At 40.1% G+C, this 288,358-nt stretch overlaps 10 protein-coding genes and 3 long non-coding RNA genes across 19 annotated transcripts; 5 read left to right on the forward strand and 8 right to left on the reverse strand.

Moving 5' to 3' along the window:
• The first annotated feature begins 452 nt into the window (after positions 1 to 452).
• Positions 453 to 22,727, forward strand: LOC114243352 (uncharacterized). Its single transcript, XM_028174808.2, has 11 exons — positions 453 to 1,284; positions 2,063 to 2,203; positions 3,656 to 4,039; positions 4,617 to 5,100; positions 6,007 to 6,172; positions 6,931 to 6,974; positions 8,103 to 8,204; positions 16,431 to 16,543; positions 17,962 to 18,057; positions 19,549 to 19,722; positions 20,503 to 22,727. Exons 1-11 carry the CDS (start codon positions 1,183 to 1,185, stop codon positions 20,797 to 20,799), a joined length of 2,103 nt encoding a protein of 700 aa, XP_028030609.2. The 5' UTR covers positions 453 to 1,182; the 3' UTR covers positions 20,800 to 22,727.
• Positions 22,728 to 23,971: 1,244 nt separating this feature from the next.
• Positions 23,972 to 38,670, forward strand: LOC114243421 (uncharacterized). The gene is made up of 11 exons (XM_028174909.2): positions 23,972 to 24,043; positions 24,740 to 24,891; positions 26,360 to 26,440; positions 27,142 to 27,306; positions 28,774 to 28,936; positions 31,287 to 31,467; positions 33,496 to 33,683; positions 34,231 to 34,395; positions 36,299 to 36,511; positions 37,807 to 37,898; positions 38,518 to 38,670. Exons 1-11 carry the CDS (start codon positions 23,972 to 23,974, stop codon positions 38,618 to 38,620), a joined length of 1,575 nt encoding a protein of 524 aa, XP_028030710.2. The 3' UTR covers positions 38,621 to 38,670.
• A 3,667-nt stretch (positions 38,671 to 42,337) lies between these two features.
• On the forward strand, positions 42,338 to 43,677 carry LOC114243388 (uncharacterized). Its single transcript, XM_028174861.2, has one exon. It carries the CDS (start codon positions 42,380 to 42,382, stop codon positions 43,211 to 43,213), a length of 834 nt encoding a protein of 277 aa, XP_028030662.2. The 5' UTR covers positions 42,338 to 42,379; the 3' UTR covers positions 43,214 to 43,677.
• A 304-nt stretch (positions 43,678 to 43,981) lies between these two features.
• Positions 43,982 to 48,806, reverse strand: Aprt (adenine phosphoribosyltransferase). Its single transcript, XM_028174858.2, has 3 exons — positions 48,325 to 48,806; positions 47,246 to 47,483; positions 43,982 to 46,886 (listed from the first exon to the last, which is right to left on the reverse strand). Exons 1-3 carry the CDS (start codon positions 48,411 to 48,413, stop codon positions 46,662 to 46,664), a joined length of 552 nt encoding a protein of 183 aa, XP_028030659.2. The 5' UTR covers positions 48,414 to 48,806; the 3' UTR covers positions 43,982 to 46,661.
• Positions 48,807 to 49,455: 649 nt separating this feature from the next.
• LOC114243378 (uncharacterized) lies at positions 49,456 to 85,483 on the forward strand. Of its 3 annotated transcripts, none has more exons than XM_089738953.1 (10): positions 49,456 to 49,758; positions 55,003 to 55,176; positions 72,961 to 73,134; positions 73,798 to 73,973; positions 74,713 to 74,782; positions 75,696 to 75,810; positions 78,135 to 78,232; positions 79,874 to 79,968; positions 80,784 to 80,850; positions 81,948 to 85,483. In XM_089738953.1, exons 1-10 carry the CDS (start codon positions 49,654 to 49,656, stop codon positions 82,752 to 82,754), a joined length of 1,881 nt encoding a protein of 626 aa, XP_089595079.1. In that variant the 5' UTR covers positions 49,456 to 49,653; the 3' UTR covers positions 82,755 to 85,483. The 3 variants fall into 3 exon arrangements, with proteins under 3 accessions (XP_089595079.1, XP_089595081.1, XP_089595082.1); XM_089738955.1 differs by lacking the exon at positions 49,456 to 49,758 and adding an exon at positions 49,816 to 49,995; XM_089738956.1 differs by lacking the exons at positions 49,456 to 49,758; positions 55,003 to 55,176 and adding an exon at positions 63,463 to 63,812.
• Positions 85,484 to 86,264: 781 nt separating this feature from the next.
• On the reverse strand, positions 86,265 to 103,086 carry LOC149499685 (uncharacterized). Of its 3 annotated transcripts, none has more exons than XM_089738957.1 (6): positions 101,418 to 103,086; positions 98,941 to 99,597; positions 97,917 to 98,095; positions 92,423 to 92,524; positions 90,765 to 90,884; positions 86,265 to 90,370 (listed from the first exon to the last, which is right to left on the reverse strand). In XM_089738957.1, exons 1-6 carry the CDS (start codon positions 101,418 to 101,420, stop codon positions 90,151 to 90,153), a joined length of 1,281 nt encoding a protein of 426 aa, XP_089595083.1. In that variant the 5' UTR covers positions 101,421 to 103,086; the 3' UTR covers positions 86,265 to 90,150. The 3 variants fall into 3 exon arrangements, with proteins under 3 accessions (XP_089595083.1, XP_028030597.2, XP_028030596.2); XM_028174796.2 differs by having other exon boundaries at positions 102,000 to 102,327; XM_028174795.2 differs by having other exon boundaries at positions 102,050 to 102,275.
• LOC114243344 (uncharacterized) lies at positions 102,050 to 111,674 on the reverse strand. Of its 2 annotated transcripts, none has more exons than XM_028174798.2 (10): positions 111,550 to 111,674; positions 110,213 to 110,307; positions 109,477 to 109,734; positions 108,801 to 108,951; positions 108,303 to 108,486; positions 107,557 to 107,735; positions 106,413 to 106,589; positions 105,636 to 105,848; positions 104,622 to 104,728; positions 102,050 to 104,192 (listed from the first exon to the last, which is right to left on the reverse strand). In XM_028174798.2, exons 3-10 carry the CDS (start codon positions 109,602 to 109,604, stop codon positions 104,105 to 104,107), a joined length of 1,227 nt encoding a protein of 408 aa, XP_028030599.2. In that variant the 5' UTR covers positions 109,605 to 109,734; positions 110,213 to 110,307; positions 111,550 to 111,674; the 3' UTR covers positions 102,050 to 104,104. The 2 variants fall into 2 exon arrangements, 1 of the variants encoding a protein (XP_028030599.2); XR_016325527.1 differs by having other exon boundaries at positions 104,178 to 104,192; positions 105,632 to 105,848.
• A 1,604-nt stretch (positions 111,675 to 113,278) lies between these two features.
• On the reverse strand, positions 113,279 to 220,771 carry Poxn (paired box pox-neuro). Its single transcript, XM_028174868.2, has 5 exons — positions 220,598 to 220,771; positions 189,742 to 189,771; positions 143,611 to 143,831; positions 117,827 to 118,025; positions 113,279 to 116,869 (listed from the first exon to the last, which is right to left on the reverse strand). The coding sequence occupies exons 2-5, from the start codon at positions 189,752 to 189,754 to the stop codon at positions 116,235 to 116,237; spliced, it is 1,068 nt and encodes a 355-aa protein (XP_028030669.2). The 5' UTR covers positions 189,755 to 189,771; positions 220,598 to 220,771; the 3' UTR covers positions 113,279 to 116,234.
• LOC149499686 (uncharacterized) lies at positions 122,588 to 123,963 on the forward strand. Of its 2 annotated transcripts, XR_016325529.1 has the most exons (3): positions 122,588 to 123,125; positions 123,209 to 123,456; positions 123,561 to 123,963. It is a non-coding gene; the product is annotated as an uncharacterized LOC149499686 (long non-coding RNA). The 2 variants fall into 2 exon arrangements; XR_016325528.1 differs by having other exon boundaries at positions 122,588 to 123,456.
• On the reverse strand, positions 123,961 to 125,449 carry LOC149499687 (uncharacterized). The gene is made up of 3 exons (XR_016325530.1): positions 125,010 to 125,449; positions 124,611 to 124,767; positions 123,961 to 124,238 (listed from the first exon to the last, which is right to left on the reverse strand). It is a non-coding gene; the product is annotated as an uncharacterized LOC149499687 (long non-coding RNA).
• Positions 150,833 to 154,344, reverse strand: LOC149499688 (uncharacterized). Its single transcript, XR_016325551.1, has 2 exons — positions 152,075 to 154,344; positions 150,833 to 151,985 (listed from the first exon to the last, which is right to left on the reverse strand). It is a non-coding gene; the product is annotated as an uncharacterized LOC149499688 (long non-coding RNA).
• A 50,257-nt stretch (positions 220,772 to 271,028) lies between the features above and the next one.
• Positions 271,029 to 273,900, reverse strand: LOC114252264 (uncharacterized). The gene has a single exon (XM_089739118.1). The coding sequence runs from the start codon at positions 273,770 to 273,772 to the stop codon at positions 271,334 to 271,336; it is 2,439 nt and encodes an 812-aa protein (XP_089595244.1). The 5' UTR covers positions 273,773 to 273,900; the 3' UTR covers positions 271,029 to 271,333.
• Positions 273,901 to 273,971: 71 nt separating this feature from the next.
• Positions 273,972 to 276,803, reverse strand: LOC149499689 (uncharacterized). The gene is given in 2 exon segments (XM_089739117.1): positions 273,972 to 274,199; positions 274,202 to 276,803. Coding segments are annotated over 2 exon segments (2,631 nt in total). The 5' UTR covers positions 276,729 to 276,803; the 3' UTR covers positions 273,972 to 274,095.
• Between the last annotated feature and the right edge of the window lie 11,555 nt (positions 276,804 to 288,358).

Below are 288,358 nucleotides of genomic sequence, written 5' to 3' on the forward strand. Positions count from 1 at the left end.
ATTGTCAATTATCTTTAATTATTAATTTTCGTCGTATCATCAATCGTATTAATTTGTAACATATATTAACAACTATTATCATTAATTTCGCAATTATTTTTAATTGTAAAAGAGTTATAAATATTAATTATCTATAGTTATAAATAACAATATTTATTAATCTCAATTACTACAAAATATAACTAAATTATCATAATTTTTTAATTAGGTAACATTAATTAACAATCATTTAAAATTTTCAATTATCTTAATTATTATTTATAAATTCTTTTTAATTAGCAATTATCTTTAAATTAAATAACAATATCATGAAATTCAAAATTTGTATACTAAAATAAAGCTTCGACAAAATAATACTCTCCTCCTTGCGTCGTCGTATTCCTCATTGCTGAGGGTCGTGACCACCCTTTTGTATCACCTTCGCACGCACGATCTTTCTCCATCCATTCTTGTTTCTGGCGGTGTGGAGGGCGTTGTGAATAATACTCTAGCCAAGGAAAAAGATTCGATCAAGTAAGATCTTCTATCCCAAAGCGATGCAGTTGGGGACGTTTGACCTCTAAATCTAGTATTTGTCTGTAAACTTTGTCAGGTATCAGCTGTAGAATTAAAAATGTGTTTTAACAATATTAATGACTTTTTGGCGGGAACGCGAGGAGTGAAGTAGTGTGATTTGTTTTATTTTGTCTATTTAGTGTTTCTTCGGGTTTAAATGTATAATAACGGTGGTTTATTAACTGTTTAATATCTGTGAAAGTGCACAAATGTGGAAAAATGAAAAAAAACCGCTGGACGTAACTTTTCGGGATCCTCCAAAAAGTCCACTGAAAAATTCTCAGTAAATGACCACGATTTTACTGAGATTATATTTCATCCCAGTTGATTAATGTCTCAAATTAATCATCTTCATTTCATTTTTCATAAAAATAAGAACATAAATTAAAATAAGACTTGGCCTAAAAGTCTTAGTTACCAAGTCATAAAATTCCTTTAAAAAAAACAATATTAGTCGGGCAACAATTTTACTGGTCGCGAATATTTAAATCAAATAATGACAAATTACTAAACTTACCTACTTTGCCAAAAAGAAGAAAACTGAAGGATAATGCGGGTAGTTATTAACATTAATTACGTTCGAGATGCTACACAAGATTCAACACGGTAATCGCTGTATCGTTGAAAATGGACGACCAACATAAATTTTCCGAAATATCCCTTCTTAATAAAAGCTATAGAAATCTTCAACAAATGGCTAAATCAATGCATTTACCGTCTAATGTTAAGGTAAATAAAACTTACTTCTACGATTATTATGTCAGTCCACTCTCTAACATAGTATAATATTCTTCGAAGTTTCAAGAACAACAGTAACTTGTACCTAATTACTAATTGAGATTATTCCGCATACAGTTCCTTAGGACTATTTTGCAGTAACAAAATATATCAGTAATTTCATACTTAGTCGGACTTACATGTATAAGTTTGTAGTAAAGAAATAATTACACAAATAATATTTGTTATTTATGTAGGTAATTGCAGTATGCATTTCGTAGTCTTATCGGGAATCATTTATTTGTTTCCCGACAATATTATTTTCCGCATTTTTATATTATTTACTTAGTAAATTACATCATTGATTTTCAGTCTGAATTTTTTTTTTTTTATTGCCCTTGTAGGCAGACGAGCATACGATCCACCTGATGGTGAGTGGTTACCGTCGCCCATGGACTTTAGCAATGCCAGGGGCAGAGCCAAGCAGCTGCCTACAAATTATACTTAATATATCACTTTCAACAAAGTTTCAAAAAAAACTTTCTAAACTATAAAATATTCAAATCAAGGAGCATCCAACTAACGCCATGAGTATTTCTAAGTATTTTTGCTAAAAGCTGTAATTTACAAGAATTGAGTAGATATCAAAAATCACATGCATTATTGGTATTATTTTATTTTCAAATTTTGATTTGCTCCCACTTTTTAACAAAGATTATTAGTAATTTTAATTGATGCTTTTGTCAAATTAAAACAAAATCTTTTTTATAACTTAAATATGTTGTTACAGAAAAAATACCTCATTGAATTGATAATAGCAAAAAAATTTAAAAGTTCAAATGAACTCAATGAGATCGTGCAACGCGTTAAACAGGAGAGAATTCAGCTCTCAAAAGCTAAAAAGGGAAAGATCAGAAAGAACTCTGTGCAGGTAAATTGAAGAGTGTTTTTTTTTTTATTCTATAAGAAACACTGTTCCAATGACACGTCCGCACTGCAGGGTATTGCTAAAGGTTTGTATCAACGGCCGTCTGGTGTAGTGGTAAGTGACATGGTCACTGCACAAGGGGGTCGCGGGTTCGAATCTCGCCAAGGGAAGATATTTGTATGATAAATATAAATGTCTTTTCCAGGGTTATGGATGTATATTAAATATGTATATGTGTATAATAAAAATCTTATATTTATTTCCGTTATCTGGTACCTGTAACACAAGTTCTTTACGAACTTATCACGGGACCAGTTAATGTGGCGTGACTGTTAGTAAATATTTATTTATTTGTATCATAGATGTGGATACAATATTTCTCATGTAAAAGCACAAAGTTTTATTGTGAATGTGAATGCTGATAAAACCTGCATTTGCTTTAATTACATTGCCATATCAATTCATAAAATGAAATGTTTTTACAAAATTTTCGTCAACATCAATGCATGCGATAGACTTGAAATTTGTACATGCATGAATGATAATTACAATGAATAAATTTAATTACTTAAACCTAGACCATGTTCATCAAGATATAAAAGGAAATTTTAATTTTTAATTCTGCTTGTTGTTTCATCATGTTTTTGTAGTTTCAAAACTACATTTTAAACTCACATTGTAATACTGGCTTTGCTAACCACTTCACACCAAATGGGCCTTGAGCTTGTTCACTATTCTAGACAATGAAAATGTTCTTTCTTTAGGAAGCATGTCTAGTAAGAAATAAAATAGAATTTTTAATTGGACATTAGCATCGTTAGCAGATTAAGCCAAGACCGATTAATCATAAATACTTACCATGACCTACCTTGATGACCATGACCTGATGTCAATATGTACACATTAAACCATCAGTACGCCCAGTATCTACACCGAAAGAATTTTCGAAAAAAAATCTCCCTCAATTCTTCAAAGAAACAAGATAAAAATGCATATTAAACAAAATTTCAAAAATATACAATGGTAGAAGTATAATTAAATGATGCAAGAAGTATTTTTTACTGGTGCATAATTAAAATTCCTAATTGTTGCACCAATCTGTGGACTTTAATTAATCTTTTATAATGGTAGAATAGGTAGATAGGGGAAACAATGACCGACCAAGATATTTTCCCTTGACACTGGACAAAAGCTTAACAATGTTGTAAAAAGCAAAAGTACATTAAAATATTGTAGTGGATAATATAAGTTATTAAATATCAGGAAAAGAAAACATAACATAGAGGTCAATTATTTTAATAATTAACAACTTGTATGCAATTATTTTGCCATTACCAATAAACAATGTATATATACCAAATCAAGTTTTGAACTCATAAACGAATTAAAGATATTGTTTGTGGGTCATCGAATTAGGGTGACCATTCAATAAAAAAATTATGTGATATTTTTCAGGGCGCAGAAATATCCTCGACCAGCAACAGTTCTCCACCAATCTCATCAACACCGAAACTCTTAAAACGAAGTCCGAATCGCAAAGCGGTAATGACTTACAGCAGGGAACATAATTCAATAGACCGTTTCAAATCCTCACCATCTATAAAGACCTTTCAAAGTGACCGAGTGCTACGCAGTTTCAGTAGACCGAATTACAGGATTTTCAACATGAACAACACAGTAATAGGCATAATTAAAGGTGAAAATGCTAAAGCAACAAGGATCAATATTGTCAGTCAAGATGGTAGACATCCAAAGTTCAATCTTACAGCTGTATTGAAAAGCACCTCTGATCCAAGTATGGATTCCAATAGTCAGATGATGCCGTTTTATTCTAATATGGTAAGAATTTCTATATAGTAACTTAGAATTCATTTAGTCAGTATGGGTACCTCAATCTCGTTTAGTATAGTAGAAAGTTATCTATATATATAAAAATGAATTGCTGTTCGTTAGTCTTGCTAAAACTCGAGAATGGCTGGACCGATTTGGCTAATTTTGGTCTTGAATTATTTGTGGAAGTCCAGAGAAGGTTTAAAAGGTAGATAAATATGAAAATGCTTGGAATTAAACAAAAATAACAATTTTGTTTTCCCTTTGATGTGTCCCCCGTCGGACGAATTCCTTTTGTTTGTTTTAAGTTTATTGTATACAAAAGTTTAGGTATTTTATTTATCGATTGAGGCACTACGAAGTCTGCCTGGTCAGCTAGTGCATAATAAAAAATTGTTACTTCAGTGCGCCATATATGGCACCAGTAACATACACAGCAGTCAAAGAGTTAATAAACTCGATAACCCTTTACTTTGTTTAAACAAATTTACTAACCCAATAGAGTCTACAGTGTACAGGTAACCAATAAATTCGATTATATTACACATTGTAAGTCTCATTCCTTGAAATTTGCATTTATTTACAGAGATCACCGCAACCAGGAAAAATGAAAAGAGCCAACAGTATTTCGGTTCTTAGCGGTCAGAGAACACCTCTATCGCCCACTGTCAATATCACGAGCAGAGATGGTAAAATGTCAAGATTAAATGCACTAGTTCAAAAGTCATTAACCCAAAAATGCGAGAAAGGATATAGATACACAGAAATGTCATTGGTAAAACGTAGTGATAACATGAAAATCGAACAATTATCATTGAACTGTGATGAGGTACAGACAGCAGAGAATTTTTATGATATCGATGCACTATTGGAAAATTCGGCAAGTCAGAGTGAGCTTACAAATATTGAGTACTATCAGAAAATTACAACGGAATCAAAAGATAATTTCTGTACTGAGATGCATAAAGGCTTGCCTCGGATCACAGAAGTGTTCAGCAAATTCAATAGTGATCAGCAGAAGAATTTGATGCAGCCTATTTACGTGCAAGTCAGTGAAGATTCGGAAAGAAGTACGTCATTCGAGAGATTATAATTGCTGTAGTCCATGTTTTGTAGCAAATCTTTTAAGAAGTCACAATTTGTCTCAACATAGTTTATTTTTATTTTTTATTGCTTAGATGAGTGGACGAGCTCACAGCCCACCTGGTGTTAAGTGGTTACTGGAGCCCATAGACATCTACAACGTAAATGCGCCATCCACCTTGAGATATAAGTTCTAAGATCTCAGTATAGTTACAACGGCTGCCCACCCTTCAAACCGAAACGCATTACTGCTTCACGGCAGAAATAGGCAGGGTGGTGGTACCCACCCGCGCGGACTCACAAGATGTCCTACCACCATGTCATCATAATGATGGTCTTCTGTAACCGGTTAATCAGATTACTGCAATAAATGATCTTAGTACCAATTTTGCTTAGGCCAATGAGCCTTTCAAGATCTTAAATTTTTTCAAGAAAGTTAAAATCTACAGTTACACAAGAGTTATGAGCTCCTAAATTATTGAAACAGGACAAGCTACAATATTCTAACTAAAGTTCGATATCTTTTAGAAATATTAGTATTCATAGATTCCGGGGTCTTGGGTGTAGCATCAAATTTTTTTGTAGGTACATATGTGGCGGGTAGCCATCATACAGCGCCAGATAGTTGACAGATGCCTGAAGCTGGCTTACGACATTTTCAAGATAAGCTTGCATATAAGGAGTAACCTAGGCTACTTATTTTAGACTAGCTTCGCCCCGCGGCATCACCCGCGATACGACAATACCCGCGGGTAACATCGCGGGACTCAGCTAGTTAAATAATAACACATAATAGAAACCAATTTCATTATTGTTGTTTCAAGGCTGATGTTCGTGAACTACAGCTAACACTGAAAATGCAATGAATATTATTGAATGTTTTTCAATTACAGCCACATCACCGATTTACACATCGGCAGTGAGTCAATCGGGCATATCTTTATTGGAGAACCTATACAATTTCAAGAACCAATTCATAACGAATCATCCCCTGAACCCGGTCCACAGTGCCACAGCTAAAACACAATGCGTGTTCAGTACACCTACAATAACCACCCCGTGAGTATACTCATTTTTAAACAGTCAGGCATGTGTCTGCAGCTATTTATATAGATGAGAGATCCGCTTGCTACTTCATATTACTCATTTTGCTTGTGGAAAAAGAACATGGCTTGTCTAGAATATATTTATGTATCTCTGATTTTCAATTTTATGTTCTCTTATTTATAATCGTTAGAGCCATTGCTGAGCTTTTAAGGAAATTCATAGTGAAAGATATTTATTTAAATACAAACATTAATTTTGAATACTTCAAGAATGAAATAAAAATGTTCAATTTTAATAAAACAATATAAGCAAAGCTGACAGACTACATAACATTGGGCTCAGACACCTGAGGCTCTTACTCCCTCTCATATAAGACTCTTCCATACTAGAGAAGCATCTTTACAAAATTAACGAGGGTCGAATATCCACTTTTCTGATTCTAGAAGATGTAGAAATGATGAATATACATATTATAATAGACATATTTGATGGCTGACTGTTCGGACAAAGTAAACGAAAAAACATCAATTATTTAGCCAATTATTTGCCACATCTCTAGCAATTATGTTAAGTTGCCAGTCTTCTCTGCATCTTCAAAAATCTTCCATAAGATTTAGAAACTTTACAGTTTGTTTCATTTTTAATACTTTAAAGTTTGTTTTTCATGATCACGATATGGCCTGACATTGTTTGTGACTTCAAAAGTGTTTTGTAATTGTTTTTCAATGTATGTTTGCACTAACCGCTTCGCTTGCACGACTGGCTTACAGCTCACAGCACCCCACTATCGCTGGCTACAAAGAGTTTTGCGCTTGTAAGTTTGTATTTATATAATACCTTGATTTTGTTTGCTTTTAAACTTCATCATCTGTTTCATTTCTGTCAAAATCCGTACAGTTGAGTTGTTAATAATAAGGTGGATATTTGATGGGTTAATACAAAAAAAAAACCATACTGTTTTGATTGTCAGTCTCGGATTATTGATATTGTCTCGGATTATTGATTGAACCTCAAGTATCCACCGTGTATTTAATATCGACGCTTGAAAGACAAACGTGACCAAGCGACAATAACTGCTTTGTACATAAATGATAGACAATAACCATATTCGATGCGCAAAAAATATATATTTCTAGGTCATTAAAATCATTTCAATCCTACAGCTATATTCGTTAAAATAGAATTTTTTTCAGATATTTCTCAGGTATATTTTATATTTATTTCAATTTTAAATTAGTCTACTGTAAAGTTCACGCAGTGTCGCTTAGTCACGTTTGCCCTTCAAGCGTCGATATCATTGTAAATAAATCAGACCCAAAATAAAACATACAGGGTGTAGCTAAACTCTCAGAAACTAAGGCAGATTGTATAGATCCTGATATTTATATTCCCTTAAGCCCAGCAAGCAATGTATCACGATAGAAATCAGCTTGTGGAGGTTGATGATCTAGAATAAACGCGAGGGTACCACTAGTAGGGTTCACCACGCTGCCTATTTCAGTAGCTAAACACTAACGGGTTTTGCATTTGAATGCTGATACAGTTATACTATACATTTGTGACTCAATCTCATACACAAGGTGTGATGGAATTCACGTAGTGATGACTATCACCTCAGCCTGTCCACTGATGACCATAGGCCGCTCCAATTGATGTCCAGTGCGGCCGGTCCGTTGCCATCTTCATACAACGAGACCCAGGGATTCTCAACAGGTCATCGGTTCATCTGGTAACTAACCATCCCACACTGAGCATGCCAGTGGGTGACGGCATTTAAGTCGCTGATTTCTATGGGCTCCGGTAACCATTTAACGTCAAAAAAGTTATTATCGTCCATCTTTCCTGATGCATTGAAGACAGTTAAATAATGTAAATATTAAGGCATGCCTAGCCATACGAATTGCTCTAACTCCTCAGGTGATACTAGTGCATTAATTTTCAGCTTACGATCGAGATAATGCATACCAGAATATATTGGAGCCGAGAATGCAAGAGAGAGACAACGCAACTTCATTCGCTGGAACGAATTTTGATTGTAATGAGGGTATGTTGATTTTATAAGTTTTGTTTTGACCTTGTATAATATCGTCCATCCAAATAATAACGGTAGGAAGCGGCTGGGCCTTACCCCTGGCATTGATGAAGTCCATGGGCGATGGTAACCACTCACCATCAGGTGGGCCGTATGCTCATCCGTCTACAAGGGCAATGAAAATAGTCTATATATGGTATAGTCGATATAAGTCTGTGCAAACTGCTTCTAGTAAATAAATAATTCATTCGATGAATAATGTTTGAGTTTCTCTGGTAGCTCACACACGCAGCTGAAAATGTACAACTCTGTAGCAATGGATTTAATAGTTAGTAAGATATTGTTTGCTTTGTTGTTTGTTTTTTATTTCCCGTGTAGACAGACGAGCATACGGCCCACCTGATTGTGAGTGGTTACCGTCGCCCATGGACTTCAGCAATGCCAGAGGCAGAGCCAAGCCGCTGCCTACCGCTTAATACTCTCCACAAGCCTCGTTTGAAGAAGGATAAGTCATAGTGCTCGGGAAGCACCTTGGAGGGAAACTAATTCCAAAGCCGGATGGTACATGGCAAAAAAGATCTTTGGAAACACACTGTGGATGAACGCAGTGGCTCCAGGTAGTACGGATGTACGGTGGTATAGATAGTATGTTGTTTTTGTTGTTGTTTTTTTTTAATAGCTTAGATGGGTGGACGAGCTCACAGCCCACCTGGTGTTAAGTGTTTACTGGAGCCCATAGACATCTACAACGTAAATGCGCTACCCACCTCGAGATACAAGTTTAAGGTCTCAGTATAGTTACAACGGCTGCCCCACCCTTCAAACCGAAACGCATTACTGCTTCACGACAGAAATTGGCAGGGGCGGTGGTACCTACCTTTTTTTTTTTTTTTTTTCCGGGCCGAGGGCCGAACCTCCTACGAGGTCCCCGCGCCTAGGGGGCGCGCGGGGTATGTGAGACTCTACGATCTGCAGGTGTTGAGAGCAGACCGCGGGCCCAAGGAATTTAGGGCCCACCCACTAAACGACTCCCCTGCACTCTTACACCCGGCGTCCGATCTCCGTCCGGGGTCAAAACCCGGTCAGAGTAGGGGGGTTCCCGCGGTCAACACTACAACCGGACACGCGGCGCCACCCCGAGGACGCCCGACCGACGGGTCGTCGAGGCGATAGTCGACGACCAACGACGTCAGTCTCCGCGGTACGGCGGCCCTTCAGGCCGCCCGGGCGATGCCGCTGGTGTTCCGGGATACCCCGCTGGGCCAGAACCAGCCTGCCGGGTCGGAACGCGATACACCGCCGACCGGGTTGCTCTTCCACAGTATGTTCGGCGACGACAGCGACGACGAAAATGCGGACCGCATCGCAGTCCGCAGCCGCCGACGCGTCGTCCCGTCCTCCTGGTGCCAGCGCGCTAGAGTGACGGTAGCGTGCGGCGCAGTCTCAGCCCCCTTAGGTCGCCCCGTGACCATCACCGGGAGGAGACTGCCTCCTCATAGGGGCCGGAGCTGGACAAACGCCCTCCTCCGACCCCCGGCTCGACGGCGGCGGCACGGCGCCGAGAGGGAGGAAGAGTTCTCCCTCTCCCGTTCCGCCGCCTCCTTCTGCGAGATGGTGGACTCGCAGAAGTCGAGCATCGCCTGCCAGGACTCATCGTTCCCGAGCATCGCAGCCACGACGGTCGGAAGCGACAAGTCCGGTCCTATTTTTGCAACGAGGACGCGGCGCTGCTCCGCGAAAGCGGGGCAGCACGCGAGCGTGTGCTCCGCCGTGTCCTCGTTGCAGCCACTGCAATGGTGGCACTTCGGCGTCGGCTCCCTCCGGGCGACGAGGTGCAGGTAGCGACCGAAACAGCCGTGTCCCGTGAGCACCTGCGTCGCTCGGAAGGTGAGACGTCCGCGGTCGCGATTCACCCAGTCCGAGAGGACCGGGCGGATCGCCTCGACGGTCCGTCGCCCGTAGGCGGGGTCCGCCAGGCGGCGAGACCACGCCTCGAGCACGGCACGCCGAGATTGAAGTTTCCGCGCTCGAACTTCCGCCGCGCCGGGACGCGGCTCCCCCCTGGAGCGGAGATCACATCGCCACGCGTAATCCGCAGCAAGCGCCTCCGCTTCCAGGTCCCAGGGAGGCGTCCCGGCGAGCACGCACGCCGCCTCGAACGAGACGGTGCGGTACCCACGAACCGCCCTGACCGCAATCGCACGCTGCGGACGTCGCAACGCTGCGACGTTGTCACGGGTCAGGGCGTGGCACCATACGGGCGCCCCGTACAGTGCCATTGACCGCACCACCCCCGTGTAGAGGCGGCGCACCACCATGTCGGGACCCCCGACGTTCGGCAACAGCCGACTCAGCGAGCCGGCGGCTGCCATCAGTCGGGGACCCAATCTTTCGAAGTGAGCACGGAAGCTCCAACGACCGTCAAGTACGAGGCCGAGGTACCGCAACCCGGTCGCCTCGATCTCGACGCGAACGCCTCCGATCACGAGGTGGGCCCCCTGAGGCGGCGCTCTCCGGGCCCCGTGGAACAACAGGGCCTGGGATTTATCGAACGCCACCTCCAGACCCAGCCTTCGGATCCTGCCGACGACGAAGGCCACCCCCGCGCAGGAAAGACGGGCAGACTCGCGCAAGTCCCTACCCCGGGCCACGACCAAGGTGTCGTCCGCGTAACAAACTACGCTTAGACCCGGGAGAGGAGCGCTAAGGGCACCCCGCAGGACCCAGTCGTAGCCGATGTTCCACAAGAGAGGGCCAAGGACCGACCCCTGTGGGACACCGCGCTCGACGGGGAAGCGGAGCACCGCCCCACCGTGCTCGGTGCACATGACCGACCTGTCCTCGAGGTAGGACCCGATCAGCCGACGGAGATACGCAGGGACGCCGTGATACTCCAGCGCCCCTGCGATCACCGACCAGGGCAGGGTGTTGAACGCATTGGCGATGTCCAGGGACACCGCCAGTGCAACCCCGCCCCGGCCGACAGCCTCATCAGAGAGGGCGCGCACGCGCATCACCGCGTCGATGGTCGAGCGGCCCTCCCTGAATCCGAACTGCTCCGTTGACAGATCGGGACCCACCCCCGCCAAGTGCTGGACGATGCGGGCGGCCACCACTCGCTCGAGCAGTTTTCCCGCCTCGTCCAGCAATACGATTGGACGGTACCCCGCAGGTGAGTCTGCAGGGCGTCCCTCCTTCCTCAGCAAAACAAGTCTGCCCGTCTTCCACTGTTTCGGAAACCGTCCCGACTCGAGGCAGGCTTCAAAGAGCCGCACGAGCCGGTCCCCAAGGGCACCGAAGGCCAAATCCCAGACCCGACCATGAACACCGTCAGGGCCGGGGGCCGCGTCCTTCCTCCGCATCCTCGACACGGCCGCACGAATCTCCTCCTCCGAGATGCTCGGAGGGACCACCTCAGCAGGGGCATCACCGCTCATATCACCCCGTGGCGGCGCGCCCATGGAGGGGGGCTCGAAGTCCCTCTCCATCCGCGGGAACAGTCCGGAGACAATCTCCCGCAGCTGCTGAGGCTGGAGACGCTCTGTCACCGGGAGCGCCCACGGCCGCAATTTCTTGCGGACCGTTTGGTACGGGCGCCCCCAGGGATCCTGGTCGAGCGTCTCTAGGAGCGTCTTCATGCTCTGAGACTTGGCCTCGCCGATGACCCGCCGCAGTGCCTCCTGCTTCTGACGGCAGTCGGCATGCAGGCGGGCCGCTACCTCCGCGAAGTCCGCATCGCGAAGGCGGCGACGGCGGTGGCGGGCGCTTCGGCGGCGCGCCCGCACGCACTCCTCTCGGAGGAGCGCGATCTCGGGCGTCCACCAATACGCACCACCACGTGGAGCGCGACCGCTGATCCGGGGCATCGAAGCATCGCAGACGCGACGCATTGTACCCCGGAACCAGTCGGCCTCCGACTCCACGTCCACTAGACGCGCGGGCATCGGCGCCCACGCGGCCACTGTGGCCGCCTCCACCGCGAGCACCTTGTTCAGGCGCTTCAGTGCCCATCGTGGGAATGATCGGGGAGCGCTACGCGGGAGCTCCTCCTCGCCGCGGGCGTCTTCAGCCGGCGCGTTCAACGAGCTGGAAGCAGAGAGCTCGAATCGGACAAACCGATGGTCCGAGAGCGTCTCCGCCCCCTCGAGGACACGCCAGCCAAGGATACGGCGCGCGGCGGATGAGGACGCAAACGAGACGTCCACGTGTGATTCCCCATTCCACCGCACGCAGGTCGCGACCGAACCTCTGTTCAAAAGACAGAGGCCGGTCGCGAAGGCCCACTCCGACAGGAACTCGCCGCGTGAGTCCGTGCGAGGGGAACCCCACGCCGTACATTTGGCGTTGAGGTCCCCCGCCAGTATCAACGGGCGAGACTCGAAGCGATGGATCAACGCCTCGAGCCCACCCAGAAACTGCTCGAACTCGGCGAGACTCCTGTTCGGAGAGAAGTACACCCCGATCACGACGGTTTCGTCGACCCTAACTACGACGTACCCGGGTCCCTTGGCCACCATACCAAGGGGGGGTAACGCCGCCGACTGTCGCATCACGATCGCCACAGAGCCATCGACATCTCCGGCCCAGGAATCCTCCCGGTCGGGAGGTACAAAGTATGGCTCCGCGACGATCGCGATGTCGATGAACCACTCCGCCATGGTGTGGACGAGGAGATCCTGCGCCCTGGCGGAGTGGTTCACATTCGCTTGGAGGAAGCGATGGACGTGACCCATTATTGAGGTGTCACATCCATCGCTCCCTCGTCTTCCGTCCCGCCTTGCGGCTCGACGGCCGCGGCGGGAACTGACGGGCCGGCTGCTTCACGTGCAGCCGGCTCTCTCTCTGCCTTTTTCTTCTCTTTTTTCCCGCCACGCCGCCTCTTTGTGGATGAGGGGGCGGAACAGCAGGCCGGGCCTCCAGCTCGATGATCGGCCCGCCGCTTCGCCGCGTCGCACAACACGCAGTGTGGCGTGGCGGCGCTGCAAGAGGCTGCCTTGTGCCCAGCCTGACCGCAACGGAAGCAAAGTCCGCTGCGATCCACAGCCGATGGGCACTTGGCGAGGCCGTGACCGGTGCCAAAACACCGGAGGCATCGCCATGGACGTGCCTCCTGCAACTGCACGTGGGCTATCACCCAGCCCACGCGCAGCCTCCCCGGCGAGTCGGCGGGCCGACCTTGTGGAGGCGTGGCCAAAAGAGTGGCCACCTGCACAGGGCAACGCGCCCACACAGTGAAAGATCCAGAGTAACAACTCCGAGGCTCCCCCACCTTCACTTGTGCGCGGGCGCAGTTGCCCTGCGACGCAATAGCGGCGGCCACTTCCTCCTTAGTGGCACATTCATCCAGGCCCGTCACTTTGACTTCCGCCATCTTGACAGGCCTATCTATGCGCACCACTTCCGGGTCCGGCAGAATTTCGCGAAGCCGGGCTGCCAGTCTGTCTGCGGCCGCGCCGGAGTCAGCACTAGGACATACCAACAGCCGAGCCCCGCTGGCCGTCTGCCGGACTCGGAGTCCCCCTTCCACACCTATGGCGTCAACGTCGACGCTACCGCGCGCCCGAGCCATCACCTCCCCATAGGTGAGGCCCTTTTCCTTGCCAGCCGGCAGCAGTTCTAATACGACCGCTGCCGACCGTGGGGCGCGCGGTTTCTTCACCTTGCGCCCTTTTCTCCCTCCCCCAGTCGTCGCTCGACCCATTGCTTGAGGGGAGGCGACCGCAGGGGTGGTTCGGGTGCTTGGCGCTGCAGCCTTCCTTCGCCCCCGCCTCACCACCGTGTTCCAGGCTTCATCCATGTTGGACGGAGCAGGAGGTAATGGGCGGGGCTGGGGGATCGGCGCCGTCTCAGCGGCATTCACGCCCCTCTCTCGCTTTTTGCGGCTTCTGCCAGGCCCCACCTTGGCAGGCTGGGGCGGGGCAGAAGCAGCGGCCTGGGGCGGGGCAGAAGCAGCGGCTTGGGGCCTCGTGGGCTGGGCGGGCGTTCGTCGTCCAGCGGGCTTAGCCGGTGCACGAGAGCTGCGCACCGTTCGTGTGGCGGGTGCCATACGCACCTTGGCTGCAGCCCCCGTGGGCGCTGGTACAACTGCGGTCGCTGTCGCATTTGTGGGCACAGGCCGCTCGTGCGCCAGTGGAGGCCTTGCGCGTTCCACCGTAAACGTGCGGGCCTCCATTATCGCGAGACACCTCTTTAATTCCTCTATCTCGCGGTCTTTATCCGTTGCTTCCTGCTGTGAGGGCACGGGTGGCGGAGAGGCCGAGCTGCCTTGGCATCCCACGACATCGTCAAGGACCACACGCATCCTGGCCATCTCCTCCCGCACCCGAGCACTCTCCGCACGAAGCTCCGCGTTTTCTACTTGGACGGAAGTGTATAGTGCCTGCAGTTGCTCCATTTGCAACCGCAGGCTAATCACTTCGTCCGTGCTTGTCCGTTTTAGGAGATCGTCCAGTCGTGTCTCCACGGCGGTGGCCACGCGGTTCAGGGCTTGCACATATGTGCCCTTCAACGAGCCCGATTTGGTCGCCACCGCGGAGACAATCTCCTTCGAGACTACGAATGTCCCCCGTGGATCCGTAGCCTCCATTTCTTTGACGAGGGAGCGGGATAGTCGCTCAACCTCACCTTCCCTCACATGAGCTGTATCTCTACGGCGGGAGGCACTGGTCCGCACCGGGGTGGTGACAACCGGTTCGCCGTAGGTCACCGTCAAATTTCGTGCAGGTCCGCATCCTATGGGGGGTAACGCCGTAGCATTCACCAGCCCTTCCTCGACTGCCAGGAACTTGGCAGGTGCGGGTTCCACCTCCGAGGACTCGGAGGGAGCGGGAGCCGCCGGTCGTTTGACCGACTTCCGCTTCCTTCGAGCTCTCGGGTCAGCCTGGTTCCGACTGACGAAAAGTCCGGCGCTGTCGTGGACGAAAAGTGGCGACTCCCGACCGCTTGACACGCAGCCCCTTGCGGAGCTTTGGGTCGAGCGCAGTGAGAGCGCACTGTCACAGCGCTCGGGGTGCACGAGTGGTATCCTCTCCCTTTCGCGGCTCGTGCTGCCGCCGCCTTCCTCTTGGCAATTGTTGCCCCCCCCAGAATACGAGGGGCAGCGTGCCTCCGATTGCTCAGAGGCACGGAGGGATTCTCCTCCCGCTGAGCGAGAGGTACCCTCCTGGGGTAATATCTGTTTGCAATTGTCCATTTTCATTTTTTTTTCCTTTGTTATTTAACCAGGGGTTTGGTCCCCTGGGATCGAGTGATGCCCTTGGGACTGAACTCCCTCCAGCCATTCATCCCTTCGCCAGGCATCGGAGCTTGGGATTGGGGTATTTTTTATAGAGGTTTACGTCCTCGCGACCCCGTGCCTTGCGGCAGCGGTCACCGCCCCCCACTCAGTGGGGATTACGGGTTGGCCGGTCGCCCACCGAATGCCCAGGGCAACTCGGTAGACCACCGCCCGACGCTCGAAACGAGCAACCACGGAGCCACGCCGGCGAACCGGTACCCCCCATATCTGAGGGGCGCTCCCCTGTAGCCGAAGCCGGGGACATGGCAACCAGCGGCCAGCAGTCACAGACATGCAACGCCGGCTCACTTCCACGACAACGGGGCACAGGGTGTCACCGCTCACGGCATGCCGGCAAACCGGTGCCATCGGAAGCTGCACTCTCCAGAAGGAGCACTCTTCACTTAGTGAAGAGTGTGGAGGGCGCCGACCTTCCGCTCCTCCTAGTGCTGATTTGGTCCGCGTCATCCGATCTCTTTCGTTGCAAAGCCTAGCTAAAATATCCTAATCCAAAACCTAAACCTTAACCTAATCCTAAACCTAGGACCTTAACCTATATCTAAACCTAATCCTAAACCTAGGACCTAAACCTAAGAATCCTTGCAACGAAAAAGATCGGACGATACCTCTGGGAATGTCGCCCAGAGGATCCCGTGATCCGCCACCTACGGACGCGCCCGGTGGAAGTCCAGCATCTCCCTCGCAGGCGAGACCCGCAGCACGCAATCATTGCGTGCTGCAGGTCCCGTCCAGATCCCGGGCGGTGGTACCTACCTGCGCGAACTCACAAGAGGTCCTACCACCAGTAAAATGCCTGCATGGCGCTAATTATATTTTTGTGCAATAGAGAATTTTTAATCAATCAATTAACATTTACAATTTCCTTGTAGTGAATTAGAACATTTGCTTGCTCTATAAAGATCTTTTTGGTGTTTTGATTTAATCATGATGTAATTTTACAGTACTTAGTTCGTCTGCGTCGTCTATTGAAACGCTGAGTTGTCAGGATATCGGAGCCAATGCTTCTATACCTGAAATGGTGGAGGACGCGTTGGAGCTCATCAGTCAGGACGGGGTAAGACCAATATAATAATTATTTTTCAGTACATATGAGTCGTCTATTATCAAAGGCGGCAATCTGTACATTTGGACAAAAATTTTTTATTGATATGTCAATACAGATTTATTTGAATATAATCGTCTCCTTCAAAGAATACGGTTCAAAACCTGCATTAAATAAAGGTTAATAGTTAACCTGTTATTTATCTAAGATGTCGTTCCGAAGAGTTTTGTGACTGCCAATGGAATACAAAGTCAATAATTCGTTTTTCTGATTTACCAATCATTGTCCAAAAGTCAGATTGCCGCCTTTGATAATAGTCGACTCATATATGTATAATGATATGAAATACTTGAGAATGAATAAACAATTAAAAACTTAATTCCGTTTTCTCTGTGATGTAATAAGAAAAAAACATTTAAAGGTTTTAATATCTTTTAAAATTAATATTTTAAAGCAGATTTAATAAATATAGTGTAATAAATTTATAAATATAATATATATTAAAAAAAAATACTTTCTTTTCACTGAATGACAGACAGATGAGTGATTCCGTCTAAGCTTTTTTTTAAGTAGTTTTTGACTTTTGTGAGTCCGTAATGTAACACGAATAAAAGGCGAGGGTCAATGACCGCACTAGGATGTTTTACATTACAAGCACGAAAACTATCCAATCGGAATAAAATATATTTAGAAGAAAAAAATTACTATTTACTAAAGCATAATAAATAAAAACATACCTAGCTAATAAAAGCATGCTGAGCCTTCGGAAATCAAATTAATAAAACCGATATTTACATAAGCAAATAAACAAATTTCTATTTATCTTAAGATATTAAGTTAGTACAGATAACTGTACTATTTTTGATTGGGTTAAAGTGAACGTGCTCACACAGCTTATTGGTACTGCCTGAAAGCTGTCATTCCTTTTTACACCTGATGTCCAAACCTCAATATAATTATATCAATCAATATAATATACTAAATCAGGGTATAATATACTAAACCGGTCGATCATGGCTATTAGTTCAGTCGATCGTGGCAAGACAAAAAAATATAAATACATAAAGCAGACTGCGCAACGTAATCACCAATTGCTGCACGCATCATCTTCATCTTGTATCATTTGTCAATGACCATTACGTCACATTATTTATCCCCTCTTCCACACAATAGTTCTCTTTTATTATATAATTTCAGTTTTTTTTTTTTAATAATAGAAAATATACTACATATTTGTGCACTGAACTATATACACTGTTTCGTTAAATTTCAAGAAATGTCGTTGGTAGATCGCAGTGTTTCGTCAGTAGACAGTAGACCTTGGTACTAATCAAGTTGGCCACTCCTGTACTAGATGAATTGTTGTATTAAGTTTTAATACCACTTAAAGTTTACTACTTTAGTTAACATTATAGTTGGATTTTTTCCAGGATTACATGGAGAGGATTGGTATGAATGACAAGATGTTTTGCCTGCTCTGCTCGTGGGCCGGACCCAAGTTCATGCTGGAGCATCACATTGAGAAGGTGAAACAGCTTATAAGCTTATCCTGTTACTATCATATGCTTAATATAAACGTAAATTACAATTATTTGCTAGGCTAATAATAAAAATCAATAAACATTTGTTATTTCGCAACACGCAATGGATGGCGAAGGTAAATGATTTTTTTAAGCACGATACATTGCGTGTCGTTTCATTTTTGTAATATAGTCCTGTCATGATCATAAATCTTACAGCCCAGGGTGGGCCTCTGTCTCTCCGGGCTGCTCTATTCAGGGATTTCTCATTTCAGTTCTTGATACTGATAACTTTGAGGTGCTGCTCTACGCAATCTAACCATCGAAGTATGGGCTTGATTTTTTATTGCTTAGATGGATGGACGAGCTTACAGCCCACCTTGTGCTAAGTGGTTACTGGAGCCCATAGACATCTACGACGTAAATGCGCCACCCACCGTGAGATATAAGTTCTAAGGTCAAGTTTGCGACATTGTCTTGGCAATATAGTCCTGTGAGTATGTGGTTTGTTATTTGTCCTTCGCATTTGAGGGATATTTTACTCCGAACATATAAAAGTCAAACACACCATTTCAATAACAACTATAATGTGTAAAATATTAAAATATAATATAAAGCAAAATTTGGAAGATACGAATTAAAACTAAAATTACGTTTTCACATTCAACTTAAATCGACGCGCGTGAATCTCGTAGCGTGACGTCACGGGACGCCTGCGCGTTCGGGAACTCCGATCGCATCCGATGACGCCCGAGTGTGACCGAATGTTGCACGCTACAAATATATATAAGAAATATTTGTTGTAAAACCAGGAGCCACTTTGAGAAGGCGGCACGACATGAGAACTCTTTTGTCGTGGCCGCTGGAAACTACATACCCGATCCTGTAGACCGAATGATAAACCGTCGACGTCGCCCAAAGCATGTCATTACGAATCCTCCCGATCCATTAACGATGCTTTTAGGTACCTCAAGCACCGGTAAATTAACCCTCAGACACAGCCCACTGAGTTCCTCGCCGGATCTTCTCAGTGGGTCGCGTTTCCGATCCGGTGATAGATTCTGCGAAGCACTGTTCTTGCTAGGGTTCGTGTTAGCAACGTCGTCAGGTTTGAGCCTCGTGAGCTCACCTTCTAGTTAAGGTTACGTTGAAATAGCCTCTCAGGGCTCTCAGCTTACGTAGGAAAGAAAAAGTGTGTATGTGTGCATGTCACACACGGTAGAAGTGAAACTTATAAATAAGATATAGATATACTGACTATCCCACTACACAAGAGCATACATATGGACAATGTTTAGTAGACGATAGTGGGGATGCTACGAAGAGTCTCCTAAAGAGGAGACCGAGAACGTCTAATGTGTTCTATCTCATTCTCTCGCCGGCTGAATCCTATACATTTATGTGTTTGTGTTTATGGGCTTATTTTTTCGTTTCCTTTCGTTTCATCGAGTTTGAAATCACAAAGATTCTAAAGAAGTTTCACTTCGAAACACCCAGGAGCACTCGTCGGAGATCCACAAGCGCGAGAGCGGCGAGTGGAACGTGACGTTCACGCTGGGCGGCGTGGCGCGGCGGCGCGCGTGGTCGTGCCGCGTCGTGCGACACCGCGCCGCGCTCTACGTCGTCAGCGCGCGCTACCGGGACCCGGACTGCTTCATGGCGACCCTGCACGTCAGTACACTGTATGCGCTGCTGAACGTGGCGTACACAACTTCAGATTTAGTTAGGAAGAAATCACTGATAGTCAAAAGATATCCGTTTATTATAATATACTTGGCTAGCAAATAACTAATTGAGGCCGTCAGCGCAAAAATGGCCTAAGCTTGCCATAGTAAGTATGGAAGCAGTTAGGTTTGAATTTTTGTAGTCATCGTGGCCTAACGGATAAGACGTCCGGCGCATTCGTGTTGAAGCGATGCACCGGTGTTCGAATCCTGCAGGCGGGTACCAATTTTTCTAATGAAATACGTACTCAACAAATGTTCACGATTGACTTCCACGGTGAAGGAATAACATCGTGTAATAAAAATGAAACCCGCAAAATTATAATTTGCGTAATTACTGGTGGTAGGACCTCTTATGAGTCCGCGCGGGTGGGTACCACCACCCTGCCTGTTTCTGCCGTGAAGCAGTAATGCGTTTCGATTTGAAGGGTGGGGCAAAAAAATTTTTTAATACGAAAAATGCAATTTTTTTTATTGCTTAGTTGGGTGAACAAGCTCACAGCCCGCCTGGTGTTAAGTGATTACCGGAGCCCATAGACATCTACAACGTAAATGTCGTCGCCCACCTTGAGATAAAAGTTCTAAGGTCTCAAGTATAGTTACAGCGGCTGCCCCACCCTTCAAACCGAAACGTCAGAAATAGGCAGGGCGGTGGTACCTACCCGTGCAGACTCACAAGAGGTCCTACTACCAGTAAATACCAGTATAGCCTGATCGTGTCTTTCAGACTCTGTCGACGGACGAGACCGCGACTAAGATTGCTAGAATGACAATATACAACAAGGTGACAGGGGAGCCCTACTCCTGGGAGGGCGCAGTCCCGCAGCTGGGTGAGGGAATGCCTTACGTTAACGACACGACCTGTCTAAAGCTTTCGCTCGCCGAAATGAACTTGTTCCCAAACAGCGCGAACTTGCGACTCATCAACCGCGAGCTTGTGGTCAAGTCTCCCGCCAAGGTGGTCGTCGGACAACCAGAGCTAAACGATATCCACATTATAGTGTTCGTCAAAATCATGCCGTAGTTCGTTTTGTTGTCGGCGATTAATTAGTTGCCCGGTATTGCCAGGTTACTGAACAGTGCAGTAAAATGTGGAGTGCAGTAAAATCTAATGGTATACGACACTAGTGTTTTTGTCGAGTTCAGAATTGGCCGGTCTAATTCTGAACAATCGTCGAGTTTTGATACAACTATAATTGAAACTTTTGTACTTAATGAACACTAAGTATCCATTTTTTTTATAATAAGTAAATTAACATGTTAAGTATATGTATCGAAGAACTACAAGTATATTTTGCTGTGACTACACGCCTTTTTTTATGTAATTATTAGTTGTTATTAAAAATGTAATTTAAAGACTTTTAAGATAACGGTCTTAAAGTTAGCCTTTCATTGGTCATTGCGATGAATATAAGATATCAAAAAAATTATGAAACACATTTTTTTTTGTTATTACCCAAATGTCTCGATCTCTAGGAAGACTGAATCGACAGAATTATGGAAGAATTTACTCAGCATTTACTAGTCTAGTTTAAAAAAAAACTGATTTTTAAGCGCGGTCTTAACCCCAGCCGATTCAGGGTTAAAACCCGTCTTATAAATTGTTTTTGTTAAGCATAGGGTAAGTTTACATAATTTGGTTTCCTTCGAGTGGTTTCCTTCCTAACTCGATGCGGTTTTTTCATTTTTGTAATGGACGTTTTTTTTGAAGCGTGTTAAATTTTATGTCAACTAAAAAGTTGCAAATTTTCAATTATGTGAAATTAGCGATTTTTCACTTGTAATTTTTTTTTGTTAGCGACTATTTAGTTGCTGGGTTTATTTGATTTTTAACTAACGTTAACCTTTCCTTTTTATGTCAGACCAATATCTTTATATTAAGTGGAATAAATCCCAGTTTTTGTTTATTAATCTTAATAAAACCAACTATTTAGTTACTTTGTACTACAACGTTTTTTTATATTAGTTTTTTTTTAAAACTGCTATTATTTTTTCAACTTCTTTTTTGGTCTACATTATATTATTATTTTTGAGGGTTTTATTATGATATAAATAATTAAGCAGACAACATGAGTGGAATCTCATTAAGACACTGATTTTTTGTTTCGAATGTAAGCCTTTTTAATTATGTATTATTAAGGTATAGAAATTTAATTATAGTTTCGAAATGTTTTAGTTTGATGTTGATTTTCTAAAAGATTTTTATGAATCCAAAGATCGAAATTAAGTGAACTCAGTTATTATTTTTAGAAGTTTGTTTTTTTGTTGAGCCTTAAATGTTGACTTTTATTTAGTTTTCAATTTTTTTTGTTAAATTTATGATTTTTTTTAGGACGTACCGATGTAACTCTTGTGCGGTTATTGAACCCAGAGTTTTGTGCGCTGTACATTGCGGGCTTGAATATTTAAATTACTACTAGAACAAATGGCATTTCTCGTGACTGGGGATTTATATCATTATACTTATAGATGACTATTAAATTTAGTTTCAATCACAGTTTCTTAATAGTAAAAAAAGTTTTTTGCTGCCGTCTTGAATTTGCAAATAAATACTTTTCCAAAATGTGGGCTGTAAGATTTTTTCCGCGCTTACCTTCATTAATATTTGTCTTTCCTAGATTATTTTTACAAACCAACGATTAGATTCAAACTATACATGTAATGGTTTTTGGGTAAATTATTATCATAAAATAATGAAACTTCAATCATGTTCAATTTAATGTATTGCCCAAGCCCACTCAGTCATCTGGTGAATCTGCCAAATACATCGCATTAAGAACTGTAATAATACACCCTTTTACATATCGTCTTAAAGTTGATTATCGTGTGTTCCTTAGATTTTGTAAATGCTATTGATTAAAGTAACATTTTCTGGTGCACATTTAGAAGAAATTACGTTAAATACTTTTAAGTGAAGACTACCCTGTGGTTGTTTAATAAAAAATTGAATCAGACCGAGTTTTCTTTAGTTATATCAAGGTTCAATGAGCTTTGGATATCATTCGGCCTATTTATCCATGCTGTGAAATAGTAACGGAATATGGTGTGTGTAGAGCGTGGACTGTATTTTGGACTGGTCGCTTCAATAGAGATATATTCAGAGCGAAGGTCATTTTTGTTTTCTCTAAGGTACAACACGTGTACGTACGACCAGAATTTTTGTTGTCACACTAACTGTGTTGCCACACTTATTAGTGTGTTCCCACATTCAAAAACAATCATACAAAACTTAATGTTTAGAATTGCCTTAAACATATTATGGAGTGTAGAGATATATTAAGTATGGTATGGGATAAAAGTAAAACGGCGCGGTCTTTGTTTTATGAAAAGAGTCCGTCGTAACGCGACTAACCAGGGCGGCGCCACCGCAGCTAGTGGTGTAGTTTCAAAAGATATCGCCAATAGCGTAATTAAAAATTTCAACGTTCCAAACTTTACTGACAACTGGTAGATTAATATCGCACCGCTTGTTAAGTTAGGGCTGTTTTTGTAGGTTTTCGAATTGTAATTTTCTGATAGCAGCTGGATACTCAACTTTTTTACTGCTGGTAGGACCTCTTGTGAGTCCGCACGGATAGGTACCACCGCCCTGCCTATTTCTGCCGTGAAGCAGTAATGCGTTTCGATTTGAAGGGTGGGGCAGCCGTTGTAACTATACTTGAGACCTTAGAACTTATATCTCAAGGTGGGTGGCGCATTTACGTTGTATATGTCTATGGGTTCCAGTAACCACTTAACACCAGGTGGGGTGTGAGCTCGTCCACCCATCAAACCAATAAAAAAATAAAAATAAAAAATCCCATATAAGATAGTTAACTTTACCCTGGATTTTAATTGACTGAGGGTCGTTATTATTGTACACTATGGGTTGGTTACCGTCCTTCGAATTAAAAATAAAGAGGTTCTCAATTCGAATCTATAACTACTTAGTTAACAACAAAAACAAAAGTCCAACAACCCACACTACACATCTCTGAGCTTTGGACTACACGCTCAAAATATAGTTTCTTGTTTCTGTATTGTTCAAGTAAATTGCGATCTATGATCAAAGTTCAAACGATGACAGTAAATACTATTTACCTTGATTAATGGCATTACAATATGACGCTTAATAATGTTTGAATGACGTTACCTATCACGTACTTCGAAACAATAGTGGAAACAATACGTTGATTGTATTAAAAAAAATTATTATTATGAACAAACAACCAGCATCCAAGATACCTAAAGACGGACCTGGCCCGAGGGGACTCCCAGATTGCTATTACGTACGTAAAAAAACTACTGTGGGACTACCAACGTTTTGCTCGTAAGGGCTGCATCATAATATGATGACGAATCCTTCCCCTGACGTGACGAGACGTGCTGACGAATCCATGCTCTGACGTGACGAAGGTTCTGAATCGTTCGACGAGATTTTAGTGCAGTTAGATGATGCTTAAAGCGACATGTGTGTAGGGTATGGATTTGATTATCAAATAATGATAGGAACTATTGGGAAAATTAAATTAGAAAAAAAAATTGAGGTACCAGTTAAATCCGACCTGTGAAATAGTAGGTATATTATAATAGGGAAAGAATTTTTTTATTGCTTAGATGGGTGGACGAGCCCGCAGCCCTTCTGGTGTTAAATGGTTACTGAAGCTCATAGACATCTACAACGTAAATGCGCCACCCACCTTCAAATTTAGTATAGTTACAACGGCTGCCCCATCCTTCACGGCAGAAATAGGCAGGACGGTGGTACCTACCCGTGCGGACTCACAAGAGGACTTACCACCAGTAAGATGCTTTTAATTTCAATATTTTTATAAACAATTAGAAGCCCGAAAAGCTCTTGTGATGCTTCCAAGAAGCTTAAAAGGCTTATACCTAATACCGTTTTTCGTTACCATACACAACGGTTGAAGCGCTCGACCTTCAAAACTCACCTACGAATTTCTGAAGAAGCAAACGTTTTGTAGACATCAAGAGTATTGAATTCCACATTTCGATACGTGAAATTCGTGAAGAGACTTCGAGCCGAGGAAGAGGAGCAGCGCCGCGGTGCCGAGACCAGACTCAAAGAGCTGACAGACAAACAGAACAGCGATTTCTTCATTCGATGTGATCGCAGGTGGTTAAGTTCTCAACGTTCAGTCGTCGACCTTACACTGAGTTATTTGTGACCCAGCGATGTTGTGTGTCTGGTAGAAGAATGTAGTGGTTACAATGGAAACGTAAAACAAACGTTACAGTTTGTTACGCCGTAACAAAAATATAAAATTAATACAAAAACAATTACACACAAACAAACAAAATATCTAGTTGTTACAATGAATGAAAACCGCGCGCTTTAGAATATTGTTACGTCGTAACAAAATTCTAAAGTCTCCTACCAGAGAATAAAAAAGTTGAAGCGCGCAGTTTTCATTCATTGTAACAACTAGATATTTTGTTTGTTTGTGTGTAATTGTTTTTGTATTAATTTTATATTTTAGAATTTTGTTACGACGTAACAAATTTTACGATAGTCGGGTGGAACAAGTATGAGAAGGGAGCCAACTGCAATATAATAAAACAGACTTCGTCCTCGCTTCTCTAGCTTGTGGGTGGCATTCACATGATGTAGGTGGGCTCCGAAATTATTCCATTCCAGGAAATCATTCCATTATAGTACTCTTTTTTTTATTTATTGCTTAGATGGGTGGACGAGCTCACAGCCCACCTGGTGTTAAGTGGTTACTGGAGCCCATAGACATCCACAACGTAAATGCGCCACCCACCTTGAGATATAAGTTCTAAGGTCTCAAGTATAGTTACGACGGCTGCCCCACCCTTCAAACCGAAACGCATTACTGCTTCACGGCAGAAATAGGCAGTGTGGTGGTACCCACCCTCGCGGACTCACAAGAGGTCCTACCACCAGTAATTACGCAAATTATAATTTTGCGGGTTTGATTTTTATTACACGATGTTATTCCTTCATCGTGGAAGTCAATCGTGAACATTTGTTGAGTACGTATTTCATTTGAAAAATTGGTACCCGCCTGCGGGATTCGAACACCGGTGCATCGCTTCAACACGAATGCATCGGACGTCTTATCCGTTAGGCCACGATGACTACAAACAATAGCTTGCTGTTTTTCAACTGGTCCCATATACGAGGGTGCTCCTTACCTCTAACATCCATATCCGAAAACCGCCTAACTACAAATAGTCCATGAGTTCAGACATTTGTTTTAAAAATATTAAGATATAAAAGAGGATGAAATTTAAAGATAGCCCCTGATATAATAATAAAATACACGTTTTCGCTGCACGCAATGTATCACAAACAAAAATTACGCATAAGGTCATCTTAATATTACCTCCAATATTGTTTGCAAAACGGACTTACCAGTACATGTAATTAGATAGAATAATTTTTTAAATGTATTACTATGAGCCCGCAAGATCCATCACACAGTGACTAGTAGGTAACCGTGATTTATCTTGAAACATTCACAACTGTGGTAACTAATCACCATTCAAATCTTAGTCTCATGCGGTGGACCAATATACATACATCACGCTCTTTATAAAAATACTGTGATTGATTACAGATCTCTAATAAACAATGTTGCACGCCGTGTTGATTTATGTATGGCATCTTATCAGGAGGACTTGCAGAAGAAGCGACAAAGGTAATGAGCATCTAGCGACATCTAACCGTTAACATTGGAACTGATACAGTAGCGATGATTTTAATCGAAATGTCTTTTCATTTTAAGCTGAAGTCACGAAATGTTATCGTAATTTGCTAGTTTCCACTGAAGCAATAATCTCAAGAGTTTTCGTAAATAACTAAACACAGCTACACAATAATTGAGTCGTCGTGGCCTAAAGGATAAGATGTCTGGTGCATTCGTGTTGAGCGATGCACCGGTGTTCGAATCTCAGGCGGGTACCAATTTTTCTAATGAAATACGTACTCAACAAATGTTCACGATTGACTTCCACGGTTAAGGAATAACATCGTGTAATAAAAATGAAACCCGCAAAATTATAATTTGCGTAATTACTGGTGGTAGGATCTCTTGTGAGTCCGCTCGGGTAGGTACCACCGCCCGGCCTATTTCTGCCGTGAAGCAGTAATGCGTTTCGGTTTGAAGGGTGGGGCAGCCGTTGTAACTATACTTGAGACCTTAGAACTTATATCTCAAGGCGGGTGGCGCATTTACGTTGATGTCTATGGGCTCCAGTAACCACTTAACACCAGGTGGGCTGTGAGCTCGTCCATCCATCTAACCATTCGCTGGTTTATTTCATTTTCCAGTTGTTTGTTTTTGGTTCTATAAATAGATACTTCATTTATCAACGTTATATTCTAACATTGAATCGACAGATTGCTAGAACTCTTCCAACAAGAAGAAGAAGCTAATATTCGTAAATTCGTGGAACAAGCGCAAGCGGGCGCCGAGGCCCTATGGCAAGATAAGAAAGATCGGTTGCAGTACTTGCTTGCGAAAAGGAAGAAAGAACACGAAGACAAATACAAAGAAACGCCTCTGTATGACTTCCCATAAACACGTCATTACGTATCCTCCCGATCCATTAACGGTGCTTTTAGGTACCTCAAGCACCGGTCACCGTCCTCGTCGAACCCGTCGCTTGCGACGAAGGGCTCGACGAGTGAATTAACCCATAGATACAGCCCACTGAGTTTCTCGCCGGATCTTCTCAGTGGGTTGCGTTTCCGATCCGGTGGTAGATTCTGCGAAGCACTGCTCTTGCTAGGGCCAGTGTTAGCAACACTCCCGATTTGAGCCCCGTGAGCCCACCCACACGTCAAGGAGAAGCTGAAATAGCCTCTCAAGGCTATCAGCATAGGTAGGAAAAAGAAATTTAAGACTATTTCATAATCTATTTCTCGATAAATTTTATCCACACCGACCATAGTCCGGAACCAGTCCCCGACTAAATCGCTTTGCAACTCTTCAATGTCATTATATTCACCAGGACTTTTTATTTTTTATTGCTTAGGTGGGTGGACGAGCTCACAGCCCACCTGGTGTTAAGTGCTTACTGGAGCCCATAGACATCTACGACGTAAATGTGCCACCCACCCTGAGATATAAGTTCTAAGTCCTCAGTATAGTTACAACGGCTGCCCCACCCTTCAAAACCGAAACGCATTACTGCTTCACGGCAGAAATAGGCAGGGTGATGGTACCTACCCGCGCGGACTCACAAAATGTCCTACCACCAGTAATTACGCAAATTATAATTTTGCGGGTTTGATTTTTATTACACGATGTTATTCCTTCACCGTGTAAGTCAATCGTGAACATTTGTTGAGTACGTATTTCATTAGAAATGGTACACGCCTGGGATTCGAACACTGGTGCATCGCTCAACACGAATGCATCGGACGTCTTATCCTTTAGGCCACGACGACTTACTACTTACTACAACGGACTATCTTACTACACCCATTGTGTGTACCCACAGTATGTTCATCTAAAATCCTATAGCACGAGCTGCATGCTGGTGGCAGGATTTTTTGTGAGACCACGCGACTTGGGACCACAGCTCTGTCTTTTCTGTTGTCAAGTCATCACGCATTCTCTTCTCAAAAACAGAACAGCTAATATTCCATCGCTACTGGACCATGGCCTAGTTGTTAAGGTGAATGCAGTATTCATCTTATTGTTGTTCGCCTTAAACTAACTTAACGCCACGCAAACTAATAAATATTAGTACCTAACTACCTATCTTATAAGTATAAGATAGTTAAATTATGTTATAAGCACTATTAGTTATGGAATTCTTATATCACGATTTTTGTCATAATAAGTTCCCGATATTTCGCCATAATAATTCAGCTGGCAACATCACCGAATGATCGGGAACATATTTTATGTATCTGTGATCATAACCCGTCAAACAGTAGTGTCCTTTTAATGTCGATAACCGCGAAGCTTAAAAAAAAAAAACCATAAAATGATAGAATTTTTTTTTTACACCTGCATTTAAGATCGAAATGCGTCCACGTTTTGCCCTGCATCTACAAGTTGCGCGCCAAAGAGGCAGAAGAAATACAATTGTATCAAATTAAAGAGAAGCAAGCCAGAAAAATGGCTGAGAAGGAGTTTGACAAGATGTGGCACGAAGTCGCGATGAAGGAGTCCGAAGCGTTGGTTAGATTTTGTATTAACAGATCACCTAGAACGTTATAAATTACTAGCGACCCGCCCTCGCTTCGCTTCGGAAACATTAAAACACACATGAAACCAAAAAAAGAAAATAAAAAAATAAATAAAAAAAAGTAGCCTATGTTCATCAGGGACAATGTCGGCTTCTAATGGAAAAATAATTTTTCAAATCGGTCCAGTAGTTTCGGAGCCTATCCGAAACAAACAAACAAACAAATCTTTCCTCTTTATAATATTAGTATAGACTAGCCGTACTCGCCCGCTGCGCTGGGCTTTTAAAATTAACTATATTATTTATTGTCATTATTATTAGGGAGTCCAACACTCATATACACTTTGAACGGCCGTCTGGTGTAGTGGTAAGTGACATGGTCACTGCACAAGGGGGTCGCGGGTTCGAATCCCGCCAAGGGAAGATATTTGTATGATAAATATAAATGTCTTTTCCAGGGTTATGGATGTATATTAAATATATGTATGTGTATAATAAAAATCTTACATTTATATCCGTTATCTGGTTACCTGTTACACAAGTTCTTTACGAACTTATCACGGGACCAGTTAACATGGCGTGATTGTTAGTAAATATTTATTTATTATTATTTATATTATTATATAAATATTAGCCTATCCAATAAGTACATGTATTTTCTACATGGATACCGAGTTTCAAGTCAATCGGATGAATGGTTCAGTAGTTATAACGGGACATCCGTAAAAACCACTATAGATTTATATATTAGTGTTCTTGTTTGTGAATTTTCAGACTGTATTTCCTTTGTGATTTGTTTTCTTAGGTGGTTTGTGAAGTCTGCCGTTAAATTACAAATACTATTGAATTCTTTTTGGTTTTAATGCAAAATAATATTGTACATAATATTGAGCGTCTTGTAGCTGTTGAGTCCCGTTCAGAAGTGAAGGTGGTTGTGTGTGTTCGCGCTGCGGAGCTCGCCGGTCCGCCGGTTTGCCGCCCCCTCCCTCGCCGCGCTGCCTGCGTCTTTCCCGACTTTGCGAAGGAGGAGTTGATGCGTAAACAATTAGTATAGATTCTATAACGCTCTCGAATGTAAGAAAAGTATGCCTGAAATTGTTAATAATGTATAATGGTTCGGGCGAATTATTCTTATTCAACTTTACTAATAACTTTATTAAAAAGACTGATGCTATTTGGGAATATGAAAGCCTTAACTGCCCGAAAATGAAAAAATGCCGATCTATGTGTTTAGTGCGAGTTTTTTAACGTTCTCGATAGCGTAAAAGTTAGCTCATATTTGTATGGAGTGGGATCGTTTGCTTACGTTTGCCGCTAGGGGCGCTGTTCCAACTGCATACAAATTTGAGTTAACTTTTACGCTATCGAGAACGTTAAGAAACTCGCACTAAGCACACTAGTCTCTTTGGACACGAAAATGTTATTGTACTTAGGTTTTCTATCCGTAACAATTCAAAGTGATAAATTATTAAAATGCAATTAAGTATTTACAATGATTTACTCTTCGAAAAAGCACGGGCAGTTTGTAACAAGCTTGTGCTTTATATTGCCGGTTAATGGAACTTGTGGGTAGTTACAAAAAAGTTATAGATGTTATTCATGAGCTATCGGGAGTTTATATAATCCATTTATAAGTAGTTTCAAAGCTGTTTTAGTTTTATCTAACGATCGTAAATCATAAACTTAACGAATCAGCTTAGTCGATGACATCGACAACTTCGTCTGCTAGCCCAAGTTCGGCAAAGGCCTCCTCCGTTTCTTTCCACCCATCTCGGCTTAGAGGTTTTCTTGTCCATACTTTTCCTGCTACCGTCTTTATCTCGTCTTCCCACCTCCGAATCTGTCTGTCTCGTTTCTTTTTTATGTTTCTAAATAATAATCTATACTTCTATAATACTAATATATAAATCTACAGTGGTTTTTACGGATGTTCCGTTATAACTACTGAACCGTTCATCCGATTGACTTAAAACTTGGTATCCGTGTAGAAAATACATGTACTTAATGGATAGGCTAGATAATATTTATACGAATGTTGGACTCCCTGCACCAGGGGGCGTTAATGATGAGAATCTTTGTGGGGGTGAGAAATAATAATGTTAATTTTAAATGCCCAGCGAAGCGAACGGGTACAGCTAGTAAAAACTAAATCTAACAAGTAACAATAAATAATAATAATATTTATACTTTATTAACATTATTTTTTATTATTTCTATATTTGTTTACAAAGTCTAATATGTTTTTGATCTCTCAAAAATGTGCTTATATGAATGTAATGCATCGTATCTACTCCTCGATTTAATGAGAAACACGAGCGGGTAATGTAGGAAAAACAATTTTAGGCAGCCAGAATGGAACAGGACGCGATAGAACGTCTAAGACGCGACTTGGAATGTAAACAGTACTCTGATCAGCAATTGGAACAGAGAAGGATTCAAAGGGAAAAAGAGAGGGAGATGCTGAAAGAAGAATCGAAGAGATTCAAGGCTATTTGGGACGAGGACATCAGGAAGGAACAAGAAGGTGTTTTGTTTTATTTGTCGACTAAAAAGTTATTATGAATATACAGACGGCTGCATAAGTTCATGGACATCTTACGGTCTATATTCGCTTAAACATGACAGTGACGGTATTGTAAGGTATTCGCAAAAAAATAACTAGATAGCGATATGCAGTTATTATAGTACATATATGAGGAAGGACCACCCACAGATACAGCCCACTGAGTTTCTGGTAGGATCTTCTCAGTGGGTCGCGTTTCCGATCCGGTGGTAGATTCTGCGAAGCACTGCTCTTGCTAGGGCCAGGTTTAGCAACACCTCCGGTTTGAGCCCCGAGAACTCACCTACACGTTAGGGTAACACTGATATAGCCTCTCAAGGCTATAAGCATATGTAGGGGGAAAAGGAAGGACCGATGCTCTGATTATTTTTAAGAAGAGCGTGTTGTCCGCCGTCTGATCGCTATAACTACACTAAAACTAATACCAAATATATTAAGTGTATAATCTATGCTAAGACCCGCACCTGTTATGTTTTGGACTTTTTGGCGGGAACGCGAGGAGTGAAGTTGTGTGATTTGTTTTATTTTGTCTATTTAGTGTTTCTTCGGGTTTAAATGTGTAATAATGGTGGTTTATTAACCGTTTAATATCTGTGAAGATTTCATCTCATATCATCTCATTTAATTTCATCCCAATTGATTAATGTCTCAAATTAATAATTTTCATTTCATTTCACTCCATAATATCATTTTTCATAAAATTAAGAATATACATTAAAATAAGACATGACTTAAAGGTCTCAGATACCTGGTCATAAAATCTCTTAAAAAAAATATGTTATGTTTTGAAAGGCCACTAAAAGTTGCTTGTGGGTAGTTTGCTCGAGTTTTACGATCGGTTACATTCAATAAATCATTGTCTCGGAGTGTAAGCATTAACTTAAAATTCAAACAATTTAACCGTTCCTTCCCGCGCCAACCATATATAACACATGAATAATAAAGTAATTTTAACAAAAAATATATCTATGCATTTGTGATAAAAAAAATAGATTTTAAGTAAGTCCAATTGTAATGTTTCAACATAATCTTTTAAGTATAATTTAGTCCTTCAAAGTATGCATCTTCCTTTTGATCACGAATGCTTCAAGTAACTACTATATATCGATATAGATCGAAATATTATCGAATAAAAAACATAAAATACATAAATCGGTGTTACGTGTAAGTCGATGAATTCGCTAAAAAGTCCAATATCTCTGTATCAATAACAATAGCAATAAGAGCAATAGTCTTGAAGGTAAATAGATTTTTGTTTATGGTCAAGTGTAGTATGAACTCCGATCGATAAGTGGCAATCGATCCCTATATTCCTATCGCGTGGTAGCTATATTTTTTCCTGCTACCTATTCTAGTGATCTCGAGGGGTCACACTAGATTCATCGAACGAGTAGGTAAGCTCACGGGGCTCTACGATGCGTGCTTAGTGGGAGTTTTAACGTTCTCGATCGCGTCAAAGTTAATTCGAATTTGTATGACGTTGGAACGTTTGCCTACGCTTGCCGCTAGGGGCGCTGTTTCAACTGCCTACAAATTTTAGTTAACTTTTACGCTATCGAGAACGTTAAAAAACTCGCACTAAGCACACTTGTGGTACGATATAAATTCCGCCTTGGAGTACGGTATAATTTACACTTGGAGTTCTGGTTTCAGGCGTGGGCATCTCTTAGTGGCGACATCCACATTGGTTAACTCTTATAATAAACTAGCTGTACCCGTCCGCTTCGCTGGGCATTTAAAATTACCATTATTCTCATCCCCACAAAGATTCTCATCATGAACGTTCCCGCAACTGGTGTAGGGAGTCCAACACTAATATAAATATTAGCCTATCCATTAAGTACATGTATTTTCTACATTGATACCAAGTGTCAAGTCAATCGGATGCACGGTTCAGTAGTTATAACGGAACATCCGTAAAAACCACTGTAGATTTATATATTAGTATAGATATAGATTCAAAAATTTAAATAATCTCTTAATTATCAGCTGAACATCAGAGAGCAGAGAAACGTAAAGAAACAGCCCGCGAACGTATGGAGATGATTCTAGAAAGACAGGAGACTGTTAGGAAACAGCAAGCCGAGGCTAAGCTCATTGCTGACACGTGGGATTCTCTAACGGGCCAAGGTATAGCCGATGAGAAGGCGGCTATCGAATTGAGGAGACGGAAAGAGGTAATTGCGATCGTGATTTTTGCGATGAAGCTTGTTTGGAGGTTATGAGCCTCAACATCTGTCACTAAACGGATGGCAATCTTTTTTATTGCTTGGATGAGTTGACTAGTGGTTACCGGAGCCCATAGACGTCTACAACGTAAATACTCACCGTGACACATGAGTTCTAAGGTTTCACAGTTCCACGGCAGCCTCAACCTTCAAACCGAAACGCATTACTGCTTCACGGCAGAAACAGGCAGGGCGGTGGTACCTACCCGTGCGTACTCACAAGGTCCTCCTCCTCCTCGTGTCATTTTCCTCATTAGTGAGGGTCGTGGACTCCCCCGCTGCATCAGTTTCTCCCGTACGATTTCCCTCCATCTGCTGCGCTCCTTAGCTTCATGAAGGGCATTGTGGAAGTTGATGTTTAGAGAAGATCGTATATGGTCCGACCATCTCGTGGGACTGCGTCCTACCACCAGTTTATTTAATCGTTCGTCACTTTTACATTGCCTTTTTTTATTTACATAAAAACAACTGGCATTCAATATATTGAAATTTCCAGCGCGAACTAAACGAATGCAATAAAAAAATGATTGAAATGAAAAAAGAGTTAGAAAAATTGGAACGCGCGAGCGACGGAGACTTCCAGCTGGAGGCAGCGAGGAGACAGGAGTTGGTCGACAAAAAACGCTGCGAATATTTAACCTGGTCACAGAGGACCAATAGGGTTTGTGTAGTTTCGTATTGACGCCAGCGTTACCAACTCGAAATTCGTCAAGGTGGGAGATAGGGTTCTACAAGTTGGTAGTTTCCAACAAACCATAATATGAAAAGTTGGTACCCATAGTTTTCAAGTCTTTTAGTTTTTTTTTTTTTATTGCTTAGATGGGTGGACGAGCTCACAGCCCACCTGGTGTTAAGTGGTTACTGGAGCCCATAGACATCCACAATGTAAATGCGCCACCGGCCTTGGGATATAAGTTCTAAGGTCTCAGTATAGTTACAACGGCTGCCCCACACTTCAAACCGAAACGCATTACTGCTTCATGGCAGAAATAGGCAGGGTGGTGGTACCCACCCGCGCGGGCTCACAAGAGGTCCTACCACCAGTCACAAGAGGGTCTACCACCCTCAAATAAGAATCTGGCATCCTTAATTTCCTTTTCGATTGGATAAGACATATTTGAACTGTTATTATTAAAAATCCAATGATAATACAGAATTACAAGCCGCTAATATTCTTCTTTTTCACTCATTTTGATAGTGTTCAATTGGAACGTTTTAAATATTACAATCAGTTATTTGTTAATTGAATCGCGATAGATATAGAGTGTAAACTTTACGCGTATTCTTTTGATTTGAACTTTTTGAAAACTTCAAAAGTTGGTAGATAAAGTGGTAGGTTTGATTACGATACTAAAAGTTGGTAGATCTACCGAAAAGTTGGTAGAGTTGGCAACGCTGATTGACGCCTTCAGCTCTAACACTAGGCTTGCGGACCCTGGTAACCGTTTGGAGGCTTAAACGACGAAAGGAAAGGTCTTCCCCCGAGCGGGTGATGTTGCTCGGTAGACCGACGGTCCAAATGTTGTTGTTCGGAACTTGTATATATGTGAGCTTATCTTGAAAATGTTGTAAGCGAGATTCAGGCATTTTTTTCATATTTTATTGCTTATGTGAGCGGACGAGCTCACATCCCACCTGGTGTTAAGTGGTTACTGGAACCCATAAACATCTATAATATAAATGCGCCACCCACCTTGAGATATAAGTTCTAAGGTCTCAGTATAGTTACAGCGGCTGCCCCACCCTTCCAACCGAACCGCATTACTGCTTCACGGCAGAAATAGGCAGGGTGATGGTACCCACCCGTATGGACTCACAGGAGGTCCTACCACCAGTAAAACCAACCAGTCTGTCAAATATCTTGCGTTGTGTGATGGCTACCCGCTACAACCGTACTCGTCGAATTCAACAAAAAGTTCGATGTGCAACATAATCCATGCATCAGCTCGCTGAGTTTCTCGCCGGATCTTCTCTGTGGGTCGCGACTCCGATCCGGTGGTAGATTCAGTGAAGCACTACCCTTGCTAAGGGACGCAGCTAGCACCCACACGTTCGCTGAAGCTGGCAAAAAAAACATAATCAAGTCTTCTTATAACAAAACTAGCGGCCACCTGCAGCTCCACTCGGGTCTTTAACATAAATTTCAACGATACTTGACGTTGTTTTATTTTTTTAAATAAAAGAACATTTATTGCGGCATAACGATAATAGTTAGACATATGCTGCTGCGACACTTTTTGTAAATAATAATGTGTTCTACAAAGTCGCAGTACATTATTTTATTCTATCATCAATAGTTTTCGCAGGGTAAGCGGTGTAAAGAATATTTTAGGTAATTTTTATACACTTTGAGTTACGTTATTGGAATTTTAGTAGGGATCCCTAATTTTTTCAAAAAATATTATAGCCTATGTCACTCGGGAATAGTGTAGCTTCCATAACACTGAAAGAATTTTTCAAATCGGGTCACTAGTTTCGGAGCCTATTCAATACAAACAAACAAACAAATCTTTCCTTTTTATGATATGTATTAGTATAGATTAGTATAGATTCATTGTCCTCAGGAAGTACGTCAAGCGATGATCGACCAGATAAAAGAACGTGAATCGGCACGTAATGTCCTGAAGGAGAAACTGGCTGAGCAGGACGAGTACTACCGGCAATTGTTCAGTCAGCTGGAGGGGCTGGCGGCTCACAAAGAGAAGACGGACGCCGAAGCGAGGAGGCATCACCAACGCGACCTGCTCGACCAGATCAAGTACAATCAGATGCTGAAGGTCTGTTGGGTTTTTAGGTCTCAGGCGTGCTTAGTAGTGCGAGTTTTTTAACGTTCTCGATAGCGTAAGAGTTAACTAAAAGTTGTATGGAGTTGGAACGATTGCCTACGTTTGCCGCTAGGGGCGCTGTTCCAACTGAAATCGATGAAAAGTACAAAGGGACCGCCTACACATCGATTTTTTTTTTGGGATCATTTTATAATAAGATGTTCTCAGTAATTGTAAATAGCTACTCAAAATAGCCTGAAGCTTTTGAAAACTATCTTAATCGAAGAAAACACTATTAATTAAAGATTAGATTTACAGAATAGAAATTAAATCTCACAATAAAAGATGAAAATGTCACCGGGCATCTGACTCTGTCAATATCACTATTAAGACTAAAATCAGCCAAAAGAATAGCTAATTTTTAACTAAAACAGATTGCTGCGAGAAAATAAAACAAAAGAGAAAAAAAATTAAAGATGTTTCTTTATTTTTCACACACACAGAGTACCGTATATGGTGTGCTTACTGCGAGTTTTTTATTGTGAGTGCTATTTACTGAGTGATTACTTACGACTATGACTTACGGATCCCGAGAAGTTACGTTCAGCGGCTTTGTTTCATTTTTCCACATTTGTGCACTTTCACAGATACTAAACAGTTAATAAACCAGCGTTATTACACATTTAAACCTGAAGTAACACTAAATAGACAAAACAAAATAATTCACTCAACTTCGCTCCTCGCGTTCCCGCCAAAAAGTCAAAAAACTTATACATTCAGTCACGTCCCTAATTTAAAACACCTTTATAATTAAACAGCTGTACCCGTCCGCTTCGCTGGGCATTTTTAAAATTAACATTATTTCTCACCCCCACAAAGATTCTCAACATTAACGCCCCCGCAACTGGTGTAGGGAGTCGAACATTCACATAAATATTAGCCTATCCATTAAGTACTATGTACATGTATTTTCTGCATGGATACCAAGTTTCAAGTCAACCGGATGCACAGTTCAGTAGTTATAAGGGAACATTCGTAAAAACCACTGTAGATTTATATAGATACTAGCGACCCGCCCTCGCTTCGCTTCGGAAACATTAAAACACACATGAAACCAAAAAAATAAAATTAAAAAAAGTTAAAAAAAAGTAGCCTATGTTCATCAGGGACAATATCGGCTTCTAATGGAAAAATAATGTTTCAAATCGGTCCAGTAGTTTCGGAGCCTATTCGAAACAAACAAACAAACAAATCTTTCCTCTTTATAATATTAGTATAGATAGATTAATCGCATAATTTGGCAAAAGGAACGCGCGCGACAAGCCGAATTGGATGAGATCAAGAAATGTCAGATCGCAAAAGAAGAATACGAACGAGAGATCAGCAAGATGTTGTGCCGGTAACTGGTGTTGTTGTTGATAAATACCGTAAACTAAAAAAAAACTCGATTCGAATCGATTTCAAAAAAAGGAAGGGGTTTTAGTTGATTTTTTTTGCACATTTGACCAATTTAGCCAATTAATTCCTTGTTTGTGAGAGCTAATGTCACTGTTAAATTTAATTGATTTACCTCTTCTAGTCGGTTTGTTTTGAAATTACATTAATAGTTAATTGCTAATCTCCCTCAAAGCTCCTCCAATCTTGGACGCGTGAACCGTTTTGTATAATCTAGAATGACAGATGTCACGTTTAAAATTTACTGCGAAAACGGTACATCATCCGGTCACCGTTCTCGTCGAACCCGTCGCTTCGAAGGGCTCGACGAGTAAATTAACCCTCAGACACAGCCCACTGAGTTTCTCGCCGGATTTCTCAGTGGGTCGCGTTTCCGATCCGGTGGTAGATTCTGCGAAGCACTGCTCTTGCTAGGGTTCGTGTTAGCAACGTCGTCAAGTTTGACCCCGTGAGCTCACCTACTAGTTAAGGTTACGCTGAAATAGCCTCTCAAGGCTATCAGCTTAGGTAGGAAAACACTGTATTGCTCAAACAATAAGTGTTTAATCTATTTCTAATTTCAGACCGCATTTCAGTGATGAGGTTCATCCATTCATGAAACAGATGGTGAAAGGTTTGAAGATGTCTGAGAAATGTCCCTGCTCTAAGCCGGACTATTGTTCTTAGAATTTATAATATTTTTGGAGGTTGTTTTTTGGGTTGAATTTTAATGGAAATTCGTTGAATAAAATATTTTGAATCTATCAAATATTATTTTTCTTACTTTGGTAATTACGTAACGGAATTCTCACCGTGATTTTTACTTTAACCTATTCATATGTCCTATTGGTACATAAAATATGTGTTTCATTATTTTTTTTAAAGTAAATTGGTATTATAATACTACGAAATGAAAAAAATCGCAATAATGAATAAATTAAATTCAGTTTTTTTTGTACTACATGGTATCACCTGATCGAAAACACGACCTGAGAAGATCTGGCGAGTAACTCAGCTGGTAGCGGATGCACTTAATATTTAAGATTACAGTCGGTCGAATGGAGAGCTTCATAAACTGGGCTTGCACGAATATTAGACCAACTGATGACGTCACCATAGCTTGCGTCTCATTGACAATTCAGCTCCTATACCATAGACCTATTTAACATTTTTACAGAAACTTTTTATATTTTTTATTGCTTAGGTGAGTGGACGAGCTCACAGCCCACCTGGTGTTAAGTGATTACTGGAGCCCATAGACATCTACGACGTAAATGCGCCACCCACCTTGAGATATAAGTTCTTATTTCTCAAGTATAGTTATAACGGCTGCTCCACTCTTCAAACCGAAACGCATTACTGGTTCACGGCAGAAATAGGTAGGATGGTGCTACCTACCCGCGCGGACTCACAAGTGGTCCTACCACCAGTAATTACGCAAATTTTAATTTTGCGGGTTTGATTTTTATTACACGATGTTATTCCTTCACCGTGGAAATCAATCGTGAACATTTGTTGAGTACGTATTTCATTAGAAAAATTGGTACCCGCCTGGGATTGGAACGCCGGTGCATCGCTCAACACGAATGCACCGGACGTCCTTATCATTTAGGCCACGACGACTTTTTAAAAAACTCATGGAGAATGGATATGTGAATGTCCCCGTCGCCGCGTTGCCCTGAAGCATTAAGTCTAACATTTAAATGTATTTGTTTACCACGTATGTGTCACGCACGCAAGGATTCCGCGTCAGGAATAGGAAGTACCTACCGAAATCATTGCTGACGCATCCGAGCATGTCTTTAATAAAATTTACAACGCTCCGTCTGTCTGGTCTGGTTTAATCTTATCGTACTCGCTGTCGCACTCTGCCGTATTTACGATTCTCATTCGAGAAGTTTTACATTCGAAGGATTATACCTACAATTCTAAAATATATTAAAGTAATAAAAACTACTTTTTAATTTCGCATTGGCATAATATTAATTCAGACGTTCCATGGGAACGTTTCGGGACTCCCGAAATCTATACGAATAAATAAAATTGGAGTGTCTGTTTGTGATGTTGAAATGACCGCTTTTTACTACATACATATAAATATATATACGGTACATACACCAAAAATAACATTTTTTACAATGTCTGTCTGTCTGTTTGTTCCGGCTAATCTCTGGAACGGCTGGACCGCTTTTGACGACACTTTCACTGATAGGTAGCTGATGCTATAAGAAGTAACTTAGGGTACATTTTTAGACTAGCTTAGCCCCGCGGCGTCACACACGGTACGAAAATAATCGCGGGTAACATCACGTGACAGCTATCAATAATAAAATTTTATGTTTCCGAAGCGAAGCGAGGGCGGGTCGCTAGTCAATAATAATAAATCCCGGGATTACAGACATAAGCGTAATGTTACAAAGCTAATTGTGAAATGTATTTTACTTATTGTCGTGTTGTTCCATCCGTGACCTCATTTTTCTGATGAATCAAGGAAAAATACGTTTGAATCAGTTTCTAAACGAAAACATGTTTTTTTTGATTTTTTGAAACGTAAGTACTCTATGATGGCCTTACAGTGCCCGTGTTTGTGACTGTTTCCTCATTACATTATTAAGATAAACTCTCTTTACATAATACCTTTTTTTTTCGGGCCAGTGCCCGAACCTCCTGCAATGTCCCCGTGTCTAGGGGGCGCGCGGGGTGTGTGGGACTTGACGATCTGCAAGGTGTTGGGAGCAGACCGCGGGCCCAAGGAATTTTAGGGCCTTACCGCGTTACATAAGCCGAATACTAGACTGCAATAGATACAACCCTCTGCAATTAGGTATATACTGATCCAGCTCACTTATGTACAGCCACAGAATGCAACACACATCTGGCTTCTCTGCGACGCTGTCTTCTGTACATAGATGCGACCTAAATCTAACAGTCTAAAGATAGACAACTATGGAAGATGTTAGAGGATGCCTATACAAATAGGTACACTGAACTGAGAGACATTCTCTATTATACCTATACAAAAATTAAATCAACAGTCTTATAAGTTAAGGGCAAAGGACTCATTGATTGATTGATTGATTGATTGATTATACCTAAATCTAACAATTCTGTACTTAGAATACAGATACAGTCCTCTGCAGCGGTACCGATACCTAGCTTTTTATTATTGTTATTGACGCTATAATCTAAATTTTCTTATTCTCTACTCAACCGCTGGTAGTCTTAAGGGCTATTCCAGCTATTCACGGATTATAATCTAAAGATATACAAAGATATACAAAACCAAGATACCTATGCTTAGGTAATATAAAATGTATCTACATTCAAGAATCTTATAGCTTTGGCATTGCCGAATGTTGTTATCAAACGAGATCGATGAGGCTTCTCGGAAGCTCTAGACACGTAGAGGTTAGATCTTAATTCAGTTCACGTATGATATTATCATACATTAACGTCACGTTTGTCACGTAGGTAGTACACGCAGGCAGTTAAATCTAAGAAAGCTACGTTTTGGAGGAAAATAATGTTGTGATTTCGTAAACAACTCGTGTTTTTTATTAATACGCATGCTCGTTGTAAAAATGATTCCACTTCAAGCGTTTTAAACGTTGCAAAAAGACAAGAAAGGTGTATTTTCCAAGCCTAGTTTAAGTCAATGTCCCACGTTATAAAAATTATGAAAATGCAAACGCAAAATTACACATTCATTTTGCATTCGTATATAGCGATGCACCGGTGTTCGAATCCCGCACGCGGGTACCAATTTTTCTAATGAAATACTTACTAAACAAATGTTCACGATTGACTTCCACGGTGAAGGTATAACATCGTGTAATAAAAATCAAACCCGCAAAATTATAATTTGCGTAATTACTGGTGGTAGGACCTCTTGTGAGTCCGCACGGGTAGGTACCACCGCACCGCCCCGCTTATTTCTGCCGTGAAGAAGTAATGCGTTTCGGTTTGATGGGTGGGGCAGCCGTTGTGACTATACTGAGACCTTAGAACTTATATCTCAAGGTGTGTGGCGCATTTACGTAGTAGATGTCTATGGGCTCCAGTAACCACTTAACACCAGGTGGGCTGTGAGCTCGTCCACAGGTCTAAGAAAAAAAAAAAAAAAAAAACACTTGCGCACAAACGTAAAAGCATATTTAAAAAAAATCATCACCACATTGAACTGGACTAATCCTGCACGTTAATTTCTAAGTAAAATACCTAGGGGAAACTTCAGACACCGCAATAAATGAAATCACAACAATAACAAATCATAGAATTCGTGAATGACTGTACACAATTTTCCTGCAGGAAGAAACTCATTTACATTAATAAAACAGCGTATGTTTGATTTATTTTGTGGTCTGCTCATTGTATTTTCCTTAAACGAATACTCTATATAAGCGATGGATTCATTTGCCACCGAACAGTTGAAAAACGGTGGACACGATGTACAGACTAGTGTGCTTCCTTGTTTTGGTGGGCGCAGTCGCGGCTAACGACATTGTTATCGGCCACGAAAATGGCAAGAAAATATACGATAGCAACAGAACCGCCAGTCCGGCGATATGGAGACGAGCTGACAAGATAACCGTCAACGCTACAGACAACGAAGTCATCAGCGGCGTGATCATCACAGATTTGAGGGCAGAGAAGGACGGAGAGGTGCAAATCGTCGAAGGGGGACAAGGACAGAAAAACGTTACCTTCGAGTTGAAGAGCCCGGCTGTGTTCAGAGGCTACGAATTCCACGTTGAAGTTTACTCTGTGCCCGAAGATGAAATACAAGCAGAAGTAAATACCTCCACCCAGTTATCAGACGCGAAGGTGCCAGCATCCGTCGCTGGAGAAACGCATAACCCGGAGAAGAATTTAAGAGAAACGCGAAAAACCGAAACGGCTGCGACAGCTACGTCTGAAGCTTCAGACGAGAAAACGACCTTCACAGCGACAACTGAACAAGGCCAAACTTTGATTACGACCCAGAAACCTGAGTTCTTCAATCCTATTGCCATGAGCAAAGACATTAACATCAACGGTATTCCGACAGCATCGAACGTGGACGTACAAAGTACAACCGAGGTTAATGTTGAAGGTAGCACTACTGCTGATCGCACCACGGTGGCAAGCCGCGAAGAAGAGCTTCCTACTGATAACGATGTCTCTCAATTCGCGCTGTTAAAGGACAATTATGCTCCTTCGACTTCGCAGCACGCTTCGACGATTCCACCAGTGGGTTACAGCACGCACGTATACAAAAATAAGTACGCGCGAAATGATTAAAGTTAATTTAACTTTTTAGGTTAGGTTGACCATCGCTATTTTGTTTAGCAAATGGTCATATTTGTGTAATATAGGTGACCCTCCTATAAAACGGTTCTAAAAATTCCCTAAAACCCCTATTTCGATGACACGTTAAAGATATTTTTGTTTATTTAGAAAGAATAACCGAAATGAAATTGCAAATTTTTTGTCTATTAAGTTAAAAAATACATACAGGCATAGTTGAGATATTTCGTTCAGAAATTACTCTCTTTTTTGTAATGGCTTCTAGTCTCATTAAAACAATTTCGCACAACACGGGATTTTGTAGAGCCGTGTAATACTCGTAGGAGGGTAACCTGTATACTGTTTATTAGGTGCCTATTTATAAAATTCAGATATTCAAGAAAATAGCCAGCATTGATATAGCATTGTACTAATTTTAATTCGAAGCTAATGTGCTAAAATAAAAACTCTGAAGGATATATTTTGATAGTTTTATTGAAATAACAACCTGATTTAATAAAAATACTGAGTTATAGCGGAAATCGAAGCTGGAGGCTCAAGTTATAACGGTTGTTCTGCTCTTTAAGTTCGCAGCGATAATGGGCAGGCTGGTGGAATTTACACGCGTGGGTGATAAGCCTCGCAATTAGCCAGTAACTAGATTTATTAATTTTCACATTTCCACTTCAAATGTTACCAGTACAAGACGCATTCTAAGGTTTGACACTAAGAATATATCTAAATATTCAGACTAATCTTGATTGGGATGAATCAAACAATCAATTTTCTAAAAACAAATTTATTAAAACTTAATAATTGGAATGAAGAGTTTATTATAATAACAATATTTTTTTTAATAATGTTTAACAATATTGGCGATACATTTTAATGTATGAAAATTATTAAAATAAATCCATAAATGAATTCAAAAATAAATCAGAAGTTCATTATGCACACTCCGTTACGTCTACAATTAATATTCAATGAAATAGTTTGATAAAAAATAACATTTTACTGTCATATTGTCAATAAATTATCTTTTGTCATATTGAATCTCCAATTGAAATATTGTGAAATTACAACATTCAATATCTAAAAAATACGAAAGATATTTAATAAAATAAGTAGTAATATTGTCCGAAGTTTAAAATAAAAAAACTTTTTTTTGTTCAACAGAAACTAAAACACAGGAAAGATCTTTTACCGAGCGGGTGTCATTGCTCAACATATCGACGCTTGAAAGGCAAACGTGACTAAGCGACAATAACTGCTTTGTACATAAATGATAGGCAATAACCATATTCGATGTGCAAAAAACTATATATTTCTAGGTCTATTAAAATCATTTCAATCCTACAGCTAGATTCGTTAAAATATATTTTGTTTTCAGGTATTTCAACTTTAAATTAGTCTACTGTAAAGTTCACGCATTGTCGCTTAGTCACGTTTGCCTTTCGAGCGTCGATATTATAAATGATGCGCCTAATTTTGTTCTTCGAACTTGAATATGCGCAAAATCTCTTTGAAATGCTGAGTTTCTGTTCGATCTGCATGATATTTAGATATGCAATGCAAAATTTTTGTTTGATCTACTAATCTACTCGATTATATAGATACAATTACATACCTAACTCTAGATATATGCACAGATGGCGAATCTTTGGAATCTATTGAGCCTTTATTTGCACTTACCAGAGCGTCGGTCAGCTAACGAGGTCACTTGGATAGAAAATAATATTAAAAAAATTAAATTTTTTCTTTTCCATTTTGGTTAACAATTTAACAACAAATAATTTAACAAGCTAAGTCCAAAAATGGTAGACATACAAATTTAAAAGTGAGGTTATCTCACATAACAACCGATCAAGTCTTTTCTGCACTGGGAATGTTAATGAACATAGATTATACACTTAATATATTTGAGATTAATGAATATTAAATAATAATATCTTATAATCGCATGAACGTGTATAATATATATACACTTTGATTCATTCAAATTCAATAGTATTTTATCGCATTTCAATTAAGTAGTAGGTATAAACATGTAAGACGTTTTCACAAATAACTCGCGCCTTAATAGTGGTCAAAATTTCAAGATGGAAACAATCAAGTCACTTATTTGAACACTCAATTTCATAAAAAAATGACAAATATGAATTAATTACTATAAATCCCAATAGTACCTATATTTATTGTAATATTTTATTTAGAAATTACGCTATTCGTACGATGTGTTTATTGAAAATTAAATTTGATTTAACATTTCACATTTTATACATCGATATCAATAATCTTCCAAACTATATTTCTTTATTTGCGCACGACTTAGATTGGTAGCCTCACGGATCAAACTCGTGGCTATTATTATTCAACAACTTCTTTATAATATCTAAATATTATGATTTATTTTACGAGCTTATTCTAGAAGATATGTTATCCAGCAATAAAGACTAGACCTGGTGATGTAGTTTTAGCCCAACCTACTACCACCTTCATTAATCCATAATATATCATGGGGTCATCGTGGTCTGCGGGATAACACGTCCGGTCAATTCGTATCGAGCGATAACACTGTGCCGGTGTTTGAATCCCGCAGGCGGGTACCAATTTTTCTAATGAAATACGTACTTAACAAATGTTCACGTATGACTTCCACAGTAAAGGAATAACATCGTGTAATAAAAATGAAACCCGCAAAAATTTTAATTTGCGTAATTACTGGTGGTAGGGCATCTTGCGAGCCCGCACTGGTATGTACCACCGCCCTGCCATTTCTGCCGTGAAGCAGTAATCCGGTTTAAAGGGCGGGGCGGCTGTTGTACTGTAAATCTGAGGTCTTAGAACTCATGTCCAATTTGTGTGGCGACCTTTAAGTTGTAGATATCTATCTATCAAGTTCATCTCATCGCTCGGTATGTAGAAATTATATTTATGCTAAGCCCTGTAACCGTTGATCATAAATTAATAAAAAATTAAACACAAAAAAATATTAAAAAAATAAGGAGACAACGGTACTTAAGTATTTTGTCTATACTTATTATGCCTTCCAGTTTTTATTATATATAGACATTACAATGCGAAAACTGCAGTCAACTGTAGGAAGTTAAGTTAAAGTTACAATTATATAAACAGTGTTTTTTATTATTTAATGAATTGCATAAAAGCTATGCTATGCTATGCTATGCTATAGTACAAGTAAACAGGTAGGTGGTTGTTACCCCATGGCCCTGAAAACTGTATCAAACCATACCATGAGCTTGATTGCTTGACGTCGCAAAAAAAAGGAAATTTTAAACTACAGAAACTAAAATTAATATCGAATAACAATTAAATTGTCACAAAAATATGTCATTATCATTATATACCAAAAAACGTCTAGATCTCTACTAGATCTAGATTTGACTCACAAATTTTCTTAACTGTAGTGTGAAATATCATATGAAATATCATACTTCAACTCCTATTCATATTGAATCAAGGAATGCACTGGTATACCTTCAGGAATGTTCTCTCTTCCTTTCAAACTTTTAAGTTCAATGATGACCAGACAGCCAAGAACTTCGGCACTGCATGTTTGCAGTAATTTTGTTGCAGCCGTTATGGAGCCGCCAGTTGCTATTAAATCATCTACTAGCAGACATTTTAAACCTGGCCGTATTTTATCTTTTTGGATTTCCAATGTGTCCTGTAAAGATTTTTTATAATGCTTTAGACATTTCTATAATACTTTAGACATTGTTACGATTGATATAATTTATTGTAAATTTTATATACTATAAGCTTTTCCCAGGACACATATTTAAAAGCAAATGAAAATGTTTTCTTGCGCGCCTGCAGCATGTTAATGATAGTAAATACAATATTAAACATTTGAGGATTGGTAGCTTAGAAATTATAGCAGTATCTTGAGCAATATGTATGACAACCAACTTTCAACATAAATCATAGCTTTTAAACTATTAAAAATAAACAACAGAGACAATACTTCTTTTCATTTCTTCACACGGAGTTACAGTCCAAGAAATTTAATCCAGTGTTACTTACCGAACCGTATTCTAAATCATATTCATAAGATATAACATCTCCTGGCAGCTTTCCCTTCTTCCTGACTGAAAGACAGCTGATTCCTAATTCTGAAGCAAGCGAGAAAGAGAACAGGAATCCTCGAGATTCTAGTCCCACTACAGCTTCTACGTCAGGAAATTTCGTACGTATACAATCAACTAATAGTGATTGCAATAGTTTGCATGTGTTGCCATCTGATATTGCCGAAAATATGTCCCTGCAAACATAATAATATTGATTCCTAATGTTATTCTATAGAGTTCCTTCTACGTTTTTATATTTGTATTACAAATATTGTATCGATGCTTGAAAGGCAAACGTGACTAAGCGACAATGCGTGAACTTTACAGTAGACTAATTGAAAGTTGAAATACCTGAAAAAAAAAATATTTTAACGAATCTAGCTGTAGGATTGAAATGATTTTTATAGACCTACAAATATATTTTTTTTGCGCATCGAATATGGTTATTGCCTATCATTTATGTAGAAAGCAGTTATTGTCGCTTGGTCACGTTTGCCTTTCAAGCGTGGATATTCATAATCATAATCAAGCAGCGAAAGACATGACATAAAAACTTTTTATGATTTAAAATATTTCACTGCACTTGAATTGTTTGCAAGTACTTTTTTTAAATGAGAGTCGTCCTGTGTTGCTAGTCAACAGTAATGGAGTTGTTTTCGATAAATGAATGTCCTCACAACCAGTAGATAGGTAGTACCTAGTGTTCTGTGGTTTTGAGAGCCCGTAGATATTCCAAAGCGAAGCCACCACCCACCCACCGGTCATGTCAGTTACTACTCTGAGAGAATGAGACAGAAAAGTTTCTGATACGAGTATTCTTCAAATGTAGCGGGTAGATATCTTAGTACAAAAGATATTTGACAGATGTCTAAATCTCGCTCACGATACTTTCAAAATAAGCTTTCATTTAAACAAGTTTCGTACAATAACATTCGGACAGTCAGTGCAAGACCTTAGCTATGCCGCTTCAAAAAAAAAAAAAACAGGAAACATTCAAAATTCAAAATTATTTAACACTTCGAGGAGTTCACTTACCAGAATAAGATTCCCTTTTTTGGAAAATCGGGAAAGCTTTTTATCTTACTCTTTAGAACGACTACTTTATTTTCGTAGTCTTTATTCATTTTTTCAATTATTAATACTTTTTTATGCAAATATTTCGAATGAGTGGTATGTTAAATTAGTGCAGGTGACCTAACCTTTGAGCAAAAACGTTTTCAATATTTTTGTTAAATTATAAACATAATTTGATTAATATTTCTTTGCTCTATTAAGTATTATTTTTATTAAGTCAGTTGAGTAAAATTAATAAAATCTAAATATACTCTATAAACATCCTTTTAACTTTGTATCGTGATAAAGTTAGGTTATTTCGATTTGACATTCAGGAAACTTCAACTCTCATTTAAATATTACAGTCATTCACTCTAGAAAGTCTACAAGGATGTTTTGTTCTCAAGCTTAAAAAAAAAAGTTTTATTCCTTTCATAATGTTCACGTATTCACTTTCTGTAGTGGTACTGAACCATTTCAAATGCTGTTTTTACTTCGTACGTGTTACAATGTATTTTTTTGCTTTGAATAAAGCTGTTTCTCTTTTTTGCTACTTATGCTAGTAACATCGAAGGGTTAAATTAGCTTCACTGTGCAGGCGAGCTCACGCGGCTCAGACTGGCTTAAATGCTAACATAGTCAACATTATATGCTAACTAGTCCAGCAAGGGCAGTGCTTTACAAAATTTATTATCGGATCGGAATCGCGAGTCGTGACTCGTGGTCGTGACCCACTGAGATAATTCGGCGAGAAACTCAGTGAACCGTCTCTGTGGTTTAATTTCTCGCCGAACTCTTTATCGCATTCAACAGGCTCGACGAGAACGGCGACTGGTGCTTGGAATGTCTAGAAGCGCCGTTAAATACCGATACAACTTAAAAGTCAGATTTTTGGTGGGAGCACGATGTATCAAGTTTGGTGAATTGTGTCATTTCTTCAAGTTTCAACGAACATTATGTTGGCTTATTAACATTTAACTTCTGTGAATTCATTTTTTTTTTGTTCCTTTGTACTTTATATTTTTTTAAAAGGTGGTTAAAGCTACGTTCCGTTTGCCTATCCCATGGATGAATGTAACTAACATTAACAACCAAAAGTCAGAATGTCATAACAATGTTAACAAAACAAATTCAAACTTATTCATATATAACGACTTTTTATTTTTTATAGTTACCGAATGATTAAAACTCAAAATTTATTAAATATTTTTACTACATATAGGAACAATAACATTACAGGGAAACCATTGAAATATGTAATATCGAAAGTGGAAAAGATAAATACCTATCATAAAGAAGGATAACATAAAAATGCTATCAGCTATCGACCTGGACAAGTTAATCGCAACCAAAAAACAAGAAATACAGAAAGAAAAATCAATATTAGGACTGAGTTGTTCACATGTAGTTTCAAAGGTAAGAAAAACAGCAACTTGTTGATTTGGCGGGAAATAAATTATTGATTTTTCGCGCATCTAAATACCTAGGTCGGATAGTAAAGCACAGTGCAGTATAATCGATTTGCGTTCGCATGCAGACGTTTTCCACTGCATCAAGCTATATACAAATGTACATTATGCGCGCAGAGATGTTTTTGTAAAGTTTTTGATGTGGTATTGCAATAAAATATTTGGTTACAACACTAAGAGTCGGGTATGTATTTTTGTAACGTTTAATAAAATTATCTACTAGTAAATATTTTTGCAACAGTGGATGACTATAGATATTGTAGTAATACCATTAATCATTACACGAATATACTTTAAAAATTCTGGAAATACTTTACAGTTTCAAAAATGCAAAAAATGTACTATGTAGAATTTTTTGTTGTTATCTCATGAAATTTAGTCTACAATATTATTTTATTCTTTCAAATCTTTAAAAATTTTAAATACACAAACTGACATAGTTTTAATTAAATTGAATTATTATTTAGTTATTAAAACTCTTATTTATAAACATAATATCAAATATAATCTTAACAACATTTGAAGCAGTTGAATCTGATGAAAAACTAATTCAATCAATAAAATTGTACAATATTTGGACTCTTTAATAATAAAAAGTTTCAACTCTGTCAAATATTTTTAGAGGCCATCTTATCTTTAAATCAATATTCTAACATTAGTATTAACACTGGTGACTTAATAAAAATCTTATTATAAAGATAGGGCACTTTATAAAGATCTTTAACATTAAGTGAAGAAAATAAAAACAATTTTATCTATACTAATATTATTAAGACAAAAAAAATCTAAGTCTAAATGGAACTGACATAACAACTATTTGCCTAGTGCCATAAAAAGGCTGATGGCAATGAAAATGCACACTTGCAACAAGTCCTAACTCTAGGCAAGCCTTTACTATGAATGGTGTCCATAGAGACGGAAAACACAAAAACTTATTAATTTCTTTTCTAATTTTATAACGTGTCAGAGCTGTCACAAATTTGGACTTAACCTATTATTAGTACTTGGTCTGTAGTATTGAACCTTTCAAATATTTAATGTTGTACTCAACTAATCGTCTCACAATTTTTTATCATACTGTTGTTTTTTCTAAATAAATATAAATGGAAAATTCATTTTTAGCATTATGAACTTAGATTTTAAACTAATCCAAGACTAGATATAGGATTACATATGATTTTAAAAATAAAATACTAGCTAGGTGTGGGTATTGATGTTTAATCTTCAAACAGCATTTTGAATACTGACGTTTTTGTTGGTATTCATGTTTGTTGTTAGGGTTGTTAGCTTTTATAGCATTTTTTACCTTAAAGCTTTTTTTGTTTTCTGTGCCGTGATCAATGTGGTGTGCTGAAATGCATAATTTTTTCAAGCTTTGCACCGTCTCTAGTTTTGGCCAGAGCATGTTATATGTATGATAATTAATAGATTTGCCAAAGTTTAAAATACTGTGTTCATTGTCCAGGTTTACTGACAATTGGGTCTTCTTTCATTGCTTTAGCCAACATACAGGACCTAAAGGATATACAACTTTCATAGCCCCATTGATATACTCATAGTGGAGCTGGAGCCCATAGACATCTACAACGTAAACGCGCTACCCACCTTGAGATATAAGTTCTAAGGTCTCAAGTACAGTTACAACGGCTGCCCCACCCTTCAAACCGAAACACATTACTGCTTCACGGCAGAAATAGGCGGGGTGGTAGTACCTACCCGTGTAGGAGGCAGTCTCCTCCCGGTGATGGTCACGGGGCGACCTAAGGGGGCTGAGACTGCGCCGCACGCTACCGTCACTCTAGCGCGCTGGCACCAGGAGGACGGGACGACGCGTCGGCGGCTGCGGACTGCGATGCAGTCCGCATTTTCGTCGTCGCTGTCGTCGCCGAACATACTGTGGAAGAGCAACCCGGTCGGCGGTGTATCGCGTTCCGACCCGGCAGGCTGGTTCTGGCCCAGCGGGGTATCCCGGAACACCAGCGGCATCGCCCGGGCGACCTGAAGGGCCGCCGTACCGCGGAGACTGACGTCGTTGGTCGTCGACTATCGCCTCGACGACCCGTCGGTCGGGCGTCCTCGGGGTGGCGCCGCGTGTCTGGTTGTAGTGTTGACCGCGGGAACCCCCCTACTCTGACCGGGTTTTGACCCCGGACGGAGATCGGACGCCGGGTGTAAGAGTGCAGGGGAGTCGTTTAGTGGGTGGGCCCTAAATTCCTTGGGCCCGCGGTCTGCTCTCAACACCTGCAGATCGTTGAGTCTCACATACCCCGCGCGCCCCCTAGGCGCGGGGACCTCGTAGAAGGTTCGGCCCTCGGCCCGGAAAAAAAAAAAAAAAACCTACCCGTGCGGACTCACAAGAGGTCCTACCACCAGTAAGAAATGATTGCTACAGACCTACTTACATATAAGGTAGAAGTATCCATTCGGTTGTAAAATGGCTCTCTGAGCCTTTGAGCTGGATTACAAGACTGCTTCATGATAGAAATAAATAAATAGGGAGAGTGGTGATACTTACTAATGAAAGGCGATTGCATGCAGCAGAGATGTGAATGTTGCGATGGATGTGTGGAGTAACGAGAATGGATAGAATACGGAATGAATATGTTAGAGGAAGTCTGAAAGTGGCACCTGTGACAGAGATGCTGAGGAGTGCACGTTTGGGATGGTATGGTATGTGATGAGACGAAATGAAAATGAGGTTGGTAAGAGAGTGTTAACTATGAATGTGGAAGGATATAGAGGAAGAGGTAGATCTAAGAAGAAATGGATAGATTGTGTGAAAGACGATATGGGTAAGAGGGGAGTGAGCGAAGAAATGGTATATGATAGAAGAGTATGGAAGGAGAAAACATGTTGCGCCGGCAGGATAATGAGTGGTGATACTTACGGTCAACTTCATTGAGAATATAGTTGCCGATTCTCAATTATGAAAACATATATAAATCAGCCTATTTAGCTGATAGTGTGTTAAAACATAATAATAATACCTGTATAGGATCTTATAGGCCCAAAGACCAGTAAAAGAATTATTTTTTCCTACCTATTCACTAGCTTAAGGGGCTCTTTCACCAATGCTGTGACTTGTAGGTAAGCTCACACGGCTCAACTTGAGAGAATGTGCTAACAATGGCCCCAGCAAGAGCAGTGCTTAGCAGAATCTACCACCGGATCAGAATCACGACCCATTGAAAAGATCCAGTCAGAAACCAGTCTATCGGTTCTAAATTTAAGGCTGTGGTGGTAGCCATCATAAAACGCAAGATATTTGACAGATGCCTGAATCTCGCTTACAACATTTTCAAGTTAAGTTCGCATATATACAAATTCCGAACAACAACATTTGAACCATCGGTCTACCGAGCTAATATCACCGGCTCGGTGGAAGATCTTCCCTTTGTCGTTTAAGCCTCCCCAAAAAGGCATTGTGAACATTGACATTCCTCACGTACAGCAGTCCTCCAACGGCTATCTTGTAAAAACTAGATCGGATGACCTGGAGAGAGTTTATTTGCATGCGGGCTTTGTGAAAAAACACTACACTTGCTTAGGTCATGATGGAAAATGTCAGTAAACATGTATAGTAAACTTTATGAACCCACATGTATTGATCTATCTCTCCTCCCCATTCAGATGTAAAAAGCAGCATAGGTGCTACTCCTGCAGTTCCCTGTGTTCATTGCCGTTACCTGCCACTACAGACTGCATGTTGCCAATTACAGGAATGAATATAAATATTAGTTGGACCAGTTATATGATATTGATTATACATTAACTGTTCATTGTCCTGGTTGTCCTGTGATAATAATCATACGCTGGCCCGCCGGCCCTGCATGTTTAGTCATTAAGGTCATTTACTGGGTAGGGCTGTTACTTTTTAATTTAATTAATTTTTAATTTTTAGATATAATATTAATGTGGGTGCAATTAATGCGTTTAACTTACATGTGTTCTTGCGTTGTTTATCTGATAGCATCCTTCGAACCTTGGTACAGTAAGTGCCAACAATTTACAACAGAAGGTAACTGGAAAAGGCAAATCTGGAATAGGCTGATGGAGTTCATATTTTGAAAATTTCTTTAAAAAAAATTAGATGAGCCTGTACTGATTTTTTCCATCTTACTTTTACAAAGCTGTCATGCATATCGGATCTAAGGACCGCTATTCAACTACACACTTGACACTACGGCCTCAGGTCTTAAGGTGTCTGATGGCAGTCATATGTGTAAGTGTAGTCATGGTAAGGCAGTTATGGTAAGGTGTGACTTTGCGCACATTGTCTCAATAGGTGCACCAAAAAAAAAACTCACAGGTAACAACCCTACAAACGAGCGTGGATAATAACATAAACAACTGCTGCGAACTGTTTCAATTTTATACTCAATCGATGAAAGGTTAAGCATAAAATGTTTAGTACCACTGTCACATCAGAAATTGTTTTTTTAATTATTAAATGAAGTCAGGTGCGACGTCATTATTGAATCATACACGATCATTTTGCTGGTTTATTTATCATTCATTAAACATTTGGTAATTTAAATGTTTGAGGTTTCGATTTTCTCTCAGTTTGAGATGCGGCATTTTTTTTTTCTTTTTCCTACCTATGCTGATAGCCTTGAGAGGCTATTTCAGCTTCGCCCTAACGTTTGTAGGTGAGCTCACGGGGCTCAAACCGGAGAGTTGCTAACACTGACCCTAGCAAGAGCAGTGCTTCGCAGAATCTACCACCGGATCGGAAACGCGACCCACTGAGAAGATCCGGCGAGAAACTCAGTGGGCTGTGTCTGTGGGTTAATTCGCTCGTCGAGCCCTTCGTCGCAAGCGACGGGTTCGACGAGGACGGTGACCGGTGCTTGTGGTGCCTAAAAGCACCGTTAATGGATCAGGAGGATCCGTAATGACGTGCTTTGGGCGACGTCGACGGTTTACCATTCGGTCTACTGGGTCGGGTATGTAGTTTCCAGCGGCTACGATGAGAGGGTTCTCATGTCGTGCCGCCTTCTCAAAATGGCGCAATTCGGCATTAATGAATGAGCTCTTAATGGGCTGTTTTGGGCTCCCTAGGGGTCAACTGAGTTCGTCTTTCTATTTCTTTCAAAAATAAAATAAAAAACAGAATCTATCGTAAAACAGGCAGCAACAGTATGGTTGGACGCGGGCGAGATATATTTAAAGTATCAAATTTTGCTTACAGTCTGAAGACACCAAAGGAAATGCTAATAATGATACTAGCCAGGAAAAGTTGAAGGTTGAAAATAGTGTTGCGTGTGATAGAGATGACTCTATCGAAGACAAGAAAGAAAGAGAAATCAAGACTTTGTATGAATTGGAAGAATATATACCTCCGGACTTAGAAAGATATATTCGGGTGAGTACATACATTAATACAATGCTATTTATTTTTCAAATTTATAATTCTTAATTAAGGTCAACGCGATCATTGCTTGCGTAATATTCGCAATACAAAACTCAATGATCGTTATCAGTATTAACGTGGGTAGATAACAGCAGGTCCATTATCTGTTAGTTGGTTCGGCATTGACAATGTCAATGTACATTGCACGCTTTGATAATTCTGTTCACCTGAACACTCGATATGACATCATTTATAAATTGCCTGCTGTATCGACATGCGGTTGTTTGTTTTTCGCGATAAGATACGAAGAAACCTAACAGTCTGGACTCCTGGTACGGTCGTAGCTTTTACATGGGGGTCCCCTGGTAAAAGTAAAAAACCTAAAAGTTGTTCAATGGGGAGTGCTCTGAGGAATTTTTCGAGATGATACTGTCATCTCGTTTTTACCATCGCACCGCCCGCCACCGGAGTGGAGCTCATCCATACTACCTGGAGCCACTGCGGTTATCCACAGTGCGTTTCTAGAGGTATTTTTTACCACGTACCATCCGGCTATGGAATGAGCTCCCCTCCACGGTGTTTCCCGAGCGCTATGACATGTCCTTCTTCAAACGAGGCTTGTGGAGAGTATTAAGCGGTAGGCAGCGGCTTGGCTCTGCCCCTGGCATTGCTGAAGTCTATGGGCGACGGTAACCACTCACCATGAGGTGGGCCGTGTGCTCGTCTGCCTACAAGGGCAATAAAAAATAGCTGACCTCCTAGTCAAATACCACAGCATAACGTATTTTTTTTATATCTACCTTCCATTTTATATTGCAAGTGAGCGTATAGTTGCTGGTTGCTTGCTATAGTTGCTTAGCTTCCTCCAATACAGTTCGAAATTGCTATGTACTCAAGACTTTCCCCCCCTAAATCAATGTGCTTTAGCCTGGACTTTTACGAGCATCGCTCAGATTTTAGCATTAGCTCATACTCGTATTTTATCTTCGGGACAGATCACTAATTGTTTTGGTATTCAGCTGCTATCGGTTATATGTACTTTTTAATACGCTTTTCTTAGCTTTAGACGTATGTATGTTAGTATGTAACGGAATTTTTGAACATGATTTTGACCCCCTTCAAAACGTCGGATTAACTCGAAATTTGGTGTAATTGTTAAAGACCGATGACAATACAATAATTAAAAAGAAATGAATTTTTTTTTTGATAAAATTGAAATTAAAAAAAATAATGAAAAATAAATAATAGTTTAAAAAAACAAAAAAATACGCTTTTATAGGAACGCCAACAAAAAATTGAAAATAAATGTTAATAAATTTGAACTAAATATACTGTAAGAAAAAATGATTTGATTATAAAATAAAAAAAGCGTCGTAATAATCAAATTGAGTTTTAGTTAGTGTTTCAGTAAATAGTATTTATTTATCCCTAACCTCAGCAGCCAGAGCTTGTAAAAATACCGATGGTACTTTACTTACCACCGAATTTACTGATGGCAGGACCTCTTGTGAGTCCGCACGGGTAGGTACCACCGCCCTGCCTATTTCTTCCGCGAAGCAGTAATACGTTTCGGTTTGAGGGTGGAGCGGCCGTTGTAACTATACTGCGACCTTAGAACTCATATATTAAGGTGGGTGCCGGCATTTATATTGTAGATGTCTATGGACTCCGGTAGCTACTTAACACCTGTGGGCTGTGAGCTCATCCACCTATGTAAGCAATAAAAAAAAAGACAGACATTTAAAAAGTTCATCATAAGATTAATATAACAAAACATAGCAACCGCTTCGGTAAACAGAATGTTCATCGTCCTGTGTACGGTGAATTATTAATTTATTACCTTTTGTGTGTAGGCGACGTCTGCCTTAGACTTGTGTGGGCACGGGGCACGGCATTAGAATATTATTTATACATACCGTATGTACTTCGACTGGAATATTAAACTGGATATAAATATTTTTGATGTTGAATAATCCTTTTGGATGTAATTAGGAATCAAATCGAGCTTGTAGGTAGGTAAGTTCAAGGCGTTGTAGATAAATAGACATTTTTTGTTGTTGTTTTGCCTCAGAATTTCTAATATTTTTTTCCTACCTAAGCTTAGCCTAGGTAGCCTTGAGAGGCTATGTCAGCCAAACCATACAAGTAGGTAAGCTCACGGGGTCAACATTAACCCTAGCAAGAGCAGTGCTTCGCAGAATCTACCACCGGATCGGAAACGCGACTCACTGAGAGGATTCGGCGCGAAACTCAGTGGGCTGTGTCTGTGGGTTAATTTACTCGTCGAACCCTTCGTCGCAAGCAACAGTTTCGACGAAAACGATGATCGGTGCTTGGGGTACTTAAAAGCACCGTTAGTGGATCGGGAGGATCCGGAATGACGTGAAAAGTTTCTAGCGTAACGGTAGCTAACATTAAGCTCAAGATATATAACAGACTAGCGACCCGCCCTCGCTTCGTTTCGGAAACATTAAATCTTATTATTGATATGCGAAGCCCGCCATGCGCGCGGTACGACAATAACTGCGGGTAACGCCGCGGGGCGAAGCTAGTCTAAAAAAAAGTAGCTTAAGTTACTCCTTATATCATCAGCTACCTATCAGTGAAAGTCCCGTCAAAATCGGTCCAGCCGTTCCAGAGATTAGCCGGAACAAACAGACAGACAGAGACAGAAAGACAGACAGACAGACAAAAATTGTAAAAAATGTTATTTTGGTGTATGTACCGTATATATATTCATATGCATGTAGTAAAAAGAGGTCATTTCAATCTTACAAACAGACACTCCAATTTTATTTATATGTATAGATGCGTAAATCATTGGTCTCTGCCTACCAATTTCATCCGCTCAGTGGAAGATCTTCCTTTAACCGATTCCCACCAGCATGCCCAAGGTTAATGATCACCGAGAACAACTCATGATTAGGTAGGCTTTAGACTTGTCCTCTGGGAGGGTAATTAAAAACAAAAGGAAAGAGAGTGGTACTGTTCGATGATATATTACCGAACACCTTTGTCAACATAATTCGCGTGACGCGTTAACTTTATTTCCACAAATCGTCAGTGCACGATCAACAACCGCGTCACCCGGGTGCATTCATAACATTAACATTTCATTGATTTAATATTTTAACAAAAAACATTTTTAAGCAACATAATCTTTAAATATAATAACAAACTCACACTGCGCCCTACAGATCACTTTGTTCTCGTCGCAAATAAATTATTATGTAATGGTGCAATGCAGGTTAGGTTACCTGAACACTACCTCGCGTAGCGGATCGACTCCCATTAAGAGTTAATACACAGCTGAATATTTATTTTGGCATCGCCCTATTGATTTTTACAACGATACACATTACATAGTAAATATTATTCAACTAAAGTTTAACTTTTGTATTCACTGACGGGCGTTAAATCGATCCACGAATTTGTTTACTAAACCGCATCCGTCAGACGATTTTTTATGTACGGAATATTTCATATATCGAATTTAGAATGAAAATTTGAATTCTATATCTATTTATTTTTATTTCTTAGTGCTAATAAGCTTCTAGCAGGCTTAAACTCATATGCAAATCACTACATTATAAAACTAAAATCGCTTTCTCTGTCCTTATATCCCTATGTATGCTTAAATCTTTAAAACTACGCACTTTGCAACGGATTTTGATGCGGTTTTTTTTAATAGATAGAGTGATTAAAGAGGAAGGTTTATATGTATAATCATATCCATTAAATAGTGGAGAAATCAATAATAAATTACAGTTTCCGAAGCGAAACGAGGGCGGGTCGCTTGTGCTGTTTAAATAAAAACATTATACTCGAATTTACAGCTCATTTATTCAACTATTGTTAACGTATTAAAGAATTGTACATAATACGTACATAGATATCAGACGACATCATCACGGTTTTCATATGGCTTTTATTAAGAGCCATATGAAAACCGTGAATGTGAATCTATTTTAAAGCGGTCCCATCTTAAATCAATTTGACCTTTGGCTTCATCCAAATACGTTGACCAAAAAAATAATAATACAATAATTTCTAAAATACATCATGAAATCTAAGCTACCCGACCACACCAACGACAGGACTTATAATTTGTTTGCTTATGCCATGTTTACTTGTGACCGCGATCAATTCTATTCTATTCTATCAGCCCATGGACGTCCACTGCTGGACATAGGCTTCCCCCAAGCCTCGTCACAAAGACCGGTCCTGCGCTGCCTGCGTCCAGCGGATCCCCGCGAACCTCAATAGGTCGTCAGCCCACCTTATGGGAGGCCTACCCACGCTACGTCTTCCAGTCCGTCTACCGTCTTCCGTCTACCGCGATCAATAAAATCGTTTGAATCGTCACGCTAAATTTTAAACGTGGTAGAGTTACGTTTGGCATTTTCTGTAGCTTTAATGCTCTATCGAAGGAAAACGGAGACCATTTTAGTTGCGTTCCGAAATTGGATAACTGTGAAACTTTTCTTCAATGATTTGCGTGTTTGTTACTTTATTACAACATAATAATATGTAATGTCGTAGTATTTATTTTGTACCCGATTTTTGCGTGTCGTAGACAGAATTAAGACTATTACGAGTATTACAGCTTAATCACGCGGTTTTTTTTTATTGCCCTTATAGGCAGACGAGTGGGCCCACCTGATGGTCAGTGGTTACCGTCGCCCATGGACTTCAGCAATGCCAAGCAGAGCCAAGCCGCTGCCTATTTTAAGTACTCTCCACAAGTCTCGTTTGAAAAAGGATATGTCATAGCGCTCGGGAAACACCGTGGAGAGGAACTCATTCCATAGCCGGATGGTACGTGGCTACGTCACTGGTTTAATACGTTACTAGTTAAATTTCATTATTTCTGATGTTTCCAATACTAGGCAGTTTTTGTGGTCAGAAAAGAAACGTGAAAGAGAAGAGGCGGTAAAAAAGAAAAAAAAGATTGGCATATACACGGAAAACCCTTAGATGTTCAGATTTTTTATTTATTTATTGCTTAGATGGGCGGACGAGCTCACAGCCCACCTGGTATTAAGTGGTTACTGGAGCCCATAGACATCTACAACGGCTGCCCCACTCTTCAAACCGAAACGCATTACTGCTTCACGGCAGAAATAGGCAGGGCGGTGGTACCTACCCGTGCGGACTCACAAGAGGTCCTACCACCAGTCATTACGCAAATTATAGGTAAATAAATAAATAAATACGCTGGTAAATAAAAAATAAACAGGCAAATGCTAGTTAGCGCAATTGAGTATCGATCGACCAATAATAATAATTTAGTCAAACGCGAAATTAAAACTTAAAAATTGTTTTAATTATTGTATGTTATGCCACGTCTTCATCCATACATAGATTCAGGGGAATGTTTTTTTTTTTTATTGCCCTTGCAGGCAGACGAGCATACGGCCCACCTGATCGTGAGTGGTTACCGTCGCCCATGGACTACAGCAATGCCAGGGGCAGAGCCAAGCCGCTGCCTACCTGTTTTACAGTATTTCGTTCAAATGTGCCGTTGAATTTGTTCATGTGTTATAATGAAGTTTTCTTAGCAATTGGATCACATACTAGCATTCCTTTGGGAAGATACAATTCTCATTATTGTTACAGTGTATTTAAATTTAAAACAATATGACAAAATCTAGTATAGTATTTCGCCGTGTAGTTGATCATAACGAAGCATTGCCATTAGATTGTTAGCGTTAACTCACAATTACTCCTGTGCAAGATATTTGTGTAATGACAGATAATTTACATTTTATCCGGCACTTACGTGGATGTTGCAGTAAAATATTTTAAAGTCGACGTTGGCGTTGCAAATGGAGATTGCTCATCTGTCAGAGGAAATTATCTAAAATCAATATAGGGTAAAGCCGAGATAGATGCCCCACTTTTTGAAAAAGTCATGTAATTTTGAAAATATTAATTTTATACGAATAATTTCTATTAATGTAGTTAGCTCAATCCCTTATGTTTAATTAGTATAAAAAATTTTTAACCAATCAAATACAGATTTTGCAGAAATTCGTTTTTCGTAGAACCTTTTTTTGGAGGATAGATGCCTACCTGTATGGATAGTTGCCCCACCAAGAAAATACTGAGTAGGATAGATGCCTGCAGTGCAGGATAGATGCCCTTTATATCGTGTAAACGTAAAAACCAAACCAAATATTTAGAAGTTCTATTCCTAACAGAGCAATAATTGTCTCCAAGAAACATGGGTCATAATAATAAAAAATATTTTGTATTTTTTAAGTCTATGAATGTTTATAATTAAAAGATAGTTCTCATATCACACAAATGATCATAATTAAATTTTTAAAGCGTTAAGTAAGCGTAAGCTAAACTACAATTTTTTTAGTTTCAACATGCATTATCCTATTTTTTTATGAAATTAAATTTTACATATATTTATTCAACAAAAATATAAACTCTTAAGAGTTTAAACAATTAATTGTTTATAAAATATTCACATTAAGTGTCAATGTGTACATTGCAAAATCATATTTTTTTATATTAAATTAACACAATAAAGATATCTTTATTATTTTGTCCAATTGAAGTTTAACTGGATAGTGCTTTAAATTTTCCACATCTTCTACATCATTTCTGAAAAACACGTTTCATGTAGCTAGTTCTGAAACACTAAACATTGAATTCAGTCGGATTACGACTTCGTATTTTTATAGTTTTCAAAACATTCAATGCAGATATTATTACATGCGTTTTAGGGTTATCCCTTAGATTTCTTTAGGGGCAAATCTATTGTTTTATTTCCTTTCATTTTATAGTTAAGTGGGTTGTCTTCATCTTCGCTGCTTGAACTGTAAATCAGTTGTTTGTGTTTTATGTTTTCGTGGCATATTTCTGCTGTATTCTGAAATGGCAGAGTATGGAGGGATAGATGCCTCTAAAGGCACCTATACCCCAAAAAATCAGGGCAACTATCCTTTGTGATAAGGATAGATGCCCAAATTTTTTGTAAATAAATTATAAACTTAATAGCATTTATTTACACCTAGATGCAGACTCAATGAACCAATATATTCACGTAGCAAAAAATATAATGGAATTTTACACTAATTATAAAGTTATACCACGCTAAATGCTAACCTTTCAATCTTTGACGTGTTCGTGAAATTCCGCGCGGAGAAAATTATGTACACGAGGAAAACACTTCGTCACCACGCGATTGTCAAATGGTAGATAAGGTATAGGGTGACTGTGGTTCCTACTTATTAAATTAATTTTTTGTCATGAGTGCGGGAAGTTAGGTTTTTAGAACATGAGGCATCTATCCCGCTGCGGCATCTATCCAGGTTTTACCCTATCTGTGCTCGATTGGCTAATAATGAAGAATAGTGGTCCCGCTGTAGTCGAAATTCGACTATAATTAATTGAAATTATAAGTATAAGGAACATTTTTATGGTTCCTATTATCAAAGACTTCTATAATCACAGAATTTGCCAAGAAACGATATATGGCATAGATATAGATACGTTATAGGTAAAGACACGATATAGATAAATATTATAGACAAATAATGTTCATCTATTCTCAATTTGACCACATACTTTAAACAGTAACAAAAGCTTACCAATAAACAAAGATTATATTTTTTGTTGATTTAATGTATTTTGTATGCGTAAATAAAATATTAACATTCTGCTCTCTTTCTCTATATTATCTATAAGTGTGGGAAATTTCATACTCCTCCGTCCGCGCAATTTTCGTAAAAAGGGTACAAAGTTTTTGCTTCACGTATTAATATTATTATAATATATACCGAAATTGTAAATGCCCAGTAGCCACAGATATTTATAATGCAGCAATGAGGCTAGAGTAGACGGTATTGAACATCATGTAGTCGTTATATACCTAAGTTGGTATTTTATTCCATGGTAGATTAAGGTTAAGATGCAGTGATAGGTTGCTTTTTTAAAACTATTACATCTGTCTATTCATTTATGTGAATAATATATTTATTAATTACTGGTTGTTATTTTGAAACATTTTCAACGCTACACAACTTTATACGTAATATTAAAGCTATAGACACATAACAGTTTTTTTTAACAAAAAAAACTGTTATGTGTCTATAGCTTTAATATTTATCTATAGCTTTCGTTTGATATAGTTCTTAAAAATTTACCTTCATATAAAATTTTATACGAAAATTTTTTTACTCGTTAATTCAAAATAGAGTTTTTGCACATAGCAGATTTTGGTTTGACAGCGACGATATTGCTTTCTATATTCCTGTGAATCTTGGCTCTATCTTGGCTCTCCACCAAGCTCCCAAGCTTCGGCGTTAGGTCCCAGCTCTCAAGTTTCGGCGTTAGGTTACGTCATGTAACCCCGAGTGTAGGCGCGTCTCAATTCAGTCCTCTACAGGCCTAACTTCGATGTAGACGTATGTAGGCTCATTAGTGCAACATACCGACCGTCTGCGTGGTCAGACAGTCGGCTATGTCCTTGACGCAGTGAGTAATCGGTCGATTGTTTTAAGATTCTTATTTTTTGCGTGCGGAGGCAATCGTCTTGTATGTGACCATTACTGAAATCGATTGTGATGTGGGCACGCAAAAATTAGGGTTTTTGGTGCGTGTTTCTGCTTTAAGAAGTTTGTTTTAGCGAGGTGAGTTATATTAAGATTATAAACACGAAAGTGATGAATTTGAATAGATTAGTTTATGGCTCGTTTGGGCTAATGAAGACCGCAGATACAACTGGAAAACGCAGTATAGATGGGTCTCTTACAACGACTTTTTAGAGGTATCAGGAATCTGTTGGATTCAAGTTGCGTGGGTCCAGCCATTTTGGCCCGCCTTTGACGAGACCTATGTTCAGCAATGGATGTCTGGGGGCTAATGATGATGAAGATACGACTACGTAAATATATCCACGCCCAGTATCACAAACTAAGTATCCCACAAACTGCCCTAGTATCAACACTCGGGTTAGGGGAGAAATAAAGCACCGAAAAAACTGTGGACACTGAAGAATTTGAATTAGATACTTGAGGAGACCAGCATTTTGCAGACGTGTATTTTTAATATCATATTATTTTGTTTTATTGTCCCGAATATGCTAAAGCAAGTTGCATGAATGGAGAAACAGACCCATTCTCATAGCTTAACCGTATCTATAAAAAAATAGCCGGGGGTAAAAAGTCTTTTTTATAAATTCAGTTGTTCAAACTTTCAGTTGTAAGGCTTGATTTCGCTATCGAAATACTCGAAGTAAGTAATTTATGTTTTACACAAATATTAGTTTTTCGTTTATTGCGAAAAATGTTTTGTTAGTTTATTTAAACTGAAAACTTGCCAATTTTAAGAATGTTTTCGTGAATTTAATGGTTCCATTTATTTACAACGTAATTCAGAGAATCTGTACTAATATTATAAAGAGGAAAGATTTGTTTGTTTGTATTGAATTGAAATTGGGGATCCTTACGAAAACTCCAATAATGTAACCCAAGGTGTAAAAAAATTACCTAAAATATGCTTTACATCGCGTGCCCTGCGACAACGATTGATGATAGAATAAAATAATGTACTACGACTTTCTAGAACACATTATTATTTACAAAAAGTGTCGCGACAGCATATGTCTAACTATTATAACTATGCCGCAATAAGTTTTCTTTTATTTAAAAAAATAAAACAAGTCAAATATCGTTAAAATTTTTGTTATAGACCCGAGCGGAGCCGGAGCGGGCCCCTAGTAACAAATACTTTGATAATAATACGGTCTCTTTATAAAGCAAATCCGTCTGTAGAGAGATATTTTTTTAATTGCCTCATTTAAAACCTATTAATAGTGATATATCAAAGTAGAACTAGACAGAATGCAATATTTTGTGTAATGACGTCAGCGTTTTAATCTGCTCTCTGCGACGCGGGAAAGAGATAGGAAATCTGACATTTATACCCATCAAATTTTAAATCACATTTATCTTACGTTTTAACCTAGTTCAAATTCCGCATACAATAGTATTATTTATACCCCACCAAACCGTCTAGCCAACCATTAATACCCGTCAGTCTTACTGAGAACTTAGATAATCTCGGCTCCATATTGGCCATGCATCATATAAGCTCTTATTAAGGGAAGTCTGAAATAAAACACAAAACCTACAACGATCTCTTGAGTTCGTTGCACGATTCGAGTAATTGTGAATCTTAGCACTTGGCTGATCCTTTTCCTCGCGTTGTTTTCCTCATTACTGAGGGTCGTGACTCCCCCGCTGTATCAGTTTCTCCCGTACGATTTCCCGATCTTTAGCTTCATGAAGGGCATTGTGGATGTTGATGTTCAGAGAAGATCGTATTTGGTCCGACAATCTCGTAGGGACTGCGTCCTCTGGGATATTTGCCATCTACCTTTCCTGTCACCATCAGCCGTTCAAGATTGTGACCCTCTTTACGAGCATTATGTCCGAAGAATTCCAACACTACGAAGGCATATAGTTGAAAGTCTAGTCTTGATATTAAGCTCACTCAGAATAGACACGTTGGTGCGAAAGGCGGTCCATGGAATCTGTAGCATTTTTCTCCAGCTCCACATTTCAAAGGCGTCTATTGTTCTACTTGGCTAATACAGAGGTTACAAAATAAAAAAGTAGAAGACAGTCTTATAAGTCCCTACCGGCTCAATAACAAATGCGCGAATTGATTCATAGCCCCCCCAAGGTTTCCGTTTCACGTAACGAAACTTTTATAAGTCAGTTAAGGTCAATTTCCGTTACTCATTTATAACGTCGAAAAAGCTTTGTAACAACCTGTTTCGTTCATAATAGCGTTAAAATGCGAACTGGCCTTCACAATGTACTTACTATAAGTTTTTTTTATTTTTTTTTATTGCTTAGATGGGTGGACGAGCTCACAGCCCACCTGGTGTTAAGTGGTTACTGGAGCCCATAGACATGTACAACGTAAATGCGCCACCCACCTTGAGATATAAGTTCTAAGATCTCAGTATAGTTACAGTTACAAAGGCTGCCCCACCCTTCAAACCGAAACACATTACTGCTTCACGGCAGAAATAGGCAGGGTGGTTGTACCTACCCGCACGGACTCACAAGAGGTCCTACCACCAGTAATTACGCAAATTAAAACACAAGTATCAACACTGAGAAAGGCTTTCGTTATTTCGCACCAATTACGGTGCTTTTAGGTATTTTAAGCACGACACCGTTACCGCCAAACCTATTGAAGGCGAGGAAGGGTTCATTGTGCAATTTAACCAACAGACGTAGACATAGTTCTCGACGGATCTTCTTAGTGGGTCGCGATTCCGATCCGGTAGTAGACTCAGCGAAGCTCTGCACTTGTTAGGGCAGATGTTAGCAAATTCTCCCAGGCTTAGCCGCGTAAGCATTCGATGAAGTTAGCTTACTGGTTGTAGGACCTCTTGTGAGTCCGCGCGGGTGGGTTCCACCACCCTTTTTTTTTCGATTAGAGGGCCGAACCTTCGACGAGATCCCCGCGCAAAAGAGGCGTGCGGGGTATGTGGGACTCAACGATCTGCATGGTGTTGTGAGCAGACCGCGGGCCCAAGGATTTTAGAGTCCACCCACTAAACGACTCCCCTGCACTCTTACACCCGACGTCCGATCCCCTCCGAGGTCAGAACCCGGATGATGTAGGGGGGTTACCGCGGTCAACACTACAGCTAGACGGCGCGGCTCATCCCAAGGGTACCACCACCCTGCCTATTTTTGCCGTGAAGCAGAAATGCGTTTCGGATCGGAGGGTGGGGCAGCCGTTGTAACTATACTTGAGACCTTAGAACTTATATCTCAAGGTGGGTGGCGCATTTACGTTGTGGATGTCTATCGGCTCCAGTAACAACTTAACACCAGACGGGCTGTGAGCTCGTCCATCCATGTAAGCAATAAATAAAAAAGCTTAGCAACCCCTTGAGATTACCACTGATATGTAAGCAAAAAATGTATCCTTTTTTTTAAAGTAAGTAGTTGGGTATTTATGTATTCTAATAATAATTCCTGTGTTGCCAAGGTCTATCGCGACGACCATATTGTGTCCAGACGATGAGGTAGGTACATGTAATCCGAAGGACAAGCTTTTTTATCTTGATTCCCGCAATGAACCTAATGAGGCATACAAACGTGCGTGCTTTGTTTTTTTGATAAAAATCACGTCAATAGAGATCGTATTTGTACAGAACCAGTCAATTATATAATTGACTATCAAAAGCGATTTAATTTTAAGAATTGTTATTTATGAACGGTGGGTAGGCAGGGACGTCTTAAACTAGGATGGGGCCCTTGGACACACAAGAATTTGAGGCCCTTTTGGAAAGTAAAAAAAGCGAATTATAATAATATTTTTTATTATTATAGGTAATCAAATACAGTATGATATAATATCTCATTAATGATATTAGAATGCTGCTGGTTTTTTGGTTACGATTTCGATAACGGTTTCTTTCGGGATTTCTGTTGAGCAAAATCTTCTATTACAGGCATTGTATATGCCTTGTGAATACCTTCTGATTACTGATTTGTGAAAAAATTGTAATGTGCCCGACAAAAATGTTTTGAGAATAAACGTGTGAGAAAAATTGTCGGTCTTTCGGGGCCCCCTAAGAATGGGGGCCCTGGGCACGGCCCCGTGTGCTCTTATGGTAAAGACGGTATTGTGGGTAGGTAGTTTTTTTTTAAATTAAAGTAATACAACTAAAGAGTTCGCATTTGGTCGATAGGTATTGAGCTTCGCGGTAAAATTCCTTTGTTTTGTAAAACATAAATTCTAAAAATGTTTATATACTTAAATCCTTTAAGCAAAAAACTACATGTTGAGAGGTGAAAGGGTATTATTGGTTAAGCGACATTTTTGCAACTTTACACGAGAGCTGTTTAAAGTTTAAATTTTGTAAATAATATTATAATAATATTAATTATTTACAATAATTATTTATTTTTATCTCTCTTAAAGGTATAGTACAAATGCAAATAGAGATTAACCTTATAATTTATTTTGTAAACCTTTGAAAGAGCTGAAGTCTACTAGGTTCAAAGACCTGTATTACTGATCTCCAGGCTCCCTCCTTTTAAAATAGATTATTAGATAGATTCATAGATAGATTGTTATATAGATAACAATGCAGAGCAGAGCCAAGCCGCTGCCTACCGTTTGATACTCTCCACAAACCTGGTTTGAAGAAACACCGTGGTGGGGTGTTACATTAATGTTAGAGAGAGAGTGAGTGAGAGAGAGAGAGAGAGAGAGAGAGAGGGGGGAGAGAGAGAGAGAGGGAGAGGGAGGGAGAGAGAGAGGGAGAGGGAGGGAGAGAGAGAGGGAGAGAGAGAGGGAGGGAGAGAGGGAGGGAGATAGAGACAGAGTTTATTGTACACCAACAACAGAAACAATGCGAAACGTTAAATACAAAAGAAGTACAATTGGCGGTCTTATCGCTAAGAGCGATCTCTTCCAGACAACCATTAAGTGGAAAAAAATCGCTTGGAAACTAGTTACACGCGGTGTACCATTCAATTGAAATATAATATATACACATACACACACATTAATGTAATGAGTATAAAAATAAACACAAGACAATAATATGATGAAAGGCAAACGATGACGTCACTTAGGAGCGGTCCCGAAGCCGCTCCTAACTGACAAAAAAAAACATTACACAAATTAGTTTTTGATAGCTATACGAGGTCACAGTTCAGGGGTGGGTATTTCGGTATCCCGAATATTGATCTGTTCAGAAATGAAAACGGGTAGGAATGTCTGGCGGTATCATGCGATGTTTTTTATATACTAGCTGACCCGGCAGACTTCGTAGTGCCTCAATCGATAAAGAAAAAAGACCTAAACCTTTGTATAAAATAAACTTAAAACAAACAAAAGGAATCCGTCCGACGGGGGACACATCAAAGGAAAAACAAAATTGTTATTTTTATTCATTCAATATATATAGATTAATACGTGAAGCAAAAACTTTGTACCTTTTTTAATGTAAATTGCGCATACGGAGGTCTATGAAATTTCGCACACTTATCTATACTTCTATACTTATAATAATATTATAAAGAGGAAATATTTGTTTGTTTGTATTGAATAGGCTCCGAAACTACTGAACCGATTAGAAAAATTCTTTCACTGTTTGGAAGCTACACTATTCCCGAGTGACATAGGCTATAATCTTTTTTGAAAAACATTAGGGATCCTTACTAAAACTCCAATAATGGAACCCAATGTGTAAAAAAATACCTAAAAGATTCTTTACATCGCGTGTCCTGCGAAAACTATTGATTATCGAATAAAATAATGTACTACGACTTTGTAGAACACATTGCTTACAAAAAGTGTCGCGACAGCATATATCTAACTATTGTAGTTGTGCCGCAATAAATGTTATTTTATTTTAAAAAATAAAACACCGTCAAATATCGTTGAAATTTTTGTTAAAGACCCGAGCAGAGCCGGAGCGGGCCGCTAGTACAGAATATAGAGAAGGAGTGCAGAATGCTAATATTTTTTTAAAATTATGCTAAGAAATACATTAAAGAAAACATTATACACACTTCCATGTATTTGACACAACATATAATATACATATTCTTTGTTTATTGTCAAACTTTTTTATTGTTTAGAGGCAGTGGTCAAATTGAGAATAGGCTTAAAAAAAATTATTTATTTAATAATAGCTGACCCGGCAGACTTCGTAGTGCCTCAATCGATAAATAAAAAACCTAAATTTTGTATAAAAAAATAAACTTAAAACAAACAAAAGGAATCCGTCCGACGGGGGACCAATCAAAAGAAAAACAAAATTGTTACTTTTATTTAATTCCGAGAATTTTCATATTTATTTACCTTTTAAACCGTCTCTGGACTTCCACAAATAATTCAAGACCAAAATTAGCCAAATCGGTTCAGCCGTTCTCGAGTTTAAGCGAGACTAACGAACAGCAATTCATTTTTATATATATAGATAGATTATTTGTCTAAAGTGTAGTCTTGGCGAAATCTGCGATTTTATAGAAGTACAATATAGTCTTTGACAATAGAACCTTAATAATGTTCAAACTTATAATACCAGTTAATTATAGTCGAATTTCGACTGCTGCGGGACCACTAGTTTTTATTAATAGATTTTCGTTGGCAGCGATCGAGTTGTTGGTTATTCTAATGACAGTGTTTTTTATATCATAAACAACGATCCCATTGTCTATTGTTATACATAGTTGACGTAACGTATTGATTATGTAGTTTGGTGTGTAAAGGAATGTAAAACGTATTTTATTTCATAACCGATCCGGTAGATCGAATGGTAAACAGTCGACGTTGACAACACGTCATTACGGATCCTCCCGATCCATTAACGGTGCTTTTAGGTACCACAAGCACCGGTCACCGTCCTCGTCGAACCCGTCGCTTGCTTGAAGGGCTCGACAAGTGAATTAACCCATAGACACAGCCCACTGAGTTTCTCGCCGGATCTTCTCAGTGGGTCGCGATTCCGATCCGGTGGTAGATTCTGCGAAGCACTGCTCTTGCTAGGGCCAGTGTTAGCAACACTCCGGTTTGAGCCCCGTGAGCTCACCTACGGGTCAAGAAGTTGAAATAGCCTCTCCAGGCTATATTCATAGGTTAAATAAAAATTATTTTATTTACTATATTAACACTATATTAAATACACACACATTCTATTAAAATGAACAAAGAAAAACAGCTCTATCATCCGTGACCACGAAAACTGTGGAGTACTCGAAATGTTAAAAAATATTTAAAAAAAAATGTCTATAATAAATTAATAGTAAAATCAATGCTTAAGATCAGAACCTATAAATTAGGAATGTTTAATTCGAATCAATTTGGACATCCTATCTTATGCTTCCAAAACTTTTGCCCTTGATGGAACACGGTTGCTCAGGTTGGTACAGGAGCACAGTGACGTCACAACATTAATTCCGTCATCCTCTTTGTGACATTACGTTGAAACCGAAGCTGGGTCGGATAAAGGAGCTGTCCCACATTGAGGTCGATTCGCGGTAGAAGCGGACGCGACGACGATGTCCTTGCGAGCTATTTAAAAAAAAAAGTATCTAACTGGAACAAGCTTTTTTTTCTTTTTTTTTTTCGTTCTACTTTAATGTCTTCGTGCAAAGGGAAACCCTCTCACGCTAGCTTAACCAAAACGGTTTGCGTGTTTAGTTCGCTAACTTTGAAATTTGTTTTTTGATTGCTTACACGCTAAAACTTCTAATGTCTCGGGAGTTTGTAAATCGGTCTTGTGCAGTTAAATCATTATATTTTCATTAAATGTTCACGATTGACTTCCACGGTAAAGGAATAACATCGTGTAATAAAAATCAAACCCGCAAAATTATAATTTGCGTAATTACTGGTGGTAGGACCTCTTGTCAGTCCGCACGGGTAGGTACCACCATGCTATTATCCATGAAACGTCTGGCGGGCCAAGTCGAATGCAATTATAAAAAAAAAAACATTCAACAACCAGCCTTACGGATAGTGAACATAGAATACAAAATCATTACGCATAACATCCTCTGATCAGAATATTAGTTGAGATGTATAAATAGAAACGAAACACGCGCTTTTCAACGCACCGACGCGTACGTTAACAACTAACAAATTAGAAATTATCGCGTTACAATGACAACATAATTAATTGAGACATTACGAATCGTGCGATCGAATGTTTCGAGTCATGCAAACATTGAACAATCATGTCTTACTAGTGGTTCCCAGTAGTCGAAATTCGACTATAACTAATTGAAATAATTATAAGTTTGAACATTATTATGGTTCTATTGTCAAAGACTTTACTTCTATAATTACAGATTTCGCCAAGACTACACTATAGACAAATAATATTAAAGATGAACTATAATAACCTATTCTCAATTTGATCAGTAAACAAAGTGTATTTATATATGTGCGTGCGTGTGTGTGTGTTTGTGTCAAATACATGGTAGTGTGTGTAATGTTTTTTTATTGATTTAATTTATTTTTAGGCATAATTTAAAAAAAATATTAACATTCTGCACTCCTTCTCTATATTCTCTATAAGTGTGGGAAATTGCATACTCCTCCGTCCGCTCAATTTTCGTAAAAAGGGGTACAAAGTTTTTGCTTCACATATTAATATATAGACTACCGGTAGGCGAAATTCGACTAATTAAGATTATAAGTTTGAACATTATTATGGTTCTATTGTCAAAGATTATTTATTATACTTCCATAATCACAGATTTCGCCAAGACTACACTTTAGACAAATAATATTAATCTATTCTCAATTTGATTACGGGCTGTAAGTAATAAGAAAAGTTTGAAAATAAACAAAAAAAATATATATATATAGTGGAAGTGAGCGAAGAAATGGTATGTGGGGAGTGTTATTTTTATTACGTTTTTCAGTTCTTTTTTAAATATTTATTTTGTGCCTGTTGCAATGACAACATTCTATTAGAATTCAGATTCAGACAGAGATAGCAGTTTAAGGTTAGAGAGGGTAGGAAGAAAAAGGAAAAGTTTTAGAAAGACGTGTACGAAGTGATTGTGAAGTAAAATAAAGAATTCATCCCGCCCGCATGGTATATAATAGAGGAGTATGGTAGGAGAAAACACGTTGGTCACCCCAGGTGACTTGGAGAAGAAGGGCAAGAAAATAATGATTTATCGTCACCTTAGGACCACAGTACCTAATGATTAGTGGTTCCTTGTTTTTTCTACTGGTGAGGTGTTCAGCTTTTAACAACGTAAGGTCCTGGTTTTCCAGCGTTACCTCGGTCTACCGGTGATGCTAAAAGCCGGCGAGTATTCCCCAAATAATCCTCTGATCCGGGCCGAGAGGCACACCGGGGACGCCCTGCTCGGCCTCGGCGAGTACGAGCGTCGGAGGAACACGCTCCGGAAGATACGCCAGCAGCAGTACCGGGAATATCTCGATGAGGTATCTCGTTTATATTTTTATGACGTAATCGGTTTTTAGTATTATCGATAATCGTATTCGCGTCCCTAGCTCTCACGAAGCGTGTGTCGCCACCGTCAAGAGATGAGGCCGAATTCTAGGTTTACAGGGATCGGGGAGCTGGCTAACTATAATTTGCGTAATTACTGGTGGTAGAACGTCTTGTGAGTCCGCACGGATAGGTACCACACCATCCCGCCTATTTCTGCCGTGAAACAGTAATGCGTTTCGGTTTGAAGAGTGGGGCAGCCGTTGTACTGTAAAAACTGAGACCTTACAACTCATATCTCAAGGTGGGTGGCGGTATTTACGTTGTAGATTTCTATGGGCTCCAGTAACCACTTAACACCAGGTGGGCTGTTGTCCACCCGTCTAAGCAATAGTAAAAAAACTAGCCGCGCGGGTCTCGTCATACAGTTGTATAGCGATGATATTCGACTCACTTCAACCTGGTACTAGCGTAAGGCGCAAATTGATTTAACGTCTATCTTTGACTCTATTTATCTAGAGACCCTAGTTGAGAGTTGAGGAAACTTCATAAAATTATCAAGTAATTTCTATACACGTACCACATAGAATTCCCTACTGATTAAAGTCGACATTTAAATATAATAATTAAATTAAGTCTCTTTACCGTGACGTCAGCAAGCCAAAAAGAAAAAAGAAGCCAAAGAGCAAGCGGAAAAAGAACGCCGCGAGCGAGAGGAGAAGGATAGAGAGCGAGAAGAGAAAGAAAGACTGCGACTAGAGATAGAGAGGGAGAACAGCCCTAAACGTAGAGCGAGCGTTAATGCCGTCCCCAAAAATGTTAATTGTAATACGTGAGTATATTATTTTATTTCGATGTGAGATCCCTAACTGTACAACGAAATGTCCTCCAATGGCCTCCACCTCCACCTCCACTTCCACTTTCACCTCAACCTCCACCTCCACCTCGAGAGCATTCAGTTACCAAAACTTCCTCGTAATTACATGAAAATTTTGGCAGCGTATATATGTACTTGTAGTACGAACTTACGAACAAACAAACTTTGTGTTTTTACATATTATTGTAATACATTACTTTTACACACGTCCTGATTTTTATTATTGTTCTTATATCTCAAACACGCGATTCACGGTAACATCTCTTCTTACGATTTTGTTAAGGAGCTTTTAAATTATTATTTTATTACATGATCTACATCCAGCGAACTTATTTAAAACACTCTATCTGGCCTCTGAAGAAAATATCACAGTGTTTTTTAGTAGTCGTAGTAGTAGTTTTCTTAAAATAAATTATTTCGAATAACCTAAATGCTTTTGTGTAATTTTAGAATCTAAGTCAATTCCAGAATGAACAAAATACAGTGCTCGACGATAAATATTGCACATCGACTTTATGAGAAGAGACGATCGGCTAATTTCGACTTCGTAGAGCACTGTCTCTGTCGCACACTGCCGATGTGACGCTCGTCGGTGTTTCGTGCCTTCTTTACGAGTCGATGTGCGATTTTTATCGGCGGGTACTGTACACATCTCATAATAATTGACGCTTGATGTTATGTTACTACCCGTCAGGAGGGCGGAGGCCGGAGCTGCGGAACCGTTATCGGTGGCCGTGCAGACCGACAGCGCGGAGCTGTGTCGGGTGAGTTTTTACTAAGGGTCTATCTAAAATAGCTCCAGGTTAAGGAGGTTGCTAACATCCACTCTAGCAAGAGTCGAGCTGAGTTTACCACCGGATCGGATAGTAGTTACACTGGTGGTAGGACCTCTTGTGAGTCCGCGCGGGTAGGTACCATCACCCTGCCTGTTTCTGCCGTGAAGCAATAATGTGTTTCGGTTTGAAGGGCGGTTCAGCCGCTGTAACTATACTGAGACCTTAGAACTTATATCTCAAGGCGCATTTAAGTTGTAAATGTTTATGGGCTCCAGTTAACACCAGGTGGACTGTGAGCTCGTTCACCCATCTATGCAATAAAAAAAGTAGGCTGAGTCTATGCGCTAGGCTGCTTTGTCGCATTTGAAGAGTTGGACGAGAATAGTGATTCGGAGGAATATGCTTGTGTTTCTCGGAGTGTGTAGCGTGTCTACGGTTCCCGATCCACTAACGGTGCTTTTAGGTACCACAAGCATCGGTCATCGTCCTCGTCGAGCCCTAACTAACCCTCAGACACAGCCCACTGAGCTTCTCGCCAGATCTTCTCAGTGGGTCGCGTTTCCGATCCGGTGGTAGATTCAGCGAAGCACGGCTCTTGCTAGGGCCAGTGTTAGCAACGTCGTCAGGTTTGAGCCCCGCGAGCTCACCTACTAGCTCGGTAACGCTGACATGGTCTCTGTAGACCATCAGCTTAGTCCATCGACCCATAGCCCATGGTTAGTCCATAGACATTAACAAGTCTCAAATATAGTTACAACGGCTGCCCCACCCTTCAAACCGAAACGCGTTACTGCTTCATGGCAGAAACAGGCAGGGCGGTGGTACCTACTCTAACACCATGCGACTGTAACAGACAGTTGGACTTCGCTTGTTATTAATTGAATGAAATTTTTCATTGTAGCTTTCTGGATGTCAGCTGACGGAGGCGGAGAGGGAGCTGTCCCCCCGCACGGCGCGCGGCCCCGCCCCCCGCGCGTCCCCCTGGCCCGCCCCCCCGAGCCCCGGGGACTGTGACGGTAAACAAATCTACATAATAGTACAACGACCCGTCAGTACCAGTTCCGCGCCAAGAACTCCTGTGTGGAGTTGGAACAGGTTCCCTATGTTTGCCGCTAGGGGCGCTGTTCCAATTCCATACAAATTTAAGTTGTTGTATTTTGTGTATGTTGTTTTGTTTCGCACTCCGAAGCGGAATTTATAGCCAATCACCAGTGTGCTTATTACAAGTTTTTTAACGTTCCCGATAGTATATAAGTTAACGCAAAGGACAATGCCCATTTTCTATGGGCGTTTGGGCCCCTAAAAAAAGTTGTCGGGTCATGATGGTTTTAACTTAATTTGATAGACAAACAAATATCGTTTCATATTCAGAAAACGATTTTTATATTCTCACCCAGGTTTAAGAGAAATCTGTTTTTTTCTGCAGCTAAAATTAAGTTGTTCATTGTTTTCTTCGAAATCAATATTGGCTCTCATCATTATTTACAGTATTAAAAAAGTTAATTGTGGTTAATGTTGCTAGAAATAAGCCCTTACGTACATTTTATTATTATTATATCCTCATAATAATAATAAAATGAAATGAAAATCCGGAAGCCGGCAACGATATTGTTGTTGTTGTTTTTAAATTCGCCAATAAGCAGGCAAAGAGCGTAGCCTATACAGCCTAGTCTGTCGTAGTTATATATATATATATATTTTTCAATAAAAAGCTGGTGTATCTCTTTTTATTGCTTTTTGGGAGTTTTGACGTCAACTCGATGAATAGCACATTGAGTGAGCGTGAATTTCCGCAGACCTTTTATCTTGAAAAAAAAGAAAAACAGTCACTGCTATGTTAGCCACAGTTTTATTCCAATGCCTCAATAATCGTGAACAACGATTATTGACGTTTAATACACAAAACAACACCCAATTTATATATTATACATCACAATAAACTATTAAAAAAACATATATAAATATTGAATTGAACAAAAAAAAAAAAGTCTGAATTATAACCATTAGCTATTTTTTTTCATTTGTTGTTCAAGTCACAGACAACTCTTTCATTTGGCAGCTTAAAGGTTTACTATAAGGCTTTATGGGCTAAGCCCTTTTTGCCTATTGGCGAATTTAAAAACTATGGCACTCAGTTTTGGGATGTTGTCAAATAAGTAATTTATTTTTTTGTAAAACAATGCCAGGTTCGTAGTAATGCTGATACATAAACTAAACAACGTAAAAAAATAAGGCATAGTTTTTCAAGTACAAATAGTTTTGACATAAAGTTGGCCCACTTTTGGGCATTGTCCTTTGTATGCAGTTGGAACAGCGCCCCTAGCGGCCATCGTAAGCAAACGTACTAAGTACAAATTTGAGTTAACTTTGACGCTATCGAGAACGTTAAAACTCGCACTAGGCACGCAGCTTAGAGCCCCGTGAGCTCACCTACCCGTTCGATGAATCTAGTATGACCCCTCGAGGTCACTAGAATAGATAGGAGGGGAAAAAAAAGTTACGACGCGACAGGAGCATACGGATTATTGGCAACTATCGAACGGAGTTCATACTGCACTCTATCATTATAAAAAAAATGTATTTACAATCAACATCGTTGCTCGAAAAGAAAAAAAAATAACAAAAAATACAAAATGTGTGCAACTCACACGTGGTAGAAGTGAAACCTTCCAAAATTAAAATACAATTATCCTAAACGTCTTAAGTATATGTAAAATTTTGTCATTAGTAAATAATTGTAAGGTAGCGCCCTCTGTGAGTTGATATTTTAATTTCACGTATAATCCTAAATTAAAATTCACTACAAGAGCTTTCATACACACGCTAGTATTAAAAAATCTCACAGATGGCGCTGTATTAAATAGTATGTATATTTCTGTCTCATTCTTTGCTGGCTTCATCTTACACATTTTTGTATTTGTGTCTCTTACCTGTCGTTTTTTCCGTTGCATCCGGTTTGAAATCACAACGATTCTAAAGAAGTTTTCACTTCAAAAATCCTTGGTGATACAAAGATATTGGACGTATTAGCGAATTTCGGTAGGCAGCGGCTTGATTCTGCTCCTGGCATTGCTGAAGTCCATGGGCGACGGTAACAACTCACCATCAGGTGGGCCGTGTGCTCGTCTGCCTACAAGGGCAATAAAAATAAAAAAAACATCAACTTACGTGTAACGCCGATTAACTTAGGCAAAGGTTCCAACGCCATACAAATTAGAGTTAACTTTTACGCTTTCGAGAACGTTAAAAAACTCGCACTAAGCACACTTGATCCGGGAACACGAACGCGGAATGTTAAACTGATAGCCAAATTTTATAGAGAATTATTGTTGATTTTTAGAGGAGTGCGCGAAATCGAGCCGCGCCCCCGGACAGCACCGCACGCCGTCCATACTCGACGCGGACGCGATACAGCTGAGGAACGCGCAAGCCGAGAAGGTGACAAATTGATTTTTAAAGTGACGTCACGTCACAGTTGTCCGGTGTGGTCCCGGGACCGATGGGGGAGTGTAATGACTCTTAAACTTTTCCACGCGGACATTTGGACATAGTTCAACTTACTAGTGGGCCCTGGTAATCGAAATTTGACTATAATTAATTGAAATTAGAAGTTTGTAAACTATTATAATTCTATTGTCAGAGACTATTTATTGTACTTCTATATTCACAGATTTCGCCAAGACTACACATTAGACAATTTATTTTTTTATAAAGAATTTGGCTCCAACGTCTTAAGCATTGATTTTGCCAATGTCAAAGCATTTACAAAAATGGCAGGTGCTTAGAGAGGAAAAAAATTACTAAATCTAAATACAAATAAATTTGGTCAGTTTTTCCATACGCGAATTTGTGGTTTTAAGAGCAGCACAAACAAATATAATAATATATTAGACGAACTACTTTAGAGATAAATATAATTAGCAGATAAAAAATTTACACAGAATATTGACATGTTTAGAATAGACTAAAGTTAATAAGCAATTAATATTAATAGGCCGGGGAATGTCATTGGGCAGGATATCATAAAAAGGGCATACAATATTCGGGCAGTCGAAGAAAATGTGATCCAAGGTACCCTCATCTAATCCACACTCACAAAGAGAATGGTCACGGACTCTAATTAGACAAATATTAATAAAAACAAACAATATTTAAACTATATATTTTTTAATAAATTTTACTGGCTTGGAAACAAAGTCCTTTAAGCCAAATCAGTATTTCTGTTTCTTCATTTCACATTATTTATATTGAAATCACTGTGTTTTTAATTAATTTGTATAGGGGTACGAAGCCCTTTGGGTTTTTTATGAGTTCGTCCAAGCAGCGGGAGACATTATTAGATAAAATATCACACGTATCACTCGCGAAAACTAAACGATGCAATATTTAATCTATTCTCAATTTGACCACAGACTATAAGCAATAAGAAAAGTTTGACAATAAACAAATAGTATGCATGCGTGTGACAAATACGTGTTAGTGTGTGTAATTTTTTATTTATTGATTTAATGTATTTATTATGCATAATTAAAACCAATATTAACATTCTGCACTCCTCTATATTCTCTATAAGTGTGGGAAATTATATACTCCTCCGCGGACGGATTTTCGTAAAAAGGAGTACGAAGCTTTGGAACGAAGTTCCTTATGGGCCGATGCGGAGGGGTAACCTAATCTAACCGAGAAAAAACGTCCGTAACGTAAGATTTTTATTAGTAATGCACACAGTGTACGACTTAACTTTGTAATAACGTACAAAAAATAACATATTTTCTTATCATTAATTGACCACGATCTCAGAGCGTTCGTTTGCGCAATACACTAACTCTTAAGCAAACAACCGTGAACGAAGTGTACCACAATAAGTTCGCACGTTACCGAATGACCGTGGGTTGTTGCGAAGCTTCCAGTTTTATTTTCCTTATACCTCGAATGGAACTTAAAATTAATATTTTTATATTAAGGAACTTCGTTCCTATCCGGTGTCCCGCGACACCACACATCTTTTTTTGCTTCACGTATTAATATATAGATGCCAAAATTTCCTACTTGTCTGAGGAGTTGTACTCTTGTCGGCAGGAAGCGGAGGCGCGTCGGCAGCGCTACCGGCTGGAGCTGAAGCGTCAGATACAAGAGCAGCAGAGGATCAAGGAGGAGAGGAAAAACAGAGAAAAGTAATTTAATTTTTTTTATTTTTTCCAAAGGAAACAGTAGGTTTTTTGCCGAAAAACATTTGGGCATTCCGGCCGGAGATCTCATGTCTCAAGCCGCATGTCTCACGGCGGGTGCGCTATCTTAATGTGATGTCTATAAAAACGTTTTAAAAATATGATTTTTCTTCCGTCCCATCATCAAAGGTGTGATTAGTACTATCGTCTGTCTTCGTTTTCGGAAGCGGTCTCCTAACACCCAGTATTTATACTAATATATAAATCTACAGTGGTTTTTACGGATGTTCCGTTATAACTACTGAACCATGCATCTGATTGACTTGAAACTTGGTATCCATGTAGAAAATACATGTACTTAATGGATAGGCTTATATTTATATGAGTATTGGACTCCCTAATAATAATGACAATAAATTTTAATGTTAATTTTAAATGCCTAGCGAAGCGGGCTAGTACGGCTAGTTATATATATTGTTAATACACCTCCTCCCGATCCACTAACGGTGCTTTTAGGTACCTCAAGTACCGGTCACCGTACTAGTCGAACCCGTCGCTTGCGACGAAGGACTCGACGAGTAAATTAACCTTCAGACACAGCCCACTGAGCTTCTCGCCAGATCTTCTCAGTGGGTCGCTTTTCCGATCCGGTGGTAGATTCTGCGAAGCGCGGCTCTTGCTAGGGGCAGTGTTAGTAACGTCGTCATGTTTGAGCCCCGTGATCTCACCTACTTGTTAAGGTTACGCTGAAATAGCCTGTCAAGGCTACCAGCTCAGGTAGGAATAAAAAAATGTTAATACAAGAGTTGTTTTCACGGCAGGTTGTTGGAGCAAGCCGAGCTGCGTCGTCTGGAGGAGCAGCTGCGCGCGCTGCGGGCCGCCGCCGTCGTCAGTACACCCTCAACTATATACTTACACATCAGCAAGAGAGAGAGGAGAGAAAGAGAGAGATAGAGAGAGTGAAAGAGAGATAGAGAAAGAAAGAGAGAGAGAGAGAGCGAGTATTCTTTATTGTACACCAAAAAACAAATAAACAGTGCGATACATTAAATTACGGTCTTATCGCTAAGAGCGATCTCTTCCAGACAACCATCAGGTGGACAAGAATCATTTGGAAACGAATTACACGCGGTGTACCAATCAATTGAAATATACATACAGACATATATCCGTAATATACATACAATCAATACACAACGTAATATAATAATTATTATTACAAAAAAAAATCGAATTAGAAATAACACCCGCAAGAAGATATGCGATATTCAATATCAATATTACAGCCCACCTGGTGTTGAGTGATTATTGGAACCCATAGACAGCTACAGCGTAAATGCACCACCCACCTTGAGATATAAGTTCTAAGGTCTCAGTATACTTACAACGGCTGCCCCACCCTTCAAACCGAAACGCATTACTGCTTCACGGTAGAAATAGGCAGGGTGGTGGTACCTACCCGCACGGACTCAGAAGAGGTCCTACCACCAGTAAAATTGAATATTATAAATTGTTTATAAAATCGTTCATAACACGAATCATCCACATAAGTAAAACTAGGGTTTTAAATGTAATGTATTCAAATTATTGAAAATTATACAATGACAACAGGAAAAAAGGGCAAAATTAAACTGTAAAAACAATTTTAATTATAGGCACAACGTATTACATAGGTATGGATGCTCCGACTTGAAGTCAAAATTCATTGTAGTATTTTATCTAAAGTAATAGTCGAGATCTTTGGACCTTATGTTTGTAATCTTTATAATAACTAGAAACAAATATTAGTAGTGGTAAGACTTAATTAGAATACTGCCCAGCCACATTGTGTCACGAAGCATATCGCGGTTTCAAAGTCTTTAAAAGCATAATAATAGGTGAATACGTTCACTCATTCAACTAATAGCTTATACTGATTTGAATAAACCATTAATATAATGTTACTTAGAAAGCTAATTAATAATTAAAATTTTCCCGATTTTTAGGCAAAACAGAACACCGACGAATACCACAGAAAAATAACAGATCTACAAAACGACATAGATATAGAGAAGCACAATCTGTTCGTCGCTAGAACGAGAACGGACACTAAGCGAAACGCTGTCACATCTAGAAGCGATCCGCCAACTAGATCTGTGTGTCCCGCGGAGAGGAAGCCCTACTCTACTAATATACCGGCGAATTCGATTTTCTCACCAGACTACGACGTGGACGCTTACTTGAGGCGTAATTTGAATTTTAACGACAATTTCAGTCGAGGAACTCCCACAGAACCCACTGTCGACTACGGGCAGGCGATCAGAGAGGTCGCCGAATTCGATACCAATCGAAAATCGAATCGCTACAATATCGATTTTGCGTCAACATCGAATAAGAGTAAAATCGATTTGAATCGCATCCACCACGACAACGCGAGAGATCCTCAAGAGATATTAATACACAAGAACACGTCATATAAAAAGCAAACGCAACACAACAAAACCGATAATGGTTCGAGTATCGATTTACCGATACCGGTTTTGAGGCACGTCCCTAAGAGTTACGATTCAAATGAGAGCAACAACAATTTGAGCGATGCTATGAAGAAAGTCGAAGCTAAATGGCAAGTGCCTGTCTCGCAGACTAATGTACTGAAGTCCTTGTCGAAGGGCGATGGGAGGAACATCAGCATCCTGACGCAGCTAGGCTCCATCAGGCGTCAGCTTCAGCTCGAACAGATGAAGCTAGACGGGATGCTGAACAAAGAAGACGCTATGAATACATTCTCAAGGAAAATATCAAACGGGAATTGATTTTCTACTGTGCGTTCTACACGCGCGATTTTAATAACGAAATCATAATTTACTGGTGGTAGGACATCTTGTGAGTCCGCGCGGGTAGGTACCACCACTCTGCCTATTTCTGCCGTGAAGCAGTAATGCGTTTCGGTTTGAAAGGCGGGGCAGCCGTTGTAACTATAGTTGAGACCTTAGAACTTTATCTCAAGGTGGGTGGCGCATTTACGTTGTAGATGTCTATGGGCTCCAGTAACCACTTAACACCAGGTGGGCTACTAAGCAAAAATAATATATATTAACTTCATTACATTCGAAATTTCCAATCGAAGTAATCAAACCCTGGAATTAGACTGATTATTTTTAATTATAATACAAAATAGATAAAAGTCACTTAGCATCGAGCCGATAAAATGAATTAATATTTGGCCTTAGAGCATTGAGGTTTGGTAAAATGAAGCCGTTAAATACACGAAAGGTAAAAAAGGTTAAAAAAGAACAAAATATGACGAATGTACTTCCGAGCTTTGCTTCTACGCGAATAAAGGCGAAAGCAATATTATTGGTGCATAATAATAGTTCTATTAGAGAGTATAGCGTATAAAATATAAAATCGATTTTATTTTTAAATCGAATATATTTTAGAATCGATTAATAATTCAATTTGCCCGGCTAATTTGAATGTTAGCTTTTTTTTTAACTCACGTTCTATTAATGTGACGTCACAAAACGTCACAGAATCTCTTTAGAAGTGGCCGTAATTAATATTATTATTGTATTCGTCAAGTCTCTTTATGAATGTTGGACGACCTGTGTGTTATTCTACAAGTCAATAAATACAAAAATATCTACAGGCGACTTTTATACTATAGTTACTATGTTTGAATTTAAACAAAAGCCTTAAGCCTTACTTATTTAAGAGGGTAACGCCTTAAACGCCACTACTTATAATGTAGTATTAAAAATGAGTATTTTAATTAATTAAATAAATTTTTGCACTACCTCTACCTAAAATACTGGGTGTTAAGAGATCTTTTCCAAAAAAGATAAAAGACGATAGTGCTAATGACACCTTTGATGATGGAGTTATTTAGACAAATGTTGTAAATAAGTATTTGTGCGATCGCGCGTTCGTTGACCCGACCATCAGCTGTTTCTGATTTTGTGTTTCATTGCTGGTTTTTTTTTAGTAAGGTAAAGTTTTTTTTTTTTTTTATAAAACTATAGTTTTATTTAGCCACGATGGAGTGTAAATAATGCTAATAAAAGCTTTAATTTTTTTTTTTTAAATCTTTATCGATTTTTTTCCGTCCCATCATCAAAGATGTCATTAGTACTATCGACTGTCTTCGTTTTCGGAGGCTGTCTCCTAACACCCAGTATTTACCGACTTTGTTCGCAAGGACATTTCATAAGACTGCGAAGCTTATTTTCAGTTTTGTCCACGTTCATAAAGTATCTTGTTACGCGTCTGTTAAATACTATAATAATATTCTATACTACGATAATTGTAATTTTGAAAGCAATAGTTTTTTTGGTGTGCAAAAAAAATTATCTTTTTCAAACAGCAGTGCCAAAAAAAAAACTGTTTCCAATTAATAATATTAATGCATTTAAATTTATTAATGACATTATTGATATTTTCTATTTATCATAAATAATTTTGTTTCGTTTTGAATTCAATATTAAAATTGTAATTTAGCTTTTATAATAAATATTTATTAATAAAAGAATATTTTGCGTCCTTAAACTTATTCTGAAGTTATTTTAAGCGCACATTATTTATATAATATCAAAGACTGTAAATGTTAGATGAAAGTGAGATTAGAACTTAAGATATACTTATTTTGTTTATAGCATTGTTTATATATATGTAATAATAAGTACATTGTTATCTCATGAAAATGTTATGAATGATAATAATTCTAGTTCCGTTACAAGTTAACTTAATTTTTATTGGTCTGCTGCGTACAAGTTCGCGGCCCGTCCGATTATAAGTGGCTATCGGAGCTCATAGACATCTCAATGAGAACCCTTGAGGCATGAGGTCTAGGTGTCATTTTCGTACCGCACTTAACGTTACGTGATTATGTGCTTAATGTTCAGGAGTGCTCACGGCTGTCAATATACTTTGTTTTGGTGACGGTACACCGTTTTGTTCTCTATCAGCGTGAGCAATATAAATCCAATTTATTTAGTCTAACAAATGTAGGTAGGTACTATATCTCATCGGGCAGAGATATAGCACACTTACCTGTTTTGTTCCAAATCGCAATATATTATTCAGTATAACGTAAGAAATTCTTGGATTTGTATTCTATTGTCTAATGAGCCTGCTTTATCCCGGCTGAATATTGTCAGAAATATCTCTTATCTAGTCTCCACGGAACACTGGCGTTATTGGTGTTATAAACTTTTCAGATATACCTCAATATGTGCGGCACAATAATGTTCGTAAATAGGCAGGGCCATGATGACGTCCATGGACCGCTGTGGTGTGCATTCTCGGGATTGTCTAGGGAGGGTGATAGCCGGAGACGGCTTCTCATCTCATAAAGTTAACTCGTAATGGAACCGAATGAAATTTGTTTTCGTTAAAATGGAGATGCATGCGATTATGTAATAAGCTATTTATTATTTTATAAGAACACGTTGAGTTTGTTAAGAGCACGTCTTTTTTGTTTTTTTTTTTAATTCAATAGAGTTACGTAATGTTTTTTATTCATAAATAAATAATGGATATTCAAGATTTGTTTTTATTGTTTGTGTTGTGTGTTTATGAAGAGTATTGTACAGGGCGACTGTAGTTTGAAATAGAAATAAAAAGTACTATTAGTATATTAAGCCTACTTCCGCTATAATTTTAAATAGGTATTGTGTTTATTCTGGTTGTCTTCGTCAATATATTAAGGCCAAGTAACAATTCCTTGTAATGTCATCGATTCTTGATACGCGGTTTAAAAGTTTAGTAGGAGAGCCGATACGAACGTTAACTCAGGCTTCGACTAAGAGGTAATTCGAGGCCATGCGAGCTATCGCTTTGTCAATATTAAAGTCGTCGTGGCCTAAAGGATAAGACATCCGGTGCATTCGTGTTGAAGCGATGTACCGGTGTTCGAATCTCAGGCGAGTACCAATCTTTCTAATGAAATACGTACTCAACAAATGTTCACGATTGACTTCTACGGTGAAGGAATAACATCGTGTAATGAAAATGAAACCCGCAAAATTATAATTTAGGTAATTACTGCTAGTAGGAGCTCTTGTGAGTCCGCGCGGGTGGGTACCACCACCCTGCCTATTTCTGCGCTTCGGTTTGAAGGGTGGGGCAGCCGTTGTAACTATACTGAGACCTTAGAACTAAGGTGGATGGCGAATTTACGTTGCAGATGTCTATGGACTCCAGTAACCACTTAACACCAGGTGGGCTGTAAGCTCGTCCACCCATCGAAACTATAAAAAAAAAAATCGAGTACTTAACGGTAGGCAGCGTCTTAGGGCAGTAAAAAATGAGAATAAAACAACACACATCATTAAACATTTAATTTACATCAAATTTAAGTATTAAACACGCTACAAACAATAAATGTATTAAGAAAACTAATATTGCCAATTAGAAAATAGTTTCGAATGTTTTAGGTTTTAATTAAAATTTAACCTAAAATTGCTACGTATTACACAAATCATTCATAGGCATCTGTACAAATTAAACTATAAAAAATAACACAATTATCAAACTTCTAGAAAGATCACCTTTATAATACTACTATATAATATATTAGGTACAATACCTAAAAATATTGGCATATATCTCTAATTAATTCTAAAAAAAATCATTAAAATAACATAATGAGGCATAGAAGAACAAAAAACTTCTAATTTCACTCACACATATTTCCAATATCTTAATTTGACTAAGCGCTTTTTTAAAACAAATGTTCAAACCAAGCAAAGCTTCACTAAAAATATTATTATGTATACAAAATCACAAACTACATCTTATTAAAAAAAAACCTAATTGCATTCACAATAAGACCTCAATCTTCACATTCATTAGATCTTAAAAGCTCAGAACATAAAATATTATTCATAACAAAGTTAATTTGGAGTTTCTGATAATATTTTAAAACATTTTCCTTTTGATCTGCATCAATCAAAAAATGTAACAAAATCTTGTCACAGTTGCCATTCTCAATCTATTAATAATATTATTTTATACCTTTAATTTTAATATGCGTATTTTAACGGTGGTTAAATTAAATAACGGCATAAGAGAACAATTGCAATTAAACTGAATAATTAAAAATTGACTTCTAGAGTGAAGTAGTATATTATTTATAATTTAATAATGGGATGGCTTCCAGAGGTTTTTTTTTTATTGCTTAGATGTGTGGACGACCTCACAGCCCACCGGGTGTTAAATGGTTACTGGAGCCCATAAACATCCACAACGTAAATGCGCCACACACCTTGAGATATAAAGTTCTAAGGTTTCATTATAGTTACAACAGCTGCCCCACCCTTCAAACCGAAACGCATCACTGCTTCACGGCTGAAATAGGCAGGGTGGTGGTACCTACCCGTGCAGACTCACAAGAGGTCCTACCACCAGTAAACAACCTCTACAAACTCTCTGAGACAAAGAAAAAGGAAAAATCGGTAAATATAACTAGTGATTATGAGTCCATACATGTGGGTAGGTGGCACTCACCTTAAATTTTCTGAAACAGTAATACGTTTTGGTTTGAGACAGCCGTTGTACTATAAAAATGTGTCTTAGAACTTGTGCCTCAATATGACCGGCGCCTATTACGTTGTTGATGTCTATGGACTTCGGTGACCACTTACCATCAGGTGGGTCGAACTTGTTCACCGTTTAAATATGATATTCGAAGAAAAAAACAGGTTGTCTATGGAATATTCATCTGACAGACTGTGGTGTTGCCAACGTCACTTAGTTCTGAGTTGCCAGATTCTATATGTGATTTTTTTATGCGACATGATGATGTGAATAAATTTTGACATATCCAATATCAGTGACACAATATTAGGCTGAAATAAAATCTAAATTTGATTTGTGATTAGGTCAGTAATATTCCACATACGCGAGTAGTTCGGTCATCAATTCATTGACAGATTCGATTGGAGATTGGAGAAAATTTTAAGCCACGCAAATATTACATTCTAATGTATTGATTCTACATCAATGTAGGATCACAATCGCGTAAAAAGAAAACGTTGACTTGTGCCGTTATTTAACTAAGCAACAAAGTTATTTGACTTAGCTTATATCTAAGTTACCTTTATACCTTTATTCAGTATTTGTATATTTTAATGACGTTGTTAATTCAGTAACATTTTAAGTCATAATTAATCATTCAAAGGCAGTGCTCATTATTACGAGTAAATTGTAAAAATACTTGGGGATTTGGATTAATTGAAAAAAAATCTAACAAAAAAAACCAAAGCTTTATTTTCATTCCCATAGAACACATACGGCCGCTTGCATCACATCTTAAGTTGGAGGCTAGGTTTTTATTCTGAGATATTTACAAAGGATGTTGACAATTTTTTAAATATTTTGACTTTTTAAAAAAAATTGCTTCTTTTTGCATTAAGTTACAGTACAATTAATTCTCTTTACATTTATCGAAACATGTCGAGTATTTTTCAAAGCTCATTCTAGTATTATTTTGTGTTTGTTTCAAATCCCCTATAACATGCGGCGCGTAGATCACTTTAAATATAAAATAACTTTTTACTATCACTAACCATGATTTACCACATACAAAAATTTTGTATACAGGGGATTTCGGGGGCGACAAATCGATCTAGCTACGATTTATTTTCAGAAAATGTTGTTTTATTCGTGTTTTCAACAATCAACTCTTCCCGACATCTATTGGCGAATAATAATACTATTTCTCTTAATTGAGGGCAACTAACCGCTTTAAAGACACAACAAGATGGCGTTATCAAAAAAAAAACCGGTCATCATCAAGTAAATCTTTATTGATGTAAATATTATGTAGTACATTATTCGGCTAAAATATTACTTTCATGTATATTGGCGACGCGAATAGTGATTCGAACTTAATTCGACTGAAGCAGTATAACTCCTGTCAATTATATAATATTCTAATGAATATTGAAACTCTTAATGGATAAATACACATTTACGGAAATTTTAAAACACTTTCCTCCAAAAAATGCCCACATTTCCCCTAAATTCATGGACCCGGAAGACTTAATAAAGCGTATCGCTAATTCAATATTGTCCAAGTTCACGATAAAGAGCCATAAGAAGTCTTAAAGTTGCCAAAATTGAAGGTTACAAAATTTTGAGGGTATTTAAAAAAAAGGTCGTATAACACAACCCACATTTAACGTTAAATTTTTTTTTTATATTCAGAGTTGAGCTCTGACTTAGTTCAACCTATTGCTGATCGTAATAGATCTTTGAGATCAAAATGTGAATGCGCCACATAAATCTTGAGGCTTGAGGTTAAAAGACTTCACATCATTAAAGAATACATCAGTAAAAACATGCCCCTACACTGTATGTAGTATGTGAGATATTTTAAGTAGTTTCATAATTTAAATTTTAATGTTTCATGTGTTATTCTATTTAATTTATCATATTATTTAGTATATTTTACATCCAAAATAGTTTGGTTCAATTTTAAAAAGTCCTATCCTATCTTATACTGTCAATTATAAGACAGATACAATTTCGTGAAGACACGTGTCTCCAATTTTACAAATCCACAAAAAAGACTAAGAGTATTTAACATTAAACTTCGAATGTTTTGAAGTAATGAAATGGTTCAAGTCAATTCTTTATTCTTACATATGATTAATAGTAATCGCAATCCCTGTACAACTTTAATAGTTAACATAAAAACCACAATAAATCAATTGATCATTTAGATCAAATCTAAACCTCACTACGTGGACCATTGCGGGGTCTCATTAGTGGAATTTTAATTTAAATAATCCGGTATGCCATGCAATTTGTTGTCGTATACTTCTTAACCCTTATAGCGCGAACCGTCGATAGATCGACTCTCTATTAATGCGCATAAAGTACAGAGCGTCGGAATATCGACTAATGCTCAGTCTTTTATTTATTTTTAATTAAATAAATACAGTTATATTAAAAAATATGTTTAATTTGAGCAGTTTGATATATCCCTTGCACATAAGGGAAACAATTACAAAAATCCATTTAGGTACATTTGAGAGACATAATTAAGATTATGTGCACACTTAAATCAATAAGGTACATATTTGTTTTTTCAAAAATCCTTTGGCAATTTCTGGAAGATGTGTCAAAGTAAGGTCAGCAAAAGGGTTAATTCTGTGTAGATGTCATGTTGGCGACATAATCGGTGGGTTAAGGCATATAAATCCCTCATTTTGTGGGTGAGTCATGCCTCAAGAACTGGTCTAGGGTCGGGCCATTTCTGCCGAGCGGATCCTTGGGGAACATGATCATATCCTCGACCCAAGTAAACGGCAGTAGCCTGTTCTTTATAATGTAACGCCACGTCGGGTTCTCGTCGATTAGGTCACGGTAGTTGTCCCCGGACACTATGACCCCGTCAAACTCGGCGGCGCACTGGATTATGTACCTATGAATTTGATTAGCCCCCTTTAGCCCAGATCGAGACCCAAGACTAAAGCCTCAGGCCGAAATTGGTGAAGTTATTCAGGACAAGTTGGTAGAACAGGTTTTTTTTTATTGCTTACATGGGTGGACGAGCTCACAGCCCATCTTGTGTTAAGTGGTTACTGGAGCCCATAGAATTCTGCAACGTAAATACGCTACCCACCTTGAGATATAAGTTCTAAGGTGTCAAGTATAGTTACAACGGCTGCCCCACCCTTTAAACCGAAACGCATTACTGCTTCACGGCAGAAACAGGCGGGGCGGTGGTACCTACCCGCGCGGACTCTCAAGAGGTCCTACCACCAGTTCCCCCACCCTGGGCCAGAGGCAAGGGCTGATGTTCCCTCCGTGCTCACCTGTCGTCGTAGGGCGTGATGAACTTGCCGTCGACCTCCCGGGAAGGCGTGTACACGACGTTCCCGACCTTCTCCAAGGCGTCCAGAAGCTTCGGATCCGTGCTCATTCCGTTTTTACACCTTCAAATGAGAGAAACGTGCAATTGAGGGTAGATTTAAAATAGTGTATGTGTACATTTACTAACTAAATTTTAGAGATTACTCTTGTACTGGTGATAGGACCTCTTGTTTTTTTTTATGATTGAATGATTACTAGAGTACCATCGCGCTGCCTATTTCTACAGTGAAGCAGTAATGCGTTTCGGTTTGAAGGGTGGTGCAGCCGTTGTAACTATACTGAGACCTTAGAACTCATATCTCAAAGTGGGTGGCGCCTTTACGTTGTAGATGTCTATAGGCTCCAGTAACCACTTAACACCAGGTGGACTGTGAGCTCGTCCACCCATTTGAGAAATAAAAAATAAAAAATGGACACTTCGCAACTTAGGTTTAGAATTAGAATTTACCGTTAGTATATTTGAAGGGGAAAGAAACGACAGTAGTATTGCCAATAATAATATTCGTCCCTCTCTTTCGCGCAAGTACGAAAGAGACAGAAAATAGTATTAATCGCATTCCGCGATGTACCACACAGGCAAGGAACATATTTAGTGACTACGACAGTGAATGAAATATTGAAATTTCTAACATGAAGATTAAATATTTTTAGGGTGAGCGGCGCCATCTGGTGAGTAAATACAGCTAAATACACTTCGAACACACAACAGGCGCAATTTCCCGCGCCCTAAGATTTTGTTTGAATTTGAAATAAAAATAATTGTTTGGCCACAAAAATTGTGCGTCTATGGACGCTCGATAGAAGTGATAACTTTAACTAATCTAAGTTTAACTATAAATTTTATGTATATTAATATGATAACGTATAGAAAATTGTAACATAAATTATAACGTAATAAAAAACGTGAATGACATTTATATTATATCGACGCTCGAAAGGCAAACGTGACTAAGCGACAATGCGTGAACTTTACAGTAGACTAATTTAAAGTTGAAATACCTGAAAACAAAATATATTTTAACGAATCTAGCTGTAGGATTGAAATGATTTTAATAGACCTAGAAATATATAGTTTTTTGCACATCGAATATGGTTATTGCCTATCATTTATGTACAAAGCAGTTATTGTCGCTTAGTCACGTTTGCCTTTCAAGCGTCGATATATATTTTAAATTATAGATAGAAAAATAAATAAATATATTTTTTAAAATACTTCATTAAGGTATTGGAGCTACTCATTGCTAACACTTGCGCTGGCCTGTAACAGGTATACTACGCGCGTGAGTTCGAGTCCCATGCATTCACTCTCGCTCTGTCTCTTTCTATTTCATGGTAGCGTTAAACGTTTAACGCGACCCTGTTGGAAGTCACATTAGAACTTTCATTTCAAAAAAAAATATATCTAAATAGTTAGGAGTTACATACGTACTCAGTACCGCTGCCGTACTCGTGAGAAAGAGAAGCCAGACAGACTGACGCCGTAACGCGTTACGTAACGAAGCGTCCCATAAGTAACGAAGCTGTATAGCCTCCCATAAGAAGTTACCACTTCAAAAATTTGAAAATTTCGTTTATACCACAAATAATAGAAAGCTCTCACCTATATCTCGGCACGAACGCTTTGACTACGTGGCCGCGATTCAAGAAGAAATCAATACATATTTTCAGACCACGAACGGAGAACAATTTATATCGGCTGTGTCTGAAACGTTCATGTTCGAATTAATAAAAAACGATCGTGCATTTTCCTAATGGACGATTCAAATTTACCGGTCTCCAACATGGCGCCGATTATTTGAGTACAACGCCATCTGTTCGCGGAGTTACTGAAACCAAATGCTTACTAACATTTTAGTGCAACGTTTTAGCCTTAACACGAATTAACTTTAAGTGCGCACCATGCACTAGTGTTTATTGCATTGCAAGAATAACGAAATGTAAAAAAAAACTTTAAAGTGAAACTTTTATTACATCGTCTCAAACTTTTTCGTCTGTGTGTTGCATGTCGCGTGACGGTCGGCTGCGGAGTAGGGATAAACTGAAAGGCGCTCGTCAGAGCAGCCAAGGCCAATATGGCGGCGCCTATAGTTCGCTGCGAACTATAGGCGTCGCCATATTGGTACGCTGACCGTGTAGTGTATAGACTTGTAGAGAGATTTGTTTTCGTCAGTGTTTAATGTAAATGTATTATGTCTATAATGTGAAAAAAGTTTCACCTTTACCGTGGTTTCATTAAACCACAGAATCCTTTTTTTTTCAATTGATCACGTTTCTATTACACTTGCAGCGTGTATTAGCGCTAGTTCAAACACGACGCGAAACGCGATGTTTCAGAATCGCGCGGATATTATTTGTATGCGTATTTCGCAATTACTCAGACATAACCGCGCGATCATTCAAGCCACGCGGTTACCGCCACTCAACCGCTAGACCGCCATTGCTATCTATGGAGTCTTTCTTCAGAGTTCAGTTAGGTTGCGGACACCGCGTGGTTAGCACGTCACTACAAGTGAGCTCGTTATGAATCGCTTCTACACCGAATTATTTATTGATGAAGTGGAGAAAAGACATGCAATATAACGTTTAATAATCGTCGGCGTTTTAACCCACAGACACAGCCCACTGAGTTTATAGCCGGATCGTCTCAGAGGGTCACGTTCCCGATCCGGTGGTAGATTCTGAGAAGCACGGCTCTTGTTAGGGTTCGTATTAGCAACGTCGTTAAGTTTGAGCCCCGTAAGCTCACCTACTAGTTAAGGTTACGCTGAAATAGCCTCTCAAGGCAAGGCAAGCTTAGGTAGGAAAAAAAAGCCGGCGTTTGAACACTATTACAATTTTTGTGGATTTTTGCACGATATGTAATCGCGCGGCTCCCGCGTGTCTGAACTAGCGCTTAAAACTTCTCTAAGCACGTTTGTATTGGCTTTCTTTGATTAAGCATTATGCCCTTTAAGACTTTACCGTCAATTCAAACTTTCAAACAAAGCGACGAGACCTAAGTCTGGTTATCTTTTCTATTACATCTGTCCAGCTTTCGCATCAGTTATGAATATGAGGCTGCAGTATTCGTACCCTGTAGATACACTGTAACAGTGTGCTTGTTAATCAATCATTACTATTATTAGCACACCATCACTGTACCTGGAAACTTTTTAGCTTATGGTCCTCATGTTGACGGTAAAAGTTTTGTTCATTCATTTATTTATCGGAGATTCGTTATAATCGAATTGTCATCAAAAAGTTATCCAAAATCCACCTATTGGTCCGTACACTAATTTGGGCTTAGTGAAGATTACGGAGTAAGCTTTTACCACATTCCATTGGGCTCTGGAATGAGCTCCTCTCCTTTCGACAGAAATCGATTATAAACTATATATAACCTGCCTTAGGACTATACTGACACTGAAACATTGTACAATTAGACCTGCGATGTCTAGGGGCTCCAACAACCAAGTAACACTGGTCAGACCACGAACCCTGTATAATGTAAGCAAAACAATAAGTCATTTAAAAAATCTTTGAAATACATTAAATTTATTCCTTCTTTGGCAGCCCTGTCACATTTAGAGACTAAAAGGGCTATATCTGCGGCCAGTATTGGTGTCAATACTTCAGGAAAATCGTTAACCAAAGCACTGGGAAGGTATACCGCAGTTTTCTAAATAATACGATGTCAGGTGGTTAAAACAATTCGGAAAAATCTGATCTGAAAGTGGATGGTGCCATTTACTTTGTAGATTTCGATCTATGGGCTCCGGTATCCACTTAAAATCAGGTCGGCCGTGAACTCGTCTACTCATCTAGCTATAAAAAAATATTGGAGTGATATATCATCGCAGGGATGACAGTAATCGCTTGACAAGATAAGATCGACAGTGATGGCAATCAGTGATGACTGCCATCACTTGTCTATAACTGGACTCCGGCTTATCAGTTTACTCAGCTGAGCCACGGTTAGTCAATCATCTACACAGTACCATGCCAAGAGAATCGGTCTACATTCAACAGCTGCTTCAGCGATAAGCACAGCCGGTCAGAAGCCAATATAGGATATTTGATAGTTCATCCACGTTTCTTGGGTCTCATGCCAGAAAAGTGCTCTGCTGTTGATTCACAGGAGTTCACAGGAGGTAGGTGCTCCAGTACTACTGAGTTCCTTGCTGGACCTTCTCAGTGGGATGCGGTTCCTATCCGATGGTTTCACGGAATCAGTGCTCTTGCTATGGTAAGGGTCGCCGCACACGGGCCACACGCGACAGCCACTTATGGCCGGTGGTCGACACTTGCGGTCGGTGGCTGCTATTTTTTGTAACCTATGCGCACAGTATCATAATGGACTCTGATAATTCTATATCCATATTTATTTAAATCAACAAAGCCTGCATGCGCACGTTGCCTTCGAATTGAACAGGTTTTTTTTTAATTAATTGCTTAGATGGTAGAGGAGCTCACAGCCCACCTGGTGTTAGGTGGTTACTGGAACCCATAGACATCTACGACGTAAATGCGCCACCCACCTTGAGATATAAGTTCCAAGGTCTCAAGTATAGTTACAACGGCTGCCCCACCCTTCGAAACGAAACGCATTACTGCTTCACGGCAGAAATAGGCAGAGTGGTGGTACTTGCCCGCGCGGACTCACTAGAGGTCCTACCATCAGTAAAAAAGGGTAACTGACGTAAGAGAGAGAGGGGTGGGGAACCGCGCGAGTGGCGTCTGGTGGAGTTTTGTGTCTGCGCTTAGTGACCAGTGCGGGCCACAAGATGCGAGCAACGACGATTTGTAGCGTGTGGCGACCACGGGCATCAACCGTGTTTTTTTTATTTATTGCTTAGATGGGTGGACGAGCTCACAGCCCACCTGGTGTTAAGTGGTTACTGGAGCCCATAGACATCTACAACGTAAATGCGCCACCCACCTTGAGATATAAGTTCTAAGATCTCAGTATAGTTACAACGGCTGCCCTACCCTTCAAACCGAAACACATTACTGCTTCACGGCAGAAATAGGCAGCGTGTTACCTACCCGCGCGGACTTATAAGAGGTCCTATCACCAGTAAGCCGTATGCCATAACCATAAAAGGTCCTACCACCGTGTGCGCCGAGTCCATATAAATTTTATGGAAAATTACAGGAAATGTGCTGGTGGCGGCGTTTTTCGGTTGTGGCCGGTGGCCTGTGTGCGGCGACCCTTAATGTTAGTCAACAAACCCTCTCAGGCTGAGCCCCGTGAGGTGTCCCACTAGTCACGGCAGAACCAAAATAGACTCTCGATACTGCTGGCAGATAGATGGACAAAAACAATTGGCCTAATGAGAAGAACAAGACACCCTGACCAATCGGTTGCTTGAGACCATAGAGTTAGTAAATTGTCTGGAGGTGAATGGTCGCCGTCGCTTAGAGATGTTAGCAAACGCCAAGGGTAGAGCTTAGCTGTAATCAAATTCCAAGTAGAAGGGATGAACTCCACGCTTTGGTGGCAGTGATAAATGCCGAAAAAGAGAGGTAACGGAAAATCATCAAGATACATCATATGCACAACTGAAACCTAATCTCTCTAGGAGCCATTGGTTCCGAACGAGCCAAGAGTTAACCAATGACTCAAATGGCTCTTTTCTGGATGGAACCAAAGGAACTTATCATCATCATCTTAGGTCGTACAGCCCAGAGTGGGCCTTAAGCCTGGTCCAGTATGTCTCTCGAGACTGCTCTGTTCAGGGCTTTCTCCTTCCAGTTCCTGACACCGATAACTTTGAGGTCGCGCTCCACGCCATCTAACCATCGGAGTTTGGGTCTGCCACGACTTCTGCGGCCCTCTACTTTGCCATAGAGCAGTTGTCTTGGCATTCTGGTATTCTCCATTCGAACCACATGTCCTAAAGGCCGAAAGGAACTTAAGAGTGCCAGTATAGAGACGGGAAGCGTTACCACAAGAGACCCGTCTCGAACTTTGCAAAGCAACTGGGGGCAACGCAAAGCCGCCGTCGCCCGAAACGTGTCTTGTCGGATCGCCAGGATTCACTCTCGGTGCTTTTAGGCTTCTCAAGCATCGGTCACCGTCCTCGTCGAACTAACCCATAGACACAGCCCATTGAGTTCGCCAAATCTCCTCAGTGAGTCGCAATTTCGATCCGGTGGTAGATTCAGCGAAGCACTGCTCTTGCTAGGGCTAGTGTTAGCAAATTCTCTCAGGTTGAGCCCGTGAGCTCACCTACCCAACCGAGCGTAGCTGGAATAACCTCTTGGGCCACCAACGAATAGGTAGGGCAGTTAAAGTCGTCTAGGACTGAAGCGTCGCTTCGGTCTGTTGAGGGATCTTAGGTGCCATCTTGGATTTGTACAACTGACGCCGATACTGAACACTATACAAAACACCGACACAATCAATCTCGGAAGTATCCAGTGACATTCCTTGGGATTCCAGAACCATGACAAAGCGATCGTTATTCGTAGTAAACGCTCAAACCTGTAGCTACGATGAGTACAAGACTGGTAATATTTCGAGTCCAATTCTGAAGGATTCACCACCAGGATTTTTCTCCACTCCACTTTTATGTTATAAATATTATATTATGTAAGTTTTATTTTAATTTGGTCTACCCTTGTTAGATTTAAGAAAAACACGCTCTCAACATAAGCCAGGGTAGATGTGTTTATAAATACAAGAATAGAACATTTTTATTTTTCCATTTGTAATATAATAATATGTGCGTGCATTGATGTCTGTCTTTCTGTAAGCACTGGAACTGTCTATACAGGTAATCTGCAGCATGTGTGTGTGTGGAAGCCAAACTTAATTCATAGGTCATTAAATAAAGTACTCTGCATTGATGGTTTACCCCTACACCTTGCAATACCAGATCATCAAAATGACTAGTTTCTAAAAGCACTCAAAAATATCAACCTAAAGTGAGTCAGTAGCAATTTGAGGAAGCTTGTTCCTGAAGGCAGTAAACTCCAAGACCAACTAAAAAATAACCCCCTCAACGTCTGTTACCAAAGCAGAAAACCGTTCCAAAATAACTCGAAATAAATATTTTCTGAGTTGTTTGTTGGTCAATGTGAGAGAATAGACTAAAGTTAATTTAACTCACTGCACTGCTACATTGCTACCGTCAATCACAATCATTCGTAGACCGGTCTTATTAATATTTTTCCTGTTTGGATGGTAGATATTGCTTCCTACACTGTTGTCAGATAGAGAACGCCTTAATATAACCTCGTTTAGGTAATTAATCAACGGCTCACATTCCTGAGGTTGTTGTTTTAAATCCTAAAAGAAAATGATTATTATTTTAAATACATATTATTAGTATTTTACTCAAACAAAGAATATATTATTAGTTGTATTTTTATTGTTAACGGTTTTGTAAGCTTTCTTGTCTTTGGGTTGTGGTATTATTTCAGTAAATCAATAGACTTGTTTGTATGTATTTGACATATACATCATGTCCTCAGCATACCAATTATTCTAGAACTTTACTATCCGAATGTCTGATAAGTTTATAGAATTGAATTGGCTTTGTTTTATATGTCTCCTCATACACAAGAACCAATTCAAAGTTAATGGTTTCCGCCTCCCATCACACCTTTAACCCCGAATTTTTTATCAAAATTATTTCTGATACATTACATACATCAGTATTAAAAAATGATTTTCAACGGTAGCAATCACAAACCCATATATGATATCGGTAACTGGTTCTGTGTAAGCTAAGCTCTGTATAAAATTGTCCGTAGCAAGTTTTAAAAAATATTATAAATAAGTATTGTAAATGTGTAAAAAGTCTCTCCCTTAATTAATTACTTTCCATATTTAAAACATTAACATAACATTAACACATTATTAATAAATTATTGAGACTTAAAAAAAAAGCTTAGATTGTGCAACAAAGATGTTCTGTTATGGGTGCCACAAACACGCACAACACTAAATACACATACGACATTGAATACTAAAATGATTCATATACTCATTCCACAGGCATTTGAATCTGAGCCACGACACAAGTCAGGGTCATGAACTACCAGACCCCACAAGACGATACGTAAGTTTTAATCAACTTATATAAATGGCTCCTCGTTTCGGAATGTGTATTTTAATAACCACATTTTTACCTTGACTCCTGTTTTTTTTCTCAATAAGCCTCTACCAAACTTCTTTAAATTTCCTTTAGCTCCCTGACTAGCGGTCTGATCGTCCACCAGCTCGACAGGTCCAATATCGCTTACAGAAAAGGTACTGTCACCAGGTGACTTCACTGTGTCATCTATGCATATAACATCATCGCTGGTAAATGTACATTTGCTGTCAGCTAAATCTATTGTCACATAGGAATCCGAATTAATTTCCTTTGTCAAATTAATTGTTTCTACATTTAAATCCTGTGTGCCTTTCGCATTGTTTGTCAAATGATTATGGTTCATATCCATAACAGTCAAACTCTTTGGCTTTGGAGTCGAACACTGTTTACTCGGATTTGGCGAAAAGGCTATTATAGAACAATCTTCATCATCGCTTATCACCAACATTTCATCACTATCAGTCTTCCGTTGTATTTTGTTGTTTATAACTGTTGTGCATTTGGAATCGTTTGAGGAGATTGTGCCTTCTGAAATTTTACTCAGTGCTTTTTTATTCTCACGTAAATTTTTAAATACTTTTGTTATGGTTCTGTTCAATTTTTGTCTCCCCGTTTTCTTCAGAAAGGTTTTTTGGACATTAGACAGTCTTCTGATTTCCATTTTGGAATCCTTTAGTGACGTTTTCGATTTCTGTAATAATAAAATTAGTAAATCCATTATTATTTTTTAATTTAAAATTTAAAGTAATTATAGTGTTGTACAAAATAATGGATTTGTTTTATGTATATTTCCATGATGTTAAATAAAAATCGTAACACTACCGAAGAGACACTTAGATAAAAAAAAACATATCAGTGCGAAATATTTATTTGACTGCATTTGGAAGCCATTTAAACACAGCTGTTGCATTGGGATTTCCATACTGTATCCCAGGTTGGGTAGGAATATTGAATGTCCTTGGCACTGAGTAGGGAGATATTGATGTCCTTCCAATCTAGTGGATATTGATTCTAGTGAGTATGGGCTGGGGCTTAACAATAAACAAAACTGATATCCTAGCAATTCTAGATATGCAAACAACAGCCACAATAACAGTAAGCAAAACATTAAGGGTAATTAGGTATAATTAAATAATAGTATTTCAAATAGTATACTGTTTATCAGTAAAATAGTCTGTACTTAATTCAGATATTGGTAAAATAAGTAAAGTACATTTATATAAAATAGTATTTACATAGTAATAATATAAATAACAGTATATAGAACAATAGTAATGTATTATAATATACTATAGTGTGATGTAGTGAAGGCAGTAAAATTTTATAAGTTCAAGTAATTATAATAATTTTTTTTTATTGCTTAGATCAGTGGACGAGCTCACAGCCCACCTGGTGTTAAGTGGTTACTGGAGCCCATAGACATCTAAAACGTAAATGCGCCACCCACCTTGAGATATAAGTTCTAAGGTCTCAAGTATAGTTACAACGGCTGCCTTACCCTTCAAACCGAAACGCATTACTGCTTCACGGCAGAAATAGGCAGGGTGGTGGTACCTACCTGCGCGGACTCAATAGAGGTCCTACCACCATTAAGTATTCCATGCAAACACCAATTTAATGTTCCCAGTTAATATTAATTAAGCTTGAATATGACCAAGTGATTCATCAAGTGACATATCATACTAACCTTTTGCTCAAGCATGAAAGCTTAGACAAAACAAGCTATTAGAGAACTTGAAGCAGTAGCAGATAACAATATACCTATACGATTGTGTATATTGTAATTTATATACTTACAAGCATTAGTATAGTCTCTATATTATTATTAGTGAAACCTGGCTAAGCTCTACTGTGTTTATTTAACATATCATTTAAATAATATAATATTTATAACACACTCACACACACACTCACACACACACTCACATGTACGTGCTATCTTCCTACAGATCGCTCTTCCTGGTTAACTTACTTTACCTGGTGACCTAGCACTGAACCACTGACTTTTGTAACACAGGTTTTCCTAGCATAAAAGTCAGGGAATATTGTTATTGTATACCTCATAAAAAAGCCATGTATATTATTATTATAATAGTGTTAAGAATTCTTGTACATGAGTCGACTATTATCAAAGGCGGCAATCTGACTTTTGGACAATGATTGGTAAATCAGAAAAACGAATTATTGACTTTGTATTCCATTGGCAGTCACAAAACTCTTCGGAACGACATCTTAGATAAATAACAGGTTAACTATTAACCTTTATTTAATGCAGGTTTTGAACCGTATTCTTTGAAGGAGACGATTATATTCAAATAAATCTGTATTGACATATCAATAAAAAAAATTTGTCCAAATGTACAGATTGCCGCCTTTGATAATAGACGACTCACATATTTGTATTTTAAGAGGCTTGAATAAATATTATTTATTATTATTATTTGTTCATAATATCGTTATAGAAACCTTTTTTGTGCATAGATACATGATACAATGATTGTGAATGGTTACCATTAGTTGTGGATATCAGTGATTCCAAGAACCAAGCCGCTGAAGACTACATAGTTTTAATAAGCCTTCTTGGAGTGGGAACTGCAACTGCGCCAAGTTTTATCACAATCGTAAGAACAGTTCATGAATGCACAGAGAATAAGCATAGAAATATTTCTATTTACGTAGATTCACTAATTTTGCTTTTTAATATTAGGCTGTTTTTTGGAATACTTATTTCACAAAATGAAATCTTAAAGTTTAATCTTACTTAGAAACCTGATGGAACAAACAACCATTCACGAAAAATATAACGTAACGTTAACCTTCTTAACTTTAGTAAAGATTCCTTAGTTAGAGATTGTACAAAAAAATGAAGTTGAGAAAAGAAGGTTTTTTCCAAAACATACATACAGACTGCTCTTTTTAATCGTGCGTAACAAATTAGTTTTGTTCATATTTTGGTTATATTTTCAAACAATCAACAAGTAAAGCATTTCGGTATTATCAATCCGCGTAGTTTTTTAAGAAAAGCAATACATTCAGCGCATTACAAAGCGGCAGCGTTTCCCAAGTGAATTATTTTCACTAAATAACTTTTACCTGTTTATTCATTTTCGTTGACAAGAGTTAAAAAAATTAAAAAAACTAACGGATTTCAAAGACGACGGCTTGCCCATATCGTATAACTTCGAATTAGTTTAATACTAAGGTAAGATGAAAGATCACGAGTAAAATTTAAACCGATTTTAATTAGATATGGTGTTTTACAGCTTTACATTGTAGAATTGTAGGTAGATACTACATTCGCAAATATGTCGTTCAGAAAATTTAATTTATGGCATCAATGTCAAAAATGTCAATAATTCACAGAAAAAGAATATGGCTCGCTGCCCTAAGATAGCGATGTCCTCGCGAAATCCCGATCATGCGCGTACCATCTAATCGATCCTAATCGGATAGAACTTTTTCAATCCGGACTACGGATCGGTTCAAGTTTAGTAAATATTGGATGGGATCGCAGTACAAAATTGTAATTTCCGTTGAAGCGGAGGCTGGGATAGGAATTTGGCCCAAAAATTTTGGCTACCGTTGAGTATCACTAACCGACAGGTAAGTACGTCCCTAACATCAAACTTGACTGGCAGAAATTAAGTTACCTACTAAGTCTACTAAATAAATAAATAAACTATATTAGCGCCAAACAGGGAACCATTGCAAAGTTAAAAAGAGCTGTCGCCGTACTTATTGTACACTTAATATTTAGGAGCTGTTGCATCTGTTCGGTATGTAGTAGTAGTTAGGTAGGTACGTAGTATCTATTAATCTGTGCTGTGCTTACATATGACTGTGCTTCTACTTTAAATTTCCTGAAGATAGATATGAAATACCGTATACGAGATTGTATTTTATCAATTTTTTTTTTGTTTTTTTTTCCTACCTAAACTGATAGCCTTGAGAGGCTATTTCAGCGTAACCTTAACTAGTAGGTGAGCTCACGGGGCTCAAATCTGACGGCGTTGCTAACACGAACTCTAGCAAGAGCCGTGCTTCGAAGAATCTACCACCGGATCGGAAACGCGACCCACTGAGAAGATCCGGCGAGAAACTCAATGGGCTGTGTCTGTGGGTTAACTTACTCGTCGAGCCCTCGGATTCGACGAGAACTATGACCGGTTCTATCTATGTACCTACGTACCTATTACATAAATACCTACCTAATACCAACTAGACAGAGGCAGAGACTTTTGTTTTGTTTCTATTATCAATACAGACCGGCAAAAGGAATGAAGCTCATACAACCAAACGTTTAAAAGGAAACGCGGATCTCGATTTTTGGGCCAGAAGTGAAAGAAACCAATTGAAAGAGTGGGAATTTATTGAAACTTGATTGAGCTTTTTGGAAGAAACCCAAGAAATAGTTTTGTTGTATTTTTCTATGCTTCACCACTCTCACAAATACTAAACGCCTTATTATCCAGTATGACTACAATCTTGAACCTAAAGAACCTTTTTGGGTGCGATTAGGTGACAATTTGATCCATCAAATTATGGGTATTAATATGGTATTAATACCCTCCGCGTCCATATTCCGTTGAAGAGTGTAGTCAGTATCTTAAGATTTTTTTGTATTCAAGATCTGAGAGTGCTTTCTTCTCTTGTTTGTGTGTAAAGCAAGAAAACATCCAACATCCTTAATATTTATGTCTATGTGTTTTATTATTTATTTTTTTATCAATCTGTTTGTACCAATTCAAGAGATTCACATAGAACTTAATTAAGAAATCATAAAAATAATATATCATAATTATTTAAAAAAAATGCGTATCAAGTATATAGCAAAAGTAATTTTTTTTTTTTTTTTTTTTTCATATATAGCTTGCAGGTAATGTACATAGAAGTGCTCTGCGGAATTACTGGAGTTGATCCCATTTTGCCATCGCACCTCCCGCCATCGAAGCAGAGTTCATTCATTTATTCCTTTGACTTGTTATCGCTGCCTTCAAATCAGACTAGTTCAGACACAATTCGTTTCCGGAGATCTTTATTGCCACGTAACATCTGATTTTGAAGTAAATTCTTTTCGATGGTTGTTTCGTTATGACTTAATTTTCTTCAATCCAAGCTCCGTAAGAGGAACTTGGCTCCAGAAATAAAAAAAAGGCGAAACAAAATGTACCTTGTAAACATGTATAAACCTGTTTTAGCTACGTTAGTAATTTCGGCAGCTGTACTGATTCGCTCTTCTTTAATTTCATTTGCAGTACTCTTTTAAATGGATGCACTGGATTTGCACTGAAAGCAATTAAAAAAAAAAACATGTGTGCAATTCACACGTATTAGAAGTGAAACCTTCAAAAATTTAAATACAATTATCCTAAATGTCTAAGTATATGTAAAATTTTGTCATTAGTAAATAATTGTAAATCATCTTTTATAGTATGAGGTAGCGCCCTCTGTGAATCGATACTTTAACGTCACGTATAATCCTAAATTGAAATTCACTACAGTGGGTTTCATACGCACGTTAGTATTAAAAAATCTCATAGATGGCGCTGTATTAAATTTTTTCGACACTTCCGTTGCATACCTGCGTGACGTTACATCTGTAAAAATTTTACCCTCATACGCCCTAAAGAAGTTTCACTTCAATAAATGAAAATAATATAGTTTTTGAAACAGTACCGGTAACAAAATAGTTAACGGATTTCAAATAAAACTCACCAAGATGTTTCTTTAGGAATTCCAATTATTTCCATCGCATCTTTGAAATAAATCTGTTTTTTTGTAAAAGGTCTATCCTTATATTCCATGTTCTTCAAATTAGATTCCTATAAAAAAAGTTATTAAATATTTTAAATTGTGAACGCTTAAGAACCAGGTATACAAAAAAATATTTATTCCAATTTTGTTTATTATTATTAAAAAAAATCCATAACGGTAGATTGTGAAGCTTATTCTATGATAACGATAAATATTATGTTTAGTTTATGTAGGGTAGAGGTAAGGAGAACCGTCTCTGTATTTGAAAAAATGTCCGTTAAAATCTGCTAAATAAGTGTGGCGCTACAGTAGCAACCGGGTAAATTTAAAAAAAGGCGCTATAAGTTATTAGAATAATATAGAGAAATAAAAAAGGACGAAAGAACTGTAAGCACTACAAAATCACAAAAAGTATTTATTTTATTTAAAGCTGATAAAAAAATGCAATCGATGTCTCCACGTTTTACCACAGCAATAATTTTAGGTTATATTAACGAAATTAGTTTGGACTACGTAAACATGTGAGGTCTTGTATATTATATTGTCACTAACTAGGTACCTTCTCTAGTCATTAAATATATTAAATTTTCTAACTCAGCATACTTCAATCAGTTCACAACTGCTCAATTCATATCATACTCTGTGCCTATGCTAGCGCCATTCTGGAGGATTTTTGAACTGTTATTTAGTGCTGAAAGTGAGACACTTTTTTTTATTGCCCTTGTAGGCAGATGACGCACACGGCCCACCTGATGGTGAGTGGTTACCGTCGCCCATGGACTTCAGCAATGCCAGGGGCAGAGCCAAGCCGCTGCCTACCGCTTTTTCAAGCTTCTCCCATATGAGACGGTTCTCCTTACCTCTGTCCTCCATAGTTTAGATAAATGTCAATGTTTTTGTTACGTTTCTTTCTACGCAAGTAGCACTTAAATAAGTAATTAGGTTTTCATGAATTAACTGAATGAAAAAACGTGCCAAATATTTTTGATTCTGTCTTATATGATTTGTAAGATCGTTTCTATATTCTATCTGTCTCCGCAACTCTGTGTTGGCATCATTTATTTTGTCCTGCATTTCCTTCAACGCCGTCCTCTTAACTAATTCCATCTTTTCTTCTCTTTCCCGCCTACAGTTGATCATCTCACTGTGCAGTTCATCTAAATGCTGCCTATATTCTTGATTCGCTTTCTGAAAATATCAAAACGATTGAAGCATTCTGGGAGGTTCTACTGAAAAGTTTTTTTTATTTATTGCTTAGATGGGTGAACGAGCTCACAGCCCACCTGGTGTTAAGTGGATACTGGAGCCCATAGACATCTACAACGTAAGTGCGCCACCCACCTTGAGATATAAGTTCTAAGGTCTCCAGTTTAGTTACAACGGCTGGCCCACCCTTCAAACCGAAACGCATTACTGCTTCACGGCAGAAATAGGCAGGGTGGTGGTACCTACCCGTGCGGACTCACAAGAGGTCCTACCACCAGTAATTTGCTAAAACTATGCTATTAAAATTGAATTACACATAAATTTATGGTTTCCTAATTCGGTGAGTTGCAAGTATCGTATTTCAGGAGGAAAGGGCTTAGAAAACGCCATGGAGGAGAGCTTGTTCCAGAGCCAAAAATTTTACGTAAAGCATTTTGTTACTAGCAATATACCAGTGTATGCCAGGTTGTCGAAGCTCCCTTAAAATAACTGGCATGTTAAGACTTAAATTTAATGTTCTCTTTTGTATTACAAATCGCTATCTACCTGTCGTTTAATTCTATTTTCTTCTTCTGCCCTTCTATAAATTTCATCCGCCTTTTTCTCCTCTTGTTTTTTCCATTCAACTGCTGCTCTTTCTGCTTCATTATCGAGGGCCAAAGCGATATTTCTCTCGTTTTTGTAGTTTTGTAGACATATCTGTTTTTCAACTTGAAGATTTCGCTGAAATAACAGGTGTAAAGATAAAGCGTTGAATAAATCAATTAGCTAGCTTATAGCTTGTCATTTCTGTTCAGTACTCTGTCAATGGAAAACGTATTCGCATTCGCCTGTGTGCTTATTGCGAGTTTTTGAACGATAGCAGTTTGTATGCAATTGGAACAGCGCCCCTAGCGGCAAACGTAGGCAAACGTTCCAACTCCATACAAATTTGAGTTAACTTTTACCCGATCGAGAACGTTAAAAAATTCGCAATAAGCACACTGGTCATTAATTTCTAAAATTTGATTTGATTTGAGGTGTGAGATGATTTGATAAAAAATAAAATAAAAATAAAATTTGATTTGATTGTTGTCTCCGTCAGAAATTTACACAAAAGAGCTCTCTAGGTTTGCTAGTTATTCCACACAATTGGATTGGGAGCTGAATTAACAGTGAAATGTGGGATCGGACGTTTCGAAAACAAGTAATGGTCATTCAAAGATTTCACGAATCTATTTTTAATAAATTTAATTTAATTAATTAAAGAAACTGGATTTCCTTTGACGTTAATTTTTTCCGCGCTCGCGCTGTTTGTAATGCAGTTCGAATAAATGTGGAATATCAATCAAAACAGCCGTGACAGAGATGAAAAAATATGAAGTTTTTAAAATTAATTTCTATATAGAATTGTGAACTGTAAACAGTAATATTTTATTTATTTATTGCTTTGATGGGTGGACGAACCCACAGCCCACCTGGTGTTAAGTGGCTACTGGAGCCCATAGACATCTATAACGTAAATGCGCCACCCACCTTGAGATATAAGTTCTAAAGTCTCAGTAGAGTTACAACGGCTGGCCCACCCTTCAAACCGAAACGCATTAGTGCTTCACGGCAGAAATAGGCTGGGTGGTGGTACCTACCCGTGCGGACTCACAAAAGGTCCTACCACCAGTAAAAAATTGTGTAAATTGCACTAATAACATACCATTTGATTGATTTTCATCATTCGTTCTGTTCTTAAATCTTCTAAGGCTCTCTCTATCGTATAATTGTCTATTTGACGATCTTCTAATTTCTCTTTGTGCAGCCTCCTTAATTTCATTTCGTGTCCTTCCAGAAAGTTCGTTTTATTTGTCATCTGCTGTTTCTTCTTCTTTACAATTTCTGCGAATCACATTTTCGACTATAACAACAATTATTTTACGTTTAGTATTTTCTTCAGCTTTACAAGTTGACATAATTAAGACCGTATATTCAAATGTCTACGAATATGTAATACCTTATTATTATTATTGTTGTTGTTAAAGTTATACTTCTTTAGGCGCGTTATGAAAAATTCATGAGAGTGAAATTTTACGATGCATGCGCACCGTGACACAAAATTAACAGAATGAAGTTGCCCACTAAATCGCTCATTACAATACGACCGACGTAACTTGGCGAGTCTGAATATAGCCGCAGGTGAACTTTCCGAACCGTACCGAGAATTACCGAATTTATACGATGTCAAGAAAAGGGGTGTCCAATATGCGTGTTTGAGGATGTTGTTTAATCGATTTTTTTCAAATTCATTAAAATATAAATAAATAAAAAAGTAAGTATAACTTCTTACGCGCGTACATAAATACACGCACCTTGTTTGTTTTTATAACTCTTTAAGCTTAGATCCAAAGATAATTTTATTTTTAACCTACTTTATCAAATTCGAGATAATAATGATAACGTTTAGACCTTCATTATAATCTTCTTCCATTTTCTTCTTAATTTTTTCTATTTTTTCCTTCTCTTCCTGTCTTTCTTCTTTCATAACTTGCTGTCTCTTACTATTGGCACTAGCGATTTGCTCGTCATAAGCTCTTCTTCTTTCTTTCATCTCATGCTGCTTCCTTTCTGCGTGTTCCTTTTCGTATTTTTCCTAAATAATAATGAGTATCATTGAAAAGATGAATGCATATCATTATTTTTTTATGTCTAGCACAGTTGACCTCCAATCTTCAAATAAGAATTTTATTCTAATAGGCAGTGACTCTGGTCCCTAGCTGGGCGGTATGCCTGACATTACTGTTGTTGTTTAGTTATAAGTAAGTAATTAAGCATCTGACGCGGGAAGATGGATGGGTAATAAGCTTCGTCCAGTTTTAAGATCAATAAAATTCGTGCCACCACAATTGGTGCAATATATCTCAAATTTTAGATTCCCTCTCTCTATACTCTTACGTAACTCGTTACCTTTCTGTATGCGTCGTCCAGAAGAACTTGGTGCCACATCATGTCCTTAACGTATTCTTCTTTTTCTATATTACGTTGCTCTTCGATCTGCATCTTCTGCATTTCCCTCAAACGTATTTCGTCCTGTTTCTTGCTCATCATGCCATTGGAACTTGAATCCAAAAAAATTAAATTATTTACATTTATAAGTGGGTATCATTTAGGTACTCATTGTAGCTGGGCTCCAGTAACCACTTAACATCAGATGAGCTGTGAGCGCGTCCACCCCACTAAGCAATAAAAAAAAATTAGAAGTTTAGCTTTGTATTTTTGATGATTTGTATTTTTGCAAGGCGCAAGGATACCTTTTCACAAAAATTACAAATCGAATATATTTTTTAGTAATTTAACTGCTCTTGTAATTGGATTCATTAGCTTTGAGGAGATGCTCTGGATTAAAATGCTAAAAATATTGTTTTTTTTTACTTACTGTAAGTTACGTTATATAAGACTGTATTAGCTAGTAGTTATTACAGAGTAGAATCTAGTCTGTCATAACGCCAATGTTTTAAAGTATTCCAATTACATGATACGCCCTTAAGAAAGCTGTAAATTTTCTCACCTCCTAATATGTAAAATGTAATCTTAATCAAAATTTTAAATACTATGTAACTATAATACATATGATACTACTCACATTTTTTCTCTTTCTAAAGCTTTTAGACATTCTCTTATCTTCTCTTGTTCTAACTCTTCGTTATAACTGTCAATCTTTCTATCTCTTTCTTTACAATACCCGCATTCTTCCATTCTCTTCCTGCTCATCAATGCTTGATTAAATTCTTCTTCTTCTCTCTCCAACAACGCTTTTAGCTTGCATCTTCTTTGTCATAGATTGTGTTCTTCTAGATGTAATAACTCTTCTACTCTTTCACTTGTTTTGTTAATTATTAATCTATAAATATATTTTATTATCGCTTAAATAGGACTTTTTGGCGAGAACGCGAGGAGTGAGGTTGTGTGATTGGTTTATTTTGCCTATTTAGTGTTTCTTCAGGTTTAAATGTGTAGATGGTTTTTTAACTGGTTAATATCTGTGAATGTGCACAAATATGGTAAAATGAAACAAAGCCGCTGGATCGGAATCCTCCTAAAAGTCCTCTGAAAAATTTTCAGTAAATGACCACCATTACTGAGATTATATTTCATCCCATATCATCTCATTTCGTTTCATTTCACTCCATATTATAATTTTTCATAAAAATATGAATATAAATTAAAATAAGACATGACTTAAAGGTCTTAGTTACCAGGTCATATAATCTCTTAAAACAAAAAACGATTAAATAAATGAGACTTTTGACGGCTTTGCAATTGGGTATTGATTAAAAACGAGAATCGTGGTAAGAACAAACCAAACTTAGCACACTTACTTCTGTAAATTTATCGAATCGTAATCAACAATATCAGTTTGTTTCTTCATATCTTCCACATCGATAACTGCCTTCATATCCGAGCGCTTGCGCTCCTGAAATAAATAAAATCGATTAAAATCGATTGAAAAAAATCTATATATATAAAAATGAATTGCTGTTCGTTAGTCTCGCTAAAACTCGAGAACGGCTGGACTGATTTGGCTAATTTTGGTCTTGAATTATTCATGGAATTCCAGGGAAGGTTTAATAGATAATCCTTAACTTTATAATATGCCTTATTGCACAAACGTTCCTTGACAGTTTTCTTAAATCTATGAACAGGTAGTAATTGAACGTTATCTCTTATAGTGATTATGAAATCCAACAAGACTCAAACAAACAGCCAGACCTCAAGATACTACTAGTTCATTCTGTGTGAAATGAAACGTAAAACGTCTTTTAGTCGTAGACTTTTACACCGGTCACTCACATGCGCACGAATACGCAAACCCACAAGTGTAGGACGACATTTGCGAATGATTATGCAAAGTTTTCGCTGCATTCGTGGTTTTCCAAGCTATGTCGGTTTTTTAACAGACATCAAAGCGCGCGAACCTCGAACCTTCGCGTAGTCTCCCACACATTCGCTTGCCCAGTTGCGCCGACGATTGCGAAGGTAACGGACGTATACTATACGCTATTTTCATAGTTCGTGACGCCTACTGTGTAGCGTATCTTCATCAAAAGAAATCCCATAAAAACAGCATGGCTGTTAATGATGTCTTTGAAATAATTAAAGAAAGTCTAGAAATAATTTCTATCTTATGCCGGCCACTGACTGGCCGTGAAGGGCCGTCAAACATTCATTCGCAAACCTAGCGGCTGTGCAAATGGGTTCGCATACTCAATTTGCGAACCCGTTTGCGCTTCCTCCTACACTTGTTTATGAATGTCTCACGACATCATTAACAGCCATGCTGTTTTTATGGGATTTCTTTTGATGAAGATACGCTACACAGTAGACGTCACGAACTATGAAAATGGCGTATAGTATACGTCCGTTACCTTCGCAATCGTCGGCGCAACGGGGCAAGCGAATGTGTGGGAGACTACGCGAAGGTTCGAGGTTCGCGCGCTTTGATGTCTGTTAAAAAACCGACACAGCTTGGAAAACCACGAATGCAGCGAAAACTTTGCATAATCATTCGCAAATGTCGTCCTACACTTGCGGGTTTGCGTATTCGTGCGCATGTGAGTGACCGGTGTTAGTCGTATGTGACCGCGAAAACGTTAAACCATTCGTAACATCAGCAATAATATAATGACGATAAAAATAAGAGAAATGAGAATCTTACCCGCCAAAACTGTTTGGGATGCCCGAAGTAAATTTGACACGCCACGTTCTTTGATTGTCTTAAACCAACCATTTTTTCTCGTAAATTCTAAGAGCGATTGTGACTGTATTACCGATGTTTTAAGTATCGATCCAACATGTTACTTTGGTAACAGTATAACACTATAGACGCCTATTAATGTAGGTGGTGTAACATAAGAATAGGTATCTGTCTCTCTCATTTACAGCGTGTTACAGAAATGGTAGAAAAAGACAAAAAAATAAATAATGCGTTTTATAGTTGTAAGATTTTTTTCCTACCTATGCCACCTATGCTGATAAGCCTTGAGAGGCTATTTCAGCATCGCCCTAACATGTAGGTGAGCTTACAGGGCTCAAACCTAACGACTTTGCTAGCAGGAACCCTAGCAAGAGTCGTGATTCGCAGAATCTACCACCGGATCGGAAACGTGACTCACTGAGAAGATCCGCCGAGAAACTCAGTGGGTTAACGTTGCGATGGTAAAAACGATATGATGGAATCTACTCAAACAATTCCTCAAAGCACTGCGCGTTAAGTGCGTTAAGTGGTTATCGGAGCACATAGACCTAAACTACGTCGAATCGCCGCCAATCTTGAAACATGAGTTCTAAGTCTCAGTTTTACAGTATAACAGCTGACTGACCCTTCATATCGAAACGCTATTACTGCTTCACGGCAAAAATAGGCAGGGCAATGGTACCTACCCGTGCGGACTCACAAGACGACCTACTAGTAAGTACTTTATATAGGGTACACGGTGAGTTCGTTACCCATATACTTAATAAAAAATATTAAGCAGATCTGACAGACACGAATATTTCGCGGCAAAAATAGGTATTTATTAATTTATTTGGGAAACCAACAGTACAATACAAACATATAATAAATAAAAAAATAGTTAAAACAATAATAAAACATGTTTCCACCATCTAAATCACATATAAGTAGAAAGTGAAAAAAGGAAGAAAAAAAAAGAAATTTAGAAATGAGGTTAGAATTAAATTAGACAGCTCGTTATACTAACTTCTGTGTTCAACGATAGGCTGTGTCTCTGACGCTGCTGATGCCCATGAGCGACAGTGAAAACTAAGCATCAACTCCGTCGTCGAACATCTTCATTGGAAAATATTTATTTTTATATGATAGCTTATAAATCTTGTAATGATCGTACACGTCCTATCGGATCCTATCGATCCACTCTCAATGCTTTTAGGCCCTCTTAGCACCGGTCACCGTTCTCATCATGTCACAAGAGTTCAACTACCTAACCCATGCATCAGCCCGCTGAGTTTCTCGCCAGATCTTCTCAGCGGGTCACGATTCCGATCTGGTAATAGATTCATTCGCGAAGCAGCTACTCTTGAGTTAGGTTTTCTTCGGAGGCGTTCGAGCAGCTGTTAGCAAATCCCATTCCTCCTGGCTGAGCCTTTGCTCGCCCAGCTGTCCTAGTGAAACTGGAAAGGCCGCCGGGCCACCAGTAATACTTCAATCACACAAAAAAAATAGTTCGACGCGCCAACCTAACCTAACCCATAGAAACCCACGGAGTTTCTCGCCGGATCTTCTCAGTGGGTCGCCATTCCGATCCGGTGGTAGAATCAACGATGCACTGCACTAGTAAGTTCTCTCTGGTTGAGCACCGTTATATAAAAAAAAAACTTAATTATCGATTTCATAAAGAGAGGAATGTGAAATGAAAGAGATCTCCTGTAATTTGTTTATTTAATTTATTTGAATAAACAATTGAACATGCTATTTTTACTTCTTATTAATATATTTATATACACAATTTACGGAACTATTACACTATTACGACTATATACAGTTTATATACAAACGTTTTGCATGTTTTTCTTTTATTGTAGAAGAGTTTTATTGATGTGAAGCTTCTCTAAAATCACCACTAATATTTTCAGGGCTTGTGCCGCACATAATAATCTCTTTACTATAAGAACTGCTTTTCACTCAATGTTACTATATCTATTTTATATTTCTTCTAGTATTAAAAAAAATCCGTCCGTGTATCACTAGGACCGCAATAAAACGCAGGGCTTGAGAGTAAATTAACCCTCAGACACAGCCCACTGAGTTTCTCGCCGGATCTTCTCAGTGGGTCGCGTTACCGATCCGATGGTAGATTCTGCGAAGCACTGCTCTTGCTAGGGTTAGTGTTAACAACGTCGTCAGGTTTGAGCCCCGTGAGCTCACCTACTCGCCCGGAAAATATAGCATAACCCCTGGAGGTTACTAGAATAGGTAGGCCAAAAAAGGTCTATTCTTAACGAAAACGAAGTATTTCCTCCCGATTCGATGGGATACCCGTCATATACAATTGAGACTCCAAGCTCATGACTGAAGCTTTGCTAAAGACATTCTTTTAATGGTGATTCAGTTACATTTCAATCTACATCCCTTAACAAGTCAAGTTACACACAACGTCCCTCATTTAGCGCGAATCTTGGAACGTTTTTCGCTTACATTAATATCTTTATCGTCTAATCATTGAAGTAATGGGAAAAGCTTTTTTAAAAACTATAACACTGGTCATAATCAAAACTATTTTTACGCCGGTAAGAGTAACGCCATCTATCGCCGAATAATCGAACGAATATCGAAGTATGTTGTAGCATCTAGAACGTTCGAGAAGTACAACGAAATCTATTGGCAGATAGCGGAAACACACAATACTAGACTTTTGTGGAATATTCTCGACGATTCTAGGGATTTCGTCTCGACTCTAAAAGCGTTGCAGAGATGGCACGCAGTCAATTAGAAACAGCGAATGGATCACCTGAAGCGAAGCGGAAGAAGCGATTTGAGAATTTTAATGTGTTTAAAGTGTTGAATTGAATGAAGTGTTAACTTGTAATTGGATAGAATTTTATTTATCCTGAACCCCAGTGCGTAACACAATTTATACCGTCGCCCGTGTCCACGGAAACTGTAAAGTATTGGTTCTCTAAGGTAACGTCGGGAGTAATCTATACTAATATATAAATCTACAGTGGTTTTTACGGATGTTCCGTTATAACTACTGAACCATGCATCCGATTGACTTGAAACTTGGTATCCATGTAGAAAATACATGTACTTAATGGATAGGCTAATATTTATACAAGTGTTGGACTCCCTACACCAGTTGCGGGGGCGTTAATGATGAGAATCTTTGTGGGGGTGAGAAATAATAATGTTAATTTTAAATGCCCAGCGAAGCGGACGGGTACAGCTAGTATAATATAATGATAATAAAAACATAAAATTAAACCGTAAAACAGTTTTAATTACGTCTACGTCTCACGAAAATCGAAGAACACACAATAAGACTAGTTCTACATGTTCTAAGTGTTGACGATAAAATGCAATATTCTACAGTGTGAACTCATGCTAAGATGACACAAACATACGTTCCAATGTATTAAACTTACATTATGTATATACACTATCACAGAATTACTTTAAACATAAGCTTACATATATGTTTTCCTCTAAATTAATATTACATAAGTATATTAATGGAATCCTATTTAAGTTAGTTATTATCAATCTATAAAATACACAAAATAATATTTTTTTTTACAAATAAATTATCTAAGGCTAGTTACTAAATTAATTTTATTAGATCCTAAATTGAATTTTATTCTAAAATCTCAATAACATAATTTACATATGGCAGAGTTTTATGTTACTCACTAAAATAAAGGAAGAATGGTAATGCTTAATTAAAAACTTACACGGACATGATTCATTTTTCGTTCACAATACCACAGGAAATAGAACTTAGGTAGAAATCTATTCTACCTTTTTTATTTATTGCTTAAATGGATGGACGAGCTCACAGCCCACCTGGTGTTAAGTGGTTACTCGAGCCCATAAACATCTACAACGTAAATGCGCCACCCACCCTGAGATATAAGTTCTAAAGTGTCAGTATAGTTACAACGATGCCCCACCCTTCTAACCAAAACGCATTACTGCTTCACGGCTGAAATAGGCAGAGTGGTGGTACCTACCTACCCGCGTGGAATCACAAGACGTCCAGTAATTACGCAAATTATAATTTAATAAGATGTCTAATAAGATATAATTGTTGGAATGGTGGTGTTTTGAATAGAGAAATGAATGTTTTTATTCTAAAACCATACATTGGAGAATGTTCATTCTGTATTTACAATTTAAAAAAAAAACGAGTCGTCTACAAATAAAATCACTATAGTCTTAACTGACTTAACTTATTTAATCACTGGAATGACTAAAACGCACAAAAGAATACAGAAGAAACCTTAAGTACCTACTGCAGGAAAGAGAATTAATTATAGCAGACAAAAATGATAATTGTTCAACTTTCGAAAATATTCTTCATATTATATCTGTGTTGGATTCGACCATATTTCTCATCATCATCATCAGCCTTTATCTGCCCACTGCTGGTCATAGCTCTCAAAGTCAGCAGGCTAAAGTGGCAATGAGCCGGTCACGTCTGTCGAACCAACGACGCCAGGTGGGGGAGGAAAGTCCTCGAATGGAGGCCACGGATGGGTACCAGGAGCGTGGGGCATCCTCCAACCAGGTGGACTGACGACTTAGTGCGCACGGCGGGAAGTCGTTGGATGCGGAAGGCGGAGGACCGCATTCTGTGGAAGGTATTGGGGAAGGTCTATTTCTCATTAATTTCCCGCTTTTATTTCCGAACTGATTGGTTCCGTGAAATCATTCGATACGCCGCTTTGCATTGAGCAAAAGCTTGCTGGCGAACTTCTATTGCTGTCCTTTTCCTGCATATCAGCAACGCTGCTGCTCGAGTGAGGCAGGAAACGAAAACAAGGCTTCACGTTCATTTTGCTCGGCTTCTTCAATAGCTCTTCTATTGAATATGGATTCTTCTTTTTCTCCCTTTCGTCGACCGTTTTCGGTTCGATCTCTTCTTGTTCGGGCTTATCTGTGCTATCATCGCTGGCGTCAATCGATATATGCTCGGAGTCTTCTGATTTAGCATCCGAATTCATTTTGAGCAGGTCATTGTGAAGTGCCAAAGCATATGGTGGGAATTCTTTGCTGTTGTACGGTGAGACCAGACGTTGCCAGGGCGATATCGGGTAAGGCTTCAGCAGTCCCTGGGTCTGGACTTGGTTAGCCAGGAACCAGGATGTGGCGAGTCGTCTGTCGTAAATCCTGGGTTCTGTTGACTGTAGAGGTACACGTACTGCGGGGTGGATCAGGTAGGGGGGATTCTGTTGCGGTAGAAGCGTTGGGGTCATGTAGTCTAGCACGTTTGGCGGCTGTTCCGGCGGTGCATAGGGTTCTGTAATGAATATAAACAAAATCAGTACAGGGTAAAAACGCTGAAGTGCTTTTAAACCAGTGTTTCCCAACGTGGGGCCCACGCCCCACAAGGGTCCAATTTGAAAACTAAGGAGGGCAATCGTGAACGTAATATTCTCTGCCACGTACCACCAGACTTTGGAATGAACTCCCTTCCGCGGTGTTTCCCGAGCGCTGTGACATGTCCTTCTTCAAACGAAGCTTGCGGAGAGTACTCAATGGTTGGCAATGTATTTCCTGTGACCCTAGTATTGCTAACGTCCATGAGCGAATATCAAACGGTGACGACTTACCACCAGGCGGACCGTATGCTCGTCTGCCTACAAAAGCACTAAAAAAATAACTATCATCATTACTTTCATGTGCACATTTTGGTGATCTCAAAAAATGTTATTTTATGTTCATTTTATGTTCGAAGTCGTCGTGGCCTAAAGGATAAGACGTCCGGTGCATTCGTGTTGAGCGATGCACCGATGTTCGAATCCCGGGCGGGTACCAATTTTTGTAATGAAATACGTACTTAACAAATGTTCACGATTGACTTCCACGGTGAAGGAATAACATCGTGTAATAAAAAACAAACCCGAAACATTATAATTTGCGTAATTACTGGTGGTAGGACCTCTTGTGAGTTCGCGCGGGTAGGTACCACCAGCCTGCCTATTTCTGTCGTTAAGCAGTAATGCGTTTCGGTTTGAAGGGTGGGGCAGCCGTTGTAACTATACTTGAGACCTTAAAACTTATCATAAATAAACCTATCTCAAAGTGGGTGGCGCATTTACGTCGTAGATGTCTATGGGCTCCAGTAACCACTTAACACCAGGTGGGCTGTGAGCTCGTCCACCCATCTAAGCAATGAAAAAAAAAGTGAACTATTCAATCAAATTGGATTGTATAGCTTGTAAATATTTGCTTTACTAAGGTAGGAAAAGATTACCGTGTCCTCTGCCTTCATCGTCGTTCCAAGCCAGCCCGCTGTTCCTAAGGATTCGGTTCACTGAAGATACTGACGGTATGGAATGTGGTTCGCACACTCTAGCGCTGAGGAGTCGTTCTCTGATCTCCCACGCAAACATTCCTGGATTCTCTTGTTTTAATCGGAGTATCTTCTTGACCACAGTCGGAGTTGCCACTTGCTGAAAGTAAAATAAAAAATGGTATTAATAATATTAAAGGTATGACAACTAGTACAGTAGTAAAGCACAGCAAAGTACAGTAGTAAGTTTTTATATTTTCCAGAATTTCTGTAAATTAAACGGTTGTCTGAAAGAGATCGCTTTTAGCGATTAGACCGCCTATTGTACAAATGTATCTGCTTTTTGACTGTTCTTTGAATGTAGAGGTCCTACGACCAAAAATTATTATAAAGTTAAATACTAAATTTATAGTAAGGTCTCGTTAAGGTCAAGACAATGTTTTTTATTGGGGGTAGGACCTCTTGTGAGTCCGCACGGGTAGGTGCCACCACCCTGCCTATTTGTGCCGTGAAGCAGTAATGCGTTTCAGGTTAAAGGGCGGGGCAGCTGCAGTAAATATACTGAGACCTTTGAACTTATATCTCAAGATGGGTGGCGCATTCACGTTGTAGATGTCTATGGGCCCCAGTAATCACTTAACACCAGGTGGGCTGTGAGGTCGTCCACCTATCTAAGGAATAAAAGAAAAATCAAATTTCGATTTTGTGTATCTTTAAAGAAACATTTACCACGCTTAGCGACTTTTATTTGAAATAAATTAAATTACCTACATGAAATTTCGAACCGACTGACTCACGAATTTCCAATTGGAGACCTATATGTACTGTACACGCGGTCTGAACTTTACTTTGAAAATGTAATGAAGTAGATAAAAATTCTGGAACGACCAAATATCGATCTGCTAAGTGCCTAAGAAGTACATAGAAATAAAGGCTATACCAGTATCGACGCTAAAGAAATTGTTCACGCATTAGTTTTTAATATTTTCATAATTATATCCGGACACGAACGAAGTCATCTGCACCGATAATTGCTACCGAACAATCGCTAAGAAAAAAATCCATTACGTTTTCGACCCAAAACCCAGTGCCTGAACAGTGTTAAAAATAATTGCAGCTCACCTAAGTAGCCTGTCAAAATTGACGTTTAAATGACAGGTTAGACTAGTGGGGTGCGTAACCGCAACACGATTCCAAGGAACTATCCGAAAACTATTCATTATATCATTAAGTTTATCGATTTTCATTGACCGTTTAATTTAATGTTCTTTTTAACAAAAGACGCATCCGCAACGCACCGTGTCATTATTCTAAGATGTTCGGTAATTTCGCTGTCATAATATTTATTGATATGCTTCTTTCGAGATTCTATTGAATACAAAGATTATGATTTTAATTGTTGGTGGTTAGATGAGAGTGTGAAAATGATGTATTTATTTTTTATTGAATATGAAACATTACTTGTGATTGGAATCAAATCAACAGTGCCTCATAATTGCCTATGAATTTGAATTGAATGTGCCTCATATTTTACTTTTTTTTTATTGCTTAAAGTATATTCTTGGCAATATCTCTCAGTGGGTCGCGTTTCCGATCCAGTGGTAGTTTCTGTGAAGCACTGCTCTTGCTAGGACCAGCGCTAGCAACACACCCAGTTTGAGCCCCGTGAGCTCACTTGAACGTCAAAGAAAAGCTGAAATAGCCTCTCAAGGCTATCAACATAGGTAGGAAAAAAAATGGAAATATCAAAATTACTTTCATATCAACTGTACTTGGGCAAAGCTTGGCGTCTATGTCGTACATAATAAACGTAGCTCACAGAAGTGGGTTCAATTTCTCCACACTTCTAAGCCCCAATGATAACGATCCGGCGATTGAAGATCGAAGCCTGAAGAAAGGATATAGAAGAAAGAGGAAACCTTTCTTTTTTATTGCTTAGATGGTTGGACGAGCTCACAGCCCACCTGGTATTAAGTGGTTACTGGATCACATAGATATCCACAACGTAAATGCGCCACCCACCTTGAGATATAAGTTATAGGGTCTCAAGTATAGTTACAGTCTTCGTATGATAATAATAATAATAATAAAGATAAAATTTAATTAAAGACATAATAACGTTGCAAAACAAATCCACTCACAGTTAGCACTTAAATATAACCTATTAGATGAAACAGAACCATACTACAAATATAAACCTACAAGTGTACTCAACAATGAGTCAGTAAAACTGTACTGGGACCGAGACATCATTACGACAAAACCACGACAAATAATAGACCGGATATTACACTAACACTAAAAGATAGAAAAATTACATACTTAATAGATATTGCAATACCTAATTCTGAAAATATAAGGAAAAAATACACTGAGAAAATACAAAAATATATACCACTAGCAGATGAAATACGACAAATGTGGCATCAACACACCGTTAAAATTATACCCATAATAATTTCATCAACCGGACTCATTCCAAAATCATTACACACATCGCTCTCAGAACTTGATCTTAATAAATATTCATACATCGCTTTACAAAAATCTGTAATAATCGACACCTGTTCCATAGTGCGACGATTCCTTACATCCACTACTCAAACCCCTACAACACTACACAATTAACCAACTCACTTGGCGTAAGCCCGTGCTAGGTTCACACTTACCAGCATTAGCTGAGAAAAATATATATATCCATAACCCATAATAATAATAAATATTTACTAACAATCACGCCACGTTAACTGGTCCCGTGATAAATTCGTAAAGAACTTGTGTTACAGGTACCAGATAACGGAAATAAATGTAAGATTTTTATTTTACACATACACATATTTAATATACATCCATAACCATGGAAAAGACATTTATATTTATCATACAAATATCTTCCCTTGGCGGGATTCGAACCCGCGACCCCCTTGTGTAGTGACCATGTCACTTACCACTACACCAGACGGCCGTTTAATGAATTTTGGTTCACGTTTTTCCCTGTGAAAGGCAGTATTTAATTTGAGATCTATGCAGGTAGAATTTTAGGGAAATTACAAAGGAAATATCTTCTATAGAACCGGTGTGATTGCCTGATAGACTGACTGTCTAAATTATGTTCACTCGAACTTATATGCAAGCTTTCTTTGAGCACCTAGTTAGTGGGATTCAGATTCTTTTCTATGATAGATACGGTTTTTGCCGGAAAATATTTCGTAACTAAACATTATAGGGTCACCGAATAAAAAACCAGTAGCGAACAAAACATCGCTATTATCATCGTAAGCAAACATCTAAGCGCCATGTTATTACCCAAAAGAACATTTCATTACATTATATCTGTAATATTGTGTGATAAGATCGTGAGAGATCGTGAGACCGTTCAGCTGTTCTGAATCGATTCACGGGCTTTGCTCGTTACTCGATTATTATAATATCGATAATAACTGATTGTATCTTGTGTGATGCCAGAAATTGATAACCATCACAAAAGTATTGGAAGTACTGAAAAGTGTTGCTATAGACAGCGAATTGGTTTTACACTCCTGGTATTGCTGACGACGATGAACTACAGTGATCGCTCACTATCAGTTCGTCTACTTTCAGAGACAATAAAAAAAGATAACGATATGAGATCTTTCCATTTCTGCGGCGATCATAAAGCAAAATCAAAATAATTTGGTTGCTTCTAAATAATTTGGTTCGTCTTTTGCTGTCGAAGCTAAATAATAAATAACATTTGGTATGGACTTGTTTTAATGCAGTCATGAGGGTTTTTTTTATTTCTTAGATGGGTGGACGAGCTCACGGCCTACCTGGTGTTAAGCGGTTACCGGAGCCCATAGACATCTGCAGCGTTAATACCGCCACATACATTTCGGTTTGCAGGGTAGGGCAGCCGTTGTACTGTAAAAACTAAGACCTTAGAATTTTTTCCCCTTCTTCCAGATATGCTTAACATTCAATGAGCCGGTATTATTACTCGGTTAATAAAACAATTCACACAATTTCCCCTCTCACATTCCCGCCAAAAAGCCTTAATGTGCTGTCAATTTTCTTTTTACTTTTTATTGCCTGAGTGCTGTCATTAATAAAATGTATTGTAATATAATCTATGGCAAGCCACAGTTAGCACATATCGACGAAATAAGGAAGGTCCCAAAAAACGAAAACAAATTTATCTGACATCCTACCTATCGAGTGCAATTTCCAATATATTTTATGAAGCAGCTTTACGGTATTACTAGCGAGTAATAATATTGACAATATAATCCACGGAGCGGTCATAAACGGTGTTTTATCTGTGCAAATCCGATGTGAATTACGTGAATCCCGAGCTATCGGCCGCAAATATTAAATGGTGATTGATGCAATAACAGACTCACCAAAGCCGAGCGTAGACAAAAGTGAAATTGTCTATGATGAAATTACTTTATTAGGTCTTTATCTATAAGTTACCGTTAAGTTTATATACTACTGTACTATATCTGTTTATGTATTTTATTGTAAATATTTTTTTATATCGTGGAAAAGGAGAATAAAAATAAAAATTTAATTTTTAAAATTTAAATTTAATTCCTGAGCCCGCATGGATAGGTACGATGGCCCTGCGTCTTACAGTTGCGAAACAATAGTGTGTTCCAGTTGAAGGGTAGGACTGACATTATTCTATAAAACTGAGACGTTGTTGATGTCTGTGGACCGTAAACTTGGTCAGCACCCGTCTAACGGCCGTTTTCAATAACGTATCTGAGTTTTCGGATAGATAGCTATCTCCGAATATCAGCAAGAGCGTATCTATCCTTAGTTTGCGTTTCACAATCACGGATAAGTGCTATCTCTCTTTAACCAACAGTAGATAGCTTCTTCCCTCCGATTTATCCGAGCCTCTTGATACGTTTCGTTCTACTACAAATATGAAACAACATCAGGATCAAGACTTATTTTATTTTATTCTAAATTATAACTATAATTTAACCAGCATATTGTAGACTATCATAAACACATTTGTTTATAACAAAAAGTAATAAAAACATATGTAGATTTTTTTAAATTGGACGTATTGCTATTTTTATCCTAGTCGAAATTATGAAACGAAACGTTTTGACAGTCCGTTTGCCAATAAGCAGTGATCAGTTTCTTTTGTTTGTTTTTCTATTGTTTACCTACTATATTAGATGATGACTTACCTCCAAAACGCTTTAAAACTTTCGTTTATAATTCTAAGTGTGTAATTAAAGAGCTACAGTGAAATAAAATGAATTCTGTAAGTATCTATGAACTACATTGATAATAATAATTTTACTTTGAAAACTTTGAGTTCAAGTTTAGAAAATATATCTTTTTCAGTCAAGAAAGGCAGCACCCATGACAAAATATGAGACGATGATTCTAGCAGAACTTGTGGCGGCGAAAAAACATTTCAATAATAAGGCAACAAATGCCACAAACAATAAATTGAAGGAGCAGGCTTGGCAAACCCTTGTAAATGATTTTAATTCGTCGATTCGTCGTTTCCCACGAACTCCATCGCAGCTTCGACTAAAATGGGAAAACTTAAAGAACGCTACGGCAACATAAGAAACAACCTTAGTAAGGTTAGTATAATTAGTTGATTGTTTGTCTCTAATAACACATTGATAAACATGATTTTTTCTTCAGGTTGCCGTAGTATTTTAAATAGTTATGCTCTTTGTTACAGGCTGGAGGTGGTAAGGATTGCAGATGAAATTTTGGATAAAGCATGCACATTGTTGTAGGTCACATATAATATTTTTAACACTTTTACAGCCAAGCGGAAACAAGATGGAAGAAAAGAAATGCAAGGCTAGCATAGGGACAATGCATTAGCAGAATATCTAATAGCAAAAAAGAGACTTGACTTGGAAAATAAAGAAAAGGGTAGCAAAAGTTAAGTTAGATTTAGATAATATAAAAAATTAAAAATTACTTAAAAGGAATATTAAATTTCATAAATTAAGTAGGCAATAATAATTTTATGTTAGATAGTTTTTTAAGTATATGTACAAATTCTAAATTAAATATCTTGCATGTACTAACTACCATGTAATTATCATTTTGGAAAATAAAAAATAGTCAAATTATCTTTGGAGTTTATTTTATAAATTATCTTTGGAAGCAATTATTTATAAGTACATAGTTGTATTTCAGATGTAAGTTTTGAAATTTTTTTATGAACAATTATATTATTTTCCTGTAATGTATCTGCGACTGAAATTTCTGATTCTAATTCTTCTAAATTCATACTTCTGACGATATTATGCAGCATGGCAGCTATAATAACAGCTTGCATATTTTCTAGTTTTAATCTACTTTTCAATGATATACAGGGAGTCTTCTTTTACAAACACCAATGCATCTGAAAATTATACATTATTCGCTTAAATTATTTTACAATACAGTATAACAAGCTCTTAACTAAAAAAAAAGATTACCTCTCTATAGTATTTCTTGTTTTAATATGTGATTCATTTTAAATCGTTCCGATTGAGTATGTGGGTTAATTAATCACGTTAAAAGATAGGGTTGTGGGGATAGCCTCTATCGGCAAGCAAATAGCAATTTCCAAGTCCACCTTGTTATCAATGTTCTCTTGATATGTAGATAATTTATTATAATAGTGTCATATTAAATTCATATAAACACCTAAATATATAATATAAATAAATAAAAATATAATAATAATATATAATAATAATAATATAAATAAGGTAATATAAATAAGAAATACCTTTTCAATCGGAATGGTTAATTATAGTTGTATCATGAGTAGACCGGCCTGGGTCTATCAAGCAACAACATTTTGAAACATCAATGATGCATTGCACACAAATTACACATTCAAAATACTCTTTTTCTATTTCTAAATTCCTCTCCTATATTTGAATCTGTAACACAAATATAAAATGTAGAGGTATTAGTGTGTAATAAGAATGAAGGTAAATAGCCTACCAGGTTATTGTATTAGTATATGAATGTCATTTAGGGCACCATGGGAATCCAGCAGTATTATAGAATTCCTGTTGAGTGTGATTTTGTAACACAACAAAAATTAGGTATAATTTTGCTATTGCTATAAACAAATATAAGTTGTAATAACGAGTACTTTTATGGTTAAAATTTATCTTACCTTTTTGACGTTACACTCAAATATGGTCTCATTAAATTAATCAATTCATTCACAACACCTTTGCTCAGAAATCTATAGTCAAATTCGTAATTATTGATCTTCGCCATGTAATTCAGACGATCTTTATTTTCCTAACCATATGATATCGGCCTCACTATCACTATCTGCATCACAATCCATTATCATTTGAAATAATTCCATATCACTATCATCACTGCTACAATATGCCAATATGAAGAGAAACAATTATTAAATTATAGCGATTTACTTTCGAAAGATAAACATGTAACCGGCCGATTTTGACAGATAAGCGAATGCCCATACTAGAGATAGCGCCGCCTACCGGAGAGTTACTTAAAACTCATATTGAAACGGAAGTAAGCACGATTTGTATGAGCGTTCTATCTTTAGCAGGTTATCCGTCCTCCCGACGATGGATAGATAAATCCGACAGGAACTGCTGCCCGTCGATAGGTTATTGGAACGTAAGTAAGGACAAAAATATAGATTTGTCTATCTTTAGTAACCGAAACTAGGGATAGATAGGTTATTGAAAACGGCCGTAAATAAATACATGTTAACATGAATAGATTTCAATAGGCGCGTTATGAAAAATTGATGAGAGTGAAATTTTACGATGCGCGCGCACCGTGACACAAATTTAACAGAATGAAGTTGCCCACTAAATCGCTCATTACAATACGACCGACGTAACTTGGCGAGTCTGAATATAGCCGCAGGTGAACTTTCGCGCATGTACACTCGTAAAAAAATGTTATTTAGCATTCATTTTTTAGTAATATTAATGACAAAATTATTATTTAATATAATTCATACTAAATATTATTAAATTATTAACGTTAAATATTTATTATTAATTATTAAATATAAAAAAAAAGAAATAAATTTAATAAAAATAAAGTATAACTTCTTACGCGCGTACATAAGTACACGCAACCTTTTTTTTTGTATTTTTGGAGTTTACTCCTTTAGAATCGATTTACATATATAGGCCCGGGGTATGAAAATTATGGGGACCAAAATCGTACTAGCATGTCACACGAAATGCGTTATGCGCCTGATTGGCTCCTGATTGCGTGATGCGTGCGCGCGCCAATCAAAATCGTACTAGCATGTCACACGAAATGCGTTATGCGCCTGATTGGCTCCTGATTGCGTGATGCGTGCGCGCGCCAATCAAAATCGTACTAGCATGTCACACGAAATGCGTTATGCGCCTGATTGGCTCCTGATTGCGTGATGCGTGCGCGCGCCAATCAGGAGCCAACGCGCGGCCGCGTTATCGCAGGTGACGCCGGGCTGCTGCGCCGGCAGTCCGCCACAAAGCCTCGTACTGATCGCGCGTTTCTCTCATTATTGTATTTTCATATATTTGTTAGTCGTTTGTTTTGTGTCTCGTTAATTTGTTAATAATCTGTAGTGTATCGTGTTGTCGTAATATAGAACTATTTCTCGTATTGTTTCGTTTAATTTTTTATATCCAGTAAACTCCAGTCGTGCGTCGGAGCGGACACACACACTTTTTTTGGAGTTTATTTGGAGTTTACTCCTTTAGAATCGATTTACATATATAGGCCCGGGGTATGAAAATTATGGGGACCAAAATCGTACTAGCATGTCACACGAAATGCGTTATGCGCCTGATTGGCTCCTGATTGCGTGATGCGTGCGCGCGCCAATCAAAATCGTACTAGCATGTCACACGAAATGCGTTATGCGCCTGATTGGCTCCTGATTGCGTGATGCGTGCGCGCGCCAATCAAAATCGTACTAGCATGTCACACGAAATGCGTTATGCGCCTGATTGGCTCCTGATTGCGTGATGCGTGCGCGCGCCAATCAGGAGCCAACGCGCGGCCGCGTTATCGCAGGTGACGCCGGGCTGCTGCGCCGGCAGTCCGCCACAAAGCCTCGTACTGATCGCGCGTTTCTCTCATTATTGTATTTTCATATATTTGTTAGTCGTTTGTTTTGTGTCTCGTTAATTTGTTAATAATCTGTAGTGTATCGTGTTGTCGTAATATAGAACTATTTCTCGTATTGTTTCGTTTAATTTTTTATATCCAGTAAACTCCAGTCGTGCGTCGGAGCGGACACACACACTTTTTTTTGTTATTAATTGTAAGTAATTTGTAAGTAATTTTTTGCCTTTATTGAATATCGTATCCGAATTTCGAATCACAACATTGCTAACATATACTTTAGTGTTTATAACTGAATCAAATACATAACTTCGTAATTCGTAGAAAATCAACAAAGGTTCGTTCCAAAAGCAGTTCGTTTAAAGGACCTTATTTAAAGGACATTGAATAATTCGAAATTAACGTCACCATCAACCTTTGCCCGGATCATTACGAATCCTTTGTCTTTGCCTCATTATCTCGCGGATCCATTAAGGGACTTCCGCGCCGCGTAGTCGATTTCTTTTTCGTTCCTAGTTCATTAACGAGTGATCATGTCAACTCGCACCTGGGCGCGTCACTACGTAACATATAATTTGACGCTGACATAATATTGTAAGCATCTGCAATAATTCTATTCTTGGGTTGGTAGGCGAAAGAAAAAGAAAAAAGTAGGTGGGGGTGCAAATAAATGTAACCTTGTTTGAAACTTTGGCGGTTACCTATAATATAAACTTAATTATTAAAGGAGTTCTTAAAACGAGTTTTAGTTTTAGCGAGTTAGCTTAGTAAAAAAAACAATGCGTTCTTAAAGGATCCTACAAAATAGTTGGTGCTAAAGTTTATATTGTCGGAGTGAGCCGACTTTTTTCCCCTGCCTAAGCTGATAGCCTTGAGAGGCTATTTCAGCGTAACCTTAACTAGTAGGTGAGTTCACGGGGTTCAAACCTGACGACATTGCTAACACGAACCCTAGCAAGAGCCGTGCTTTGCCGAATCTACCACCGGATCGGAAACGCGACCCACTGAGAAGATTCGGCGAGAAACTCAATGGGATGTGAGCCCTTCGTCGCAAGCGACGAGTTCGACGAGAACGATGACCGGTGCTTGAGGTACCTAAAAGCACCGTTAGTGGATCGGGAGGATCCGAAATGACATGAGCCGACGAGTACCAGTGGTAGTACCGAAAAGCGGATCACAAAGAGAACAGACTCTTTGACTCTAATAATCTACTCGCAGATCTATCCTTTGTCGCACCCTTTGCGTGTACCCTTTGTCGCAAGCGACGGGTTCAACGAGAACGATGACCGGTGCTTGAAGTAGGTACCTAAAAGCACCGTTAGTCGGTCTGTGTTTTTAGTGCGCGTTTTTTAATGTTCTCGATAGCGTAAAAGTTAACTCAAATTTGTATGGAATTGGATCGTTTGCGTACGTTTGCCGCTAGGGGCGCTGTTCCAACTGCATACAAAAATGGCTTCACTTTTACGCTATCGAGAATGTTAAGAAACTCGCACTAAGCACACAGGAGGATCCGAAATAACGTGTTTAGGCCGACGCGGACGTCGACTGTATACCATTTGGTCTCTTATTCTTCGTAAAGCTACGCGGTCGAGTCGCTAAGGGTCTATGCAAAGTAAGTACCATTATATTGTTAAATTAATGGAAAGATTACCCAATTATTTCGTTCGGAAATGAAAATATACCCTACATAAACTAGAACAACATCAACTATTGCATAGTTGGTCATCTATCCTTTTCTATTTAATAGTAAGGTCTTCTGACTCTGAAGATTTTAAAAACATACCATATTGAATAAATTAAAATGAAACTAATAAAAAAAATCATAACCCATTTTTATTTACATCGCAAGCAAAAATCCATTTGCACGCTGTCAAATGACTTGAATTAACGCCATCTAGACGAAAGCGTCGTAACTACACGCGCAAAAACTTTTATTGGATATGTCAAGAATATGATTGATGCAGCAAAAAGGAAAGGTTCATTGAACGAAGGCAACCGTGGACTGAGGAACCGGTGCACAAGGCTGCCAGTTCGAAATCCTGGAACGTCCATTGTTATCCCTAGAATTACTATCATTGATTTTTTATTTTACGTTTAGCAACATTCAAATTTCTAAAATAAATATTAGCGCGCTAAAAAGGTCGCCATCTTACTATCTGTGCAAGTCGAAACTTTGAGAATGACCTAAATAATATTATAATAAATCTATTGTTGGTTTAAAAATTCAGTCTAAAATGTAATGGTAAAACTAAATAGTTTTTTTTTTAAATATAATTATAAGTTTCAACTGTTGTTGAATACTCGTTTACGCTTTTACGTAGGTATTGGATACACTTGTAAAAACGGTACAAGTATTTTTTCAAGTATTCTTAAGGTTGGATACAATGATTATACTATTAAAATTTATATAAAATAAAGGCCTAATTTTTACAGTATTATTCTGTAGTTACGTAAAATATTTTCTAAAGAATATAATTTGGAGTAGGTACTCCTCATGTGGTTCTTTAAACGTGCAAGTTTAATAAGTAAATAATTATTATCGAAATTCTGTCAGTTATTATTTTCTGTATACATAGACAACGAAACGGCTGTAACGATTTAAATGAAATTTTCAGGAAACCTATTGATTGGCCTAGCGGGTAATTGTCAAGTTTAGTAGCGACCGGATCAAAGAGAAATCAAAGAAAGCCGGGTTCGACTAGTCTATGCATAAATAGGTTATGACAAAACAATTTAGTACGGTAGTCTTGTGTTCTTTCAAGCGATTTTATTTTTTATTATTTAGTGGGTAGAGTAATGTTTGCTAAATATGCAGTTCAATTTGAAATTGTCAAAACACACAAAATACAAAGATATTATAAGATACAAATTTAATTTATCTATCTTGAAAAGTCTACGTAAGTGAATACCTAATGCATCTGTAGAAGATATGTTTTACGTAAATAAAAATACATTATTATCGGATTTCGATCATGAGGCGAATACTAGCTATTTCCTTATCAATCTACAGTTTTTTTCCCTTAATTATTAATATATTATTTTCGTCATGCAGTTCTAGGCATTATGAGTAATGCAAGGTTTTTTTGTATTCTGTGCTGAACCAAGATGGGATGCGATAATTTGACAGTGATTACTTGTTCTTTGTGACAGCTCTTCAAATTGCATTCAGCATTCAGCACGCCACGTTACGAACTATATTTCTATTTTAAGAATATTTTCCTAACTTTTAAGTAACGTTATGGACAAGGGAAACATGGTATCAAGGTTTACAACCCAAAAAAATATAGGAACAAACAACTTAATATATTCACCCAATAAATATAATTTGTTCAGTTAATGAGTTGATATTTGAAAAGCACCTGTCACACTACGAGTGTAATCTGAAGATTCAATCGCCGAGGGCTGCGTGGGAAAATTGACACTTGTGCTTTTTTTATTATTAGAATCGATTTGTAGTATTTAAATCTTTTTTTTTTTAAGAATGGTGCTTGTTTTTTAATTTTCATTGTAAGCAAAGGGGTGAGAGTGGTCGAGAGAATTTAATTTATTGACATTTTTATTAATATTGACCTAGTGGTTTTGAGTACTGTAATGCCTACTACTAGCCGTCTAGTTTTGAAATCGTCGTGGCCTAAAGGATAAGACATCCGGTGTATTCGTGTAGCGATGCAACGGTGTTCGAATCCCGCTGGTAAGTACTAATTTTTCTAATGAAATACGTATTTAACAAATGTTCACGAATGACTTCCACGGTGAACGAATAACATGGTGTAGTAAAAATTAAACCCACAAAATTATAATTTGCATAATTACTGGTTGCAGGACGTCTTGTGAGTCCGCATGGGTAAGTACCGCCACACCGCCTATTTCTGCCGTGAAGCAGTAATGCGTTTCGGTTTGAAGAGTGGGGCAGCCGTTGTACTGTAAAAACGGAGACTTTAGAACCCATGTCTGTCTGCCCATGTGTAGCGGAATTTACGTTTAAGATGACTATGGGCTCCGGTAACTACTTAACATCAAGTGGGCCGTGAGCTCGTCCACCCATCTAATCAATAAATAAAAGTTTAGTTACAATCGTTTTTTTTTTTTTCCTACCTATGCTGATAGCCTTGAGAGGCTATTTCAGCGTAACCGTGGCTAGTAGGTGAGCTCATGGGGCTCAAACCTGATGACGTTGCTAACACGAACCCTAGCAAGAGCCGTGCTTCGCAGAATCTATCCCCGGATCGGAAACGCGACCCACTGAGAAGATCCGGCGAGAAACTCAGTGGGCTGTGTCTGAGAGTTAATTTACTCGTCGAGCCCTACGTCGCAAGCGACGGGTTCGACGAGAACGGTGACCGGTGCTTGAGGTACCTAGAAGCACCGTTAGTGGATCGGGAGGATCCGAGATGACGTGTATACAATCGTAAAACACCTATAAAGTAGGTACAATTTACTACCAAATTATAATTATTGTTAAGAATATTCACAGATGCTTAAAGAAATGCGATTTTCTTCTCTCGCAAGAGAAAAGATGATTAAATTCTATATTTAAATCATATTAGGGCAATTAGATCTAATGGAACTTCGCGTCCACCCTTTGCCCGCGAAATTGCCATCTGGGATTCCTCATCGCCGTTTTGAGCAACTAAAGCAAAAACAACTGAAATAAGTGCCGGTATTACAGTATTAATTGACTAACTAAATGTAATTACTTTCAAATAGAAGCACATAGAGAGTGGTAACTAATTGATATTGTCAACTATTAAAAACGCGATCGCGTCGGTAATGTGTTGCCAGCGTTGAATATTTCATATTAATACGTTTTACTGTTCAACATTGCCGTTAATATCCCTTTGGCATGTAAGCCATTGTTTCTGATAATTGTCCGATACCTGCATTGCACGGAACTCGATTCGGTATTAAATTGTATTTCAGTAGACGTCAAAGGGTTATATTATTAAGCGATACATAATTACAATGTGACGGTAATATATTTGTCGGAGACGGTCATTAGTTTGGTAGCTAAACGAAACGACGCAGCACGATTTTCGAGAGATGGCAGCACGATTGCGGTATCGTCGGAACTCGGCTAACTTAGAAGTCGTCGTGGCCTAAAGGATAAGACGTCCGGTGCATTCGTATCTAGCGATGCTCAGGTGTTCGAATCCCGCAGGCGGGTACCAATTTTTCTAATGAACTACGTACTAACAAATGTTCACGATTGACTTCCACGGTGAAGGAATAACATCGTGTAATAAAAATCAAACCCGCAAAATTATAATTTTCGTAATTACCACCGCCCGGGCGCCCCGCCTATTTCTGCCGTGAAGCAGTAATGCGTTTCGGTTTGAAGGATGGGGCAACCGTTGTAACTATACTGAGACCTTAGAACTTATATCTCAAGGTGGATAGCGCATTTGCGTTGTGGACGTCTATGTGCTCCAGTAACCACTTAACACCAGGTGGGCTGTGAGCTCGTCCACACATCTAGGCAATAAAAATAAAAAAAACTTCGTGCTACGAAACAAACAAACAAACATAAAAAAACAGTCGAATTGAGAACCTTCTCCTTTTTTGAAATCGGTTAAAAAAACTTTTATCTTACAGTTCGAGCTCTGAAGAAGCATTAATGTCAAATATTTACATTCGTTCTTTATATTTGCGCGGGAAAACAATCTCTTGATCGGTCGTAGACTATATTATTTTTGTAACTCGGCAAAGACTCCGACGTGCAGCCTAACCTAAACGTCAGCCCGCTGAGTTTCTCGCCGGATCTGCCTAGCGGGTCGGGGTTCCACATACGGTAGTACGGGTAGTTGTTAGCAAATTTCACCCCTCCTGGATGGGTCTGTGCTCGCCCACCTGTCCTGGTGAAACTGGAAAGGCCTCCAGGCCACCTAATCATTCAATCATAAAAAAAACTTTTGTATCAATAGGCAAAGGCTATTGGGCTGCACGTCCTCTGCTTGACAGTGCTCACCTCCAAACATAGACTATTATAATGCTAAGAGAATATGAAGAGAGAATAATACTCTGCTCAAGACTAAGACTAAGACTAAGACCAAGGATTATTGAGCATTACTCATTCATAAAATGTCACATTGACTCGTACACAGAAATAGATATTTTTTAATAACACTAGCAATCATAATAATAGTTGATCCGGCAATATACCTATATTTCATAGATTGATGTGCTGGAGGTTCGTAGCATAAAATTTTCATAATTCTCTATTTTTTCTTTCCTTTTGTCTCCTATGCTGGTAGCCTTCATAATTCTCACGTGAACAAATCTATTATAAGCGAGCTCGGCGACATCTCTCTATATATATATTCTAGGAAACTCGTGAGTCTGCACGGGTAAGTACCACCACCTCAACTATTTCTGTCGTGAAGCAGTAATGCGTTTCGGTTTGAAGGGTTGGGTGTGTGGCGGCATTTAAGTTGTAGTTGTCTATGAGCTCCGGTAACCACTTAACACCAGTAGGGCCGTGAGCTCGTCCACCCATCTAAGCAATAAAAAAAATAACTCAACCAAAATAACGCCACCCACCTTGAGATATAAGTTCTAAGGTCTCAAGTATAGTTACAACGGCTGCCCCACCCTTCAAACCGAAACGCATTACTGCTTCACAGCAGAAATAGGCAGGGTGGTGGTACCTACCCGTACGGACGCACAAGAGGTCCTACCGCCAGCAAAGTACGTATTTCATTCAAAAACTAGGTGCTTTGTTTTGCGGACTTTGAACACTGTCCCAGTCGTAACTCTCGATACGAATGCATCAGTGTGCTTAGTGCGAGTTTTTAACGTTCACGATAGCGTAAAAGTTAACCTAATTTTGTATGCAGTTGGAACATCGCCCCTAACGGCAAACGTACGCAAACGATCCCATTTTATACAAATCTGAGCTAACTTTTACATTATAGAGAACGTTAAAAAACTCGCACTAAGCACACAGGCGTCTTATTCTATAGGCCGCGACGACTTCAGTTCGAACGTCATTCGCGAAGCAGCTACTCTTGAGCTGTTAGGTCTCCTTCGGAGGCGCTCGGGTAGCTGTTAGCAAATCCCACCTCTCCTGGCTGAGCCTTTGCTCGCCCGCGTGTCCTGGTGAAACTGGAAAGGCCTCCAGGCCACCAGTAATCTTTCAATCATAAAATAAAAAAAAAAGTTCGAACAACTTCGGGCTAATAGATTACGCACGCGCGATGTTTGAGATTTAAAAAGCTTCATACACAGATCCTTTCGGAGTTGTTTATTGCAATGGGTATTTGGTTAACTATGTCTGTATGGCCGAAAAAAAATTTGCGACTATGTTCGATCTAGTTGGATTTGCAATATGTACGCAACATCGAATCATCGGAATGTTACCCGGTCACCGTTCTCGCCAAACCCGTCGAGTTAATTAACACATAAACACAGTCCACTGAGTTTCTTGCCTGATCTTCTCAGTGGGTCGCGTTTCCGATCCGGTGGTAGATTCTGCGAAGCACTGCTCTTGGTAGGGCCAGTGCTTGTAACACTTCTGGTTTGAGCCCCGAGAGCTCACCTACACGCTAGGGTGAAGCTGAAATAGCCTCATATGGTTATCAGCACAGGCAGGAAAAAAAAAGTAGTTTTAGGGTTGTCGAAACTCAGTAAACAATCTCGAAGATGATCAATCGACACGACCTGTCAACCCTGCGAAGATTGTGTCATTTGGCGGGCTTAGTTCGCGAGTGTGCGCCAACCCTCTAATTGGTCGTAAACAATAAAGTATCAAGAACATTTTATATAACACCTTCAGACGGTTGCGACGGCGGATCTTTTTGTTCGTCATTTCGCAGTTTAAATTTTAAAAAGTATACAAATTTGATACGTTGAACTTTCGGGTTTTTTTTTATTATCATTATATCGAAGGGTGAAAAGGCTATTCGGTTCGGTAACTTTACAGGAGACCCATTTAAAGGTAAAATTTTGGAAAAAATACCATACCAAAAAAAAAATGTATAGCTATTCGAATGGAGTAAATTTAATTGAAGTTCAATTAAAAACATCGAATTGTTGATGTTAATACCAAATAAAACGGAGCTTTAATTAAAAAGATAAATGTCTCGCAATAAAAGTTTTTCACTCCTCGAAATGATATTATTATCTGCTAAAACTTTGATAAATAAAATGGATGTATAAATTGACGAGCTCACAGACTACCTAATTTTAAGTCGTAACCGGAGCCCACAGACATCTACAACGTAAATGCCGCGACCCACCTTGAGATAATAGTTGTAATGTCTCAGATTTTGCAGTACAGCGGCTGCCCCGCCCTTTAAACCGAACACATTACTTTCTACTTCTTCTACTTCTACATACACATTACGTTCTACTACCAGTAAGACCGTCTCTCTCTCTCTCCTTTTAGTGGACAATTTTTAATACATTGATATGGTACTCCTTACTTCTATCCTCGACTAACTGTACAAAAAACTATCGATCTCTTGTAAACCCTAGTGATTTTCTCATACAGAATACACTATTAGTTACATTTTCTTACGTTGACGGTGAAACGACAAGAACCTTCGGCAACAACTTCACCTCAATCGAACGATGAATCTAAAAATATCGAAAATATTCTTTATTAGATTTAATGAGAAATTAACTATGCTAAATATATATGTGTATTCTATACTAATATATAAATCTACAGTGGTTGTTACGGATGTTCCGTTATGACTATTGAACCATGCATCCGATTAACTTGAAACTTGGTATCCATGTAGAAAATACATGTACTTAATGGATAGGTTAATATTTATATGAGTGTGGGAATCCCTAATAATAATGACAATAAATAATAATGTTAATTTTAACTTTTAATATATATCTATGTAATATATTTGCCCACTGAGTTTCCCGATTGCCAGATTGCCAGATCTTCTCAGTAGGTCGGTATTCCGATCCGGTGGTAGATTCTGCGAAGCACTGCTCTTGTTTGGGGGGCGGTGCTAGTAAATTCTTTCAAGTTCAGCCCGTGAGCTCGCCTACCAGTCCTAGCGTAACAGAAATAGTTAGGCTACAAACGAATAGGCAGGTAAGATATTGTTTTTAGTGTCCGACTAATAAATCACGAAGCTGACATTCGATTTCACAGATTACCCTCCTACCGTAAAACCCTTTGCTAATTTAATCATAAATACGGCTCGTGGATCATAAAGTTTTGCCTCGTAAACGTCACTCTTGCGGGGATTTGAAATGAGTACTTACTCGGTTTTTGTCGTAGCTCGCCCTAAACTGTTTCTCGAGAGATATTTCAAATCAAATCAAATCAAAAAAAAATTATTCAACATAAATGAAAGTACATACTTGTTGAACGTCAAAAGAACTACCGCCAATTCACAAGAACTAGCCTCCGTCCTGAGAAGAATTGGCAAGAAACTCAGCGGGCATGTCTTTTTTTTAAATACTTTTTTTTTAATATATTATTTTTAAATATTCATTTTTACAATGAGTATTGTAACGTAACAATTATTACAATATTGAAATGCACGGAGCAAGCAACTCATTCCCACTTTGTGCAATCTTCTAGATAATCATTGACTTGATAGTAAGCTTTATTGCACAGCTGATGTTCTTTAATAGTTTTCTTATACCTATGTATATGTAGGTTCTGAACAGCTTGTGGGATTTTGTTGTAGATACAGGCGCACAGACAAACCTAATTAAAACCTAAACATAGAATATGTTTTGTTAAGGTCCCGCTAACATTACCTCAGTTTTGCACGTGCCGCGGTAATTTTGGAATAATGTGTCGAATGTGCGTTATACGCGTTAGCGTCAGACTTTTTGGCGGGAACGCGAGGAGTGAAGTTGTGTGATTTGTTTTATTTTGTCTATTTAGTGTTTCTTCAGGTTTAAATGTGTAATAACGTGGTTTATTAACTGTTTAATATCTGTGAAAGTGCACAAATGTGGGAAAATGAAACAAAGCCGCTGGACGTAACTTCTCGGGAACCTCCAAAAAGTCCAATCAAAAAATTAAAAAAAATTACCACCATTTTACGAAGATTATATTTCATCCCATATCATTTCATTCCATTTGATTAATGTCTCAAATTAATCATCTTCATTTCATTTCTCTCGATTTCATTTCATTTCATGCCATGTTTCATATTAATGAAAAATGATATTATGAAGTGAAATGAAGCTGTCATTTCATTTCATAACATCATTTTTAATATAAAAAATATGTATAAAAGATTATTTAACCTGGTATCATACCTGATACCTTTGCCTTTCCAATTGGATGAATAAAAATACTACTGCTACATGTCAGTGTCATTTATAATTCTAAACTTAAGAAGTTTTAATATTGAATTTCGTGCCATTTACTTACAGAGTGTCGAACTTTTTATCTTCTTCTTTTTGTCCTTATCCCGCATCCGATCGGCACAGCATGTTCTATTAAACATACTGGATAAGGATTTGGCATGAGTTTTACGACTGGTAACAACACACCATCAGACGATAGACACGTCTTCTAACAAAAGCCATAAAAAAAACTTATACTTAAAATAACGATATATTTTCAATATTCCTTCATGTAATTCAAATCCCCCACAAAACTAAAGAGTCTTCTAAATTTGATAAACAAAACGAATCAATACATAAAGTCGATCGAGTTCCGTAATAAAATTACTTCGGTAGTGAAAACCATTGCCGAGAAATTAAAAAAAAAAACATAACGCTCAATATATAATCTGCTGTGTCGAATGCGCAGTGTGGGAAAACATGCTATATAGTTGAGGGTTATATGTTTTTTTTTTCTTTTTTGATAACCAATATTTACCGTTAGATTTTAATAACTGTTGTAACGGATAGCAGAAACCAGACATAGTTATGATATTTCATGCTTTTTGTTAAATTTAAATTGAATATCAGACGAAATAATAGAGTTAGTGGCATGTTTTCGTTGGATTGAATTCGCGGAGTTAATGTTCCTATGGTTTTAAGTGGAACTCTGCTAAGTGGATTGCCCATTGACTTAGACCAACTTTTTGTTTCTGAACTAGAATGAAGTAGATGGTGGTATTTAAATTACTGATTTCGCTTAGTACGCGAAATTTATTTATTTATTTGTAATTAAAGATGCGTTTTATTTGGTATTAGCATCAAAAGTTCGATGTTTTTAATTTAACTTGAATGAAGCTTAATCCATTCAAATAGCTGAATAATTATTATTTTTTCCAAATTTATACTTTAAATAGCTCTCCTGTAAAGTTGCAAAAATGTCGCTTAAGCTTTAAGCATTTCAGCCCTTTATATTATTAATGAAATTTTCGACCTTACTTTTCAGGGGTTTGGTGGTATTCCTGAATGTGTATTTTATCTTTGATAAGACAACAACTCAACTGTGTGTTTAGTGCGAGTTTTTTAACGTTCTCGATAGAGTAAAAGTTAACTCAAATTGGCCTACATTGGCAAACGTTTGCATTCGTTTGCCGCTAGGGGCGCTGTTCCAACTGCGTACAATTTTTTTTGTTTTCGGGCCGGTAGCCGAAGCTCCTTCGACTTCCCGCGCCTAGGGGGCGCGCGGGATATGTGGGACTCAAGGATCTGCAAGGTGTTGGAAGCAGAGCGCGGGCCCAAGGAATTTTAGGGCCCACCCACTAAACGACTCCCCTGCACTCTTACACCCGACGTCCGATCTCCGTTCGGGGTCAAAACCCGGTCGCACACGGCGCCACCCCGAGGACGCCCGACCGACGGGTCGTCGAGGCGATAGTCGACGACCAACGACGTCGGTCTCCGCGGTACGGCGGCCCTACCAGGCCGCCCGGGCGATGCCGCTAGTGTTTCGGGATACCACGCTGGGCCAGATCCAGCCTGCCGGGTCGAAAAACTGCGTACAAATTTGAGTTAACTTTAACGCTATCGAGGACGTTAAAACACTCTCACTAAGCACACTGAAGGGTAGTTACTAACCTGTATCTATACGGAAGGTTAGATAGAAAACTTAAGTTTGAAAAAAAAAAGAAAAACCCAGAACACACGTACGCACGTTTGTTAAAACAAAAAACAAAAAAAAACTGATTTAATTCAATATTTCACGCTTTTCAAAACGAAATTGTTAAGAGATCGACAGAAGTTAAAATATATTTGTCGGCGGCGTCGCTTCCAACTGATCGTGATTGAAGCCGCAACCTGTTTCGTTGCTATTAACCGCTATTTTTATAACGATTATCTGCTATTTAACACGGTGCGTTATCATTAATGTCTGTGAATTAATTGGAACAGGATAACGTTTTGTTTTTAATATTATGATAAAAGAAAGTAGCATCTTTCTAACTTACGTTTGAAAATGGGCAGCGGCTACCACCAGTAATTACGCAATTTATAATTTTGTGGGCTTGATTTTTATTACACGATGTTATTCCTTCACCGTGGAAGCCAATCGTGAATATTTGTTAAGTACGTATTTCATTAGAAAAATTGATACCCGCCTGCGTGATTCGAACACCGGTGCATCGCTAGATATGAATGCGCCGGACGTCTTATCCTTTAGGCCATGACGATCCCAGTGTGGTCAGAGCGCGGAGGGCCCAATCTCGGCGGTCCGTGCTGGAGTCATGGTCCAGACGGCTGACTGATCCTTCGGCTGGTCGTAGAACCGTCGAGGCGATTCGCCCGGTCCTTGTGGATTGGGTGAATCGTGACAGAGGACGCCTCACTTTCCGGCTCACGCAGGTGCTCACTGGGCATGGTTGTTTCGGTGAGTTCCTGCACCGGATCACAGCCGAGCCGACGGCAGAGTGCCACCATTGTGGTTGCGACTTGGACACGGCAGAACATACGCTCGTCGCCTGCCCCACATGGGAGGGGTGGCGCCGTGTCCTCGTCGCAAAAATAGGAACCGACTTGTCGCTGCCGAGTGTTGTGGCATCGATGCTCGGCGACGACGAGTCGTGGAAGGCGATGCTCGACTTCTGCGAGTGCACCATCTCGCAGAAGGAGGCGACGGGGCGCGTGAGAGACGCACAATCCCGCTGCCGTCGAGCGGGGGCCAGAGAGTCGGATCTCGCCCAAGCCCTGGCCCTCTAAGTGTTTCGGGTCCCCCTCACATGTCGTTCTGGGGACCGGCGAGGGGGGCCTAAGAAGACGACGTGCAAGCTGCTCTGCACGCGTTTTACGCAAGAGCATCCGGGTGATGGAAGGCCGGCTATCCTCGACCCACGCTGGTTCTGGCCCAGCGGGGTATTCCGTAGGGTAACTCACTCTAACCGGCGCCATCTAGGCGGGCTTCGGACAGTCTGCCGACCGAGAGGGCTGGTGGTCGTGGCGCCGACGACAGCCAGTCCGACGTCCCGAGGGGGAGGGTGATGGGAGAGATGTGCTCCGCACTAAACGCTTCACTTTCCCCCCTTTGCCTTGTCATGAGTTCTGTCTCATGCGAAGTTTGGACGTTGGTTGTTGAGCGACAGGAGGTTTTAGTCAGTTCGACTCTGACATACCCCGCCCAGTATCCCCAGAAAAGGGCGGAAGTCGGGCGATTTCCTCCTGACCAAAAAAAAACGATTGGCGCTAATCAAATAAAACTGTACACATAACGACTATTATTGATTTCAGTGCAATTTTAAAGGCCTCATATTATTAACCACGTCTAGACGTCAATGGATTAAAGTGTAAACAATCTTCTGACGATAAATTAGTCGATTCAGAGAGAAAAAACAAAACTTTTATTTATTTATGGCATCCATCGAAGTAGCCTCTAATTATGTTCTGACTTTAAATAAATAATAATCAGAAACATACAATTAATTAATTGTATAAAATACTAGTTAAGCTATATATGTATTGTAATATTACGTTAAATAATTTAATCTAATCATTGATTCGAACTCTAATAAGCTTTTGCTTGTATTGGTGGACAAGCTCACAGCCCACCTGGTGTTTAGTGGTTACTGGAGCCCATAGACATCTACAACGTAAATGCGCCGCCCACCTTGAGATATCACTTCTAATGTCTCAGTATAGTTACAACGCCCCGCCCTTCAATCCGAAACGCATTACTGGTTCACGGCAGAAATAGGCGGGGTGGTGGTACCTACTCGTGCGAACTCGCAACACATCCTACCACCAGTAAAATTAGTGGATTGACCAGTAATCAGTGGAGATAAGGCTTTCGGTACAATGGCATGATTTTCGCTCCTACACTATTTCGGTTCGGCTCCTACCACGATCTACTCGCAAACAAATCACTTAAATTTAATTATCTATTACGTTTATAATAAGAATAATATACACAGTATTCGTACATAGCACACAAGAACACTACACACAAAACACGCCACGACCGCCAGACATACAACAGCCACTCGACACACAACATTCATCAAATACACAAAATCCAACAGACACCACTCATACAACGGCAACACAACAGCCAATAACGCAGTGAGGAGGACGACGAAGAGGAAGACGAGGAAGAGGAGGCACTACAGTAACACACGCTGGGGTTCTCTCCACACAAGTCGAGGAAGAAAAACCACGAATAATAGAGAAGATCGTCTCAATTGACACACAAATACGCTTTCTTTTACCAAAGCGTAATATTAAAAGCAACAGCGGGCTTTACGGAAATAATAAAAATAAATGACACCACACAATTCTGTAGTTATTATAAATGCAAAATTTATTTCCGTTCGTTATCATAAGATATTAGAATTTTTTTAATAACTTTGAAAGTTAAAGTTGTTTTGTTTAAATTTATTCTTAATATGTTTAGTTTTTTTTACGGATAATATTTGATAATCGTCCGGTTACTTTATATTTTTAGTTTATTTCTCGTCATTTTCTCATCAATCATCAAATGATAATTAAGAAAAACTAACGTGCGAATAAACCGTAAAATTATTAGATAAATTATTATTAGATATACTTTTTCATGTCGGTAATGTTACATGAAACTCTATTAAAAAAAGGTTTGTTTTTTGATTATTATTTTTTTCGAACTAAGCCACCCCCGGTGAGGTCACAAGCGATATACTAATACGTCCAATAAAACAAGTGGTCGCTTGACCGCTGGAAGCGTAGATCTTGATTAGTCAATTAAGAATCCGAATAACAGCGTCAATAAAACGTATCCGATGATTTCTCAGTATTTTTGTTACGTTGTAATCAATATATCGACGGCGGCGTTCGTCTGTTGTTGAAACAAATGTAAGTTTTATTGGCGTGTCGAATCTCCTGAGGTCGGCGTTGCTGTGACCGGAATTCTCGAATCTCGCTACGGGTACCGTTCGCGTTAGGATGAAACCTTTTTTTTTCAATAATGTTTGACATAAAAAAAAAAAAATTATCAATGCACGCAATGGAAGCCGCTAATTCATGACAAGTCATTAATTTCGTGACGACAAATTTCTTGTGTCCGCGTTACATTTCTGGTTAATGGTGGTTCGACATTTGAGATTTCCGGCTTCTATGAAGGCAGTAATGGTGTTGCCATAAAAAACACAAAAAATCGATAAATCGATAATAGTTACTTTAACTAAATCAATGCTATCATACAAAAATAATCATAATTATTGTTAAAGGTACTTTCTGTGTTGTTATTATTATTATATATATTTTTACAAAATGAATAGTGAACGATTGAAATAATGTATGATAGAAAAAATTAAATCATTTTTCCGGTTAATTTTCTGTCAACATATTTTTTGTCGGGGCAACATTTGTACGGTAACGTATAGTAACCCGTGTTTGGCCTAAAAGGTACCAGGCCATAAACTCAAAAAAAAAAATCCGTACGGGGGTACCATTCCAAGCGTAGTCGTTCAATATTTTTAGAAAAATATTACCAAACTAGCACAGAATAATGAATACAAGGAAGAACTAGGATAAATATGAATATTTTTTTTTAGTGTAACCAGATTACCGTGCAGCTCTGGGCCTAGATCTGGCATGCCCCTTTATACTCATTATCCGCCACCATTGGCGACGTAATGTCTTATTGTAAACGAAATTTCGCTTAGAAACTTATTCGGAAACAAAAACCGTGCACGGAACCGCGTTTAAATCGTAATTGTCTCGATCTGCGGCCGTGTCGAAAGGCCACCTCAAGAAGCCGAAAGCGATGTGCCGCTTCGGAGTTTTATTGTTCATAATTACAACTAAATGTCGGGCCGAAGTCTTGTGTGTGTGATTCTTACGTTTTTTTTTTTAAACTATATGTATTACACCTTTATTTGGGCACCGAATTAGAATATGGCGTCTTTTTTTGTTTTTTTTTTTTGTATATACTTCCTTGTATGTAACGAATCATGAATTTCATTAGATGTGAAATCTCATACGAAAATTGCATGTTAGAATTAACTTTAGATTTTACTGGTGGGAGGACCTCTTAAGTCAGCATGGGTAGGTACCACCACCCCGCCTATTTCTGCGCGTGAAGCAGTAATGCGTTTCGGTTTGAAGGGTGCGGCAGCCGTTGTAACTATATTGAGACATTAGAACTTATATCTCTAGGTGGGTGGCGCACTTACGTTGTAAATGTCCGTGGGCTCCAGTAACCACTTAACACCAGGGTGGCTGTGAGCTCGTCCACCCATCTAAGCAATAAAAAAAACTAACTAGGTAAATAAGTAGTTTTCACAAAACCGCGAAGTAACTATCTAAATATATAAAAAACCTTCAAGACCAACCTTAGTCTTGCTTCCTCCGATTGAACCGGGCCGAATCGAGCCGGTCTCGTAAAACCTCGTCAGGATTTTGGAGACGCATCCGTGAGACACTAACAACTGTCTGCTGATGTCGCAAGGCCTGACGCCCATGATGGCCAGCTCGACAATCCTCTTGCGAACCACGTCGGGGAGGGGACGACCGTTTACGAAAACGCCCCCTAGCTGATTGACCCCGGCTTGACCTGGGAAGGAAACAAATTCATTACAATTTCACCTTGTCTTTAGTTTTTTTAATTTTCATTGCTTCGATGGGTTAACGATCTCACAGTCCACCTGGTGTTAAGTGGTTACTGGAGCCCATAGACCTCTACAACGTAAATGCGCCAACTACCTCGAGATATAAGTTCTAAGGTATAGTTACAGCGGCTACCCTTTAAACTACCCCACCCTTCAAATCGAAACGCATTATTGCTTCACGGCAGAAATAGGCAGGGTGGTGGTACCTACCCGTGCAGACTCACAAGACGTCCTACCACCAGTAGTACCATGCTCGGACAAAAATGCTTTTAGGTATGACTATGTCTGTCTAATTATAGACTTGGAAACAAAAAGGTCTTAAATGCCTCATTGTGAATACGTATTGTAAGTCTAAAAGACACGGTACTAATGTCGAATCTTCTACCACTAAACAGACAAATGTTTCACTTTGAAGAGTAACACAGATATTCCAGTCGACATCGCCCAAAACACGTCATTTCGGATCCTCCCGATCCACTAATCAAGGACCGGTCATCGTTCTCGTCGAATCCGTCGCTTACGACGAAGGGCTCCGCGAGTAAATTAACCCACAGACACAGCCCACTGAGTTTCTCGCCGGATCTTCTCAATGGGTCGCGTTTCCGATCCGGTGGTGGATTCTGCGAAGCACTGTTCTTGCTAGGGTTAGTGTTAGCAACACCGTCAGGCTTGAGTCCCGTGAGCTCACCTACTTGTTAGGTTAAGCTGACAGCCTCTCAAGGCTATCAGCTTAGGTAGGAAAAAAAGGAGATCATTAATTTTGAATAAAAGTTTAAAATTATTTTTTTAATTCTTTCGGTTAATTAAAAGTACTTTTACGGTTTAATCTCACATTTATTAATGTCATTACATTATTTCGGTCATTTCGGATACAGTTTACAGCTTTTACGGTCACGGACAAGCAGCTTTAATTATAATTGTATTAATGATTATTTACGCCTACATTTTCCTTATTAAAATAATCAATAATTGTCTGAGTAATTATAATAATATCGAGACTTATAATCTATAAGTTTTAAGGGATTTTATGACCTGGTAACTAAGACCTTTAGGTCAAGTCTTATTTTAATTTGAATGAAAACTTTTTTTATGTGAAAAATGATATTATAAAATGAAATGAAGATATGTAATTAATTTGAGACATTAATCAAATAGGATGAAATGAAATGATATGGGATGAAATATAATCTTAGTAAAATGGTGGTCATTTACTAAGATTTTTTCAGTGGACTTTTTGGAGGATCCCGAGAAGTTATGTCCAGCGGCTTTGTTTCATTTTCCCTCATTTGTGCACTTTCACAGATATTAAACAGTTAATAAACCACCATTATTACCCATTTAAACCTGAAGAAACACTAAATATACCAATTAAAACAAATCACACAACTTCACTCCTCGCGTTCCCGCCAAAAAGTCAGACTTATAATCTACATGTTACATTTGTCTGAACAAAAAAAAAAGATCGGAATATAAATTCAAAGAGAGTTCTAGAAACATTAACTAAGACATTACCTTAGCAAAAATCGATAACCAATACAAATGCTCGACAGGAGATAGTTCATTGCATAAACCATAAAATACGAATAGAAAAAGAAACAAACAAAATAAATTATATCTTATCTTTAATCAAATCTATATCTCAATTTACGGACGAGGGTTGAACTCTGTCTCATTTCGCGCTAATAGCCGCCGACGCACCTGCCTATTCTTGCCGGCTAATAGAATTTTGATTGCCAAAACTGAAATGACAATGTTCAAACCTAACCGCTTATTCTGAAATTTCCTTGTAATTTCGGGAGCCCCTCTTGGAGAACTAAATATAGATATTATTCAACTGGTTATAAGCCCCTCTTGGGGAGCTAACAATATATAATTTCATTTGCGTAATTACTGGTGGTAGGACGTCTTGTGAGTCCGCACGGGTAGGTACCAACACCCTGCCTATTTCTGCCGTGAAGCAGTAATGCGTTTCGGTTTTGAAGGGTGGGGCAGCCGTTGTAACCATACTGAGACCTTAGGACTTATAACTCAAGGTGTGTGGCGCATTTACGTTGTAGATGTTTATGGGCTCCAGTAACAACTTAACACCAGGTGGGCTGTGAGCTCCTCCACCCATCTAAGCATACCATATATATATTATTCAACTGGTTATAATTGGAACAATGTGTATAATAATATAATATATTGACGCTTGAAAGGCAAACGTGACTAAGCGACAATGCGTGAACTTTACAGTAGACTAATTTCAAGTTGAAATACCTGAAAACAAAATTTATTTTAACGAATCCAGCTGTAGTAGAATGTAGCTAGTAGCTGTAGGATTGAAATGATTTTAATAGACCTAGAAATATATATTTTTTGCACATCGAAAATGGTTATTGCCTATCATTTATGTACAAAGCAGTTATTGTCGCTTAGTCACTTTTGCCTTTCAAGCGTCGAATTATGCTCTCTAGTAAGTATGTTATATCCGTGGAGACTTGGTCCGCGTGGAATAGTTAGTTTGGGATAACGCAAAATTTTACCCGCAATTTCATTTACATAGAAGGTGAAAATATTTTTGACTAATAGAATGTTAAGGAGGTATTTTTATGGTACCAAAATCATGATATTTAACCGACTTCAAAAGAGAAGGTTATCAATTCGACCACCATTTTTTATCTATGTACGTTCAACGATTTCTCGAGAATGGTTGAAGTGATTTTGATAATTCATTTTTTTTTGTTCGAAAGACTAGACTGCCCGAATGGTCCTGTAATCATCAGGATCTGATGATGGGATCCGGGAAAAATCCAGAATAATCTACAATTTTCAAAGCAAAAATTTAGATGTTATACATAAGTTTTTTAACGAGCATAGGAATTAACAAACAAAAAATACAGTAAGAATAAGAATACAGACAAACCTTTGAATTTGTATATCTGCATTGCTAGGCGAATGAAATCAAGGTTTAGCTGGGATGTTACTGGTACCAATAATATAATTGTAATATAATTGATATTAAAGTGGCCTGCTTCATGAAGGTGGTATTTACGCATCATTGGTACAATACAAAAAATATTCGAAACAAAATAATCAAATAACATTACGTAATTGTAAAGATAAAAACGACATGTTTTATTACTGTAATCTGTGGTAAATAAGCGCTCGAAAGGCGGCAAAGCAACAATTAACACATCCGCGAACCGTATCGACTCGTGAAAACATTACAGTAATGAATACAGCCTACGATATTGTTAATCTTTAATAAACTTAATGAACGAATCAAGGTGCTGGTGATGTATTATCTGTGCTCAATGGCGCTGTGTTTATTTCACCGACTTTTTGGCGGGAACGCGAGGGACGTTGTGTGCGTTTTTATTTATTTTGTCTATTTAGTGTTTTTTCTGGTTTAAATGTGTAATAATGGTGGTTTATTAACTGTTTAATATCTGTGAAATTGCACAAATGTAGGAAAATGAAACAAAGCCGCTGGATGTAACTTCTTGGGATCCTCCAAAAAGTCCACTGAAAAAATCTTAGTAAATGACCACCATTTTACTGAGATTATATTTCATCCCATTTCATTTCATTTCATCCCAGTTGATTAATGTCCCAAATTTATCATCTTCATATCACTTAACTCCATATTATCATATTTCATAAAAATAAGAATATAAATTAAAATAAGACATGACTTAAAGGTCCTAGTTACCAGGACACAAAAACTTTTTAAAAAAATATATTTATTTCTCCGATGATGTAAGTACACTTTGTTGTTTTAGATCGAATTTCTTCGACCATTTTAAATTTTTAATTATTAATGTTATAAAAACATATTTTTTATGTCAAAATAGGTACTCTAAAAGGCTCTTAGTAGGATGGCTGAAAATCAAAATTGCTATTTACTGAAGACTGTTCGTCACAACTTGGACAAAGTGATTGTGACGGGCAAAGTAGAAGGAAAGAGACCCCGCGGCCGATTACCTAGCCGTTGGTGTGATCAAGTAACCGCTCTAACTGGGTTGCCAGTCGCAACCGCCATTCGAGCAGCTGAGGACCGGACGAGATGGAAACAGCTCACGAGACAGGCAACGGTCAAGTTTCAGGGACACGACCTTCAGCAATGAAGAAAGTGACGAAGAAGAAGAAGAAGAAGTTCGTCACAAATCGCGACTTCACATAATATACGTTATATAAAATGCATTGATGGTATATGTCGGCGTTAAGCCAGGATTTACACACATAACTTCTTTTACAATGAAAATACAATACAATTCTATAAAACTTTAACATTACTTGTTTACAACAAAAAGCCACGCCTGAGTTATTCAGTGGTTTTTACACAATTAGCCATTTTGTGTTGGTTATAGCAACTACAACTTCTTTTATACAAACAAATGTAATTACTGCGAAACAATTCACAAAACATAGCTTAATATTCAAAATACATATTTTAGTGATTTTACATGACTCACATTTAATTTATTTTACATGAATTACTTTTAAGTAATATTAACTAACATTGTTATTATCCAGCCTAATAATAGATGGCGCCAACAACATCATTGCATAACAATTACAATACTTAATTAAATTATTAGTACTGTTAATTATAATATAAATTATTATTAATATTTATGCTTTATTCATATTTAATCATTTATACAGTCATTTGTGTTTTTAAACAATAATATAAACATTAAACATATTCTGAACATTTTCACATCAAAACAGTGTCTGCTAATTCTTAAATATGGTAGAATAACAGTTTTGTTGCTAATAATAAATAAATGTTAATATAGAATAAACTAATCTATATATTATTATGTTAATTATTGCCAACAGTGGCGTTTGCGCCCATACGGCCATACTGATTCCAGCGCGTCCCTTGCGCTGTTTTAGCATTTCACATAACAGTAAACAAGTCATATCCCCTACTGGGATCTACCCAATACACAAGGCACCATTCACCCTTACGAGATCTAGCTAACACACAAGAGGATCACCCAACGGGATTTACCCAACACACAAAGCATCACTCATACAGGTCTAGTTAACTCGCAAGCCATCACCCTTACAGTATCTAGCCAACTTACCAGGCATCACCCTTACGGGATCTAGCCAACACACTCGGCATCACCCATTCGGGATCTAGCCAACTCACAAGGCATCACCCATTTGGGATCTAGCCAACCCACAAGGCATCACACTCTCGGGATCTAGCCAACCCAAAAGGCATCACCCATTCGGGATCTAGCCAACTCATAAGGCATCACCCATTCGGGATCTAGCCAACTCATAAGGCATCACCCATACGGGATCTAGCCAACTCATAAGGCATCACCCATACGGGATCTAGCCAACAAGACCAGGTTTAAGGATTCGCATGGTGGCCCGCCAGCGTTTTAGGAAGGATAATTGGATAGGAAAATAAAAGTAGATACCATAACAAATTATAAATCATTTTACAGCAGAACAAATCTCTCTGCCCATACGGTCAATCAGAATCCTCTGACATTAAGAGGATAGATTTACCTATATCAAACCGTTACCATTACCAAACCTTTACCTTTACCAAAACACATTAGATGACAGAGACCGCTCGTCCATCCATTTTTTACCAGCTGATTCAACTTCCCCTAATTCATCATTCAGCGGACCATTTTCAATTTGCTTTATTTTAATGACTGGTAGGGAACATCATCCTTCTAATGCCTCTGCATTTTTGTTTTATTGTTGTGCTGCAGATTTTAATCAACTGTAATTCTTAAAGCTGCCTGTCAGATCTTATTAATTGATATTTTACAAACATGTGACATTTATGACCCATCAATAGTTCAGCATGCCTGCTGACCATGCTCGCTCTCTTTGCAATAATGTGGTACTGAATTTCATATTGTTCACAAGTTTTTGAAACTCCTGAATTATCTTTTATCTTGGTGAATTTTTAAAAGTGACAGGTTTCCAAAAATGGAACTAAGATTTTAAAAACAGAAATCACATAGAGATCTGTGCCATCCTTTTTCTTGACTAATAATAAAGCAGCACCCCCACTAGAAACCTAGGGTGCAGAGAGTTAGCTGCTGAACAGGGATGAGCTGTCTCTTATTATGGCATATTATTAAAAGTTTATTTTTATTTTTATTGTAATATGCTTGAACTCCTCACAATAAACAGGAGACATACAGTATGTACAGCGTTGTACTATCCTATCCAAATTAATTATTTCAAATCCAACTTTTATCTGCCTGATCACCATCTATGAGACATGATTTGCAAAAGTTACATGATGATTGAATAATGACTCCAAACTTGAGCATTCACTGGAGAGAAACTTATAAAAATAGATAAGTTCTCCTCAAAGAGTGCAACACTGAGAAGTTATTTTTAAAAGATTAAAACCTATTAGGATGTCAGCAAGACTGTCAGTATTACCATATGATTATGATTACCATATGAAATTCTATAATAGTTCTAGTATTTTTCTCCATTAAAAGTCACAATGCTTTGTTTTGAAATCAGTTGACTCCTTATGCTCAAAAACTTTACATGAAGTTGTTTAGCTTACTAAATTAGATCTGCAATGATTTAAGTCTTAATTGTGGTGATACGTTTGTCATCTTGACGGCGGTAACAAGTTTTCTCGAAATTACGCAAGTGATCCAGTAACCACATTTAAAACCTTAGTGTTACTAAAAGTGCCACGAAAACTGAAGGAATCATTATGTGATTGTGATAAAACTGAGTTATGTTTAGACATTATATTTACAGTACATTTTCAATTTGACGCTTTCGGAACGTTTTTAGAATCGATATTATTTAGGAAGCGAAATACATATAATAGCCGGCAAACTTCTTGAGCATTTGTTGACGTAGTGGGGGTAAGTTTGCGCATGGTACACTCACGTGCAAAAACATTATTTACTCTGCGTCATAATGCAATTAAATTATTAAAATCAACATATGTATTTATTTATATATTTATTAGAACATCAACAAAAAATATAGGTTAATAATTATAATAATTTAATCTTGGGGTAAAATAGATATTCCTTCTATTAAGTCAAAACTAGAGCTGTTGCCAGGTCTTCGTTCAGTTGAAGCGAAGCTGGTATTTGTAATTTTTTTTCGTTATCATAATCTTGACCATTATCATCATCACTGTTTTCATCACCCGAGTCGCCATCATCGTGATAAGTCGACATAGGGCTCATCGGTGTAGTTTACGACTCGATCGGTTCGATCTTCTTTTTTGTCTATAATTAATTATTTTTTGAAGATATTCGATTCGTAGTAATCGAATGTTACTTTTTTCAATTACCAGCTTCCGATTATTTTCTGTTTTTTTTCCATCTGAAGCCTAGCTCTTTCATAATTCGTCGTAAACTTCATTCCGAGCCATTAAAATGTATATCTTCTTTAAAATTTTCGAAGCCTTTCTACGGTACGGAGTTTCACTGCTTGTTATGTAGTTATTATGATTACATCTTTTTATAACAGATTGAACGAAACTATCCATTCCGGTAACTTTCTTCTTCCCTGATCTTTTCTTACCCGGAGTCCCAAGCACGATGAGCAAGCCAGAGCCTTTAGCTTCGTTAATAATGCACCTAACAGTACTCACTGATGTTTTGTTGCTTCCGAAGTCTGTTTTACTTTTTCCATAATATCATTCTTCCCCTGTTTTATAATGAAGCAATATACGTCGTACACAATTTTTCTACCCTTTCTTTTGAATCCTACACCAGTTTGTCGCGGCATAGTGTATTTTTTATAAAAAATCAACAAACACTCAACAAATAGCAATGGCAACAAAGTCAACAAGCAATTATAACAAAATATAACTTAACGATTAATAACGATAGACTTTTCACTGTACGCAAGCGTACTTTTGGGAGCAAGCGGAATGCGGAATGCGGTGCGGGACGCAAGGTTCGACTGATCTACCAATAACGCGCTCGATACGATTTCCCCTGCCGTCGCGCCTCACCCTCACCACCAAAGTGATCTAAAATTCGGTTCTGCGCAGTCAAGGTCATTTGCTCACGATGTTTGCCGGTTACTATACCACAGCGTATTTCTCAATAACTTGGATCGAATAAATTTAAGATAAATACCTGAAATCAGTATTTTTACCATCTCAGCGTCAGTAGCTTTTCCAAAACATCCACGGTCTAGAACTCATTTTAAATATCCACAACTTTACTGAATGCATGGATCAGTTCGTCCCTCACTTGCTCCAATGCGGTTCAATACAAAGACCAGATATCGGCTTATGTCTTGCTTGCTCTTTTGAACTCGATGTTCATGCGATGAAACAATTAGCTTCATGATAGTTTCGTCCACATTTCCGCATCGGTCTTGATGTCACGCCCTCATCGGAGTTGAACGGCGGCAAATAAAAGTTATAATGCCACTACAAGGGTACAGCATTTGCAGCTATCATCACTTTTCGCCTTTTTAATACAGGTTGAGAGACCCATCACTTGTTCAACAGTGGGCTACTTCATTCGGAGGCTTACGATTAATTTTGGGGCTGTGATCCCACTTCTGATGTCGGCGTTAAGCCAGGATTTACACACATAACTTCTTTTACAATGAAAATACAATACAATTCTATAAAACTTTAACATTACTTGTTTACAACAAAAAGCCACGCCTGAGTTATTCAGTGGTTTTTACACAATTAGCCATTTTGTGTTGGTTATAGCAACTACAACTTCTTTTATACAAACAAATGTAATTACTGCGAAACAATTCACAAAACATAGCTTAATATTCAAAATACATATTTTAGTGATTTTACATGACTCACATTTAATTTATTTTACATGAATTACTTTTAAGTAATATTAACTAACATTGTTATTATCCAGCCTAATAATAGATGGCGCCAACAACATCATTGCATAACAATTACAATACTTAATTAAATTATTAGTACTGTTAATTATAATATAAATTATTATTAATATTTATGCTTTATTCATATTTAATCATTTATACAGTCATTTGTGTTTTTAAACAATAATATAAACATTAAACATATTCTGAACATTTTCACATCAAAACAGTGTCTGCTAATTCTTAAATATGGTAGAATAACAGTTTTGTTGCTAATAATAAATAAATGTTAATATAGAATAAACTAATCTATATATTATTATGTTAATTATTGCCAACAGTGGCGTTTGCGCCCATATATACATGGTCGTCAGTTGCAAATGCGTTTAGCCGCCATTTTGGCTACTAACCTTTTTTTTTATTATTGCTTAGATGGGTGGACGAGCTCACAGCCCATCTGGTGTTAAGTGGTTACTGGAGCCCATAGACATCTACAACGTAAATGCGCCACCCACCTTGAGATTTAAGTTCTAAGGTTTCAGTATAGTTACAACGGCTGCCTCACCCTTCAAACCGAAACGTATTACTGCTTCACGGCAGAAATAGGCATGGTAGTGGTACCTACCCGCGCGGACTCACAAGATGTCCTATCACCAGTAATTACGTAAAATTATAATTTTACGGGTTTGATATTTATTACAGATGTTATTCCGTCACCGTGGAAATCAATCGTGAGCATTTGTTAAGTACGTATTTGATTAGAAAAAGTGGTACCCGCCTGCAGGATTCGAACACCGGTGCATCGCTCAACACGAATGCACCGGACGTCTTATCCTTTAGGCCACGACGACTTCAAACGTATTAGAAGGATTTTAAAACGAAAATATTTTTTAAATTATCATCACGTGTGACTCACACATTTCCCCTAAAAGGGAAGATATATAAGACCCTTAATGAGGCCTGTCATCTTGTATGGATCAGCTTTTTTGGACCACTAAAGTGGCGGATGAAAGGCGATTGCATGCAGCAGAGATGCGAATGTTGCGATGGATGATGGAGTAACGAGAATGGATCGATAATGGATAGAATAGGGAATGATTATATTATAGGAGGTCTGAAAGTGGCACCTGTCACAAAGAAGTTAAAAAGTGCGCGTTTGGGATGGTATGGACACGTAATGAGACGAAATGACAATGAGGTTGGTAAGAGAGTTTTAACTATGAATGTGTGTGAATGGAAAAAGCTTTAGAGGAAAAAGTATTAGTAAGAAGAAGTGGATGGATTGCATGAAAGACGATATGTGTAAGGGGGGAGTGAGCGAAGAAATGGTATATGATGGAGGAGTATGGAAGGAGAAAACATGTTGTGCTGACCCCAGGTGACTGGGAGAAGGGCAGGAGAATGATGATGACCGTCTTACTGGTGGTAGGACCTCTTGTGAGTCCGCACGGGTAGGTACCACCACCCCGCCTATTTTTGCCGTGAAGCAGTAACGCGTTTCGGTTTGAAGGGTGGGGCAGCCGTTGTAACTATACTTGAGACCTTAGAACTTATATCTCAAGGTGGGTGGCGCATTTACGTTGTAGAGGTCTATGGGCTCCAGTAACCACTTAACACCAGGTGGGCAGTGAGCTCGTCCCCATCTAAGCAAAAAACAAAAAAAATTAAGAATATTGGCTGTCCAAATCTTCTAATCGGAACACACAATTCATTTACGGTTAATGTAAGCAGTGTGCTTAGTGCGAGTTTCTTAACGTTCTCGATAGCGTAAACGTTAAGCCAATTTTGTATGCAGTTGGAACAGCGCCCCTAGCGGCAAACGTACGCAAACGATCCCATTCCATACAAATATGAGTTAACTTTTACGCTATCGAGAACGTTAAAAAACTCGCACCAAGCACACTGGACGGTGTTAGCTACCCTTATGGGCCCATAACGCCACCAGTAAGAATATCAACCAGAATAATGCTGTCTCTAATTGCTGACGTCAAGAGCTCATGCTATTACTGCCAAACCTACTGACTGGTAATCTCTAGCATTACCTGTTCTCCTACATAATCTGACTTTTTTTAAAACCTATCAAGATGCAGCAATTTATTTACGTGATTAAGGCTCAAAGTTTGATAACCGTTAAAAAAAACAACTTGAAATTGTATTAAGAATTTCTGGTGAATAATATTGAATGATATTTTTTTTCTAACTTGAAAAAAAACCCTCCCATAAATAATGCTACGTTATGTTTTGTAATTTGAAACATACCTGTCAAGGAGTATTTGTTACGCCGCATACGAATCAGATAGGCGAGCCCATTATACCTAAAAAACAAGGCTCTTAATCGAATGTAATTAACGAAATACAGAATCGATACTGGTCCCTAGCACAGTAGTAATCGACGTTCAATTTAGCACTAGCCAATTCTCAGAATCGATATTGCGCTGTCTACTTAAAACTTAATGAAATTACTTGAACTTTAGTGATGGGTTTTGTTGTTGATAATAATTATTATTATTTTTATTTTTATATGAATTATTTTTATCTGATACTAGCTAACTTTGTAGAGCCTCAATCGATAAATAAAAGACAAAAGGAATCCGTCCGATGGGGGGGACACATCAAAGGACAAACAAAATTATTATTTTTATTGAATTCCGAGCATTTTCATGTTCATTTACCTTTTAAACTTTCACTGGACTTAAACAAATCATTCAAGACCAAATTAGCCAAATCGGTCCAGTCGTTCTCGAGTTTTAGCGAGACTAACGAACAGCAATTCATTTTTATATATATAAATAGAAGATTCATTTTAAGGTTTAATATAGCGTTTTTTATTGAAGTGAAAACTTCTTTAGAATCGTTGTGATTTCAAACCGGATGCAACGGAAAAAACGACAGGTAAGAAACACAAATACAAAAATGTGTAGGATGAAGCCAGCAAAGAATGAGACAGAAATATACATACTATTTAATACAACGCCATCTGTGAGATTTTTTAATACTAACGTGTGTATGAAAGCTCTTGTAGTGAATTTTAATTTAGGATTATACGTGAAATTAAAATATCAATTCACAGAGGGCGCTACCTTACAATTATTTATTAATGACAAAATTTTACATATACTTAAGACGTTTAGGATAATTGTATTTTAATTTTGGAAGGTTTCACTTCTACCACGTGTGAATTGCACACATTTTGTTTTTTTTGTTAGCATAGCACTTTATTAGCATTCTATTCTGATTTTACAAATGTGAAAGTCTGTGTGTTTGTTGGTCAATCACGCAAACGGATTGGATGAAATTCCATATATATTAATTAGATTAATTAGGATGTTTATTATCATAATAAATGACACTATATGGGCTACGTCAGGTGTATCTGCTGTATGTGTATTTTTACTGATGGTAGGACGTCTTGTGAGCCCACACCGCTAAGTACCAACGCCTTGCCTATTTCGGTCTGGAAGCAGTAATGGGTTTCGGTTTGAAGGGTGAGATAACCATTGCACTATAAAACTGAGACTTAGAACTCATGTCTTAAGGCGGAATTTCCTTTGTTGATGTCTAAGGGCTTCGATAACTGCTTAACAAATACCAATCGAACCGTGAACACGTTCACCGGTGTGGTGAGTACGAGTTTTTGACGTTCTCGGTATCGTAAAAGTTAACTCAGATTTGTATGGAGTTGGAACGTTTGTCTACGTTTGCCGCTAGGGGCGCTGTTCCAACTGCATACAAATTTTAGTTAACTTTTACGCTATCGAGAACGTTAAAAAGCTCACACTATATAACGAAAATAAAATAAGAATTTAAATCATTTACTACCTACGGAATCATTTCAACTTTGGATCCAAAGTCGGGCAGCTAAAATTTAAATTTGTTTCCTCTTAAATTAACATACCAGCTGCGTTCCAATCATTACCAACGTCGAATTGTTTTTCCAACTTATCTGCTATTCTTGAGAAGCTCTTAATCACGGGGTTCAGCCTGATTGTTAAGCATTGATGAGCATTGTTCTTCAATGAATTTACCAACTAAACGCAATCTCGACCCACCGATCCGGCGAGAGACTCCGTGGATTTTATCGACATTCATCCGTCACATCACTAGACCCGACACTCTTACAATAAGGTTCTATTTCCCGAAGCAAAAATATGTTATTACGCAGCTCTTGTGCACATCGTAAAGTGAGTAATTTGCATTCGTCGAAATCTGATCGAGTATTACCGTGAAATGGGAGGACGGTGGCCTCCCGACGCCGGCTCGTAAAATCCAAGCTACTACATACAAATTAGAACTCTCATTTAATGACATTAGAGTTTTTTTTTCGTTTTTTAACGATCGAACAGGATTAAGGGTGGCCATTGCGAATCTACAGAGAGTTTTTAACACGCTTACATTAGATCGCTGTGTTTTTTTTTAACGTCATTTTCGGCTTTTTCACTGAGAAGATCCGGTGAAAAACTTAGTGGGTTTAGGGTTGGCCGTAGAAACAGGCTGAATACTACACATATTAATGGACGTTCACAGTACACGTAGCTGTCATAATATGAAAACAAAAAAAGGGGGGTGTCGTGGGACACCGGATAGGAACTAAGTTCCTTATTATAAAAATATTAATTTTAAGTTCTATTTGAGGTATAAAGAAAATAAAACTGGAGGTTTCGCAACAACCCACGGTCATTCGGTAGCGTGCGAACTTATTGTGGTACACTTCATTCACGGTTGTTTGCATAAGAGTTAGTGTATTGCGCAAACGAACGCTCTGAGATCGTGGTCAATGAATGATAAGAAAATATGTAATTTTTTATACGTTATTACAAAGTTAAGTCGTACACTGTGTGCATTACTAATAAAAATCTTACGTTACGGACGTTTTTTCCCGATTAGGGTACCCCTCCGCATCGTCCCATAAGGAACTCTGTTCCAAAAAAATTACGCATAATTAAATCGTATTTTATTTCTCGAAATATCTATTAGTTCCCCCGAAGAATGAAATAGAAGCATTCAGTGATAGTATTTGAGAAACTCTGACTTGTACAGATTAGCCCGCATCGATGTAAAATAAATTAATTTTCAATTTGACGTTTAACGATTATTTTTCGTAACAATGTTGCAAGTAATATTCGTTTTCAAATAACGAAACGTGTATCTGGACGTTTATGATGTAAAAAAAAACAAATATAATATAGTTGATGTATTTTAGTCTTAGGCTTTTACGGCGTAATTGTCTATTGCCACACTTGCCTGAAACCAGATATATAAGAATATTAGCGACCCGCCCTCGCTTCGCTTCGGAAACTGTAATTTATTATTGACTTCTCCACTATTTAATGGATGCTATTATGCATATAAACCTTCCTCTTCAATCACTTTATCTATTAAAAAAAAACGCATCAAAATCCGTTGCGTAGTTTTAAAGATTTAAGCATACATGGGGATATAGAGACAGAGAAAGCGACTTTTTTTTATACTATGTAGTGATAATAGCTCGGAACAAATCACGCACGGTCATTCTGCTGCAAATTAGGATTCCCTGTTTTATGGGTATCGGAGACAACAGCCAAGTACGCGAGTTCGAGGATCAGCGTAAAGCTGACCTTGATTACAAACGCGACCAGTTGAAGAGCCGCCCTCCTGCTGCTATAGCCTATAATTATGAGAACGGCGTGCTTACGTGCCCTCAATGCGCAAGGAGTTTTCCCGCGAAGTTAGGCTATATAAGCCACCTTCGAGCGCACGAGCGCCAAATCGACGGATAGGAATCGAAGCGGTCGCCATGACCGAAATCGGTCGGATGAATCATAAAACATAAATATATATGTTTAAATATATACGCATATCTATACTAATATTATAAAGCTGAAGAATTTGTTTGTTTGTTTGAAGATCTTCCCTTTGTCGTTTAAACCCCCAAAGTAAGACCCGCTACGTACTTACACCACAGATATAACGTGACTTAATTTTCCTGTTTTCGTTAATAAAAAAAAGAGAAAAAAAGCCATAGAATATCGAATCGAACAAACAAATTTAAATTTAAATTTGGGTTTAATTTTAAATAAAAATTAAAATTAAAATTTAATTTAAAAAGGTAGCGTTAAACGTTTAACGCAAACCTAACCCGTTCTAAAGCTGATAATAAACAGGAATAAAATTAATATTTTGTTACTTCAATCGATATTCCAAAAAAAGCATGCTTTTTTCGTTTTTTTTTAACATAGAAAATTAAATCGATAACATCGTATCCGTTAAATAAAAGAACGGTAAGACAAAATGGCAAATGTAATTAACTGTCAAGCGATTAAAAATACATTAAAACTCAGGGGAGAAATCGCGTTACCGTGGCCTGTTGCACATTAACCAACCAACCAACCGCCAATTCGTCGGGAGTATTGTGAACAAAAAAATGTGTCCAAATAAAGGAGATTGATTACTAATTAATTTTCGAAAGGCTACCTAACTTTCACGGCCGGTTATGATCGGGAAGCTTATAGCAATATTTTAATTTTGTTTATGGTTAGATAGCGTGTATTCCAGCTATAGAATATAATAAGAAAAATATATACATATATATATTTAAAAACTAACAAAAAGAAACTATAAAATAATAATAAAACTGAAAAATAATTAAATTCAGCTCTATTAATCTGTAGACACTTTATTCTGGTCAAGATATTGGAGTGAAGTTATAACATTGTTATATCGTCATGGGTCCTAGACGCGTGTGCAATATTCAAGTTAATCGGATGTCTTTTTTTGCTTAGATGGGTGGACGAGCTTATGGACCACCTGGTGTTAAGTGGTTACCAGAGCCCATAGACATCTACAACGTGAATACCGCCGCCCACTTTGCGATAAGAGTTCTAAAGTCTCAATATAGTTACAACGGCTGCCCCATCCTACAAACCGAAACGCATTACTGCTTCACGGCAAAAATAGGAAGGTTGTTGGTACCTACCTGTGCTGACTCATAAGAGGTCCTACCAAGTCTACCTACTATGTCTTGAAGTCGCCGGCCGATACGGACATTCAAAGATTCCATACCGAATGCCAAGTTAATCAGGACGTGCTAAAAATTAAAGACTAATCCATCGGCTGTTATGTGATTATTAAAAACACTCAAATACTATTATCTCAAAGAGTTAATCAAAACAATATACGTGGTTAATTTACCGCCGAAGTGCCAGTGAAATCTCTCTACAAGAATATATACAAGCTCTATACTTGAACGAACATCTAAAGCCACTTTCTATTAAATTTGGCTAGGCAAGATTCCTCTACGAAGGCGAGGATTTAAGGTTTGCGTAATGCGCATTGATAGGCCTCTTAAATCATACAAGTCCACGGTTATAATCCAGATTCCTCACTCAGCAACACGATGGAGACGGTGAATATATAGATTGCTATGATATTAACTATGCTATGATATATAACCCAACCAAAACGGACAGCTGCTTCGCTGTAAAATACGTACGCCCCTGGTTCAAACTTCGCAGTATTGCAGTGGTCATTATAGTATTTTCATTTCTTTATTAAGCTGTTTCCACAAAGTGTCCATCTTTTTATTATTATGAGAGATGGTTACCAACTTCGATCCGTGGACAGCCTCTTTCCCTAAAGCATCAAGCGAAAACAAATAGCGTACACCAATCGTAACATTCGAAAACATCAATAGGCGTGGCACGTAAATCTCGCCGTGGCTTCACTTTAACTCTGCATAACGCTACCTAATTCTCTTAATCTCGGTTCCGACATAAAACGCGTTCGATTTTACAGTCGTGGGGTTGTAAATGTCTTTTTTTTTGTTCGTCTTCAATATCGGCAATATATCGGTGAGGTTATAGCGTATTTTACAGCTCGCGACTGATTTTACAGCACCGACAATCGCACGTCGGGAAACAGGAGCGAAATGTATTTTAATCGATTCGGTTTTTTTTTTGTCGTCTTAATCTTAATCATTGCCGTTATTAGATTTTAAGTCGTAATTGAGTTGGAACATAGTGGTTATATATCTTGTTCCTCGCGGAAATTCGTCAATGAATGGAGAGTTTCTGCTGAAGCTGTCTTCAATTCTCTTCGCGTCGTTTTCCTCATTACTGAGGGTCGAGACTCCCCCGCTGCATCAGTTTCTCCCATACGACTTCCCTCCATCTGCCGCGATCCTTTGCTTCATGAAGGGCATTATGGAAATTGATGCTCAGAGAAGATCGTACTTGGTCCGACCATCTCGTGGGACTGCGTCCTCTGGGACGTTTGCCATCTACCTTTCCTGTCACCATCAGCTGTTCAAGATTGTGACCCTCTTTACGAGCAATATGTCCGAAGAATTCCAGCACCCTACGAAGGCATATAGTGGACAGTCTGGCTTTGATATGAAGCTCTCTCAGAATAGACACGTTGGTGCGAAAGGCGGTCCATGGAATCTGTAGCATTTTTCTCCAACACCACATTTCAAAAGCGTCTATTCGGTCTCTGTCGGCCTTCTTCATTGTCCAGGTCTCCGCGCCATAACTGAATATGGAGAAAACTAGCGAACTCACCAATTGTCTTCAATTAATTATTCGTAATTTCAGTTTTGCAAATTAAAATTTTTCTTTTCGAACAACGCGCCAAAGAATCGTATCGTTAGCTGTTTTTCAAGTACTGTCTCTTTAAATTACCAATTTCGATCTAAAAATCAAGGGAACGCAGAGATTGCATTATTCCGCACAGATCATTAAAGGTTTGGTTGATTGCCCGGAGCTCTTATCCAAAGTTGATTTCAATGCACAGAGAATATTTTTAAGGCATCGACTACCGACTGTGTTTACTGTGAGCAGAACAGTTGTTTGAGGTTGCGAAATTTTATTTAATTCTACGGTACTTCTGGTTCCTAAATTGTATATTATATCAATCACTCACAACTTTATTTTACTCATATTAACTAGTTATATCAATTACAACAATTAATCTACTTGAAATTATTAATTTTATCACCACAAACTATGGCTCGCTCAAAAATTTCGATCCTGACTTTTTTCGATGTAAAAAGTGACATGCCACAGACTATAAATATTCGAGAATGGTAATCTACGGCCGCCAGGGTGCGCTGGAATTATTCCTATTTGTAATGGATTTTATGACCTGGTAACTGAGACCTTTAAGTCATGTCTTATTTTAATTTATATTCATATTTTTATGAAAAATGATATTATGGAGTGAAATGAAATGTGATATTATGGAGTGAAATGAAATGAAGATGATTAATTTGAGACATTAATCAAATGGGATGAAATGAAATGAGATGAGATGATATGGAATGAAATATAATCTCAGTAAAATGGTGGTGGTCGTTTACTAAGATCTCAGTGGACTTTTTGGAGGAAACCGAGAAGTTACGTACAGCGTCTTTGTTTAATTTTCCCACATTTGTGCACTTTCACAGATATTAAACAGTTAATAAACCACTATTATTACACATTTAAACCCGAAGAAACACTAAATAGACAAATTAAAACAAATCACACAACTTCACACCTCGCGTTCCCGCCAAAAAGTCATTATTCCTACATAAACTGTAGCTTCAAGGGGATAGTTTGCAGTTCTTATTGAACGGTTTATACATTAAATAACGTTAATGTTGTTACTGTTAGTATTTTAGTTTAAGTACTGCCGAAGCAAGTACTGTTGTTACTGTTGGAGAAACAATTTTGTTTTGTAATGTAATACCGAAATACTTTACGAGATGGCGTTACAAAAAATCCCTTCCCAAAACTATAAAACCGTTGTGATTGTCTACGAATAATAAATAATATAATAACTAATATTTATTCGTAGGTGATTGTTTAAGATGCTATGAATATTTCGGTTTTGATTTCATCAAAATAACTTGAACTTTACTATTGAATTCCGAAGAAAATTCTAGTTAAGGCTGAGTTAAGTTCAGCTTTTTATTTAAGCCTCTTACTGTAGTTTTTAAATTACATTTATGTGGATTGATGTTTCAAGGCTTTCAGATTTTAATTTTAAATTCTGAAATAATTAAGAACAGCGTCATCTACCCTTCACATTTGAAACAAAATTTAATTCGGTTTAAATTTGTAAAAGTTGATGTTGATTATTATTACATTGTAACGCAGCGTTCCGTTTCGCGGGGCAACAGCAGCCAAAGGGAATGTGACTCAGGTCCGTGCCGCGACGACCCACCCCGCGCTACCCGCGCCCGCGCATCTGTTGCATCATTCGTACCCCCAATTAGTGCGCGCCAGACTTTGAAGCGGAATACACGCGTCCCCGGTCGATACCGGAACTGACAACCAGAGAGTCTCATGCCAGTCGGGCACCTAACATTAAACTGGCAGCCCAAGCGCGGGCCCTTTAACTAGTATTTCGGAGTGAATCTACGTAATTACGACACGTACTCGTCGTCAGTCACGGCGTCAATCCGATTTTCAAGACGTTGAAGAAGAAATTGGTTCAACCGCGGGACCGACGCCAACATTTACCGCAAACAACATGGCGTCATTACAAGAAAGTCAAATGGCAGCATTCGAACGCCTACTCGACCGAGTTTTTGAGCATAAAACTCAACTCGAATCATCAGCAACACCGACGTCGGAGCCGACATCGCCGCCTTCCTCGACGCCCGCTCACCATTCTGGGAACTTCGCGTCATGCACGGCGCGGTTCAGCGGAGCGCCCGGCGACTCACTCGACGGTTTCCTTGACGCGGTCGAATCATACAAAGATTGTGCTGACGTAGGACACGCCATCGCGTTACGAGGACTCTCGATGTTACTAACCGGAAATGCAGCCGTGTGGTGGCAAGGCGTTAAAGCTAGCATCACTTCCTGGGACGACGCTTTATCATCGTTACGAAGCGCTTTCGGTGATTGCAGACCGCCCCATCGAGTCTACTTAGAGCTCTTCAAAATGTCGCAAGGACAAAGAGAGAAGACGGAGACCTTCGTTGCCAGAGCACGAGCCCTACTAGCTCGACTCCCACCTGGTGACCTTAGTGAGAAAGTTCAAATTGATATGCTTTACGGCCTTCTACACCGTCGTGTTCGTAAAAGATTAAGAAGAGACGAAATAACTTCATACGACACGTTATTAAAGAAAACGCGCCATATCGAGGACTCCATCTACGAGACCAGTCCGCCTGAATTTATTCATCATCCTCAGCGAGCGACGCCACGTTCATCGGGTAGTACCGTAGGCGAAGTTCCCACCGGTGCTTCGACTTCGCAGCATACATACGCGCGGATGACGCCGCGGAAAATATTCAACTCGGGCGCCGCTGGCGGCCCGCCACGCGACGACAGCGCTGCGCCGAGCACCGTTCGAGTCCCCGCGCCTCGCTACACGAACACTGCTAATGTATCATCTACGTCGATTGTTAAAAGACTGTTCTGTGTTTATTGCAAAAAGTACGGACATATTCGTGATGAGTGTTTAAAATTAGCGTCAAAAACTAAATTCGACAACGAAAATACGCAAGCTGTATCCTCGTGTTACGGGTGTGGTACCAAAGGTGTTACTCGGTCTCAGTGTACAAAGTGTAACGCAAGTTATTACGCCGTCGACGCTGCAAGGACCCGATCAGTCACATCCGATTTACCTATTGGTAAAGTAAATACACAGCTGTCAAGTTCAGTGAACTCTATTCATCGCGACAGCTCGTTGCATACAGCTTGCACTTCAAACACCGTAAAGTCGTCCATTTATATTAATAATCGTAAACAATGTTTTGTTGATAATGAAAATAATTATTATCCTACCGATTTTAAGGCGATTCTTCCTCCGCGCTTTTTCGGTACTGATAACAAGGTTAGACTTCAAAATTAGATTCCGATAGAGGCACCCGTCACGTGCGGACGTGCCCATCGACCACTCGATCGCCCGGCCTTTGTTCGCCCGGCTTTTGTTAGCCCGGCCATTGTTCGCGCGGCCTGTGTTCGTGGTACATCTGCCGACCAAGTGTTTTTCCTGGAAGTTTTTATTTGTTTTGTTTCCTTTCGTTATTTCTGTGTTCGTGGTACATCTGCCGACAAACTGCTTTCCTGGAAGTGTTTAATTGTTTTGTTTCTTTTTTTTATTTCGGTTTTGTTGTGTTTTTTTCTTTGTCCTGTAGTAATCGCGCCGCATCGCCACCTGTGTTCAATAGAACCGCTCAGGTCCGAGAAGTTGGGGCCTCGCCGCAAGGCGAGTGTTGTCAAGACCCAGGGCCGCCCCACCTGGGCACTCAGCGATCATGGACGCTGTATTCGCGGAGTTCCTCCGACTTCGTCATCCACAGCTCGCCTCAGAGTTTCTGGCTTTCAAGGCCAATCACACTGCGAGCTCTCTCGAAGACTCCGCCGTGCTCGCTGCTCCTGCGTCGCCTGTACCTGCGTGCAAAGCTTCTACATCGAGCACCGCAGCCTCCGTCGTGCCTGCCGTTCCCGCGTCGCCTATACTGGCGAGTAAAACTGCTGCGTCGTTCGCCGTGGCCACCGTTCCAGCTGTGCGATCATCCGCGGCCTCCGTCGCGCCCTCCAAAACACCTGCTCGTAGGTCACCTGCGCCCGCCTCCTCGTCCTCCGACTCTGACTCGGAGATGGAGGTCGACCTCGCCCCCGCCTCAACGACGGATGGATTTACCCTGGTACAAAAGAGTAAGAAGCGTGCCGCGGAGTCTCGAGCTCCCGCGGCCGCTAAAATTAGCAAAGCCGCGAACGCGTCGCGCCCCCGCTCCCAGACTCCCGTTGCGCCTCCAGCCCGTGCCAGTCCGTCGCCGCGTCCGGTGGCACAAAATAAAACCCAGTCCCCTCCTCCGGTAATCCTTCAAGAGAAGGCAGCTTGGGATCGAGTTTCCCTGGCCCTTAAGGCCAAAAATATCAATTTCACGAATGCCCGTAACCTCGCGAACGGCATCCAAATAAAGGTGCATTCATCTGATGACCATAGGGCCCTCACCTCTTACCTCCGTAAGGAGCGTATAAGCTTCCACACTTATACGCTTCAGGAGGAGCGCGAACTCCGCGTTGTAATACGCGGAATCCCTAAAGAGTTAGATGTAGAGCTCGTAAAAGTCGACCTGTTAGAACAAGGCCTACCAGTGAATTCTGTGCACCGTATGCACACCGGTCGCGGTAGGGAGCCATATAATATGGTTCTAGTCGCTCTCCAGCCTACCCCCGAGGGTAAGAAAATCTTTAACACACAGACCGTCTGTAGGCTCTCTGGTATCGCTGTCGACGCCCCCCATAAAAAAGGCACTCCTAGCCAGTGCCATAACTGTCAATTGTATGGGCACTCTTCCCGTAACTGTCACGCGCGCCCCCGATGCGTCAAATGTTTAGGCGATCACGCCACGGCCCTATGCACTCGCGATCAAAAAACCGCGACGGAACCGCCTAGCTGCGTCCTGTGTCGAACACAGGGTCACCCCGCAAATTACCGCGGATGCCCCCGAGCCCCGAAAATAAATCGCCGCGTCGCCCGCCGAAACCGCCTCCGAGCTTCCGGCCCAGACATCAAAGCCTCGGCACCCTCTGCGTCGCAGGCTAAGCCAGCGTTCGTTCCGGCGGCGGTGCCCAGTGTCTCGGCCTGGGCGAAACCGCTGCCGTACACGAACACGGCTACAACTCCCTCCTCCGCGATTCGTCCCGCCCCCGCGACTCGTCCCTCTCCCGCGACTTGCCCTCCGACCGCGTCCGAAAATCTCGCTTTAGCGATCGACTTCTTTCAGTCGATCAACTTTCAGCGCGTTAACGCTTTGGGCGACGCCATTCGCGCTGCCTCCACTGCACAACACTTTATCGCCGTTGTGCAAGAATACGCCGACGTATACGCGTCATTAAATACGTACGTCCTCCCCTCACTCCGCCGGTAATCAATGGCGTATATAAGTAGAATAAAGCCCCTATCCGTGACGATAGGATTTTTTAACGCTTACGGTCTCGCAAATCAACGTGATCAGGTTTCTGACTTTTTGCGTGACCATCAAATTGATATCTTTTTAGTGCAGGAGACCCTACTTAAGCCCGCGCGCCGTGACCCTAAAATCGCGAACTATAACATGGTCAGGAACGACAGGCTCTCTGCCCGTGGTGGTGGTACCGTCATTTACTATAGAAGAGCCCTGCATTGCGTCCCGCTCGATCCTCCCGCGCTCGCTAATATCGAAGCATCAGTGTGCCGAATCTCACTGACGGGACACGCGCCGATCGTTATCGCGTCCGTTTATCTTCCACCGGATAAGATCGTTCTAAGCAGTGATATCGAGGCGCTGCTCGGTATGGGGAGCTCTGTTATTCTGGCGGGCGACGTAAATTGTAAACACATCAGGTGGAACTCACACACCACAACCCCGAATGGCAGGCGGCTTGACGCGTTAGTCGATGATCTCGCCTTCGATATCGTCGCTCCGTTAACCCCGACTCGCTACCCGCTAAATATCGCGCATCGCCCGGATATACTCGACATAGCGTTATTAAAAAACGTAACTCTGCGCTTACACTCGATCGAAGTAGTTTCAGAGTTAGATTCAGACCACCGTCCCGTCGTTATGAAGCTCGGTCGCGCTCCCGATTCCGTTCCCGTCACGAGGACTGTGGTGGATTGGCACACGCTGGGCATCAGCCTGGCTGAATCTGATCCACCATCGCTCCCGTTCAACCCGGACTCTACCCCGTCTCCTCAGGATACCGCTGAAGCCATAGACATCTTAACATCACACATCACCTCGACATTAGATAGGTCATCGAAACAAGTTGTAGCGGAGGACTTCCTTCACCGCTTCAAATTGTCCGACGATATTAGGGAACTCCTTAGAGCTAAGAACGCCTCGATACGCGCCTACGACAGGTATCCTACCGCGGAAAATCGTATTCGAATGCGTGCCCTACAACGCGACGTAAAGTCTCGCATCGCCGAAGTCCGAGATGCCAGATGGTCTGATTTCTTAGAAGGACTCGCGCCCTCCCAAAGGTCTTACTACCGCTTAGCTCGTACTCTCAAATCGGATACGGTAGTAACTATGCCCCCCCTCGTAGGCCCCTCAGGCCGACTCGCGGCCTTTGATGATGACGAAAAAGCAGAGCTGCTGGCCGATACATTGCAAACCCAGTGCACGCCCAGCACTCAATCCGTGGACCCTGTTCATGTAGAATTAGTAGACAGTGAGGTAGAACGCAGAGCCTCCTTGCCACCCTCGGATGCGTTACCACCCGTCACCCCGATGGAAGTTAAAGACTTGATCAAAGACCTACGTCCTCGCAAGGCTCCCGGTTCCGACGGTATATCTAACCGCGTTATTAAACTTCTACCCGTCCAACTCATCGTGATGTTGGCATCTATTTTCAATGCCGCTATGGCGAACTGTATCTTTCCCGCGGTGTGGAAAGAAGCGGACGTTATCGGCATACATAAACCCGGTAAACCAAAAAATCATCCGACGAGCTACCGCCCGATTAGCCTCCTCATGTCTCTAGGCAAGCTGTATGAGCGTCTGCTCTACAAGCGCCTCAGAGATTTCGTCTCATCCAAGGGCATTCTCATCGATGAACAATTCGGATTCCGTACAAATCATTCATGCGTTCAACAGGTGCACCGCCTCACGGAGCACATTCTTGTGGGGCTTAATCGACCAAAACCGTTATACACGGGAGCTCTCTTCTTCGACGTCGCAAAAGCGTTCGACAAAGTCTGGCACAATGGTTTGATTTTCAAACTATTCAACATGGGCGTGCCGGATAGTCTCGTGCTCATCATACGAGACTTCTTGTCGAACCGCTCTTTTCGATATCGAGTCGAGGGAACCCGCTCCTCCCCACGACCTCTCACAGCTGGAGTCCCGCAAGGCTCTGTCCTCTCACCCCTCCTATTTAGCTTATTCGTCAACGATATTCCCCGGTCGCCGCCGACCCATTTAGCTTTATTCGCCGACGACACGACTGTTTACTATTCTAGTAGAAATAAGTCCCTAATCGCGAAGAAGCTTCAGAGCGTAGCCCTAGCCCTAGGACAGTGGTTCCGAAAATGGCGCATAGACATCAACCCAGCGAAAAGTACTGCGGTGCTATTTCAGAGGGGAAGCTCCACACGGATTTCCTCCCGGATTAGGAGGAGGAATCTCACACCCCCGATTACTCTCTTTAGACAACCCATACCCTGGGCCAGGAAGGTCAAGTACCTGGGCGTTACCCTGGATGCATCGATGACATTCCGCCCGCATATAAAATCAGTCCGTGACCGTGCCGCGTTTATTCTCGGTAGACTCTACCCCATGATATGTAAGCGGAGTAAAATGTCCCTTCGGAACAAGGTGACACTTTACAAAACTTGCATAAGGCCCGTCATGACTTACGCGAGTGTGGTGTTCGCTCACGCGGCCCGCACACACATAGACACCCTCCAATCCCTACAATCCCGCTTTTGCAGGTTAGCTGTCGGGGCTCCGTGGTTCGTGAGGAACGTTGACCTACACGACGACCTGGGCCTCGAATCAATTCGGAAATACATGAAGTCAGCGTCGGAACGATACTTCGATAAGGCTATGCGTCATGATAATCGCCTTATCGTTGCCGCCGCTGACTACTCCCCGAATCCTGATCATGCAGGAGCCAGTCACCGTCGACGCCCTAGACACGTCCTTACGGATCCATCAGATCCAATAACCTTTGCATTAGATGCCTTCAGCTCTAATACTAGGGGCAGGCTTAGGGACCCCGGTAACCGTACTCGTCGAACTCGACAAAGAGGTCGACGTGCAACCTAACCCATGCATCAGCCCGCTGAGTTTCTCGCCGGATCTTCTCAGCGGGTCGCGATTCCGATCCGGTAGTAGATTCATTCGCGAAACAATTGCTCTTGAGTTGTTAGGTCTCCTTCGGAGGCGCTCGGGCAGTTGTTAGCAAATCCCACCCCTCTTGGCTGAGCCTTTGCTCGCCCACCTGTCCTGGTGAAACTGGAAAGGCCTTCGGGCCACCAGTAAACCTTCAATCATAAAAAAAAAAAAAAAACTTCAAAATTATTCTAGAAATTCATAATAATTTAATATTATAAATATAAAATTCATAATATAAACAATAATATTAGTTCTAGGAATAGGCCCCTGATGCGTTACTCGAGTGGTACCGAACCAAAACATAGTTATTCCGAGGTACCAAGTGGCCGCGATAGGGTGGGTGACCATGATGAACGAAAATAGGGTGACCATGGAAAACGTCGGACATTTTTCGACGATTAATTCTAATGTGAAAAGTGTTGCCCAGAGTAACTCTACTGAGCACCAGGTTAGGTTAAGACCAATTTTAAGTGTTCAAATTTTAGGTATACGAGGTAATGCTTTGTTGGATACGGGAGCTAAGAGTAGCGTTGCCGGTGCGTTGCTTTATGAATTGCTGTTAAAGCATAACCATCCGTGTGAGGAAACCAGGCGTCGGGTGAGGCTTGCAGACGGTTCCGCGCGCACCCGCCGAGTTTTGCTCACTACTCTAGAAGTAAGGATAAGTCCCGAAAGGTCAGTAACCCTTGAATTTACTGTTTTTCCAGATGCTCAAAATAATGAAACTTTGCTTGGCATGGATTTTTTGGTGGCGGCAGGTATTGTGCTTGACTTTGCTTCATCCACTTGGCATTTTTCGGGAAAACGGGTTACCTATCCAATTGAATATGAGTGCCCTAAGCCATGCATGTTTGCTTCTACTGCTGACTTCCTGCGTGATGATAAGGGTTCTATGCTTGGCTCCGATGAACGGCAGCAGCTATCACATTTATTGCAACAGAATAGAGACATCTTTAGGGTGGGGGAGCCCCAACTCTTTACGCCGAGCACCACATTGATACCGGTGATCATCCGCCTATATCGGTACCGCCGTATAGGCTCACTCCTGTGCTTCAACAGCGAGGAGAGGTTCTCGCAATCGATTTGTTCGGGCCACTGCCAGAAGGAGAGCAGGGGGAGCGATGGGTACTCCTGGTAGAGGATGTAGCTACAAGATGGGTAGAACTCTACGCACTTGTTGATGCCACCGCCGTGGCTTGCTCCCGAGTCCTACTGGAAGAGTATTTCCTTCGTTATGGCTTGCTTATGCGTCTAGGGGTGTAATACGTAAGTTCATGCCACGACGGGATGGCCCGTATCGCGTAGTAAAGATAGTTAGTCCTACAACGTACTTCATAGCAGACTTGTCAAACAATGTCATCGGCAAGTATCACACCGCGGATTTAACCCACTCTCCGTCAAATTCAAGTACGGATCCAATTATGCCAAAGAGGCAGAGAGGAAGGCCGCGTCTTCAGACTAACAGTCCCATGTTGGACTCGGGACGCGTTCCCAACTTGGAGGGGGAGTATGTAACGCAGCGTTCCGTTTCGCGGGGCAACAGCAGCCAAAGAGAATGTGACTCAGGTCCGTGCCGCGACGACCCACCCCGCGCTACCCGCGCCCGCGCATCTGTTGCATCATTCGCACCCCCAATTAGTGCGCGCCAGACTTTGAAGCGGAATACACGCGTCCCCGGTCGATACCGGAACTGACAACCCGAGAGTCTCATGCCAGTCGGGCACCTAACATTAAAACACTAATTAATTGAGCGTTTCATTAGCTTTTAAGCTGAGTGACTATTTATAATTTATTTTTATTAAGTAATAAATGAGCAAAAAATAATACTTAACAAAAAGATATGAAATCCGAACAAAAACAGTTTCACTGTAAAAAATTGCGCCAAGTCCACGTTTATAAAACTCATCTCAATAACATTTGCACTTTACAAAAAAAAGAAGACTTCAATAGCTTTCATTCTCTACAAAAATATGTGAAATACAAAAAAATACCAAGAAACCGTCATAAAGATGAAAAAATAAAAAAAAAATTGTTGAAAATTTAAAAATAAAAAAATTAAAATTTTATCGTACTTGGCGCGCGTCATTGAGTACCCCAAAATTTTTCGGAAGAATTTCAACCCGAGAAAAAAACCGTTTTGCTTTAATATACAGTGAAAGTTGAAAAAGTTACCCAGGTTGTCTTTTTCGCTCTTGTTAGCGTTTTATGAGAAATTGAGACAGAACTACGGTAATTTTCAACAGCTCTCACTATATACCTATGGGCTATTATATGCCAAATCGACCACTTTTGCGTTCGACCCCTTTAGATTCAGCTGAAACTTTATTATTCTTTTCTACCCTTTGAAAAACATCTTTGAGAATTTTTTCAAATGTTTTGAAGCCAACGTATACATACGTATCGACTCGTAAGTAGTTTGTATTTGTATAAGCGAACACGAGAGGGTGTTTAGTTCAAATCATAAAAGATGAGTGGGAAATGAAAAAAATTCAAATAACATACGTATGAGATGTCGATTTTACTTAACTTTTGTAAAACTTATTATGAAATAATAATTCATTAATTACATTTATGCATTTCATAGGTTGACCTACTTATAAATTTCTAAACATTGAAAGGATGTTCATTTATCCTGAAAAATTTGGGGTACTCAATGACGCGCGCCAAGTACGATAAAAATTTTATTTTTTTATTTTTAAATTTTCAACAATTTATTTTTTATTTTTTCATCTTTATGACGGTTTCTTGGTATTTTTTTGTATTTCACATATTTTTGTAGAGAATGAAAGCTATTGAAGTCTTCTTTTTTTTGTAAAGTGCAAATGTTATTGAGATGAGTTTTATAAACGTGGACTTGGCGCAATTTTTTACAGTGAAACTGTTTTTGTTCGGATCTAATTTCTTTGCCCCTAGCTTCGACTAATTATAGGCAAAACTAATTATTTTTACGTGTCGGTGGTGACCTGAACAGACTTGGCAGGTTGTTAGATATTCACCCATTTTATTCTTCTATTACAGGGGTGAGACGTCAGCTTAGTGCCCGATTTTTCCTGGGTGATGACGGGACAGGGGTGCCATGTACCATGATGTGTAGCACAACTGATTTTTATTAATTTTTCACTGGTGGTAGGACCTCTTGGGAGTCCGCACGGGCAGGTACCACCACCCCGCCTATTTCCGCCGTGAAGCAGTAATGCGTTTCGGTTCGAAGGGTGGGGTAGCCGTTGTAACTATACTGAGACCTTAGAACTTATATCTCGAGGTGGGTGGCGCATTTACGCTGTAGATGTCTATGGGCTCCAGTAACCACTTAACACCAGGTGGGCTGTGAGCTCGTCCATCCATCTAAGCAATAAAAAAAAATTGTGACATTTGTGATATGATACATTTAAATTAGTCTGGTGTATTCCTCCTTTGCTTATGTTGTTTCTTGCTTGCTGATTGTTTTTAATTTCTTTGTTTCTATGTTTTTGTTTCTCTGGTGTTTTAATTGGCTTTTTCTTTCTATTATTTGTTATATTATTATATTATGTTGGTTGGCTGTTGGTTCTCCTTGTAGTAAATAAATAAATAGATTCGGGACGTCAATAAAACGAAATAATTAACTGTGAACTCAATGGCATATTAAAAATAATCAACGTTATTTAAAAATCTCCTATGTCATTTAAAAATAATAATCTATGTCATTTTAAAAAACTAATAAGAAACGTTTAATTAAGAATTTAATTCAGCTTATTTTTATCATATCGATACTGGTCAGAAAATTAGAGCGACGATATAATTTTATTTCGGTCATCGATCCTTGGTGCATGTGCAAATTTTCAAGTTAATCAAATGTTTTGAAGTCGGTGAAAATGACATTCAAAGATTTAGTTACCAAGCTAATAATAGATACTATTTTTTTTATTTTTTATATATTTTCTTCATTAATGTGCGTTATGGCTTGATATATTTCGATATTGTGAATATCACAGTACACCACATGCTGAATCTTGTAAAAAATTTTGTAGATAAAACGGTTGTCCGGAAAAGTTCGTTTTTTAGAGATAAGACCGCCAATTGTACCATTAATTATACCTACCTGTTGACTATATTGATGTTAATTATGTTTTGGTGTACCATAAAGTATATTCTGTGCAATAAGGTATACTCTATCCCTAATAAAATTTTGAAGTCGTCGTGGCCTAAAGGATAAGACGTCCGGTGCATTCGTGTTGAACGATATGCACCGGTGTTCGAATCCCGCAGGCGGGTACCAATTTTTCTAATGAAATACGTACTTAACAAATGTTCACGATTGACTTCCACGATGAAGGAATAACATCGTGTAATAAAAATCAAACCCGCAAAATTATAATTTGCGTAAATACTGGTGGTAGGACCTCTGGTGAGTCCGCACGGATAGGTACCACCTCCCTGCCTATTTCAGCCGTGAAGCAGTAATTGCATTTCGGTTTGAAGGGTGGGGCAGCCTTTGTGACTATACTGAGACCTTAGAACTTATATCTCAAGATGGGTGGCGCATTTACGTTGTAGATGTCTATGGGCTCCAGTAACCACTTAACACCAGGTGGGCTGTGAGCTCGTCCACTCATCTAAGCAATGAAATAAAAAAATTATAATAATAAACGTTTTAAAAAAAAGTGTGTGTGTCCGCTCCGACGCACGACTGGAGTTTACTGGATATAAAAAATTAAACGAAACAATACGAGAAATAGTTCTATATTACGACAACACGATACACAACAGATTATTAACAAATTAACGAGACACAAAACAAACGACTAACAAATATATGAAAATACAATAATGAGAGAAACGCGCGATCAGTACGAGGCTTTGTGGCGGACTGCCGGCGCAGCAGCCCGGCGTCACCTGCGATAACGCGGCCGCGCGTTGGCTCCTGATTGGCGCGCGCACGCATCACGCAATCAGGAGCCAATCAGGCGCATAACGCATTTCGTGTGACATGCTAGGCGCATAACGCATTTCGTGTGACATGCTAGTACGATTTTGGTCCCCATAATTTTCATACCCCGGGCCTATATATGTAAATCGATTCTAAAGGAGTAAACTCCAAAAATCATTAGCTGCGGCCTATAATTTTGTATAAATTCCACAATAAATTCTCAAACTGTTTAGAATATGGATTACGTGACGTGAATCCAACACGAAGGCAATAATTCAAGAACTGAAGGCATTATTAAAAAAAAAAACAAAAATGACAGTGTAACAAAATGACATTAGAAGTCAACGATTTTATATAAAAAAAAATTCGCAACAATTTTATATACATTATATGCATATTTAATAAATATATTTATATAATATTTTATAAATGGATCGCTGTCGGTGTCCTGAATATGCGGTGGCCATCGACAAATTAAAGATTTATACGGTAGGCACGTACAGAGATGACGCGATAAAACATTACGATAGTGAGTAATCCTGTTAATTACTAAAAGCTTTATGAAACTTAGAGGTGATGGAACAAAAGCTACAGAAGCTAGTAGTAAGGTGTTACGAACAAACACAACTTCCTTTTTCTAAGTCGGACACTTCTTATAGCGGTCGTGGTTGCGGTGACGATCTACACGTAGCATGTACTGGTGGTAGGACGTCTTGTGAGTCCGCACGGGTAGGTACCACCACCCCGCCTATTTCCGCCGTGAATCAGTAATGCGTTTCAGTTTGAAGGGCGGGGCAGCCGTTGCACTATACGGAGACCTTAGAACTTATATCCCCAAGTGGGTGGCGCATTTACGTTGTAGATGTCTATGGGCTCCAGTAACCACTAAACACCAGGTGGGTTGTGAGCTCGTCTACCCATCTAAGCAACAAAAAAAAAAAAAATTGCTTATATGAGTGGACGAACTCACGATCTATTTAGAAACTACAGACATCTACAGGTTTGAGCCCCGTGAGCTCACCTACTAGTTAAGGTTACGCTGATATAGCCTCTCAAGCTTAGGTAGGAAAAAAAATCTACAACGTAAACACAGCCACCCATTTTGAGACGTGAGTTCTAAGTCTCAGCTTTTAGAGTACAACAGCTGACACACCCTTCAAACCTATTACTGCTCATGTCCGACAGAACTCGTCTCTCTCTCTATCTTCCCAGCTATTTATCCCACATGGTGGTGGGGTCAACTTTCCTCACTTTACTCACCCACTTCGCTCTGTCTTCGACATCCTCGTCAGCAACATTGCATTCCCTTTTGTCCTTCAAAACCTATCTATTCTTATTAAAAGGAAGTCTAAGGTCTAAGGGTATATATTATATGTAAGCGGTATATACCTGTTTATTGTATTTATATATATTTTGTATAATAATATATTGTCTGTGGTAAACCGCAACATACTATATTTTTATATTTTCCAGAATTTCTGTAAACTAAACGGTTGTCCGGAAGAGATCGCTTTTAGAGCTTATAAGACCGCCTATTGTACAAATGTATCTGCTTTTCGACTATTTTGTTTTTTTAATGTAAATTATGTTGGTGTGCAATAAAGTGTATTCTCTCTCTAAGGATGGCTGTCGAAATCCGGCCATCGGTGCAATGATCTAATGATTTTCCAGGATCCGGTTTCCAAGTGACCTGGATAAGGCACGGCGTGAACTACGATGATATGAAGTTCACGAAGCCGAAAGCCACAAAGATTAGAAGAGAATACGGAAAACCAAAGGACCTTACGAAAATAGAAAGAATGTGGTGCCCCTACATGACCCCCGTGGAAATGTGACAATAAATTCTGAGGAACTGTTCTTGGGATTTAATAGAATAATAATAATAATAAAGCCTTTTTATTTCCAGTAAATTTACATAGCTTAAAATCTATGTAAATTATTAAAATCTGCCTACAAAGAATATTGCGGTATTTTAGTAATGTTGCACGTAGGGATACCAGCAATTTGGAACGCCTTGTGGTGACCGGTAAAATAGAGGGAAAAAGGCCTAGGGGTAGAGGTCCCAAACGATGGTCGGACCAAATAGTGGAGGAACTGGGGATACCTATCAGCGACGCACTCCACCGGGCTGCAGGGCGGGATCGATGGAAACAGTTGGTTGACGAAATCGGACGGAGTCACGATCCTCAGCAGTGAGGAACCAATCGAAGAGAGAGAGAAAATCTATGTATGTGTTTTTTTTATATAATTTTTAATGTACAATTAATGTATTATTCACTGGTGGTAGGACCTCTTGTGAGTCCGCACGGGTGGGTACCACCACCCCGCCTATTTCTGCCGTGAAGCAGTAATGCGTTTCGGCTCGAAGGGTGGGGCAGCCGTTGTAACTATACTTAGACTTTAGAACTTATATCTCAAGGTGGGTGGCGCATTTACGTTGTAGATGTCTGTCTATGGGCTCCAGTAACTACTTAACACCAGGTAGGCTGTGAGCTCATCCACCCATCTAAGCTAAAAAAATAAAATAAAAAAATATAGTTTTTATCACTTAATATAATTAGTATGTCTACTTAATATTATATAGTTATGTTTACTTAATATTATATAGTTATGTTTACTTAATGTTATGTAGTTATTTAATCTACCGGAGCCCTAGATTGGGTGAAGGTCTTGGGATTTATTTCTTTCTAATCAATACAAACAGAAATCGGGGTGGCCACGTGTGTGACGTCATCATTGGCAACCATAAAAACTAAAAAGTCACTTGGATTACTAAAATTACGCTAAGGCTATAGTTATGGGTTTTGATTTTCACCGGTCGCAAGAAAAATTAAAGTTACTGTTACATCATTTTACATTGCAAAGTTTTGTAATAGGAAAATCACCCGGTCACTGTTTTCTTCGAACCCGTTGCTTGCGACGGAGGGCTCGGCGAGTAAATCAACCCACTGACACAGCCCACTGAGTTTCTCGCCGGATCTTCTCAGTGGGTGGCGTTTCCGATCCGGTGGTAGATTCTGTGAAGCATTGCTCTTGCTAGGCTTAGTGTTAGCAACGTCGTCAGCTTTGAGCCCCGTAAGCTCACCAACTTGTTAGGGCTACACTCACTTAAGCTTAGGTGAGGGAAAAAAGAAGGAAAAACACAAAAAGAGAGTAACGAAATGAGAACTTAAGTTGGAACAGTAGCTTTTAACCATTCTAAGCCTGACTTGTACATCAATGCTCTTTATTACGTATTACATTGCGCGCATATGTTTTTTTTTGTAATCATACTATTTCAGAATCGACTGATACATCAATAACATGTACTTGATTGCGCGTTCGCTCGCCGCTTTTAAGCTCTAATTAATTAACTTTAATAAACCCATATAAAGTTTACGACATTAAATTGTAACGTTGTAAACATTCACGTTTGGAGATGTGATTTGATTTAATTTTTTTATATACGTTGCCACGGTGCCCGTTCGCTTACTGATAGCTCACGGACGTGTTCGCTTAACATGGATATGTCGTAGTTAAATAAAAATTATTTTGTTGCGTTTTCGCGAAACTGTTTAAAACACTGGGAGGCTTACGACAAAAGGGAAGATCTTCCACCGAGCGGTTGATATGTTGTTGTTCGGAACTTGTATATATGCGCTTTATCTTGAAAATGTCGTAAGCGAGATTCAGGCATCTGTCAATTATCTTGCGTTGTATGATGGCTACCCGCCACAACACTATTAATGTTTAAAGTGAGAACTGTTTTAGCTGCGTTGAGCACTTTTTGGAAGGGAGAAACGTTTTTGGGCTCGCGTCACCGACATGTTAATGTAACATATACTCGTACACGTAAAACACATCGTATATACCTGACCGTGTGCAGTGCGCGTTCGGCGCTTTTTGGATGCGTGAAATCTTCTGAGTTCGCATCACCGACGTGCTTGTGTATGCAACTGTGATCTTGTACAGCCCGTAATATATTTAAATAGTAAATAAATCATATCATGAATATTGTTGCTTTTTTTTTATAACCTAAGCTGATGGTATAGAGATAACATATCAGCGTAACCTTAACTAGCTCACGGGGCTGACCTGACAATGTTGCTAGCGCGAACCCTAGCAAGAGCTGTGCTTCGCAGAATCTACCACCGGATCGGAAACGCGACCCACTGAGAAGATCCGGCGAGAAACTCAGTGGGCTGTGTCTTTGGGTTAATTTGCTCGCCGAACCCTTCGTCGCAAGCGACGGGTTCGATGAGAACGATGACTGGTGCTTGGGGTACCTAAAAGCACCGTTAGTGAATCGGGAGGATCCGAAATGACGTGTTTTGGGCGACGTCAACTGTTTACCATTTGGTCCGCAGGATCGGCTATGTAGTTTCCGGCGGCCACAATGAGAGGATTCTCGTGTCGTGCCGCTTTATCGAAGTAGGGTGTTGTTGATTAGATTGATGTTGATAATTTTAATTTAAACATTATGAAATCTCAAATTTCAGTACTAAAATTTTAAATTATAAGTTTTCACTTCGATCGGCAATCATTCTAACTGCCACTTTTGTATTTCGTTCATAAGTTTTTTCTTGGTCTGTTGTTTGCGCTGTAATATTTATACACATGAGCACGTCTGATTATCTGAACAGCACTAATACTACCAATAAAATCGTTTAACTGTTACTAATGACGTCATTGACGTTGAATAAGCTCAAGGAACGAATAGTGACGGTAATTTTCAGTAATAAAATGACTTCTTGATTTTTATTGCTTAGATGGGTGGACGAGCTCACAGCCCACCTGGTGTTAACTGGTTATTGGAGCCCGTATACATCTACAACGTGAATGCGCCACCCACATTGAGATCTAAGATCTCAAGTATAGCTACAACGGCTGCCCCACCCTTCAAACCGAAACGCATTACTGCTTCACGGTAGAAATAGGCGGAGGAGTGGTACCTACCCGTGCGGACTCACAAGAGGTCCTACCACCAGTAAAAAATTAATGAACTAACACGAATATACCGACAAGTTATTTAGTTTCGCTGAGCTGACTAAAGACGAACAGGTAATGTAATCCAATATTTTACATAGCCATGTACAACTGATTGCGCGATGTAGGGTAAGTTTCTAATTTAATTCATTACATTACTGTCCATAATATTCTTACGGTCGTTCGTATCCGAATTTCAATAAGTTAATTTACCGTCAAAATCACTAGCACGTCACTAGCTACACGAAGCGACAGATATACTGTACTAGGGATTGCAGTTACTGATATTTGGTAATGTCGATGATTTAATAGATCGAGAGGTGAAATGCTCTTTGGTTTTAGCGACATTTTGCTTAATACGCGATACATATCTTTGTAATTAAAGGTGCGTTTATTTAATTTATTTGGTATTAGCATCAACGGTTTGATGTTTTTAAATGAGCTTCAATTGAGTTTACTCTATTGAAATAGCTAAAGAAGTTTTTTTTTGCATTTTTTACCAATGTTAAACTTTAAATAGCTCACCTGTTAAGTTGCAAACATGGCGCTTAAATTCAATAGCTTTTTACTCCTCGATACAACAATATTATACAAAATATCTGTTTCGTACAAAACTTTATTTAATTATTGTATAATTAATAATACCTACAGTCTAAAACATTTTACTGGTGGTAGGACCTCTTGTGAGTCCGCGTGGGTAGATACCACCATCCTGCCTGTTTCGGTTTGAAGGGTGGGGCAGCCGTTGTAACTATACTTGAGACCTTAGAGCTTATCAAGGTGGGTGGCGCATTTATGTCGTAGATGTCTATGGGCTCCAGTAACCACTTAACAACAGGTGGGCTGTGCAGCCCGCGGTCCGTTCCCAACATTTGCGGATCGTCCCGTTCCATACATCCCTCCTCGAACCTCATAGAAAGTTCAAACCCCGACAAAAAAGGCCTAAATTGTGTTAATTGAATGGATTTTCTACCCTTATACTCGACTATATATTAACTCATGAATGTTTCGCAACACAAACAAGCAGCGTAGTGATATGAAATCGGTTTCAAATAGATATTTCTATTATCTGTTACACAAATTACATAAAAAATAAAACACCGTGCTTCCATAGATTTTTGGAACGAAGTTCCTTATCGCGCGTTGTGAAAGGGGGCTAGACGGAAAAAGTTCTTACGAAAAGTTGTCACGACACTTTTTAGATCCGTCATTCTGACCAATCAACGTGTAGGCGCTTATCGCGTGACATTGCTCGTATCCGATTGGTCCGCGTAATGAGTCCAGTTTCTCGAGATAGCGTTTCAACAATAGTAATTTAGTTCATAGTATTGTTTTTTTCTTCTTCATAATGCCGTTATTTATTATTATAACTTAAAAAAAAAAAATACAATTCCTTCACTAATTAATCGAAAGGAACTTCGTTCCATCCGGATCTCCCTTGACACCTCTGAAGTTTTTTTGTTGAAATGTCGCTTTGGGTGTCAAAGAATAAAGACTATATCAAATTACATAATTATGGTTTAAAAATGTTAACAATTTTTTTTTTTCGTACCGTACAATTAGAAAATCAGGGATTATTTGTTTATATTTTTTTTTATTATGTCTCTATACATACCGATTTATGACTTCCATACTTGGATAGAACCAAGAGAACTGTACACCCATTTCGGCTAAATTTGTGATATCGATAACGATGAATAAAGCAATCTATCGATATTTTGAAATCAGTGTCATATCTCATCACTATACAGTTGTAAATTAGATCGATCGATAGTGTAGGTGTCGCTTCGCCGAGTCAATTCTTAACGCGTGGATTATGACGAATTAATTCCGTGCGTAGGATAACTTTATACGTGTAGATTCGATAACAAACTAAGATAGATTCTTTTTTCTAATTCGAATTTTAATAACAAAAACTTGCAATAAAACCTCCATACATATTATTTGTGTCCAAAATGTTGAATTCACGAATGAGTTCCATTACAATGCTACTACGCAGTTATATAGAAGGGATTTCTTTTTACTGGTGGTAAGACCTCTTGTGAGTCCGCGCGGGTAGGTACCACCACCCTGCCTATTTCTGCCGTGAAGCAGTAATGCGTTTCGGTTTGAAGGGTGGGGCAGCCGTTGTAACTATACTTGAGACCTTAGAACTTATATCTCAAGGTGGGTGGCGCATTTACGTTGTGGAAGTCTATGGGCTCCAGTAACCACTTCACACCAGGTGGGCTGTGAGATCGTCCACCCATCAAAGAAAAAAAAAAAAAAAATTTAAATTCGCACGAATCTAAGAGTATACTAATATTATAAAGCTGAAGAGTTTGTTTGTTTGAACGCGCTAATCTCAGGAACTACTGGTCCGATTAGAAAAAATATTTCAGTATTAGATAGCCCATTTATTGAGGAAGGCTATAGTTTCTATAACATCACGGTAAGACCAATACAAGTATAGCACCAATAAAGAATGTTTCAAAATAGGGGTTTCAATAGCTCCTTAACATTCTACAATTCAAAAATATCTTCACTTTCTACGTAAATGAAGTGGGGGGTAAAAGCATTATGTCAAAGTAACTATTCCACGCGCACGGAGTCGCGGGCTAAAAGCTAGTTGTTTATAATTTTAAAATTTTTGATTTTTTTTCCCCTGCCTATTAGTCTAAGAGGCTATTCCAGCTACGTCCGGACGGGTAAGTGAGTTCACGGGCTCAACCTGAGAGAGTTTGCTAACACTAGCCCTAGCAAGAGCAGTGCTTCGCTGAATGTACCACCGGATCGGAATCGCGGCCCACTGAGAAGATCCGGCGAGAAACTCAGTGGGCTATGTCTACCTACGGGTTAGTTCGCTCGTCGAGGACGGTGACCGGTGCTTTAGGCCCAAAGCACCGAGAGTGAATCCGGGGATCCGACAAGACACTCTTTTATTACGGGCTGACGTACCGAGACGGCTGACGTTTCAGTGCCTTCGATTCGCCTCGAAGGCTTCGTCGGCTGGGCGTCCTTGGGGTGAGACGCGCCGTCTGGTTGTAGTGTTGACCGCGGTAGCCCCCCTACCTCATCCGGGTTCTGACCTCGGAGGGGATCGGACGTCGGGTGTAAGAGTGCAGGGGAGTCGTTTAGTGGGTGGGCCCTAAAATCCTTGGGCCCGCGGTCTGCTCACAACACCATGCAGACCGTTGAGTCTCACATACCCCGCGCGCCTCTTTTGCGCGGGGACCTCGTAGGAGGTTCGGCCCTCTACCCGAAAAAAAAAAAAGGACCTCTTGTGAGTCCGCACGGGTAGGTACCACCGCCCCGTCTCTTTTTCGCCGTGAAGCAGTAATGCGTTTCAATTTGAAGGGTGGGGCAGCCGTTGTAACTATATTGAGACCTTAGAACTAGCCATAAAAAAAAAAGAAAAAAAAGCGACTGCGTTGACTTGCGTTGTCCCGTCGTGGTCAGATAAGTGGAAGTAAGAGCTAAAATCCATGTAATGCATCCTTTACAATGTTAGCTAGTTAAAATTATTTTTTTGTAATGTCAATCACATACTTCCAAATTTTAACAATTGGTATATCGAAATATAGTTTTTTTTTGTTTTTTTATTGCTTAGATGGATGGACTACCTCACAGCCCACCTGGTGTTAAGTGCTTGCTGAAGCCCATAGACATCTACAACGTAAATGCGCCACCCACATTGAAATATAAGTTCTAAGGTCTCAAGTATAGTTACAGCGGCTGCCCCACCCTTCAAACCGAAACGCATTGCTGCTTCACGGCAGAAATAGGCGGGGCGGTGGTACCTACCCGCGCGGACTCACAAGAGGCTACCACCAGTTTCCGAGCCTAACAAAAACGCATTGTTTATAAGTTATACAAAAATGGGAATGCTATATAGATCTAATGACAGTCTGAATCCAACTTATACCTACACAAATAAATTTGATATTGTTACTAGTGTTCATTAACAATTAATGCTATGAGTCGATATTAGACGTTAGAACATTCATGTGCCCATTATCAATACCTAGTTTTTCTATTAATCATGGCGGTCTGCAGATTTACTCGATTAACAATAACTAGTGATCCCGCAGTAGTCGAAATTCGACTATAATTAATTGTTTTATTTATAAATATTATTATGGTTCTATTGTCAAACACCATTAGACTTCTTTAATATAATTCGCCAAACACCGAGATTTCACCAAAAATACACTATAGATAAATAGTATTAAAGACAAACAATATTAATATATTCTCAATTTGACCACAGACTTTCAACAATAACAAAAGTTTGACAATGAACCACAATAAACGCAGAGTATATGTGTTGTGTCAAATACACGGTAGTGTGTGTAATGTTTTCTTTATTGATTTAATGAATTTTCTATGCATAATTAAAAAAAATATTAACATTCTGCACTCCTTCTCTATATTCTCTATAAGTGTGGGAAATTTCATACTCCTCCGTCCGCGCAATGTTCGTAAAAAGGGGTACAAACTTTTTGCTTCACGTATTAATATATAGATAATTACCATTAACAATACCGAATGCCTAACAACAGACAACGACTAGTCAAATTAAGACGCCATATTTGAGAAATGACCATAGATATTTAAATGTAGCAACACTCGGAATATCTAGAAAATTAATTTGACGTCCAATTTCATTGAATGTGTAACCGTAATAGGAACGAAGCGAAAATGTCGTAAAATATTATCAAAACTATCACTATAAAATAAAAGAGTTTCAAATATAAATAAAACGTTGCAACGGAACATCATTAAATTAATGTGAATATTAAATAATATTAATGTAATCTAAAAGATGCACGGAAACAACGTGTGAGTTCGATAGAGAAGACTAATGTTTTTTTTTGTTTTTTTTTTAAACACGCTCCGATATTATCACGTTCGTTAAATTATTGCCATATACAAGATTTGTATCGTGATGAAAATGATTTTTTATTGCCAATAATCTAAACGTTGACAGCAGATAAGATATGCCATATTTAACTAACAACCTTGAAGCCACCGAACTTAAGATTGTGTTTTAATTGTCACAAATCTTTTTTTGATTAATCTAATTTAAGACAAAATGCGTCTTATGCTCGTCGGAGTAAGTAAGAAAATGAAACTGTTCTAAACACATCGTTTCGGTATTTTTACGTTGTATTGGATTGAGTCTTATTCGCTTCGAATAAGGCTTAAAATGCCGCGTTATCCTGAACGTAATGTTTAATGTATTAGGGATTGCGGGTGGCATTCGATAGTATCTCGATACTAAGATTTGGTTCTCGATTTCCTTAATTACGGTTAATGGGTACGAGACTAGTACGGCACCCGTGTCGCCATGATTTTAAATGGAAATAACTATATTACTGTGACACGGATGTCGGAAATGTTTTTGTTTAGATTAAATTATAATAGTTAAGAGATAAATGATATGGAGCGAAATCATATAGGATGAAATTAAATGAAACTAAGTGAGACAGAATGCAATTTAAGTATCAATAAAATGGTGGTTATTCGATGAGACTTCAGTGGAAGTTTTGGAAGAACCTAGCGGTTAAGTCCAGCAGCTTTGTTTTTTTTTTATAGCTTAGATGAGTGGACGAGTTCACGGCCCTCCTGATGTTAAAAGTGGTTACCGGTGCCCATAGACATCTATAACATATATTCCACACCCGACCTTGAGATATGAGTTCTAAAGTCTCAGTATAGTTACATTCATATGTACATGTTACATTCATATTTTTATTCATCACTTAAAGTTTGTGTCATTTTTAGACATTTCCGCATCTTAACAGACGCCAAACAATTAATAAACCACCGTTATTACACGCTTAAAACTGAAGAAAGACTAAATAAGTAAAACATAATAATTCATACAGCCGCTCGCGTTCCCGCCAAAAAGTCATGCCAGACGTCAGACGAATGACTTTGGTCGGAACGGATTAATAAACATTTCCAAGTATCGAAAAATAATTAAACAATGAAATTAATATGCAAGCTATACTTAAAATGTATTAGCAACCTTAAAGTACTATATATATTTTACATTTAAATGTTCGAAGTCTAATTTTATTTTTTCAGTATTGGCGGGCTTTCTGTCTAGCACAGACTATATCACTAAGTGTTGATAACACAGCCAGTAGCGGTATGTGCATATTAGATTAGCGCTGGTTCATATTATCCCCAGCAACAATTTGTACGGCTAATGTAACGCAATTCTACTTCATCATCGTAGGAGTAATTCGTGAATATTCTAGAATAAAAAAAAAACACGGGTGGCACACGGGGACTGCCGCGGTAAAGCTATTGCATAGCATTTTTTATCAACTTATGCAATTATTTAATAGACAATAATAATTTAATATTTGAGAGGCTTAACGACAAAGGGAAGATCTTCCACCGAGCGGTGACATTGCTCGGTAGACCGACGGTCCGAATGTTGTTGTTCGGAACTTGTATAATATATGCGCTTTATCTTGAAAATGTCGTAAGCGAGATTCAGGCATCTGTCAATTATCTTGCGTTGTATGATGGCTACCCGCCACAAATATTAAGAAAATAATAACCACTCTATATTTATAAACATTAACAAAAGCAAAACATTAACTGTTCCCTTCACACTCATAAGCTAGATCGCACGAGAGAGAGATGGGCAGACTTTTCATGATGCGCATGCAGTGCGATGTCACGCCGCGCGCTTATTCACAAACACTACACAAGCGCAACGTGTGAATGTGTTGAACGCGAACTACATGCTAAGCGGAGTGGGAGTGTTAGGTTTTATTTTCGTTACGGAATATCTTGATTCGGTCGCCGCGCTCAAAGCGCGCGATAAAAGCTATTCAATAGCTTAACAAGGACTCTTTGTTACGCGATCAACCACGACGTATACGACTTCAGACACATTTTCGACTCAATCAAACATTAATTCAAATAATATATCCTAATTTTCAAGAATAGGTTTATCGACCCTGACAAATGTTTAAAATTTTATAGCATCAAAAACATCTGAACTTGTTAACTAGTGAGTTGAGTATGAGATTTAAATATCTAGATGTTTATTTGTTATTTTAAAAATAAATATATTAAACGAAGCAAAAGTTTGTACTTGTTTATAAATAAACACAAATATTAGTACTTACATATCGACGCTTGAAAGGCAACCGGTCACCGTCTTCGTCGAACCCGTCGCTTGCGACGAAGGGCTCGATGAGCGAATTAACCCCTAGACACAGCCCACTGAGTTTCTCGCCGGATCTTCTCAGTGGGTCGCGTTTCCAATCCGGTGGTAGATTCTGCGAAGCACTGCTCTTGCTAGGGTCAGTGTTAGCAACTCTCCGGTTTGAGCCCCGTGAGCTCACCTACACACGTTAGGGTGAAGCTGAAATAGCCTCTCAAGGCTATCAGCATAGGTAGGAAAAAAAAGAAAAGAAAAAAAAAAATAATTAAAAAAAAAAAAAAAAATTGAAAGGCAAACGTGACTAAGCGACAATGCGTGAACTTTACAGTAGACCAATTTAAAGTTGAATTACCTGAAAACAAAATTTATTTTAACGAATCTAGCTGTAGTAGAGTCTAGCTAGTAGCTGTAGGATTGAAATGATTTTAATAGACCTAGAAATATATATTTTTTGCGCATCGAATATGGTTATTGCCCATCATTTATGTACAAAGCAGTTATTGTCGCTTAGTCATCTTTGCTTTTCAAGCGTCGATATGTTTTTAGGTTAGAATAGGGCTATTTAGTCAAGCTGGGAAAGAGAAGCTTCCCCCAAGTTTAACTAAATAGCGCTATTTTAACCTAAAAACACTAACCATGGCGAATTTAAAACGGCCGGATGCAATGCGGTAGCGTTAATACGTAAGTACCGAAATATTTTTGAAGTGACTTCTTTAGGCACGTTCAGAGTAACATTTAACCAGCCGCTTTTTTTGGTTTTCCTACCTAAGCTCATAGCCTTGAGAGGCTATATCAGCGTCGCCTTAACTAGTAGGTGAGCTCACGGGGCTTAAACCTGATGACGTTGCTAACACGAACCCTAGCAAGAGCCGTGCTTCGCAGAATCTACCACCGGATCGAAAACGCGACCCACTGAGAAGATCCGGCGAGAAACTCAGTGGGCTAACTCGCCGCAGGTTCGTTACCGCTAAAGAGAAAAGATACAATTTAGGAAGAGCGATAATGAGAAAATAGACAGAGCGTCTCGCGAACTATTCGACCGTGGAGAGAAGGAAAGGACAAAGCGAGCTAGGTCGTTTCTCTTATACACAGCATTCCCTATTACAAGATAAATTTAAGTATGAAAAATGAAGAAAAGCACAAGACTACGTACCGCAAAAGAAGTGGTTACTGGAGCCCATAGACATCTACAACGTAAATGCTCCACCCACCTTGAGATATAAGTTCTAAGGTCTCAGTTTAGTTACAACGGCTGCCCACGCTTCAAACCGAAACGCATTACTGCTTCACGGCAGAAATAGGCAGGGTGGTGGTACCTACCCGTGCGTACTCACAAGAGACTACCAGTCACTTTATTGTATTTTCGATGATTAATTTTATCCAACCGATATCCAAGTTTCATGGTCACCCGTTCGATTTCTTTGAAACGCTTATGATTTCGCCGCGCGAGGTGAATTCTCATCACTGACGACGACCCGCTCCGCTGTTAGCGTTTACGTCTAATTAAGATCTGTGCATAACTTCGGTCCGTGGGCCACTTGTTTTACGTATCGTCACGGCTGACTGGATTTTAAATTCGGTTGTTCTTTTTTTTAAAATTATAATACGTGTTAACCGACCTCCATTTTTAAATAACGAAGGCTTAATACCCATGAGATCCGTAACGTCGCAAGTGACGCGATAAACAGGCGATAATCATTTTAAATGTAATGCGGTTAAAGGTTATGTTCCATCGTGGCATAATAGATAGGTCTTGCTAGAAATTTAATTGAAGTTTATAAAATAAGACAGAGGAATACATGTCAGTACTTTTTCCAGTTTTTTTCCGAGTTACGTACCGTTATATTTATTAATTTATTTATTTATGACACTTCATGTAAAATTTACATTGGCGGACTTATTTGAAGGCGGCTATAATCATCATACAATAAGAGGGTGTCGATTTATATTATATTTCAATATAAAATTTTGTTTGCCTGCGATACAACAACATTACGTACCTTCTTTATACAATGCCGGTTAACATAGCTTACTGATTTTTTTTTTATAGGAATTTTATGACCTGGTAACTAACACCTTTAAGTCATGTTTTATTTTAATTTATATTCTTATTTTTACGAAAAATGATAATATGAAGTGAAATGAAATGAAATGAAGATGGTTAATTTGAGACATTAATCAACTGGGATGAAATGAAATGAGATGAGATGATATGGGATGACATTTAATCTCAGTAAAATGGTGGTCATTTACTGAGACTTTTTCAGTGGACTTTTTGGAGGATCCCGAGAAGTTACGTCCAGCGGCTTTGTTTAATTTCTCACATTTGTGCACTTTCACAGATATTAAACAGTTAATAAACCACCGTTATTACACATTTAAACCTGAAGAAACACTAAATAGACAAAATGAAACAAATCACACAACCTCACTCCTCGCGTTCCCGCCAAAAAGTCCATAGCTTACTGAGCACCATTCAATGGATAGTGTTTTGTTTTAGCTTAAAACAGCGATTGACTGTTGCTTCAACTTCACGAACCTTTATTAATGTATATTGATGAGATTACTGACTCATTCAAACACACCGGAAGAGCTACCTTAAGATAGAGATTAAAACTAGTTTTACATTAGAAAGATTCTGCTTTTCAAACAACACCCAAATTTAATCTCATCTTATACCTTTAAACGATCAATTCTTGTATATATAATATGAATGCGGAAACGGCTCCAAACGATTTTCATAAAATTTAGTATACAGGGGATTTCGGGGGCGATAAATCGATCTAGCTACGATTTATTTTCAGAGAATGTTGTTTTATTCGTGTTTTCAATAATCAGCTTTATTACTCTTCCTGACATCTATTGGCGAATAATAATACTATTTCTCTTAATTGAGGGCAACTAATCGCTTTAAAGACACAACAAGATGGCGTTACCAAAAAAAAACCGAGTAAAGCTCGGTCATCATCTAGTTATAGTAATATTCTCAATTAAAGGTGTTTTTTTTCGATTTAATTTAGCGTTTTTTTTTCCACAGTAGATACTATTTCCAATCTACGAATGCGTTCCAATTTTCATAGCCATAAATAGACATAAATAGTCGTAGAAGCCGTAATTATGTCTTCGACTGGCGAAAAGCTAAGAAGAAAAATACTAGGACGTTTTCTTATCTCGAATTACCTGTATGAGGCATGCCGGATTTGTCGCTATCTGAAACAAAAGAATATCAATCAAAATGTGTCATATAAGTAAGGGTTTTTATTCCTCAAAGAGCTCTGAGGTTTCATACGTAGTAATCTTGTCTTAAACGTCTCAAGTAGTCTTTGTATAATGAACGAAATTCAACCATAATCAATTATATATATATAGAATTAAATTTATGTATCCGCTAGGTCTTACCCCGAGGTATTGTTCGTGTTAGTGATTAAAAAAAATACATTGCGCTATATATTATGTATACCACTAGCCCTAGCAAACTAGAGCTTTGTGCTTCGCTGAATCTACCACCGGATCGGAATCGTGACCTACTAAGCAGATCCGGCGAAAGCTCAACAATTGAAACATTATTATTATTATTATTAATTAAGAATTTAAAAAATTGTGACGGTAACCACTTAAGACATCTATAAATAATAATAAACTTTCTACATAGCGAGAATCGATATTACTTTTGCATTACATAAATATTGACAAATGTACACATTGAAGATCTTTCAAAACGCAAGAAAAATAGCTTGGTAAACCCGAATCGGCTGAGTTTCTCGCCGGATCTTCTCAGTGGGTCGCGTTTCCGATCCAGTGGTAGACTCTGCTAAGCACTGCTCTTGCTAGGGCCAGTGTTAGCAACACACCCGGTTTGAGCCCCGTGAGCTTACCTACACGTCAAGGAGAAGCTGATATAGTATCTCAAGGCTATCAGCATAGGTAGAAAAAAAAATGAATCGAAAATTGTATTTATGAAAACTTATGTCCGAAATCTTGTAAGCGCGATTCAGACGATTTATCTTCTGCCCTACAATAGCTTTTTTTTTTTTTTTTTTATTGCTTAGGTGGGTGGACGAGATCACAGCCCACCTGGTGTTAAGTGGTTACTGGAGCCCATAGACATCCACAACGTAAATGCGCCACCCAGCTTGAGATATAAGTTCTAAGGTCTCAGTATAGTTACAACGGCTGCCCCACCCTTCAAACCGAAACGCATTACTGCTTCACGGCAGAAATAGGCAGGGCGGTGGTACCTACCCGCGCGGCTCACAAGAGGTCCTACCACCAGTAAAAAAACTACCGTTACAAACACAACAATTATTACGAAGTTTCATTTTGACAACATATTTTCTTTTTACGAAAAGCTTAAAACAACATAAAGCTTAATCTGTTCCGAATATCAATTCCGGGTTCAAAATTATAATATTACAACACGTGACATCTTTATCGTGTTTTCCTGCCGCGCTACCTGCCTTGAACCGAGCATTCGGTGCTCTATGACATCTAGTACAGGGCAGGAATCAGGAATAAGATTAAGAACTAATATTTTTTGTTTCCCAGTTCATCAAAATCAAACCCGCAAAATTATAATTTGCGTAATTACTGGTGGTAGGACCTCATGTGACTCCGCACGGGTACGTACCACCACCCCGCCTAATTCTGCCGTGAAGCAGTAATGCGTTTTGGTTTGAAGGGTGGGGCAGCCGTTGTAACTATACTGAAACTTATGTCTCAAGGTGGGTGGCGCATTTACGTTATAGATGTCTATGGGCTCCAGTAACCACTTAACACCAGGTGGGCTGTGAGCCTGTCCACTCATTTAACCAATAAAAAAAACCAGCAAATCCGTCCCCGCGTTCAGCAGAAACCCACTGATTACAGCACGAAACGCACCACGGTTATGATTACAACCGCCCATTAACCACCGATAACGCGGTTAAATCATAATTTATTCAAATTAAAAATACTTATCGGGATGCGATGCGGTCCTAAATCACGAATTAAGTGAGTGCGTGCGTGCTGTGTACGCAAAATCGATGGTTATCCGGACTAGAGATCGCCATGAAAACGCGACGGGTAAATGCGACGGTTACGCTACTTAAGTTACGGTGTCACCCACCTGTGATAATGCAAAATACGTCCGCGTGTACCTAGAATACACCTATAAACTACCAGCGAATAGGCAGGTTAAAAAAAATACAGCGTAATAAAGTTGATCCAGTGCGATAGGAGCTGTCTACGGGCGACGGACCATCGAGGCGATCCGCCCGGTCCTCTCGGACTGGGTGAATCGCGACCGAGGACGTCTCACCTTCCGAGCGACGCAGGTGCTCATGGGACACGGCTGTTTCGGTCGCTACCTGCACCTCGTCGCCCGGAGGGAGCCGACGCCGAAGTGCCACCACTGCAGTGGCTGCAACGAGGACACGGCGGAGCACACGCTCGCGTACTGCCCCGCTTTCGCGGAGCAGCGCCGCGTCCTCGTTGCAAAAATAGGACCGGACTTGTCGCTTCCGACCGTCGTGGCTACGATGCTCGGCAGCGGCAAATCCTGGCAGGCGATGCTCGACTTCTGCGAGTCCACAATCTCGCAGAAGGAGGCGGCGGAACAGGAAAGGGAGAGCTCTTCTTCCCTCTCGGCGCCGTGCCGCCGCCGCCGAGTCGGGGGTCGGAGGAGGGCGTTTGTCCGGCCCCTATGAGGAGACAGTCTTCTCCCGGTGGTGGTCACGGAGCGACCTAAGGGGGTTGAGGCTGTGCCGCACGCTACCGTCACTCTAGCGCGCTGGCACCAGGAGGACGGGACGACGCGTCGGCGGCTGCGGACTGCAATGCGGTCCGCGTTTTCGTCGTCGCTGTCGTCGCCGAACATACTGTGGAAGAGCAACCCGGTCGGCGGTGTATCGCGTTCCGACCCGGCAGGCTGGTTCTGGCCCAGCGGGGTATCCCGGAACACCAGCAGCATCGCCCGGGCGGACTGGTAGGGCCGCCGTAGAGGCAAGCCACGTACTTATTTCTGCCATAAAAAGCAGTCTTGAATTCCAGTATCTTTAAGGGTGGATTGATCTTAATACAATACAGCTATGACATCAACCCTACACGTCATAAGGGATCCTTCCGATCCATTAACGTCGCTTTTAAGTACCACAAGCACCGGTCACCATCCTCGTCGAACCCGTCGCTTGCGACGAAGGTCTCGACGAGCGAATTAACCCATAGACACAGCCCACTGAGTTTCTCGCCGGATCTTCTCAGTGGGTCGCGTTTTCGATCCGGTGGTAGATTCTGCGATGCTAAAGCCAGTGTTAGCAACACTTCCGGTTTGAGCCCCGTAAGCTCACCTACATGTTAGGGTGAAGCTGAAATAGTTTCTCTTAACGTAGCGACAACCCTGAACGATCACCGATCTTTCCAATAAAAAAATTAGAATTAATTTTACAGTGTTTTTTTTTTAATTATAAGTTACCGAAGACATTTCGAATATTTTACAGTTTTCGTGGTCACGGTCGCCCTTCATTGAACTGTAAAAGTATTTTTAATGATGTCTCGTAAAAACCGATGAAAATTATAAGTAAAAAAGTTTAGGCATGGTTCAGAAAAGCGCACAATCCAGTAAACTCAAAGAAGAAAATGTGCATTATGTTAAGTGAACTAGTAATCTACCACCGCGCCGGCAATACATGATGTTTGTAAATAAATACCCCGAACCGAACATTAAAATAATTACGGGAACATTTATTGCTTTCTTTCTGAAGTCATTTCCCTAATTATAAACCTATATGCAGATTTTCAACGTAATGTGAGCAAGGTAACTTGTGAGCGACACTACGTTAAGGTGTACTTATTAAATTCTACTCACCGTACTTTGGTTTTTAATTTTTATAGTAGGTATTGGTATAATCAAAACTTTGGTACTTTGGTATTTAATTTTTATAGCACCATTAGGTATTGGTATAATCAAAACTTTACAGTTTTCGTGGTCACGGAAGATCCTCTCACGAAAACTGTAAATTATATACGTCTTCCGCATTAGAACTGTATAGTCTCAATTTTACAGGAGAGTGTTTTGAAGGTTTAGTGTGTGATATTTTTAATATTTTAAAAATCATCTTTGCGACATTTATTTTTTATTTTTTACCAGTTACATTATCTGTCTTTTAAAGTAAGATAAAATTATGTATTAATTTTGTTAATAGTAGTCAAAACAGGACTTTGTAACTAAATGCAGCTGGAAAAAAAATATTTCCACGATGGCTATTTTTCTTTATTTTAGTTTTTCTGCCGTACCACTTGCGACATTAACAATTCCCTATTCCCTATTATCTGGGTCTTAAGAAATACAGAAGATGATTCTGCGATGTTACGACTCGCCTCTGGAAACAACTCCCCTCGACTGCTTCCTGAGCGTCTTATTTAGTCTGCGATAGGAAACCGCTTGTCAATTCTCATGCGCATCGGGAATGCTGGTGTTAGGACCTCTTGTGACTCCGCACGGGTGAGTACTACCATCCTGCCTATTTCTGCCGTGAAGCAGTAATGCGTTTCGGCTTGAAGGGTGGAGTAGCCGTTGTACTGTAAAAACTGAGACTTTAGAACTTATGTCTCGAGGTGGGTGGCGGCATTTACGTTGTAGATGTCTACGGGCTCCGGTAACCACTTAACACCGAGTGAGCCGTGAGCTCATTCACCCATATAAGTAACAACAAAAAAATTAAGTATTTCCGTTTAGTTCGTCTAAAAATGTATGTACATACAAGCATTTCTTTTTCTAAACGATACGTATGGTCTGGAACCTTATTTATCTCCGGTGAGCGTGTAGAAAATAAAATTATATGGTGTCGTGGGACACCAGGTAGGAACGAAGTTCCTTCGGCTAATGTAGAATCGACACAAATTGCAAAAAAAATCGTGCTCAAATTTATGTAGGTTTTCTTGATTTTTCTCTTAAATTTTGCTGATTAGTTTTTATTTAAGTACAAGAAAGTATTTAGGAAATTCAGTATTTTAGGAAATAATAAATTACTTAAAATAAAAAAACATGGTAATTCAAATTATCAACTAAAATAACAAAATATGTCTCTTTCTTTTTGTTTGACAACATAAAATTACATAGAAATAGAAAAATAGAAATAATAATAGAAAGAGAATGGATGAGAGAACGAAAAGAAAGAGGGAGAAAGAGAAAGGTATTATACACTACTCGCTTGTGTATGCGACTGTCGCGCCTGCGCACGTCTCATTTAACGGTTTTATTCCACGCATTTTTTTCCACGGATTTTTTCTTACGGTTTTACTATCACATTTTTTTCAGTTCGGTCGCGCAGCAAAATCCCTATCCCCTCCAAGCCTGCCGTAAGGAACTTCGTTCCAAAACAAGAAAACAATTTATACATTTTCACTCCCACGAATTACTGTTCCTAAATATTCGAACACCTCAAAACTCACTGGCCTTTCAAAGTATCCTACCCTCTTCGCAATCTTATCAATAATCTAATCAATATTACGTTTAAGTTCTTTCATTTATACCAAAGCGTTTCGCGTGGAAATCGGCTCGCGTGTTATTCATAATTTGTGCATATTTTACGGGTGAATATTATATTTATTTATACATTTTATGACAATATTTTGTAAGCAAGCCCCGTTTCGAGGGTGAAATTTTAACGATAGTGAAACAACGGCCTAGGGGTTTTATTAGCGGGAATTTTAACGGAGCGTTTGAAACAATTCAACTGAAGCTGATAATTAATGCGAAGTATATCGTCGATCATACGACGTTTTGTAGTTGGCAGCGTCGATTGGTCCACGAGCGATATCAATTACTGATGATAAGATGTATGTTAATTTTGTTATGTTATTTGGACAAATGTTAAGAAAGAAGATCTTCCACCTATCTGATAAAAAAATTCGGTAGATTCGTGATCCAAAGGTTACGGAAGAATACGGAACTTAAAAATGTCGTTAGCATGATTCAAGCGATTTATCTTCTGCCCTACAATAGCTCTACCAAAAACCTCCACTGAGTTTCTCGCCGGATCTTCTCAGCGGGTCGCGATTACGATCCGGTAATAGGTTCAACGAAGCACTGCTCTTGCTAGGGCTAGCGTTAACAATTCTCTCAGGTTGAGCCCGTGAGCTCACCTACCCATCCATGCGAAGTTGGAATAGCTCCTTAGGTTACCAACGATGAGCTAAGGAATAAAAACACGTATTGAAGACCCAAAACAAACCGCCCAAGTCCGATGCAAATAGATGAATTTGATTCTAGTCCTATACCCCAGTAGAGGGTAATAGGAAAGAAATAATAAGCAGGTTGAAGCCCATTCAGACTCGTACCACACGGTCCTATTTCGATTCTAACAAAAACACACTTTTCAGAGCTCAAGTTTAAATAAAAAAGACGCGTTAAAAGTATGACTTAAACAATTATTCGTCATATAAATTTAAAGAAAGAAAGAAAGAAATCATTTATTCGCTAAGCATAGTTTTTTTTTTTTTTTTTTTATTGCTTAGATGGGTGGACGAGCTCACAGCCCACCTGATGTTAAGTGGTTACTGGAGCCCATAGACATCCACAACGTAAATGAATAATAATAGTGAAAATGAGCTATTACATAAGTTAAAAGCAGCGTGTATGCTTTGTCATCATTTGACATGCGAATTTTAGTGCCGTGAATTTTTATATATTATGATATTACTAGCTGTACCCGACCGCTTTGCTGGCCATTTAAAATTAACATTATTATCTCTCATCCCCACAAACATTCTCATCTTTAACGCCCCCGCAACTGGTATAGGGAGTCCAACACTCATATAAATATTAGCCTATCCAATAAGTTCATGTATTGTCTACATAAATACCAAGTTTCAAGTCAATCGGATGCATGGTTCAGTAGTTATAACGGAACATCCGTAAAAACCACTGTAGATTTATGTATTAGTCTATATATGATGGTAAATTATATCTATATATATATCTATATATAATTTACCATTTATCCATTAATCCATAAAATGTGTGATTTTCAAAAAGAAACCGTGTTCTAAATTATTTTTGGTGCTTTATTCCGTGTCCTCGGGTAAATGTTCTCTTCAAGGCCCACGACGAAGCGAAGGTCGGCTTTAAAGTTTTCTTTGTAAATTTATTATGTCAGTTTTAATGTTTTCTTTGTTTAATTCTCGCGTTTTTTAAAGTAGGCCATTCGTTTAGATTTGATTTGATGTATTTCGTTGGCTAGAAATTTAAATTAGAGCACAAATTTCAATAAAATTACCAAAGTGAGCAATTTTTTTTTTCATAGAAATTCAATTTGGTCTATGATAATATTTTAGTGAAATATGAGTACCCGTAAAAACACACACTATATCTATACTGAGACCTTAGAACTTATATGTAATGGTGGGTGGCGCATTTTTGTTTATTTTATTGCTTAGATGAGTGGACGAGCTCACAGCCCACCTGGTGTTAAGTGGTTACTGGAGCCCATAGACATCTACGACGTAAATGCGCCACCTACCTTGAGATATAAGTTCTAAGATCTCAGTATAGTTACAACGGCTGCCCCACCCTTCAAACCGAAACGCATTACTGCTTCACGGCAGAAACAGGCAGGGTGGTGGTACCTACCCGCGCGGACTCACAAGAGGTCCTAGCACCAGTACCAGTTTACGTTGTAGATGTCTATGGGCTCCAGTAACCACTTAACACTAGGTGGGCTGTGAGCTCGTCCACCCATCTAATCAAAAAAAAATTTAAAAAACACCCACATACAGTAGTGGATGTATTTCTTAAAGAAAAAACTAAAAAAAAAACCTTAATATAATGTTTTAAATATAAAGTTGCAAATGGCGTCTCAAAGCGAAGCGTAATTTAGTCTTTAAGCTCGCCACAATGTTGGTCACACGATCAGATAAGGCGGGTCACACACCGCGCGCGAAAAGACAAGTGGCTTAATTGAAGACGCAAGCGTGTGGGGGGCCCGAGCTTCGGGGCTATGCTAATCAGTATAATGTTTTTTAAACAAACACCGACTTATTTTATTCTTGCTATATATCTATACTAATATTATAAAGAGGAAAGATTTGTTTGTTTCTTTGTTTCGAATAGGCTCCGAAACTACTGGACCGATTTGAAAAATTATTTTTCCATTAGAAGCCGACATTGTCCCTGATGAACATAGGCTACTTTCTTTTTTTTTTGCTTTCATGTGTGTTTTAATGTTTCCGAAGCGAAGCGAGGGCGGGTCGCTAGTAATATATATAACGACTCTTTTGTTCTGTTTTGCGTTTCGGAAATTGTTTTTTTATAGTTTTTATTAAACGAAGCCTTTTAATGACAACTAGAGGTCCCGCAGTAGTCGAAATTCGACTATAATTAATTGGAATTGTAAGTTTGTACACTCATAAGATTGTATTTTATACTTCTATAATCACAAATTTCGCCAAGACTACACTATAAAAAATATTAACAAAGACAAACAATATTTAATCTATTCTCAATTTGAGTACAGACGTCAAGAACAAAAGTTTGACAATAAATAGTTTGCATGCGTGTGTGCGTCAAATACATGGTATGTAGTGTGTGTAATGTTTTCTTTATTGATTTAATGTGTCTTTTGTGCATTATTTAAAAAAAATATTAGCATTGTGCACTTCTTCTCTATATCTATATCTATACTTCTATACTAATATTATAAAGAGGAAAGATTTGTTTGTTTGTTTGTTTCGAATAGGCTCCGAAACTACTGGACCGATTTGAAAAATTATTTTTCCATTAGAAGCCGACATTGTCCCTGATGAACATAGGCTACATTTTTTAATTTTATTTTTTTTTTTTGTTTCATGTGTGTTTTAATGTTTCCGAAGCGAAGCGAGGGCGGGTCGCTAGTTCTCTATAAGTGTGGAAAATTTCATACTCCTCCGTCCGCGCGATTTTCGTAAAAAGGGATACAAAGTTTTTGCTTCACGTATTAATATATAGATTTAGAGCTTTGACAATAGTTCTTTTCTTTTTTCGTAAACGTAGTGTTATAATAACGTTATATATGTGTAATGATTCTCGTCCAACTGATGATTGTGTGGAAGAGATCGCTCTTAGCAATAAGGCAGCCAATTGTACTTTTTTTTGTATTTAATGTTTCGCATTGTTAATTTTTTTTTTGGTGTACAATAAAGAATACTCCCTCTCTCTTTGTCAATTAAGAATTTGGTATTGGTAAGAACGGAACGTATGAAAATAGTGTGGAACGGAGCGTTAAGTTCTGAGTGAGAGAAAACGGAAAGAAAGGGAGAAGATAATGACAGTCAGAATGACAGAGAAAAGGAAGATGGCGAAGATGGTTAAAAAATGAGCAAGGCGTAGTAAAAGTGTTAATGAATTTTTAAATTATTATTATAACAGAAGATTTTGGAACAGTGGAAGTTTTATTTTATGCGCTACGATAGTTTTTTATTATTTTTTATTATTGCCCTTGTAGGCAGACGAGCATACGGCCCACCTGATGGTGAGTGGTTACCGTCGCCCATGGACTTCAGCAATGCCAGGGGCAGAGCCAAGCCGCTGCCTACCGCTTAATACTCTCCACAAGCCTCGTTTGAAGAAGGACATGTCATAGCGCTCGAGAAACAACGTGGAGGGGAAGCCCATTCCATAGCCGGATGGTACGTGGCAAAAAAGATCTCCGGAAACGCACTGTGGATGACCGCAGTGGCTCCAGGTAGTATGGATGAAGTATAGTAGAATAGTACAGTAATAGAATAAGCCACATATATAATATTATATATAAACGTAGCAGAACCACGTGATTTTATAACGCTACTTTTTTTAATATATCAGAGCGTATAATGCGTAAAATATTTTCGCAGAGCAAATAATGGTAGGTGAATTTGGTTAATAAATTGAACGTGCATACAACTAGCACCCATTTTAATAAATAATTAACACGCGTAAGTAAAATGTTTACATAAAAATACATATTATTATAATCACTCAACTTGTGGAACTCCGGCGAATCTATTGCATGGTTTAACGTATTTTAGATGAAGAAGAAAAAACGGAATACAAAAAAAAAAAACTAACCTTAAAATCGACAAAACGGATTACTCACACTATGTACGGATAAGAAAATGAAAAAAAAATCACACATCCCAAAGATACGAATCTAAAAATTTCTATTCTTTTTCTTTTTTTTTCTTTTTTTTTATTGTTGTCGGTTAATAAAAAAACACGTACACAAAGATAAAAAGGTATTGCGTGAACATCGTTGAGTGAGCACCGAGCTGTATAATTGGATGAATATATCTTCATTAGTTGTCGAGCGAACGCTGTTTTAAGATGGCTACCGTAATTTACCGCCTTTTAGGCCGTTACGTAATCTATAAACGTTTTAATTATTATTGAGTTTTTTTTTTGTTGCTTAAATTGGTGGACGCGCTCACAGCCCACCTGGTGTTAAGTGGTTACTGGAGCCCATAGACATCTACAACGTAAATGCGCCACCCATCTTGAGATATAAGTTCTAAGGTCTCAAGTATAGTCACAACGGCTGCGCTACCCTTCAAACCGAAACGCATTACTGCTTCACGGCAGAAATAGACAGGGTGGTGGTACCTACCCGCGCGAACTCACAAGACGTCCTACCACCAGTAATTACGCAAATTATAATTTTGCGGGTTTGATTTTTATTACACGATGTTATTCCTTCACCGTGGAAGTCAATCGTGAATATTTGTTGAGTACGTATTTCATTACAAAAATTGGTACCCGCCTCGGATTCGAACACAGGTGCATCGCTTCAACGCGAATGCACCGGACGTCTTATCCTTTAGGCCACGAGGACAAAACCGGTGACATGTTCGGGATTACATTTAGCCGCGCTTTCGGAGTTTATGGTGGGAATATATTGGTAGCCACCACTGCCCTGCTTATTTCGGATGCAGTCAGCCATTCCGGTTCGAAGGGTGGGGCAATAATAACGTGACCAATTTTTTTTCGTATCAAAGAGGGACGCCTACGGAATTTCATATATAAATAAATAGGTCGTAGGTAGGTATGTCGGGGTAAGATGTAATAATTAAGTGCAAAATAAAAAAGATGGTTTAAAAATTGACTTAAAATAAATTATTATGGTATCTTACCCTCACTGACATCTTAATTCTTACATCAACTTACCCTTAAAATAATTTCGCAACAAGAAACTACTTTTCTACAGCAAAATTAGAGTTACTTTAGTATGTATTTTGTAATACAATAAGGATTTGGGAGTATTCGGTAAGTTTCTAATAAACACATGCACAATAGATAAATGAAAGCGGGACATTTTTGTTCTCAATTTAAGAGCTAAACTCATTACAATACCGTGTAACAGTGTGCCGCGCCAGGGTGACCAGAGATAAAGATTACAGCTGGCAACATTAGCATAAGCTCGCCACACACGGCGCCCACCCCAATGCCACTGAATATTCAATTTAAAAAGGGTAATTTTCACCTCTCTGATATTCTCGGTTTTGTATTCGATTTTATGTCTTTCAATTTAAGCTTCCGAATTTTCTTTTTAATTGAGTCTTCAACGTTGTTAACCAGACATGATATTGTTATAATAATTTTGTATTATATAGTATAGTAACTATACTTGTCACCTTATATTGCAAGATGGGTGGCGCATTTACGTTGTAGATGTCTATGGGCTCCAGTAACCACTTAACACCAGGTGGGCTGTGAGCTCGTCCACCCATTTAAGCAATAAAAAAGCATTATATCCGCCTTTCATGGTAATCTTCAGTAATGATTTTTACGAGTTTTGGAGATGTTCGAATTCTCAATCTTTTTCACTCTCTCTCTCTCTCTCTCTCTCTCTCTCACTCACTTTCTATCTCCGTAATTGTTCTACTGTTAAAAGTTTCAACCCGTTTTAAGCTAAGTCTATCTTCTTTACTTAGATGGTCCTTTTTCAAGCGCTTTTATCCTTGGCTTTGTGTTATTGACCTTTCCTGATGCGTCACGTAAAAAAATACTGAATCAAAATTGTCCTATTTTATTCAATTTTAATTCCAACCTCTTAGTCAATTAGTTTTAAGAATTTGTTTTTATTGCTTAAACGTTTGAGAAAGCTCACCGTCCACTTGGTATTAAGTGGTTACCGGAGCACGTGCCTCGTCGAACCCGTCGCTTGCGACGAAGGGCTCGACGAGCGAATTAACCCACCGACATAGCCCACTGAGTTTCTCGCCGGATCTTCTCAGTGGGTCGCGTTTCCGATCCGGTGGTACATTCTGCGAAGTACTGCTCTTGTTAGGGTCAGTGTTAGCATCACTCCGGTTTGAGCCTCACCTACTAGCTAAGGTTACGCTGAAATAGCCTCTCAAGGCTATCAGTTTAGGTAGGAAAAAAAAGGAGCGCGTAGATATCAATAAAATAAGCACCGCCAGCAATATTTTACCACCGCACTGCCCACCACATGAGTAGAGTTCATCCAAACTACCTAGAACCATTGCATTCATCGACAGTGCGCTTCCCGATATGTTTTTTGCCACACATCACCTGGCTTTGGATATGACTTGTCCTTCTTCAAACGAGGCTTGTAGAGAGTATTAAACGGTAGGCTGCGGCTTGCCCTTTGCATTGCCAACGTCCATGAAAGACGGTAACCACTCACCATCAGGTGGGCCTCTCTTCTACCTAAAAGGGCAATAAAAAACAATTGAGATGTGAGTTCTAAATCTGTGTTCTATAGTAAAACTGCTGACCGATAGTTAGAACCGGAACGCTCGTCGGCGGAAACGGGCAGGGTGGTGGTACCTACCCGTGCGGACTCACAAGATGCCTTGACACCAGTCGATCACCTTGACCTTTGATTACGAATACAATCAATTAGAATGTGACCTTTAATAAATTCTGTGACGTCCAGATAATGTACCACTAAAAGTATTTTGTGCGGAAACTTGGACTTACGCGAATGGCACGGTCTACTTTATAACATGAAGTCGAATTCACATTGTTTCTACAATAACTTATGTCCTTTTGAATCGGAACACATTAATCATCTGCGTTTGAAATTGACATTACCACGATAAGGACTCGTTTAGTATCACATTAAACTGATAAAATCCTACGCAATTTATGGAGGGCTTTAGTCTGTATAATTTCGCATCACGCCGCGAAAACCCAAGCTTCAATCGACCCAATACCTCAACTAAATAGACCGGTATCAGAATTATATCTCTCGATCTCTAGCGACAGGAAATCGTCTTTTAAAACGTAAAATTTTCAAGCCAATTAGAATACTAAAAATACCAAAACACTAAAAATCCAGTTGCTAAACGAATAAATAATATTAGTTCCGTTTGTATGTCTTTAAATATTTTTTTTATTGCTTAGATGCTCGAGCTCACAGCCCACCTGGTGTTGAGTGGTTACTGGAGCCCATAGACATCCACAACGTAAATGCGCCACCCACCTTGAGATATAAGTTCTAAGGTCTCAAGTAAGTTACATCGGCTGCCCCACCCTTCAAACCGAAACGCATTACTGCTTCACGGCAGAAATAGGCAGGGTGGTGGTACCCACCCGCGCGGACTCACAAGAGGTCCTACCACCACTAAATTCCCCTACGCGATGTGTTTGGAGCATGTTATATGTATACAGCCACATGAGAACAACTGCCTTCTTCTGCTATACTACAAAATGCTTCTCACCTAAACCATTGATTTCAATCGAGACTCGATCGACTTCTAGCTCACAATTACATAGTAGCGGTGGATACGGCTTATAACTATGGTTTGTAATTGGTTTATAGCTTTCTCCTAATACCTAGAAGCCCATCACAGCTGTTCTGACCATTTAGACCGATAGAAATTTAGTTTATAAACGATCATATATCATAACTTTTTCAATTTGTATTTCGTCATTAAAGAATTCACTCGTAAATTTAACTGAAAATAAACAAGAGAAAATATAGCTTTATCTGTGGAACACAAAAACTATTTGTGGCTGGCAACGTCAAGAATCAACTAAAAACGTTGATCTTTATTCTGAAACCAGACTATTGATACACCAATAGGCAGAGCGTCTAGTAAGCTCGCCCCAGTAGGCACCACCATTCCGCCTATTTCTCCTGCAAAGCAGTAATGTATTCTGGTTCGACATTTCGGTATCCGTTTATCTACAAAACTGAGACTTAGAACTAAAGTATCAAGGCGGGTGGCGGCATTTCCGTTGGTCATGTCTATGGGATCAGGTACCCATTAAACACCAGGTGGTCCGTTTAATAATTGCAGACAAATGTTCCTCCTTCTGTAAATTACAACGAATAGTGGCTTAAGTACATATCTGATTTATGTAGTTTATGCTAAACTACATAAAATTTATGCTAAATGATGAAGCATATATGTAGATTTTAATATATATCATTTCCATACTGTTGATTTATTATGTGTCTGGAAGAGATCGCTTTTAGCGATAAGACCGCCTAAATGCAAATTGTGTTTTGGTGTGCAATAAATTGTATTCTCCCTCTCCCTCTCTCACTCTCTCTCTCTCTCTCTCTCTCTGTCTCCCTCTCTCTCTCTCTCTCTCTCTCCCTCTCTCTCTCTCTCTCTCTCTCTCTCTCTCTCAAATGTTATTAAATTTATAAATAAATGACAAAAGAAACCTACTAAGCAGAGCTCTGAATTAGAGCAATCAATGAACACATTATTAAAATTTAGTCAGCAAGAAACATTCTTTGAAGAATACAATTTATTATGTACAGGCAAAATATTAAAAAATAATACATGAATTTGCTAGTTTTCGTACTATTGAAACTTCGGTGTCTCAAAGTGGGTCATGACCTTGATGCGGTCTTCATATAAATCTATTAGAAAATCATGAGGTTTTTTTTTAATGTACTTTAAACCTTTTTTTTTAACGCTGGGGAATCCATTTACGGATACCCGGTCGAGGGGGGTAAGAGACCGGGTTATATCCGACTCCGGCGCCTCCAGAGAAGAAAACCTGTTAGAATCGAATCTTGTTCGGAAATTCAAGGCGTACCTACATTGATTGTAAATTAAGAGTTCTCTGTTATTTAGATGGAGCATTATTTCTGTTTTTTTGTATATTTAGGATTGTGAAACGAATGTTATGTCATTGGAAAAAATCATTCCAGTTTATACATTTGTACGTACTTCATTTTGACTGCAACTTTCAACGCCTTCATGTCACAAACTGACCGGCGGCTGTGATGCGGCGGATGTGGTTTACGAGTCATTCGACCAATTAATACCCACTGATATTCTCGCCGGATCTTCTCAAGTGATCCTGATTCCGATCTGGTTGTAGATTCTGCGAAGCGCTGCTCTTGTCAGGGCTAGTGTTAACAAATTTTCTGAGTTTAAGCCCGTGAGCTCACCTTCCCTTCGGCTAGAAGCTGAAATAGCTCCATAGTCCAGCAAATCGGTAGAAAAAACACCACCCAACACGTGCTACAATTGTGCGAAGATAAGAAATTTGAACCGGTTTTTTTTTGAAGTGAAAACTTCTTTAGAATCGTTGTGATTTCAAACCGGATGCAACGGAAAAAACGACAGGTAAGAGACACAAATACAAAAATGTGTAGGATGAAGCCAGCAAAGAATGAGACAGAAATATACATACTATTTAATACAGCGCCATCTGTGAGATTTTTTAATACTAACGTGTGTATGAAAGCTCTTGTAGTGAATTTTAATTTAGGATTATACGTCAAATTAAAATATCAATTCACAGAGGGCGTTACCTTACAATTATTTACTAATGACAAAATTTTACATATACTTAAGACGTTTAGGATAATTGTATTTTAATTTTGGAAGGTTTCACTTCTACCACGTGTGAATTGCACACATTTTGTTTTTTTCGTTTTTTTTTTCTCGTCACCAATAATGAAACCCCAAAGAGACCTTGTTATTCAGCCCTACCAAGGGAAAATGTAACAAAGCCTATTTGCATTTTCGTGTGGCATGAAACGAAGCGATACCGCAGTCCCGACGCGACGGCCTGCGACAACGAAATATTTTTCATAAAAATTCGCACATTAATTCAAGTGTACGAAACATTGAACAAAAAAAAAAAAACTTGACATTAATTCAGACGAATTGAAGAGACCGAATAATTATTTTTAAGATTTAAAAGCCTTAATTAGTATTTTTTTTCGGGCCGGGGGCCGAACCTCCTACGAGGTCCACGCGCATATGGGGCGCGCGGGGTATGTGAGACTCAACGATCTGCAGGTGTTGAGAGCAGATCGCGGGCCCAAGGATTTTAGGGCCCACCCACTAAACGACTCCCCTGCACTCTTATACCCGACGTCCGATCCCCTCCGAGGTCAGAACCCGGAAGATTTAAAAGCCTGCTTTAGCAAAGTTACACGCGTAAATATATTTTTTTTTATTACCCTTGTAGACAGACGAACATACGGTCCACCTAATGGTGATTGGTTACCGTCGCCCATGGACTTCAGCAATGCCAGGGGCAGAGACTAGCCGCTGCATACCTACCTATTATTCCCGGGACTCGTCGTCAGCACAATCCAAATGACATTAACAGAATGACACATTGAAAATGAAATCTTACAAGCCCTTCTCAAGAGAACGGACTACTTCGAGCTAGAAATAGTAGGGATAGTGATATCTTTTTTTTTTATTGCTTAGATGGGTAGACGAGCTCACAGTCAACCTGGTGCTAAGTGGTTACTGGAGCCCATAGACATCTACAACGTAAATGCGCCATCCACCTTGAGATATAAGTTCTAAGGTCTCAAGTATAGTTACAACGGCTGCCTCACCCTTCAAATCTAAACGCATTACTGCTTCACGACAGAAATAGGCAGGGCGGTGGTACCTACCCGCGCGGACTCACAAGTTGTCCTACCACCAGTAATTACGCAAATTATAATTTTGCGAGTTTGATTTTTATTACACGATAATATTCCTTCACCGTTTAAGTCAATCGTGAACATTTGTTGAGTACGTATTTCATTAGAAAAATTGGTACCCGCCTGCGGGATTCGAACACCGGTGCATCGCCTTAACACGAATGCACCGGACGTCTTATCCTTTAGGCCACGACGTCTTCTAATTGTGCGTACGCCTTACAAACGATAATTTAGTAGGTAAAAGTTTAAAAAATAAAGGCTACCGAACTATAAAAACGCTAAATAGCAGCTGAAGTAACTTAAAACATGGCTAAAGTAACTTAAAACACGGCGGCTTGGCTCTGCCCCTGGCATTGCTGAAGTCCATGGGCGACGGTAACCACTTACCATCAGGTGTGCCGTATACTCGTCTGCCTACAAGGGCAATAAAAAAAAATGGTTTAGATGTCGCCATATAACGAGCATGATAAAATTTAAAAATACACTTAACTAGAACGAACCATAAACTCCATCAGATCCAATAACTCTTGCATTAGATACCTTCAGCTCTAACACTAGAAGCAGGCTGAGGAACCCTGGTAACCGTACTCGTCGAACTCGACAAAGAGGTCGACGTGCAACCTAACCCATGCATCAGCCCGCTGAGTTTCTCGCCGGATCTTTTCAGTGGGTCGCGATTCCGATCCGGTAGTAGATTCATTCGCGAAGCAATTGCTCTTGAGTTGTTAGGTCTCCTTCGGAGGCGCTCGGGCAGTTGTTAGCAAATCCCACCCCTCCTGGCTGAGCCTTTGCTCGCCCACCTGTCCTGGTGAAGCTGGAAAGGCCTCCGGGCCACCAGTAAACTTTCAATCATAAAAAAAAAAAGAACCATAAACATATCTAGTTAGATCTAGTTCTTCGTTGGAAATTAACCCTTTACGGTAGCGCGAGGCGCCGCTTCGTGTAATTAATACATGAACATTTAATACTTAACGTGCTTTTTTTTCTTTGTTTTATATTCTGAAACCAAACTTGACCAAGTAATAATGTTTCAATTTATTTTATGGCTTTAAGTAACGGTACCTACACTGTTTTCAGCTTATTTTTTTTTTGTATTTTATCTTTAGAGCTGACTGTAGTGGTAGCAACAGAAGTATCTAGAAAAAGAAGTATTGTATATAGAAGAGCATAGTACGATCCAAAGAGAGTGAAGGGCCCGGCAAATTCTAGAATTTTCAAAATTAGGAATCCCGGTAAATCAACGAGATCAATGATTGCGACCGTATACATACCGTATTTACTGTACATATGTATACATAGCAGTGGTATATAGTTCATATGTGGAACATATCGTCTTTGGCATTAAAAGTGCACAATTTCCAAAAAAATTCGAAATTGCGGAATCATTTGGTATCACCAGTATTTTTCTCATAAATACTGTCAAAAGAGCGTTAGTTTAGTTTTAGTTTGTTTTTTTTTAGTTTATCTATGTTTTGACGACTATTAACAAAATTAATACATAATTTTATCTTACTTTAAAAGACAGATAATGTAACTGGTAAAAAATAAAAAATAAATGTTGCAAAAATGATTCATATTTTAAAATAGCACATGTTAAATCTTTAAAACACTCTCCTGTAAAATTAGTAAGTTTTGAGATTATACAGTTGAGCGGTTAGTGGTGCAAGGGAAAGTCGAGGGCAAAAGATCTTGCGGACGATCTCCAACACGATGGACCGACCTCATAAAATCTGTGACTCACTCCAGCATAAATGATTGCTCTCACTCTGCGAAAAATCGTGCCACATGGCGTCGCATCGCGAGAGCATCGGTATCGTAGGATCCGACTGATGCATGACCACGACCACTCTGTCAAGAGTGTACGAATAGAAAGAAGAAGAATGCGAGAAGAGGATATGTATGTGCCGTATAGCAGATAATCGATGAAGCAGACGGGTACTTGAGTGGAGATTTAGCACCAGGGATCATAAAGTGGGAAGGTTTCCAAAGGCCAAGCTGTGAATTGCGAAGGGGGTCTGGCAAGAAATGCAGGAACTAAAACCGAAAACCGAACTCAGTGATGTATATTGAGAAAGGCCTATGTCGCCTTTACTGGTGGTAGGACCTCTTATGAAACCGTACAGGTAGGTACCACCACCCCGCCTATTTCTACCGTGAAGCAACGATGCGTTTCGGTTTGAAGGGTGGGGTAGCCGTTGTAACTATACTTGAGACATTATAACTTATATCTCAAGGTGGGTAGCGCATTTACGTTGTAGGTGTCTATGGGCTCCAATGAAAATTTAACACCAGATCGACTGTGAGCTCGGCCACCAATTTAAGCAATAAAAAATAAATAATTAAAATGTCCAGCAGTGGAAAAATGTGGGATGATGATCGTACTGTATACTAATGTCAAAATCCCAATCACCAATTCAACTGTGACTCTAACGAAAATCGCTTTTACCCATTTCGGGCTCTAATAGATTTTATATATCAAATTTATTTTCTACAATAATGATTTCGTAGCAATAACTTTCAACAAAGCTTTCGCTCTATGACTAGATTCAAGTTCTCGTATAAATAGCGAACATACTATAATTGTACTATATGTGAAATGGCGCGTGTCGTGATAAGATTTTGTAACCGTCAATTATCTGTTTCTTTTGATCTTTGGGGCTATACTACAAAACGAAAGGTCTTTCCACTGAGCGGCATTGCTGATGTCTATGAGTGACGGTAACCACTCACCATCAGGTGGGCTGTATGCTCGTCTGTCTACAAGGGCAGATTAAAATACATAAACAGGAAGAGACAAAATAGTTTATTATAGTAGATACCATTTTTTTTCTGTTCGTCTATCGATTTTCTTGTAAATTCTTTTTTGTTTGAAATACCTGTTGATGAAGGTTCAGTGCTATCAAGATAAAATCTCAAAAACTTAAATATTTGGAAACAAAATAGAAAATTCAATACATTAAACAAATCTAAATCTTCATGCATGATTGATTACGATCGAGCTTCGAAGCATCCAGGGGGGCATTAGTACTAATAAGTTTTGATTTGAAATTCCCCCCGAAAGCCCCCGAAGTAATAAAGACACTTTATTTTCCTTTAAATAACAAGATGTTTCGTGAATCATCGCCCAGCGGCTGTCGTTACCAATTATTCAAACAAGACACGAATAAGTAATGGGGGGTTTGTGGGCGCCCTGCGGTACTTGAGGCGCGTGGCACTTGCAAGGTTCGTATTAATTTTGCATTGTACTCAATTGGCTGTAGTTATTTTGTAAACAGTATATTTGGAAGAGTCGTTACCGTGATATTTTTTTTATTTTAATAAGTAATAACATTTCAATGTTATTGCGGGAAGAGGTAGACGTAAGAAAAAATCAGGTAGGCAATTCCGGTAGGCAGCGGCTTGGCTCTGCCCCTGGCATTGCTGAAGTCCATGGGCGACGATAACCACTCACCATCAGGTGGACCGTATGCTCGTCTGCCTACAAGGGCAATAAAAAAAAAGGTGTAGATGTCGCCATATAACGAGAATGATAAAATTAAAAATACACTTAACTAGAACGAACTATAAACTCCATCAGATCCAATAACTCTTGCATTAGATACCTTCAGCCCTAACACTAGAAGCAGGCTGAGGAACCCTGGTAACCGTACTCGTCGAACTCGACAAAGAGGTCGACGTGCAACCTAACCCATGCATCAGCCCGCTGAGTTTCTCGCCGGATCTTTTCAGTGGGTCGCGATTCCGATCCGGTAGTAGATTCATTCGCGAAGCAATTGCTCTTGAGTTGTTAGGTCTCCTTCGGAGGCGCTCGGGCAGTTGTTAGCAAATCCCACCCCTCCTGGCTGAGCCTTTGCTCGCCCACCTGTCCTGGTGAAGCTGGAAAGGCCTCCGGGCCACTCACCATCAGGTGGGCCGTACGCTCGTCTGCCTATTAGAGCAATAAACAAAAAAGAAAGATTGCGTGAAAGACAATATGTGTAAGAGGAGAGTGAGCGAAGAAATGGTATATGATAGAAGAGTATGGAAGAAGAAAACATGCTGCGCTGACTCTAAGTGACTGGGAAAAGGACAGGAGAATAATGATGATTATGATGTTATTTCAGACGCGGTCATCGATCGAGAAATGTTTGTCTCTAGCGGCGGCCATTTGTTCATCGTACCATAGGTAAGCCTCCAATAAGTGAATCCATAACCTACTAAAAGTAACGGGAATGCGCTGGATGCCATAGAGTCGGATATTAAAGCGAACCTTCGAGGAGGGTCATGTCCAGCCGTAGACTTCTGAGGTGACGATTGCAAGCTCCATGATCACGATTAGACTGAAGACCGGGGTTAAGGATTTTTTTTTTTTGTTGCTTTCGATAGGCAGACGAGCTTAGGGCTCATCTGATGGGAAATGATAACCGTCGCCCATAGACATCCAAACTACATCAGTGACTCAGATGCGCTGCCTATCCTGGCCTGGATGGGCAGCCTTATGTATGTTACACCGGCTATCCTGTCCTTCAGACCGGAACACAGTATTACTCTTTTGCGGCAGAAATAGACAGGATGGTGGTACCAACCCGGGCGGGCTTCTACACAGAACCCTACCACCAGTTTTAGAAACAGACAAATACGTCTACTCTTTTCACGGTCCGTTTTTTGGAAAATACGCTACATTGTCGAAGCTAGTTACTTGTAGTAGTATTTGTCTAAAGGATATAGTTACAAACATACGTGAAGTAAAAATTGTTTGGCCATCCTTTAAGATACTAAATACTACAAAGAGCTCCCAACTCAGAGAAGTGCCCATCAAAATGTATCCCCGAATGCCCTCAAGTACTCAAAATTAATTTCACTTAATAACCGCTACTTAGGTCAGTCACGTAATCACTTGATTTTGTGAAACAATGGACCCAGAGCAAAAGGGAACGCGCTCGTTATTGAGAAAAGAATGTGGTTGCCGTCTCCGTTTTTAGGATGTAAATATACGTGTTTTGTAAGCGAACAGATATTTTTGTGTGTGTGTCTGTGCGTTATCTTAAAACAGCCACGGCTACGAAAATTGCTTTCAATGATCTTGTTCTTTATTTCCGTTAATATAGATTTAAAAAAATGTGGTATGGAAATCCGGTCTTTTTTATGCGTTTTTTTTATTGCTTAGATGGGTGGACGAGCTCACAGCCCACCTGGTGTTAAGTGGTTACTGTAGCCCTTAGACATCTACAATGTAAATGCGCCACCCACCTTGAGATATAAGTTCTAAGGTCTCAGTATAGTTATAACGGCTACCCCACCCTTCAAACCGAAATGCATGACTGCTTCACGGCAGAAATAGGCGGGGTGGTGGTACCTAACCATGCGGACTCACAAGAGGTCCTACCACCAGTGATTATGCAAATTATAATTTTGCGGGTTTTATTTTTATTACACGAAGCTATTCCTTCACCGTGGAAATCAATCGTGAACATTTGTTGAGCACGTATTTCATCAGAAAAATTGGTATCCGCCTGCGGGATTCGAACACCGGTGCATCGCTACATACGAATGCACCGAACGTCTTATCCTTTAGGCCACGACGACCAAGGGCTTACTGGTGGCCCGGAGGCTTTTCCAGTTTCACAAGGACAGTTGAGCGAACAAGGGCTCAGCCAGAATGGGCGGGATTTGCTAAAAGCTACCCCAGCACCTCCAAGGGAGACCTAACAACTCAAGAGTAGCTGCTTCGCGAATGAGTCTACTGCCGGATCGGACTCGCGACCCGCTGAGAAAATCCGGCGAGAAACTCAACAGGCTGATGCATGGGTTATGTGGCACGTCGAACTCTTTGTCGAGTTCGAAGAGTACGGTTACCGGGGTCTCTAAGCCTGCTCCTAGTGTTAGAGCTGAAGGCGTCTAATGCAAAGGTTATTGGATCTGATGAATCCGTAAGGATAAGGGTTTAAATGTAAACCCATTGTGCACGTATGAAGCGACAATGTCGGAACTCAGATCCATAAGAAATTACTATTTTTCCTAACTAAATCTATACGTACAGTACTAATATAATAATTCGCAAAATGTCAAAATCTATATATTAATACGTGAAGCAAAAACTTTGTATCCCTTTTTGCGAAAATTGCGCGGACGGAGGAGTATGAAATTTCCCACACTTATAGAGAATATAGAGAAGAAGTGCATAATGCTAATTTTTTTTTTTAAATAATGCATAAAAGATACATTAAATCAATAAAGAAAACATTACTTGGCGTCTTGGCGAAATTTATGATTATAGAAGTATAAAATACAATCATAATAGTGTACAAACTTACAGTTCCAATTAATTATAGTCGAATTTCGACTACTGCGGGACCTCTAGTTTTCATTAAAACATTAGGTTGTTTTACAAGCCCATACGGGCGAATACATTCTGCATATTTGTACTATCAATTGAGGCAGTCAGCGCAAAATCGGCCTAAGCTCTTACCATAGTTAGTATGGAGCAATGAGGCTTAAGTTTTCATGAATTTTAATTTGAGTGAGCAAAAATAATGGTTACAAAGCCATCTGTTATCTACAAGTGAAACTGTGGATAGGCCGGTTTGTTACCAAAATTTATTATATTTTAAATAAATTCGAATATACATGTAGGATTGGTAAGAACGGAACGTATAACAAGAGTGTGGAACGGAGCGTTAAGATGTGAGTGAGAGAAAACTGAAAGAAAGTTAGAAGAGAATGACAGACAGAATGACAAACAAAAGGAAGATGGCGAAAATGGTTAAAAAATGAGCAAGGCGTAGCAAAAGTTGTAATTAATTTTTAATTATTATTTTAACAGAAGATTTTGGAACAGTGTAAGTTTTATTTTATGCGCCGCAATCCCCATTCTACATACATATAAGCTTGTATATAAAAAATTGTGAGTTAGGCCACTTTTGCGCTGATAGCCTCAATTAGTCATGTATTCTGGTCTAAAGCTTCGAACAGCCGTCATGTTATACAATTGTAACTTCTACCGCATTTTCTTCTTCTTTTTCTCAAGGCCGCCTTTCCTGGGCTTTTGCTCTCCCACCTATCCTGGTCAAAATGGAAAGGCCGCCGGACCAATAGAAATCGCTTAATAAAAAAAAAAAAAACAGCGTCTCATGTGGTAAAGTTTACCAATCGCTTCGAGAACCACTTAAAAAAAAATGGGCCGAAAACTCTGATACATCAGCAATGAAAAAAACGTTCAATAAAAAATAAAAATAAAACACGTACAAAAACTGCGTATCTTTTAAATTTAACACATGTAAGGTGATTTCGCGTTCTCGCTAATTCTCGTGAATTGTCTGTAACATCATATTATACCTTTGGGAGCCGCCACGTCGACAATCACAGTGATCGGTTGGAAGCGACGGAAGGTGTCAGAACGTGACTAATTTGAATATTAAGCGCGTCTCGTTAACGCGCACTAAGGACCTCGGGTGGACGGAAAGAATGAAATTATCGATTTGACGAATTACGGAAACATTTATGGATTGCTGCGGTTGTGCCGCGTAAAAACAGCAGAATTAAATTGAATATGCAATTTCTCTCTGCAAAATCTCTTATGAGATTTCGAAGGTAGGATCTCTTATGAGTCCGCGCGAGTAGGTACCACCACCCTGCCTATTTCTGCCGTGAAGCAGATTACTGCCGTTGTAACCACAGATCATAGAAAATGATCTGTGGTTGTAACTATACTTGAGACCTTAGAACTTATATCTCAAGGTGGGTGGCGTATTTACGTTGTAGATGTCTATGAGCTCCAGTAACCACTTAACACCAGGTGGGCTGTGAGCTCGTCCACCCACCTAAGCAATATAAAAAATAAAAAAATTACGTTCTATTTCAAAGTGACATTATGTTACTATATATCAATGGACTCCTATAACAGATGAACATTAAGTATACGAGTTTATCCATCAATTTTATTTACAAAAATTTTAGCATTAATAATTCATTTACGTTTCACAACGTTGAACCCTAAATCGCCTTCGAATAAAACGAAATTCGTTCAACCCTAATTAGGCAGTTGAACAAGAGCTCGGTGAGCGGCGATGAGTTACACTGTTGCCTGGAACTCATATTATTCACTGATTTATTCGTCATCCTAACGAAAGCCTTGATGTGCAAAATCTGGCCGTTATAATCAATAACTAGTGGTCCGGCAGTAGTCGAAATTCGACTAAAATTATTGAAATTATAAGTTTAACATTAAAATTATAACATTATGCTTCTCTTGTCAAAGTTTATTATTATACTTCTATAATCACAGATTTCGCCAAATTGTAATAATTTTTTTATCGATTTAATGTACTTTTTAGGCATCATTAAAAGAAAAATTACCATTGTGCACTCCTTCTCGACATTCTCTATAAGTATGGGAAATACCATACTCCTCCGTCCGCGTAATTTTCGTAAAGGGGTACAAAGTTTTTGCGTCACGTATTTATAATCAATAATTACGGAGGTGGCACTGTTTAATTTCGGAATGTCAAAAGTGTTAACGAGTAACGTCGGCTATGACACTTTTTTCTTTTCAATACCAGACGCCAAAGACAACGTATCGATTTCATATTTCATATAATAATATGTTCAATTTGTCACATAAGGACTAACCCGATGATGATAGATGTCGGGAAGAGTTGATTATTGAAAACACGAATAAAACAACATTTTCTGAAAATAAATCGTAGCTAGATCGATTTATCGTCCCCGAAATCCCCTGTATACTAAATTTTATGAAAATCGTTGGAGCCTTTAGACATTTGATCTCAGTCTTAATTTTGTATAATATAACGGTTATGGAACTTTGATTACTTAATGCATGCTTATGTACGCAATATTCTTTTTTATTCTGTAATTAATCTAGGAAAAAAAATCATCATTTTAGGAAGTACCAATGAAACGAATCTGCAACGAATTGGAAAAATTCATTAACCTCGCACTTATTTTCGGGATACATTGCGTGGTAATTTAAAAAGGTTGTCGATAAAATATTCATGAAAAAAAAAACATATTTTACTACCCAGCAGTCCGTTTGATCATTTTAAAAAAAAATGTGGATAAAATGTTTTTAAAAAAGAAACAAAAATTTCGTTAACCTCTCGCGTCATCTGATTTCCGAGATGCATTGCGTACTAATTTAAAAAAGTTTTCGGGTAAAATACTCATGAAAAAAAGAAAAAATTGTTACTACCCAGCAATAAGTCCGTTTGATAATAAAAAAAAAGGGTGAGTAAATGTTTAAAAAAAAAAACTTTTTCATTAATCTCTCGCGTCACCTGATTTCTGAGATACATTGCGCACCAATTTAAAAAAGTTTGCGGGTAAAACATTCATGAAAAAAAGAAAGACACATTTTACTACCCAACATTAAGTCCATTAACCGCTTCCGCTAAGACGCCTCGTTTTGGCAGCTCGGACCGGCGACCATAAACTGGAAAAGTTTTCGGCAATTACCCGTAATCGTGCATCGTGGGAAGTGGCTAACTATAAATACGTGTAGACACGGTTATATCTGGAGCAAATTGAACTAGCGGCGAGATTAAAGCCGTTTACGTTGTGTGGTACAAGTTATGGGTTGATTAATCGCTACTCTGCGTCCCATAAGCGACATCAATGCCGCAAGCTCCTTTGAGATATAAGTCAAAAACTCAATCATAATATACAACGGTTGTTCTATCACTCAAAACGAAATTTCGTATCTAGGATATGTATTCAATTGTAAGCATGCTTTGATTAGCTTGACTTCTATTTAGACTGATTCGCTGGTGCAGTGGTTAGCGGCTCTGACTGTTGCGCTGAGGGTCGTGGGTTCGATTCCCACGTCGGGTAAATATTTTTGTGATGAAAAGATTTTTTCAGTGTTTGTCTTTTATTTTTCCCACCCGGTGTTAAGTGGTTACTGGAGCCCATAAATATCTACAACGTAACCTAACCTTGAGATATAATATAAGTTCTAAGGCTTCAGTATAGTTACAACGGCTGCCCCACTCTTCGACCCTTCAAACCTAAACGTATTACTGCTTCACGGCAGAAATAGGTGGAGTGGTAGTACCTAACCGTGCGGACTCACAAGAGGTCCTACCACCAGTAAGACTCGTGACAAACTCAGACTCATAACAATATAACAATTTTATTTCTTCTGGTCGGGTTGTACCAGGATTAAAAAGGAGTCATTTCGATTTTCAGTTCACATTTGGTATTAAATTGTATTTTTATTGGTCACTAAGCTATTTTGTTGAACACCATTTAAATAATTGTAACACATTGTATCGTGACTTGGAAATTGAAAACAACCATTTTGTATTTAAAATTCTGTGCTTTTTTTCTCAATAATAAATCAAACTCTACATATCTAGATCAGAACTTATCGACACATTTTTTTTGTAGAGCAACAAAAAAAAATTCAGTTCACGTAATGGGGATAGAAGACGAGAAATCGCGAGATGTTATCGAAGAAAAGACATCAACGCGCACCGTCGACAGCTTTTGACTAATAAGCACAGTCTCGCCCGTTTATATTAGTCTTCCGAGATGCCGAAAACGAAAAAAAATATTAACAAAACGAAAAACAAAACTGTTTCGGCATGTGATTAATTAAATTTAACGTTCTGATGATATCATATGTTAATAGTCTTTTCATTTTCTAGTCGACTTCCCCTAAATAACTTAAGTTCCACTGATTCTATATTTAGAGCATATAGTATTGTAAACCAGTACGGATAGAACCAGCATATATTTAAGCAAACATACTTTTCATTATAAATGAGGGGTCAATCCAGTTTTCACTTCCACCTTATCTTTCAATATAGGCATAGGCACGTGACATATTCAAAACCTCAACAAACTGTTTACCACATTATTTAAAGTACTTTGAAATGAGCTTGGTGTTTTTACTGGTGGTAGGACCTCTTGTGAGTCCGCATGGGTGGGTACCACCACCCTACCTATTTCTGCTGTGAAGCAGTAATGCGTTTCGACTTGAAGGGCGGGGTAGCCGTTGTAACTATACTGAGACCTTAGAACTTACATGTCAAGGTGGGTGGCGGCATTTACGTTGTAGATGTCCATGGGCTCCGGTAACCACTTAACACTAGGTGGGCCATGAGCTCATCCACCCATCTAAGCAATAAAAAAGTGGAGTAATTTTGATATATTAGTAATAGTTTGATCGTAGATAAACCTCAGTGGGTGGTAAGGTGTTAGCGACGGAGGCATAAATATGTTGCTCTTTATTTGTTATATTGACGACAGTGAAAACATATCAAGTTTAAAAAAAATAGTTTAAATATTCTATAAAACACACACTTAAACAGCGAACAGAACTAACAATTATTTTTTTATTATTACTTAAACTTATGGTTAAATTAGTGAAATTTTGACTATGCATTAATTATCTAAGGAATCTATTTTTCTTTAGAAGTACTAACATCTTCATTGCTTGTACAATTTGATATGTTTTATTTAAATAGATACCACATCACATGAATATTGGTGTCCATATACATACTTAGCACCCAAAACCTTCTTTAAAACCAACCAAGATTAATCTACACACAATTAGAACGACTAGAGGTCCCGCAGTAGTCGAAATTCGACTATAATTAATTGGAATTGTAAGTTTGTACACTATTATGAGTGTATTTTCAACGCCAAGACTGCAATACTATGGAAAAATATTAATAAAGACAAACAATATTTAATCTACTCTCAATTTGACCACAGACGTCAAGAACAAAAGTTTGACAATAAATATGCATGCGTATGTGTGTCAAATACATGGTAGTATGTGTAATGTTTTCTTTATTGATTTAATGTATCTTTTATGCATTATTTAAAAAAAGTATTAGCGTTGTGCACTTCTTCTCTATATTCTCTATAAGTGTGGAAAATTTCATGCTCCTCCGTCCGCGCAATTTTCGTAAAAAGGGATACAAAGTTTTTGCTTCACGTATTAATATATAGATTTATTGAAATCTTTCCATGAATACGGATGAAGACTGTCATGTTTCAGGCCGCTATGATGAGAATACTATGCCTTGTACAGATTATCTACGGACAACATTCGAATTCCATATTTACTTGTGGCTTATAAACAATTTTTTTTTATTGCTTAGATGGCTGGACGAGCTCACAGCCCACCTGGTATAAAGTGGTTACTGGAGCCCATAGACATCTACAACGTAAATGCGCCACCCACCTTGAGATATAAGTTATAAAATCTCAAGTATAGTTACAACGGCTGCCCCACCCTTCAAACCGAAACGCGTTACTGCTTCACGGCAGAAATAGGCGGGGTGGTGGTACCTACCCGCGCGGACTCACAAGAGGTCCTACCGCCAGTAAACTAATCATAATAATAAATACATTTATGTGTCGATTTAATAAAATTTTGGTTGTATTTCTGTATAATTTTTTGCATGCCTATTCACTTGTAGCTTAAGAGTAAGTGAGCTTACGGGCTCAACCTGAGAGGATTTGCCAACAATAGCCCTAGCGAGACCAGTGCTTCGCAGAATCTACCACCGGATCGCAATCGCAATCCATTGAGAAGAGAGATCCGGCGGTAGAATCAGTCGGTGTATCTATTATAAGAAACATTTAAAAGTATTATGTTACTTTGTATGCGTTCTGTTAAATCTTTCTTAATTTACTAAATTGTGTATCAATCGGTTTTGCAGTCGGGAAACTCATGTATTAATTAATCTCGTTTTAGAGTTGCATAATCGCGAATTGTAGTATAATTAAAACCTTAATTATACTAAAATTAATTATTATTTAATTAAAACCTTAATTATACTACATAGTATACCGGTAGTATATATTAAATATACTACCGGATTAATCTAGACTTTACTATTTTCGACGGTTAAAATAATTAACGTAAAATGAAAATTATTAACACAAAATCAATACCGTAAAAATTGTTACAAATCACATCTTATTAAAAATTTTGATGTGGTAGTTCAGTGCACGAAAAAAAAAGAACAATTCAAAAAGGTTTTTAAATTTTAAAGTCCAGATGCAACAAAAAAAACACGCATATCTGACTATACCCACATAATATGATAACCGAAATTCTAACAAAATTTTTCTAATAGCTCCATTAAAAATATTTATATGTATGAATAAATGTAGGAAGTTCGAATTCTTATTAGAAATCAACCTCTCGCCGCCGTGACGAACAGAAGAGCCTTTACAATTGAATTTTATGTAGTTTCACACTATCATATCTGTTCATCAGTTTTGAGCTGAGAGGATAAATTTGAAACCGTTTTAATAAATAAAAAACAGTGACCGTTAAACACGGACGATATAATGAGAACATTACACTAAATTATATCTTTTACGAGCGAATACCTTTCTTTAATTAAAAATACATTATAATGCAACTTATTAACGACTTCATATTTTCGTTGAAATAGTGAATATGTTATTTCGGTAATTCAATACGGTACCTATGTACTGTTTATTTAAAAAACTTATCAATTAATCTATATATAAATACGTGAAGCAAAAACTTTGTATCGCTTTTTACGAAAATTGCGCGGACGGAGGAGTATGAAACTTTCCACACTTATAGAGAATATAGAGAAGAAGTGCACAACGCTAATATTTTTTTTAAATAATGCATAAAAGATACATTCAATCAATAAAGAAAACATTACACACATTACATACCATGTATTTGACGCACACACGCATGCATACTATTTATTTATTGTCAAACTTTTGTTCTTGACGTCTGTGGTCAAATTGAGAATAGATTAAATATTGTTTGTCTTTATTAATATTTTTTTATAGTGTAGCCTTGGCGAAATTGGTGATTACAGAAGTATGAAATACAATCATAATAGTGTACAAAATTACAATTCTAATTAATTATAGTCGAATTTCGACTACTGCGGGACCTCTAGTTATGTTTAATTAATCTTAATTTGTATTGAACATACCAAAAGATTTGTTTCTTTGGAACGCCATTGAAGTTTTATTCAAATCTTAATATAAATCACAAAATGCGCTTATCCGTTAATCGATTTAAAAACTCATCGCATTTTTATTTAATAACTCGGCTCGTTGTCAATAAAACGACTTCTTTAAAAACACGAGTGCGTCAACTATGGATGGAATTTACGTGTTAAATTTAAAACTATTTACTCTGAATGAAAACTCACCGAATCCTCTTGAAGTATTCACGCACTAAACAAACGAGCACTGAGCGTTTACAAATAATATAGTTAAATAACTAAATAAGTACTATTTGTTAGTTTATCACACGCGTTTCGCGTTTGTATGACGCGTCGGAGGTCGTGGAAACGCGCGACTTCTGCCCGATCCGGACCGGGTCTGATCCTCGGGCGTACGCTCCGCCCAGTAGTGGGAGAGATCTCGGCAACTCTTCCCCTTCATCTATTAAAGCAGCCAGTGCGGCTTCAGCTGTGTGTATCTTTACGAATTCTTCGCGTATGTATGCAAGTGTACATACGTACAGTTTTCAGTGTTCAAAGATTTGTGATTCGACTTAGACTGTTTTTTTTGTAATATGCTTTTATTAGCTTCAGACGTATGTATGTTTGTAACGGAATCTTTGAACGTGATTTTTTGACCTCCTTCAAAACGTCGGATTAACTCGAAACTTTATATACTTATTAAGGACCGATGACAATTCAATATTACAAAAAAAGTATATTGAAAAAATTGAAATTCAACTAAAAAATGAAAAATAAATAATAGTTTTTAAAAAAACTAACAAAATACGCTTTTATAAAAAAAACAACTAAAAAACAGAAAATAAGTTTCAATTAATTTGAATTAAAAGACAAAACGATTTTATTGTAAAAAAAGCATCGAGTGCATGGTATCGGTATAGTTATAAATATTTTATGAACAGATATGAGTAGAAGGGTTATTTTGATAATATCCTGAAAAGCACCCCACGCTTTTTTACAATAAAAAAATGTTTTCTTACACTATTTTTAATTCAAATTTATTATAATTTATTTTCTATTATTAAGTTAGATTTTCTATAAAAGCGTATTTTATTAGTTTTTTAAACTATTATTTAATATTATTGACAGCTTAATAGTGAGTTAAAGATGTGGTAGCGTCGCCTGAGATGTGAGGTTTTGTTAAAGAGACACAAAATATACCTCAAACAATTGAAATAATAAGCGTCAATCACATTAATATCTGCGAATATTGTATTTATTGGAAATTCATGTAGCAAGACGCTTGTGTACCAAAATAAAAAATCTTTTGATTTGTCTGTTTTAGGATTTATTGCGATTTTCGTCGATATAATGATATTAAATAGTTCATTATTCCCGTATTCTAAATTATAAAGATATTAAATATATTTTTGTATGAAAAGAGTACACACTGTTATCGTAAAGATTCTTAAAAAGTTATAAAATATTTTATATAAACAATTTTTTGTTGTTATATGTATAATGATAAAAGTACACATTGGAGTTCATGACGTCGTCGTGATTAAATAACGAACGTACGAAAGAGGTAGCAAGATGTTCTGTGATGACAGCAAAAAACCTTACGCCACCTCTCTTGCTTAATATAACAACTTTTGCTACGCCATTTTAAGACTAATTTATATATTTAATACTTTTTCAAACTATTACTTTTTTGACACACTTTTGTCATAAACACGCACCCCAATTTTTTTTCTTCGTAGGCGAAAGATTTTACGGCTTTTCCGGTATTAAGTGGTCACCGAAGCTCATAGATGTCACTACATAAATAGCTAAGTATCATCTTCATCATGGTTTTCCTACGTTTAAACCAGAATGCATTACACATTCGCGGCAAAAGTAACTTACTAAAATAATCCAAGAATTTCAGCTTCCCACTAATAGGGTAAGAGTAAGCCTTTTGATACCGTAAGCAATTGGATGAATCCAGTTAAAATAGTAAGAGAAGGTGTTTTGCAAAGGAATTGAAACTAAAAAATCAAATTTCGAATAGATTGACAGCTTTTTTCTTGTTTTTTCTCTGCCTAATCTTTGATAGCCTAAGGGACTATTTTAGCTATCCACGGACCGGTAGGTGATCTTAGAGAATTGCTAACACTGTCCCCAGCGGGGGCCGCATTAACCATCGGATCAGAATCATGACCCACAGAAGAGATCCGGCGAGAAACTCAGTGGATCGTCTCTATAGGATTGACAGCATTCACTCAAATACCTATAAAAATAATAAAAAAATCCGACGTAGATTCCTTTGCCTGTGTAATCTACAAAAAAAAAACACAAACCCTCTAAGCACTAAGTTAGTCGCGTTTTACCAATCGAAAAGATGTCTGCCCCTCGTGAAATCGGTTAAAAAGCTATCACAGTTCACGATCAATCGTTCGCATGAAATGTAAACTTAGTTGTTGTCCTGTGTCAGCTTGTAATTATTGTAGCAAAGTGCACGCCGTGGGACGCGCTTGTGCGTCGCCGCTTGGTGTAAAACATAAGCTGAAGAGATTTATTATTATCGAGCCTGTGTGAACTGAAATAGAAGGTAAATGCTACGCCGTGCTTATTTTTTTATTGCTTAAATGGGTAGATGAGCTCACATACCACCTGGTGTTAAGTGGTTACTGGAGCCCACAGGCATCTACACGTAAATGCGCCATCCACCTTGAGATATGAGTTCTAAGGTCTCAGTATAGTTACAACAGCTGCCCCGCCCTTCAAACCGAAACGCATTACTGCTTCACGGCTGAAATAGGCACGGTAGTGGTACGTAGCCGTGCGGTTCACAAGAGGTCCTACTACCGGTAATTATGCAAATTATATTTTTGTGAGTTTTATTTTTGGTGGAAGTCAATCATGAACATTTGTTAAGTACGTATTTCATTACAAAAATTGGTACCCGCCTGCGGGATTCGGACACCGTTGCATCGCTAGATACGAATGCACCGGACGTCTTATCCTTTAGGCCACAACGACCTAATCTTAGGTAGACATTGTTCATAGACACGTTCATGTCCACAACCACACGTTCAGTTGAGACGTACGGTCGTAGGAATTGCTCCATTGAAATAAAATACCAATTGGGTCAGCCATTGTTGAGATTAACATGCAAACGTAAAAAACAGATTCACTTTCCGCCATCCGTAGTATTAATAATGATGAATTAGATTCCGAACATTCTGGGATTAATAAATCATCTCTTATAATTTAGACCACACGAAAATGTCAACTGACGCAGGTTCATGGCATTTAAACAGGGGAAGGCGACCATTACTCACCTATTATAATTTCTCGGTGCGTACACAGTCGTTATTTACCTAATATTCGGTGTAATTACGCGAAACTATTAATCATCTTATCTGTCATCTTGTGTGATCAAATATAATGTATTTCCCAGTTTCAAGTTTTTCTTTTCAACATTTTAACTGGCGAAATTTATTTTCGTACGATGGTGGAATTGTCGACGGTGGTAAGAAAATCTATGTTGTTAATGACATTATCAACAGTCGCTCACCTCGGAAGATTCTCCTCGAACATTGCCAGGCCAGAATATTAAAAAAAAAAAAACTCGCTAGAAACGTCAAAGTTACTAAATGTCAAATTGAAAATACCGCCAAATTTTTGACAGTTTTAAAGCCTAATTGTTTTCAAACGTGTCTTTTAAATTAGGAACATTTCTATTCGAACGCTTTTTATTGAACTCATTTTTTTTTTTACTCAATTAAACCACAGATCAGAGATGAGCCTACAATATAATCGCATCTCTTTTCCGTTACTCACTGCCTACAACAACGATACTGTCTTCAAGACATTTCTACTACTGACTAAAATGGTTACAATTTCAATTTTTTTTTTTATTGCTTAGATAGTTGGACGATCTCAGAGCCCACTTGGTGTTAAGTGATTACTGGAGCCCATAGACATCTACAACGTAAATGCGCCACCCACCTTGAGATATAAGTTCTAAGAACTCAGTATAGTTACAACGGCTGCCCCACCCTTCAAACCGAAACACATTACTGCTTCACGGCAAAAATAGGCAAGGTGGTGGTACCTACCCGCGCGGACTCACAAGAGGTCCTACCACCAGTACAATTGAATGTTGTAACGTCAGCGACAAACTTAAAAAAAAAAAGATTATGCAACGTTGAAATGAGTCTCGTTATTCTTGTAATTGTTGGGTAACAGTCAACAGCAGATGCGTGTCACTTCACTAAGAAAATTTCACGTACGCGATTAGTGTAGCCACTGAGTGTACGGACTTAGGAAATTTAGAGGATTTTAGAAGTGACAACTTCTTATGAGACGGTAAACCGCTTTGTTACGTAACGCGTTACGACGCCAGTCTGTCTGGCTTCTCTTTCTCTCGCGCATACGACAGCGGTACTGAAAACGTATGTAACTCCTAACTATTTATTTATGTTTTTCAATTTATGTTACAATTTTCCTTACATAATCATATTAGCATAGCATAGCAATCATATTAGCTCACCTACACTATATCGGCTATCAGCATAAGTAGGGGAAGTGTTATTTGACACAAACCTCTTCAAACAGAGCCTTTAAATCACCTAGGGTTCTTTGTAATTTAGTTTGAACTAAAGCTTACAGGACGGATTCACGTAGTACGAAAGCGAAGGGAAAATCCACTCAAGTCCACACGTTTCGTTGCGTCCGATCGCATTAAGTCATATTACCCCTGTAATTTGAGGGTGCCCGCGGTACAGATTACACCGGAGATAGAGGACGCTCATACGTACTTTGTCCAAACACTTTGGGCGAACTAATTACTGGCACCTGGCCATTGACAAAAGGTAATTACGTGCAATTTCGCGAAAATATTCGGCTCCCCACAAAATTGTTTTCAAAGTAATTTTTTTTTTAGAATCCTTTGCCTGGCTCCTTTAGTTACGCAAGTAGAGGCTGATAAAAATTCACACAGTAAAATAGGACTTTTTTACTTCTTTTTTTTCCTGCCTAAACTAATGGCCTTGAGAGGCCATTTCAGCGTAACCCTAACAAGTAGGTGACCTCGCGGGGTTCAAATCTGACGTCGTTGCTAACACTAACCCTAGCAAGAGCCGTGCTTCGCAGAGTCTACCACCGGATCGGAAACGCGATCCACTGAGAAGATCCGGCGAGAAACTCAGTGAGCTGTGTCTGTGGGTTAATTTACTCGTCGTGCCCTTCGCCGTAAGCGACGGGTTCGACGAGAACGATGACCGGACTTTTTAATGTTGTACATTCGAAACTATGCTTTAAGCTATAAAGCTATTTGAGCATAATTGGAATAGTGGCAACAACTGCTAAGCGATTTTGAGGACAGTGGACAGCAGTACTTGTGACAACATTGACAACCGTCCTGCAATTTTTACTGGTTAGTACTTTTACGGAGGGTAGGACCTCTTGTGAGTCCGCGCGGGTGGGTACCACCACCCTGCCTGTTTCTACCGTGAAGCAGTAATGCGTTTCGGTTGGATGGGTGGGGCAGCCGTTGTAACTATACTCAGATCTTAGAATTTATATCTCAAGGTGGGTGGCGCATTTACGTTGTAGATGTCTATGGGCTCCAGTAACCACTTAACACCAGGTGGGCTGTGAGCTCGTCCACCAATCTAAGCAATTTTTTTTTTAAAAAGCCTGATACATCTGTTCCCATAAAATTAAGACTTCGCCCTAATATCTTAAAGTGAATAACTGCATCCGCGTTTTGATATCTATGCATTCTGGCAACATCGGGAGAACAAAAAAGATAAATCTACAAGAACTGATAACATTAATTACTATTTTTTAGTACTATGTCTATTAAGTACCTTACAATAAAAAATAATTGTACAAATGTTTATACTTAATGAAAAGTACTTTTACGGTAGAATATTATTGCGTGTTTTTACTGTCATTTACATTCTATCGTGGTCATAGGCGACTATAATTTGAATATTGTGCTAACTAATGTATATTTGTCTATATGAAAAATCTAGATTTTTACGTGTAATTAAACTATAAAATAAGTTTTTTTTAATTGCGCGAACCGAAGGCTATGTTCACACTTGCATATATCAATAGTGTATGTAATAGCCAAGTCCTAATCCAAGTTTGAAAATATAAAAAAAAAAAAAACAAAAAAAAATATTAGGTATATTGTATTCATGTCATTCGTAATTAATTTCACACTGATTTATTAACTAAACTAAATAATAATTTATAAATTAATTTAGATAGATTCGAAATTCCAAAAAAAAAAATCATTACCAATAACTATTAAAAAAAACAATATTCTTCCGACTTCAATTAACGTATCGACGCTTATTATATCGAAAATAAATTGTTTTAGCGAAAACATCGAACGCATCTCCACTTAAAGGAACAGAGTACAGAATCGCGGACGAGTCTCTATTCACTTACGTCCGTTCGGTTATAAGATGAAAATGCCTCAATGAAGAAGACGCAACATTCGAGATACGTTAGCGTAAACGGGATGAACATATCCCACGCTGCTAGGTCTTTGAGGCGGGCGTGGTTTGATAGATAACCATGGGATCAGGGGACGATCTAAGCGCTATCCAATTGAACCAGCATTCAGAACGTTTATTACCAAGAAACTAATAAGTAATCTAGCTGCGATCTTTTAATTAATTATTGAAAGTCGTTGTTTATTACGAACTCTGATTTGTACTATCGGCGAGTTCATTTCGATTTGTCTAATAAAAATGTTCATGTCGCGGCACTTAAAACTATTTTAAGTAGATCCTCCTTAGTCTGACGACAGAGAATTGTTTAAAATTCGAACGACTTTACAGGGTGATTGATAATCGTTCTTAAAAGCAACGGAGATTGAGGGCAATGGACGGGGATTCCCGTGACGAGAACGCTGAAAAGATTCGAAATTCAAATTGTGTTCGTTTTTTTTTTTCATTCTAAACACATATTGTATCGCTGTGTAATTGAGAAGCAACCCATACTGTCTATGGTCGCGAAAGCTTTGTTAATCAAGGCTCGTATAATATATTTAATCTGCCTCTCCTTATCCCACTATGTGAGGTCGGTGCAGCATCTTTTTCCATTCAGGCCTTTTTTTTTCCCTACCTATGCTGATAGCCTTGAGAGGCTATTTCAGCTTCACCCTAACGTTTGTAGGTGAGCTCGCGGGGCTCAAACCTGATGACGTTGCTAACACTGACCCTAGCAAGAGCAGTGCTTCGCAGAATCTACCACCGGATCGGAAACGCGACCCACTGAGAAGATCCGGCGAGAAACTCAGTGGGCTGTGTCTATGGGTTAATTCGCTCGTCGAGCCCTTCGTCGCAAGCGACGGGTTCGACGAGGACGGTGACCGCTGCTTGTGGTGCCTAAAAGCACCGTTAATGGATTCAGGCCTATCATATCGTCTCTGCACTCACAATCTTCTCATGTATACCATATTTGACATAATCTATCGAAGTCTTCTCAGGACGCACTCTTTCCTCCCTCTAATATAACATTTTATCTCTAATATAAAATACCTCTAATTACTAAAACAACAACTTTAGTCTTCTTTTGTTTTATATGATTTTTCCGCCCATATTGGACCATCAGTTCAATCCTATTACGATTGTAATACACCCTGTAGGTGTAATTGTAGAATTTATAAACAATTCATCGGTTTGAAGAGTGGGACAAACAGTTTGGTCATACAATAATGCAACCTCATTTATATACTCATATATAACATGGGTCAGTTACCGCATTCGTTATGTCTGTGTCTAGCTTGTCTAAAATGAAAAAAAAAAACTAAACAAATAAAATGTCTCCTCTGGAATAGAACGACGGAACTCGAATTTTAAAATTAAAATAATCACTAAGTCTCCAAGTGTATGTATGTACCTAACTCAAATATCGAATTAAAGTTCAAAAATTGATCTAAAGCTTCATGGTCAATGGAATAAAATAAAATTTATTTGAATTTTTTTTATCACTTTCGAGCAATTTTAATCCAAAGAGGTTGTAGTTCAAACTGCCACTTCATGCTCCGTTTTTGCAAGCAATGGGAACAATTTATAAATGTTGCCAGTCTTAGGACAAGGATACATACCTACATGGATATTAATGTGATCTTAATTATACGAAATATTAATGTCAGCATGGTTTTCTGTCGCTCGACAATTCGTTTTAGGGTTCCGTTTCACTATCGGCGCACATCACATTTGTAATTGAACATTTTATGAGACACATGACTAAACATGGTCGTACCTATACCTCTTGTGAGTCCGCACGGGTAGGTACCGCCACCCCGCCTAGTTCTGCCGTGAAGCAGTAATGCGTTTCGGTTTGAAGCGTGGGGCAGCCGTTGTAACTATACTGAGACCTTAGAACTTATATCACAGGTGGGTGGCGCAATTGCGTTGTACATGTCTATGGGCTCCAGGAATCACTTAACACCGGGTCGGCTGTGAGCTCGTCCACCCATCTAAGCAATAAAAAATAAAAGTTATTTTTGAGATTTATTTTATTAGGTCGATTTCAAATTTAAAAAACGAATTACAAAATTCGTGGCCTTTAATCTCATTGCCGCGTTTTTATTGTGTACTTATATGTTTTCCAAATATATTTAATTTTGTTGGCACAGGGCTCTACGAAAAACGGCATCACAGATACAAATTTTAAAAATTAACGAAAATTTGTTCGATACCACGGAACTCTGGCTCAAAACGTCTAGGTCTGTTCGCACGCAACGATTTTTTTGCCAATAGACGAATCGACTTTTTTCGTTTGCCACGCGCGACCGACGACACAAAAACTCACATTAACCGAACACACCTTTAGACAACGGGCGCTAATTGATAATAAATTAGCCCCGGCCCGGCTCAAAATACTATTATAATGTCCCGTACCTCTGCTGCGGGCTCAAACTAAAAGATAACGTATCGAGCTTTACGCAGTTCGGAAGAACTTTAAGCTAATAACGGGAGCTTTCGGGGAGATGCCCCGTGAACGATACGACTTTTTATGACATCTTTAATGAGTGATTTTTTTTATCGATGTCTGTGTCTTGGTTTTACAAGTTATAACTATTTTTTTTATTGCTGCTAACGGTTACTATGACATTAAATGGTTACTGTTAAAATCTTCATTGTATTTTAATAACAGCTGTACAGAAACCAAAACCCTTCGAAAAGGCACGCGTCACTTGTGACGGAAGCCGGCAAGATGGTAATGAACCGGCCGGGCTTATAATTTTTTGAAAATGCACGGTATTTTTGATACAATTGGTGATAATCGTAGCGGAGCATCATCGCGGTTCATTAGGAAGTAATAAAATGAAAATTTCAAATATCTAGAAACCTATGAATTGTAGTATTTATGGAAAAAAAACAAGGCTTCCACTGAACCTATGGAACATAAAAATCAATGTCTACGTATTCAATTAGAAAACTAAAAATTACTTCTTATTCAAATGTCCTATTGTTCTCAAAATCCATCTGAAATATTCAATGAAACAACCAATTCCGTTTTTATTTAAGATTCGTGGCTGTTATTAAGACGCAATCTGTGCTCGGAAAAACTCGGTCATCTGTCAAACAGCTGTCACCTGTCACGTTGACGTCTCCGCTATTTTAATCTGTGGTTTTTAGTGACAGAAAGTCATAACGTTTGAAATTGTAATTGCCATGTGATTATAACGCTTTTTAGTGTAATTAATTAATTTTATTGGAGCAGATGCGTTTTAATTAATTTGTTTTGATTTCTTGAGGGCGACAATTAATGTCTACAGTGACTTTGAAGACGTTACAGATATTTCGAGAACAATTTCGAATCATGACATCAATTAAATCCGAAAGAGAGTTCTACTATAAAAACTTTATCATGTCAATAAAATACACTTTTATTGTTTAATTTAGCATTTTATCTTTTAATTTCACAAAACCCGATATCTCTAACAGCTAACAGTATTTTACAGTATTTATCTAACATCAATCTAGGGAAATTAAAGTCTCAAAACACGAATGGTTATTTCCATGCTTGAAACTTTTGTTGTTGTTGTAGTCCTAGGATACCCCGCTGGTACGTAAGGCTCTCACAAGTTGTCACCACTTAACCCTGTCTTGCGCTTGCTCCGAACATCACTCCAGTGTGCTTAGTGCGAGTTTTTGAAAATTCTCGATAGCGTAAAAGTTAACTCTATTTTGTATGGAGTTGCAAAGTTTGCCTACGTTTGCCGCTAGGGGCGCTGTTCCAGTTGCATACAAATTAGAGTTAACTTTTACGTTATCGAGAACGTTAAAAAACTCGCACTAAGTACCCAGGTCACGTCCGCAGTCTTCATTTCACTTTCGACGGTGCTTATATAAATCTATTTATTGTATAATATTGCATCTTATCTAATTGTTCTTAGGAGCTATTCCAACTTCGCGCCGACAGGTAGGTGAGCTCACGGACTCAACCTGAGAGAATTTGCTAGCACTAGCCCTAGCAAGAGCAGTGCTTCGCTGAATCTACTACCGGATCGGAATCGCGACTGAGAAGACCCGGCTAGAAACTCAGTGGGTTCTGTCTATGGGTTAGTTCGCACGTGGAACTCTTCGTCGAAGCCGACGAGTTCGACGAGAACGACGACCGGACTTTTCACGGTACATAGGAACAAATTATCTTAATCTGTTTATCTTCTATCTTCTTCTTCTATCTTCTATCTTCTATATATATGTCGAGAGAGATACAGATGGAACGTTTTTAAAAAGTGTGACGTCAGCATTGCTGACGTCACGGTTATTGCTTTATTGACGATGACTCATGTTTGGGCTTCCGAAACAAAACTTCACCAGAACTTCACAATAACTGCGTATATTTCACGAGAAGCGTGACAACGTTCAGAGAGATCAGTACTGTACTACGGCTCGGACACGAATGAATTAGCGCCAGACAGCACGGCCGTATTTATAGGGCTTGGTACACGTCAGCGTGTTTACAAGTTTTGACAGGACTGTTTTTACATCAATTTCTCATCTTAACAAACACAGAGTGATTAGTTGATGACCAGATTATCCGATTATCACATTGAATCATTATTATTTTTATAATAGGTAGGTAAATAGTCATATTTGCGCCGACATATATAAAAATGAATTGCTGTTCGTTAATCTCGCTAAAACTCGAGAACGGCCGGACCGGTTTGACTAATTTTGATTTTGAATTATTTGTGGAAATCCAGAGAAGGTTTAAAGGGTAGATAAATGAATGAAAATGTTCGGAATTAAATAAAAATAACAATTTTGTTTTCCCTTTGATGTCCCCCCCCCTCGTCGGACGGGTTCCTTTTGTTTCTTATAAGTTTGTTTTATACAAAAGTTTAGCTCTTTTGTCTATCGATTGAGGCACTACGAAGTCTGCCGGGTTAGCTAGTTTAAAATAAAAAAATACCACCAACAAATAAAATAAGCAATATCATTACGCAATATAATTACGTATCGCTCCACACAAGCTGTGCAAAAGCACAACTGAAATTCAAAGACCAGTAATTTCTGGTCGTTTACAAAGGGCCCTAAGGGCAGCAAAGTGTGGCACCCATTCGTTTATGAACCCACCTGCACCTGTAAACGACACCCCAATAATTCGATACTATTACCCGAAAAACAACCTAAGCATTTGCAAAATCGATTTTAATAACACATCACTTTTAAGTTTGACGTTACTGTATTCGCTAAGAAATCATGTCCTACTTCCGGTCACCGTCCTCGTCGAATCCGTCGCTTGCGATGAAGGGCTCGACGAGCGAATTAACCCACAGACACAGCCCACTGAGTTTCTCGCCGGATCTTTTCAGTGGGTCGCGTTTCCGATCCGGTGGTAGATTCTGCGAAGCACTGCTCTTGCTAGGGCCAGTGTTAGCACCACTCCGATTTGAGCCCCGTGAGCTCACCTACATGTTAGGGCGAAGTTGATATAGCCTCTCAAGCATAGGTAGGAAAAAAAAGTCTTACTATCATCTGCTCTGTCGAATAATTCGAATGATCGTATCAAATGTTCAATCGTTTTGTGGCATTTCGATTCTGATTCGATTTAACTCGAAGCTAATAATATTATTGTTCGTGCAACTGACGCAGGCGCAGTCGTATTTCATCTCACGGTGTCTTATATTTAAAGATGACAGGACGTAACGATGAATTAAACATGATTTTCGTGTTTGAAGGCTACGGCAACCGAAGCACACGAGTTTTTATTAAATACGTAATATTTACAATAATTTTAAGTTTTAAATTCAGGTATCTGGAAGCCGTGGGTTTTAACTGTAGCACCTTCACGATTGTCTGGAAGGTGCATTCTGAGTCCTTCAGAGCAAAAATCGTGCCTAATTCAGGTGCTTTTAGGTACCTCAAGCACCGGTCATCGTTCTCGTCGAACCCGTCGCTTGCGACGAAGGGCTCGACTGGTAAGTTAACCCACAGACACAGCCCGCTGACTTCCTCACCGGACCTTCTCAGTGGGTCGTACTTCCGACCCGGTGGTAGATTCTGCGAAGCACTGCTCTTTCTGGGGTTAGTATTAGCAACGTCATCAGGTTTGAGCCCCGTGAGTTCACCTACTAATTTGGCGAATTTAGTATAGCCCCTCGAAGTTACTAAAATAGGTAGAAAAAAAAAACCTAATTCTATCGAAGTTTTAGGTTCAAGTTGCTGACTTGGTGATTTTATAGCTTGCTCTTCTGCCGGCGTAAGTAAAGTTTCGCTGTGTGGTCGCGGCCTATTTTTTCAGGCTATTCTAGGCCGTGCTATCGTGGCCTAGAATAGCTCCTCCCCGTCTCTTCCTGTAAGTCTCGTAAAAGACAACTAAGGGATACTTAAGGGATATTATACCAGCGCGCCGCAATCAGCAACTAGCATTTGCTAATTGTGGAGTAATTGTGAGTCAATATGCCTAGCTACCACCTATTTCGATCTCGAGACAGTCATTTGTTTCAGTTTGAAGGGACTAGTGTTTAGAGATTTCGGTCGGTCAGTGACGCGAATTCAAGTTGTGATGTTGTCTGTGGACGCCGGTAACTACTTACACTAAGATGTGAGATTAAAGACTCAATTTCATTATGCAATCTATCTCACCCTTGGAAGTTTCCAGATAGCCTATTTTTGCCGTAAAGCAGTAATGCGTTTCGGTTTAAAAGGTGGAGCAGCCATTGTACTGTAAAAACTGAGATCCTAAAGCTATTATCTCAAGATAGGTGGCAGTATTTACGTTGTAGATGTCTATGGGCTCCGAAAACCGCTTAACATCAAGTGGCCGTGAGCTAGTCCACCTACCTAAGCAATAAAATAAAAAAGACGTAAATCGAATGCTTTGGGTCTCAAACTCTTTAACTACGGGCATTATTAATGTAACAACTCCTGTCTGGTCTAAAAGTCTGGTATAAAAAAGTACCAATCGTTATCGCCTATCTCTATAGCACAAAACCACAGCGCCAACAAGCAAATCAGACGTCAACATTAATAGAATACTGTCCAAACAGATAATTAAAGTGCAAACACCAAAATGGGTAAAGGGGAACAAACGCCAATACGGCCATAACAATTATCTCATTATTCATGTACCCTAGCGCTTGGAGATCGACCAACATCGAAGGCCTATTGCAGACGTTAACGTATTCGTAAACTACAAGTAAACATTGGGGAGAAGGAGTTCAAGTTTGATCGGTAACATTAATAGCTTGTTTATCAACAGATGCAATGACACTGACCGGGATTTTTATTGTGCAGCGCTCCACGAGGATCCCAAGTGTTGGTGTAATGATGAGAATGGGGAATGGTACGTGATAAATCGTTGTTGTATTGGCTTTTGATACAGTTGTTAGTTGGTTAAACAGATGTTTAAATTGTTAGCGGAATGTCGTCGGTGTGTGTGTGTGTGTTTTTTTTCTAATTTATCGCCGACTGTTCGGTTGCAGGGTCTATTAAGCAATACAAATAATCTATTAAGCAATATAAATATATATGTTTATGTATATGTATTTATCTATTTAATTTAAGTACGAGTATTTGTATCTATAAATATTATGTATGTTATAATATATATACATATGTTTAAGCTACACCTACCACGTTTAATCTCTGCACTCTCCTAAGGTAGACTGTCAGAGAATGCCTATGGCATTAAATCCACCTTTATACTGTCTAGTCTAGTCTAGTATATAAAGTTACAAGATGATGATTGATAACGCCATCTTGTTGTGTCTTTAAAGCGGTTAGTTGCCCTCAATTAAGAAAAATAGTATTATTATTCGCCAATAGATGTCGGGAAGAGTAGATTTTTGAAAACACGAATAAAACAACATTTTCTGAAAATAAATCGTAGCTAAATCGATTTATCGCCCCCGAAATCCCTTGTATATACTAAATTTTATGAAAATCGTTGGAGCCGTTTCCGAGATTCAGATTATATAATGAATTGCTCGTTTAAAGGTATAAGATAAAAAGCCTCGTGAAGCACGTTAGAGTTTTTAGTAAAGTCGAAGTGAACTTTCGTAGACGCGACCGAAACGGGAGGCTGCGAAGCGTGATGAAGCAAGGACAGGATATAGAAGACCATGAGAAGTCTACTCTTTATACAGCTCAAGCAAAGAGGGTGAGAGTTGTTTTATTGAAAAAATTGTAAAGTCTCACGTAGTACCTAATGTCAAGTGGTTACATGACGTGGATTTTAACTTTTTTTTTTATTGCTTAAATGGGTGGACGAGCTCACAGCCCTCCTGATGTTAAGTGGATACTGAAGCCCATAGACATCTACAACGTAAATACGCCACCAACCTTGAGATATAAGTTCTAAAGTCTCAGTATAGTTACAACCGCTGCCCTAGCCTTCAAACTGAAACGCATTTCTGCTTCACGGCAGAAATAGGCGAAGTTGTGGTACCTACCCGTGCGGACTCACAAGAGGTCCTACCACCAGTAACTAACTAATGCCATATGTTCAAACTAGAGTTAGATTGCTTTGCAGCAGCATGAGATTGGATAGTGGTACTTACCTGTGCTAATAGAACAGGCCTCATTCCTATTTATCACTACGCGAACTCTTTTATTCAACAACAGCTTTTAAGCATTTGGTTAATTGATTTTGATGTATGGTTTTTGAAAATAAATTGGTTTTGAAAATTTCGATTTAGCTTACAAGTAAATGCCAACTGTAAAAATAAGTTGAAAACATTGAAGTAGCATACCATTCTTTGTATTCTTGAGTACGTTTTGAAGTCCGATTGTCCGCTTGCCAAAGAGCAGAGCAATTAACAGAATAAGTACACGAATGTTCAGCCTCTAAACAGCCTCAGTCTCTCTCTTTTTTACTGGTGGTAGGACCTCTTGTGAGTCCGCACGGGTAGGTATTGCCCTGCCTATTTATGCCGTGAAGCGGTAATGCGTTTTGGTATGAAGGGTGGGGCAGCCGTTGTAACTATACTGAGACCTTAGAACTTATATCTCAAGGTGGGTGGCACATTTACGTTGTAGATGTCTATGGGCTCCAGTAACCACTTAACTTCAGGTGGGCTGTGAGCTCATCCGCCCATATAAGCAATAAAAAAAGTCTCTAAAAGGGCTTTATAAATGATTCATAACTCATATCTTGTATACTAAATAAATATCAAAATAACAAATATAATCTGAATCATTTTAAAAAAGCTACATATTATATTAAATCAATAATCCTAATTAAAAATATTCCCACAAATGACTGTTACTTCGATAAGATTCTAAAGAAATCGCGCGAATCGAATCACAGCGCGCCAGTGATCTCTGATTGACAAGTTCGATAAACAACAACAAAAAATATATACAAGTTCATCCCTAGCTTAAAACGCCACGCGACTGAATTAACTTTACTTAATCCGTATAAATGATTACGGGAGTTATCTGGGGGACCCATTCGTGGAAGAGACGCCTTACAGTTGGGTCACCAGTGAATTCGCCTGACTTCGTTCGTAGATTTATATTAACACATCGAATTTTAATATAAAGAAATTATTTTGCGTAATTCGTTCATACTGTTTCAAATTAGATAATCTTACATGAGAATATTCATGTATAAGATTTATTATAATTATTATTTTTACTGCCCTTGTAGGCAGACGAGCACACAGCTTCCCTGATGGTGAGTGGTTACCGTCGTCCATGGACCTCAGCAACGCCAGAGGCAGAGCCAAGCCGCTGCCTACTGTTAAGTACTCTCCACAAGCCTTGTTTGAAGAAGGATATGTCATAACGCTCGGGAAACACCGTGGAGGGGAGCTCATTCCAAACCGGATGGTCCGTGGCAAAAAAATACCTCTGGAAACGCGCTGTGGACCCAGTGGCTTCAGATAGTATGAATGAACTCTAAAAGTAAAAACGAGATGATAGTATCATCTTAAACAATTCCTCAGAGAACTTCCCATGGAACATACATTATTAGATTATAAGAGTTATTGTTAAATTATTGTAGAAAGTACGTAATGTTTTGACATTAACATAACTGATGTTTTAAGCCACACACGATGCAAGGACGCGCCATTCGTAGAACCTTTGCATTCTTAATTTCGTATATATAGGGTGTGGAAAGATCATTCCAAAGAACGAAATGGCGATATATTTTCTTCGGATATCGAGAAATGCAGACATAATTAAAACAACATTTACGTCTTAATCTCGCGTTTAATTTTTTTTCCTACCTATTCTGATAGTCTTGAGAGGCTATTTCAGCTTCGCCTTAACATGTAGGTGAGCTCGCGGGGCTCAAACCGGAGTGTTGCTAACATTAACCCTAGCAAAAGCAGTGCTTCGCCGAATCTGCCACCGGATCGCAAACGCGACCCACTGAGAAGATCCGGCGAGAAACTCACTGGGCTGTGTCTGTGGGTTAATTTACTCGCCGAGCCCGTCATCGCAAGCGACGGGTTCGACGAGAACGATGACCGGTGCTTAGGGTACCTAAAAGCACCGTTAGTGGATCGGAAGGATCGGAAATGACGTGCTTAAGGCGACATCGACTGTTTACCTATAAACGAACAAACACTTTTGTGCCATTATATATATCTACGCGCATGTCCCACGGGTGGTCTATCCAACCCCAGCGGGGGCCGTGCCCTACTGACTCAACGACAGGTTGATATGCAAGGGTGCTTTGAGGTTAGATTAACTATTTAATTGTGCAATGTGTTGAATGGATTTCAATTGTTATTACGATGATGAGCTTAGCCTTTTTCACGCAAACAAGCCATATTCATAGGACATTGGTCTTGGAATTTAAAAACTAATCTGTACTAATATATAAATCTAAAGTGGTTTTTCCGGATGTTCCGTTATAATTACTGAACCATGCATCTGATTGACTTGAAACTTGGTATCCATGTAGAAAATACATGTACCTACTTAATTGATAGGCTTAAATTTATATGAATTTTGGACTCCCTAATAATAATGACAATAAATAATAATGTTAATTTTAAATGCGAAGCGGGCGATTACGGCTAGTGAACTATACGACCGAATCTAAGCTACCTATGTAACATTACCCTATGGTAATTACAATGTGTTAAAACCAACTATTACCGCTTTGGTAGATCATCACAGATCATTAATATCCGTACAAATAAATAAGTTTTATGCCTTTTTATGCCGTCAAAATAACAGTTTTATTAAACGATTTTATTATTTACTAGCGGCCCGCTCCGGCTCCGCTCGGGTCTTTCACAAAAGTTTCAACGATATTTCACGCTGTTTTATTTTTTTAAATAAAAGAACACTTATTGCGACATAGCTTTAGTAGTTAGACATATTATGTCTATGCAGCATATGCGGTCGCGACGCTTTTTCTAAATAATAATGTGTTCTACAAAGTCGTAGAACATTATTTTATTCTATCATCAATTGTTTTCGCAGGGCACGCGATGTAAAGAATAGTTTAGGTAATTTTTTTTACACCTTGAGTTACATTATAGGAGTTTTAGTAAGGATCCCTATCTTTTTTCAAAAAAGATAATAGCCTAGGTCACTTGGAAATAGTGTAGCTTCCAAACAGTGAAAGAATTTTTCAAATTGGTTCAGTAGTTTCGGAGCTTATTCAATACAAACAAACAAACAAATCTTTCCTCTTTATAATATTAGTATAGATTCTATGAACAGAAACTTTGAACGTTATTATCACCGACTTTGAGACAGCGTAGTAAGAGCTTTAGAACAATACAATAGTTTTATTGTCTCCATTTTGATATCATGATAAAACTGGACAAGGAATCTATTACAAAAAACAATTATTGCATTTTTTGTTTGTCTATCCATTCTTTTCAATCAATCTCTGAAACCACTGAATCGATTTTGACGGGAATAAATGTGAGATATATGATTTTAGTAGAAGACCTGATTTTAGTAGAAGAAGTGGCAACTTGACCTTAACTAACCATTAAATTGTAAAGAAATACCTACTCAAACGGAAAAGCTATTAATGTCAAATGAGGCCACACGAGAACGTGGCCAACCTTACCTACGTAACAAAAAAATTCCAATGTCTAACTTGTATAGCTTGGCTAGGTGGTGCGATGACCTCCGCACGGTGGCCGGCAAGAAGTGGATGAGGAGAGCCGCAGACCGGGCTCAGTGGTGTGGATTGGGAGAGGCCTATGTCCAGCAGTGGACGACTGTGGGCTGTTGATGATGATGATTATGATGTAGTCCATGGACATCACCGATATTAGCTAGTAACTTCAAAAGCGGTTTGATAAAAAAAATATATGACACCGTGAAAAAGGACTTTGAATGGTAGTAGTAATATTCTTTTTTTATTTTTTTTATTGCCTTTGTAGGCAGACGAGCATACGGCCCACCTGATGGTAAGTAGTCACCATCGCACATGGACGTCAGCAATTCCAGGGGCAGAGCCAAGCCGCTGTCTAGAATTCACGCAATTTGTTAGAAATTATTAATTTCAACATTAATTTTTTTGAAAATGGCGGCTAATATTTTGATTAGGATAAAACATTTATTAGTTATAAAACATAGCAAAACGTAAATACCTGTTACCAAGAACGGACCTAATTTCGATAAAACTGATTTTTCTCTTCGAAATTTCTTTCATCATCATCATCTCAGCCTGTCCATTGTCCACTGCTGAACATAGGCCTCTCCAAGTGATCTCCAGTGCGGCCGGTCCGTTGCCACCTGCATCTAACGTGACCCAGCGGTTCTTACCAGGTCGTCGGTCCATCTCATAGGTGGTTTTTTTTTTTTTATTTCTTTAAAAACATTGAAATCAATATATTGCCTCAATGCCTCAAACAAAGTAACGAATTACACATCACGAACATTATGAATAATAAAATCAGTACTTTATTTTATTACGGACGAAGGTCCAAAATATATTTACGTTTTGATTGGAGTTCGTAAAATTAAGTTAACAACCGTTCTTACCGGGAACCGATTTCGTAATTTATTACGTAATATTTTTTTCGAAATTAAGACTCCATTTTTTTTATTGCTTAGATGGGTGGACGAGCTCACAGCCCACCTGGTGTTAAGTGGTTACCGGAGCCCATAGACATCTACAACGTAAATGCGCCACCCAGCTTGAAATATATAAGGTCTCAGTATAGTTACAACGGCCACCCCGCCCTTCAAACCGAAAAGCATTACTGCTTCGCAGCAGAAATTGGCAGGGTGGTGGTACCTACCCGTGCGGACTCACAAGAGGTCCTACCACCAGTAATCACAATACGCCATTTTAATTATAAACATTTTAGCTCGTCGTTCTGAAGCATTTAAACAATTTGATTGTTGAATCGAGATAAGATTTGCAAGATTTACGGCTTAATGCGTCGCGAGCCCTGCGAATAGGTACTACCATCCTGCCCATTAATGCCTATTTATGGTTACGATTCAAGACAGAAATAGGCAGGATGGTAGTAGCCACTCGTGCGGGCTTGCAACCTTCTCTACCAATACCTAAGAATTTGTTATCGAACTAGGTAAGTATAATGCTATGTACAACAAATGACGGAAGGAATTATATTAGACAGTCATGGTTAAGATTCTTTGACCTGGCTCGTTTAAAAAAAATCATATCAACTATAGAGCCGAAAGGTATTCGAGACGCCAGAAAAATGTCGCTCGGTAACTCCGCGGCCGGCCAACGATTAATATCGACATATTGCAAAAATCATAACTGATTATAAATTCATTAATTAAAATTTGATGTCGGTACAAAATACGTAATGCGATCGCGGAGCCTTGCCAGTATTTTATCTTTACATCGGACCGTCTGGGCTTTTTCTCATTGTCCATTGTTTGTTTTAAGCTATTGCATAGCTTTTATCGCGGGCTTTGAGCGCGGCGACCGAATCAAGAAATTCCGTAACGAAAATAAAAACTAACACCCCACCCCCACGAATAGCTCGTATATTTTATAATAATATTTAGTATCTTAGATACGAATGCCACTCAAATGGACACTTTCCCGGAATTACCTTATTTAAATTTAATTATCGAGAGACAGGGGTTTGGTGGGGTACTTCCACTTTGACATAAGTTTTTTTTTATGTTTGAGGGCTTACTTGTGGCCCAAAGGCCTTTCTAGTTTCACCAGAACAGGTGGGCGAGCAAGGGCTCAGCCTGGAGGGGTTGACATAAGTGCGGGAGTAGTAGACGACCTCTACCAAATGTGTTTTGGTGCCAAGCTGTACCAAGTGTTCCCAATGTGGCGGGTTGCCATCATACAGCGCAAGATATTTGACAGATGCCTAAATCTCGCTTACAATATTTTAAGCTTGCATATATACAAGTTCCGAACAACAATATTTGTCGGTATACTAAGCAACATCACCCGCTCGGTAGAAGATATTTTCTTTCGTCGTAAACCTCCAAACACAATGTACAATCTCTTGATATTGTCTAGGTGTATTTAATTCGTGCATCCCAATAATATGCTCTCATTAGTTTTTCGAAAATTTAATGTAAGTCACAATAACGTTGTTGGTTTTAAAAACAAAAGAAAAAAGTGTCATATTTTGAAATTACGTAATGAAATTAAATAAATTAATTATTATTATTAAAATTAGAAATTAAAATTAAAAATGATTATTTTCTTGTGAGCACGTAGGTTCTACACCCAATTCAACTCTTTAGTATTTGATAAGAATCTCAGGAATGTTTGTGAATCGTATTAAGTATGGACGAGTAAAACTTTGACCGACGCTTTGCTTCTGTGGTCTGTTTCACTCATCGCATAGTAAAGCCCTGTCAATAAGGCTTATAATCGCACGACGAGATGCGGTTTCCTAATTTAAGGGCACAATTTTGATTAGAGGTTGTTAAGTTAAGTAAAGGGTGAGCTCCATATTAAGTTAATGATAAAATACAACTCCACAGATCAATCATTACGTGATATAGTTAGTGATTTTTGATACATCTCAAGTATGAAGTGAATTTTGTGTATAAATTTAAGGGGAAATGTTTGTGATCACAAATTGCAGTTGGTCAATATGGATAGCGGTGCCAACCACTTTATAATATTAAAAACAAAACAAAAAACTAAGTAATCGCTTAAAAAAACAAGCTAACACAAGCTAATAGTACCCGAGAGAGTAATTAAAACATAATCTAACTTTAATAGAGAGAATGGTTGGCGCTAACATCTGCGACATATTATCATGAAGATAAAACATCCAAGTCTAACGAACTGCCCGACTTCAAGATACACGTTCTTATGAATCCATTAGATCCAATAACTCTTGCATTAGTCGCCTACAGCTCTAACATTAGGATCAGGCTTAAGGACCCCGGTAACCGTACTCGGCGAACTCGGCAAAGAGTTCGACGTGCAACGTCGTTTTGAAGTCGTCATGGCCTAACGGATAAGACGTCGGGTCGACGATGGGTGGACGAGCTCACAGTCGACATCGAACGTTCGTCTTACGGACTTTATGCTTGAAGCCTCTACCTGTGTGCAGGCAGCCTTATTTGATGACTAGCCGAACTCGCCCGCTTCGCTGCCCATTTAAAATTAACATTATTATTTATTGTCATTATTATTAGGAAGTCCAATACTCATACAGATATTAGCTTATCCATTAAGTACATGTATTTTCTACATGGATACCAAGTTTCGAATCAATCGGATGCATGGTTCAGTAGTTATAATGGAACATCCGTAAAAACCACTGTAGATTTATATACCTAGTCAGGTTATAAATTCTGTCACATGTTTAATGTAAAATAATTGAAACAAGTTTATTCATTATGTAACCATTCATATACCAAAATGAACTTAACAAAGCATAGATTCTTATGACACTAAAGTTTATCAAAATTACCTCCGTGATTTTGAATACAGGCCTTCAATCTGCGCGGCCAGTCGTCTATCACAGCACGAACGAGGTCCATGTCAATATCGGCGGCTGCCTTAATCAAGGATGTTTTGAGTGACTCCAAATTGGGATGAGGCTTTGAACACGCCTTTTCCTCAAAGTGTTGCCATATCTTGTAATCTAACGGATTCAAATCTGGACTGGGGGAGGGCCAGTCTTCGTGCCGGATGAAGTCGATTTCACGCGCCGCCAGCCTGTCTTGTGTGCTCTTCGCTCTATGAGCTGGCGCCGAATCTTATTGGAATACCCAGTGCCTGTTATCGAACATGGTGTGAGAAACAGGTTCCACAAGGTTCGTCAGGACTGTATTTTGAATACACAACTGCATTCGTTTTTACACCTTTCTCACAAAAATGTACCTCTGTTAAGCCCTAATAAGAAACTCCCAACCATACCATGAGCGAGGATGGAAAATGACGTCGTTCGACACGCGGAATACGGTTGCTCGCTTCTTCACTACTGTGTGCGTACACCTTATCATTTTGTTTGTTGTAGCTCTCTTCTACGGTAAAAATTTTTTCATCCAAAAAAAGAATTTCCCGATATTTTTTTCCCGCGTACCGCTTCAACAAAGCGCGGCATCTCTTCAGTCTCAGGTCCATTAGACGAGCATTCAAACGATGTCCTGTTTTCTTCGATATGCCCGGAGCCCTAAGTCTTCATTTAACACCCTTTTTACCGTGGTTCTGCTTAACCCCATCTGAAGGGCCAACAGTTTCTGCTTACGTTTGGGATTTCTTTGAATTCGCGCCTTCACAGCTTTTACCACTGCTGGAGTCCTAACAGACCGAGGGCGACCACTTCTTGACCTGTCATCTACACTAGAGTCTTCATTGTATCGTTTGATGGTACGATAAACGAATCTTTTGGTTATATTCAAAATTTTCAGTATGTTAAAAATTTGAATTGGCGCGTAACCGCAACGATGCAACGCAATAACTGCAACATGGTCTTCTTTAAGCGTCCACTCCATATTTAAAAATGAGTCAAATTCTAAAAGTATACATTTTTATTTTCATGAACAATTCGAAATTCGAATTCAATAAACTTTTTTGTGGCCAGCATTCTAAAAGAAAAGTTTTAACTGTGTGACAATACTTATGACCTGACTAGTTATTAGTATAGATAGCGTAGTCGAAAGGATACGTAATGTAAAAAAATCCGACTCCATATTTAGTAACGCCACCGGCGCGCTCCGCTGTGTCCAATCAGTAATGAGATTGATCCTGACAAAACGTGCGTAAATCATCACAATAATGTTAAACACTACTTGTTTTGTAATATGAAGAAGCCCGAAGTTACAATTTTGTTTTAACCAGATTTATGTTGAGCATTTCTGCGGACATTTCTGTTAGGACAATTTGACTAATCAAGGTCAGTAGCGATTTGTTTTCCCATGACTATTTTTTTGTTTTTTATTTATTGCTTAAAGACATCCACAACATAAATGCTGTGCAGTAGTTGGCGCTCCTGACAGCCGGGATAGGGTTCGATTCCCACGTCCAACATTCTTATGATGAACAGGTTTTATTTTCTCTTTATCTGGACGTTTATTATCTATATACCCCATAGACACAGCCCAGTGAGCTTCTCGCCGGATCTCCTGAGTGGGTCGCGTTTCCGATCCGGTGGTAGATTCTGCGAAGTACTGCTCTTGCTAGGGCCAGTGTTAGCAACTTCCGGTTTGAGCCCCGTGAGCTCACCTACGTGTTAGAGTGAGTCTGAAGTAGCCTCTAAAGGCTATCAGCATAGGTTTAAAAAACGTACATAACTAACTATATGTATCGATCTCTGGTTCCCATAACACAGGGAATTTTCAATTTAGGATTAGATGGCCGTGCATGAGTTGCACGCAATTATAAATTACTAGCTTTTGCCCGCGACTCCGTCCGCGTGGAATAGTTACTTTGGCATAAGGCTAAATTTTACCCCCCACTTCATTTACGTAGAAAGTGAAAATATTTTGATACATTCTTTATTGGTGCTCCACTTCTATCGGTTTTACCGTGATGTGATATAGCCTTCCTCAATAAATGGGCTATCTAACACTGAAAGAATTTTTAAAATCGGACCAGTAGTTTCTGAGATTAGCGCGTTCAAACAAACAAACTCTTCAGCTTTATAATATTAGTATAGATATATTCGATCTATTTATTATTAACGGCCAACTTGGGAAATGTGTTCTAAGTCTCAGTTCTGCAGTACAACGGCTGCCTTGCTCCTGCTGTTGCGCTTAGTCGATATAATAACGATACTGAATTATCAGTCAAACACACAAATCGACCTAATATGTCAAGTCGAAGCATTGGGAATTCTTGCCTTTCATACCGGAACCAGACGACAGGACAATGAATAGTCACCGTCGCTCTAGACTTGCCGTTTCGGATCCTCGCGATCCATTCTCGGTGGTTTTAGGCATTCCAAGCACCGGTAGACGTTCTTGGATTCGACGTGCGACTTAACCCGCAGACCAGACCCTATGATTTTCTCGATGGATCTTCTCACTGGGTCGCGATTCCGATCCATTTTTTTTTTATTGCTTAAATGGGTGCGAGCTCACAGCCCACCTGGTATTAAGTGGTTACTGGAGCCCATACACATTTACAAAGTAAATACGCCACCCATCTTGAGATATAAGTTCTAAGGTCTCAAGTATAGCTAGTTACAACGGCTGCCCCGCCCTTCAAACCGAAACGCATTACTGCTTCACGGCAGAAATAGGCAGGGTGGTGGTACCTACCCGTGTGGACTCATATGAGGTCCTACCACCAGTAATTACGCAAACTATAAACTATAATTTAAATTTTTTTGAGGGTTTTTGATTTTTATTTAATGATGTTATTCCTTCACCGTGGAAGTCGATCGTGAACATTTGATACTCGCAGAAAAAGCTAGCTAAGCAAAGTAAAACAGTAAAAAATGCCTACCTTCGTTACAAGACGGTAGTGATCGCTACAGAATTACTTCCTTCAAACTTCAATCAAGCCTAAAAACACTGAAACCCTAAATAGGAATCACAGGGCATTGTGTTGTATACGAGGTTATGATGCTATGACTGATCGGGGTCTCAGAGGGTTTTTGCTGTCACCCCGATTCCATCGTCATGCATCTTTCATGTGGCGAATCTCGAAAGGCAATACCCCTTAATTCTTACCGCACAGGAATTTAAATCTTACGCGCATGCAACAAGGTGCTTAGTTGTAGTATTACGGGGCTTTCTCGTCTCCGCCAGCGCAATTAAACCACAGAAACGCAGGTCATTAGTGTAAGAAGATGATATTCCACGCTATTTCTTTTGTAACTTGATTGTGATTTCGTTAATGTGTGTTTTCTTTTGTACGGTTATACTTTTTTGTTATGCGTTGAGACGTTTCGAAACTGGATTGCAGTATCAAAATGTTATGGCTTTTTTACAGTGCGGGTTCACAGCTGAGCTGGCAATGAGTCCGTATCTATTTGGAAGTCTCCATCCAGCTCGAGGCGTAAGTTTGAGGTCTCAATTGTTTGGCGACTGTGTGAGTTTGAAAACTGGAACGAACTATTGTCGCGACACCAACAAGCTCACGATGCTGTCCATTCTCCAGTGCATTATTCCTTACGATATTCTTAGAAAATATGGGTAGTGCCATTCTAGACTATAGGACAGCGAGGATTGCAGAAGAAATAAAGCTATAATACCGCAAAGCAGATTTTTTTTCAGCTGACGTATGAATCAACTTTAGACCAATCTAGTATTAACTGTTCATGCAAACTATAAACATCATGCTTCAATTGAACGAAATGCTGAAATTGTTCAGTCACAAAATTGACTAACAAATCTGATTATTAATAACAGAGTAACAAATCATTCTTTTTTTTGCTTAGTTGGGTATTTAGAGTTTAGTTGGGCTAAAAATTAAATAGAAGTGACAAGCAGATAGTGTTGTTTTTTTTTTTCAGCCCACGATGCCACTTCCGGATATAAGCCAAGCTTTGCCACAATAACTGGAGATTCCCGCGACTTTCAGGAGTCATCAATCCACCTTGTAGGAGGCCTACCCATGCTACGCTTTAGTTTTACTATGCCTTGTTGATAGTATGCAGTTATCCTATGAACTATGGTGTGTGTGGTGATTAATTGTAAAATCTGAATATCAACCGAATTTGGCGTTCACATTGTGTGGACACGAACATGATTATACTTTTTTGTTTTTCCTACCTAAGCTGATAGCCTTGAGGGGCTATATCAGCGTAATCTTAACTAGCAGATGAGCTCACGGGGCTCAAACCTGACGACGTTGCTAAGACGAACCCTAGCAAGAGCCGTGCTTCGCAGAATCTACCACCGGATCGGAAACGCGACCCACTGAGAAGATCCGGCGAGAAACTCAGTGGGCTGTGTCTGAGGGTTAATTTACTCGTCGTGCCCTTCGCCGCAAGCGACGGGTTCGACGAGAACGATGACCGGTGCTTGAGGTACCTAAAAGCACCGTTAGTGGATCGGAAGGATCCGTAAATGACGTGTAGATTTTGCTGACGCCAATCCGAGATATATAGCGTCTATATCATCTTAAAATTCGGAAACGCTTCTCAGCGGGTCGCGGATCTAGTAATTGTAGCCAAATTCAAAAGAATAGTGACCCGTTTCCAATTCGCGACCTGGTTAGCCGACTCTTAAGCACCTACCGCGTTCAAATCAAACTTCATGAATTATTAATCTGTAGGTTTCGATCGAGTATTTCGTTATGTGAAATATTTTCGCTTGTCGCTCTGTGGGCGGTGTTTTACGTAGATTCTGCCATCACAATCGAATGTTCAACGATCCAGAGAGAATGTTGTGAACGAAGACAATTGGACGTTTTTACTTGCATCTCCTCGACGTAGGTAGGTACAATATTGGCAACGAATCGAGGTGAATTCTTGTTAAGCTAAACGCGGCTTAAAATCGAATATGGTGGGCCCGCACACATCTTTGACGGAAAGCACTAGACGTTCCAAAAATTTTTAATATGAAGTAAGGATTAATAGAGGCCCGAAAGCCTTTCCAGTATCACCATGACGAATGGGTGAGCAAAGGCATAACCAGGAGGGGCAGGATTTGCTAATGCCTTCAAAACGTCAAAAGAAACCTAATAACTCAAGAGTAGCTGCTTCGCGAATGAATCTACTACCGGATCGGAATCGCGACCCGCTGAGAAGATCCGGCAAGAAACTCAGCGAGCTGATGTTTAGGTTAGGTTGCACGTCGAACTCTTAGCAAGGGTTATTGGATCTGATGGATCCGTAAGAACGTGTCTAGGGCGACGACGGTGGCCGACTCCTGTGCGATCAGAATTCGGGGAGTAGTCAACGGCGGCTAGTGTTCGCGACGGGCAGAATAAAATATCTTAAAAATAAGTGTTAGTTAGTGTTCGACACAGCAAGCCGACGAGTCAACACCTCTTTGGAAGAAAAAGAAGAGACTCGCTCCTCCGCCCTGCGCCGGTCAAGCCACAAGGACCGTGTGACACCATACTGAGTCTTCGTTATTTTCCTCAAAGCAATCCCAGCACCCGTTTCGCGACAGCCACTGCGGCAATACTCGAGCTGCCACGTTTCAACGTAAGAAGTCTAAAAATCACACGTGGTGGCCGAAAGCTGAGCGGTGGCCGTCCGGAATAGCTACGATAAGGTGATTGTCATGACGCATAGCCTTAGAGTACGTTCGGTTGTGCATAAAAACAAAAGACAGCCGACTGGAATATTCAAAGCTAATTCAAATTACCCGATCATACACGCAATATTTATGAGCAGTAAATCGTTTCAGACAGAAAACGTAGAAATTTTAAAAGGACAATACGACTCGTGTTTTTACTTCTCGATCGTTCGACATTTTTCCGGCAAAACTGATTGTTTAGCGGAAAAAATCGCGACAGTAAACCGAAACGAGATATATAAATAAAACATTATACCCGGGACTCGAGAATTTTGATTCGGTGTTTTTGTAAGGGGCACGGCCGCTGATTGGTGGCGACCGTAAAAACTCGAACGTGAACGATTGAAGCCATCGCCAGTGTTAAGAGAAGCGAGATTTATACGGTGACTTTTAGACGGTACGATTTTTTCGTCGTATCACGATCTTTCGAGATTAATTTAGGAGAATATATGTTCTCTCAATTTGCAAATTCGTGGGGCCTATAATGAGCCCATATGGAAGGGATAGCTTCGCGCGAGTGTTTATTTAATGTCTTCGAATCTGATAAATTTTGTTTGATTCAACTTCAAACAGCAAAAACAGAGCGAAGCAGCGTTTCATGTCCGATGATTTCTAAAGGTCCGGCTTCGTCCACCTTTGACCCCTTTTTTATTTTTATTGCATAGATGCGAGGACGAGCTCATAGACCACCTGATGTTAGCTGGTTACCGGAGCCCATAGACATCTATAACGTAAATGCGCCACCCACCTTAAGATATAAGTTCTAAGGTCTCAGTATAGTTACAACGGCTGCCCCTCCTTCAAACCGAAACGCATTACTGCTTCACGGCAGAAATAGGCAGGGTGGTGATACATACCCGTGCGGGTTCATAAGACATCGTACCACCAATTATAGTTACCACAAAAAAAATTAGTTATAATATAACACTATACCTATTGAACTGTGTTTGTTTATTTAAACCAATAGTCAAAGGAATTCGATTATCGTTAAAAAAATCGTACATAATAAAAGTCCTCGTCAATATTTCAATTTGCGAATGAGGTGTTTTAATAAGCGGTTAATTCATTTTCATGACAAGTCGTAAACAATGTATTCGAATAGCTTTAAAATATTTAAATAACTTTCATAATTTTTATTGTTTTTACTATCTTAATTGTTTTTTTCTTCAAAATTTTCTACATGTCTTTACTAGTGTTAGGTCGGCATGTCAGTCCATATGAGTAGGTACCACAATGCTGCCTATTTCTGCCGTTAAGCAGTAATGCGTTTCGGTTTGAAGAGCGGAGCAGAAGTTGCACTGAAACCTTGGGATATGGAACTCTTACCTCAAGGTCGGTGGCGGAAATCGGTTTCGCTGCCGTAAAAAAGGCAGGGTGGTGGTACCCACCCGCGCAGACTCACAAGAGGTCCTACCACCAGTAATTACGCAAATTATAATTTTGCGGGTTTCATTTTTATTACACGATGTTATTCCTTCACCGTGGAAGTCAATCGTGAACATTTGTTGAGTACGTATTTCATTTGAAAAATTGGTACCCGCCTGCGGGATTCGAACACCGGTGCATCGCTCAACACGAATGCACCGGACGTCTTATCCGTTAGGCCACGACGACTACATTTAAAACTATAGACATCGGGCACGTATTGCTAGTCAAACCCGGACTGGTTTGATGGCCGACCTTTGATATGATCGGATCAAACTTTTTAAGCTCACCGGCTTGGCAAATCTGAAGACTCCCTGGAAATTTCATCAAAACCAGTCGAGCCGTTTTGTAGTCAATTGGGAATACGGTATTTTCTTTTTATCGCCCTTATAGGCAGGTGAGCATACAGCCCACCTGATGGTGAGTGGTTACCGTCGCCCATGGACATCAGCAATGCCAAGGGCAGAGCCAAGCTGCTACCTACGTTTAAATCGATCGATTTTTATATACATACTAGCTGACCCGGCAGACTTCGTAGTGCCTCAATCGATAAATAAAAGACCTAAACTTCTGTATGAAATAAACTTAAAACAAACAAAACGAATCCTTCCGACGGGGGACACATCAAAGGGAAAACAAAATTGTTATTTTTATTTAATTCCGAGCATTTTCATATTTATCTACCTTTTAAACATTCTCTGGACTTCCACAAATAATTTAAGACCAAAATTAGCCAAATCGATCCAGCCGTTCTCGAGTTTTAGCGAGACTAACGAACAGCAATTCATTTTTACTAGAGCTCTCGCAGTAGTCGAAATTCGACTATAATTAATTGGAATTGTAAGTTTGTACACTATTATGATTGTATTTTATACTTCTATAATCACAAATTTCGCCAAGACTACACTATAAAAATATTAACAAAGACAAACAATATTTAATCTATCCTCAATTTGACAACAGACGTCACGAACAAAAGTTTGACAATAAATAGTATGCATGCGTGTGTGCGTCAAATACATGGTATGTAGTGTGTGTAATGTTTTCTTTATTGATTTAATGTATCTTTTATGCAGTATTTTAAAAAAAAATTACCATTGTGGACTTCTTCTCTATATTCGTTATAAGTGTGGAAAATTTCATACTCCTCCGTGAGCGCAATTTTCGTAAAAAGGGATACAAAGTTTTTGCTTCACGTATTAATATATAGATATATAGATAGCCACTTTACTCTGTCTGACAGAGTAAAGTGGAGACAACTTGTGAGGGCCCTATGTACCAGCGGGGTACCCTAGGACTACAACAATATAGATAGAAGATCCTTCCAACACTACATGACGATCACGACCACTCTGTCAAGAGTGACACGATTGAGAAGAAGATACAAGATAAACGTAGGTTGAATTCAATTTCACATTCAATTATATTTTATTAATATTATAATTGAACGGATGCTTAATATCAACCGTTGCGAACGAAACCAGTGTTAACGCAAAACTGTGAAAATTACTTTCTATCTATCATCCCGACGGAGCTTCATGTTGTGATGTTTGACAGTTGCAAACGAAAACAGGGCCTAATTTGGGTATCTAATACCGATTTTTAAATGAAACATACTAAATATTGTTTTAGATGATACCACCATCTCGTTTTTACGGTCGCACCGCAGTTCCCCTCCACGGTGTTTCCCGAGCGCTATGACATGTCCTTCTTCAAACGAGGCTTGTGGAGAGTGCTTAACGGTAGGCAGCGGCTTCGCTCTGCCCCTGGCATTGCTGAAGTCCATGGGCGACGGTAACCACTTACCGTAAGGTGCGCCGTATGCTCGTCTGCCTACACGGGCAAAAAAAAGCACATCTCCGCCAGTGCAAAGAGAGTCTGTTAAAAAAACATGTTTTTTTATTGCCTGCAAGGGCTTACAAGCAGACATTGACTCGAGAGTTTTAGTTCAATCTCAAACATTGGTTAATTTACTGCATAAGTTACTGCAGTGGCACACAAAGTTGTACTTGTAAATTAAGTCTACAATATCAAAGCTATCATCGAGGCATTCTGGTACAAATCGACACGATAGCACCGATAACACCAAGGTAGACGAGCATACGGCCCACGTGATGGTGAATGGTTACCGTCGCCCTTAAACTTCAGCGATGCCAGGGACAGGCCAAGCTGCTGCCTACAGTTAAATCGATCGATTTTTATATACATATAAATATGTAGATGGAATTCAATATCACATTACAATTATTATTTTTTAATATTATAATCGACGGATGCCTAATATCAACCATTTCGAACGAAACCATCCCCATGGACTCCGCAATGCCAGGAGCAGAGCCAAGCCGCTGCCTAATGTTTAAGTCATGTTATTACGGAAGGATAATGGGCAAGTAATAATAGCTCACGGATGGCGGAACTTACAGCTGAAGTTCATTAGGAATACAAACTAAAATATCAACGTCTAAATCCAGCCCTGGCAACACCAGAGTCCCGCCGAAAGCCTGACCAATCGCATGCATGTAATTGTTCGCGCTCGGGTCGCGTGCGCACCTAAACGCCGGCGGCGCGAGTGTTGCCAGCGCACACAAATTATCGACTAATCGCCGAGGGTGGCCAGCGGACTACCGGACATTTTATATTTAGTTGATTTTAATAACATTTTAAGCCTCAAGAGTTTTTTTATTTTTTATTGCTTAGATGGGTGGACGAGCTCACAGCCCGCCTGGTGTTAAGTGGTTACTGGAGCCCATAGACATCTACGACGTAAATGCGCCAACCACCTTGAGATGAGTTCTAAGGTCTCAAGTATACTCGTAGTCACAACGGCTGCCCCACGCTTCAAGCCGAAACGCATTACTGCTTCACGGCAGAAATAGGCAGGGTGGTGGTACCTACCCGTGCGGACTCACAAGAGGTCCTACCACCAGTAAATTTTATTGAATAAGCAGTCTTTTAAATGAAAGAATACAACGTTCATCTCAGATGTTTTTTTTTTTTGTAAAAATCGTGTCAACGTCTGTCCTCTACTCCTCATCTCCTGAATCCCGCGATTGGAGATAGTTCTCTATAGACATCTTGGTCCAGACAACTATCACTCAAAATGTCGAAATACAATAATATAGTGACGATAATAAAAGCGATATTTATATCGTAAAAGTATATTTTTTTAATTATACGTACCATCGTTGATTCTCAATAACAAAACGATCAAACAAATAAATACGCATTTAATTCCTGGAAACTAATAAGCTAAGCAGATAAATATCTACTCGACTAGACAGAGCGGATCACACGCATTGCACGCGCCCAGACAAATGTTTGACGCGCCCATATCAAAGGATTTTACACTCGACTTGGCTGTATCAATTCACGCTCCGACTCCGCTAATAGTGTGACTATTTCGCCATGTTCATATCGCATACGCAATTGTGAGAATCACACCTCTTTTTTTTAAGTTTTGTTTGTACTCAAAAAATGTGAAATGCTATAACATACGGAAATTGACGTCTGTCACTTAAGTAAGTTACAATCAAATAAATAAAAATTAGGCACGTGCAACTTAATGCACGTGTAAGAAGAGAAACTTCTTTTGCGGTGTGTAGTATTGTGGTTTTCTTCATTTTTTAATCCTTAAATCAAATTTATCTTGTAATAGGGAATGCTGTGTATAAGAGAAACAACCTAGCTCGCTTTGTCCTTTTCCTATCTTCACGGTCGAGTGGTTCGCGAGACGCTCTGTCTATTTTCTCACTCTCGCTCTTTCTACATTATATCTTTTCTCTCTAGCAGTAACGAATCGGTCGCGAGTTAAGTTTTACTTCCAACGCGCGAAAAGAAGTTTCACTTCAATAATTAACATTTCTTCATACCTATTTTCGAAAATCAAAGATCATCGGCGTTTCCAGCTACCAATAATTACACTGACGTCAAATATACTATGGTTATACTTTTTGACAGACAGAAGAACGAATCGGTTCATTCAAGTAAATGACCACTGGCTTCTTCGAGGCTTGAAATCGGTATCTCAAAACAAATAAAAACCATTAATCCTACCATAGAAACTCTATACGAAAATAATACCTAACGTTTCTTGGGTTAGTATTAAAATAAACTATAATACTTGCTTCGATTTTCGCGAGTCGAAAATATAATTGAATAGCAATTTCGAAAAGGGCACATGTCGCATATTTTGTTCAAATACGTTTTTTCATATACATGTAGTTTTGAGGCTTACCTACACCCATTTTATAATAATTTTCCAGTAATTTTCAATTGCTAATTAACACTAAAATATATCTCAAAAGTTAATATTTTAAATTTTATTTTATTTTTTATGTGTGAAGAGTATTAAGCGGTAGGCAGCGGCTTGGCTCTGCCCCTGGCATTGCTGAAGTCTATGGGCGACGGTAACCACTCGCCATCAGGTGGGCCGTATGCCAGTCTGCCTACAAAGGCAACAAAAAAAAAATTTACACTGCTTTAGAAAATAATCAGTTTTTTTTCATTTCCTAAATATTTTTTTTCATTTTCAGAGATATGCCCTTTTCGAAATTGCATATTCAATTAAAACTACTTATTAGTTTGAATTTCGGATGCTTTACAATTTTCGTGGTCACGAGTGACTAACTGTATTTGAAAAGTCGGAAAGAATATAATGTTTTTTTTTATTGCTTAGATGGGTAGACGAGGTCACAGCCGACCTGGTGTTAAATGGTTACTGGAGCCCATAGACATCTACAACGTAAATGCGCCACCCACCTTGAGATATAAGTTCTAAGGTCTCAAGTTTAGTTACAACGGCTGCCCTACCCTTCAAACCGAAACGCATTACTGCTTCACGCGGCAGACATAGGCAGGGTGGTGGTACCTACCCGCGCGGACTAACAAGAGGTCCTACCACCAGTAATTACGCAAATTATAATTTTGCGGGTTTTGATTTTTACTGCACGATGTGAACATTTGTTGAGTACGTATTTCATTAGAAAAATTGATACCCGCCTAATATTCGAACACCGGTGCATCGCTCACACGACAATAAAAAAACACGAGATAATTAATCCCTAAATTACTTTAAATTGTTGCAATAAATTTCATTTATCGTGAATGACATTTGGAACTTAAATTACTGTTATTTAGCAGATGCCAAGTCCAAGTTTGATATTGATTGAATCTACAAAATCGTAAACCAAGCGAAACTTGGCAACAAAAAAGATAAAATACGTCAGCGCACGTCACTACAGGGTGGGCCCTGCGATAACGGTGGACGGACGACGCGGGGGTTGATCACACGCTGAGGGCAGTGTCATCAACGTTTTGTTATGTTAATTATAACTGCATTATCTGCTACTATGATTTTATGACGTGTTTTTTTGTTGGCCATCGAACTATTGAGGGTGGAGGTAAGGTACGCTCGGTGTATGAAAAAGCGGCCGTCGATAAAGCGACTTCCTCGTTGAGCTCGTCGATTCAGACGAAGAGTTCGACGTGCAAACTAGCTCATAGACACAGCCCACTGAGTTTCTCGCCGGATCTTCTCAGTGGGTCGCGATTCTGATCTAGTAGTATTTTACCCAGCTGTCTTAGATGTGTATCGCTGCCAATCTGCTCTGGATTTAGGTACAGCTCGGTTTTGCAAAGCGACAGAGACATTGACCGGGAATTTTTGGGGGAGATAAAGGCACGGAGGCTCGGATTGCTCGAGCATGTAGTGCGTATGGGGCAGGATCGGGCTGTAACACAGGTGTTCCGGAGAGACCAAAAATTTACATGAGCTCCAAGTGTCGGACTGGTAAGGTGTGGCGCAGCGCCGGGATGAATGGCAAAGCTTGTTATCGGAGGTCCAGACTTACTTCGGGGTCATAGCGCCAGCTCAGTAGTAGCAGTAGTAGTAGTAAGACCTACTTCGGGGTCATAGCGCCACCGCAATAGTAGCAGTTTTGAGTCCGCGCGGGTAGGTACCACCGCCCTGCCTATTTCTGCCGTGAAGCAGTAATGCGTTTCGGTTTGAAGGGTAAGGCAGCCGTTGTAACTATACTGAGATCTTAGAACTTATATCTCAAGGTGAGTGGCGCATTTACGTTGTAAATATCTATGGGCCCCAGTAACCACTTAACGCCAAGTGAGCTGTGAGCTCGTCCACCAATCTAAGCATAAAAAAAAAAAATATATATCTACCCGGAAGTTGAAATGGCGATACGTTTCGGGAACATCTTGTAACCGTAGAATGTTCTATAAACTTGACGTACGATAGGTCTGGATGGTAAAAGAGGACATAATGCCAACCCCATATAGTGCGATAAGGTCAATGATAAGCGTTTTCTGAGCCCGCACAGATAGGTGCCATCACTCCGCCTATTTTCTGCCACAAAGCAGTAACGCGTTACGATTTGAAGGCCACGGCGGCAGTCGTACTTATAGAACTGGGACTTGGAACTCATGTTCCAAAGTGGGAGTTTACATTATTGATTTGGTCCTATGAGTGTTAACGCCTACAAAATTTTAATGAGCAATGTTGATATTTTATTTATGTTTGCCTACACCATTAATTACACTTTAATTAATCGCCGTGCCAAGCTAACTTGTTCGCAACATAAAAATTGAGAAAAATCTGTATAAGGAAAATACAAGCTCAGGATCGATTTGGAACTTTTATTCAAGAAATCCAAGCATTCAACAATGAGTTCTATGGGTTCCGTTTCCATTGAACACTGGGTGGCCCGTGAGCTCTGTGACTCTTCTAAGCAATACTACGGTCTTAAATATATCTGGGACCTAAATAATGTGATGAGCGGTACAATCCTATAGTTTGATGTAACGCTACCGGAATCCAAATCCTACACATAGATACTATATTTATTTATCCTTATGAAATACATTATTTGTTTATTTATTACGATCTTCTTACGAAAATTAATTGACATATATATAAGATCTTGTAAGAATCATGAAACCCACAATTTATATTTGAATATCTTCTGCCCATTTTTTTTTCTCCTACCTATGCTGAGAGCCTTGAGAGGCTCGCGTAACCTTAACTAGTAGGTGAGCTCACGGGACTCAAACCTGACGACGTTACTAACACGAACCATAGCAAGAGCCGTGCTTCGCAGAATCTACCACCGGATCGGAAACGCGACCCACTGAGAAGATCCGGCGAGAAACTCGGTGGGCTGTGTCTGTGGGTTAATTTATTCCTCGAGCCCTTCGACGTAAGCGACGGGTTCGACGAGAACGATGACCGGACTTTTGCCCCATTGCGAACTCTAGACAGAGAAATGAACTCACTGACCACATGGTCTTAAATGAGCCGCAAACACTGCAAAGGAAATGCCGTCACCCATCTTGGGTCATGATTCAGAAATCTATATTGGATTGTATAGCGACTCTCTCAATCGTTTTAACTGGGTAACGCATGAGTGTGATCTATTACCGGGCTCACAATATGCTCTACAAATAAAACTTTTGCAGCTTTGATTTTTAATACACGACGTTATTCCTTAATTATTTTTATTGATGAGACGAAATGAAAATGAGGTTGGTAAGAGAGTGTTAACTATGAATGTGGAAGGATATAGAGGTAGACGTAGACCTAAGAAGAAATGGATGGATTGTATGAAAGACGATATGGGTAAGAGGGGAGTGAGCGAAGAAATGGTATATGATAGAGGAGTATGGAAGGAGAAAACATGTTGCGCCGACCCCAGGTGACTGGGAGAAGGGCAGGATAATGATGATTGATGATGTTATTCCTTCATCGTGAAGGCTACTTCAACATAGTTATTCTAGAAAGATATATGAACAATTAACCAGTCATTATTCATATTCCAATTACCACAATGTTCAGATGTCGACGAACAACATTGACAACGTATGCTGTAAAGTAATCGAACCGTCGGAAGCAAATGTAAGGACAATAACAAATGCGAAGCGTAAAAGTAATTTTAATTATCTATCTATTAATACGTGAAGCAAAAACTTTGTATCCCTTTTTACGGAAATTGCGCGGACGGAGGAGTATGAAATTTCCCACACTTATAGAGAATATAGAAAAGAAGTGCACAATGCTAATATTTTTTTAAATAATGCATCAAAAATAATTTAAATCAATAAAGAAAACATTACACACACTACCATATTATTATGTTTCACACACACGCATATGAATACTCTATGTTTATTGTCAAACTTTTGTTGCTGTGTTAGTCTGTGATCTAATTGAGAATAGGTTAATATTTTTTTATTTGTCTATAGTGTTATATAGAGCAGACAAGGCTGTATGGGCTTAGATCCCCTTGCCTTTTCTAACAAGGAAAAATTGTACCAAAAAAAAAAAATGTCTATAGTGTAGTCTTGGCGAGAGGTGAATGAAGTTAGCCCCTCAAAAAAATTTTTTTTTCCTATTTTATACTTATTTTCTATTAATTCGTTTGTTCATCATTTATTCATGATTGTTCACTGTTAATAATTGTTTGTTCTGCATTTATTTATTTAAAAAAAATATTTAAAAATATACCTACAAGTTAGCCCCTCTAATGCAATTTTTAATACTTTTTCATCCTTAATGACTCGTAAATATTCATTTTCGATTGTTCTTATATAAAACATGTTTGTTCTCTTTCGAAATTACTCGTTTTTTGTTTAATTTACTATTTTTATTAGTTGAATAAATGTATGCAAAATATGTGTACTGCGCATGCGTCAACTATAATGCCTAAACTTTCTACGTGGTTTTAATCGTGAAAAAAAAAACAAATATAAATCCTGAAGGAGCAACTAATTGGTATACAGTTTAATTAAAAAAATTTAAAAATAAATAAATGAAGTAATGTGCATTGGCGTTAAGTTAGACCAAATACATTTTTTCCATCCTCTTACCTATCGTATTAAAATGTTATTTACTAATGTTAGGAATATAATTTCGACTGTGTAAAAAAATTATTATAATGTATACCTATACCTCTATACCTCTTGAAAGATAAATAATGAACATATTTACTTATTTGTTTATATTACCTATGTGAACTCCCTATCTTTTTTATACCTTCATAACGATAAGTAGGAGGATGGAAAAAATGTATTTGGTCTAACTTAACGCCAATGCACATTATTTCATTTATTTATTTTTTTATTTTTTTAATTAAACTGTGTACCAATTAATTGCTCCTTCAGGATTTATATTTGTTTTTTTTTCACGATTAAAACCGCGTAGAAAGTTTAGGCATTATAGTTGACGCATGCGCAGTACACATATTTTGCATACATTTATTCAACTAATAAAAATAGTAAATTAAACAAAAACGAGTAATTTCGAAAGAGAACAAACGTGTTTTATATAAGAATAATCGAAAATGAATATTTACGAGTCATTAAGGATGAAAAAATATTAAAAATTGCATTAGAGGGGCTAACTTGTAGGTATATTTTTAAATATTTTTTTTAAATATATAAATGCAGAACAAACAGTTATTAACAGTGAACAATCATGAACAAACGAATTAATAGAGAATAAGTATAAAATAGGAAAAAAAAATTTTTTTGAGGGGCTAACTTCATTCACCTCTTGGCGAGATCTGTGATTATATTATAGAAGTATAAAAGTCTTTGACACTAGAACCATAATAACGTTCAAACTTATAATTTCAATTAATTATAGTCGAATTTCGACTACTGCGGGACCACTAGTTTCGTATAAATGTACAACAATATCCAAATAAATTAAAAATAGACTCTTTGTCTGTGTTTTACTCTCAAAGCTTCAAACTTAAAAAATGACACCAATCCGAATATCACAAAACCAACTTTACCACAATCAGCCAAACACGTAATTCAATCGTCTTGACTAATATCCGATGATAAGATTACTAACAAAATTTAGATTATAAAAATCGCCATTTTGTTTCTGTTAAAAAGGAGGGAAACGTTTTTTTTTTTCAAACGAAATTCTGCCGTAGACTCAGGTATACGACCTGTCATCGTCCACGTTATCCAGCAGAACGGGAAAAAATGTCACCCGCTCTTATCTCACCATAAATCTACAAAGGGAACGCCTAATCAACGTCAAATTAAATTAAAAAATAGATTTACTCTCGATTTGGTCTGTGCAAAGTTTTTTTTAATGTAGAAATTCTTTGTGGTTTTTTTACCTTGGCTGTAGTCGGTTCGGAAGTCAGCCTTCAATACATTTGCGAAAAGAGAATAGATAAAGTAGGAAAGTGATGGCAAAGATTAGGTCGTAGAGGTGCCGGAAGACCTATGGCACCTATGGAAAACCTATGGCACCTAAGGAAGACCTATGGCATGGCACCTCGGATCGATGACGTAGTCAACACGGCGGAGCAGATGTGGATCAAAATGATGGATGATCGGACATTATGGCATAAAAAATAGAAAGCCTACACCCAGTAGCAGACATATAACGACTCCCCGAATTCTAATCACGCAGGAGCTAGTCACCGTCGACGCCCTAGACACGTCCTTACGGATCCATCAGGTCCAATTACCTTTGCATTAGACGCCTTCACCTATAACACTAGGAGCAGGCTTAGGGACCTCGGTAAACGTACTCGTCGAACTCAGCCCGCTGAGTTTCTCGCCGGATCTTCTCAGCGGGTCGCGATTCCGAGTAGTAGATTCATTCGCGAAGCAGCTGCTCTTCAGTTGTTAGGTCTCCTTCGGAGGCGCTAGGGCAGTTGTTAGCAAATCCCACCCTTCCTGGCTGAGCCTTTGCTCGCCCACCTGTCCTGGTGAAACTGGAAAGGCCTCCGGGCAACCAGTAATCCTTCAATAATAAAAAAAGACATACAACGATCCGTGTGTGACTACATCCATAATGTATACAAAATTATTTTCATTAAATTGCTATGTTTATTTTTAAGGAGCTAGTTCCAAGCGACTATCCTTGTACCAGTTCGTCTTTTTATTTATTTATTGCCTAAATGGGTGGACGAGCTCACGGCCCTCCTGCAGTTAAGTGGTTACCGGAGCCCATAGACATCTACAACGTAAATGCCGTCACCCGTCAATAAAGTAATGGCAAGATTATTATTATTGCCGTAAGCGAATTTCAGGCATCTGTCAAATATCTTGTGTTGTACGATGGCTACCCGCCACAAATATTATAATTGTTTATAACTAATACAATTCGCAAGAGCGGTGTTTAATTAACAAAAATGACCCTAACATTCATTCGCTGCTAATAACGTGCATTTGTTGAAATATATCGTAATTGAATATATTTTCCATGGACGGAATACAATTGAATCTTATGAGTTAAATTAGCTTGTTGATTTTTTTAAAGAGGACAAATGTTTGACTGTCATCCTTAATCATAATGAAGTCTTTTTTTCATTTTTTTATTGTTATTTGTGGTCATAGGTTAACAAAGTTTAATAGGTTAATATTAATAAATGTATCACTATGTCCTGCTAGTAAAGCGTATAAATATTAGGTGTAAGTATAATCTATATAAAAATATTGCTAAACTTAAATTATAATTATTTAACTCTATTCTACTTTATCATCTAAATTATCTAATGTTATCGTCTAAATAATCTGACATAGTATTTTTCTGACTATTTAAGAATTAGTCAGTGATTCGTTTGCCAACTTTATATTATCCAATGCTAGTCAAGCTCCTACATACATGCTAATACTAAATATGTCGTAAAGCTATGAAGATTTACAAGTTCCCGTCAAGGCGTACATGAAAAAAAAACCTTTTTATTGATCATAGCGCTTTTTTCAAACGCGTTGATCTTTATTTAAAAGCAAAACGGCATCGAAAATCTGAGAGATCAAAAAATGGCATTCACGATGGAATAATCAATACTAGAGGTCCCGCAGTAGTCGAAATTCGACTATAATTAATTGGAATTGTAAGTTTGTACACTAATATGATTGTATTTTATACTTCTATAATCACAAATTTCGCCAAGACTACATTATAAAAAATATTAACAAATACAAACAATATTTAATCTATTCTCAATTTGACAACAGACGTCAAGAACAAATGTTTGACAATAAATAGTATGCATGCGTGTGTGCGTCAAATACATGGTATGTAGTGTGTGTAATGTTTTCTTTATTGATTTAATGTATCTTTTATGCATTATTTTAAAAAAATATTAGCATTGTGCACTTCTTCTCTGTATTCTCTATAAGTGTGGAAAATTTCATACTCCTCCGTCCGCGCAATTTTCGTAAAAAGGGATACAAAGTTTTTGCTTCACGTATTAATATATAGATATTTGAACCTAACAAACCTAATGAAAAATGATTATATCTCAACGCGAATATTAGCACACACTTACTAGATCAAATTATATATTTTAGAACTGATAAGCATGCGACTGACTATCTTCCGGTAGATATATACATGGTAGCTCTTTTTCTGTGGCCTTTGTAGACAGACTAACATACAGCCACCTGACGGAGAATAGTTGCCTCGTGGACGTCAGCAATACCGAGGGCACAGATAAGTCGCTATCTATCACTTAGTACTCTTTAAAAGTTTGTTTAAAGAAAGACGTATCATAGAGCTCGGGAAACACAGTAGAGAGGAGTTCCTTCCGAAGCCGGATGGTTCGTAAAAAATTTTTTATTTGGAAAAGGACTATCTATGAACGCAGCGGTTCCAGATAGTATGGATGAAGTCTCCTCCGGTGGTGTGATGGTAAAAAGGAGACTGGTTTTTATTTTATTTATTGCTTATACGGGTGGACGAGCTCACAGCCCACCTGGTGTTAAGTGGTTACCGAAGCCCATTGACATCTACAACGTAAATACGCCACCCACCTTGAGATATAAGTTCAAAGGTCTCAGTATAGTTACAACGACTGCCCCACCCTTCGAACCGAAACGCATTACTGCTTCACGGCAGAAATAGGCGGGGTGGTGTTACCTACCCGTGCGAGCTCACAAGAGGTCCTACCACCAGTAAAATAACTCATAATCCAAGTTACTAGTTAAATCAATGTACGTATGAAATACACCATAATATAACGTTCAATCTAAAATTTGCCGAGGGAAATGATATTTAAAATCGGCTCCAATTTTTCAATATTACATCCACCACACAAATAGGGTATGTGTACATACGTAATATGCAGATAAAGATCTTGGTACAATTCCGTCTAATTCGACCCGAGGTAAACATGCATGTGGTTATTTCGAACATGCTTGATGGTTCTATCGTAGAATACAGAATAACTAGAATAGACACTTTAGCAAAATATCACTGAATATGTAATGTCATTAATTTTCTCCGGTCACCGTCCTCATCGAACGCGTCGCTCGCGACGTAGGGCTCGACGAGTGAATTAACCCATAGACACAGTCCACTGAGTTTCTCGCCGGATCTTCTCAGTGGGTGGCGTTTCCGATCCGACGGTAGATTCTGCGAAGTACTGCTCATGCTAGGGCCATTGTTTAGTAACACACTCGGTTAGAGCCCCGTGGGCTCACATACACGTCAAGGAAAAGCTGAAATGGCCTCTCAAGGCTATCAGCATAAGCAGGGAATTTAAATTAATTTAATTCAATTTATTGAATTTTGAAATGTTGTATAAATGCACGTGCATTGTGGGGCTAATATTTTGCGTTGAGAAATCAGATTTCAAAGAGTGCAAATTATCTGTAACATTCAGTCATTCGCTAGCCAGTTCAGTATGGATTTTAAAGTTAAAGAAAAAAATTAACTGTTTGTTAATGAAAATAATGATTGTCACATCATTAATGCCGTCTCTATCGATAGTGAGAGCTGTGGCGGGAATCCACAGGTGCCATTTTATCAGCGAATCAACATACCTCATTCTAGTTCAATCGAAAAGACCATTCTAACGGAAATATCCGACAATAGCATTTAACGAAGAGAATTTCATGTATTTTTTTTATATTTAAATTCACACCCTATTAACGTCGCCTTCTTGACTCTCGCCCCGATGTTGTAGATTCAAGATGTGAGTTAGACATCATATTATATGGTTGGCGGTTACTACATTACGGGACGATGAGCTTGTAATCTTGTAGTAGAAAAAACATTACAAAAACGCAAAATGTATAAATATTTATATAGTGAAAAATAGCCAAAAGTGTTGCTAAATAACCCTTAACTTACTGGAACATACACATGTACCTAAATATTCCGATTTGATTTCTCCTCTAATCCTAACCCAACAAAATGCCGTTTGTTAAAAGTGTATCCACTTCGGATCTATTCAGCTAAGAGTCCCACAGCTAGAGTCCTGTTTTATTTTTACGGAAATTCGGATAAGAATCCGCAAAAAACACGGTTCAAATGAAACTATATAGTACCGACAGAAGATAGGTGATTAATTAATATTTAAATAAATGAGTTATTATTTCCTTTGTTATTAAGGTTTACTGGATAATGACCGGTTTTTTTTTGATAACGCCATCTTGTTGTGTCTTTAAAGTGGTTAGTTGCCCTCAATTGAGGAAAATAGTATTATTATTCGCCAATAGATGTCGGGAAGAGTTGATTAGTGAAAACACGAATAAAACAACATTTTCTGAAAACAAATCGTAGCTAGATCGATTTATCGCCCCCGAAATCCCCTGTATACTAAATTTTATGAAAATCGTTGGAGCCGTTTCCGAGATTCAGATTATATACATATAATATATTAATATACAAGAATTGCTCGTTTAAAGGTATAAGATAAGATTAAATTTGCATAATTAAAAGGACTATTAGTAACTGTTAGTAAAGCAGTAAAAACTTTTCTAGCATACATTTATATTACTGCGACAATTCAAGCGCCTAGTCTGAAATATGAGCATCACGCATGCAAACATCTGTACTATTGAAGGTTTCAAAGGTAAGCAATAATTATTAGAACAATGAAAAACAATCTTTAGTTTTTATCAAAACCGATCTCTTCTTCCTTTCTCTAAATTCCTGTCTTTAGTTGTGACGTGTTCTGAGAATCCTCTTGCCTCATAGTGGACGTTATAAATGAACGTCGTCACGCACGATGAGACCTGAGGTCGAAGACACAAACGCCTCAAAAGCGCCACTCCTTTTTTTATTGCTTAGGTGGGCGGACGAGCTCACGGCCCATCTGATGTTAAATGATTACCGGAGCCCATATACATCTACAATGTAAATGCCGCCAACCACCTTGAGACATAGTTGTAAGGTCTCAATTTTAACAGTACAACGGCTGCCCCGCCCTTCAAACCGAATTACTACTGCTTCACGGCAGAAATAGGCAGGGCGGTGGTACCCATGCGGACTTACAAGACGTCCTACCACCATTTGTAAAATCCCTACCCTATCTCCTTATCCCCTATCCTTATCTCCTACCCTTCATATCGGAAGGCTCAAGATTCCTTTGTGGAAAATATAAGCTGGTCAGTTTTTTGCTTGCTCAGTGACTATGTTCTTTGACTAACTACACACTTTTAAATTTTTTCATCGGTTTTCGGGAGTTACATTTTTAATTAAAATGGTTTAAGCGGCTAAACCTAATTTTTTTCATTAAACTCAATTTTATATTTCTACCGACATTTCCTAAAATTTCCAGAATGAAAAATCGTGGTTATTAACGACTAGGTAACTATTCCGGACGGCCACCGCTCAGGTTTCGGCCACCACGTGTGATTTTTAGACTTCTTACTCGTTGAAACGTGGTGGCTCGAGTATTGCCGCAGTGGCTGTCGCGGAACGGGTGCTGGGATTGGTTCGAGGAAAATAACGAAGGCTTCAAGTATGGCGTTCACACGGTCCTCGTGGCTTGACCGGCGCAGGGCGTAGGAGCGAGTCTTTTCTTGTTCGGTTGGCGCTCTCCTCTTCTTCCGGAGAGGTCTTGACTCGTCGGCTCGCTGTCTCGAACTGAATTTGCAGCTTTTTTTTTTTTTTTTTCCTACCTAAGCTGAGAGCCTTGAGAGGCTATATCAGCGTAACCCTAACTTTAGTAGGTGAGCTCACGGGGCTCAAACCTGACGATGTTGCTAACACGAACCCTAGCAAGAGTCGTGCTTCGCAGAATCTACCACCGGATCGGAAACGCGACCCACTGAGAAGATCCGGCGAGAAACTCAGTGGGCTGTGTCTGAGAGTTAATTTACTCGTCGAGCCCTTCGTCGCAAGCGACGGGTTCGACGAGAACGGTGACCGGTGCTTGAGTTACCTAAAAGCACCGTTAGTGGATCGGGTGGATCCGAGATGACGTGTTTTGGGCGACGTCGACTGCTTTCCATTCTGTCCGCAGGATCGGGAATGTAGTTACCGGCGGCCACGATGAGAGGGTTCTCGTGTCGTGCCGCTTTATCGAAGTGGCGCATGGACGCCGACTGAAGATACTTACTGATGGACTCTAAGTCCAGGTCGTCATGGAGGTCGACGTTCCTGACGAACCACGGGGCTCCGACGGCTATCCTGCAAAAACGGGATTGAATAATTTGAAATGTTTTTAGGTGTATGCGGGCCGCGTGAGCGAACACTACACTTGCATAGGTCATGACGGGGCGTATGCAAGTTTTGTAGAGTGTCACCTTATTTCTAAGGGACATTTTACTTCGCCTACATATCATCGGGTAGAGACGTCCTAGAATGAAGGCGGCACGGTCGCGTACCGTCTTAATGTGGGGGCGGAATGTCATCCTACTGTCGAGGGTGACGCCTAAATATTTGACCTTCGGGGCCCACGGTATGGGCTGGTCGAACATCATGATTGGGCGAACGGCGGGGGCGGGGGTGTTGACGCGCCTAGTCGGGAGAGGGATGCTCAGCGTGGTGTTCGGAGGGCGACCCCTTTTGAAGAGCACCGCTGTGCTTTTCGTGGGGTTGATGTCGATGCGCCACTTCCGGAACCACTGTCCCATGGTGGTAGCTGCGGTCTGAAGTCGTCGATGAAGCAACGCCTTCTTCCTACACGAGTAGTAGATGGCGGTGTCATCGGCGAAGAGCGCCAGATGGGTCTCCGGAGACCGGGGTATATCGTTGATATACAAACTGAATAGTAACGGGGAGAGGGCGGAGCCTTGCGGGACTCCGGCTGTGACGTGACGGGGCCGGGAACGCGTTCCCTCGACTCGATATCGGAACGAACGGTTCGACAAGTAGTCTCGTATGATGAGCACGAGTCTGTCTGGCACTCCCATGTTATACAGTTTGTATATCAAACCGTTGTGCCAGACTTTGTCGAACGCCTTCGCTATATCGAAGAAGAGGGCTCCTGTCGGAATGGGTTTCCGCCTGTTCAGCCCTAGTAAGATGTGCTCCGTGAGGCGGTGCACTTGATGGACGCACGAGTGTCTGGCGCGGAATCCAAACTGCTCGTCTATCAGAATTTTGTTCGCGGATACGAAGTCCCAGAGGCGTTTACGAAGGAGCCGTTCGTATAGTTTGCCTATCGCCGGGAGGAGACTGATGGGGCGGTAACTCGCGGTTTCGTTCTTCGGTTTGCCCGGTTTGTGTATGCCGATAACGTCCGCTTCTTTCCACGCCGCGGGAAAGATGCAGTTCGTCATAGCAGCATTTAATATGGTGGCCAACATCGTTATCAGTTGGGCTGGTAACAATTTAAGCGCGCGGTTGCGGATGCCGTCGGAGCCGGGAGCTTTCCGTGGTTGTAGGCTATCGATCGCCTCCTTGACCTCGGAAGTGGTAATGGGGGGTAACGCGTCCGAGGGCGGCAGGGAAGCTCTGCGCTCGACCTCCCTGTCGACGAACTCGGTGTGTTCGGGGTCCGCGTGTTGAGTGCTGGTGGTGCACTGCTCTTGCAGTGCATCGGCCAGCAACTCTGCCTTGTCATCGTCATCGTAAGCCGGTGGTTGGCCTGAGGGGCGTACGAGAGGCGGCATAGTGGCTATAGTTTCGGACTTGAGGGTCCTAGCTAGTTGCCAGTATGCTTGGTGAGTGGGCGCGAGTTCTTCTAAATAACTATCCCAGTTTTCGTTTCGGGCGTCGCTTAAGCGGGATTTGACCTCCCGCTGTAAGCGACGCATCCGAGTCCGGTTTGAATCCGTGGGATATCGATCGTAGGCCCGGATTGCCGCGTTTCTAATTCTAACGAGGTCCCTAAGTTCGGGGGAAAGTCTGATGCGGTGGAAGCAGTCCTCCACATCGACTTGTTTCGAGGATCTTATGATCGCCGTCGAGACGTGATCAGTGAAGATGTTTATGGATTCGACGGTATCCTCGGGGGATGGAGTTGAATCCGGGCCGCAAGGGAGGATTGGTGGAGCGGTGTCAGCTAAGCACGTGCCCAGCTTCTTCCAATCCACCATGGTCCTCGTATCTGGTTCGCGGTTGAGTGGGCGACCGAGCTGCATGACGACAGGTCGGTGGTCTGAGTCGAGTTCTGACATTGCCTCGATGGAGCGTAAGCGCAGAGTTACGTTCCTCAGCAGTGCCAGATCTATTGTGCTCGGACGACGCGCGGCGTTGTACGGATAGCACGTGGGGGTCGGGGGGTTGAATACTTCGAATGTGAGGTCGTCTATGAACGCGTCGAGACGCCTACCGTTCACATTCGTGCGATGGCAGTTCCACCTAGTGTGGTGGCAATTTAAATCGCCTGCCAGGATGACCGCGTCCCCCATACCGAACAGTGTCTCGAGGTCACTGCTCAGGAGGGGTTTGTCAGGGGGGAGATAAACGGATGCGATGACGATCGGCTGGTGTCCCGTCAGCGCGATGCGGCACACTGACGCCTCGATATGTAAGAGCGAGGGAGTATCGAGAGGGACGCAGTGCAGGGCCCTCCTATAGTAAATGACAGTCCCGCCCTTGCGGGCGGAGAGTCTGTCATTCCTAACCATGACGTAATTCGCGACTTTGGGGTCGCGACGCGAGGGCTTTAGGAAGGTCTCCTGCACCAGAAGGATGTCGATGAGATTATCGCGGAGAAACTCATATACTTGATCGCGCTGACGCGCGAGTCCGTTAGCATTATAAAATGCTAACTTTATGGAACGCGGTTTTTCCCTACCGTTGCACGCCATTGATTACCGGTAATCAAACCAGCGTGCGCTGGACGGACTCGATGACGTCGATGTACTCGAACGTCGCGTTTAGGCGGTCTTCGGCCGTGACCGCTCTGCGCATGGCGTCGGCGAACGCACGCATGCGGTCGATATTTATCGCGGCGATGTAGTCGCGAATAATTGTAAAGTCGTTTACAGCAGGCCGCGCGGGGCCGGGGCGAGGCGCGGGACCGGGCGCGGGGGCGGGGCGCGGCGCGAGCAGGGGCTGGGGTGCCGGTGGTTTCCCTGCCAGCGTGAGCGGCAGCGGTTTTGCCCACGCGGAGACGGTGGGCACCGGTGCCGGCACGAAGGCAGGCTTCGGCGCACGGGGCGCCGAAGTCTTTGGGCCGACGGTTTTTGGGGGCGCGTTGGCCAGACGCTTCCGCGGGGCCTTGGGGCATCCGCGGTAGTTGGCTGTGTGGCCCTGCTTCTGGCAGAGCACACAGCTCGGAGGTTCGGTCGCGGTCTCTTTGACCCGCGAACAGTCGGCTGTCGCGTGGTCACCGAGGCACTTAACGCACCGCGGACGCGCGTGGCAGTTGCGCGCGGAGTGGCCGTACAGCTGGCAGCGGTGGCACTGCCCGGGAGTGCCTTTCCTATATGGGGCCTCGACGGTGACCCCGGATAAGCCGCAAACGGTGCGGAGGCTTGAGGCAATCCGTTTGCCTTCGGCGGTTGGTTCTAACGCGACGAGAACCATATTATATGCGAATTTATCGCGCCCGCTGTGCATTCGGTGCACGCTTACAATCGGGTACGCCTGCCCGATGAGGTCCTCCTTGACCAGCTCGACGTCGAGCTCCTTCGGTACTCCGCGTATTACTACGCGGAGCTCGCGATCCTCCTGGAGCGCATAAGTGTGGAAGCTTATGCGTTCCTTTCGGAGGTGGGCTGTCAGCGCCCTGTGGTCGTCCGGTGAGGCCGTTTTTATTTGAATGCCGTGCGCGATGTTACGCGCATGGATGACGTTTACGTTTTGTGCCTTACAGGCACGGGATACGCGATCCCACGCGGTCTTATCTTGCAAAATTACCGGCGGCGGCGCGGGAATTTTGCGGACGGACGCGGGTTGGGGTCGCGGCGACGGGGTTGCGCGGCGAGGGGAGTCGGGTGAGACCACGACTTTAGGACGCGACGCGTTCGCGGCCTTTGGCTGTTTCGGCGCCGCGGACGGTTCCACGGCGCGGGCGCGTTTTTTCCCGCGCGCGACGGTGGTGAACCCTTCCGAGGTTCCCGGTTGGGGACTCGCGGCGGACTCGTACTCCATTTCCGACTCGGAGTCGGAGCCGGAGCTTGATGACGCGCAAGACGCGATCGACGCAGGCGCGGGGGTGGGGGGCGACATCGGCGAGTCGCGAGGTACCGGCGCGGGGGGCGACAACGGAGAGTCGCGGAGTGCCGGCGCGTCAAGGCCGGCCTTGTAAGCTTCGAACTTGGCGATTATGTCCGGACAGACGTCGCGGACGAACTTAAAGAAGAGCGCGCCATTGGCGTCACTCATGGTGAGTGTGTGCCCGGGGGGGGCGTCCCCGGGACTTAAGCAAACTCGCCGAAAGGCGAGTCCCCTGAGTGGGAGTTCACCCCCTGAGCTTTACCAGCTCCAAGGGGGGGGAGTGCCTTTGCCGTGAAAACGGCAGTCGGCTGGGAATTGGGGTGGAAAGTTGGGAAGGTAGGGCTCCACTGGGTTGTGAGAATGCCACAACAAGCGGTGATCTCAGTGGAGTTTTAGTCTCGAAAGAGACTGTTTTGCTCGCCGAATATATAAATGAATTTAATATATGAAATGGATGGGTGATAATGAGTTAGCGTTACGAGTGCACAACTCAAGTACAAACTGTTTTTACAACTCAAGGTCGCGACGCCAGCGACAGCGCGTCAAGAATGCACAACAATGCCGCGATCGGTGCGACAACGACAATGCTGGACAACTCGAGACTCACGTTCGCGACGGCAGCGACAATAATTTGCAAAAACGCGTCCGGACCGAACGGCGATGCAATCGGAACTGAATTTGCAGCGAGGTAGGCCCTCTATTTATGGTCGCCCACACGCACTCGGCCAGCGCTATTATGAGTCCGAGCACGGTGGGCGTCTATTGTTCTCTCGGCCGCCTCGCTCGCCTATTGTTTGCCTAGTCGCTCTATTAGTCGCCCGTATTGTGACTCGCTCCTGCGTTCCCACGCCAAATTAAAGACCACGAGGACCAATCTTTATTTTCAAACAAATATTTACAAATTTACTTATATCTATTTTTCTATTTTTAACTATCTCTATTCACATTTATTATTTCACAACATATCCGTTTATTTGGATGTCTATTTATTTTCGCTGTTCTTGGCGAACATATCTCTATTTAACTATTTACGGACATTTCCCTATTATAACTATTTATTCTCTATTTTAACTATTTTCTAACACAACTATTTATTACGGACGTTTTCTATAACTATTTTAACACTACCTATGTCCGTCGCGAACAATATCTATTCTAATCTTATATTTATTCATGTCCGTCGCGAACATCCTCCCGCCGTGCAGCGTCGTTCACGTCGCTGCATCCTCCCTGGTGAGCGGCGGTCATCGTGGGCAGCACGATAATCTTCTTCGCCGGGCGTCGCAGGATACCGCCGGCGGTGCGCACGTCGACCACTCGAGTGATGCCGTCGGCCCCCGGGTAAACCTCCTGGATGATCCCACGTGGCCAGGTGTTCCGTGGGAGCGTTCCGTCTGCTATTATCACGACGTCGCCTATCTTCAGGGCGGGCCCGCGGCTGTGGGGCTCCCGCCGGTTCTGCAGGTCGGGCAGGTACTCCCGGAGCCAGCGACTCCAGAACACATCTGCCAGACGTTGTGCTGCGCGCCAGTGTGCGCGCCCTATGAGGTCGGCGTCGTCAAATTTGCCCGGCACGGGGACTCGCGCCGGGCCTCCCAGCAGGAAGTGGTTCGGCGTCAGAGGGTCGGGATCGTCGGCGCTCACCGATACGTGAGTGAGAGGTCGGCTGTTCACGGTGAATTCTGCTTCAGCTAGCAGAGTGTGAAATATTTCGGGCGTCGGGTGCCTCGGCTGTTCCGTGGCCGAGAGCGCGGCCTTTACCGCCCGCACCATTCTCTCCCAGGCGCCGCCCATGAAAGGCGCACCCGGTGGGATGAAGCGCCATTGTATAAGCCTTAAGCTCGCTTCATGCTCGGTCGCCTTGTCCAAAGCTTGGCGCAGCTCCTTGTCGGCACCCCGTAGATTGGTGCCGTTGTCGCTCCATATCTCCGTCGGAGCTCCCCGGCGCGCGATCATGCGCCGGAGTGCCATCACCGCTGAGTCCGTGCTGAGGCTCGCTGCCGGTTCTAAATGTACCGCACGCGTAGTGAGGCATGTGAAGATGGCCACGTAGTGCTTCTGTGTGCTTCTGCCGGTGGTGACTTGATAGGGCCCGAAGTAATCGAGGCCCACGTATGTGAATGGTCGCCGATGGTGTGCCAGTCTGCTCGGTGGGTGGTCGCCTGTGGCTGGACGCGGTGGAGTGTCCTTGCGGATACGACACGAAAGACAATTGTGGATCACGCTCCGTGTCACTGGGCGTAGGCGTAAGACCCAGTACGACTGTCGGCACTCGGCGATCGTAGCTTCGGTTCCGGCGTGGTGCATCTTTCTATGGATGAAGTCTATCATCAGTCTCGTTTCGCGTCGTGATCCGTCTAGCACGAGAGGCGAGGTGATGACGTCAGCTCCCTCTATGTTGCCGATGCGTCCGTTTATTTTCAATATCCCGTCCGTGTAAGTTACGGACAAGTTTCGCAGTCGGCTCGCTGGGGATACTTGTTTCCCTCGTTGGAGCGCCAAAATCTCTTCCTCGAAGGCCGCCCGCTGGCTCTGTCGCCAAATGAGCGTCTCGGCGCGTCGAAGCGTGTCGGCGTCTAAAGTTTTCCATTGAATGATTACTTGCTCTGGCGTCCGCGGTGTGTTCAGCGGGGTCTTCGAAGTCGTCTTCTTTCTATTCTTCTCCCACGTCGGGTCCGAACGCGGGTTCCGTCTGGTCCTCTTGTAATGAGTGCGCTCGCGACTTCTGCGGCATAGGTCGACGAATTGCAGTATTCGCCCCGTTGCACGCAGGTACTTTTCCCATTTCGAAAAGCGTCTTGGGTCCGGGATCGCTTCGCCGAGGCTCTCTCTGCTCACGGCGAGCGTTGCGCACTTCTCTTCGCCCGTATCTTCTGCCCTTCTTGCAGTCCGTTGTACGGGCCAATCATCCGGATGCCGTCTCAGGTATTCCGGGCCTATGAACCAGCGGTGGTTTCTTTCAAAGCCGACGGGTAGTTCTCTGGTGGCGTCGTCGGCGACATTTTCCTTCGTGGGGACCCAGCGCCATTCCTCCACAGTGCTGTTCTCTTCTATCGCTGCAATGCGGTGAGCGACGAACGGTCGATACGATCTCGACCCCGTTCGTAGCCAGGTCAATACGGTGGCGCTGTCTGTCCAGAACACTCTCGCGTCTGGTTTTCTGTCGTGTTCCTCTGTGACAGCCGCGGCCATGCGGCTGCCCATCACGGCAGCTTGTAGCTCGAGGCGCGGTATCGAGGTGAGTTTCAAGGGCGCGACTCGGGCTTTGGCGAGTACGAGGGAGGTCCTGATCTCCCTGTCGGGCGTCTCCACGCGCCAGTACAACGCGGCGTCGTGGGCGTACTTGCTCGTGTCCACGTACGTGTGGAGCTTGAGGTCGGCGGCGTCCGGGTACTGCAGTCGGTTCTTCACGCAGATGGTGGTTGCAGGTGCGCTTGTCGTGCCGAAGATGATGGACCTCATCCGGTATTCTATAGGCTCTTGTGAAGGGTCCTCCCTCCACAAGTACCGGAGCGCGTTGCGGTCCTCGCTTCGGACGTCTATCTGTAATAACATCTCCGCGATGTCCGTGGAGACGGCGACGGCGTGCTGCCTGAAGTACATCATCGCTCCGGGCAGCGACTGCAGCAGGTCCGGGTCGGTGAGCAGGAAGTCGTTTGGGCTTCTTCCCTCTAGTTTTCGCAGCGGCGTCGTGCACGATGCGAAGCTTCTCCTGCTTCTTGGGATGTGTCACGTCGAAGTGTGGCAAGTACCGGGTTCGCTTCTTCGTACCCGTCGACGGAGTTACTTCGGCGTATCCTTTCGCTACCAGTGCATCCATTTGTTGCTTGTAGCGCTCTTTCAAATTTGGATCCTTCTCCAGTTTCTTCTCTACGGACGTCAGGCGATTCAGCGCGGCTTCAAAATTGTTGGGCATCTTCGGGCCCTCCTCACGCCACAGCAGTGCGGTCTCGTAGCGGCCGTCGGGTTGCTGTTGAGTGGTCTCTCGCAGGATCTTCAGCGCGCGCTCGTCTGGGTCGTTCTTCGGTGTCTTGGCGGCGACGGTGAGTCCCTCGATCGCGAAGTAGTGCCTGAGGGCTTCGTCCATGTTCGTGTCGACCGTCGTCGTGTGTGCCACGAAGTTGACGCGCTGTCTCTTGCCTCCCGGTTGTGCTCCGTGCACGACCCACCCGAGCGGAGTACGAGACGCCACTGGTTGATCGCGTCGTCCCGTCCGCATCTCCTCCGTCACCAGCAGGTGCCAGTTGTCTTGGCCGATCAGTATCTTCGGCGAGGCGTAGCTCGTTTTGAAGTGATGGCGGAGGTCGGTGAGGTGATGGCACGACGCGAGGACTTCGACGTTCAGTCGCTGTGGTGTTAATTTTAGGCCGTTGACTGTCCGTAGGTTCAGGTCTTGCGGTTCCCCCGTGCGTCCGCATAGCTTCAGCGGGACGCGTCGTGAGCGTGTTGCGTCTATCTTATTGTCGCCGATGGCAGTGATGAAGAGGGGTTCGATCGGTCCTTTGGCGCCCACTCGTCTCGCGAAGTCTTCGTCAATCAGCGAGATCGTTGACCCGTCGTCCAGCAGGGCCCACGTATCTGCCTCTCCCGCCGGTCCGATGACAGTGATCGGCGCCATCTTCAGGTAGGCTGTCGCACTCCTTGCGGCCCACGTCGAGGTGACCGCCTCTTCTTTTTCCTTCGGCTTCTGCCATGCTGGTTTCTTATGCAACAGCTCGTGGTGCGTGCGTTCACAGCTGTCGACGCCGCACTTCTTCTTTTTGCATACGTGTCCCCGGGACCGGAACCGTAGGCACCGGAAACACAAATTCTCGCGCTTCGCCGTATCCCAGCGCTCGCTGACGGCTGCTCTCTTGAATTCGGGACAATCTTGTGGGATGTGCCCCGGCTTCTGACATGCTGCGCATTTCCTCTCTTCCTTCGCTTGCGTGGTGTGCGTCCTCTGAGGCGTGTTCACCATCTTCCGCCGACCGCTGGTGTTCTCCACTCTCGTCTCTGGCTCCGGCTGTGCGTATGGGCTGCACAGGTCCGCCTCGCGTTGCAGGAAGCGCGACAGCTTGACGAGGTCCGGTTCTCCCGCCGGTTGAGTCGCTGAGAATTCGAACCAGCGGTGGCGTAGAGTGGACGGCAGCTTCTCCGATGTGATGTTGGTGAGCTCCGGGTTGTACATATAATGTACGCGGTCGAGGGCCCTCAGAGCGGCGACGACGTTGTTCACCTTATTCGCGAATACGCAGATGTCCCTCGGTGTGTCCGTGCAGCGTGGCAGCGCGCGCAGTCGTTCCAGCTCCGTTGCGGCGATTGCTTCTGGACGTCCGAAGCGCGATTCTAGAGTCCGCATGATCTCGGCGGGCTCGGTGTAATGCAGCAACAAGTTTTCGACCGCTTCTCTTGCTCTTCCTCTTAACGTACGCCGAAGTCTCGCAGTGTTCTCTGCGGCGCTGAAGCTGTCCGCTGATTCGGCGTAGGCGACCTTGAAGGAGAGCCATTCTTGGTGCGATCCACTGTACACTGGAAGCTCCCCGTAGTACCGATGCGATGGTCCGGGCCTGGCTTGGCGGGCGGCCGTCGCGATGGCAGCTGCTAGTTCGGCGATGTCGCTCTTCGGTGCGACAGGTACGGCAATCGGTGCCGCGGCAGGGGCCGGTAGCTTCAGCTGTTCTATTGGTGCGGGAAGTTCCAGTTGCGGTTGCTCGATGGTGGCTGGTGATCCGTGTGTTGGCTGCATTACTCTTTCTTCGACTCCGTGTAGCGCGATCGATTGTTGTTGACTGAGCCATGTATCGATGCGCTGTGATTGCTCGTTCTCGTCCTCCGTGAGTGTTGTGCGCGCATCTTCCTCCTCTTCAACGAGCGCTTCGGCTTCTAATGTTGAGATGCGGGCGGCGGCGAGCTCTGCTTGGAGTCGGGCTTGTTCTTCCTTGGCGCGGAGATGCTCTTCTTTGAGGCGCGCCATAAGCAACAGCCGTTGTGACTGTTGACTCGACTTTCTTGAAGATCCTCGTACTGGTGGCGCCATCCCGTCGCGGAGTGTGGAGCCTTCTTCTGTCGTCGAGATTTTGGCAGCGGCGTCCGTGATGTGGGACCCGTGTACAATTGGATTGGCCGTGAGCGCTGACTCTTTTCTGTTCTGGCTCGCGGATACGACGCTCTCCGTTGCTGCGTCGCCTGAAGTTGTTGCCGGTGTCGCGGTGCTGGGAGGTCTGACCACTCGACGACAGACCCCGCTGTTCGGTCCCGTTGGCGACGCCGGCGAGTATTGCGTAGGCAATATTTGGCGGGAGGGGGGCATCGCTTGTGAGCCCCGCGGCACTCCCGGACACTTTTCCACTTGGGAGGAGGGTGCCGCCATCAGTAGCGGTCCCTGCGTCACTCCCGAACGCGGCGCGGTTGACTGGGAGGAGGTTGCCGCCAACGGTGGCGGTCCCTGCGTCACTCCCGAACGCGGCGCGGCCGTCACAGCTCGTTGCTGTGCGTCTTGCGATGTTGAGCCCGAGACAGCTTCGTTGCCGGGCCGGTCAAGGCGCGACGACCTCATCTTCTCGGACCGTGTGAGCACCATTTCTTCAATCTTCAATCTTCAATTTTCTTCGATCTTCCTCAAATGAATCCGGCTCTCGAAGGACCAATATTCCGGACGGCCACCGCTCAGGTTTCGGCCACCACGTGTGATTTTTAGACTTCTTACTCGTTGAAACGTGGTGGCTCGAGTATTGCCGCAGTGGCTGTCGCGGAACGGGTGCTGGGATTGGTTCGAGGAAAATAACGAAGGCTTCAAGTATGGCGTTCACACGGTCCTCGTGGCTTGACCGGCGCAGGGCGTAGGAGCGAGTCTTTTCTTGTTCGGTTGGCGCTCTCCTCTTCTTCCGGAGAGGTCTTGACTCGTCGGCTCGCTGTCTCGAACTGAATTTGCAGTCGTGGGGTCGTCGCGTCCCCTTGCGGGGGCGCGGAGCGGGCCTCGGGGAAACCCCTCTGCCCGGACTTGTGACTCCCTGCCTAATGAGGCAGGGGTGATGCGCTGCGGGATGGTATGTAGCAGGATCGTAGAGATTGGTGGGACGACATCTTTCTTCTCTCTTCGCTTCTTTCTTCGTCTTCTTCTTCTTCCTCTTCCTTCTTCATTCTTCCCTTCTTCCGGGGGCGGCTGCTGCTCTCCTCAATTTTTTTTTTTTTTTTTTTTTTTTTTTTTTTTTTTTTTTTTTTTTTTTTTTTTTTTTTTTTTTTTTTTTTTTTTTTTTTTTTTTTTTTTTGTTATTTTTTTTTTTTTTTACAATTTTGTCTTATCCTAGCTTAGCCTAAAGTACACCTAACTTAATCTAACTTACATCTAAGTGGCGGCAGCGCGCCGTTCCTGCACTCCGTGGAGTGCCGGGACAGCGCGCGCCGTCACACCTAAACTAATCCTAATCTAACTTAACCTAACATAACCTAGCTAACCTAATATGGGGGAGAGAGCGAATCCGCACTCCACGCTACAGTCCTCTCCCCCTCTCCCCATCGTTATACAATATTGATGGGGGGGAGGACTGTAGCGGGTGAGAACACCCCATCCCAAAAGGGGGTGGGGGGTGGGGTCAGAGCCCCTAATCGAAATGAGGCTGCACCTACGGGGTGCAGCCGCGGTCCCCATACGGGGGACCCGCCAAACGGGCAAGAGGCGTGGGACTAGAGGCTGATGAAACTCAGCTCCGAGAGGGGCGCTCATAGGTCCTCCCCGGCCTCACAGCCGGCGAGGAGCTTTATCTCCGAACGATCGTCGGGGGTACCAATAGCTCCCGCGGCAACGCCGTACCATCCGGTGGTCTGGCGTGCAGCGGGGCTATGTTGTGGAGATGCTCATGGGGCCCGTTTTCGGCTCGCTCGTACATATTACGGGCGAGCCTAGTCACAAACTCCACGAGCGACTCCACACCTAGGTCCCGGGCAATAACGTCATTTCTGACGTACTGCCCGGCCCCGACGATAATGCGGAGGGAAAGACTCTGCTGGGCCTGCAACCTAGATCGCTGGGACGGCGACAACAGGTGATACCAGGCCACAGCAGCGTATGTGAGGCGGGAACGGACGTATGTCTTGTAAATGGCGAGTTTGGTCCTGGTCGGAAGCCCGGACGCAAACACCGGCCGCAACAAGAACACGGCCGCGCGAGCCTGACCGATGACTCGGTTGACGTGCGCGACCATGCTCAAAGAGCGGTCGATGTCGCATCCGAGATACCGGACCATGGTCCTGAACTCGACATTCACACCTCGGAGGCTGAGTTTCTTTGGGACGACTCTGATACGGACCGGACCGTAGAGTAAGGCCGCGGTCTTTCCCACATTGACCGCGACTCTCCAACGGTCCAGCCACTGGGGCAGTATGTCCAAAAGCCTCTGCATCCTCATGATGGCTGCAGAGGGGAACGGGGAGGACGAGAAGTAGGCCGAGTCGTCAGCGAACAAGGCCAACTTCACGTCCTCCTCCCACGCCCGAAGGTGACCCTCCAGGGTGGGGATGTCATTAGTGTAGAGGGCGTATAGGATAGGTGATAGGACACTACCCTGGGGAACCCCGGCCGTAATGGGACGCACGGAAGACCGTGCGCCCTCGACCGCGACAAAGAAGGTTCTGCCCTCCAGATACGACCCGAGCAGTCGCACGTGAGCGTGCGGTAGGCCCGCGTCCCGCAGCTTGTGGACCAGCCCCTCGTGCCACACACGGTCGAAGGCCTTCTCGATATCGAGGAGGACCGCGACCGTGTATTGGCCCGAGTTTCGCCGGTCCGCCAAGTGATGCAGGACACGGGTCAGTTGCAGAGTCGTCGAGTGGCCGCTTCTAAAGCCGAATTGCTCCGGCCTGAGGAGAATATACGGCGATATTCTCCTCAGGAGCAGCCGCTCGAACAACTTGCCCACGTGCGAGAGCAAGGTAATCGGTCGGTAACTGGAGGGCTTTCTCCTGTCCTTGCCGGGTTTGGGCAAGACGATGATCTTGCCCAGTTTCCAAGTTCCAGGGAAGTGTCCTACCCGGAGAATGGAATTAAACAATCGTGTCATTGCTGACACGATTGAGGGAGGGAGGTTTTGCAGGGCGAGGGGAGGAATACCGTCCTTGCCGGGGGCTTTTCGCCTCTTCATCAACTTGATGAGGAGGCGCACCTCGCTGGGAGTGACTAAGTCGTCATCTCCCAGCTCGACTCCCGGCGATTCCGGTTTGAGGAATTGGATTACACCCTCTGACACCTCGCGATGGAATGCAGCCATCGAGGGTGCAGAGACATTCGGAGTGAACTGCCGCTCCAGCGAGTTGGCCAGGACTTCGGCACGAGCCAACGGTGTAAAACACCGTCTTCCCCCCTCGTCCTCCAAGGGGCAAGTGGGGGAAGGCTTGTTGGTGAGCCGGCGACAGATGCGGTGAAGGGGGGCCATCGTACGGTCGTCGGACGCGTCCAACAGTCCCCCCTCCCAGGAATCACCCCGGTAAGTCCGCATCTTAGTCGCCAGCTCCCCCTCAAGTCGGTTGAGCTCGCGCTTAATCCTGGGACACCTAGATGTCGCCCAGAGCCTCCTCAGTGCCCTCTTCCGACGAATTAACGTCTTGAGGTGCACCGGGAGTTCCGCTCTGGGCCCCCCGCTGGGTACCAGAGTCGTCACTTGGTCCAGGGCTCCCCTGATGGTGTCGACGAGACGGGAAGCCGCCGTGTCGACCTCATCAGGGGTAGACGGGTCTTGAAACAAGGATTGGTCGGCCAGCAGTCCCGTAAAAGACTGCCAGTCGACCCTAGGCCTGAGAGGGGATGTCGCGACCCGAGTGAGCCCCAAACCCACCGTGACCAAGATCGGTAGGTGAGGGGTACTCAGGTCGTACAGTGCCTCTATCGCTAGAGGGCACCGTAGCCCCTTGTGAACACACACGTCCAATACGTCCGGTTGGTACCGGGCCAACGTTGGAACGTGTGTGGGTTCGTTGGGGCCGACCACGCAGTAGTCCCCCCTTTCGGCATCCTCGTACAATCGCCTTCCGGGCGGCGTGATGATTCGGGAGCCCCAAGCGACATGTTTCGCATTGAGGTCCCCGACCACCAAGGCCGGATGGCGATCATGGTTCAAGGCCCGTCTAATATCGTCCTCGACAAAATCAGGACCCGGGGGTCGATACGCGGCATAAATCCGCAATTCGGCCCCCGGTACGTGGACCCTCACCCCGACCGTTCTGGTAGAGGCGAAGGTCAGTAGCTCAAGCTCCTCGTGCACCACGTCCCTCCTGACGAGCGCCGCAGTGCCCCTGAACGGGCGCCCGTTGGAGGTCAGTTCGTCCCGTCGGTACACGAAGTAGTTGGGCATCCTAAAATCTTGTCGAGGTTTAAGCTTGGTCTCGCCCAGGAGGATAACCTGCGGGTCATACTCCTGGGCGAGTCGGATGAGCTCCGACCTCCGGGACCCTATCCCGTCGGGGTTCCAGTAGATGATGCGCAGCTCCTGGCTAGCCATTGAGCTGCGCAATCATCCGGTAGAACCCCGCGAGCAAGGCCCCGAAGGGACTGGCTCCCGAGGCGATCTCTCGGATCACTCCGGAGATCACCTCGGACAGTTTCTCCCACAGGGAGAGGAGCCAGGCAGCGAAGCCGGCAGGCTGCGTGTCCTGTCTGCCGCTGCGCCGCTCCCTCTGCGGGCGGGGTGGTAGTGGGGGCTGAGTCATACCCACGTCGACCGAATTTTCTTGGGGCTGAGCGTGGATTGCAATTGGTGTTGGTATTGTATTGGTTGTAGGGGGGGGCGTTGCTTCTGTGACCTCCATTGGCACAGAAATTGGAGTTGGAGTCATTCTCTCTACTGAGGTGGGTGGGATATTGGCGGCTAGTCTTTGCGCTCGCTTTCTCTCTTTGGCTTTCTCTTTCTTTTTTTTATTTTTTTTATTTTTTTTTGATATAATTCTTGGTGCCGGTTGAGGTCTAACGGCCGGTCGGGCAGCGTTAGCCGGTGCCATCAGTGTGGAGGCTGCTGGATTCGACTCCACTAGGTTGGGCTGCCGTGAGTGTAAGGTGGGAGTTGGGGCGAGAATTGGGGCTTGGGACGATTTCCCTTTGCCCTTGCCCTTACTTGATACGACTCTAGCGGCCGGAACTTGAGTCGAAGTTGCTTGAGATGGTGTTGGTACTGCAGGAGCTGGAGGCCTCCGGGCGCGCGGCACCGGTGGTACGGGAGGGGGGACGGTAACACCCAACATCCTCGCCCTCCTGCGGTAGGCCACGCACCGTTTGTCAACGGCTGCGTGGTCCTTTCCGCAGTTGGCGCAGGTGAAGGGCCCCTCCCTTGGCCTCGGGCAGTCCGCCACGATGTGCTCACCCGCACAACGCACACAGCGGACCGCTCGGTGGCAATTGGTGGAGGCGTGACCGAAGGCCTGGCAGCGGTGACACTGCGCCGGCCCACGGCTTGGCCGCCATCCCTCAACTGACACCCCCGGCAGGTACAGCAGTTCTTCAACTGCGTACAAGCGGGCGAGGCCTTCCTTAGAGAGGTGGTCGAGGGTAACGTAAAATACGCACCCCGGCCTCCCTCTCTTAGCCCGTATGCATCGGGCATAGCGAGCCGGAAACCCCAGCTCCTTCAAGGAATTTGTGATTTCTGCCGCGTCGGTGTCGGCAGGTAGTCCGCGAATAGCCACCCTTGTCGGGATGTCCTCCTCCAACGCGTAGCAATACCATTTGATGGCACTGTCCGCTGAGGAGGCCCCGGCAAGGTAGGCCTGGACCACTCTATATTCCTCTGCCGACGCTGGCAGAAATCTGAACCCTGTTCCGTAAGGGCGCACGGAGGGTGCCCTCCCCAAGCGCTCCCTGATGGCCGCCATATGGCGGGACCAATTTGGGAGCACTTCCACCATAATAGGTGGATGACGGCGGGGCTCCTCTTTAGTGCGCGACCTATTTGGGGCAGTGGAACTCTGGTGGGTGTGTTGTTGGTGTTGTTGGGTGGGTACGGGTCGCGTGGCTGCTACAGTCGCGTATGAGGTAGAGGGGACTGGTGAGGGGTTTGGGATAGGGATTGGTTTGGAATTGGAGACGGAGGGTTCAAGGTCCATGTACCTAGTCGATTCTAGGTTGCCCACCATGCAGCCTGTGGTGGGGGCACCTCTTGGCCTATCCGTTGGAATGGGGGAGATGGTAGGAGAAGGAGACCGAGGAGGCGTACGCAGCTGCTTGGCTGGTGGGCTCTCCACTGTCCCTAAACACTTCCTCGGCTTGGGAATTGGTTTGGAGGGGGGAGAGGACTCCACCCTCGAAGAGGAGGTACGCGAGGGGTTGGATGTCTTGTGTTCTGTGTCGGTGTCTGCCTCTATTTCGGACGTTTCATAAGAGGAAGTCGTCGCCTCGCTGTCGTCGTCCTCGTCGTCCTCGACTAAGGATTTGGACGAAGGTCCAATACGGGGTCGTTTATCTACACCCTCTGCAGAACTTCGGTCGGACTCAGACCTGGCCTTCTTTCGCGGCCGAGAGGTCCCAGAGTTATCGGCCGGTAAGGGAAAGAAACTTTCCCCCGGACCGATCCTCGGAGACTCCTGGGCCGCGACCGAGGGCCCGGGCTTGTTGTCCGATGAAGTGTCTTGTTCAGGGCGGACGGGTACAGGGCGGTACATTGATGTACTCGCTATCACTTGAAGTCCCTTTTGAGACGGACCGGGTGTGCTGATGGTTGGGGGTGGTTTCCCCCCCGACATGATTTAGCCGTACCTGTGGTCGGTCACAGCGACTGTCGGTACATCCGTACTGCTACTTGCCTCAGACGGCCGACCCACTATCTCGTTAGGGTTCCTAGCAATATGTATTGTACGTGAGTATACTAATGTGTACTAATTTAATTAAACTAATATTAACTGTAAATAAGAAAATAGGACTGAAACTAATACTAATAAAAATAAAAAGAATAACTTACAGTTGGGCGCGACCAACGCTGCAGTCTCCCGTCGCGACCGGCTACCCGAGTTGCACGTAAATGAGCAAGAAGTGAAATAAAAACACAAACTTACCCTTAAGGGCTCCAACTCGATCGGAATAAATGCTAAATGATAATTAATTACTATTGGATAATGAAAACTACTACTATAATCTAATAAAAATAAAGGAAGAAAAAGAAAAATTACGATTCCACCCCAACTTAAAGTAAGACGGGGATGGAATGCTAGTAACTAGACTAATTATTTAATTTAAAATCATACAAAATATAATATCAACCGGCAACGACGGGATAACCCACAGTACGTTACGCAATAATTATATAATTAGTTACAAAAAAAAAAAACAAATTAAATAAAACAAGAACAAAAGAGCTATGAATGAGCAGAACGACTAAGGTGACCACTTAAGAAAGTCAGTCGGTTCGTCAGTAAGCAAATACGTAGAATATTGAAATTTGTAATTCATAAAATATTAAAGCAAAAGAGGGTATAATTAAAACTAAGTTAATAATTGCAAAAATCTGCCACAGTGGCGCTAGTAAGCGGTTTATTCTTAACTACCCTATAAAAATGAAAACTATAAATGAATTTAGTATGAATTAAATAAAATCTTAGGTTAATTATTAAAAAATGGGAATTAAATTAAATAACATAACAACTATAAACAACTATGATAACAAGTGTAAGGACAATACTATTGACCTAAGAGCGGAACTAAGTACGGGGTTCCCGACGCCGCCGCGATCCACCACCATGGTTCAGCTTACGCGGGTTTAATAGCAGCCCCTCCTAACCCCGGAGGGTAGGGGAGGACTGGGAACGGACACAGATGGCCAGACTCGAAGGCGCTAACGTAACTCGGTTTTTATTCTTAGAATAAAATGAGTACGCAGCTTCTCCAGGCTGATCGACAACTACCCGCAATTAACTGATGTTAAAATGAAAGTGTCGAACAACTCACCTGGTCCCGGGTCCTGCGTTACGTTGCTCGGAACGTCTCCGCGCCGACACAACACCGCTAGATTCGCAACACACACGCTTTGGGCACACACTATCCGCACAGCACAACACAGTAGGGGCCTCGTAGCACTGGTGTCCCGGGCTTGAATTTGCAGCGAGGTAGGCCCTCTATTTATGGTCGCCCACACGCACTCGGCCAGCGCTATTATGAGTCCGAGCACGGTGGGCGTCTATTGTTCTCTCGGCCGCCTCGCTCGCCTATTGTTTGCCTAGTCGCTCTATTAGTCGCCCGTATTGTGACTCGCTCCTGCGTTCCCACGCCAAATTAAAGACCACGAGGACCAATCTTTATTTTCAAACAAATATTTACAAATTTACTTATATCTATTTTTCTATTTTTAACTATCTCTATTCACATTTATTATTTCACAACATATCCGTTTATTTGGATGTCTATTTATTTTCGCTGTTCTTGGCGAACATATCTCTATTTAACTATTTACGGACATTTCCCTATTATAACTATTTATTCTCTATTTTAACTATTTTCTAACACAACTATTTATTACGGACGTTTTCTATAACTATTTTAACACTACCTATGTCCGTCGCGAACAATATCTATTCTAATCTTATATTTATTCATGTCCGTCGCGAACAGTAACTATCCTGCTTCCCTACTTTTAAACTCTACTACTCACTATGTAATCATTTACTATAAATTCTAGACAACTTTTGGGGTAATGAGGTATCCGTATGAGGTATCAATGTTTAATCAAACAATGCACGCTATAAATATGCAATTGATTTAAGGTGAATTAACAACGTGAACATTCCTTTTAATACTATATAAACTATTATATGTATGTATGTATGTGTGTATGTATGTATTTATGTATGTATATACTTTTTGTAACTTAATATAAATTTCATTGCACCTACCACTATCCACTCTGCACTACCTTCGGTTGACTGGTAGAGAAGACCTTAGGCATTAAGTCCGCCAATGTAAATGTTACATGAAGTGTAATAAATAAATAAAACATTTAAAATGCGTCATTTTAAAAGTAAAAATAATCGCAATAAAATTTTACGTTTTAGTATTTTTCGCGGGCTTTCTGTGCACCACAGACTATATCACTCTGTGTAGTGAATGCTGACAGTAGCTGTAGGTAAATACCTAAATCTAAAACTGCCACAACGCTCTGTTTTTTAAATTTATTTTCTCTTCTATTTATCTTGTTCTAAATTTTTCATTTTGCTACTTACATTTAAATACGTTAATATTTACTATATGTTTACTTAGATCCTAAATTATAGCTTACTTAATGAGTTATAACACTAATAAAGCCTTTTTTTAATAATATCCGATCGGGGTCGGACAAAGACGTCTACGATAAACACGGACTTTGACAAACAACTCAAATTTGCCTTAACACGTATTTTAACGGACAAATTACATGAGATAAAAACTAGTTATGGTGATTTAGATAATAATGTGAATAGAGCAGTTTGTCTGTTTGTTTACGTATTACGTTTTGACTGATACCAATTAAACGTATTGTATTTTTTTAAATAGTAATGTAGCTCAAATGACGCTTACCACGTGGCGCCAAATGACGGGATTTGGTTTTTTTCCTGATAGAAACTGTTTCTAATTTGGATGTTTTTTTCTTTATTTCCCTTGTAGGCAGACGAGCATACGGCCTACCAGATGGTGAGAGGTTACCATCGGTCATGGACATCAGCAATACCAGGGGGAGAGTCAAACTGCGTATCGCTATATTTGTAGGAAAGTGTAAGCTAGGGCAGCAATAAAAAAAACATTTACTACCAGGAATTTGATTTTTTTAAATACTATTCAAGGCTATAGTGAATTCCGTAACCCATAAACAGATCCGCAAATATAGTCTAGTCTCAAAAACAGGTGTTTGTTAAAATGTCTCTAAAATATACGAATAGCAATTAAATACTCAATTCGAGCATCCCCTTTTTAACTACCTTTAAAAGATAGTCGTTTCAACCCCTAATCATTCCGATTATCCCTTCGATAAGGGTTGACCGCTATACAATGGGTAAAAACCGATCGACCGATACAAATGAGGTCTTATTAACTCATTGGGGCGATAAGATTAACTTATTGTTTTATTTGGCGGCTTGTTCTTGAAATGTTTTTTTGTTAATCGAGCAAGGAATTTATTATTTTATGTTCTATTTAAATGATAATACAATCTACAATTAAATGTTTTTGTATCCATCGTATAGTGATTTCATATTATATGTAAAAGGTATATTATATCTATTTATTGTATTTATGTATTTTCTTTAATAATGTATTGTTAGTAATAGTAGTAGTTATTTTGAAAAAATTAATTCTTCGTTAAATTTAAGTCTTCGTGGCCTAAAGGATAAGACGTCCGGTGCATTCGTATCTAGCGATACAACGGTGTTCTAATCCCGCAGACGGGTACCAATTTCTCTAATGAAATACGTACTCACCAAATGTCCACAATTGACTTCCACGGTAAAGGAGTAATATCGTGTAATAACAATCAAACCCGCAAAATTATAATTTACGTGATTACTGGTGATAGGACCTCTTGTGAGTCCGCGTGGGTAGGTACCACCGTCCAGCCTATTTCTGCCGTGAAGCAGTAATGCATTTCGGTTTGAAGGGTGGGGCAGCCGTTGTAACTATACTGAGACCTTAGAACTTATATCTCAAAGTGGGTGGCGATTTTACATTGTAGATGTCTATGGGCTTCAGCTTCGATCAACAATAGTAACAATAGTTATAATATAGTTACAATTGTTATCGAAGGGCTTCAGTAACACTTTATAAATTCACAAACTTCTTAAGAAATTCCATAGCAGAACAGACTCCACAAAAAAGAATTATGAACATAAGTAGAACTACATACGTGTGGGACAACGACTTAAACAATCAATTAATAGTCTATGGATAAAACGTAGGTCCTGCTCATGGCTGGAGTGAAGATATTGAAAATAGACAGTTAGATAGAAAGGAGGTTCAGGAGACATAAGTAAGTTGTCAGTGCACGTAAATTAAGATTATGTATATGACGGCGCCAGGAATGGCTGAGCGGCAGTTCCGTCATCACTCTTATTCTGTTGAACCCAGCATATTGCAATAATTGCAATAAAAGTCAATAAAACAGGCAGACCGACAGTGCGACCGACCAACTTGACTGCCTGAGACAAACTGAGACGACACTTTTTTTTTTTCCTACCTAAGCTGATAGCCTGGAGAGGCTATTCCAGCGTAACCCTAACTAGTAGGTGAGCTCACGGGGCTCAAACCTGATGACGTTGCTAACACGAACCCTAGCAAGAGCCGTGCTTCGCAGAATCTACCACCGGATCGGAAACGCGACCCACTGAGAAGATCCGACGAGAAACTCAGTGGGCTGTGTCTGGGAGTTAATTTACTCGTCGAGCCCTTCGTCGCAAGCGACGGGCTCGACGAGAACGGTGGCCGGTGCTTGAAGTACCTAGAAGCACCGTTAGTGGATCGGGAGGATCCGAGATGACGTGTTTTGGGCGACGTCGACTGCTTTCCATTCTGTCCCCAGGATCGGGAATGGAGACGACACTGTTCACGCACCGCCGTTTTATACTCTGGCATTACGGTGTCTACCCTATATTATTGTGATATTTATCAAAACAACATTTTATCATTTAGAAAAACTTCAGAGGTGTCAAGGGACACCCGGATGGAACGAAGTTCCTTTCGATTAATTAGTGAAGGAATTGTAAATTGTTTTTTAAGTTATAATAATAAATTACGGCATTAAGAAGAAGAAAAAAACAATACTATGAACTAAATTACTATTGTTGAAACGCTATGTCGAGAAACTGTACTCATTACGCGGACCAATCGGATACGAGCAATGTCACGCGGTAAGCGCCTACACGTTGATTGGTCAGAATGACGGATCTAAAAAGTGTCGTGACAACTTTTCGTAAGAATTTTTTCCGTCTAGCCCCCTTTCACAACGCGCGATAAGGAACTTCGTTCCAATAATAATCATAACAATGTCTTAATATTACTAAAGTCGTTATCCATAAGTAAATAAACTAAACTATATATTTATTATGTTATTTATTGCCAATAGTCACGTTTGCGCCTACATATACGATCAGCGAATATCGAAGAAACTTTATTCACAACAAATATATATTTAATTTTGTGCTATAATATATTCTAGATTTACAGTAATATCAATTACGTATGAATGTTTTTTTTTTCGCAATCGCAAACCGCGCATGCGT

The sequence above is a fragment of the Bombyx mandarina genome, chromosome 28 (assembly GCF_030267445.1).
Source record: "Bombyx mandarina strain Sakado chromosome 28, ASM3026744v2".
Classification (NCBI taxonomy): domain Eukaryota; kingdom Metazoa; phylum Arthropoda; class Insecta; order Lepidoptera; family Bombycidae; genus Bombyx; species Bombyx mandarina.

Coding starts and splice junctions, on each gene's coding strand:
- LOC114243344 (XM_028174798.2), bottom strand. CDS start 109,604: ATGAGCAGGAAGAGAATGGAAGAATGCGGGTATTGTAAAGAAAGAGAT. Junction 107,736..108,302: donor GGAAGAAGATTATAATGAAG/GTCTAAACGTTA, acceptor TGTGATTCGCAG/AAATTGTAAAGAAGAAGAAA. Junction 104,193..104,621: donor ATTCCTAAAGAAACATCTTG/GTGAGTTTTATT, acceptor AATTGCTTTCAG/TGCAAATCCAGTGCATCCAT.
- LOC114252264 (XM_089739118.1), bottom strand. CDS start 273,772: ATGATGTACTTCAGGCAGCACGCCGTCGCCGTCTCCACGGACATCGCG.
- Aprt (XM_028174858.2), bottom strand. CDS start 48,413: ATGAATAAAGACTACGAAAATAAAGTAGTCGTTCTAAAGAGTAAGATA. Junction 47,484..48,324: donor AAAAAGGGAATCTTATTCTG/GTAAGTGAACTC, acceptor TTATGTTTGCAG/GGACATATTTTCGGCAATAT. Junction 46,887..47,245: donor ATGATTTAGAATACGGTTCG/GTAAGTAACACT, acceptor AAATCTTTACAG/GACACATTGGAAATCCAAAA.
- LOC114243421 (XM_028174909.2), top strand. CDS start 23,972: ATGAACAAACAACCAGCATCCAAGATACCTAAAGACGGACCTGGCCCG. Junction 24,044..24,739: donor GACTCCCAGATTGCTATTAC/GTACGTAAAAAA, acceptor AACGTTTTGTAG/ACATCAAGAGTATTGAATTC. Junction 37,899..38,517: donor ATCAGCAAGATGTTGTGCCG/GTAACTGGTGTT, acceptor TTCTAATTTCAG/ACCGCATTTCAGTGATGAGG.
- LOC149499685 (XM_028174795.2), bottom strand. CDS start 102,076: ATGGGCAAGCCGTCGTCTTTGAAATCC. Junction 99,598..102,049: donor AGCCGTCGTCTTTGAAATCC/GTTAGTTTTTTT, acceptor TTATTATTACAG/AAATCGAAAACGTCACTAAA. Junction 90,371..90,764: donor ATCACGCCCTACGACGACAG/GTGAGCACGGAG, acceptor TCAAATTCATAG/GTACATAATCCAGTGCGCCG.
- Poxn (XM_028174868.2), bottom strand. Junction 118,026..143,610: donor TCGGAGGAAGCAAGACTAAG/GTTGGTCTTGAA, acceptor TTTTACTTTCAG/CAAGTGGCAACTCCGACTGT. Junction 116,870..117,826: donor CGATGAAGGCAGAGGACACG/GTAATCTTTTCC, acceptor TATTCATTACAG/AACCCTATGCACCGCCGGAA.
- LOC114243352 (XM_028174808.2), top strand. CDS start 1,183: ATGGACGACCAACATAAATTTTCCGAAATATCCCTTCTTAATAAAAGC. Junction 2,204..3,655: donor TCAGAAAGAACTCTGTGCAG/GTAAATTGAAGA, acceptor GATATTTTTCAG/GGCGCAGAAATATCCTCGAC. Junction 6,173..6,930: donor ACACCTACAATAACCACCCC/GTGAGTATACTC, acceptor ACTGGCTTACAG/CTCACAGCACCCCACTATCG.
- LOC114243378 (XM_089738953.1), top strand. CDS start 49,654: ATGCTATCAGCTATCGACCTGGACAAGTTAATCGCAACCAAAAAACAA. Junction 74,783..75,695: donor ACAGCGCGGAGCTGTGTCGG/GTGAGTTTTTAC, acceptor TTTTCATTGTAG/CTTTCTGGATGTCAGCTGAC. Junction 79,969..80,783: donor GAGAGGAAAAACAGAGAAAA/GTAATTTAATTT, acceptor TTTTCACGGCAG/GTTGTTGGAGCAAGCCGAGC.
- LOC114243388 (XM_028174861.2), top strand. CDS start 42,380: ATGTACAGACTAGTGTGCTTCCTTGTTTTGGTGGGCGCAGTCGCGGCT.